Here is a 288358-nt window from a genome sequence, read left to right as displayed (position 1 = left end):
TGGCGGCCATGTTGCACATCTCCGGCATAGCTGAAGGTGGACTTCATGCATGCTACCTTAATCACCCTCTACATCTCCTCCCTTTGTTTTTCAAAAGGATGGAGGAAGAATGCTGATCGAGCATTCTTTTGGCATTAACCTGCTGGGGGAAGTAGAGGCCTCATTCCCCAAGTTGTTTGTGGCTCTGTTTTTCTGGGGAGGGGAATTTGTGCAGAGCAAACCCCTATGCAAATGAGGCATACTTCTCAAGGAGCTCGAAAATGGCCTTTAATTGTTTTGACCCTCCTTTGCAGTGCTTTGCCTCGCACCCAGCGGTACCAATCATAGCATACGCTAGAAGCATATTTTCGAGTTATATGCTGCTCCCGTAGGAGGGGGTTTCTTACCTGTAAGGGTGGGTAGCAGTCAGATGATCTGGATCCAAACCCTGGTCAGCGAGGTGAAGCCGGTGATAATGCACTTGAATAGGCTTGCTTAGGGCAGAGTCAATTTGGTCCTTAACTAGCTGTACTATTCTTTTTATGGCCCAGGGTGCAAAGGATATTATAAGGAGTATGGTTACTAAGGGGCCTAGTATAGGGAGGAGGTAAGGGAGGATTCCATTAAGCCCCCAGGAGATACCCCCTTGGGTTTCTCGCTCACGTTTGCGATTTTCAATTCCTTCCCTAAGTTTGGTCATGGAATCCTTAACTATGCCAGAATGGTCAGCGTAAAAGCAACATTCCTCACCTAGTGCAGCACAAAGCCCTCCTTGCTTAAGGAAAAGCAGATCTAAGCCTCTCCTGTTCTGGAGAACAACCTCCGATAGGGACGTAAGGGATTTTTCAAGATGGGTAATGGAGGTTTCAATGCGGGCTAAATCTTCGTCTATAGCAGCTCTTAGGTGGGAGAAGCCTTGGTTTTGGAGAACGACAGAGGCAATTCCGGTGCCTAGGCCAGTAATACCTAAAAGAGAAGCAATAGTAACAACCGTAACAAGTTCTCTTTTCTTTCTCAGCGTGGCTGGAGATTGCGCGACCAAGTGGTGATAAAGGTCTTCCTCTGTATGAAAGAGGACATGGGGTAACACAGCCACTAAGAGGCACATTTCCCCTGTTTCAGTTAGGGCTTTTGCTGATACGCAAGGAGTAAGCCCCGTAGAAGAGCACAGCCATTTTGCCCCTGTTGGGGGGATATAGAATTTACCAGGTGATGGAGAGGACGACTGTGCACAGACTGTTTTTAAGGAGGCAGAAATATTACCAATACAATGCCCAGAGTGAAGAACGGATTGCATAGTGAGACCGATTCTTCTTGCATTCCAAGGGCATTGGGAAGGATTGTCTTCATTAGAAGTGTTAAATGTAACATTAAGAGCTATAGCATCATAATAAGGAGGCTTGGCAGAGAAACACAGCCAACAACTACGAGTAAAATTAGGTTGGGAGGAGTTTAGAGAGAGAAAGGTGGCTTGGAGTAGTGGCCAAAGCGGGCTGTCAAATGATATGGACGGGCTTGAGGACGACAATATTGGGATGCTAATAGAAGGAGGAATAGTGGAGTAAATTTTGGAAAGATTTTTGCTGGGCGTGCTCGGGATAGGAGGGGTAGCTGGAGGCGTGAGCACTACATTTGGCCCAATGGCAGATGGTTTTTGCTGTACTGCTTCCTTTTTTATCATGATAAGACTCCCTGGGTCAACTCCTTCCAAATAGATTCTGAAGCCCCAGGTTCGACCGATTAGCCAAGAAGGATCAGTAGGGAGCTGTACGGTGAGATTTAGTTTTTGACAATTATATTTATCGTAATAAGGATTGATGGAATGGTCACGGGGCTTGCAGCCAAGAGGGGCCCATTTTAAAGTTAGGTAATGATCAGGGGCGGGAGGTTTCCAAGTAGTGGCTAATGTTTCACACCCCCAGTATGCACAGTAATATTGGTTGGGAATATTGCAGTACTGTTTCCCGGGGTTTGAGGATGGGCACATGTAATATTGGGCTTGGTTAAGGCAAGGTGTGCCCTCCGGGAACAGGATTAGGTCACAGGCGTAAACAACGAAGGAAGGGCGTCCTGCGGTAACGTGGGTTTGCACAATTTTGGAATCTTCCCATCGTGCTAGGGTCCATTTACAAGGCTGGTGGGGATTGGGATCAAAGATAGTGATACTTGGCTCACTAAGCATACTTTGCAAGAGAAAATGTAAGGTGGCAACTTTAAATGGCAGTAGGCTTAACAAAGCCATACGAATAGAGGCTATAGGTTCTTCCCATTAAGGGAGAAAAGCTAGCAAAGTAATACACCCTACAATGCACAAATATGCTATAGCAAGCAGGAATCTTTCTAACGGATTCCAATCTTTTGGGGCAACGGTTGCTAATCTGGCTGCAAACAGCAAGGCCAAAAGACCAATTAGTAAAAGCCAATAGTAATTCAAGTGGTAATTCATGTGATTAGTGATGGAATAAACCTGTAAGCAGGACTTCTTTCCACTTCCGGTTGTGTGCGGGCTGGTTGTCTCCGGATGGGTTATAGGAGGAGTTATTGATGCACTGGAAGAGAAAAGAAAGTTATTTTTCTCACGGAGAGGCTTCTACCCTGGAAAGGTTATCATTAAGAGGAGGGGAAGGAAGTGTCTCAGGGGTTTGTTTCAGCAATGAAGAATTAATATGTTTTATCAGCCATTCTGGAAGCCAGCGAGGACCTTCCCTCTGTTGATCGTATATACAAGCAGAGCCTCGTCCCCAAATAATCACGGGGTCAGGCCCATTCCATTCTGACGTTAAGGGGTCACGCCACATAACAGTGGCTTGTTGCGTTTGTGTTTTGGGATGCCAATGTCTGTCAGCTGCAGATTGTCCTTCATCATCCAGAGTTAGGAAGTTAAGAACAAAAAGAGCATGATGTAAAAGTTCTCAAGGTTGTTGTTTTGTGAGATTGAGAGTACTTTCGGCTAGGCGGCACAGGGCATTTTTTAAGGTGCGATGTGCTCGTTCTACTATTCCTTGCCCCTGGGGGTTATATGGTATTCCCGTAGTATGCTTAATTTGTAATTGTTGACAGAAGGTTTGAAAATTTTTTCCAGTATATCCAGGCCCATTGTCTGTTTTAAAGATTTTAGGTTGGCCTAAAATAGCGAAGCAATGTAGTAAATGAGAAATAACATGCTTCGAAGCTTCTCCTGTTTGCAAACTAGCTTGAATAAATCCACTATATGTGTCAACACAAACATGGATATATTTAAGTTGCCCAAAACCGGCAAAATGGGTGACGTCCATTTGCCAGATTTCATTTGGGATGAGTCCTTTTGGATTGACTCCCAAATGAGGGACTGGCAGTTGGATCACACAATTTTTGCAGGTTTTAACAATTTTCCTTGCTTGTTCCCTTGTAATATTGAATTTTAAGCGAAGGGTATTTGCATTTAGGTGGTGTTGAGCATGGGCTTGAGAAGCTAAGGTTAGAGAATTAGAAAAATTAGGACATATTAATTGGGTGGCAGCATCTGCCATTGCGTTGCCTTCCGTTAGAGGGCCTGGCAGGTTTTGGTGGGCACGGAGGTGTCCTATAAAAAAGGGACGCTGTCGTTTAAGAATTAGTTTTTGTAACTTTGAAAATAAGGGAACTGCATTGGTGGATGGTTTGATAAATGGAGTTGTTTCTAATAGCGGTACAGACTGAGCTATATACGCACTATCAATGTATGAATTGAAAGGTCGGTCTTGGAGATGGGAAAAGACCTGCAGGACTGCATAGAGCTCGACGAGTTGAGCGGAGGTGTAGGGAGAGTGCATGGAAAATGCCTGGCCTTGGATGACATATGCTGCGGTCCCATTTGCCGAACCGTCAGTAAAGACTAAAACAGCAGGGTTTATCGGTTTTGTTTTGGTGACCTTTGGGAAGGTGAATTGATGGATTTTAGCAAATTGGATTAACGGATCGCTGGGGTAATGGTTATTAATATCACCCAGAAACGAAGAGCATGCGATAGCCCATTCGTCGTTGGTTTGGAAAAGCCAATGGATTTGATCTTGGGTGTACGGGACGATAAAGGAATCAGGGTCTTTTCCAAACAACTGGCGACTAGTTTGTCGGCCTTTAGTTATGAGGGCAGCTATAAGAGAAATATACAGTGAGAGCACCTTTGTTGGAGTAGCAGGGAGGTGAACCCAGAGCAATGGGTGACCTCGCCCATTTGGTGATTTTAAATTGGATTGCCAGAATACACCTGTAGGTGTGTGGGTTGTGGCAAGAACTATAAAGACTAAAGGCTGGTGGTAGCTTATTTGATAGCAAATTTGATTTTGGATAGCCTGATTGATGATGGTGAGTGCCTGCCTTGCTTCTGGAGTTAGGTTTCTGGGAGAGGAGGGGTTTGCGTCTCCTTTTAGAATATTATTGAGCGGCACAAGAGTTTCAGTGGGTAGCTTTAGATAGGGGCGAAGCCATTGAATATCTCCTAAAAGTTTTTGGAAGTCATTTAATGTTAAGAGATGGGAGATTCACAGTTGAATGCGGGGTGTTAAAACTTGCTGGTGCCAAAGTTCGAATCCTAGATAGGAAAAGGGATCTGAAGTTTGTATTTTATTAGGGGCTATTTGAAGACCTTTTGCTGATAGATGTTTAAGAAGGTTCTGAAAGCAAGAATGCAGTTTAGATATGTTCTGGCCTGCTAATAGAATATCATCCATATAATGGAGAATGTAAATTTGTGGCCATAGTTGTCTGACAGGGTTAACGGCGTCAGCAACAAATTTTTGACATAAAGTTGGACTGTTGGCCATGCCTTGCGGTAAAACCTTCCATTGAAATCGAGGCATAGGGCCTTGAAAATTAATTTGAGGGACACTAAAGGCAAAATATTGTCTATCTTCCGGGTGAAGGGGTATGGAGAAAAAACAATCTTTTAAATCTATAACTATTTTGTGAAAATTAATAGGGATAGCAACTGGCGAAGGGAGGCCAGGTTGCAGTGCTCCCATAGGTACCATAGCTTTGTTTACGGCTCGCAAATCTTGCAACAGTCTCCATTTGCCTGATTTCTTTTTCATAACAAAAATAGGAGTGTTCCAAGGGGACTGAGTAGGTTCAATATGTCCGGCATTAAGTTGTTCCTGTACTAACTCTATAGCCGCTAAAGTTTTTTCCTGAGTTAGGGGCCATTGATCAACCCATACTGGTTCTATGGATTTCCAAGAGATTTTTTCAGCATGGGGTACAGGGATGTCAATGGCCATCAGGCTAAATTTTGGGAGAACCCAAGTCCTGTTCTAGCTGTATTAGGTGTTATAGAGATGGGCAGTTTTATTCCTTGATTAGCTTTGCCTAGGCCTTTGCCAGGGAGAAAATTCATTTTTAGCATTTGAGCAGTAACTGTATCACTAGGGCTGCACATAAAAACTTTCATTTGAGTTAAGATATCTCTGCCCCATAGATTAATGGGGAGATGGGGGATAACATATGGTATAACTGTACCAGTATTTCCTTCCTCATCCTCCCATTTAAGGGTTTGTGAACTCTGTAGGGGATTTGTGGTTTCGCCTATTCCTTGTAAGTGGGTGGCAGCGGCCGTGAGAGGCCAGGATTTAGGCCAGTGATTTGAGGATATAATTGTGGCGTCAGCCCCTGTGTCTAAAATTCCTTCAAACGGTTTACCATTTAACTTTAATCGTAAGATGGGCCGATTATGGGATATTGGTTGTGCCCAAAAAATATCGGAGGATCCAGGGGCCTCTGTAGGGCGCTGGAGTTTTTTGAAGTTTGAGTTGATATGCTGAATGGGGAGTATTATAAGTTGGGCTATTCGAGAGCCAGAAGGAATAGGGATAATATTGTTTGAGGTGGCTGCAATTATTTGTATTTCACCTTTAAAGTCATTATCTGGCACACCTGGGGTGATTTGAATCCCGTGAAGGGCGGTACTGGCTCTTCCTAAGATGAGGCCAAAGGTATTTGGGGGCAGTGGTCCATAAACTCCCGTTGGTATGAGGAGAGGACTGTTTTCTGGGGTTAATATTGATTTGGAGGTGGTACAGAGGTCCATCCCTGCGCTTCCTGCTGTTGCTCTCCATAAGTCTGCGACATGGCAGCATGGTTTATGGTGGGGAGAGCTGGTATTGTGACTGAGGATGGTCAAATGAACCGTACTGCCCCTGGGTTCATTCTGGTTGGGGCCTGGGGCCGGCCCCATTGGAAGTTTCCCTGGGGCTTAGGCTTAAGGGGTTGGCCATTTATGTCTGCTCGAGAATGGCATTCAGACGCCCAATGGAACCCCTTTTTACAGCGGGGACAAATAGAGGGCGGCAATGGGGGTTTATTAGTAATGGGTAAAGAGGAACTGGTTTGTGGCACGGGGCAATTTTTTGAAAAATGGCCAGGTTGTTTACAGTTATAGCACGTTGGAGGCTTTGCTTGTGCCGCAAAATTTTTGTGCTGCGCTGCAAAATTTTGAAGAGCGGCACCAATAGCTATTCCAAGGTTTTGAGTGGGCCCGATGCCAGAACAGAGCTTTATGTAATTATTAAGATTAGTATTACGAAAGGGGCGGATTGCTGCTTGGCAGGCAGCGTTAGCATTTTCATAGGCCAGGTGTTTAATAAAATCACTTTCGTTTTCGCTAGCCCCAAATAAGCGCTCAGCCATGTTTTGCAGGCGGCTAAGGAAATCGGTATATGGTTCATCAGGTCCCTGTCTTAATTTAGCGAGAGAGGCAGTGGCGGCGCCCTTTTGCGGAAGTTTTTTCCATGCTCTAAGCACAGCCGTTTGTATTTGCGCTAAGAGACCTGGGGGGAATTGAGCCTGCTTATCATTTTGATGGTAGGGACTTTGACCTAAAAATTTATTTAAGGTCCAAGTTTTAGAAGTGGTCTTACGGGCATTACGGGTGGCATATTTTTTACAATGCTCCTCATAATCAGATTTCCATAACAGGAAATCACCGCCAGACAATGCAGCTCTGGCTAGCTGGAACCAATCGTTAGGAATAAGTTCCTTTTCACTAAGGCTTTCCAGCAGGGCGAGCGTGAAGGGGGCGGTAGCGCCATAATCACTCACTGCCTTTTTTAATTTCTCTAGATATTTTAGACTAAGTTTTTTATATTTAGCTGTTGAGGTGGAACTAGCTTCCTTCTGCTCTCCTTCGCTAGAGTCGGGGGAATCTGATTTATTATTCTCCTCGCTATCGCTACTAGAATTGCCATTTTTGGAGCCGGTGACACCATTTTGGGAGCCGGCGGCGCCATTTTGAGAATCTTGAGTCTGACTACGCGTAACCGGAAAAGCATAGGCGCGGTGAGTACAATGGAGGCGCGATGAGCGGGCGTTTTCTGGAAGCGAAAGGGCTGCAATGCTTTGAGTTGCCGACCGGAGGTTGGCGAGCAAATCGGCGGCATGCTGCCGCTCCTGTTTAAAAGTTTCTCTAAAATTATCGGCGTGTAGCCAGAGATTTTCTGTGGCTTCTTCTAAAGCGCGAAACTGAGATAAGGGCGTGACTGGGTAAAAATGAGAATATGGTTTGAGAAAATTGGGTGCGTAAGGGGGTGGCCGAAACGGAGGAAGGGAGTTATTTTCTAAAGAGGGAGAAATTTTAACCTCCGGTTCCTCCAAAGAGGGAGAAATTTTAGCCTTTGGTTCGATTTCGTGCTGATCGGGTGACAAACTGACTTGACTGGTTGGGGTATTTGGCCTATCCCTGTTAGAATTTTCATTTAAGGGATATTCAGGCATGTTAATAATTACTGAGCCACACACTGAAGCAGGGCGAGAGTGCTCTCTCAAAGCTTCCTCTCCTAATTTACAGAGGTTTTGTACGTCTGGAGCTGAAGAGTGGACTTTTAGAATTTCATTAATTAGGTTCCAATAAGAAAAGGCAGTAACCGGGACCTTTTCAGGACCAAAGGTTTGAAAATAATCTTTTAAACAATCTCCGACTCTTAGCCAGCACTGGTGGTCTATAGTACCTTCTTGAGGGAACCAAGGGCAGGTTTTCAAGAGGAAATTAAAAAAGCGCGTGAGATCTTTTTTCTTTACTCGTGTTCCTCGTGCCTTGAGTGATTGCTTAACTTGACTAACATATAATTTGTGTTGGGAAATTCCTTGTCCCATGATGAAGGTGGGGGCTTACCTTTTGTTGCTTTCTTTTCTTCTTCTTCTTTCCTTTCGCCGACACTGATCGACTGCTGAACGGATCTGTCTCACGAGCGCGCTTCCCCGCGGCGATTCTGGGTGCAGTGAGTGTGAGGTACCTCTCTCCTTGAGTGCGGCGTTCCGTCTCTCACAGAATTCAGGGCCCCACGTTGGGCGCCAGTTTGTCCCGGCCCGCGGGACGTTCAACAGAGGCTCCAAGTCCTGTGAGGGAGGAATGGTATGGGACAAGAGACACGAGGAATGACAGCAAGACAGGTTTCTGATCAAGCTGCAAAACTTTATTGAAGAGGCAGAGCATATATACTCTAGGAGAAGGGGAAGTGGCTAGCAAGGGCTTGTGGCAGTCTAGGATTGATGGCTGCTGTTGCTAGGGCAGATGGCAGATGTAGGGTTAGCATTTTTGGCGTGAACTAGCACTTTTGGCGCGAACTACTTCCGTAAAGAAGGCTGAGGGTAACTTAAGCTATTGTTGTATCAGCCCTGGCGGCCATGTTGCACATCTCCGGCATAGCTGAAGGTGGACTTCATGCATGCTACCTTAATTGCCCTCTACACACAGTCACACCTTAAGAGCTCTACAGTTATACAGTCATCTTTAAGAATGAAGGCTACTGGACTACAGTTCAACAGTTTCAGGTATTTCCTTCTAGCTATTCCAATACATTAAAAACTAAAAAGAGATACCTATATAATGCATAAGAATTACATGCAGAATAACATAATTCTTATATATTCTCCAGAATGACCTCTTGACTCCATTTGAAATCTCTCAGCCACTGAAACTCTATTTTGTTTCATTTCTTTTCCCATTTTTGGTCAAAAAGGCTTTCTCAATCCCACAATGCCAGGGCCAAGTTCATGCCTGGGTGTCATGTCCCACATTGCCAGGGGGACTTACACCCCTGGGAGTCAGGTCCCATGTTGCAGGGAAGGCAGTGAGTTCACCTGCTTAGTTGGTTTAGCTAGAGAGAGAGGGCCACATCTGAGCAACAAAAGAGGTTGTCTGGGGAGTGACTTTTAGGCATAATTATATGTAGGCTTAGCTTCTCCTTTGCAGGAATGCATTTCATAAGGGCAAGCCACAAGATTAAGGCCTTGGCCTATTAAATTGGTAGTCCCCAAATGCTTGTGAGAACATCAGGAATGCCCCAGGTGGGGAAATTTAATATGTCCACATTTTTCTCCAGTCTTTCAAGGGGGCTTTGCAAATGCTTTTTTATTCTCTGCCCAAATTACTCTGGGATGAATTGGGGCATCACACTAACCTGTACAAACCAACAATATCTCACTCCCTATTCAAGGTTCCATGTAATTGTGGTATTCGGATAAACTGACCATACAAGTTAAATTAGATAGTGTGCTACAGAACATATAAATTTTGCACATTTCTTCCTTTGATCTCACACAGAAGTTGAAGTTTTAAAACACCATCAATATCATCCTATACCCTTTAGTCTGATTTCCCTTAGTCCTAACCAGATCAGCTTCATTGATATCTTTAATTGAAGTCTGATCTGTTTTTCAGCTCTGTTAACAGTTGCTATATGGGTTAATACTGATTTTCATAGCTGCAGAACTCTAGCTCTGAGTCTCATGTGTCACACATATAACCAAAGTTCCCAGGAACGACCAGATTGTATACAAAGGATACTGTATGATTTTAATGTTTAAGGATTCTAAGGGCTGAATTGAAGGGTTGAAAAGAGGAAGAGAGTATGTGAGAAAATCTTCATGTGGTTGGTTGGAATGGTATTTAATCCAAAAGTTCATGACTTGGGCAAGGAAGAGACAGACAGGAGACGAACAAGGAGTATGAAAATATAATAGAGGTAGTGTTCTAATCTTTTTCTTCATGGCCAAAATAATAATAATACCTGACATAGAACTTTAGGTTTCACAATGGACTTCCATGTAGGATCTAATTTATCCACCACAAACATGGTACACAGGTTGCATCATTGTCTGTATTTTACAGGTTAGGAAACTGAGGCCCAGAGAGGAAAAGTGATTTATCCAAGATCAACAGCCATGACCCAAACCCAGGGCTCCTGAGTGAAACCCACCACAGTTCTTGTGATTCTTCAGCCATTCACATGCATTTACATAATAAGGATACAGTTGTCATTGAATTACCTGTGACATTAAAGGGGGAATGACTTCCAAAGAAAATAGAAGAAAACTTCAAAAAGGCAAACGGAAAGAACTGCCTAATTTTGGTCTATGGGGATGTTTAAATGAAGGGGGTGGTGTGGAGTCATGAAAAAGGAGTGCTCATGGAGGGCAAGGGAGCTCCTTCTGGCCTGCCTCCCTTCCTTCCTTCCTTCCTTCCTTCCTTCCTTTGCCCCATGCTCCCATCTGGCATGTCTCCACGAGCCAGCAAACCCTGTTGTCCTTGCTTACACAGGGAGCCCTAACGATGTGGGCATGAATACTTTTCTCATTACACAAAATGAAACTCACCATTGCCTCCAGTGTGATGCTTTCCTGGGCCAAAGAAACACCCAACTGCTCACAGGTTGTCTGACTCACAGGGGAACCCTACTCTTTGGCTAGGGGCACTGAAGACTGAATCACCCTTCCAGAAACTGGTACCTTGCTAATATGTCATTTCATTTCTGTCTTTTTCCAACCCTAGTGTCTAAAGTCTCAAGCTTTGCCCACCCCACATCCACAGCAAGTCCTTGCCCCCTCACACCTTTATATTCATGTAGAAGAGAGGGAAGTAGATGCATGGGCAAATGCATATGGAAGTTGCTTCTCAAACTTTACAGGGATTTGTAGATTACATATATGTCTGTCCACATTCACATGCAAACATTTCAGTGATAAACACATTGGGACTCAGAAAATAGAGTTGGCTGAGGGAACTGCCTTGATGCTAAATTATGGAGGGGTAAAATGTCTCATAATTTCATTATTTATATTTCCCACTCAGGGAGGTCTCCCACTTGGAAACCAAGTCAGCTACAATAGGAATTTCTTTCTCCCAAAATTGTGGCCCTGGAATTCTGTACTCCCTTGAAAAATCTAGGGAGTTGGATTCTGGGCATATAATATTCTCCTAGAGAAATGGAGCAAGATCTGCAGACCTAATCAAGAGCAGAATAATGGGCAGAGCAGGTGGATGTTCCCATCTGTTTTCGTTTCCTAGGCTGCTTAAGCAAACACCATGAAATGGATTGACTCAAGCAATGGGAACTTATTAGCTTACAATTTTGAGGTTGGGAAAATGTCCAAATCAAGGCATCAACGAGGTATCATCAAGGCAATGTTTTCTTCCCAAGACTGGTGCTCTGGGGCTGGATGCCAGTGATCCTTGTCTCCGATCTCACGTGGCAAGGCACTTGGGGTGTCTCCCGGTCTCTCCCTTCTCTTCTGTGTTTCACTGATTTCAGCTTCTTATTTCCTGTGGCTCTTTCCATCTGTCTGAATTTCAGTCTCATATAAAGGACTACAGTAATAGAATTTTGACCCATCCTGATTGAGGTGAGACATACCTTAACTGAAGAAGTAACCTCATCAAAAGGTCCTATTATAATAGGTCCACACCAACAGTAATGATTAAATTTAAGAACATGTTTTTCTGGGGTACATACAGCTTCAGAGCACCATACCTTCTATTGAACGGGCAGCAGCTAATCAGATTGAGAATTTTCTTCTTTCTTTCTAAGCTCCTGGTTCCAATTGAAGGACTCCTCTGAACCCCGTCTCTCTATTGTCATTTAGTGAGAGTTTACAATATTTCCAACTCGATGCTTTTCCTTTCACCTGCTGTTCACTTTATTTCCGAATTTGTAGCCCTAGATCTGATGGTTAAATAATTTGGGAAGTTTCGAGTTAAACGGGTTTTTACAAGAAGACTTCTCAGAGCTTATAGTATGTTAATGTGTGTGGCAGATGTCCAAGGAGATTTGTGTTGTGTAAACTATTTCCCAGCTGTTTTCAAGAATATCTCATTAGGACTTCTGTTTTGTTTAGAAGATGCTGGTGCAGTCACAAACAGAGACTACGTGTCTGCTAGTATCCATTCTTCTGGCTGGGTTATGGGTAAATCAGGTTCATTTTACTTTTCCCTCTACTCTTTTAAAAATACATTTAAAAATAATAAGCTTAAAAATAACAAAAATATCCATTCTTCTCTCTTCCTGTTGTGATAGAACTATCAATTTTTAGTCAGCTAGATTAGAGGTTGGCAGCATTTTTCTGTGAGGGGCCAGATAGTAAAAATTTTAGGATTTGTGGGCCATATGTTCTTTGTCACAACTATTCAACTCTCTGCCATTGTAGCAGGAAAGCAGCCACAGACAATGGGTAAAATAGGTGTGGCTGTGTTCCAGTAAAACTTTATTTACCAAAACAGGCATCTGACTGGCTTAGGCCCAATGGCTGTAGTTTGCTGACTGCTGATCTCGATTAGTGACTTATTATCAGCCTTCTTTGATACTTGGCTTGACCACACAACTGAGTTCTGGCCAATGGATATAAGCAGAAACAATGAAAGCAACCGTGGGAATAGAAGAAAACATGCAGACCCTGGCTTGCTGACACCGTAGGGTGCCATACCAGTCCCAGACTGCCCACTTCCAGACCGCTTTCATGTGGGAATTTCTATCTTATTTAAATCTCTCTTATTTTAGACTTTTCTGTTACTTGCAGCTGAGCAAAATCCAAATGAAGTCACCTACCCAGAGAGGTTTGAATGGGTAGATGAGTTTCAACTAAGAAGTAAAGTTCTATCTAGAGGCTGATGTTTGGTACTTTTTGGCCAGAAAAGTTTTCTTAGTTCTAGAAATTAAAGCACCAAGTGGAAAGAGCAGGGGCTTTAGGGTCAAATAATAGTTCAGCCTCATAGCAGCTATCAGCTTACATATGTCAAGAAGAAACTCAGTTTCCGCATATATTTGCCTTGAAGAAACTAACCATATAGGGTGCCTGACATATATTTGGTGCTTCGTAGTAATAAAATATCATTGTATAATTATTATAATGCTGGGCTAATATTTAAAAAATTTTTTTCTGATAATTTGCTTTTCACTTTTGCCCTTCTCCCTGATTTAAATGGGTAGGCCACCTTGTGCTCCTGCATCAGAGGAGGGATGTCTTAGAGCAAAAAGTAGGGGGAAAAGTCATTGTTTTTCTTAGAACACCCTAATTTTTGTGATTGGTGATTCGGAGAGGGTACGGCTTTTCCCCTCCCACCACCAGCACAGAAAAAGATTTTCAGGATGGAGGAGAAATAAAAGAAAAGCAGGGAAGCAAGGAGAGTACAGGGAACAGTGAGTTGTGTGAAGAGAGGGCTCCAGGCAGATAGGATTGTGGGCCCTGAAAGAGGAGACTTACCCTATTCTCTATAGGGAGCCTGGGGGTGTTGAAAGCCCCTTGGGAGTCAGGGGCTGCCTGGTGACTCCAGACTGACAGAACACACAGAGTCACACAGCAAGTCCAAGGCCCTAGTATGGCGTAGATACAACAGAATGGTTTCAGCAGCCCCAAGCGTGGCCCCGGGTATAGAAGAGCCCTCAGAACAAGCAGAAACCCAGCAGACAGGAGGAAGGGACATCCTCAAGTGGATGGATACCTTTGTGGGCATTTCTGAAACAGGTGGCCCAGAGAACCAGTTGCCTCCCTGTATAATGCCTACAACCAGGTCAACTACTAGGGCCTTAAGGACACCCCCAAAAAAGGCAAGCTTGTTACTGCAAAGGAGAGGCTAAACCTGCCTATAATTGTGCCTAAGAGTCTCCCCCTGAGTGCCTCTTTGTTGCTCAGATGTGACCCTCTCTCTATAACTAACCCACCTTGGCAGGTGATCTCACTGCCCTCCTCCCCCTACATGGGACCTGACTCCCAGGGGTGTAAATCTCCCTGGCAATGCACGATATGACTCTCAGGGCTGTATCTGGACCTGGCATAGTGAGAATGAGAACATCTTCTTGACCAAAAGGGGGATGCAAAATGAAATGAAATAAAGCTTCAGTGGCTGGGAGATTTCAAATAGAGTTGAGAGATCGCTCTGGTGTACACTCTTGTGCACTATATAGATAACACTTTTTAGGTTTTAATATATTGGAATAGCTAGAAGTGAATACCTGAAACTACCAAACTCCAACCCAGTAGCCTTGACTTTTGAAGATGACTGTATAACAAGGTAGCTTACAAGGGTGACAGTGTGATTGTGAAAATCTTGTGGATCGCACTCCCTTTATCCAGTGTATGGATGGATGAGTAGAACAATGGGGACAAAGACTGAATGAAAAGTAGGGTGGGATGGGGGGGATGATTTGGGTGTTCTTTTTTATTTTTATTTCTTGTTCTTATTCTGATTCTTTCTGGTATAAGGAAAGTGTTCAAAAACAGATTGGGGTGATGAATGCATAACTATATGATGGTACTGTGAACAGTTGATTGTACACCATGGATGATTGTATGGTATGTGAATATATCTCAATAAAGTTGAACAATAATAATAATAATAAAAAGGCAAGGGGAATTCTGAATCGGCTAAGTTTGCATTCGTGCCACCCCAGGAGAAAGGGAACTTGAGAAAGAAATTAGGCGGAGTTACAGAAAAATGAAACTGTATTTCTTGCCTACCTACATTGTGTTTCTCAGCTACAGAAGCAATCTCTGCTAATCACTTCCCTCTCTTGATAAAAAGCACTCTGACACAGATCCCACTGGGATCATCTTGTCCTGATGTGGGCCCTGCTCCAGGCTGCATGGCCTGAGCTTTTAAGAGAACCTGTGCATAATGTGATGTCATGGAGTTTTCCACTAATTCCCCCACCCACACCCTAGGCACTTCTCAGGCACCTTGTCACCAGTCAGTCTCCCCTTTTTTGGGGTGGGAATCTGTTCTCCCTGTTGCCCTTTATAAGTGAAGCATGAAGTGGTTAAGTGATTTCTTAGGCTCTATTCACTGAAATGCCACCAGTAAGTAGAACAATGCCTGGCACATAGTATGTCCTCAGTAAATATTTGTTAAAAGAATAAATGACTTAATCCCCAGACTGGAACTACCAGAGTTAGCAGCAAGACCTGGATCTTTATTTAGTCCTTTGGCCCCAAATGTGCTCAGGAAGCAGAGGCCCAGGAGGTCTCCTGATGCATTCTGTGGACCCCCTGCTTGCTTTGGGATGCTGTGAACCACTGATCTGTATGATTGCTTCTCCTCTTTCATTCTCCTTAATGAAATGTATGGGGCATTTCCAGTTACTCAATGATCGGTGCACACAACTGGATGCAGTGAGCAGAGGCCGCTTCCCTTGCCCCATCCTACCCCTACCATTATCCTTAGCATAATTAGAAAATCCTAACCATTATAGCACTTTCTTCTATGAGTTGGGAAAATCTGTTGTCATTTGATTGTGACAGTAGAGCATTTGTTTGTTCTAGTGCCCATGGTCACAGAGGAGGTGAGAGAAGAGGTCACTGATATAACTTCAATTTACCATGAAAATAAAATTTCCATTTTTTTTTTTCTCTTGGGATCAAGAAAAGAAGCATGTCAGGGACCTGGAACTTACCTCCCCAGTGTCTGTGTACACTGATTGTGTGTAGATAAGATTATGCCAGACCTCCAACAGTTTCCTTTCACCCAGGTCTCCAAGGACCTAAATGACCTGGCTGCCATCCACCTCTCTGAACACTTCTCTTCCCGCTCTCCCCACCCCTCTCCCTCACTATGCTCCAGAAACAGGAGACACTGACCTGGTCTTGTCCAATATACTTAGTACTTTCCCGACTGTGAGCTTTTGTTCTTGCTATTCCTCTACCGGGAATGCTTTCCCCCCAGATCCTGATATGACTGGCTCTTTCTCATCCTTCAGGTCAAAAGTCATCTCTCCAACTAGAATAAATTCAATAAACAGGCATTGAGCACCTACTATGGGCCAGGCACTGTTCCAGGAGCTGGGGTACAATAGTGAGCAAATAGTCAGGGTCTCTGCTCTCATGGAGTTTTGAAAATCTTGTTCATGGCTGTGTCCTCAGCATGTGCCACACATGGCACACAATGGGCAATCAATCAATAGTGAATCAATGAGTGATTGACAGTTCCTCATGTTGGAAGAGATGAGCCAAGTCCTGGGAGTGGCAGGCCAGGGGAAGATCTGAAACTCCTGGGGTGCCACTGAAAAACAGTTGAAGAAGCTCTATTGGCAGCTTAATTCCTCAGCAAGTTAAAAACCAGCCAACCAACAGCAGTGTATTCTTATGTGCACCAAAAGACACTTACAACAATGAACCCAGTAATATATTTCCTAAGATCCCCAAGATGGAAACAACTCAAATATCCATCAATAAAATAGTTGATAAATAAATTGTAGTATATTCAAATGACAGAATACTATACAATAATGAAAAAACTACAGCTACATGAGATAGCATGAATGAACGAATGAAGCCATCTCCTTCTATCCCCCACGCCCTCACTCTCTGCAGCTTGGGTATTGAGAACTGAAACCATAACCCCCTCTCCCCACAGCTTACTATCTATGCTAACATGACCTTATTATTGCATAGTCTTCATTAGCATAGCTTTACTGTTCTAGAAGACTCTTACCCAGACAAATACCTTTATTGTTTATTATAGGAACTTCCTAAAGATTCCTCATCTCTTCAACAGAACGCCTCAACAGATGGTTCATATCTCAAGTGTCTTTGAACCCCTCATCTCAAAATGCTCACATGGTTGCTTCCACTAATCATAAACTATTATATCATAATCCTTACCAGCCCTAATCAAGGTCTCAAATTGAAAGACCTACTGTGGTGGCCCAGGGCCCAGGCTCCCTCCTAACTGGCCTGTAACAAACCTGCTTTAGCCAAGGACAAAGGTCAAGAAAGCAAACAATCTCGCTGGAGGGGGGAGAATGTAACTATGGATATAGAAAAATGACGTTGTTTGTATCTTAGTCTTAAACACTAATCTTAGTAAAAATCAGGTCTTAGGCCCCTTTAATGTATACTAGAGACCTGATGTCCTCATACTATGTGGAATGTCTTTGTTCTAAAGTCATATATTTTATGAACATGTACTCCCCCATCCCTTGAGGAGCGCTAACCCTCCAAACCGGCCACCACCAGAGAATCTTTCCTGTGTGTAAGTCCCAATAAATCTATGCCTACTTCTGTGCCTGGTGTGTTTTTCCATCTCACAGCAGCACCAGCTCATGCTCTGCACAAACTTCATCTGGGCCGAAACACCCACCTTAAACCAGAATCAAAATCTCAAATCCAACATTTTCCTTCCCTCTCAAGACACAACAGCACTCTTTCCAGGATGATGTTCTCCCTTACTGCAGTAAGCAATGTACTCAGCTTCATCTTATTAACAGATTGCTCTGCTGATATTTGTGGAGCCAGCATTCAACAACATAGTGTTCAGTGAGGAAAAACCAGATACAAAAGAGAACGTACTTTGTGAATCAATTTATATAAAGTTTAAGAAAAGGCAAAGCTAATGTACAGTGACAGAAATCAGAAGCATTACCTGGGAGAGGTTAGAGGGGCCTCCCTGGTGCTGAGAATGTCCTGTATCTTGACCTGGATGTAAACATATGTAAAAAGTCATTGAGCTGTATATGATTGTGTGTATTTTATAGCCCATAAAAAGCAATAAAAAAGTAAAAAACAATTAATAAATGTCAACAATTATAGAAGGAGCTGACTATAGTTTTAGAACCACCGCTTTAGCCAAGGGAACACTTTAAACAATATGGATTTAGGTATTACCAGAGATCCCAACCTATACTTGATTTTGCTTTCGAACTCTTGTAGGCGTAGTCTGCCATTGCAATTGGCCCTGAGCCCTCCCTGTTAATCAGTGATTTTACAGAGAGGGGTGTGGTAAGAACTAGTAGCAATGTGACATGATTTGCAAGATGCAATTAGTGAATATAGTGTAGACATCTTGAAGCAAATCCTCTTGGGGAACTGTAGTGTTGCTCCTATAAAAACCAAGTTTGTGAAATGTTGCAGGAAGGAACTCACTACCCCCTTTCTCTGTTTTAAGGAATTAGCTACATTACTTGAGATCACATGTCACATCCAGATTTGTGTAGTAAGTAATGTATTTAGGAAAATGTGTACGTGGAGTGCATGTGAATGTGTATGTGTTGAGAGAGAGAAAGAAAGAGAGATTAATTCCAGGAAGTAACATGAAATCCAGCTCCAGAAAGACTTAGCAGTCTTCTTTAACTGCAGTAATGAAAATAAGTATGTAAACTGAAAAGAAAAACATGCAAAAATTTAATGTTAAAAGGGAAGGAACAATTTGTACCAGCCTAGGGTGATTCAGTTTCTCTATTTGAGACATGTTGGAGCATTTCCACAAACTGGGCTGGGCCAAGCCCTATGAATCAATGCCACTATTAATCCTTCTCTCACTTCAGAAAAATAAAGTAAGGAAAATTCAGGCTGTGCCACAAACCCTGTGTACAAAAAGCCTTGATAAAAGGCCAATGCTCAAAATAGAGGTATGTCATTACTTTCTTTTTTAAAACGGAAAAACAGATGCAAAATCGATGTTCTTAAAAATCTTATTTAATTGCTCAAAATAAGTAGTACATTGTACTTATATTCATAAAGAGAGGGAATTGTGGCTTCCCTTTTATATACTGCCCACTCACCTGGCCCATCCCTCCACCTCATGGGAGGCACCATTGTTCTCCCATGTTTATTATAGGGTAATTCCTCCTGACACGTGGAATACCAATGGCTTTCCCCTACACCTGGGGAGTTGCCACTCCCTGAATAATTTTAGGACTCGATCTTTTTTTGCTCATTTTCATTTTCTTTCCAAAGGTAATGGGCGTTTACTGTAGAAACTTTAGAAAACATAGACAAACAAAATAAATCGAGGCAAAATCACCCAGGATCTCACCAAAATTACGTGTTAGCGACACATATTTATAATATGAATTCCATCTTTTTTTCTATTTCAGAAACTTTCTTTTTCATGTAATGTGTGGTCGATTTCATTTACATTGATTTAGTGGGTCTTTATAATTTTATTGTACTGACTGCATTTAATTAATTGTTGGACATTTAGATTCTTGTCATTTTTCTTGGTATTATAAACAATATTCTCACAGTTCTCCCTAGAAGTTGAGCTATTGGTGTACATCCTTGATGATTTCTTAAAATCAACTTCTAGAAGTAAAAATGCTGGGTTAAAAAGGACGTGCAGGATTTATAGTTTATTAATACACAAATTGCTTTTCATGTAAATTGCACCATATCCCATACCTGTCCCCACTGTGGGTAAATGTCAGGGGAAACCTAATCAAAGAGATGTCACACACATAGAAGAAACTCAAATTGTGGTGAAGATAACATTCCAGCAACTTCCTTATATTTTAATTATAAACATTGCCTGCATGCAAGGGTTATTTGTAAATTGGTATCTACGGTAAATTCATAATCGGGGAAATATCTAACCTTGAGGCCACGTGTGTTATTCAAGTGATTCAGATTCTTCAGTGATTTTGTTGTTTTTATGTTGCCAGGTAATACTGAGCTGTTTCGGGTATAATCCCTGAGGGGGTTTCCAGCCAAATTGAAAGGTCTAAAATATTACAGACCCAGAGCATGTGCTATGAATAGAAATGAACAAGGAAGGAAGGTAACTTGGACTATTTCCTCTGGGCAATGGTAATGTTTGCTATTAAAGAATTTATAAACTAGGGGTATCTTTGAGTCATTCAAATTTGGGCCCTGGGATGGGAATGACTGGGGGTCACAGAACCTGTCATCAGCCATGTGGAATGGCTGAGCTGCATGTCGGGCAGTGAGACTCCAGGATCTCGGCGGAGACAAGAGGAAGCAGGGGAGGGAGAGGAAAAGCACGTGGTTTCATGTTAGATCAACCTGTAATCAAATTTTAGTTTTCTTACTTATTAAAGATGTGGCCTTGAGTAGATTAGTTAACTCTCTGAGCTTCGACTCTGTAAAATGGGGACAAGTGCTGTCTCCTAGAGTTGTTGAGAGAATTGAATGGAAAAATATGTGAAAAAACTAGTTACAGTAACTGACACATCAAAGGAACTCAATAAATGATTGTTCAGCCTGCTATACTGGATAATAATTATTATTGCCATTTCCTTTGAGGACAGATTTAGAAAAAAAGAGTTTATGGCTAATCTTTATGCCCTTATTATTATTATTATTATTATTATTATTATTTGGATCCTCTGTTGCAGGGATTCTTAACTCGGAGTCCAAGAACTCCCAAGAAGCCCCTAGACAGATTCTGAAAGGGGTTGGTTAAACCTGGATGGGAAAACAAAGGTGCATCACTGAGAATTTCTTTTAATTACAATTGCATAGTGACCAGCCACAGTAGTATTAACAGTGCTGATCATACTTTGTTCAACAATAAAAAACACATAATATTTTCATATCACATTAAAATTATTATAGATATCTCAAAATATCATTTCCATTGAAATAATATTTCAAAAGTACCGTGGTTCTTAGACCCCCTCATTAGAACTGCTGCTCCATGGCACAGAATCACTGTTTTCCTAGCTATAGCTGTTGGTGTAACAGAGCTGGCTAACCATCAAGGCAACTGTATCGTAGGAATTAAAAGATAATGCTATTGAGAGTTTCACTCTGGAGTGGGTTCAATGTTGGTAACCTTTCAAATTAAATGCTACCAAGTTATGCACTCTCTTCTACACTAAAAGCCCTGCCCTTTGAATGTGTCTTTTGTTTTATAAACAAATATTTTGATAAAATATTTCAGTATATTGGTTTGTTTTGTAATCCTACATACTTCATTTTGAGCATTTATAAGCATTATTCTGAGAAGGAATCCATAGACTTTACCACACTCCTGAAGAGACCCTGGCACCAAAAAGATTGGAACCCTTCAGTCAGCAGCCTTGGGTGCCTCGATCATGGCAGTAGAGATGTCTCACAGGCAGTGAAACTTTACTAACTTACTTGTCCATCAACTGGGCCAATGAACACCAGAAACAGAAAGTTTTGCAGGCAGTTTCAACAAGTCATGGGATCCTGTTACTTAAAAGGGCTTAACTCCATAAAACAGACATAAAATATCAAGAAAGAAAGTCTCTGTTATCCTCCCCAGAGCCTGATGTCTGGAGTTACCCAACTGGGGTGACAGCCCCAATAGACGGCACAGTGACAATTCATGGGTAACAGAGGAAGGTGGAAGAGCAGGGAGAGGATGAGGAAAAGAAGTAAGGTGATAAAGACACCAGAAGACACTAGTGCAGACATTTCCAATTCTAGCAATAGGGGCAGGACAATCTGCAGACTAAAAAAAGAAACCAACAAAAAGCAATTGGAGAGAGAAAAAAAGGAGGAATTCTAAACTAATGCAATGAAACTAAACAACAACAAAAAACAGCAAATACTTTATTTTATTGTATTTAAACAAGCGAGTTGTTGGGGCATTGCCTCCGTGGTCCCCCTCCATCCATATCCCCCATGAAGCTGATCAACTGTTTTTTTCCATTTCCCATATTTCCTCTTCTCATCCCATTATCCAGGCCTTTTTCTTTTTAAATATAGCACCCTCAGTCCTTGTTACTGAAGAACAAAAGGCTTTCTACATGTGAGAAAAATTTACGATCAAGTAGTACTCGCAGCAACTAGCAGCTTTGCATTTTTTGACTCATTCACTTGGCCGGGAGCATTTTCAAGGATCATCCTCCCACCCCTGTGCAAGCAGCTGCCTCTCACAGAACACGCAGCCGTTCAAAAGGCCTCTTCATCAGTGATTTGTAGGCAAACGAATGGGAAACACCATATAAACAGCGAAAAATCACATCTTTTGGGGTTCTTGGGTTTCCTCCTTCTTGATCTTAAAAAAAAGCAACTAGAAATCTTTCATTTAAAAAACACACGCACATATATACAACAGTAAATGGAATGTGATTTTTATCCTTGTAATGTTTCTCAAAAACACTACCTCAGGCCAGAGTCTATCTCAGATATGCTGAGGACTGTCACTCGGTCTAGTAAAGATTACCACCAGAGTGTGGTTCGTTTTCTCCTTCCTTAAAAAAGGTTTGTTTCCTAAGTCCAAACACTGACATAACATGAAGATGCCAGTTTTTATACACATTTATAAAAGTAGAATATGTAGAGTATGATACACTAATACAAAGTTTTACAAATTAAAACAAGTAAAATATATAAATTACAATGAATTAAAGGAGGATTGGTTCTGTCTTGGGATGGTTTTTTAGCAGTCATATTGCTGTAAAGAAAACGAAATAAGCAGTAAGTTATGATTGTGATAAACAAAGATGACATTTCAGATTTCAGTGCTTTAAATTACTGTTTAAAGCAAACATAAAAAGACTGATTTCAACTTCGGCAGAGCTTTGGTAAACAACTTAGACTAGGCTTACAAAAGATTGCCTAAACAAACTGAACCTGTTATTCTCCCTGAGTAAAAGCTGCAGAAAGGGCCCATGGAAACTGCAGGTTACCAGTGCTGGTTGGCTTTCAAGGGTGTTTGCTATGGGTTTTTAATCTTAGGAGTTAAAAGATAACACTATTGTGAATTTCACTCTGGAGTGGGTTCAATGTTGGTAACCTTTCAAATTAAATGCTACCAAGTTATGCGCTCTCTTCTACATTAAAAGCCCTGCCTTTTGAATGCGTCTTTTGTTTTATAAACAAAGGTAACAGATCTGTTCTCCAGCATCTGGAAAGAGCCCTCCCTATAGTAACTCAGATGAGAAACCCAGAGGGACCATTTGCTTCCCACTCAAAGGCGGGTTTCACTCCCTGCCAATTCACTTCAGCAATTTCCGTCATTGACATTTTATGTCCCCAGAATGTTCTAGCACTGATGTCCCATGGGGCCTTGCCTAGTTTAAACTCTGTCTTGTATGAAATTCAAGGATAGATATAAGTTACAAGACAGTAATCCCGAGAGGATTCTTCCCTGCCCCTTCCAATCATATTCCCTGGAAACAATTTACTGTAGGTTTCCCACTCTGCCGTTTCCGTGGAAATTTGGCAAGATCCCAAAGAAATTGTTAATTTTGCTGTACTTGCCTGATAAGGAAAACTGGGTTTTTCCCCTCAAAAATTAAATAGAGCTTGCATATATTTACAGTCAAGTTTTTCTGGATAGCAATGGGCTTTTAGTTTACATTTGGTTTTGTCTTATTTTAAAAGAAAATTAAGAGACGAAGCCTTGAACCAGCGAAGTAAATGGTTAACAAAATATATTAGTTTCTATTTACTTAATCCTGTTTCAAAGAATAAGACATACAACAAACAAAAAGAATTTTTTTGGACCAATGTTGGATTTCCATCAATTCAATTATATATGTTTTTTTAGGAGGATATAGACACAAGAACTTTCCTTATTTCTAACAAATGCATATTTCTCTCCTAAATCATATCCCCAGGAAACAAGTGCTTCCTGGTTTTCCTTCACAGTGAAAGGCTTCTTATGAGCTGCTATTCAAAGGCTAATAGCAATTTTCTTTGCTTAGCTGTTGAGGCATTTCTGTGGCTCCTTATTAGGAAGGAATTGTAGAAAGTCTAGAGAACAGCAAGGGTTGCATACAGGTTAAGGGCAGCTGTGTAGGCATAAAATGGCCCAGGGTTTGACCTGTTAATTCCTGACTAGGTGATCTTGGACATATTGCTTAATCTCTCGGTGCCACAGTCTCTTCTGGAAGATGGGCTTAATGACAGTATTTGCCTCAGAGTTGTAAGGATTAAAGGAGCTAACACACTAAAAGAGTCTAGTGCAGTGCCTGGAAAATGAATGTTGCTTTTGTTTGTATATAAAGTAGTTGGGAGCATGAAAGCTAGCAAAGAGAGGACACCTCCTTTGTGTCTCTGTGGACAGGGCAGGATAGTGAAACAGGGCAGTGGTTTAGACCCTGCAGAAGGCACTGAGTCTACAGGTGGCATTCTCCTGATAGAACAGAGCCAACTATAAAGAACCAAGACAACCCATGACCCTGAGACTCAAGGAAGCTTATTATTGAGTGAGAAAAGGAATGTTATGGATGCTTTGCCACACAGCTGATGTAAGAATATATGCTGGTAGGTTGGGCAGTGTTTGGTTTTGCTTTGTTCTCCATGATGAAAACAATGGTGTATTATGCTAATTGGGTACACCAGGGCCAGGCTATGTCATTTTTGCACAGACTCTTACCTGCTGGCGAGAGCAGCAATAGCCACATATGCCTCCGAGCACTCCATTTATTACTTGAATGAGACACAAGATGAATTCGATTCCACCAAGAGCCAAGAGGATAGAGAACAGAGTTACGTTCCATTGCACAACGTTCTTGGGTTCAATGCACTGGGACCATGTGGAGGTGTCCAAAAGGTACCTGTGGATACAAAGAGAAACTTCTGATAAATGACCCTACCTCTTGGAATGTCTCAAAAGCTACTTTTTGTGTAGCAGTTTTTAATAAAAAAAAAAATAATAATAAAAGAAATGAATTAATACAATAGCCTATATCAGATTCTTTCTATTGCAAATCATTCCCCAAAATGGGGAATTTAGTCCAGATTGTGTCACAATGATAAACAAAATTAAAATTTATAACTTTTGATTCCAAATCTAGGATTCTGTGGTTAGGAATCTTCTCCTTATAATAGCATTTATATTCTCTAGAAAACACATACAAATTATTACTTTTAAAATAAAAATGCAAAATTGCATTTATACCATGTTTAAAACCAGGTAAAATTTATGTATATATGTGGATGTGAACCAAAAGCAGATGTGGAAAAATGAAAATAATTAGTGTGTTAAGGTAGTGGCATTGTAGGTGACTTTTTTTTTCATTTCTCCCATCTTGTTGCTTAAATGTCATCTGTGTGTCGGATAGGACTTTGTAAACAAAGTTGGGTGAATATTTATTTAGAAAATATAACCATTATATTATCTTTTTTGGACATTAAAATACTGATTCAGATTATTTCTTTAAAACTCAGTTAGTTAGATCTGAAAAGTTTTTCAAATTCCAGCAAGTTTGGAGACCCAACATGTAAGAATTTTTCAACTGAAAACTTTTGGACAAAATCATTTTTTGTTTTTAAGGAATAAGTTAATTTGCAGCATGAATCACAGAGATGAAATCAAACTGTCAAGTTTTGTCCGATGATAGGATAGCAGAGTGGGGAAGAGGTCTACAGAGGAAGGGCACCTAACCTTCTCTGGAGATCATATCTGCTTATGTATCTCTGTATTCCATAAGTCTGAGACCCATGACGATAGGAACTGGATCTATTTGTTATTGTATATCTACCACCTAGAACAGTATTGGGCACATAGTAGTTACTCAAGTAATGACACCTAGGAGATTTTCTAGAGAGCCAGCCAAATCTTCCAGTCTGAAAAAATTGTACCTCTGATTAACATTCTAGAATTTCAGCCTTTGCTACCACATAGAATATTTGGATTCTTAATGAAATAGGATTCAGTCATGTGGGTAAAATAAGGATTGAATTAATTCCACAGAGTACTGGTGTACTTCTTTCCCTGTCACTTCTTTGTATTGCACGGAACAAAGGGGCTTGGAATTAAAGACCTAATTTTGGAATGGCTCATTAGGCCAGTCAGAAATTCAATTTGTTGGTTTAAAATTTTTTTTTTTTTTTTTTTTTGCATTTCAGTGGAACAAAAGTCTGTACTTTCACGTTGCTAGGTCAAAAAATTATTTGGCTTCATTTGGGTATTAGGTAACTAACCCTTGGCTTGTGACTGTTTAGTCATCCCCATAATGGAGTCCCCAGATTGGGTGAAATGATGAATGATAGAGGAGTTGGGCAAGGTTTCTTGCAGAAGCTGGGGTGGACCATGGGAGGGGCATACAATCAAATAGCTATTAAAAAAAAAAAAAAAAAAAACTTTCAGTGGTACTCCCACAACTCCCTGCATTCCAGCTGCATTAATCATGACTTTTTCTTAGAGATGGGTTTGTACAGTAATTCTGTGTGCTTGCGCATACATGAATAACCATTTTCTTCCAGTATGTTCGGTATGATTTGAGCAAAGATGAATCGCAAACAACGATTTTGAATACCACAGTTTCAAATTTCTCTAAGTGCCCACTTTTCCTTTGGAGGCTGCTGTTGGGTTGTATTCATTGTAAGCTAGTGGATAATATTAATAGCTAACAGTGGCAGTGCTCATAATGTATCAGTCTCTGTGGTGAGCATTTTATATATTTAATCTCATCAATCCTCATCACAGCTGCCATCAGTCTCATTTTACAGATGAAGCACTGAGAAGCAGAGAGGTCAGTTCACTTTTTCTCAGAGAGTAAGTGCAGAGCTGGGACTTGAAATCAGGTCAAATTCAAAGTTCATGAACTTATGGCTCCACTATATACTATACAATTTGGTGACAAAAATCTTGATCATATAAGGCCAATTCAAACTCATTATTAATATTATTATCACTCATGAATCTCAAAACTAAAACTTTCAAAATTCCATTAAAGAAGACTGAATAAGAAAAAGGTAAACTGAGAATCAACTTCTTTCCAAAGAAGGATGTTATTCATTCATGACCATGTGCTTCAGTTTTCCTCAGCTTTCCTATTTCTGTTTTTTCTTGATAACTGTTTATTTCTTGATAGGAAATATACATAAGCAAAAACCAGTTCAACCCCTTAAATTACCCTGATGTTGAAGTTGTGAATAAGGCCATCTCATACGGCCTCATCACTTTAAATAAAGAATACATTGTCTGTAGTTATGTTATATGTGAGTGTGTATGTGCGTGCATGTGTGCTTATGGGGTGTGATTTGCCCTGGGGGTTAAATTCATATAGTTGCCATTCATACTATGTAAGGATTCCATAAAATTTTCTTACAAAATAGTAAAATGCATGAGATTTAATCAGCCATTTTTCTGGTAGAGTGCACATATTATATGAGCACAGACTCCACAGTCAGACTCCACAGTCAGACTCCCTGGGTTCAAATCCTGACTTCAGTTACTTCCTAGCAATATGACCTTAAATAAATTACTTCATCTCTCTGTGCCTACATTTCCTCATCTGTAAAATAGGAGTAATAGTGGAAGACACCTCATAGGGTTACCATGAGGACTGAATTTGTGAATCCATGAAAAACGCTTAGATCCATGCCTAGCATGGAGCTTCTCCAGGTCAGGGACTGGGAGTCCATCTTTGATCACCCACTGTTCAAACTGTGGCTGGCCCTGAGTCAGTGCTAATAAACACTGGTTGTGTGAATGGATGAATGGATGATGGGATGCCTTTGTAGTTTGAGGTGCCTGCCACTGTACACATGAGGTAGCTAAGAACGTGTGGCCGGTAGGCAATCATTACGTACTGTCCCTCGGTGTTCGCGAAGGTGTAGTTCCACTGGCCAAGGTAATCGAGGCATCTTGGTCCTTCCGCTAAGCCCAGGGCTGCCACAATGACACAATAGCCCGACCCTGCAATTCCGATGAGGGCGGCCAGGGCAGAAGAAAGCATCTAGGGAAAGGAGAAACACCAGAAGTGGTCCTCAGAGCGTCGGGACTGCGTCTTGGGAACCATTTTCCACCATGGGCGGGGCGGTGGGGGTGGAGGGTGGAGGGGTGAGGAGGTGAGGGGCGGAGGGGTGGAGAGGTGAGGGGTGATGGGGTGGGGCGCGTGGGGGACCTACCGCGCAGCTCTTGCCACAGTTTTCGTGGCCGCAGCAGCCGCAGCAGTCTTCCTCTTCCAACCCAGTGAAGACAAACGCTGGCAGGAGCATCTGGTTAAGAAACAAAGTCAAGTCATTGTCTTTTCCTAAGTCCACTTGGGTCCAGTTAAACATCTTTTGGTAGAATATATTGCTTTTTGACAGTGTTAACTGGCTTTGGGTTAATTTCACCAAGTATCTCAAGAAATAAACAGTTATCAAGAAAATAACAGAAATAGGAAAGCTGAATGCTAAATGTAATATTCACTTATTTTGATGTAATGTGTCCAAGCATTCTTTAAGGTGAGGGTGGAGTATGGAAGGGATGAAATAGTAACCCATATACTTGTTTATTCCATAGGAATTCATAACATTGTCCATCTAAAATTCTGTTACGGAACTATTGAAAGCTGTCTCTTTAAATCTGATTTTGTTTCTTGTAAAATGTAGAAGCTATCAACAAAATCTTAACAGAATAACTGAAATATTTTGGTAAATGGGAGAGATAAAAGCTCTTATGAGAAATGTGAACTGCTTCTTTTAGGATATGGTTGCATGGTTTTAGCGTCACAATAAAGCTCTAAGTAAGGAAAGTAAACACTTGGAGTCCAGATCAAAAGAAGCTTAAACAAGTGTGAAGTTAGGTTAAGGACAGATGGTTGTATTAATGTGGTGGTAATGCTTAAATCAAAGTAGATTTGCCATGTCATAATTACTGACTTAGGCTAAAATCTTTTTAATATCCTTTACTAGACTAAGAAAAAAAAAATCTGTATGGTATTAGCAATTCATAAAAATTCTCTTTAAAATCCTCAATCTAGCCATTTTAAAATAGCACACTCAAGTTTGTTCACATTCTTTCCATGCTGTGGTTGAAGCTAATACTTTCAGCTCCCAGGATGGCAGGCAAATTCCTCTCAATTCAATTAAAAACAAACTTTGGAAAAAACAACACATTCCATTATTAGCTTCAGACACACTAATCTGCTGCTAACTGTAGGATTTTTTCCTAGACACCACACCTCAGGATTATACAAAGGAAAAAAACTTATAGTTCTTTCTAAATAGCAGCGCACTCACAGTTCATTATTTTTTTTTCCTGCCACAGATGCCTGAGAATAAGCAGTCGAGAATTTGGATTGAAAACTGTTTATTTAGACAGAGAACCTGCAAACCCCTCCCTGCTTCTCAGAGCTAATTTTAAATGACTAGCCAGTCCAGAACTAGAAATTCTATAGTCTCTCAAATGTGATTTAAAAGCTACTAGCTGTTTACTAGCTGTAAAGTAGGAGAGTTTGGTTTAAAAGGATTTTGTAAAGCAATGTGTAATAAAATTAATACAACATACCTATATCAACTTTTGTATGATCTACCTTCAAAAGAAGAATGAACATGAACCACTGAATTTGAAAATACAAATTACAGCAAATTTTACAAAAACACATGATGAAAACATCTGGTTAACAGGAGAGAATTTTTTAAGTTTGTAATGATTCTTAATTACTTACCAGCAAGCCCCCTCCTACGATCCCAGAAAAGAACCACACGAAGCGGCTGAGGTGGTTTTCAGAGGCATACTTTGTTTCTCCATTGGGAAAGTAAAGCAAAATATTAGCCACAATGCAGAGGACGGCGAGCCCCACCAGCGAATGTCCGATGCATCGTGCGCATTTCCCGTAGCACATGGTGGTGGTAGAGTCTGTGGGGATTTTCCCCTTTACTCTCTCTTCAGCTCAGTGATGCTCCAAATCAGATAAGAATATGCCTGTCTGAGGAGAAAGCAAAAGCGATTCTCAGCCCATTCCTGCAACTCCTTAAATACAGGGAGTTCTTAGCCACTGGGTGCATGAGGTACTTTGCTTTCATTGGTTCTGATTGCAGGCTCCGGTTGGAGGTGGGGGGGCATGTCCCGCCCTAAAACTGAAATCCTTGGGACAAGCGAAACCAGGGGCAGGACGTGAGAAATAGCTTCAGTCACAGGGAACAGAGAGAATGATTAATCCTCTACAAGGCATTCACTGTGTAGCTCCTTCACAGGGTAAACGAATCGACAGGAAAGTCTAAAACAACTTTCCGGTAACTGCCAAGTATCCTCAGTGTAACTGACCTGCTCCAGCTGACGCTTTAGAATACAGCAGACTGTGATCCTGCTCCATGTCTGGGCAGCTTCCAGTCCGGGGGCTCTGGTTCCTTTCCACCTCTGTGCTAATTTAATTTGCAACCTGGGGCAAGTCTCCTAAGCTCTCTGAGCTCCATTTCCTTGTCTGTTAAACACAAGGTGTTTAACCCAAGAATTTAGGAAGGGTGTTGAGAACATTACAGAGCCACCTTCTTTCCTCTGCCTACAGCAAGCTCTGCAGGACACATCCTACTGCCCAGCCTCCCTGGGAGGGGGCAGACATCTCATCTTCCTCTAAAACAAATCTGGCACCAAAACGAAGGTGGCATTAATCAATACAACAGGCACTTTTCTATTCCTGGGTTTTGCTGACGGGCAAAGCCACACCCAGGAAAGCCATGGAAAGCATAAGACATGGGAAAGTATTAAAAAAAGAAGAAGAAAGAAAGAAAGAAAGAAAAGAAAGAAAGAAAAAAAGAAAGAAAGAAAGAAAGAAAGAAAGAAAGAAAGAAAGAAAGAAAGACTGACTAGAAAGAAAAGAAAGGAAGAGAACAGAAAGGGAGTTGGAAATCAGAGAGAGGAAACAAGGAGGCGAGAACCCGGAATGAGTGGAGATCAATCACAAGCCATTGATCACGCCCAAGGATGTGAAGACCAGCTATCACAACTAAAGGCAGAGAAAGGGAGTTAGACCAGTTTTTTCTGTTGGACACCAATTAAGTTCAGCCCTTGATTAGTGGGTGGCACCAGCCAGTTGGGTGTGGGTAAGACAGGGTGGCCAGGTGGGGCCAGAACGGGAGGGACCATGTCACCAGGACAGGAGACGAAGTGCAGAGGAGAGACCAGAGGCGCAGCTGGGAGAGCTGCTAGTTCAGAAGAAGAAGGTGAGCAGGGCTGAGACTGAGGCTAGAATCTGAAGGAAATGAGCCCAAACCACAGTGCTGGGGCACATAGCAAATTTAAGGAGATCATCCAGGGCCAGTGATGTGAGATCAGAGTGGGCAGGAAGACGGAGAGGAAGCATGGGTAAGGAAGAAGGGCTGAGGGCCACAATCTAGACTGACTTGAGGAAACACACTGATGGAGAAACAGAGTGCAGTTGGGAAGCCTGGAACAGCCCCACCAGCTCAGGCACAGGGAGGCAGGTCTTCACAGGAGCTTAACTGTCACCACCAAACTTCCAATGCAAGGCCTGGATGGCTTCTCTTCTGGCTTTACATTCTTCTTGGAGACTTGGAGATAGGAATCCACAGGTGACAGTGCCTGGCAGTACAGGTGAATAACCGGTTCCTTTGGGGAGGCATCTTAATTCTAACCCTCCACTCTGCTGACCTATCCCACCTGGGGCCAAAATGGGGGAGAGTATTCCTTTGATGCTTTGCACCCAATTGCTTAAATTCCCTTCCTTCTTCTCTCTGTCATACCCTACGGTCAGCACAGCAGGGAGAAGAGAGTGAGGGGCCCAGGAAGACAAAGTCTGGAGTGAGATCTCAACCCTGCTGTCTTCTAGCTTTGTGGACTCAGGCAAATCACTTACATTCCTGGGACTCTGTTTCTTATCTGGAAGATGAAGGACAGGGCTTGATCTTAAGTTCTTAAGTTTAAGAAGATCCTCTCCCTACCAAAAAAAAGTACTTACATGCAAACACACATTTTTCCATCTTATTTCTGAGGGTTCATGGACTCCCCGAGGCCCATTAATGAAGCTTCTTCCACATTTCTCAAGGTAAGGGATGTCTGGAGACGACTTGCATCACAAATGCAGATTTCTGGTCCCACCCTCAACATAATATGATTTTCTGAGGTTGGGGTCCAGTAATCTGCCTATTTTATGAACATTCTAAATGATTCTTAGGCTCCCCCAAGTTTGGGGATCCCTGCTCTGGTCCTCTAGCAGGACACACAGTGAGTGAACAAATTGTGAGACTTAATTTTCACTTTCAGGCTTGACCTGACGTATTCCCCTGTAAGGTGGAGTCCCTCCCCTCTTCCTGCCTGTCATTCTCTATAGCACCCTCTGCTTCTACTCCTCAACTGGTCACCTAAACCCCTGGAGAAGCAGGATCTTTTCCTGTTTGGGCTCCTGGTTTTAGCCAAGAATGTGCTTTCCTTGGCAACTTTTTTAACCACTTGATGATGATCCTAGCTGGACTTTGCCCAACAGATGACCCTGGCCTTTCTCCTGGGTGTGAACTCTCAGTGTCCTGTGCTGGGCTGCCATCTCCACAGGCAATTTCTGGGTTTCATTCCACTCCCCAACCCTCACCTGTGGACTCCTTGTCTTTATTCCTTGTCTGAGCATCATCGTCTCCAAGAGTTTCATTCTGCAGGTTTCCTGCTTGAGGAGGCTCTTTCTCATGTCCCAATCCAACGATGCTGCATCCCTTGCCCCCAGTCACTCACCATCACATAACCCTATTTTATTAATCATCGTAGAATTTATCATCTCTGATATTATTTCATGTTCCTTTTTTCCCCCTTTTGTCTCAGTCTTTTTTTACTCTACTCTCCCCACTGAGTGAAGGAACTTTTCCCCCCATCCACCATTGTTTCCCCAGTGCCTGCAACAATGCCTGGCCCATGGTTGGCACTCAGTAAATATTTATTGAATGAATTTATGACTTTATAAGCCTTATTTATCAGGCTATGCGCCCATCCCTCCACCTTCCTTTCTGTCATGCCTCTCTGTGAACTGCAATCTCACTAAAAGGCTATCCACTATCACTACTCAGGCTGTGTGGTTTTGGGCAAGTTATTATCCATTCTGCATCTTGATTTCATCATTCATTCATTCATTCAATACTTATTGAGGTCCTACTGCATTTTCTATGTGCTGAGGATTCAGCAATAAAAAGACCATTCAAACAGCAACAAAAAAAATCCCTGCCCTTAAGGAGTTCCCATTCTATTAGAAGGAGAGAGACGAATAAAAAAAAAATCGTATAGAAGTAAAATACATAGTGTACCAGATGGTGATAAGTTCAAGAAAGGTGAATAGGCAGGGAGGAGGGAGAAGACCTTATTTGGCAGGCGTCTCTGAGACAGATAATAACAGACCTAACTCACAGAGTTGTGATGAGGTGAGGTGCATCAATATGTGTAAATCATAAAGCACTTAGTATTTAGCAATTATTCAATAAATGTTATTTACTGTTATTTATTTTTTTCATTTGCACATTCTCCCAGGCAAGATATCTCCAGTCTGTTTATGATTCATGATAGCTACTTGTTTTAGTTTCCTAGGCTGCTTAAGCAAATACCATGAAATGGTTTGACTTAAACAAGGGGAATTTATTTGCTTGTGGTTTTGAGGCCAGGAAAACATCCAAATCAAGGCATCATCAAAGTGATGCTTTCTCCACAAATACTGTGGCATTCCAGGACTGGCTGCCCATGATCCTTCGTTCCTCTGTCATGTGGCAACACACATGGAGACATCTCATGATCTCTTCCTTCTCCTCTGGCTACTGTTCCAGTTTCTTGCTTCCTGTGGCTTTCTTTCTCTTGATCTGAATTTCATTCCACTTATAAGGACTCCTGTAATAGGGTGAAGACCCATCCTGAATGAGGTGGGCCACACCTTAACTGAAGCAGCCTCATCAGTAGGTCCTACTTACAGTGGGTTCACACCCTGGGAATGGAATAAATCTAAGAACATGTATTTCTGAGGTACCTACAGCTTCAAACCACCACATTACTTCCTTGGGATTCCATCACTACCATATACATTGGACCCTTTATTGTCTTTCCTGAGAAAATTTTAAAATACTGGACTTCCAAGTTATATATAAAGCTCACTTCTATATCCATCCCCTTGGGAATCACCCTCAATCCATTAACAACTTGGAAGGAACAATTTTTACTGCATCACAAAACCACAGGTCCCTGATGGTTGTCTGCCCCATGTCTTGAGAATGCTGACCCATTGTCAGAAAGGCTCTGTTCTTCCTGTCCCGGGCCCACCCTACCCTGGCCTTGTTCCCCTGGGGAATCATCACTTCTTCCATGACACGCCAGCCCCTGAACCCCATCAGGCCTGTTCATCACTCCCATGTTGTGCTTGAACACACCCCCTGGCAACACCAACCAGACCACAGTGCACTGAAGTGCATCCGTGCCAGCCTCCCCTGTCTACTGAGGGCTCAGAGAGCAGGTCTTTGTATTTTCTTCTTCATGTACAACAGCCACCCCCACCCACTCATCAGGCATTTAGTTGACTCTCAATAAAGATTTGCTAAATTTTATTTTATTTAACTAAATAGAGGAGTTGAGTATGTATGTTCGGTTCTAAGGTTATTTGTTTTTAAGTAAAACTAAAATGCCTTATGAAAAGTCAGGCAAATTGGCATTAATTATATTTCAGTTTGAAAGTTGTCAGTTTTACCCCTTATTCACATCAGCAGTTAGTTATGTGCTGCTTATGGTTAGATCTCCTAGCCATTTGATGCATAGAATATGGCTTCGTGACTAATTCCTGGAGTATAGCCAAAACAATCTTGAAAAAGAAGAACAAAGTTGGAGAACTTACATGTCCCAATTTCAAAACTTACTACAAAGCAACAGTGTGGTACTGGCATAATGATAGACACACAAGTCAATGGAATACAATTGAGAGTCCAGAAATAAACCAACACATCTATGCCCAATTGATTGTCAACAAGGGTGCAAAGACTATTCAATGGAGAAACAAAAGTCTCTTCAACTAATGGTACTGGGGCAAATGGATATTCATATGCAAAAGAATGAAATTGGACACTTACCTAACACTGTATACAAAAATTAATTCAAATTGGAGCAATGACCTAAATATAAGAGCTAAAACCCTTAAAGATATATAAATTGGACTTCATCAAAATTAGAAACTTCTGTGCATCAAAGGACATTACCAAGAAAGTAAAAAGACAACCTACAGAATGAGAGAAAATAGTTGCAAATCATATATCTGATAAAGTTTTATTATTAAGAATATTTAAAGAACTCCTACAACTCAACAACAAAAAGGGAAACAACCCAATTAAAGAATGGGCAAAGGACTTGAAGAGGTGTTTCTCCAAAAATGATAGACAAATGGCCAATAGGACATGAAATATCCTCAACATTGTTGTACATTAGGGAAATGCAAACAAAAATCATAATGAGATATCACCTCACATTTACCATGATGGCTGTTAATATTTTACAAAATAACAGGTGTTCGCAAAGGTGTGGAGAAATCAGAACTCTTCTGCACTACTGGTGGAAATGTGAAATGCTGCAGCCACTGTGGAAAACAATTTGGTAGTTCCTCAAAAAGTTAAATGTAGAATTACCAAATGACCTGGCAATTCCACTCCGAGATATATACCCCAAAGAATTGAAAGCAGTGACAGATAATTGCACACCACTCTTTGTAGCAGCATTATTTACATTAGCCAAAAGATGGAATCAATCCAAGTGTCAAGTGGTCCAACTACACAGTTTTATAAATGAGGCAACTGAGGCCCACAGAAGTTACTTTCAATCCAGATGAAAAGCCAAAGATTAAAATAAAGCAACAAACCTTAAAAGATTAAAACTGATGAATCCATACCCATTAGAATGGCCACTATTTTAAAAAACCAGAAAATAGCAAGTGTTCATTCATTCCTGGTGGCAATGCCTAATGGTGTAGCCACTGTGGAAGACAGTTTGGTGGGTCCTCAGAAAGCTAAGTATAGAACTATCGTATGACCTGGTAACCCTGCTACGGGTATATATCCAAAAGAATTGAAAGCTGGGCTTCAAATAGATATTTGCACACCAATGTTCATAGTGGCATTATTGAAATTGCCAAAAGCTAGAAGCAATCCAAGTGACCATCAACTGATGAATGGATAAATAAAATGTAGTATATACATACAATGGAATATTATTCAGCCATAAAAATGAATGAGGTCCTGATACATGTGACAATGTGGTTGAAACTTGAAGATATCATGTTGTGTGAAATAAGCCTGAAACAAAAGGACAAATATTTTATGAATCTCACTGACTTGAAACTATTAGAAGAAGCAAACTCATAGATGTCAGAACCTAGAATATGTGTTGCCAGGGGATGGGGTGGGGATAGGGAGTGAGAAGTTAAGGCTTAAAATATACAAGTTTCCTATTTGGAATGATGGAAATATTTTGGCAATGGATGATGGTGATGGCAGCACAATATTGTGAACACAATTATCAGTATTGAACTATATATCTGAATATGATTAAAAGGGCAAATGTTAGATTGTATATATGGTAACAGAGTTGAAATTTTTTAAAAATCCATGGAACTACACTACACAAAGATTGAACCCTAAGTTAAACCATGGATTTTTTAAAAATATAATTTTACTGAGATATATTCATGTACCATATAATCATCCAAAGTGAACAATCAGTTGTTTACAGTATCATCATATAGTTGTGCAGTCATCACCACAATCAATTTTTTGAACATTTAGATTACTCCAAAAAGTAAAAATAAGAATAAAAATAAAAATAAAAGTAAAAAAGAATAACCAAAACATCTCATACTCCTTCCCCTCCCTATTATTCATTTACTTTTTGTCCCCCTTTTTTCTACTCATCTGTCTATACACTGGATAAAGGGAGCATGAGCCATGAGGTTTTCATAATCACACAGTCACACTGTGTAAGCTGTATAGTTAAACGATCATCTTCAAGAATCAAGGATACTGGATTGCAGTTCAAGAGTTTCAGGTATTTCCTCCTAGCTATTCTAATACACTAAAAACTGAAAAGGGATATTTATATAGTGCAGAAGAATAGCCTCCAGAATGATCTCTCAACTCCATTTGAAATATCTCAGCTACCGAAACTTTATTTTGTTTCATTTCTCTTCCCCCTTTTGGTCCAGAAGTCTTTCTCAATCTTATGATGCCCTGTCCAGGCTCATCCCTGGGAATCATACCCCACATTGCCAGGGAGATTTACACCCCTGGGAGTCATGTCCACATAGTGAGGAGGGCAGTGAGTTTACCTGCAGTGATGGCTTAGAGAGAGAGGCCACATCTGAGCAATGAAAGAAGTTCTCTGGGGGTGACTCTTAGGCACAATTGTAAGTAGGCTTAGCCTCTCCTTTGCAGCAATAGGCTTCATAAAGTTGAGCCCCAAGATTGAGGGCTTGGCCTAATAAACTGGTAGTCCCCAATGCTTATGAGAATATCAGGAATTCCCCAGGTGGGGAAGTTTAATATTTCCACATTTTTCCCCCAGTCCCTCAATGGGGCTTTGCAAATACTTTTTATTCACTGTCCAGAAACTCTGGGATGTATCGGGGTTTCATGATAACCTGTATAAACTAACCAGATCTCACCCCCTATTCAAGGTTCCATATAATTATGGTGTTTGAATAAACTGACCATACCAGTTAAATTATATAGTGTGCTACAGAAAATATAGATTTTCCAGCAAATAAACATCTGTTCCTTCGGTCTCACACAGAAGATGAAGTTTTAAAACACCATCGATATCATCCTTTATTCTTCAGTCTGGTTTACCTTAGTCCTACCCAAGTCCATTTCATTCATATCTCTAATTGAAGTCTGATCTCTTTTGCAGCCTCTTTAACATTTGCTGTATGCAGGAATGCTGACATTCATAGCTGCTGAACTCTAGCTCTGAGTCTAAGGAGTCACATGGATACCTGAAGTTCCAGGGACTGACCAGGTTAGATACAAACAGTTCAGCATCTCAGAATTTAGAAATAATCATTACAACTCAGGAATGGATGTGACTGCTTATAAGAGCTTACAATCTAAGAACCTTTACCATAAGCCTTTCCCTGAAAACCTAGGCTCTCAGATTCAATTTTCAGAGTTTATGCATTACAGTTAGTCCATTACAATGAGGCATTATAATATTTGTCTTTTCGATTCTGGCTTATTTCACTCAGTACACTGTCCTCAAGGTCCAGTCACCTAGATGCATACCTCACAACTTCATTCTTTCTTGCCGTCACTCAGTATTCCATTGTATTTATACACATAGCTCACCATTCCGTTTATCAGCCTATGTACCCATAGGTCACCTCCATCCATGTGAATTGCGAATACTGCCTCCATAGACACCAGTGTGCAATTTCTATTCATGTTCTTGCTCTCAGTTCTTCCAAGTATATACCGAATAATGGGGTTGCAGGACCATATGGCAGTCCCATAGTTAGCTTCCTGTGGAACCAAAACACTGCCTTCCAGATGGGCTGCACCATTCTACTTCCCTCCCTCTACGTTTTCTCCAGCACTTATTTTATTCACATGTTGTACAGTACATCCTAAGTAAACTATCAATGATTCTGGGTATAATCACATAGTTATGCATTTACCACCACAATCTATATGAGGACATTTCCATTTCTTCTGCAAAGAAAGAGGAAGAGGAGGAAAAAAATGAAGAATAAAAATATAAAAGATAAAATAAAAATAAAAATAAAATAAAATACAAGAAAAAGGTCAGACAACACCACCACCACCAAGAATCCCATATCACTCCCTCATATCCCCCTCTTATAGACTTTTAGCTTTGGTGTATCGCCTTTGTTACAATTAATGGAAGCATCTTACAATGTTACCATTAACTGTGAACTCTAGCTCACATTGATTGTATTTTTCCCCTATACCATCCAATTTTCAACACCTTGTTATGTTGACATTCATTTACTCCCCCTCATTTAAAAACATTCTTACATTTGTACATTTAGTCATCATCATTGCCCACTCTAGGTTTTGCTAATTTATACAATCCCAGTCTTTGTCTTCTATCTTTCCTGCTGGTGTCATACATGCCCCTAGCCTTACTCTTTCAACTGTACTCACACTCATCTTTGTTCAGAGTACTTACCATATTGTGCTACCATCACATAGTATTATGCTATCCTTTTCTGGATCTATACAGTCAATCCTGTTGAACCTTCCATACTCCTTCAGCATCAAATGCCCAATCTCTAACCTCTTTCTATCTCCTGACAACCTGTGTTCTCAACTTTAACTCTCAAATTTTACTCATTAATGTTAGTTCATATTAGTGAGTCCATACAGTATCCATCCTTTTGTTTCTAGCTAGTGTCATTCAATGTAATGTCTACTGTCTACCATTTTGTCTTTTGGATTTTATGTCATATCTTATTTTAATTTTCTCTCTCTCTCTTTTTACCTGTACCAATACTCTTCATTTCTGCACTCCTTTTCAAACCTCTCTCTCCTGTCTTTTCCTATCTGCCTGTAGTACTCCCTTTAGTATTTCTTGGACAGCAAGTATCTTGTTCACAAACTCTCTCAGTGTCTGTTTGTCTGAAAATATTTTAAACTCTCCCTCATTTTTGAAGGATAGTTTTGCCAGATATAGTCTTTTCAGCTGGCAGTTTTTCTCTTTCAGTATCTGTTCTAGTTTGCTAATGCTGTGGAATACAAAACACCAGAGATGGATTGGCTTTTGTAAAAAGGGGGTTTATTTGGCTACACAGTTACAGTCTTAAGGCCATAAAGTGTCCAAGGTAACACATCAGTAATCAGGTACCTTCACTGGAGTATGGCCAATGGCGTCCGGAAAACCTCTGTTAGCTGGGAAGGCACGTGGCTGGCATCTGCTCCAAAGTTCTGGTTTCAAAATGGCTTTCTCCCAGGACATTCTTCTCTAGCAAGCTTGCTCTTCTTCAAAACGTCACTCACAGCTGCACTCACTTCCATCTCTGAGTCAGCACATTTATATGGCTCCACTAATCAAGGCCCACCCTGAATGGGTGGGGCCATGCCTCCATGGGAGTATCCCACCAGAGTCACCACCCACAGCTGGGTGGGGCACATCTCCATGCAGACAACCTAATTCAAACATTCCAACTTAATCCCCACTATTCTGTCTGCCCCACAAGATTGCATCAAAGAATACGGCTTTTTCTGGGGGACATAATACATTCAAACCAGCACAGTATCATAAATATATCATACCACTACTTTCTCGCCTCCATGGTTTCTACTGAGAAATCTGCACAAAGTCTTATTGAGCTTCCCTTGTATGTGATGGATTGCTTTTTCTCTTGCTGGTTTCAGGATTCTCTTTGTCTTTGAAATTTGATAATCTGATTATTAAGTGTCTTGGAGTTGGTCTACTCAGATCTATTCTGTTTGGCATATGCTGTGTTTCTTGGATCTGTAATTCTATGTCTCTCATAAGAGATGGAAATTTTTCAGTAATTATTTCTTCTATTATTCTTTCTGTCCCTTTTCCCTTCTCTTCTCCTTCTGGGACACCCATGACACATATATTCATGCACTCCATGTTGTCATTCATTTCCCTGAGATGCTGCTCATATTTTTCCATTCTTTTCTCTATCTGTTCTTTTGTGTGTAGGACTTCAGATATCTTGTCCTCTAGTTCATGAATCCTTTCTTCTGCCACTTCACATCTACTGTTGTATGTCTCCATTGTGTTTTTCATCTCTTCTGTTGTGTCTTTCATTCCCATAAGTTCTGCCAATTGTTTTATCATATTCTCATTCTTCCTTATGTTCTTCCAATGTCTTCTTTATATCCTTCATCTCTCTTGCCATATCTTCTCTCAACACATTGATTTGATTTTTTAATTGATTTAGCAAATTTGTTTAAAGATCTTTAATTAGTTGTTTCAATTAATTCATTGAATACACTTCATTCATAATGTATTCATAATGCACTTCATATTAATGTTCATATTAATACAATTAATTCATAATACACTTCATTTGAAGTGTAAGTTTTCTCCTTTGACTGTACCAGATTTCCATTTTTCCTAGTTTGATTTGTAATTTTTTGTTGTCTAGGCAACTGGTTTCCTTGATTACCCCAATCAGATTTTCCCAGACCAGATAGGCAAGGTCTCAAGAGGAGGCTGTATTCAGTATCAGCTTTCCTTGAAGGTGAGATCAAGAAGATTGTCAGACTTTCCTGTGAAGGCTCTAGACTCTGTGCTTTTCCTATCTTGCCCAGCAGGTGGTGCTTGTCAGCCCACAGCTTCCTGGTGGCATAAAGAGGTGTACCTTTAATTTTCAGCAGACCTGCCTATGCCAGGAGCTGAGAATATTAGAAGCCAAGCTTAATCTGTTTCTGTTTTTTTGTTTTGTTTTGTTTTGCTTTTTTTCTCCAGGCCCTGGGGTCTGAGTTCTCTGAGTGGGGGGGGGGGGCAGCCACTTGAGCTGGGCCCTGCACCCCCTTTTCTTAGGGAAGATAAGCCTTTTAGGGGATTATCTCCTGCACTTGACTCCTTCCTTTGACTATTGTAACTCCACTCTTGCCTTGGTCAATGTTGATAATTGAAAATGTCTGAGGTATTCTCTAATGAGCTAATTAGAATGAGAGAAAAAGAAGGAAAAAATCAAGAAATCCCCTTTTCAGAGCCAGCCTTCCCCCACACCCCCCATGACCAGTTCACCAGTCAAGAACTGGATTTGATACCTGGTTCTATGTGCCCCTTTTCTTGGGACACAGCCTTTTTCCAGTATTCTGAGTTCAGCAGACTCTAAAAGCTCTGTTTTGCTTGTTTATGTATTTTTTTCCATCAGCCCCACCTCCTCTCTGCAAGGAGAAACCTCTGCATTCCTTTCCTGCTTGCTCTGGGTTTATCTGTGCCCATAGCTTGTTTTCAGTAGTCCAAATTTGTTAATTAAAGCTGCAATTGTAGCTTGCTTGAGCTACCTTCCCTTGGTCCTAGTAGACTGCTTCTTTTTCCCCCTGGGAAATGTTCCAACTCAGCCTCCTGTGCCAGTGGTGGAGGGACACCGGATCTGCAGTTTGGGGGAGCTTTACTTATCGTTCTTTGCTGTGATCTCAACTGTTCCACCCATTCTGGACTGGTGTAATGATTTGTGTCCAGTAATAGAAGTCCCCCAAACATTTGTTTCAGGTTATTTACTTGTTGTTCCTGGCTATTTGCTAGTTGCTCTAAGGGACTAACTAAATTCCACACCTCCCTATGCTGCTATCTTGCCCCACCTCCCCTCTAAACCATGGACTTTAATTAATAATACCATTATAAAAATGTGCAGGGTATAGGTGGTGGGGTGGTATATGGGAATCCTGTATTTTAAGTATGATTGTTCTGTAAACCCACAACTTCTCTAAGAAACAAGCAAACAAAGAAACTGCTGAATTCATCCATTGTGCATTTTGATCCTGGTCAACCAGGTGGTTCTCTTTATGGTGCAAGAAGAAGGAACAGCTTATTCCTGACCCTTCCCTCCCTCTTGAGGGAGACCAGTTCCTCCCTGGAAAAAGGTGAGAGTTCTCTCCCTGCTGGCTTACTTCCCCAGGTCCTAAATGCCCTTGGGATAGGATGACAAAACTGTTCAGGGTGCATGGTCAATATTTATCCAGTTTCTGTATATGTATAGGGGAAGGGGGGGTATGGAGCAGGAAAGGGACAACATGATAATGTGCAGAGTAGACACTTGTCAGTCACTCCCAGATGGTAATTGAACTTTACAGCTCCCCTTTGTGGAACTGTTTACAGGTGAGGAAACCAAGCCTCATATGTGTTAAGTGCAAAGACAAAGTCACAAGGCTGGTAAGTGTCACACTCTTGGGCCCTCCTACTTGGGTCTGCCTGACTCAGACACCCATAGTCTTTCCTTCACATTTTTGGCTTATTATTTATATGATTCACAGCATCCTTTATGATGGAAAATGTTGACCAGATTAAAGGACCTTTAATTTGAAAGCTCTGAGTAACATAATTTCAAGGCATTCGTCATTTAGGTTACACTTTAATTAGATAAGTGTGTTTAAGGTTAACCTGGAGTGCTGGTTTGAAGATGTTATGCACCCCAGAAAAGTCTATGGTCTTTTAATCCACACTTCGGGGTGCAGACCTATTGTGGATGGGATCTTTTGATTAGGTTGTTTCCATGGGGATATGACCCAGCCCATTCAAGGTGGGTCTTAATCCTTTACTGGAGTTGTTAATGAGAGGATAAAAGGCAGAGACATTAGGAGAGAGTTTAGAGACACAGATGCTCCAGAGATGCTAAGAGAGAACCCACAGATGCTCAGAGAGAAAGCTACTAGAATCAGAAGCTGAAAGCAATGAAATCCAGGAGTGAATGTTGAGTAGACACTGGCCATATGCCTTGCTATCAGATGGAGGAACCCCAGATGCCAGCAGTCTTTCCTTAGAGAAGGTATCCTCTTGTTGATGCCTTAATTTGGACATTTTCATGGCCCTAGAATTGTAACTTGTAACTTAATGAATCCCCATTGTTAAAAGCCAACCCATTTCTGGTATACTATATTCCAGCAGCTTTAGCAAGCCAAAATCCTGTTTTTTCAAGTAAGCCATTCCACCAATGTGGGTTGAATTGTTAGAAGGCTGGTGAGTGGCACAGCATGAAGGCTATGGCCAATGTTCAACAAACTTGGTTTCATGGTAGCAAAATAGAACCATAAACACTTCAGCTACACCTCCTTTACCCTAGTCTAATTTGTAAAAGGTTTTCCCCACCTGGTTTTTTGACCTTCTATAAAAATATGAGTGATATTTTTCAGAAAGATTGAAGGTAGAAATCCTTCTCCCTCCTACTTCCATGCCAGGTAAAATTTGGTTCAGTGGTACTTCTATCATATGGGAGTTGAAGTTCAAACAAGAACAAGAGTGGAGGACAGTTTGGTCCAAGCTGATTTTTAGGCACCACTTTCCAGGGATCCCTGGTGACAGACAAGTTTGTGTGTGTGTGTGTGTGTGTGTGTGTGTGTGTAGTTGAGTTTAGAATTTAAAAACTTCCTCCCATATGTTTAGTCTTTTCTATGACTTCAGTGCTCCCAGAGACTTAGGATGAAACATAAATAAAAGGTAATGCAAGCATTCTCCAAGTAGTCATTCCAAGTTGATGAGTTAATACTCCACCTAGACCTCATGGCCTTGCTTCTCCCAGTCAGACTGGTTTTTTTTTGCTTGTCAGTCCAATCCCAACATGGCACATTCCCCACTGATACTGAATGAACTGAAAACTCAGGTTACAGTTGATTTTGCCCTAGGGTGTTTTACCAAGAATCTCCTTACAACAGTGGGGCAGTGGAGACGTGTGTGTATGTGTGTGTGTGTGTGTGTGTGTGTGTGTGTGTGTGTGTGTGTGTGTGTGTCTGGCCTTTACTTCCTGGCTTCCCTGTTCACAATCTCTCACTGGCACTGATGCAGGGGAACTGAAGACAGAGTAAGCATTACTCTGAATCTAATATAAACATGATGCCTCAGATTTCCTCCCCAGAAAGGGAGTTGAGATTCTAAGCAGCTGAATCATTTAGTGACAACTCCCTTCATTGTGTTAGATTACAAAAACACAATCACTTACTATGTGAACCCTGATGGGAAAACCATTCCATTTTCAAGTTAAAATGTTTGCCTTGTTTGTTCAAAATTCTAAATGATTCTAGAGTAAAGATTTTTCAAAAACGCCTTCACTGTGATCTGGAAATTACTTTTTCAGACTTAGAAGGTGAGAAAACTTGAGTGAAAATAGCAAGAGAACTATAACACCAAATTACTTAGAATATTCCTAATACATTTATTTCTTGTCCAACAGGAATCAGGTAAGCTTCTCTGTTGAGACTCTATAGGATACCTATAGAGCAATTAAATCAGGAATTTGAGATAGAAATGCCAGTTGGAAAGAAGATATTATTGAAAGAAGCTCAGAATGTGGAATGCCTACTTTGCCTTGGATTTTCTTTGGCAGATGCTGGTTTCAGCAGTTCTTACTCCCACTCATGAGAGCCCCAGGGGAGAATGACTGCAGGGCCTCGTCCTTCTCAATCTCCAACTCCTCCAATTTTGTAACATCTTCCCGATGGTCCTGGTGTCTTCCGTGATGACCTAATGCTTTCAGCAGTGAGTCTCAGTCATAGTGACATCTAGGTTTGGCACCAGGCTTGTGTGTATGAGTTCCTTTCTGAATTTTTTTTTTTTTTATTGAAGAAGAGGGAAGAACATGAACATGAACAAGTAGAAAAACTTTTTTTTAAATCAAATATGTGACATTTCGCAGAGATTTCTTGTAGCCTCTCACAATATATTAAAGACCACTTAAAACAATTCTTGTAGGCAATCCTTAAAGAAAAATATCCTCACAAGAGGATGAATATTTAACAAATTAACTTTTTTATACCTTTTCTAAAAAGGATGTGGAGTATCTGCCTCCCTGCATTTTCATTCTTCCATCAGAGCTTCTGATCAACATGAGGATCATTCACTCAACAAATATTTACAGAGCAATTACTAAGTGCCAATCATGAATCTAAAAACTTTACACATATATCTCACTAAATTCTCAACAACCTTGTGAGATAAGCAGTATTATAATCACCATCACAAGGCAATAAAATATTGAAAGGTTCAGTGACTTTTCCAAGGCCTCACAACTTGTCCACTGTGACCAGGATTTGAATTCAGGCAATTGGAATCCAAAACCCACCCTCTTGTTGATGATACCACATTACCCCTAATCTAGGGGGCTCAGTCTGACGAGAACAAGTATTGCCACACTGTGTTAATGCCATTTTAAGTAAAAGGTACACATAGTGCCCAGACATTGGCTCCTTTTTTTTTTTTTTTGGTTTTCATTGTATTTTTTAATAGTTTTATTTTATTCATACACCTTATAATCCATTTAAAGCAAGCAACCGACATCTCTCAGTATAATCACAGAATTGTGCCAGATACTGGCTTCTAAATACCATTCTTCAATAAAAGGAACCAGGGCTCTTTTGCTGATTCCTGGACAAAGGTAAAGAAAATACAAAATGAGCTTGGAATATCTTAGGCCTGAAAGTAAGTATGTGTTCAAAGAACGATGGATCCCTGTTAAAAGGACACAGGAGCCAGCTTTAAGGGGCTTTCACAGGCCAAAGCTGGAACAATCTGAACATTAGGAATGGTTTATAACTCACCGGATAAAACAGGAATACACAAGTTCATACAGACATTAATTAATTAACTAATTTAAAGTTTGATGAGAAAAATGAAATATTTATGTAGTCTCAAAGTATCTCACAAAAAAATACTTAGTATTTATAAAGGAGAAAAGAGTAACATTACATTGGAGAAGGCTGGTGGATGCCACCTTAATTAAGTGATTCAGTGAAAATTGCCAGTAATAAGAGTAATTGAAATGTGAACCATCTTATAGGATGCAGTGAGCAGAGCACATCGAAACTGTGGCTGGCATTAGTGTGACCCCATGAGACCTGCTTCCTGATATTCATATCTGTCCAGGACCTTGCACTGGATCCTAGACTAGAGGGAAACACACTGCTTGTAAGGACATTATTGGGACAGCTGGTGAAATTTGAATATAGACTGTGGATTAGATAACACCATTGTATCAATGTTGAATTTCCTGATGTTGATCACAGTACAGTGATTATTAGGAAAATGATAAAGCAAACATGGAAAATGTTAACCATTGGTGAATTTGGATAATGGATATATGAGAATTCTTGGTACTATTCTTGCAACCTTTCAGTTAGTTTGATATTATTTCAAAATAAGAAAATAACAGAATAAAATTTTAAATGCTAAATTTCACCTTAAAGTTATATTGAAATATTTCAAAGAGCCCTATTGTGACTTTGGGGAACCCCAGGAACTTGGGGACCACTGACATATAAGATACTTCCTGTGTCACATACGTATAATGAGTGTGAATGACACATAGTCCCATATCACTTTATATGGGTTTGGTGTGTTGTCAGGAATTTGATGCCCTTTGTGACTAATTGGCCGAGAGGAATAACCCTTGTGCACAGGGTTGGTGTGGTGACATGCTGTGGTGACGCTGTGGGGCACGGCCCAGAGCCCCTGCAGGTGAGAGGCACTTGTGCCCCCATCCGCAGTGTTAGCCATCCACAGCTGAGTCTCTCTGGGATTGCCCTCAGTCTAAGGAAGCAGCCTCGCCCTAGGCAGGTCCCGGCACTGAGGGTGACTCACTTCTAATGACCGATGAGTGGGGGTTGACCTGGCCTTGCTTCAATTGGAATGGCTCTGAAGATCCACTCTAGCTTTGAAGCTCCACATGGGAGCAGCCAAAGCCTCTATCACAACTGAATTATTGTTCAAGTCCTCCTGCTGCTCAACCTTGCTTCCCTCACTCCCTCACTCACCTCACTCACAGGTGAGGATCCCAAGGGGAGACCCCAAGAAACCTACTACAAACTAAATCTCTACCAGAGTCTGTTTCCAAGGTAACCCAATCTTTAGCACATGCCCTCACCAAACCCATCAAGCTGAACACTAGGCTGCCTGACTACACAGCTGCACATGCCTATGGAATGTTGAAGGGAACATTAGGAATGTGGATTTTACAATTCCAATATTTTTTAAACAGTTTGTGGCAACAGGACCTAACAGTAATGAGGTGTTTCTCAGCTGCTCTCATGCCATTTGTCTTCATTCAGTACAAACTGATCTTTATTGATTCTATTTTGTTTACTTAAATTTTTTTAAACATCTACAAAGTTAGACAGTATATGTGATGAGTTTCTGCAGATCCCCTCATCTAGCTCCAACAATTAGCAACTCATGGCCAATCTTGTTGCATCCACACCCTAAATACTGCCCTCTCCCCTGCATTATTTGAAACATGTGGCCAACATATTATTTCACATGTAAGTTTTTTGGTATGTATTTTTAAAAGAGTATGACCCTTTTTAAAACATGACCACCTTAGCAATATGTAAAATATTATTAATTACTAGCAATTGATTAGTAATAATAATTCCATAATATCATCAAATAGCCTTTCAGTATTCAAATTTCCAGTTTTCTTGTAAATGTTATAAACATTGCTTTGCTTTGTTTATACACTGTGTTTGAATCAAGATCCAAATAAGCTCTCTAAGTTATGATGATTGATTGCCTCTTCACACTCCTCCTCCACCTCTTTTGTCCCCTCTTTCAATTTCTTCATTGAAGAGATCTGTAGAGTTTCCCACAGTTTGGAAACTTGTGTTATCATTTAACATGTTTGTCTGTATTTCCTGTAAATTGGTAGTTGGCTGTGGAAACTTCATCACATTCAGATTCAAATTTGAGGAGGCGAAAGGGTAAGCTCCCACTTCATAAGTGGGATTGTGATCTTTCATTAGGAGGCACATATGGTCTGGCAGGTTTGGTGATGCTCACAGCTGTTTATGGTCAATACTTAGTTACAATAACTCATTAGAGTGTTACAAAATGGTGTATTCTGTCATTCTGTCTTCATTTATTAGCTGGACTACTTTTTTAAAAAGACCCTTTTCCTTTTCTATTAATTGGTGATCAGGAAGTACAGTTTGCTTAAGAAAGTTAAGAAAGATGCTAAATTTACTTTCTCATGATTTATCAATTTTAAAATGAATGAGTTGGTGTCCCATCATCCTCTCAGTGTGACCAGATAGTTTTGTTTGTTAGCTTTGTTTTGTTTTGTTTTTGTTTTTCAGTATTTCAGGCCATTGCAGTTATTACCCTTACTGATTGATGCTCAAGTTGCTCTATCTTTGACTACTGGGACCCGCCTCAGGTAACCTCCTGAGTCTTCTGCTCTAATACAATAGTCGTTGGCAACTTCCTTCTATCTAGTATAAAAAATATACCAGGCTCCTCTTGAACTTTTCCTGCCCTGTTCCTGAAACCAGTCATGTCTCCAAGGATCCCTGGTTCCTTTAAGTAGGAAAGGTATTTTAAAAACCTTTTTGAATATGGTGCAAGGAGGCATCCACAGTTCCTGTACCGGGAGGAGGTAGGAGAAAGAGATTCTTTTACTATTCTTTTTACACTTCCCTGTATCATTTGAATTTTATCATGTGTATTGATTCCCTTAATTCACTTATTGCATATACTAATACACAAATACATAGCTGAAAGAGTCAAAGAAAAATTCTTTCTGTGCCCTTCCATGCCACTTCCCCCACCAGAGGTAACTACAGTTAACAATTTGTTGTGCATTCGTCCAGACTTTTTCTTAGACAATTTTGTTCTCTAAATTTAATAGGTGTCCAAAGGATCCCAGATCCTATTTTATTCTAGTCCAGTAATTCAAAGAAATAGCAGTCTGAGAGAAAAATATAATGGATACCAATTTAAATCTTCATTGGGCCAACAACCAGGACGAGGACTCCCTCCAGGGGGCGCTGTTTACATTGCAGTCTATGTGATTGATGCCCCCTGGCGTCTGCAGATGTAACAAACATGCCAACAGACCAATAGGATAAAAAGCAAAGAACATGGACACAAAACAAAATGGTTCTTAAATATATGAAAGGACGCTCAAATTTTGCTTATCATAAGAGAAATGCAAAATAAAATTACACCAAGATACTATTTTTCACCTCTCATATTGGCAAAGATGAAAATGCTTGCTAATACACACTCATTCAATGCCAGTGGAATGACTATGTACGTCTGGCAGTTTGACAATATGCATCCAATTACAAATGAATTAGCACTTGCTAATTCAAAGCACTTCTAAGAATTTACCCTACAAACACACTTGCATATTTAGGAGATTATGTACATATAAGGCAGGGGTGCACAGAAGAATTTAGGAGGTTCATCAACTTGAATGGGGGAAACCACATTTTTATTTTCACTAAAATCTAACTGAAATTTACCATTTCTTTTTACTATGAAAGAAGGCAGTAATTGACAGTAGTAGTAGCCTATGCCTTTGTCACCAATAAAAATTACAGATATTTTTATGCCATATTGCAATTGTTGCACATATTTAAAAATATCATTTATGCTCATTAGCACTTATAAATTACAGTGCTTATTAGGCTCACTGCTAGATCGTGTTATTTAATTTATGATAAATAAGCACATACATTTCTAAGTTTAAAAATAATATTTGTTAACTATATTTCAATATAGCCTTTTAATCCTTAATATTTTATTTTATGCATTTGAAAACATGATGATGAGAAGAAGTTCATAGGCTTCACCAGACTGCCAAAGGGGTCCATAGAACAAAATAAATTAAAAACAGGGTAATTTGTGGCATCATGTATATAATAGAGAGTTATTGGAAACAGCTTAAAGGAGGGACTGACTAAATGTTTGCTACATTGCTAGAATGAAATACTATGCCTCTGGAAAAAAAATGAGGAATCTCTTTTAAAAAAGGGGATAATATCCCAAGTATTGTAAAGAGAGTAAAGCAAGGCGCAGAAGAATTTCTGTAGTACACTACTATTTGTATAAAAAAGGAAGTAGGGAGAATATATACAAATGTCTATTTACCCATACTGTGCATAAAATAGCTCTAGAAGATAAACAAGCAAATGGTAGTACTGGTGGCCTCTATGGATGAGAACTAAGTGGCAGGGTGCCTGGAGTGTAAGGAAGACGTTTTTTGGGTCAACATTATGATACCTTTAAATTTTGAACTTTGTGAATATATAATCTCTTCAAAAATTAAATAATTAAATCTAATATTTGAAAACTGTGGAGTCTGTCAATGGGATTAATACACAACCATGTCAGGCAGCACTTCTTTAAGTCCACTCCCCACCTCCAACTCCCCCTTGGAGCCTCAGTCCACCCTGCAACAAGCCCCAAAAGTTCTATCCTCTTACCGGACACTCCCAACAAAAAAAAAAAAAAAAAAAAAAAAAAGGAAAAAAAAGACTTCCTTGGCTTACACCTTGAACATTTTCTCTTCCTGAAGTAAACTGTAGTCTATTCCAATGCAAAGCAAACACACTCCAGTCCTGTTTCTGCTTTTGCTGCCTTACAAACAGTCACAAAGCAAGTAGGCAGTGGTGGACTTATTCTCAATGGGCAGGGAAGGGAAGCAAGGCACTCAACATTCACAAGCCGGGCAATTTGGTCTCTGTTACTACTTGTTCATGTTTTTATAATATATTCATTTTAAGAAGAAGTCATACTGATTGAAGGGGGGCATATTTTTTAGTTTTGTTAGTTACGAGTAGTGCCTAGTAACTACCATTTGGAAGAGAACATCATATTATGGGGTTAGCTAACTAAAATATTTCTTCTTTCCTAAACTCCCCATATAAATTTCCCACTGTTTCCACAACGAAGCCAAGTTTCAGCACAGGACATTGATCAGCATCCTTGTTCAACATGTCTTTGGCAAATCTAGAGTATATTTAGACTACCAAAGTAAAACATTTTGAAGAAAATGTTAATGCTGAGCCCTGAGTAGCAAAACTAGCATGAGTGATGTTTGCCAGAATTATACAACTTGCAAAAAAATTGTAGGCCGAGTTTATACATATTTGTTAGGAGCCTTATGAAAACAAATGCTGAATTTTCTGGAGATTTGAATCAGCAGAGAGAAGGCTCCTATATTCCTTTGGAAAATAATTCTGTTTAGCAGCAGACTTGAGATTTGTTTGCACAATAAATAAAACCATGACAGGGTCTTGCTAGAATTTGCATGAACAAATTGTTTGAAATTAAAATGTAACCTTTTCAATTTAATGGTGGACTCTGGGAAAATATTTGAGGTTTCAACAGAAACCTCCAGCTTGTTTTTGAGTCAGAAATGTGTTTTCTTTGGAATCATGAACAGGATGAAGAAAACTGGGACAACTGCCAAAACTCTGTGCTTTGAGCATCTCCATGCTGCAGAGCAAGAACAGAGGCCGGAACTTCAGGGAGATGGATGGGTGGGGATTTTAGGGGAAGGTGATAAAACTTTCTGTTACTTCTGAAGACCTGTGCGATAAGGTGAGTTATTAAGACAGAAATAACTAATATTTGCAGCTCCTTTTTTCCCCATTCACAAGTCCTGGGACAAAAATTTCCCTGGATTGCGTTTCCGTGAGAGGAGGGCATGTTGATTATGGCTTGGGAATTGGAACCACAGACGTTGCCTAATGAAGGAGGAAGTCTGATTTTCCTCAGGCTAAGAATGGGAGCTGTGCCTGGGAATCAGGTTTCTGGAAGAGCCTGGGACTTGAGCTGCCTCTTGTATCAGTGCCCGACAGCAATTATTTCAGGATGCCCTTTAGAGTCTCAACACTTACCTCCAAGTTCATAAGGGACTTGTGGGCCTGGGTGTGGTCAGAGAAGCGAACCAGCTCAAAGGGTATGTGCGGTCTGGCTGGAACATCCTGCCTGACCAGTGCCTTGGAAAACAGATAGAGCAACTGACAAGGGCCCTGCTGGCTTCTTGCACCTCATAAACCAGGAGATCCTTCAATGAACCCATGCAGGGTAAGAGAGAAACTCCTAAACATGACTGAAATTGAATTTCCAGCCATATGGGTGAAAGCACAGAGCCAATTTTTCTGATTTATAGAAATGTAACATTTTTCACACCAGAAAGTGCCAAAGTGGCATTCATACTTGCTACATTGAAAGCGTTGATATGAAATTAGATGTATGGCTCACCTCCCCTGTACTGCCACTACTCCCATGCAAATGCACGCACACAGACATATGCACCTCTTCCGTCAACATCCCGGAAGCAAGACTAACCGGGGCCAGTTGGCCTCCCGTTCCCTAGAAATCCTTCTATCTTACTGTTGCCTGTCTCACTTGATTTCTTTTACTTGTTAGCTTTGTTCATTTATGTATTCAATTAATTCTAGAGAAAGTCTTGAGAACCTAATATTTGTCAGAAATTCAAAAGTCTAATTCCAGTCTCAAGTTGGGTGGAGGGAGGCAAGAGCAGATGAGACAGCGAACAGTTTATTAGCGCACTTCACAGCCCCAGAAGGAGGACAGAGGACTTCAGCAGAACACAGGGGCAGCAAGCCCAACCCGGAATGAGAGGAGGAGGCAGGTAAAGTTTCTTCAAGCAATTGATGACTTAGCAGATCTTGAGGTTGCAGAGAGTACATGGGGACAGAAAGAGCACTCTGGGGCAATACATCAGCAAGGACAAATGCTTGGGGACATGAAACATATGATCTGCTCCATAAACCACGAAGAGTTCGGCATTGTAGGAATATAGGCTTTAAGGGAGCAACATACAATCTTTCTTCCTATTTTCTTTTCTAAATATTATGCCCCAAATATGCCCTGGACAGTCATCTAACTCTAACCTCTCTAAGATTCTATGGATATACATAAGAAGAAACAACAAATGGAGCAAAATGATTGCTAGCAGCAAAGGAAAAGACCAGGCTTGTGAGAGTTGTAATAAGACAAATCATGTGGAAGCCCTGAACCCTGTCTGATATATAAAAACAATAAATATGCATTAATCAAATGCTTAGATCCTTTCATTTTAAATTTCTGCATCTTTATTAAGAATTACAACATAATGGTTATGACTTGAATGCAATGGTTTTCTGAGAATAAGCACATATTAGCAGATGTTACTACAACAAATTGCTTCCTTTATGGGAACAGATTTAACATATAATTTAGTGCTTGTCGGGTGAAAATAAAATTAGGAAATTATTTTGTGCATAATTTGATTATCTACGGCTGAGAGGACACAGAAACGTTAGTTCAGAACATGTTTGTTCACATCAGAACAAATGTTGTTTTCAGACTCAATTCAGAATGTCTTCTTCAAGGGAAGGGTTTGTCCTTGGCTAATTGACCAATCCAGATATTCCTTCCCCTTTATGCTCCTTCTTAAACGGTCTATCCTTTCAGAAAGCACACCATTAAACTAACTGAGTGTGTCTTCAGCAGCCTGCTCATTTTGCCAAGAAGAAAAAGAGACATCATTTTCTGTGAATGTTTCTTGCAATGTGCTATTTGTTAGGAGTTCACTGGACCAAATAGAGAGATAGAGGAGATGATGGGATTGAGGAATTGTTGTTCCAACATCTCATTTCCTTTAAAAAAATCCTGAAAATTTTGTTATTTTAGTTATTATTTTTCCGTGACTGTTCCCTGAGAGCAGGTTTTTGAAACTTTTCTTAAATTCCTCTTATTTTAAGTGCATAAAATAAAACACATAGGGTTACAATTAAAATATAGGTATCAAAATGTTTTTTGAAAAAATTTGCACTAAAACAAAGTATGTACCTTTATTAACACCTTAAATAATAAGATCCAGGTGTAAGTCTAGAAGCCACCATAATTTTGATGTAAAGATAAGCATAAATGATACTTTTAAGAATATCTGCAACAATTATAATGCGATAGGAAAAGACTTTTATTTCTGTTGGTGACAAACTCACAGGAACAGTTAATAACTGCTGTGGTTTGGAGCACATAATGAAGGAAACGTTAGAGGTTCAGAAATTTAAAAGGACTTTTTTTCCCCATCATAAGCCCATGGACTGTCTGAATTTGATCCCAGGACCCTGATTTAAGAACCCTTGTTTTAAAGGGGCCTGGGCGCAACACACTGATTCCGTTTCTCCTGTTACTGTGGTGATCATCCTGTGGGATCCGTCCATCCACAGGGCAAGAGCGTCTTCATTCCCAGTTGGGAGACACGAGAAGGAAGAGGAGGCTGCCATTCCATTGTCCCTCTAAGATGCTCCAACATAAACTCATTCCACTCCCCTTCCTTAATCCTTTATGTAATTGGAGAATTTATAGGCATCCCAGGAAAACAAAGTGAGCATAAGCTTTAAAGCCAAAGGATCCTTGGGCCCTAGCTTCATCTCTTCCCTGACCCTGATAAGTCCCTTAGCCTTGATCCTCAGCTTGCTCCCCTAAAATAGGCATAATACCACCTACCTAGCAGTGTTATGGTGAAGTCTAAATGTGACAGTATTTATGAAAATGCTTTGTGAACTCTGAAGAGCTGTGCAAACACACTAATTTCAGGAAGAGTTTAGTGCAGGATGAGGGCTGGAGCTGCTCTATTTCCTTTTCTCACTGTTGTACAGGGCTGTGGGGCCAGAGAAAGGGAAAACAAAGACAGCACATTAAGGAAGAAGTGTCCCAGGTTTAGGGACTGGTAAAAAGCATGGGACAAGGAGAGAGCAGCCCCTGAACCCTGGAGGATCTCAACACTTCCTTCCCTGCTAATGGTGGTTGTATAAAGCACCCTGCCTCTCTGGTCTCCACAAGATTGGGAAACATTTCTCACATCTACTTTAATCACCAAGGTATCCATCCATCCATCCACCCACAAATAATTAGAGAAGGATGTTAGAGATGATTTTGCAGGAGCCCACCAATTGGAATTGTAAAGCTGTCAGGGGAAGCAATGGTCCTGTTTTGAAATAAATATTTAAACGTGCTGGTATATATGGGCATCATTGCTAAGTGCCAGTGCACATTTCTTACACTTCTATCTACAACCTGTCAAACTTTTCTAATGCCAAGGTCATAGCTCATTTTATGTGAATGGTTATTATTTTTAAATTTACATATATCTTTTAGAGATATACATTGAATTGTTTTCAGACGAAATAATACAAAGCATAGATTAAACAAGATTAGCTATGTGTTAATATTTGTTGAAGCTGCATGGTGGGTAAAGGCAGTTTCATTATACTCTTCTTTCTACTTTTATATATGTTTGAACTTTTCTGTTATGAAAATATTTAAAATACTTATATGTCCAAAAGGAAAAGCAAAGATGTCAGCATTCATCTTAAGTAAGTGAAAACAAATTAAAGTAAATTGGTATATTAGAAAATGTATATTCCAACAGGTTCATCTAGAGAGATAGGTGTTACACATCTTAGTTTGCTCTAAAATCTTTTTACCAACATCAATGACATTATGTAACTGATTGTTGGGGACTGAATCATGTCCCCCACAAAAGACATTTGTAAATAGGGCCTTTGAAGATTTTATTAGTTTAAACGTGCCCAAACTAAATGAGAGTTCCTTAATCCAATATGGCTGAAGTCCTCATAAGCAAAGGAAATTGGACACAGAGGGAGGAACCTACGAGGGGAGGGGAGGAGGGCAGCCGGTAGCTGGAAGTCCATGGAATCTGAAAGATAAAGGAGAAGATGCCACCACATGCATTGCCATGTGTCAGAAAAGCTGAGGACCAAGGATTTCCTGCAACCATCACCAGAACTCCACAATCTTTGGGAAAAAACATCACGTTGCTGACACCTCTAAACTGTGAGCCAATAAATTCCCATTGTTTAAACCAACCCATTGCATGGTATTTGCTTTAGCAGCTGGAAACTAAAACACCAATGACAATAATAAATATCACCTTAGGGCAGGAAAACTCATAAAACATGATTTTCCCGCCCTTTCCACCTTTCTCAGCTATATTGATGTGATTACCAAAGAGGGTAGCTTCCAGTTGTTTCTATTCAAATATTTGTTGGTCTTTTGTAATATAAGATGGAGTAACTGTGTTTATTTTGAAAATGCATATGGGTGATCAACAAGGTGATCAATTTAAGGGCCTTGTGTCAATGATATAGACTATATATTTAAAATAGAACCAAAATTCATAATGGAAATACTATATTACTTATTAAAAGTGTTTTAGGGAGTCATATTCTTCAATACCTGAAACACATAAGGCAATTTTGAGGCCATAACAATATCTATCAACAGCAAATTCAAGCAAATCAAAATTTGAAACAAAATATTCTTATGTAAATAACTCATCGCTTCACCTTATAGCCAAACGATAGATCCATTTATGAAAAAGATTATCTCATAAGGCCAAGAAACTGGTGATTCAAGTTTATTAATGGTATAAAATAGCAATAACCATTCACGGTTGATCCCAAAGATGAAATATGAAAAGGCTAAAAAATTGCTCCTTTGGAGGTTGTTCCATTTCTACTTCCCTCAGTATCATTAAAATTTCATTTTAGAACAAATATATGGTAAAGTCAAAAGAAAATGAATGTTTCTCCATGTTTTTTAAGTTAAAAAAAAAAAGTTTATTCCTTCTGTCACTTTTATAAAAATCTCTTAATATTATATTTCAGGTTTACATGAAAATTGGTCTCAATATCATATTGCTATGCCACACAATAAAACTATAAAATACATACTGTGTTAATTCTTCTTCTATTCTGTGTCAAAACACACAACTTTGGACCATACCGATACTGACTTGCTGCCACAAAGAACAGTTCCCTGTATAATTGATCCTTTTCTCTGAGAATTGGGAAGTCTTTCTGCATCACACAGGGAGTTTATTCATGACAGAAACAGGCAGGTTTATTACACAGCAATTCTTTATCCTGTTCAGGGTCTCACTGGGGGCAAACTGGGTCAAGGTAGTTGCCCAAGTTTTAACTCCTTTAGGAAAACCTAATGGGTCAGAAAGAAATAACTTCTGTATCTTTATCAAATTTAATTCCACGTTGAGTTTGCTGGCTTTTTTCCAGCTTATCACATAAAATGTGTCCAAAAAATGAATCCATTTTGCTATGACGTAAATATTTTAATATGTGTGACATGACATCCAAGGCTGCAGTTGCTCGATTCCTTAAGGATGTTTTATTTTGTTTGCTCAGTGCAAAAAAAAGCAAAGCAGAAACTCATAAAGGAACACGGTGGATATACTCCTTACTAATAACACCTCTATTTACATAGACTTTTACAATCTTCAAAGTCCTTCTGAATTCATAACCCAAACAAGAGGAAAGGCTATATGGTTGTTACATTTACAGACCAGAAATGAGCCATCTCATTTGATTCTCAAAATAATGCCATGAAATAGGAGGGGGGGGGCATTATTATCACCATTTTACAACTGGGAAAACTAAGATTCAGAGAGCAAAGTGACTTGCCTCCAGGTCACAGAAAAAACAAAACCAGAACCAAATCTAAATCTCCTGGTTCCTAGTACTTTTTCCTTACTGATACCTACCTCTCAGTTTCTAAGATAGATATGAGTGATGACTGACCTTAAGGACATTGTTTACCTTTGGAAAGCAACCCGGATCCCCAGCTGCCTGGTACCAGTCCTCTGTTAAGGTTTTTGGAGTCATGATTACTCAGAGGTTCTTGGAGTCATGATTATTAGGTGGGGAGCAGGTGGCAGTTTGGACATCCGCCATGTAGAAAGACTAGGTTACTTCCTTTTGGTAGAGGGTTTCCAGGCTCAGGTGTGTCAGGCATTCTGAAACAGAGAGAAAAACAAATCCAGTTCTGAATCAAATGGAAATATAAACATCAAAGTCAGTATTTTGTGTTCCAAATTAAAACATCATTCTAAAGATGCTTAGTTGCTTTTTTTTAGAAAGAGAGAATTAAATTTCAACTCTGTGTTCCAAAACTATATTTTTATCCATTAAATACACTAATGTAGGAGCAAGTCGAAACTATCCAAAGTCTGTAGTTCCTATATGACTAGGTAATGCTTAAATAAATAATCAGTTCCCATCATACAATTCAATGTTTAGCAAGGTCCAAACGTACTGCTGCCAACATTTTAAGTCAACACTGATATCTAAAATAAACACAGGCTGACTAACACACACTGGTACTTTAATGAAAATATATTGTGAAATTTCTCCTTGCCAATAAACAGAACTTCTTGGGCTCTTTCTATGGTAACTGTTGATTAGTCAGAAGAATGCTAATTCCCTTAAGCATTTTTTTTTAAATTAGTTCATTCAACAAATTTTCTCTGAGCACTTACTGTCAAGAACTATGAAGGGTCTGAGATTTTACACTACTTGCAAGCTAGGTTATCCCGCAATAGTTTCAAAGATACTGGCAGAAGTCACAAGACCCCTGGGAGAGAGACAAAAGACTTTATGACTCACAGCAATAGAAGTAACCAGAGTGCCTGCATTTGGGAGGAACTTTGAGCTTAGAGAATCCAAATCTTTTATATTGAACAGTAAGGATGCCTCTTTATTGCTCTAGAGAGAGAGAGATACTTTCCCAGTCTTCCAAGCTGTTTGCAACACAAACATGCTTGAAAAGATAGTCCAGAACAAAGGCATCATGGCTCTCCTCTCAAGGCATGCAGAAACATGAGCAATCCATGGAGAATCATCAGCTGATGCTCACTCTCTACCAGCTACTGTGATGATGCCAAAGAGATTTTTTAAAAAGAACATGCTCTCTGGTTCCTAATAAATATACAGTTGCTACTAAATTCAACCATGACATCAAAACTTTCAATTTCTGTCCATAGAAAATGTGGAAAGTTTGGTTTGTTCAGTATCTCTCCTTAGCTTGATTCTTATAATCAGGAAAACTGGTGGAGGATCCACAGGGCAGAAATCCTGTTCTTCAGTTTCAAACTTGTTTTCTAGTGAAGTGCTAAAGTGATAAGTGCCAGCAAAATGGAACAAACACATTGCAATTGTATTAGAGTATGATATTTCAGCATTTCTGAAGCGTCCAGTCTGTGGCATAATAATCCATTACGAACCCTGCACAAATGACATAAAGATAAAGGTCATTGGCAGAGGAAGTAGATAACAGTGTTTAAAGAAAGAAGTGAAAGCTGATAGAAAAATATTATGAGGGAAACCTTTCTTAATTGCACAGGTAGGACTTTGCTATAAAAGAAATTAGAATTAAACCACACCCAAAAAAGCTGACTCTAGCAAACGCTTCCATTACAAATACCCTCTAGAATATAATTTAAAGGTGAATTCTCCTATGGGGACTTCAACATTATCACCAGAATGCATTAAAAAGATAAGCTTTGAAATTCCACCAAGAATATAGCCTGTGCCTCTAAAACAGACATAGAGATTTTATCAAATCAAGTCAAAATCTGTTCATTCTTCGTAACAGCACTTCTCATAAAATGAGCCAACTCTGTTTATTCTTTGTTTTACCGAACAACTTTTCAATAGTCATGTGATATCCCAGGCAGCCTTTCTCATAAGTGAGCATATTCCAGCTCCCTAATAACTCTATTTTTTCCATAAATTTGATAATTGACAATGTGGTTTATCAATCAGGCTTTTGTGAATTTAATTGGTATTAAAGCCACTTCTATCAGAGTCTGATTTCCCCTGGGTAACATCAAAATAACTAATAGAGTTTTTGAAAATGCAAACATATAGTCAAGAAATATTTATGTTGATCAGTGGGCTCATTCCAGGACCTCAGTGATGAATATAAATATTCTGGGAACACTCTGAATGATTAGCCAGCTAGCTTTTCTCCCTTTGACATATTTTTGATGTAATAATGATTCTAAATGTTCTTTTCCTTTGACTTTTCCATAAAAGTTTAGATTTAAGAGCCTATTAAAAACCTATGCTCTTTAGTACATGGCTTCATCTCCTACATTTGAGTATTACCTACCAGCTAATATTATTTTCTTGGGCTATCTACAGCACTGACAATTTTCAAATCATTTTGTGTAGACATGTCTGTAATTTTTGATCTATCACAGATATTTTTCTAAGATTATTTATATATCTCTATATAAATTTATATTATTTTTGTATTTATATATGAGTATATAAACGTAATGCTTTTGAGACACAGCAGAATGTTGGATAACAAGGTCCTAAATGCATGGAAACACAATGTATGATTAACTTATTGAAAAACATTTAATTAAGTTGGTCACAATTATCCCCAAATTAGCTTATAATTCAAAAATATTTGAATCACTTAACACTTACGAAATTATTGAATTTCCCAGTATCTGCGGCATTTTTCCTATGAGTGGGGCCTCCAGTGTAGTTAAATTGTTAGCAAAGCGCTGAGGAGGGAGTCTTAGTATCTCCACACTTAGATGTGCCCAATGTTTGGATGGTTCTTAGGAAGAGCAGATGACAAAAGTCAAAAGAAGTAAAAAATACTATAATATCTACTGCCTTTCTAAAGGAGTAACTCAGTATAATGGGGAACGTAAGGTGGAGTTCCCTGGGGAGGGTGTAAGAAGTCCTGGTGAGACATCTCCATGACAACCTACCCAACCAACTAATGTGCTCGCCTAGTGCAAGAGGGGATTTCCAGAGCAAAAATTCCTTGGATCTGTAAGGCAGAAGGAAGGGCAAATCTATGGAAGCAAGATTTGCTTCTCTTTCCTTCCTTCTTGGGTCCCCATCATCCAGCAGATGTGTAGCTCCTCCCGTTTGTCAACACTGTCAATCTGTAAAAACAGGGAGAATTGTGGGCATTTTATCTGGGAAGGAATTTGATAGGCGCAGGGAGGGAAGACACCCAGTATCTCCCACCTGAATGGAGTGTCCAAAAGTCACACATTTTAACCACAGATTTTTAAAAACAGAAATCACAAGTTTTTAAATGAAGGTTTAATGTCTTGAATTAAATACTTGACATCATAATTGCTAAAGTTTTGGTGAAAAGACAAAACTGGAAGCAGTGTGAAGGCAGGAAGCTGAGACCCACGGAGAAGGGTGACATGTTCACGCTTTGTTCCCCCACCAACGGGCATCAGGCCTGGCTTTCCCTGCACCCTCTCCAGTTAGACACTGGCTATTCCTCTGAGGAAGAACAAGGGCTACAAAATGAGCAGGTGTCTACCTGAGTAAGAATCTACCTGAGCCTCAGTTGCCTTACCTGTAAAATGGAGTTTTTAACACCTACCTAACAGTGCAATAAAATTAAGTAAGATTTAAGTTTGTGATTACGGAAGTGACGGAAGTTCCGAGTCTGATGGGGGCGGTGGGAGTGATGAGGGGACTGAGGTACTGGTAGCGATTGTGTGAAGACGGGGTTTCCTGGAAGAAATGGCAGTTGCCTGACAATCACAGGGCCTCATACCCCTTCCTGTCTGGGGCTGAGATATTCCATACACCAAGCTTGGGTGATGAGGAATTTGAAATCCCACCTATCTCCTTGGATTCTGACCCCTCACTGGCTTTGGTTGGACACTTCGATGACCTGGCAGACCATTCTTCCTCACAGGATGGCAGCTTTTCAGCCCAATATGGGGTCCAAACATTGGACATGCCTGTGGGCATGACCCATGGCTTGAAGGAGCAGGGCAGGGGACTCCTGAATGGGAGCTTGACCGTGGACTTGGACCATTCTATAGGAACTCGTATAGTGCCAACCCACCTGTTACAATTGATGTTCCAATGACAGACATAGCATCTGGCTTGATGGGGCACAGCCAGTTGACCACCACTGACCAGTCAGAATTGAGTTCTCAACTTGGTTTGAACTTAGAGGGTGGCACCATCCCGCCACCTGTCCAGTCACCTGAGGATCATCTTTCAACAACCCCTTCACCTACTAGTTCACTTCATGAGGATGGTGTTGAGGATTTCTGGAGGCAACTTCCCAGCCAGAAGACAGTTATAATGGAAGCAGGAAAAAAGCAGAAGGCTCCAAAGAAGAGAAAGAAGAAAGATCCTAATGAGCCTCAGAATCCAGTTTCAGCATACGCATTATTCTTTGGCGATACACAAACTGCCATCAAGGGACAGAATCCCAATGCCACTTTTGGGGAGGTTTCAAAAATTGGCTCAGCAGTTCCAATCTAGGGAGTTAACCTACAAATATACTCACATGTGCACACATGCATGTTGAGGGATGCTTATTTCAGGAATGTCAGTAGTCACAAAGACTGGAAACAACCTAAATACCCATCACTAGGGGAGAAGTTATATAAATTACGGGACATTCAGACAATGGAACACTAAACAACAGTTAATGTTCTAAGGATACTCTATGTACTGATACATGTGGATTAATATTCAAGATACATTGTTAGCAAACATGCTTAATGATTTGCTTATTAAACTAACATTTGCTTAAAAAGGAGGAGAATATACACAAAGGCAATGTATATTTGTTCATGCAAAGAATATATTTAAATACAAAAAGTTATTAACAGAGTTTGACTCTGGAGAAGGAAATTGTAGGGCAGAAGGGACACCTACACCCTCCCACTCATATCTGCTCTTATACTATTTCCATTTTTTTCTTATCGTGTTAGGTATATTTTAAAATGAAGAAAGTTTACCAAGTTTGCTAATTCTGAGTGTTCCTTATTTCACTGTTTTCTTCATCAATCTTAAAGAGATTCATTATCTGACAACTCTGTGTTGCAAAAATAACTGAAAAATTAAAACTTTGTTTAACCACAAAGGGAATCTCTGCCCACTTTAGAAGATATCAAAAATAAAGATTTAAAAAGAAAGAAGAGGAAGGATGGAAAATTCCTATTCCCACCATGCAGGGATAATCATGGTTAATATTTCAGGTAATATTTTCTATGTTGGTATTACTTTCCATTAAAATATATAATAGTCAAATGTATTCTAGTCTCATAATACTTGGTACAACCATCCAGACTTTTCTTTTTTCTATAAAAAGAGGTTTTTTAAAAATAAGAAAATGATAACATTTCATACATTTGCTTACATCTCCTGCTTTTTTCACTTAATACATCACAATTTTTCACATTGTTAAATATTCTTCTACAAGAATATTTGTACTGTACTGTACTATAATTTATTTAACGAATTCCTTAATATTAAGTATTTAGGCATGTAGAGCTGTTGACGAAAATACAAGGACTATAGTGATGAGACTAGTCTTTGTGCATGATTTATAGAAATAGTTTCTTTCCTTTATATTCATGCCTTATTCATAGAAAGGTAACACAGTTCTCTCTACTTTCTCACAACTGAGTACCTCCCCAATATACTAGTGGAGCACTTTATATAAAATCTTTTATTACCAATTGGTAACTGACAAGAATACAATGCACTAAAAATATTTTGCAAACCAGAAATTTGTTCATGATTATAACACTAATTGGAACTGACAGATTTAGTATATTTAAAACCAACTTGAAGGGATTATCTTTTTTTTTAATGTCAAGGTAGGAGGAGATGCTCTTTTCATTTTACACAAGATATCACAGGGTTTGAATAAATGTGACCAGAAACCAGAACATTTGCAGAGCAGAACAGGGAGAAAATTGAGCATGTTTATCAAATAAGGCAAATAAAGTTATCAATGATTTGATAGCTTATGAAAACAGTAAACCCTTGCACTTAGCAAAGTCATTTCAACCATCTGTTCAAAACCACAACTGCACACAAGGCCAGGTTTATAAAGACACAAAGCTGAAAGGAAGTTTAGAGGCTTAAATTTTCATTTCCCCACAATGTCTGAACCTTGAACGCTTAGAGGAAAGCTGGCTTCTCCAGCAGGCTCCTCAGTCCTAGACCCCAAGTCACGTAGGTGGGACCTGAGCAGCTCAGACTCAGCTGTTGTGTTTGAAGACTCACAGGGTCTGGGAGGTGCATCTGTAGTGAACAGAGGGGTGACTTAGGGGTAATTTTTTAAATGCATAATAAAAATCACTACAAAAATAAGATATTTTTAGAAAACTTTATATTGCAACTAATATTTTCATGCATATTAAATCTGACCCAACTCTTACCAAGTCTTTTGAGATGTACTTTGTATCTTAAGCACAATATTAATATGTACTATTCACTAACTCAACAAATATTTATTTAATGCTTGGTGCCAGGGATCCTTTTCTGGATAAGGGTGCAAAGGGCAGATAGGTCCCCTCTTCCATGGGTCTTACATTCTCTTGGTAGGAGATAAGTAAAATAAATAAATGAACAAATAAATAAAATAATTGCAAGTAAGAAAATAATTGCTAAAAGGAAATAAATATGAGCTGAAATTAGGACAAACCTTCCAGGTAGGCAACTAGAGAGAACTCTCTGAATTGGTCAAGCTGAAACTGAGATTCCCCAGGAAAAGGTGGAGCCAAGCTTGGGAGTGTGAAGGAAAAGCATTCCAGGCAGACGGAGCAGCCTCCAAAGGCTCTGAGACAGACAAGACTTGGCATATCTGAAAAAATGAAAGAGGACAAGCGTGGTGATGCAGGTGGAGAGTGGAGCAAGATAAGCCTGAATAAATAGGTGAGATCCTCTTATACAAAGCCTGTGTGCCAGGCAGGAGCCTGGATTTTATTCTGAATATAATGCCAAGCATAATGTTTGTAATAATGCTTTGCTGGACCCATTCCAGAAATTAAATCGACTCAAAAGTTAGTGTTTTGTTTTATTTTAAGAATAAAGACCCAAGAGGGTCCATTTAATGGAAACTCAAGAAACTAAATCCAACCAGGAGAAGTGGGTCAGGGATAGGGTGACTGTGTATTCTGATTTACTCGATACACGTTTATACCTGCTGTGGGTTGATAGGATGAAGACCCAACCCTTGTAACCGCGAATGTGTCCTTATTTGGAAATAGGATCCCTGCAAATGGAATTTAAGTTAACATGAGGTCATGCTGGATTAGGGTGGGTCCTTACTCCAGTGGGTCTGGTGTGCCGATAAGAAGAGGTGAAGAGGCACAGAGAGAAGTCATCCATGTGAAGACACAGGCAGGGACTAGGGTTCTGCAGCCACAGACCAAGGAATGCTAAGGATAAGCAGAAGCTAGGAAGGAGGCAGGGAAGGATTCTCCCCTACCGACTTCAGCGGGGCCGTGTTTGATTTTAGACTTTTAGCCTCCAGTCATTTGAGACAATAAATTTCTGCTGTTCTATGACACCAAGTTTGTGGTACTTTATTTCGGCAGCCTTAGGAAACCAAGGCAACACTGATTTTCCCAGCATTCCATTAGTGTAGCATCTGTCTCAGATACCTCATTTTTGAATGAATTGTTTTTATTAGTAGCTGCATGAAAATGGGCCAGAATGGGTTAAGTAGACAGCCACTTTATACTTCCAGCTTCTTCCATACTCATTGAATAGTCTATGATGTGTGTGTGCAATGCCGAGTTTTCCCTTGAATGTATGATTAAATCTGAAGGAAAACCAGAGATAACCCGTCTCTCTTTTCTCACCTGTTTTGAGAAGCAATGTCGCTAATACTTTCAAGGGCACAATGCAGGACACTCACTGATAAAATGAAATATACTCAGTCATGAGCTGCTTAGTGACAGATAACTCCTTCTGGTCTCAGGTGGTGGTGGGAGAGATATCCCATAGTCCATGTGGCTGCTCCTGCCAGCCACTTGGTTTATCAGCTTGTGCCACTCTCTGTGAGATGCACTAACACGAAGCCACCAGGCTAGTGGAAAACAGTGGAAATTACAGGTCAGATGTATATAAAATATGTGCAGGAAATAGAGGATAAACAGTCCCTCCAGGGAATACACTGAATAGTCTGAATGCTACAGTGGTTTTGTTATACATTGAGTGGTGTATCCATGACTATTTATTTTATTGTCTGGTAAATGCTTTTTATTTTGCAATAAGCTCTTTCCACAATGATACCAAAGAAACTAAAGTGCAAGTTTAAAAGCAAATTAAGTACAAAATTTCCACTTCTCAAGAAAGTTAATGATGAAAGTGTAACTCACACAAACTATAGTCATTAACTATCCACAGTGAGGCCCATGGCAATAGCATCGACCACTTGAAAATAAGAAGATACAAATCTGCTGAAAAACTATCAGTACCTACTTCAAAAGTTAATTGCTATTTTAAGAAGATCGGAATTGTATATGACAGTTAAAATGCGTAGCTTCAAAGGTGCATTACACAATTCCCTTTGAAGCGTGACTTTTCCTTTAGCTCAAATGACACCTATTTTTAGTTATATAAATTTGTATTCTGTACCAGAATAGAATGGAATTGAAAAGGCCTATATTTTTGCAGCTTCTACATTTGGCAAAATATTAAAAGGACTCATATAGGCAGATAGTTTTTGATGATTTTGTATTTTAAAAATATTTTTCAAAAAAGAGTACTCTGAAAAAGATATTAAAAAAAATCTGTCAAAATATTGGCTCTTAAATATTTAAACGTTACAATGCCCCCCAAAATGAAATTAGAATTGAACTGCTATTTATCAGAATTTGCTCTGAGCTAACCAGTTGTTATGGAAACCATAAATTTTTTTAATTCTTGATTTAAAATATAATGCTTTACAGACAAGAGGCAATTGAAGGTGTTAATTTCAAATTAAGTAACAATAAAATGTAACTTTAAAGGTGGTTGAAGAGAATTTTATTAAAGAAACTTAAAATAAAAAAGACCCTATTGAAAAAGAACATAGTCTTCAGGAAAAAACGCCATGACATGGTATCAAAGACAGATTATATTTAGGAAACTTATTAAAGTGTGTCACTATATACCAAGAATAATTATTCTGCTTACGTTATTCCTTAAATGTTAAAAAAATTAATATAAAATTTTTTAAAATTTGCTTTAATATATATGAATATGTTATTTTTATTTTTAGAAGCAATTTTATTTTTGAAAATAGTTTTTGAATAGAACTGGGTTTTTTTTGTAATTATGATAAATTCAGTTTTTTTTTAGAGAAGCTGTAGGTTTACAGAAAAATCATGTAGAAAGTGTTCCCATATAACTATCATCCCCCACCCCCCAGCCCCACACAGAGTTTTTCCTGTTATTAACATTTTGTATTAGTGTGGTAACTTTGTTAGTAATGATGAAACAATACCATTATAATTATACTATTAACTATAGTCCATAGTTTACATTAGGTTCATTCTTTGTGTTGTATAGTTCTACGTTTTTTTTGTTTGTTTTTATCCTAGTAAAATATATACATCTTAAAATTTCCCATTTTAACCACTTTCAAATATACAATTAAATGGTGCAAATTACATTTACAATGTCGTGCTGCCATTATCACCATCCATTACCAAAACATTGTCTTCCCAAACAGAAACTCTGTACAAATTATGCATTAGTTTGCCATTCTCCACCCCATCCCCAGCCCCTGGTAGCGTGTATTCTAGTTTCTGACCCTATGAATTTATGTATTCTAACATTTCATATCAGTGAGATCATACAATATTTGTCCTTTTTGGGTCTAGCTTATTTCACTCAACATGATGCTTCAAGGTTATCCATGCTGTCTCATGAATCAGAACTTCATTCCTTTATACAGCTGAATAATATTCCATTGTCTCTATATACCACTTTTTGTTTATTCATTTTGTATAGAACTATTTTATAAATTCAACAGCATAAGAAAACCAATTTATCATTGAACAAATATTTTTAAAATTACATAATTTAAATTATTTTTAGCAATCCCTTTTACTCTTCAAAGTGTCCTGGTTTGTTGATAAATTTTAAAGCCAAGTTGTTAGGGTGATGTTTTCTTGGTCCAGGTCTAAGGCACAGGGACTGAAATTTCTGGGTGCCCAAGCCAGCCGGGAGCTCCTGTGTAAAAGTGAAGGCTCAGGAGCACAAATGCTCAGACTTACTGCCTTCAGGTATTCTCTTGCCTTTAAAACACCCCCTGACCAAAGCTTCTCTTGCTACACAACTTGATCACAGAGGAGCTTGAGAAGTCCTAATCAATTTTTGTCCTCCTAAGGCCGATTCTCAATCTACAGCAAATGTAGGTCGCACAACCCTGAGGCCCTTGTCAACTCAGGGGCAGGTGGCAGATGGCTCTGCTCTTCCTGTGTGGGTTCTTCCGTGGAAGGTAAAGAGAATGGAAGGAAGTGTGCCAGTGTAAAAAAGGAAAGAAGAATCCCTGGAAAACCCTGCTTGGAAAACTTTGGCACAAAAGAATTTTGAAGGAAAAAGCTTGAGGGCAAAGTATAAAAAAATAATTAACCATGGGAGATTGTTGCTGATTCTTGCTGGCAGTTGTTAACTGAGGTTGAAAGGGATCAAGGGGAGTAAGGGATATTCACAATTTCCCTAATCAGCCATTTGATTTACTCAAAGATCTTGCTCCACAAATCATGTATGACTCCAGTGTGTTTTTCAACTGCAAAAAGTCAGAAAATATTCTTTCACAAAGTAAAATGGTAAGTCCTGCCCCATCCTAATATAGCAGAGTTCAAAGGTTCTTAGGACTTTCCATTTCTCAGGATTTGTGTCTCACAGAAGTGGAAACTCTGGGATAGATGGTGGATTAGTCAGGGTTCTCTAGGGAAACAGAGCCAACAGGAGATATCTGTAAATACGAGATTTTATAAAAGTGTCTCACGCAATTGTGGAGATGCCAAGTCCAAATTCCTTAGGGCAGGCTGCAAGTTGGCAACTCTGATGAAGGTCTTTGATGAACTCCCCAGGAGAGGCTGGCTGGCTGAAGGAGAAATGACAGTACTCTCTCTTCTCTCTTAAAAGTCTTCAACTGATTGGATTAAATCCAACTGATTGGATTTTCTCATTGCAGAAGACACTCCCTTAGTTGATCGTAGACGTAATCAGCTGCAGATGCGATCAATTGACTGATGGTTTAATAAGCCAGGCTTCTGGTTTATTAACCAGCCATGAAATGCCCTTCCAGTAGTGGATAGGCCAGTGTTTGTTTGACCAGACACCTGGGCACCATCACCTGGCCAAGTTGACACATGAACCCAACAATCACATGTAGGTTATGATTCCTGTCAAGGGAATATAAAATATTTTAGCTAAAGCTGAATACCCAAGCAAGTTAGATAAGTAATTTCTAATTCCTATTTTAAAAGGAAAGGAAAGAACAAATATTCTTCATCATGTTACTTCTGCAAAATTATTCCAATTTCCTTCAGGGTAAAACTTCTGAGATACTCTCTTTCTAGGTTTTCCATGATATAGTTCAACTGATCTCTCCATCGCTATGTTCCCCTAACTGTTTGTTAGACATGCTTTTACTCTTATCTTATGGTCTATGCCTCTATCCCCAACTGGATGCCCTTTCCCTGGCAATCATAATTCTATCTAAATACAACCTGTTCAGGTATCAAGTCTGATCGCTCTTCTGCCGTGAAGTATCAGCCCACTCCAGTCCGCAGTGATCTTTCATTCTGAGGCATTTACAGTACTTTTGACAAGCCACTTCACCTCTGGACATCCTCGTTTCCCTATTTACAAATGGTGGAAATGTCTATCTCTTAGTGTGGTTTATGAGGACTGGATAAGATGATACGTAAGAAAGTACCCAGTCCTGTGTCTGGCCATCATAATTATCAGTGTTTGCCATTGTATTGAGAGACAGTGATAGGATGGAGTTAGTCCTTTGGGTCTGCCAGCATTTAGTTCTAATATCACTAAACTCCCTGAGCATGTAAAATGGAGATAATAAAGAAGAGACTGTAGATAAACATCCTGCTGGATCTAGTACACTCAGTTTGCTTTCTTCCCCACTTATTGCCTTGCAGGTAATTCATGCATTCACTCATTCTCTAAACATATTTTGAAAACTGGGAATTCAACTGTGAATGAGACATAAACAGTCTCCTCTCCCATGACCTGACAATGGTGCTATGATGGGGACATCCAGGGAACCCACAGAAGGGCGCTTGATACAGACTGGGGAGGTGAGGAAAGCTGGGATTGGTGAGACTGGGGAGGGTGGTCATGTGGCTCAGGTGGAGGCATTTTGAAGATAAGCAAATAAAAGCTCAGAAGGATTAAATGATTTGGCCAAGGTCAAAGGGTAATAAATGGTGAGGCCTTGCAACAGCTTCTAGGTTGCTATCTGGGTCACTATTATTTTTTCACAGCCTTTTTTTTAAAGCAATTTATTGAGATATGTTCACACACCATATAATCCATCCAAAGTATACAACCAGTGGCTCACAGTGTCACCATGTAGTTGTGCATTTATCACCACAATAAATTTTAGAATATTTAAGTTACTCCAAAAAATAATAAAAATAAAAATAAAAAAGAACACCCAAAACATCCCATACTCCTTATCCCCCCTAATATTTATATATTTTGTGTGGTTATTTTATTACTCATCTGCCCATACACTGGATCCAAGGAGTGTCAGTCACAAGGTTTTCACAATCACACAGTCATATGATAAGAGCTGTATAGTTATACAATCATCATTAAGAATCAAGGCTACTGCATTACAGTTCAACACTTTCAGGTATTTCCTTCTAGCTATTTTAATACACTAGAAAATTATAGGAATATCGATATAATGAATTAGAATAACCTCCAGAATGACCTCTCAATCCTACTGGACATTTTTTAGCCACTGAAACTTTACTTTGTTTCATTACTCTTCCCACTTTTGGTCAAGAAGCCTCTCAATCCCACAATGCTGGGTCCAGGCTCATCCCTGGGAGTCATGTCCCATGTTGCCAGGGAGACTGACAGCCCTGGGAGTCATGTCCCATGTAGAGGGGAAGGTAGTGAGTTAATTTGCAGAGTTAGCTTGGAGAGAGAGGCCACAACTGAGTAACAAAACAGGTTCCCTGGGGGTGATTCTTTGACATAGTTATAAGTAGGCTCAGCTTCATCATTGGAAAAATAAGTTTCATAAGGGCTTGGCTTATTAAGTTGGGAGCCCCTATTGATTAAAAGAGTGGCAGGAATTCCCCAGATGGGGAAGTTTAATAGTTCCACATTTTCTCTCAGTTCCTCAAGGGGATTTTGCAAATACTTTTTTATTTTCTCCCCCAAATATACTGGGATGTATTGGGGTATTACATTAGCCTGTACAGAATAACAAGCTCATTCCCTATTCTAGGTTCTATGTATTACATTGTTTAAATAAACTGATATCTGGGTCATTATTAAACTCATTCAACATGAATAAATCTCAAAATCATTATGATAGGTGAAAGAAGCCAGACAAAAAAAGAGTACATATTATGTGAATGCATTTTTATAAAATTCTAGAAAATGGGAACTAACCTATGGTGACAGAAAACAGATCAGTGGTTGCCAGAAAAGGATGTGGGGGAAGGATGGGAAGAAAGGATTGCAAAGGAGCAGAAGGAGACTTTTGGAGGTAATGGAAATGTTTGTTGTATTGATTACGGTGTTGGCTACATGGGTGTATAATTATATTGTAACTCATTGAATTGTAAATTTAAATATGTGAAGTTTATTTATCAATTATACTTCAAAAATCAAACAGCATTGTTTTACTCCATGATTGTGAACTCAAAGTGAATCTTGTCATTCAGGAGGTTGCTGATGGTTATGAATCAGTTTGCATTAGCAGTGCTTTCCCACTGCAAAGGAAGTATACAGTTTTCAAACACTGTGTTCTTACCATGTACCATGACATCAGTTCTTATGATGGAGGGTCATGAAATATAATATTTCAAACACTCAGTTATTTGTGAGGAGCTTGACATGTAAATTTATTGTTTTCAATACATGGCTTCAAACTCTGTGAGTCTGTCCAGACCTGTGACTCTGCCTGACCTTTTACACATGTTCAGCAGTTACTTTTGCAATCTGATGTTTGCTAAAATCACAGACCTAGTTTCTGGGAGAGAAGAAAAACCCCATGCATTTCACTAAGTGACAAATAAGTGACAAAACTGGCTGGAGTCAGTGTTTCTATTACATATTCAGGCTATTCATATATGTATATTTTTATATTTTGAATATAAATGTTAATTTTGAATGGTAATATATTCAAATGGCACATATTCACATGGTACATATTTAAAAGTATAAAATGATTTATGGTGAAGAGTCTCAGTCCTGACCCTACCTTTTGTGGCCATTCCCTGGTAGTAATCAACATTAACAGATTTTTATCTTTCCAGATATGTTCCCTGTGTGTGTGTGTGTGTGTGTGTGTGTGTGTGTTTGTGTGTATTACTAGGTTTATTCCCTCCCTGCTTTTAAAACTCAAATGGCTGCAAACCATGCACATTGTTCTGCAACTTGCTTTTGTTTCTTTTCCCAGTGTACTTGGAAATCTTTCCACATCAGTACATGAATTTCCTCATTCCTTTTTGTGACTGCATAGTATTTCATTATGTCATACCATGTGATCATTTATTTAACTGAACCTCTATCAATTGCCCTTTAAGTTGTTTCTAATGTTTTGCCATTGCAAGCAATGATGCTTGCACCATACACATATCATTTCTTGAAGATTAGAATGTATCTATGAGATAAATTTACGGAAGTGAAATTGTTGAAACACAGAGAATGTACATTGTGATTTTCATAAATATTGCCAATTGCCTTCCAGAGATGTTGTACCAATTCAATCTCCTACCAGTTGTATATGAGAATGCCTGTTTCCCCACATCTTCCCCAACAATATGTTATCATACTAGTCCTTTGCCAATATGGTAATGAGAAAATACAAGATACATTGTTGCAGATTTAATTATCATATTTCTTGTGGACAGGACTGAGTCTCTTTTCATATGCTTAAGAAACTTATTTCCTTTTTATTGAACTACCTGTTTATAATCTTTGCCCATTTTTCTATTGCATTCTTTTATATCATTGATTTTTAAACATTCACATTATCTCCTGACTTCAGACTTTAAGAGGCACTACTGACAGTTTTTAATGGCTTAGATCAAATCCCATTGCAGAAATTTCTAAGACATTATCAAAATTCTGCTTTGTAGTGGGTTTTGCTATGATGAATGGTGTTCTAAATCAGAGGTCAAAACTTTAAATGTTTTCAGGAAACTTGCAGAGATGACAAATGAATGAAGAGGATTGGCCGTGAAGCAATAAGGAGTGGTTGTCACTGTGGGCAAAGTGGAATCTTTATCCAAACTGGGAGGGATACTCAACTCCAATTGCTTTCTCTATTTAAGAATAGATTTTCCATTTGTCAGAAGAATCCAGAAACAGGAATTTTATATGAACATTTCAATGTTTAAAGCTCTTTCCATTACAAATGCCTTATCTCAGAGCAGTAGATAATAGCCTGTGGGTCACCAATAACGAGTCATATGTGATACGATTTATCCATTTCTTTTAATTATATAGAAATTTCCACAATAGTAAATTTAGGAAATCATTATTGTGGCACACTGTGATACTTGCGAATGAAAAATTATTTATCAGAATGCTTGACATTCTAGGATACAACTTATTTATGGGAAGACTCCATTAAACCAGGCTTGTTTTTCCTTTTTCTTTTTTTCATTTAATTCATATTAAATGGTGTACTCCATATGAAAAAAACCTGCCATAGATGAGTCCATTTTCTATAATGTAATGGCCATCTGTATTTTCTTAATAAGAATAATGACTATTAGGTCAAGAAAAATATGGATCAAATCTATGCTTTCATTTAACAAACCAGACAAATAAGTAACCATGTGGAAAACAGATGTCAAAACTTCAGTCTCACTGGATAATCAACTCTGAAATATTTCATGGTAACTCACCATATATGCTTGATACTTCCATTTGTGACTGTATATACATGTGTTTGTAGATATTAGGAATGTATACAGTGGTGTGTCTAGATGTACACAACAAATCACCAAGGCTGAACCCTATTAAACTCAAAAGGCAATAGTGCATTCTATGAATGAAATTGCAGGAAAAAGAAATAAGTTAATGGGAAGGGACTTTGTCATGTTTACTGCCATATCCTTAGTGCCTGGAACCACACGTGGCATAGAATAAGTGCTCTAAAAGATTTGTTGAATGAAGTGTTGAATAAATTAATATATGCTTGACTACAAAAAAGTGGTATTGGAAAACTGTGTTCAGAGTTTGACAGTTTGCTAAAATCAGTATTCTTTATGCTCCACATTACAGTTTATTAACGTAGGGAGAAATATTATCAGAAGAGCCATGCACTGTTGCTTCTGGGCTCATGTTTGTAGCACTAGACAAATGATTGAATTTTAATTGTTAATATTTAAATTTACTTGTGATTCATGAGTGTTATTAATTTCTGAAATTGTTTTTAATCCTTACTGTTTAGTTTCTGAAGGCATATAGCACTATATTTCCCCAATGTAGCTGCCTCTTGCATGATGCTAAGAAGAGGCCTGGTGGGGCGGAAAAACTCAAGCTTTGGAGGGAGTCAGACCTGGATTCAAATTTCAATCCTGCTGCCATCATGGGTCTACTCCTCCCAAGTATTCCTTCCACACCCACCCAGAGAGCACAACCCAGGGTCTGCAGAGGTTCTGGGCCTATCTTGTGGGACCCAGATCTCTTTTCTCCTTCTGGTATGGAATGAATGAGAACAGGGGAAGTTCTTCTATTCGTCCTTGCCTCTCTCTTTCTCCCTTCTGAACACATAAAACAGTGGTTTTCAAAGAGTGGTCCTAGGCCAACCTGAGAACTTTTAAGAAATGCCAATTATTGGTACCCAGTCAGTGCTTACTATATCAGGAACTCTGGGGGTGGAGCCCAAAAATCTGTGTTTTAACAACTTCTCCAGGTGATTGTGATGTGCGCAGAAGTTTGAAAACCACTGACATTAGAAAATTCTTATTCCCTTTGGTTTAGACAGTTATAAAAGGAGGATGTTTTTGTCCAAAATTCTTGAGGCAGAAAGTATAAAGTCTGTTTCTGAGCTGGATATGAGATTGGGCGGTGAGAGACAGAGGTGCAAACCAAAAGGGTAAAAACTCAGGAGATATTTCCATTGATCACCCCACCTCATTTATTTTTTTTTACCTACAAAACAAATTAACTCCCAATTGTTTTGGTTTGCTAAAGCTGCTAGAATGCAATATACCAGAAATAGTTTGGCTTTTACAATGGGGATTTATTAACTTAACAATTTCCATGTCTTTGGTAATGAAAATGTCCAACTCAAGGCATCAACAGGATGATACCTGGATTCTGAAAACCGGCAGCTGGCACCCAGCATACCTCTGTCAATGGGAAGACACATGGCCGGTGTCTGATGGTCCTTCTTTCCCAGGTTTTGTTGCTTCCAGCTTCTGGCTTCAGTGGCTTCCTCTTAGCTTCTCCAGAGCTTTTCTCCATGAGCTTCTCTTAATTTCATCTCTCTGCTTCTGTATGTGCTTTATCCTCTTATAGAGGACTCTAGCAAGAGGTTCAAGACCCCATCCTGAATGAGGAGGGTCACATCTCAATTGAATAACCTAATCAAAAGGCCCCACTACAATAGGTCTACATCCACAGGAATGGATTAAAAGAATGTACCCTTTCTATGGGGTATATACAGCCTCCAAACTACCACACCAATGTATAAAGTTTGTGAAATCCACCACTCATAGGTAACCACTTAACAAACTGATGAATCACTGAGGAAATGGGATTTTATTTAATATTCTTATATGCCTATATAGTATTTTTATTTCAACAGCATTCATATTGTATATAATTTCATGTCCTTATATTTTTTCATTAACAGCATGTCTGAATTATTTTCCCAAAGAGGGGAAAGAAGCTGGGTCCAATAGTGTGGAGACAGAGGCATCACAAAGCCGCACTGGCCTTGAAGGTGGCCTAGGATGTAGGCTGGATCTGCAGTTGTCTACACAGTCAGGCATCCCTGAGTGAGCAAGCAGACTCCAGGGCATAGTTACTTACTTGTAAGGCCATGAGGGCTTGGCCTGATACTGACACATCCATCCTTACTTTATAGGACCTTGGTTGGTAAGCTTTAGGGTTTGGGATCTGGGTACAGGCTCAGGGAGGAAGAGTGGCAACATCCAGGTAGGGGTTGTTTCCCTGGGCCCCAAGGGTGGAGGTTCAAGGTGGTACATATTTCTGAGGAGGGTGTCCATGGTAGAAGAAAGAAAGAGAAAAGAAGGGAGAAGAGGAGGGGGAAAAGAAAGAGGTGAAGGAGAAGAGGGGGGTGTAGGCAGAGAAGAAAAACAAGAAGAAGGAGAAGGAGAAGAAGAAGAAGAAGAAGAGGAAAGCTGGAGGAGAAGAGGAAGGGAGAGGGAGAAAAGAAGAAACTAAGAAGAAAAGGAAATAGTCAGAACTTGTAAAGGGAGATGTAGGCAGAATGTATATCTACCATTTTCATTATAGTACTACACCCACACACAGACACACATAAGCCACACAAGATAAAATACCTAGGAATACACTTAACAAGAAGTGTTCAAGATTTAATGAAGAAATCCCTAAAACTCTACTAAAAAAACACACACACACACATACACAAAAGAATACTTGGTCCTCTCACTCTGGCTAGGCCACCTCGGCAGGTGGGCTCGCTGCCTCCCTGCTGCGTGGGATGTGACTCCCAGGGGTGTGGATCTCCCTGGCAGTGCAGAATATGGCTCCCGAGGATGAGTCTGGACCCGGCATCGTGGGATTGAGAGCATCTTCTTGGCTGGCGGGGGATGCGAAATGGAGCGAAGTGGAGCTTCAGTGGCTAGGAGATTTCAGGTGGAGTTGAGGGGTCACTCTGGTGGATGTTCTTGTGCACTGTATAGATGAAACTTTTTAGGTTTTGGTGTGTTGGAGTGGCTGGGGGAGAATGCCTGAGGCTGTTGAGCTCCAGCCCAGTCGCCTTGACTCTTGAAGACAATTGTTTAGCGGTGTGGCTTACAAGGGGTGACAGTGTGATTGTGGGGACCTTGTGGATCGCACTTCTTTTGTCCAGTGTGTGGATGGGTGAGTAGAAAAATGGGGACAAAGGCTAGGTGAAGAGTGGGGTGGGATGAGGGGATGATTTGGGTGTTCTTTTTTACTTTTGTTTTTTGCTCTTGTTCTGATTCTTTCTGGTGTAAGGAAGATGTTCGGGGGTGGATTGGGATGATGAGGGCATGGCTGTGTGACGGTGCTGTGAACCGTTGGTTGTGAACCATGGATGATTGTGTGGTGTGTGAGTGTATCTCAATAAAACTGAATTTAATTCAGAAAAAAAAAAGGAACACTTGGTCCAATGAAAAGATGCATTATGTTCTTGGATAGCAAGATAAGACATCATTAAAAATAGGTCCAGGAATGGAAACCTCTTTACTACAGGGGTAACAGCCCTGAATGCAGGCTGTCATTGTTAAAAATGTTTTATATTGAACTGAAAGTCTTTATGTTGACCTTAGTAACATCTACCTGGTTCTATCAGGTGGAACTTTGCAAAATTGTCTACTCTTCCTGACATATCTTTAAGTGTTTGATGGTAATTGGTATAATCCTCCAAGCCAACATCTCTAGTTCCTCCAAGTACTCATTCTCTTCTAGAAACACACAAGCTTAATGTTCCTAAAAAATGTCTCTCTGGTCACTCATTTCTCTGCACCATGTTGTTTAATGGTTGACCAGTCATATGCTGCAATGTCAGAAATACTCCTTGGGACTTTTTGATGTTTACATAGAAAAGTTTTCATGTTTTACTGTTACTTAATTCTTTTTCAGGGAGGAATGACTTGGAAGTCTCTGGCTTAAGTGATTGGATAAAAGTAACATAATTAACTGATTTTGGTTTTTGATATGTATGTTTAAATGCCTTTGGAACATGACAGTAATGGTGACTAAATCTGTTGAACATTTACTCTATACCAGTGCTTTATATGAACTACTTAATTTAATCCACACAACATCCTTATAATAATTAATATTATTATACCCATTTTGCAAATTAGAAAACTGAGGTGTAGACCTTAAATCATTGTCCAATCTCTATTTACCTAGCTAGTAAAAACTAGATTTGGGTTTCAAACTATACTCTATAGCCTGCTGTTGCCATAGGTAACAGTGCCAAAGTCAGATCATAGGTCAGGGCAAAAGAGGGTGATTTGAAAAAGAAAAATTGTTTCAGGTTGCTCAAGGAGAGCCTGCAGAGAAAGGAGAGTATTTGGCCAAAGATGGAGCTGTGTTCTGTTTTAAAAGATGGGCAGAGGATGAAAAAGATCTGAAGGTCAGTGAGTTCAGGAAAAACCTGGAAACACATGCAAAGGATTTATAAACCAAGCAAGCTGTATTACCAGAAGGAGTGAATGTGAATGCAGCAGAGAATTCCAGTAAGACATATTATCCATTGAATTTGGCAACAGTGGGGTAATTTTTGAGCTTGACCAGGAAAGTGGGGGGAGGGGTCCAGTCTCCTGAAGATTAAGGAAGGAAGAGATGAAAAAGTGGAGATGATGAGTGAAGGCCAGTTTTCCAAGGGGCTGCCTATGACAAAACAAATCATAAATTTTAGAAAGATATACAGCAAATTGTTAACTGTGCTCATCTCTGAGTAATAGGGTTATAAGTAACTTTTATTTTCTGGCTTTTTTTTTTTTTCTTCCTCTAATTTCAACTTTAAAAGTAAACATATACTGATATGAAATTTTTAAAATAGGAAAGTTGTTTAAGAAGAAAAAGAAAAGAGTTTGGAATTCAAGGGGAGAAAAGTCGTAGGGCAATGGCTCAAGGAGCCTGTAAGAGAATTTTTCAAGTTAGTGTTTTCTAAAGACAGAGAGAGAAAAGCCTGGAGGAGCAAAGTTTGGTGGGATCAAATTGTATAATGGCATAATAGGGCTGAGAAAACTGGGATCCTGGGAGTGAGACAAAGCCAGACTTCAGGAAACTTACACCACCGCTTTGTCATCCCATCACCTATGGATAACCCATCTAACATTTTAAGCATCTACTTCTAGTCTGTTTTCTGTATATTTATGTAAAGCATTTTCATTACAAAACTGAGTTCATCATTTTCAATTAATATTACAGCATTTTATCATGTCATTAAATATTTTAAAATAATATTTTGCTACCTAATAATACCTTCTGTAGGTGTAATATTTTTAGAGACAGTGAAAAATATTTTCAGATTACTTTCTAGAAAAACAGTTTCAATTTCTTTCTCATCAGCCAACACACAGGTCTCACTTCACTGTACTCTCACAAGCTGCAGGTGTTATCAGTTTTTTCCATTGTTGCCAATTTGATAGGAAAAAAAGGATGAAGAATGGTTGTTTTAATTTGCATTTATTTGATTATGTTCAAGTTAGCCATTCATTTTCATGGGTTTATCAGTCATATGTATTCTTTTTTGAAATGTTCACCTTCTTTACCCTTTTGTCTATTAGGATAAGTCATGTCCTTTCTTAATTTAAAAGAATTAAAAAATATGTTAAAGACATTAATACTTACTTGCCATCTTGATCATGTTTTCAGTAAAAAAAATTCTGGGCATGTTCAAAGCTCAAGATATCATGTTGCAGGTATTGTAAAGTGCTGGATGACAATATTTACAAACATTTGTATATGTTGTTCTTTGATGACTGTATATTCTAAATGCCAGTAGACATTATTATTGCTTCATGCATCATGTTTACCCCAGTATTTGTTTCCTTATTTTTTATTGAGCTAAAGATTTTCAATTTTTTTTATTGTGCAGCATTTCACTAATGCCAAATCAGAAGTTGGTTTCTTCATGGAATGCCAAGGGTGAAGAAGGTGGGCAGCAGATGAGCCAAGTTGCCTTTCTATGAAACATTTAATGAGTTAAAATGAGAGGAAACCCAGCATTTTATAGTGATTAGGAGTGGTTATAGGCTTTGGAGTCAGAAAGTCCTCGCTCCCCACTTACTAGCTGACAACGTATCCATGGGCTATGCTTCCTCCCTGAGTTTCATTTTCTTCCCTTGTAAAATGGGAATGTTCAAGCTTGCAGGGATTTTGTGAGTTGAAAGAATGCAGTAATGTGCTTAATTCCGGGCCTGATGTGTGGTAAGTACCCCATACAAGGTGCCATCCATGGGTTTGTTAGATGCAAAATCTTTGCAGAGGTCATCCCTTCATGCTATGACATGCTGTTTTTAATGTGATTCTGCTTTTCAAGCATCTTTGAGAAATCCTTACAAACATGAGCCCTCTCAAGTTCTGTTCTGTGTAGACTTAACTTTGATCCTTTTATGGAACTGTGATAAAATAATGGAAAGAGAATCAGAAAGTAATTATTATTTCCTGGTCATCAGCCCAGTGACTTTTTCTGGAAAGTGATCTGAATAAAGTAGTTCACTACCCATTTAATAATAACATCATAAAATGGTTTTACTGTGTTCCGATATGCTAGTGCTTGCACAGGTGAATTTCCAGATATTCAAAGATTCCAAGGGGACTTAGGTATGGGATGGATGCGGGGAAGTAAAAATGAAGCAGGATGTTTGTTTTCATCTGCCCATGAGATGGAGGTGAAATACGTTCTGGAATCCCCATAGCAGTTTTTAATGGACAGGAAAGCATTTGCTCCTATGTAAGAACCAACATAAGAGGTTTCATCTCACATTGTGGTTACTTAAAATGCAGAAAATATTAACCATATTCTGACTAGTGGTTTGATTTGAATTCTTTCAATGAATTAAAATGGCACTAATTGGAGTTTTAAACAGTACATATTCTCCTTGTTCTCAACATTTTTATTTGGAGAGCAAAAGAGTCTACTTCCTGGCTAGCTCCCCTTCAGAATCTAGAAAATGGAAATAGGAGGAAATATCTGTAACTTTCTTGAGACAAAAGCCAACTCTAAACTATACTGCATTTCCTGGTGGTTTACATAAAAGTGCTGGCTCATTCTTATCCTTTAATTTAAATGTCATTTCAACTTAATGGTCACATCTCAGAGGCCTTCCTTGACTGTTCTATATAGGTCCTTGCCCATCACTTTTTGTCAAAATTTCATGCATTGTTCAGCATTTAGCACATTCTTAATTCTTTAGTTGTGCTTCACCTATCCACTGTCTATCTCCTTTCCTGTATTAGAAGCTCCTGAGGGCAAAGCCCAGGCCTCAGCACCATATGCTCCAGAACCAGCTCAGGCCCAGGCACAGAGCATGTGCTAAATGCAGGGGCTCAGTGCATTTTTGTTGCATATTTGTTGAATGATTTATCTCCAAAGATAAGCTGACAGTTCATATAAATGATCTCTATACTGACTCTGTTCATTTTATGTTGGCTTCTCTTTCTATCTGATGGAGACACATATTTGAAATTTCTCCAGACTTGGCTCAGCTCAGCACCTTAGCAGCTCTCCCTTAGTCCATTAGCTCGATCTCATGGGGGCCCAGGAAGAGAAAAGGTAACACCAGCAGTAATGTGGTTGCATCCTCTCTCCTTACTCTGTGCTAAATTTGCTCAGAAAATGAGTAAATACCTAGCTAAAGTAGGCTGCCTTCATGCCTTCAGTTGTTCAATAAAATTAAAGTAAAAAAATAAGTGGCGTCTTTGTGGCATTCCCCTAGATCAGAGCCTGGGAATATTTGTCCCTCTCTGTACCCCTTCCTTATCTCTTCTCTCTTGCAGGGCCTCTAAAGCAGGCCTTTGCTTCAAAGTCAGTCTTTGCTTCCCCCACTCCACATGAGTCTCTGTGCCAGAGCTCTTGAGTCCCACACCGCTCAGACTCAGACCAGCCACACCTGGGTTTTTGGAGACCTCCCCTGGGTCAGAGCTCTTGAGAGCCCAGATTTTTGCTGCTTGGGTAACAAAACCCATACAAGTTCATGATAACAGAGAAACATGGTAATACATGGAAAACATACAAAAAGTGCCAATCATGCAAGTATGAACATTAAAACCACTGAGTTCACACAGTGAAGAGGTAACTAGCATCAAAATTTTGGCATATCCTTCCAGAAAAATTTTTTCTAAGCACTTATTTCTATAAGTACAAAAATAGTAATAATTCATTTTCTAAAGGAAACAACTTTTAGTCTGACACAAATATCTACTTTTTTTTAAAGAAGCAAACCTTTTGTTAGAGTAGGTGGAGAATAATTGGTTTATCACTTTAGTTCACAGCTATATCCCCAGGACTTGGAATAGTGCCTGGTTCAATGAATACTTGAATGAATGAATAAATGAATGAATGAATGAAAATTACATTGCTCTTTTAAACAAGAAAGGCTTCTCTGTTCAAAGAATGCCCATCTATATATGTATTTTTCCTTTCCTTGGGATAGCATGTCCCCATGTGTAACCCTCAGGCAATTCTTGAAAACAGATTATAGACAACCTGTTCAGGGAGGTCTTTAAAAGTGCTTTGGAGTCTTTATGTTGAGAATGTCCAGGGTCTTCAGCCAAAGTTTATGGGGTTTAATGGAAAAAGCCAATTCAATGGTGAGTTCATCTCTTTGTTTATTCAGAAATAAATTCAGAACCTTAGACTACCTGGCAAGGTCAGAATAGAACTGGATAAAAAGCTGCACATTTGATTTCCCAAAGGTCTGGTCTTACAAGAGTAGCTTGAGTGTTGTTTATTTTTAAAGTGTGTATGCAGGAAGAGAGAACAAAATGACATCACGTACCTCCTGCTATCATCCAAATAGAATTTCTACCAGATATGTTTAACATGAATCTCTTTATAAGAACAAAATAAGAAAAGCCCAGATAGAGGCCTGAAATCTTTACAATGAGCCAGCATGTGTATGTGACTCTCCAGGCAGGAGAGTTTAGGGACGATTTTTTTCCTGTTGCCTCCTATTTCCATTGTCTAGATTCTGAAAGTGAGCTACCCAGGAAGCAGACTCTTTTGCTCTGGAAATTAAACTAATTTAATATAGAGCACAGCAAAGTCCCATTCATTACCTAATTAACAGGACCATTTCTCCTTGATTAAAGTTTGTTGAGCTCATTACCTTAGACCAGAGCCAAGAGAATGCAGCTGTCTCTAGAACATATGTGCCTGAACTAACAAAATAAAACCCTATTCACACTGTGGAATTTGAAGTTCCCCTCTTTTTACTCCTGATCATCCCATCTTTTCTCAGGTACTTAGAGTCTGGCAAGTTACTGGCATCTCAGAACTTACCTCCACTCTCTGTCAGCACCACTGTGCAAACTGCTCCCAGCTATAGCATGAAGAAGATTTTCATTTGGGAGAGGGTTTGAGATATGCTTTTTTCATAAGGAAATGGGATATCTTTCAGGTTAAGGCAAAGGATGCATCCACTAGTTCCAAAATACATTTATCATCAAAAGTTGAAGGTAGAGAAAGGTACAGGAGACACCCTTCCATTTAAGCCTCACATTGTACCATTGCCCTTGGAAGGCTAATAATCTGCCATTGCATTTAACACTCAAAACTATGAACAAAGAAGAGAATCACATTAACCACAGGTTTTAGTTGGTTCAATTCAATTTAGATTACTTTTATTGATTAATTAATTCAATCCATATGTGCTGAATACCTGGAAGATACAGCTATCAGTAAGACCGCAGAGATTACTAATATCACGGAGAACAGTTATTAAGCGGCTAATTATATAATTATGGAATTAGCTGCTTCATCACAATTGAGAGAAGGGCTGCAAGAGAGAAGTATTCAGTGCTCTGAGAGCATATGGCAGAGGACCTGACCCCATCTGAGAGATGAATAAATGTCTCCTGACGAAGCAGCATTAACCCAGCTTCTGAAGGAGTGAGAGTTGACCAGAAGGAGGATGGTAGGCCAAGGAATGCTTTGGGACACTTGGCAAGTTGACATAGCAGGGGTCTGATGATACAAGGCCTTGAAGGTAGGTTCAGCTTTTGGTTTAAATCCTGACAGTGATGGGATCCACTAAAGGGTGTGTGATGCTCCAGAACAGTGAGCCTGGGGACATTCAGAAATTCTTTGCACATAAAGCTTTATATGCCATTCAGATTATTTCCTTAGGATATATTCCTAAAAGGAGAATTATTTAGGTTGTAGGATGTGAAGGGTTTTTGTAGATGTTGTTGTTATTATTTCCACTTTTTATTATGGAAATTTTTTACCTGTAATAAATGGAAAGGATAGTACAATGACTCTCCATGCATCTATTTCCCAGCGTCTTCAATGATCAATATATAACCAGTCAGTTTTCATCCACACTCCCATGCAGGCCCACAGAATGCCCCAATGGATAATTTTGAAGCAAATTCTAGGCATTATTATTTCATCTATAAATACTTTAATAGATATTTCTAAAATATAAACGTGCTTTTTGTATTTATGCAATGATTACATATAATGCTAACAATAATTATTTGATAAAATAATAATTCTTTAACATGGCTCAATATCCATATAGTGTGCTTTAAATCTTTGGAAATATGTTATTAAACTGTCTTTTGAAAAGTTTGAACAAATTTATATTCTCATGTTTGAGACTGATTGCTCACTGCGCCTTCATCAAAGCTGAGTATTATTTTTCTTACCTTTGCCAATATAAGTGAAAAGCGGTATCTTACTGATATTTGAATTTGCATTCTTTTATTAATAGTGAGGTCGAACATTTTCAATATACTTATGAGTCATCTATATTTCCTCTTTTGTGCACTATCTGTTCTTGTCCTTTGAACAGTCACCAGTTGGAAACTTGATGTTTATCTGGGAGATTTGCATGAACTTTTGTTAGAGATGTATTAAGTATTTTTCCCGTCTGTTGCTTGGTAGAATTGAATCTTAGCACTCTCAGGGGCCTTAGAATGTCATTGAAAGAAGAAAAGAAAAAATCTGAAGTTAGTAACTCTCCCAGGGTCATCTACTCTATGTCCAGCTTGTACTTTGCAGGAATCCCTCTTGTCACATTTCTGCCAAGGGGCCATTGGCTTCTGTTTAAACATTTCTAGTAATAGGAACATCAGCTCTGAGGTGTGGGCTGCAGTTGTTAGAAAATGCCTTATACTAGACTATAGTCTTTAAACAGAACTTAGTAACTTCTCTACTTTGTTCTATCAGGCAGAGCTACACAAAATATCTTCTTTCTCAGCAGATGATTATCCCTTTAGATGTTTGATGACTGTTATTATAATCCCCTAAATGCTCCAGGCTAAGTGGTTCCTTCAATTATCATTTACTGTAATTTCTAGGCTCCTCATTATTTTGGCCTTTCTCTCCTAGACACACTCAAGCTTAATGTTTTTAATAAAATTTCTCTCTGTAGTTCCTTTTTTCTCTATCTGCAAAATTGCTTGCAACATAAAAGGAATAACACTGTAATTCTTATCCTTCTGCTATGTAAATCTGAGTATAATTTAGTACTTTTTAAATGCCTTAAAATATTTTGGGGATGTAAGTCAAACTTTAACATGTAATCAAGCTTCTAGAATTGGATAGAGACCATCACAAATCATCTTGTTTCCTAACATATATTATTCTGATATTTTCTATCAAATTAAAATAATACAAATTACAAAGTTGCTCAGATGCTATACAAACTCAAGACATCAATTTACACTGCATGCTATTTTTGTCTTGGAGTATGGTTGTAAATATACTTTTTCCTTACCTTAAAAGATTCTGCCAAAATTAGATTGTGAAATATTTTCCCTTGTATAGCACCTAATGATTTTTAAAATATCATGGAGGAGGCGGGGCAAGATGGCAGACTGGTGAGCTGTATGTTTTAGTTACTCCTCCAGGAAAGTAGGTATAAAGCCAGGAACTGCGTGGACTGGACACCACAGAGCAATCTGTCTTTGGGCATACTTCATACAACACTCATGAAAACGTGGAACTGCTGAGATCAGCGAAATCTGTAAGTTTTTGCGGCCAGGGGACCCGCGCCCCTCCCTGCCAGGCTCAGTCCCGGGGGAGGAGGGGCTGTCAGCTCCAGGAAGGAGAAGGGAGAATTGCAGTGGCTGCTCTCATCGGAAACTCATTCTACTGATTCAAACTCCAACCATAGATAGACTGAGGCCAGACACCAGAGACTCTGAGAGCAGCCAGCCCAGCAGAGAGGAGACGGGCATAGAAGGAAAACAACACGAGAAGCTCCAAAGTAAAAGCAGAGGATTTTTGGAGTTCTGGTGAACACAGAAAGGGGAAGGGCGGAGATCAGGCCTTGAGGCGCATATGCAAATCCCGAAGCAAGGCTGATCTCTCTGCCCAGGGCACCTTTCCTTAATGGCCCTGGTTGCTTTGTCTATTAGCATTTCAATAACCCATTAGATCTCTGAGGAGGGCCGTTTTTTTTTTTTGTTTGTTTTGTTTTTTGTTTTTTTTTTTTTTTTTTAAATCCTTTTTGCTTTTTCTAAAACAATTACTCTAAGAAGCTCAATACAGAAAGCTTCAAAGAATTGAAATTTGGGCACGTCAAGTCAAGAGCAGAACTAAGAGAGCTCTGAGACAAAAGGCAATAATCCAGTGGCTGAGAAAATTCACTAAACAACACAACTTCCCAAGAAAAGGGGGGTGTCCGCTCACAGCCACCATCCTGGTGGACAGGAAACACTCCTGCCCATCGCCAGCCCCATAGCCCAGAGCTGCCCCAGACAACCCAGTGTGACGGAAGTGCTTCAAATAACAGGCACACACCACAAAACTGGGCGTGGACATTAGCCTTCCCTGCAACCTCAGCTGAATGTCCCAGAGCTGGGAAGGGGGAGCAGTGTGAATTAACAGAGCCCCATTCAGCCATCATTTGAGCAGACTGGGAGCCTCCCAACACAGCCCAGCAGCCCAGAACTGCCCTGGGGGGACGGCACTCACCTGTGACATAGCACAGTCATCCCTCAACAGAGGACCCGGGGTGCACAGCCTGGAAGAGGGGCCCACTTGCAAGTCTCAGGAGCCATACGCCAATACCAAAGACTTGTGGGTCAGTGGCAGAGACAAACTGTGGCAGGACTGAACTGAAGGATTAGACTATTGCAGTAGCTTTAAAACTCTAGGATCATCAGGGAGATTTGATTGTTAGGGCCACCCCCCCTCCCCGACTGCCCAGAAACACGCCCCACATACAGGGCAGGCAACACCAACTACACACGCAAGCTTGGGACACCAATTGGGCCCCACAAGACTCACTCCCCCACTCACCAAAAAGGCTAAGCAGGGGAGATCTGGCTTGTGGAGAACAGGTGGCTCGTGGACGCCACCTGCTGGTTAGTTAGAGAAAGTGTACTCCACGAAGCTGTAGATCTGATAAATTAGAGATAAGGACTTCAACTGGTCTACAAACCCTAAAAGAACCCTATCAAGGACAGCAAATGCCACGAGGCCAAAAACAACAGAAAATTATAAAGCATATGAAAAAACCAGACGATATGGATAACCCAAGCCCAAGCACCCAAATCAAAAGACCAGAAGAGACACACCTAGAGCAGCTACTCAAAGAACTAAAGATGAACAATGAGACCCTAGTACGGGATATGAAGGAAATCAAGAAGACCCTAGAAGAGCATAAAGAAGACATTGCAAGACTAAATAAAAAAATGGATGATCTTATGGAAATTAAAGAAACTGTTGACCAAATTAAAAAGATTCTGGACACTCATAGTACAAGACTAGAGGAAGTTGAACAACGAATCAGTGACCTGGAAGATGACAGAATGGAAAATGAAAGCATAAAAGAAAGAATGGGGAAAAAAATTGAAAAACTCGAAATGGACCTCAGGGATATGATAGATAATATGAAACGTCCGAATATAAGACTCATTGGTGTCCCAGAAGGGGAAGAAAAGGGTAAAGGTCTAGGAAGAGTATTCAAAGAAATTGTTGGGGAAAACTTCCCAAATCTTCTAAACAACATAAATACACAAATCATAAATGCTCAGCGAACTCCAAATAGAATAAATCCAAAAAAACCCACTCCGAGACATATACTGATCACACTGTCAAACATAGAAGAGAAGGAGCAAGTTCTGAAAGCAGCAAGAGAAAAGCAATTCACCACATACAAAGGAAACAGCATAAGACTAAGTAGTGACTACTCAGCAGCCACCATGGAGGCGAGAAGGCAATGGCACGATATATTTAAAATTCTGAGAGATAGGAATTTCCAGCCAAGAATACTTTATCCAGCAAAGCTCTCCTTCAAATTTGAGGGAGAGCTTAAATTTTTCACAGACAAAGAAATGCTGAGAGAATTTGCTAACAAGAGACCTGCCCTACTGGAGATACTAAAGGGAGCCCTACAGACAGAGAAACAAAGACAGGACAGAGAGACTTGGAGAAAGGTTCAGTACTAAAGAGATTCGGTATGGGTACAATAAAGGATATTAATAGAGAGAGGGAAAAATATGGCAAACATAATCCAAAGGATAAGATGGCCGATTCAAGAAATGCCTTCACGGTTTTAACGTTGAATGTAAATGGATTAAACTCCCCAATTAAAAGATATAGATTCGCAGAATGGATCAAAAAAAATGAACCATCAATATGTTGCATACAAGAGACTCATCTTAGACACAGGGACACAAAGAAATTGAAAGTGAAAGGATGGAAAAAAATATTTCATGCAAGCTACAGCCAAAAGAAAGCAGGTGTAGCAATATTAATCTCAGATAAAATAGACTTCAAATGCAGGGATGTTTTGAGAGACAAAGAAGGCCACTACATACTAATAAAAGGGGCAATTCAGCAAGAAGAAATAACAATCGTAAATGTCTATGCACCCAATCAAGGTGCCACAAAATACATGAGAGAAACATTGGCAAAACTAAAGGAAGCAATTGATGTTTCCACAATAATTGTGGGAGACTTCAACACATCACTCTCTCCTATAGATAGATCAACCAGACAGAAGACCAATAAGGAAATTGAAAACCTAAACAATCTGATAAATGAATTAGATTTAACAGACATCTACAGGACATTACATCCCAAATCACCAGGATACACATACTTTTCTAGTGCTCACGGAACTTTCTCCAGAATAGATCATATGCTGGGACATAAAACAAGCCTCAATAAATTTAAAAAGATTGAAATTATTCAAAGCACATTCTCTGACCACAATGGAATACAATTAGAAGTCAATAACCATCAGAGACTTAGAAAATTCACAAATACCTGGAGGTTAAACAACACACTCCTAAACAATCAGTGGGTTAAAGAAGAAATAGCAAGAGAAATTGCTAAATATATAGAGACGAATGAAAATGAGAACACAACATACCAAAACCTATGGGATGCAGCAAAAGCAGTGCTAAGGGGGAAATTTTTAGCACTAAATGCATATATTAAAAAGGAAGAAAGAGCCAAAATCAAAGAACTAATGGATCAACTGAAGAAGCTAGAAAATGAACAGCAAACCAATCCTAAACCAAGTACAAGAAAAGAAATAACAAGGATTAAAGCAGAAATAAATGACATAGAGAACAAAAAAACAATAGAGAGGATAAATATCACCAAAAGTTGGTTCTTTGAGAAGATCAACAAGATTGACAAGCCCCTAGCTAGACTGACAAAATCAAAAAGAGAGACGACCCATATCAACAAAATAATGAATGAAAAAGGTGACATAACTGCAGATCCTGAAGAAATTAAAAAAATTATAAGAGGATATTATGAACAACTGTATGGCAACAAACTGGATAATGTAGAAGAAATGGACAATTTCCTGGAAACATATGAACAACCTAGACTGACCAGAGAAGAAATAGAAGACCTCAACCAACCCATCACAAGCAAAGAGATCCAATCAGTCATCAAAAATCTTCCCACAAATAAATGCCCAGGGCCAGATGGCTTCACAGGGGAATTCTACCAAACTTTCCAGAAAGAACTGACACCAATCTTACTCAAACTCTTTCAAAACATTGAAAAAAATGGAACACTACCTAACTCATTTTATGAAGCTAACATCAATCTAATACCAAAACCAGGCAAAGATGCTACAAAAAAGGAAAACTACCGGCCAATCTCCCTAATGAATATAGATGCAAAAATCCTCAACAAAATACTTGCAAATCGAATCCAAAGACACATTAAAAAAATCATACACCATGACCAAGTGGGGTTCATTCCAGGCATGCAAGGATGGTTCAACATCAGAAAAACAATCAATGTATTACAACACATTAAAAACTCGAAAGGGAAAAATCAATTGATCATCTCAATAGATGCTGAAAAAGCATTTGACAAAATCCAACATCCCTTTTTGATAAAAACACTTCAAAAGGTAGGAATTGAAGGAAACTTCCTCAACATGATAAAGAGCATATATGAAAAACCCACAGCCAGCATAGTACTCAATGGTGAGAGACTGAAAGCCTTCCCTCTAAGATCAGGAACAAGACAAGGATGCCCGCTGTCACCACTGTTATTCAACATTGTGCTGGAAGTGCTAGCCAGGGCAATCCGGCAAGACAAAGAAATAAAAGGCATCCAAATTGGAAAAGAAGAAGTAAAACTGTCATTGTTTGCAGATGATATGATCTTATATCTAGAAAACCCTGAGAAATCAACGATACACCTACTAGAGCTAATAAACAAATTTAGCAAAGTAGCGGGATACAAGATTAATGCACATAAGTCAGTAATGTTTCTATATGCTAGAAATGAACAAACTGAAGAGACACTCAAGAAAAAGATACCATTTTCAATAGCAACTAAAAAAATCAAGTACCTAGGAATCAACTTAACCAAAGATGTAAAAGACCTATACAAAGAAAACTACATAACTCTACTAAAAGAAATAGAAGGGGACCTTAAAAGATGGAAAAATATTCCATGTTCATGGATAGGAAGGCTAAATGTCATTAAGATGTCAATTCTACCCAAACTCATCTACAGATTCAATGCAATCCCAATCAAAATTCCAACAACCTACTTTGCAGACTTGGAAAAGCTAGTTATCAAATTTATTTGGAAAGGGAAGATGCCTCGAATTGCTAAAGACACTCTAAAAAAGAAAAACCAAGTGGGAGGACTTACACTCCCTGACTTTGAAGCTTATTATAAAGCCACAGTTGCCAAAACAGCATGGTACTGGCACAAAGATAGACATATAGATCAATGGAATCGAATTGAGAATTCAGAGATAGACCCTCAGATCTATGGCCGACTGATCTTTGATAAGGCCCCCAAAGTCACCGAACTGAGCCATAATGGTCTTTTCAACAAATGGGGCTGGGAGAGTTGGATATCCATATCCAAAAGAATGAAAGAGGACCCCTACCTCACCCCCTACACAAAAATTAACTCAAAATGGACCAAAGATCTCAATATAAAAGAAAGTACCATAAAACTCCTAGAAGATAATGTAGGAAAACATCTTCAAGACCTTGTATTAGGAGGCCACTTCCTAGACTTTACACCCAAAGCACAAGCAACAAAAGAGAAAATAGATAAATGGGAACTCCTCAAGCTTAGAAGTTTCTGCACCTCAAAGGAATTTCTCAAAAAGGTAAAGAGGCAGCCAACTCAATGGGAAAAAATTTTTGGAAACCATGTATCTGACAAAAGACTGATATCTTGCATATACAAAGAAATCCTACAACTCAATGACAATAGTACAGACAGCCCAATTATAAAATGGGCAAAAGATATGAAAAGACAGTTCTCTGAAGAGGAAATACAAATGGCCAAGAAACACATGAAAAAATGTTCAGCTTCACTAGCTATTAGAGAGATGCAAATTAAGACCACAATGAGATACCATCTAACACCGGTTAGAATGGCTGCCATTAAACAAACAGGAAACTACAAATGCTAGAGGGGATGTGGAGAAATTGGAACTCTTATTCATTGTTGGTGGGACTGTATAATGGTTCAGCCACTCTGGAAGTCAGTCTGGCAGTTCCTTAGAAAACTAGATATAGAGCTACCATTCGATCCAGCGATTGCACTCCTCGGTATATACCCGGAAGATCGGAAAGCAGTGACACGAACAGATATCTGCACGCCAATGTTCATAGCAGCATTATTCACAATTGCCAAGAGATGGAAACAACCCAAATGTCCTTCAACAGATGAGTGGATAAATAAAATGTGGTATATACACACGATGGAATACTACGCGGCAGTAAGAAGGAACGATCTGGTGAAACATATGACAACATGGATGAACCTTGAAGACATAATGCTGAGCGAAATAAGCCAGGCACAAAAAGAGAAATATTATATGCTACCACTAATGTGAACTTTGAAAAATGTAAAACAAATGGTTTATAATGTAGAATGTAGGGGAACTAGCAGTAGAGAGCAATTAAGGAAGGGGGAACAATAATCCAGGAAGAACAGATAAGCTATTTAACGTTCTGGGGATGCCCAGAAATGACTATGGTCTGTTAATTTCTGATGGTTGTAGTAGGAACAAGTTCACTGAAATGTTGCTATATTATGTAACTTTCTTGGGGTAAAGTAGGAACATGTTGGAAGTTAAGCAGTTATCTTAGGTTAGTTGTCTTTTTCTTACTCCCTTGCTATGGTCTCTTTGAAATGCTCTTTTATTGTATGTTTGTTTTCTTTTTAACTTTTTTTTTCATACAGGTGATTTGAAAAAAGAAGGGAAAGTTAAAAAAAAAAAAAAAAAAAAAAAAAAAAAAAAAAAAAAAGACAAACAAGGGAAAAAAAAAAAAAAAAAAGATGTAGTGCCCCCTTGAGGAGCCTGTGGAGAATGCAGGGGTATTCGCCTACCCCACCTCCATGGTTGCTAACATGACCACAGACATAGGGGACTGGTGGTTTGATGGGTTGAGCCCTCTACCATAAGTTTTACCCTTGGGAAGACGGTTGCTGCAAAGGAGAGGCTAGGCCTCCCTGTATTTGTGCCTAAGAGTCTCCTCCTGAATGCCTCTTTGTTGCTCAGATGTGGCCCTCTCTCTCTGGCTAAGCCAACTTGAAAGGTGAAATCACTGCCCTCCCCCCTACGTGGGATCAGACACCCAGGGAAGTGAATCTCCCTGGCAACGTGGAATATGACTCCCAGGGAGGAATGTAGACCTGGCACCGTGGGACGGAGAACATCTTCTTGACCAAAAGGGGGATGTGAAAGGAAATGAAATAAGCTTCAGTGGCAGAGAGATTCCAAAAGGAGCCGAGAGGTCACTCTGGTGGGCACTCTTATGCACACTTTAGACAACCCTTTTTAGGTTCTAAAGAATTGGGGTAGCTGGTGGTGGATACCTGAAACTATCAAACTACAACCCAGAACCCATGAATCTCGAAGACAGTTGTATAAAAATGTAGCTTATGAGGGGTGACAATGGGATTGGGAAAGCCATAAGGACCAAACACCACTTTGTCTAGTTTATGGATGGATGTGTAGAAAAGTAGGGGAAGGAAACAGACAGACAAAGGTACCCAGTGTTCTTTTTTACTTCAATTGCTCTTTTTCACTCTAATTATTATTCTTGTTATTTTTGTGTGTGTGCTAATGAAGGTGTCAGGGATTGATTTAGGTGATGAATGTACAACTATGTAATGGTACTGTAAACAATCGAAAGTACAATTTGTTTTGTATGACTGCGTGGTATGTGAATATATCTCAATAAAATGATGATTAAAAAAAAAAAAAAAAAATATCATGGAGTGTCGACTTAGGAAAGTACTTTAGAGACCATCCAGTCCATCCCTCTCTCCTCAGTTTTCCAGAGAAACAGGTTAAAGTTCAGGGAGATTACTTGATTTTCCCAAGGATACATACGTAGTCTGGTGTGAATTTCTGAAGTAGGACAGTCAATGAGTCAATCTTTTCCATGAATGTGTGTCAGCATCCGAAAGAGTTTGATCTCCGATACAGAGACACAGGACCCTTTTTGATTCTCAGAAGGTTTTCTTAGTCAGTTATGTAACAGATAAGGAAATCAGCTAAAATAACAAAGGTGGAACAATAGGGAAAGGAACCATAAAAAATACTACCTTTTGAATACTAATTATGGGGAATTTAGACAGGATTTTGTGGCAGACTGTGTTTTCCAAAGATGGCTACAGCAATATGTCCCGGATAAGTTCTTGTCATGAGGGAACTCACAGAACTGCCAGAAATGATAATAAACTATTGTTTTAAACAAGAAAATTTGGAGTGGCTAATTACGGAGTAATAGACAATTGGAATAGGCTTTTAAAACTACCCCAATTCCTATTAGTCTTTTTTATCTACTGTCTTCCCATGGATATGCATCATTAACAGAAATGCTAGTGGAAGACATGTAGAGTATTCTTTACTCCTTAATCCTACCTTTTAAAATCAGTGAATCACTTTCTAAATTTCTAGCCTTTTTTCCAACCTGATATATTTAGTTTAAATGTGTGATGGCTAATTTCTTGTGTCAACTTGGCTAAGTTATGATCTCTATTTGTTTGGTCATGTAGGCACTGGCCTTGCTTGTGCTTGATTGTTACTGTGAGGGTGTTTTGTGAATTTAAATCATCAGTAAGTTGATTGCATCTATGGCTGATTAATCTACAATCAACTGAAGAGATTGCCTTTAGCAATGAGAGAAGTCTCATTCAATCAGTTGAAGATCTCAAAGAGAGAATGGATAATTTCAGCAGTCAGAAGGAAGAATTTCCATCTCTACTCCCGCCAGCCAGCTTCTCCTGGAGAGTTCGTTGAAACTTTCATTGGAGTTCCCAGATTGCAGCTTGCCCTACAGAATTCAGACTTGTCCAACCCCTCAGTCAAGTGTGAGTCAATTCCTATAATAAATCTCATAATATTTATATTTTATGTGTAAATATATATATCCTGCTGGCTCTGTTTCCCTGGAGAACCCTGAATAATACAATTTTGTTTCTACCATCCTATAGTTTTTGCTAAATAAGCGGTTGTCTCACTAACTGGGTAAGCACTGACAAAGCCTTAATTCCTCTCGGTCTAACTTTCCTCCAGTGTCAAATATGTTAAACTACATCCACTCTACAAGACTACCTAAGAGATGGTTAAGAGGTTCAAATGAGGTAATGTATGAAAGTTTATTTAAAAGTCTGCACCTCTGGACAGGCAAAAAATATCCTTCTATCCATACAGGGAATCTTAAAAGAAAAGATTATGCATAGTTCTGGAAGGCTTTAGAGAAATTTCAAGATATATTTAGGTTATTGCCTACCATCTTATCACTGTTTAACTAAGGAATGGGTGTTTGGTTGCTGCAAGTGGATGTAACCCACATACATTTAGGGCCAAAACTGCAGATACTTCAGTGACTTTCTGAATGAGGTTTCCTAACTTGATTTAGTATTTAATTCATTGTGGTGCTCAATGGATGTTGAATGATGAATGAACAATTCATTCAACTGACAAATACATCAATCACACAATCAATTCTTAAATCGATCTTTAGACTCCAGGAGGCTGTGAGACTCTCTAACCATTGTACAAAGTCATCTTTCTCATTTTGCACATGCTACCTTGGTATACTATTTTAAATTTCCATAATATATGGAGACCATTAAGAGCCCCAATAAGGCTTATGTCTTCTACAAGAGAGTCACTGATGGTGATGAGGTGTCTGCTATTTAATTTCCATTGCAGATGGTTTGGAATTGGAGTGTGTCCCATTTCAGGCATAGCTGCATTGCCAAAGGGACTGAAGAAGGAGTCTTCTCTCTATCTTTGCCCTTGCCACACAGGATGGAGACCGTGATAGGGTGTTCCACCACAGGGCAAAGTACTATGACTGCCAACGTTGAGAACAGCCCAGAGATTTCCCTGTTGGCTCCAAAAGAGTTCTGGGAGTGGCCCTCATTGGCCAAACTTATCCTTGATGACAAGAATTAGCTGTAAAACTTTTCTGTATCAGGCCTATAAAGACGTCATTGCAAGTTCTCTGGCACAATATTTTAAGTTCATGTAAATTTCTTTGGTGCTGTCTTTGGTGTTTTGGCACGTATGTGGTTAACTCTTAAAGGCTGTAGCATTGGTTTCTGTATTAAGAAATTAATAATTGCTAATGAAATGTTTAAAAATGCTATTTAGAAGGAAAAATTGTTTCCTGATTTCTTCCTAGGGCAGGAAGTGGTTTCTAGGAAATTTGATTTTCTTTAGCTTAAAAGTATCATTATTTAAATGAGATTTTTCTCTATGATTGTAAATTAATATGCAGTTGTAAAATTACCCCATGGTGGAAGTGTAAATTAGATCAGTCACTTTGGAAAACAATTTGGCAATTTCTAGAAAAATTGAAAATATACATATCTTATTCCCAAACATTTCCACTTCTAGGTGTATCCGCTAGAGAATTTTTCCCATGGTTACATAAGAATAAGACATCAGTTCAATGATGTTTATAAATACAATGTTTTAAACATGAGAAATTTTAACAGTCAATATACCCAATATTAGGAAAATGATTAACAAATGTTTTTTTTAAATATGGTAATCTTATATACCTGTTAAAATTAATGAACTATACCTATATCATCATGGTTAGATCTTAAAAAGTAATATTGAATGAAAAATGCAAGGTGCAAAAAGATATGTACAATGTAATATTTATGTAAAAATGTTAAAAATCACAAGAACATTATATGTTATATGTATGTATATATGACTTATTATTACATCTAAAAACAAACAGAAAAATATATGAAAATACACACACCAGGAAAGAGACACACCAGATTCATGACTGCATAGTCTATGGGGAGGGAGGAATGGAATTAGGATGGGGGGAAGGGAAAAAAGAGGATTGCAATTTTATCCAAAATGTTTTACTTCTTTCACTAAACAAACAAATAAATAAAACCTAAACATATATGACAAATGTGAGCTTTTGTTTTGTTGGATGTCTGCTTGCAAGACTCATATTATTTGTCTATAATTTATATGGTTTGAAAGTTTTTTAAATATTTCTTTAACAGCCCAAGGAAGTCAAGATGGATGAAGCTTATAGAATATGGTAGTGGAGAAGTGAAAAGGAACTCTAAAAATAGATGGTACTGAGTAATCACGTAATTTATTATGTCTATTTTAAATTCTTATCTATAAAGTTATTTTATAGATATATAGATATTTTCCCGAAACTCTCTCTGGATGTTATCTGGACCTACCTATGATTACAGCCAGAGACATCCCTGCCAAGTCAGTAACACTACAAAGTTCAATGGCATTTGCAGTAATAGCTATTATCACACTTTAAACTTTCTAGAGAAGAGGGTAGAATATTTCCAAACATGAAGATTATGTCTCACAAGTAAAAAAAGAACCACCAAAATTCTGGGAGGAAAAAAATGGTACTTTTGGTTATTAAAGAAATAATCATGGGATTCTATCCCCATAGAAATTATTAGTTAATGTCAGTTTTTGGAAGTCATCTACATTTCATCAGATTCTGCATGCAAAATTTCAAGTTACATTTTATCTATCTATCTATTTAATTATATTTATCTGAGTGTTTAAGAGCACAACTTTTAGAGCCAGAATATCTGGCTTTGAATCCAGATGATGCTTTTTACTCTTTATGTCACTTTAGGGAAGTTATGTAGCTTTTTTTAGTATTTTTTTTAGTAATTTAGTTTTTTTAGTTATTTAGTTTATTTAAAGGGAACCTTTACAGCTTCCTCATCTGTAAATTGGGAATAATAATAGTACTTCATATAACAATGACATTGATTATATGACAATACATGTAAAGTGCAAAATATAAATAATTTCTAACTAAATGTTGGCATTTCTTATGTTCAATCCATTCATTTTTGGATAGCTAAATGGCAATTTGCTTTTCCCCAAATGCCAGGAACTTAGGAGGCACCCAGTAATCCTGATAATAATAAAGAGAATACAATTAAAAATTAGACATTGAAAATCTGTAAAGTCACTCTAGCCAGTAGATTGCTTTGTATCTACTGCATGTTAAGGCCCCATCGTTTTTGGCACTTGATGCATAATATAGTATACCCACCACACTCTGCCTCCATTATACCACAGGGCAAGATCGTGCTTTCTCTGAGCCATGGCTGTTGGGGGCACACAGTGGTGCAAAGATAAAGCCTGTCCCCAATTTAGACAACAAAATGGTAGAAGCTTCACAGACTTGAAGTTCTCATTCAGGCTTCTCATCTCTAAACCAAACTTTCCTCCTCCTTTTATCTTTGCTTATAAATGTTTAATTTATTAATTAATTTTTTCCTTTTGTTCTTCTCTGAGTTCTCATGTGTACTTTAAAATGCAATAGAGGCTAGGGGTGCTGCCTACTTTTCAGCTCATGAGTCATACATAGTCCCATAGTTACAAACTAAACCATAGTATTTCCAAAATAAGAATGTTACAGTAGTCACAAAGGTTCAGCCTCCGGTGCACCGGATATTCAGCTCTAGAAATTATGATTTAATATTAGTTTATGTGAATTTAATTAGCTCACAGCAGCCTTATGCTTCATATAATTGGAATCTGACATGCACAATGTTTTCTGAAAGTACTGAAAATAGATGGTAGTAATTCTGTATGTCTGTTTTGATGAGTGACACCACAGTTTCCTTACATTTTTTAACTTTCTGTGGGTTTTTCTTTGGAAGCAATACAGAGTAAACATAACAAAAAAATTCCAATACTGAGAAATAGAATTTTTTTTTAAATCCTGTATCTCAACATTTTAATATGTCTACTTTGATTTTGTTGAACAGCATATACAAACTTCTCATTCAAGAATAAGAGGATCAAAAATTATTCAGGATTTTGCTAAAAGTAGTACTACCTCCCCTCGAAAAAAAATGTATACAGACTTTAGCTTTTACAACTGTATATAAATTACTCAGTAATAAGCTAAATTCTATATATATTAATCTTTGGGACCTGAAAGCTGCCAGTTGTGCCTCCCTATGTTTTAGACACATTTTAATTTCTGGTCTTAATTACAAAGATTCTTCCATTCAGGCCATCTTATTTCATATGGTGCATTCTACCAACCAAGTCCCATGACATCATTATATTCAACCATCTGTGGTAGGTGAAGGTTATAAAAATAAATAAGTAATTAAATAGAAGGAAGCAATTGGCTTTCATTAGAGAACATTGATATGATTAGACTACATGAGTCCTAGTCATCTAGAGGTGGGGTTTACCTTACTTATTTTTAGCAGCAATGAAACATGCATCTCTTCCTACATTGCTGCTGCCTTTGTATTCATAGGCTTTACTGGTACTTAAAGTATTTCCATGGTGGAAATTTATATAGGAAAATAGCAGCAATGCATTCCAAGGTTCTTAGGATATGGGGGAAAAAAATGAGGTTTGTCTGTTTGTTCATTTGTTTTTACTTCCAAATGGCTGTGTAATCAGAATATAAGATATAGACATTGATGAAGTCAATTTTTCCAACTGTCTTCTCTGGTTCTGGATCCAAACTTTACTGTGCAAATAACAAGCACTGACCAACATTTTTAGTCTCTCTTGCCCTGTCTGATCATGAGTGCTTTTAAGAAGATATATAATCCCTGTGCTTCAAACTCTGTGAAGAAAATGATCCTACACTTCCAGTTAAGGCCACTAATCTCTAACTTCAAAATTTAAACACAGGTAGAAAATATTATTTCATTTTAACTACTCTTTTTGAGTACTTGCAGTTGTTTTCATTGGATTGATTTCTTATTTCATGGTATCAAAACTTCTTTTTCAAAAAAGACCTTTGCTTACAAATACACCTGTCATAGGTTCTTATCTGAGTTTAAAACAAAAAAAAAAGAAAGCCTGTTATAAATGTCAAGAATGGAACAAAGGTTACAGGAAACACAATGTGATATGTAGCCATTAATTACCATGCCAGGCCCCAAGACATGATTGAGTGGAGGTGACTCACAGGTGGATGTCATGTCCCCCCTCCAGGCACATAATGGAAGGGGGAAACTCTTGGGCATGACTGGTTCTCCTTGTTAACCCTGCTCTGCAAGGGCCTCCCTTTTCTGATCATGAGGCCATGAGGCAGGACACCATCTGTAGATTCAAGGAGGATAGGGCATGATGGGAGCTAGATACTGAGGTGGAGAAGGGCAATGGGATGGCTGATGCTCTAAATTGGGAAGATAACTCAGACCATAATACCAAAGAAATGTCATTCAAGCCAGAACTTTTGTTCCAGGAAGCTTCAGAAAGGGTAGAGGTTCTATAGCAGGTGAGGAGGTGGGGAGAGAGAAAGAGAGCTCTGCCTCAGCCATGGGAGATGCAGCAATTTCCTGTGGAGTGGCCAAGGGATTCACTCAGAATCCCTTTCAACTCCAGTGGTTCAGGTGGGCCCTTGGTGGAATGGTCCTAGAGGCTGGTCCTAGGAGTACCAACTTGGGTCTTAGAGTCTTTCTATGAACAATGTGGGGAAAGGTGAATATGATCCCCACTCTGAGAAGCCCCTCTCTCATACACACACCACCATCAATTCTGCTAAGGCACTCAGAATCAAAATAATCTACTTGAAATTGACATACAGGAGCTGGCATCATTCAGAAAGGGTGGCAAAGAGAGCAACTACTGACATGTCATGTGGCTTCTCCTGCAACACAGCCAGGCAGGGCAGGAAAGAACTTCATGTCTCTCAGCCCACTGGTGAGGAAGGGGATGCCCATCATTCCTGAAAGACCAGGCTAAACCCGTGTTAACTAGGCAAATATTATCAGAGAAATGTAAAGTTTTTCAGTGTGAGGTGTGTTTGCACCATGGGGGTCACAATTCTGAACAGGAATGTGAAGATCTGCGTTCATCCTCACTCGTGACATCCACACCCTTTCGAGACAAGCAACAAGCATTCAGGGAAAGATGGAGGCATTGTGGGGGGGGGGGGTATGGTAGAGTTATTAGGGACAAGGTGTCATCATTAGCATGACAGACTTGAAGGGGAAAGAGTTATTTGTGGGCAGTAAGAGACCTGAGGAGAGAAAAAGCAAGTCAGGAGAACAGATAGATGTCTAGGACGGTCACCTTTTAAAGACCTAACCTGGGTGGGCTCAGTTTTTATAAGGCACAAAAGATCTCTCAGCCTGTGATTTCTCCTGTTTGGAAATACCCTTTGGATATTCACCTGCCTTTTTAATAAAGAACTTTGATTCCATGGTGGCTAGAGGGAAGAGGACACCATAAAAATGGGTAGTGATATGAAAAGGAGAGGGATAGATTCATTTCTCTTGTCAGTCTATTAAAGGAAAATTGTTTATATTCAAAATTTACCTTGAAAATCACCTAAATCCCCCACAACACAGAAAATATGAGGTTTCCTACAAATAAAGGAGTTTACTTCTTTACCTAAGGTCATTGGCATGCTTTCTCCATGGACCTTGTTCAGGTGCGTGGACAGGTTTGAGTGCATCCTTTGACTGATTACTCGAAGTGAGGCAATCTGTTGCTTCAAGATTTTCAATCTGCCACATGTGGGAGAGTTCCCTTCAGTAAAAGGAGTTATGCCAAGACCTTGCTGTGTCTGCATTTTAGTCCGTGTTTGTGTGTGTGTGTGTGTATACGTGTGTGTAATGTAGGTGTGTGGTACGTGAGAGCCCTGCTGGACGTTGGCCAGGGATGCCTGAAGTGGGACTGGTAAGTCGCCATCAGTACTTTGGAGACTTGATGGAGAAAGGGCCCGAGTGTATTTGCTCGTTTGTGTGGAATCATTTGTGGTTATTGCCAAAAGGAGAGAGATAGAGGTGAGGTCTGAGAGTGGCCATTGGAGACTCTTAGGCATGAAAAACGATAAAACCAAAGGTCTAGATTTTTCCACACCCCTAGTAAGGGAGAGCACTACTCCAGGCTAGGAAAGGATGCTGCCCTGCCACATGGTTTACCTTCTGTTCATCTGCAACACTGGTTAAGAATCCATTTCTCTCTGTTCTCCTTGCTGTCTATGGATGACGCAAGCTCTTCGCTTCCTTAGGCATATATTGATTGCCCTTCCCAGAGTATTTTGAGATACTCTCCCTTGAACACAGAAGGAAAATGATTATTTTCCTGGAGAAGAAAATGAAACAGAAAAAAAAATTCTCTTTGTTGTAGAAAGGATGCCACGTGTGGCCTAAAAAGTCATCAGGTGGAGATGAGACCACTGTTTTAAAGTTAATTTTTCTACTCTGCTGCCTCTCTAGGAGGGTAGATGACTTTTCTGCTTGAGACCCATGGCCAAGTGGAGAATTTTCAAGGTGACTTGTTTATAGACATGGGGCAAACAGAATGGGTCTTCTCACATAAACATAGTTTTATTTAAACATGAGTTTTAGATGGAAATGAGAAAAACTCCTTCTCCTCAACACCATCAGATGACCCTGCTGAAATAACGCTGAACCCTGGGTCTCATTGCTGAGGTGGAAACTGTGCCAGAGATCTGATGCATAAAAGACAAAACCTACTGAAGACTCTCAGAGTCACTATCCTTGGAAGTGAAAGAGTAATTTCCACCTAGGAGGACAAGATGTTTCTCTTTTTCCATTCTACTTTTTCTAGTAACTTTAATTCTTGTAATTTTATCTTTAAATGAAAACAAATATTTATATAATGCTCTATAGTTTTTAAGGCACGTTTTGCATAATTACCTACCTGGGCTAGAATCCCAGTCTACCACCTTCTAAAAGTGTGACCTTGGGCATATTTCTGTGCCTAGGTTTCCCTTTTATAAGCAGGGTATCAAAATATTACCTACCTCATAGGGTTGTTATGAGAACTCAATGACAGAATTCATATCATATACTTAGAGCAATGACTTGGACATAGTAAGAACCAAATAAATCCTGGTTAATATTATTTTGAGTGGGGGGTAGGGGGAGACAGAGGTTCGTTGTGGCCAAAACATCATAAATAACTATTGGAAATGCATAAATAGCTCTGTCACTGGGAGTGCTGATGCTATCGAAGAGGTATAAAGCAGGAGTTTTGGAGGTTCTAACCGGATAGGCAGGCTCTTCAGGAAGAGGCTGTTTGAGAAGGCCTGTGAGGAGAGGGAGGATTCTAAAAGGTGGAACAAGAAGAACTAGTACCTGATTTAATGCTCCTTTAAAGCAATGTGACCACTGTTGCCACGGGAATGGGACACAGGATATGAAAGTGCTTTCCCAACCTCCCCATCTCCCCATCCCAAGGAAGCACTAAACTTGAATAGCTAAACTTAATCAGCTACTGTATGGTAATGCCGTAAGGCTTCAGGAAGCCAACTGTGGTATTCCTACTGAGGACTGGTTGGCCCAGTCTCAGTATGACCTCCAAAACAATGCTCAGTTTTAATTCTCTTGATCTGCAGTGGGGCTTTAAGCTCTTTTGATGGTAATTTTACCTCTCTTTTGAGATCTACAACATAAGGTTACTTAATTCACTTAACAAACATGAAGTTTCTCCATTTGAGACTCTTCCCAAGTAGATTCCCCTATTCCACAGGATGGGACTGGGTTTTTCTGGGTTTTTCTTTTCTGAGCTGAATTGTGGGGAGAGAGGAGAAAGATGCAACTAAAAACAGGAAGCAGAAGGCTAAGCCCTCAGAAAGGAAAAAGATCATAAAACCGCCAGGGAGGAAGGAGATGTCTTAAGACTGTCTTAAGAATATTAAATATGTATCCTCTCTGCAAGCCTTGAAGCAGAGCTATTATCCAATTTTGTATTGAAGGATGCTGAAGTCCAAGCCACAGTGTTATGAGGGTGACCGACCCCTCAGCCTCTAAAGCTGAATCAGGGCTTTTCCCTGGGAGTGCCTTCACCTCTCCTCCCCGGGGAAGCCTCCAGGCTGCCAGTGGAGACTGGAGTATCTGGGAGGTCTGGGAGTGGTGTTTGGGGAATGCAGTCTCCTGCCAGCTTGGAGGACTGAAGGAATGCAGCCGGTCAGTTCTCTGCTGGTCTCCTTCCCTCTGCACATCACACAACTGTTTCCTTGGCCTCCTCCACGATCTGGGAACTATGGGAGCCTCTTGCATGCAGTTCTGGCCCTAGTGATACAGAATGCCGGGGAGGCTTTCTGTGGAAAGCAAGGAAGAGCCAGTACCACCAGGCTGTTATCCCAAGGCACAAGAGAGAATTCCAGTAAAGCCACTGTCACTTCCCCTCTACCCTCAAATGTGCCTCACCCGTTGAGTCAGTCTCTGTGGGACGATTGCTAAGAATCTGCCACTGCCTGGGAGCTTTTCAGTAACCAGTCAGTAGCTCTGTAGTCTTTCCTCCACATGGGGAGTACACCTTACACCGTCTAGGTAAGGGAACTGGCAGTGGAGTCAAACATCAACTGGGCTCTGCCATTCAGCAACTGCACTGTTGGCCACAGTTTTTTCATCTCTAAAGTGGAGATAATATCACCTCCTTCACCTGGTGTTCTGAAAATATAATCAGATAGCAAATGTCAAGTGCATGGTATGTACCTAGCTCATAATGAGCTTCAGTAAATTCTGGTCTTCTCTTTCTCACAGTCATTCCACATAGGTCCGACAGGAATGTGCAAGACAAAACACCCCATCCTGCTAAATTCTCCCCATCACCCCTTAGTGAAAGCACCAGGGAAATTTGGAGAGATCTAGTGTGTCCTACAAAGAAGGAGAACAGTTCAACTCAAATTTGGCTCAACAAACTTTTGTGGAACATGAGTTATGTTTTTGTGGGCATTGGGGGTTAAAGATGATGTTCTGGTTACCTATTGTCAAAACCACACCAAACACAGAGTCTTAAAATAATCATGTATTAATGACTCTCATGGTTGTGTTGGTTGACTGGGCCTAGCTGGCTAGTTCTCATGCAATAGCAGCCAGTTAGTGGCTTCAGTTACCTTAGGGCTCTCTGAGCTGGGCATCCAAGACAACTTCTCCACTCATCTGGTGCTCCTCTATATGGTCTTTCTCCTGTAAAGTAGTTTAGACTTCTTACATGGTGGCTTAGGCTCCACGAGAAAGGATGCAGAAACTTCCAGGGATAAGCCTATGTCTGGAAATGGGCCAGAGTCACTTCCGCCATATTCTGTTGGCCAACACAGCTACCGGCCCACCCAGATTCAAGAGGGAAGAGAGATAGAGCCCACCTCCTCGTGGGGGAGTGCAGGTATATACACAAAGGAGGAAGTGATGGTGGACATCCTCAGAGACAAGTTATCACCTATAGATAAGATATGTGAATTCCATGTGGATATAAATATAAGTTCACTTGCAAGATTTTTTTTGAGCTGTTGGCTTTTCATCCAAGTATGTGACAAGCACCGTATACTACATCTCAGGCTGCTGAACTCCTACCACTGAGAATGAGTCTACAATGATTCCAAATTTAGTGAATACATCAGATTCACTAAATTGTTTCTCTTGGCAAGGATGCCTTTGTCATCATGCTCAATCTCTTTGCAACACTGGTTCTGTCTTCACAGTAAAAACCAAGGCAGCTCATCAGTTAGACCTGCTCTTACTCCCATTTCTCGATACTGTCCAGTTTCCTTCTACTTTTCTAATAATCATAGCTTCCAGTTCTGCTTCCTCAGATAATTCTTCCTAACTAGATTAAGTCGCATGTTTTAAAGCTTCTTGTATGTCTTCAAAGTATTTATCTTATTTTGTAACATTTTATTTGCGAGGGTTTTTTTTTTTATTAACTTCACTGAACCCTAAGCTCTATGTAGTCAGAGACCATTTATCTCCAGCACATAGGCCTGTGCCTAGTACAAATGGGATGCTCAAAAATATTCCTTGAATGAATGAAGAGTTCCTCTTTTCCAGAACCATTTAATGGTGAAAGAAGGTGCATCCCACTAAAATGGGAGGAAACTGTAGGAATTTATTTTCCCAACCATGGTGTTTGATTTTAAGCATTGAACCTAGGAAAACTTGGTATCCATTTTAAGAAAAGTGGAAATTATTTGATTCTGTGACTCAAACACATAAACTAAGTTGCTATCTTTAAAAGCCCTCTCCAAACAGTAGACATGATGTCAAGCAGGCCAAGCTCTACTAAACGAGTATTTTTAGGTTTCAAGTTCCACTCACCATTCCAGACCCTCTTGCTGTATTTCTGCATTTCAAATTCCTTCCCATTTGCCCCATACCTGGTGTCTATCCCTCTGCCCAACCCCATCAGAGGGATGTTGCTGTTGTTGGAGTGTCCACTTGGCTTAAAATCTCCCTGATCTCCCTGGATGATGTCTTTTAGATTTCAATTGGCTCCAGGCTCTGCTGCTCAAGGGCATGTCTTGCCTCACCTCCACACCCACACATAATTCTAGAATCCTTGATTAAATACCAGCACCCTGAGTCACAGCATATTCTGGAGGGGAGTCCAAACACAACCTCATTTAGCTTTGGTGCTCCCCAAACTGAAAAAACAAGTTAGCAATTGGACTCCAGCAGTCTTTTTATTCTTACTTTTTATTATGGAAAACTTTAAAGGTAAAAAAAATATTATTCTAAACCTCAATGTATCCATCACCTAGATTCAATTATTGTCAACTTCTGGTCAGTCTTATTTCTTCTGCACCCCACCAACTTCCCTTCTCCCCTAGATGATTTTGAAGCAAATTCCAGACATCTTGCAATTTCATCCATAAATATTTCAGTATCTTTCTCCAAAAGATAAATACTTTACAAAACACAACTAAAACGCCATTACCAACAACAAGTATGGCTGTCAAAAACATTACGCTATGTGAAAGAAGCCAGACACAAAACCCATGTAGTATGATTCCATTCATATGAAATATCCAGAATCAGTAAATCCATAGAGATAGAAAGCAGATTACTGTTGCCAGGGGAGGGATGGGGGATGGGGACAGGATGTTTAATGGGTCCAGTGTCTCCTTTGAGGATGAAAAAATATGGAACTAGGTAGATGTGATAGTTGCACAGCATTGTGAATGTACTAAATGCCACTTAATTTCACACTTTAAAATGGTAATTTTTATGTTCTTTCACAGTGGCAGATTGTTGAGTCAGTCCCCTTGACTGCCCATTGCCCCTTATTTAAGGATAGCCCGTCACCGGTGCAAAGGGCCGTGCTGACTGTCCTCCTCTCTGCAGCCTGCCGACCGCCCCCATCGCAGACCATCCAAGGTGCATCTGACACCTGGGACTTCTTCGCACATCCTACCCTTAGCTATCCATGCATGCTACGCAGCACTCTTTTCAGACTAGACCCTTTTAGCTGCTTTTTACAGTTAGAGTCTAAACACCTGGTGAGAATGTTTTCCAACAATGTGGAGGATCTATTCAGGAGAACCCCTTTGAATTAGGCCAGATCATCAGATATCCCTGACCCTTGTGGCCTTGTGTCTTAAGCCAACATTAAGGGACCCCAGAAAAAGACACTGTCCCAAAAATCATTGTTTAATTTATGTAAGAATGTGGTTGACTAACTTCCTGGAACAGTTTTATCTGAAGGACAAATAAATCTTGCAAATACTCTTTTTTGTCCTCTAGGAAGCTCAGAACCAAATGTACTACTTACCTCTAGCAAAGTTTTGGAGATTTTACAGCCTGATATTCTTGGGATACCATGTTAAATTCTGGCTTCATATTTTTTTCTATGTGTATCCCCTGATCTCCCTGATGTTTCCACTTATCTATTTTTTATCTCATACTTTTTCTTTATAAGACCCCTCAAGTCATATTTCAAAGATCAAAGAGGTCAAGACAAACTAATGACTACCAAAACCACTCTTTTTCTTTTAAATATTTCTTTTTCTTACTGCAAAAGAAATACGTGTTCACTGGAAACCATAGAAAGGAATAAACAAGAAAACCCACAACTGCATTAAACAGAGATATCCGCTGTATATCATGCGATGCATTTCCTTTCACACACACACACCACTGTTTTTAAAAATGGACATAACATTATATAATTGCATTTTCCTCATGTCATTAAATAGTCTCTCCTCACTACTCAAAATGTGGTCCTTGGACCAATAGCATCAGCATCATCTGGGAGCTTGTAGCAGTACAGCATCTCAGGCCTCACCTATTGAGTCAGAATTTGCATTTTTAAGATGATATCCAGGTGATTCATGTGCACATTAAAGTTGAGTGGCATTGTTCTAAAGCACTATTTTAATGATGATATACATTCCTATTATATGGACATATCACAACATTCTATTTGGAAACATTTGGATGGTATTCAACTTTTCAATAATGCAATGAATATCTTTCTTCATAACCTTTGGATTTTTTATATTTACCTGAGGAAAGTAAGCCTCCTTACCACCCTTCTCTGACTCCCCAGAAAACACAGAGCCATGTGGTAAAATCTGTAGATTTTTTTCCTTTTGTTTTTATTTTATCTTTGTCCTTTTGTTGTTTAAGCCATGCCTTTACTCTCAAGAGGTCAAAGAAATATTCATCAATATTTTCTTTCTTTCCTTTTATTCATATTTACCTCTTTAGTGTATTTGAATTGATGAAGTAACTATCCGAACTGATTTTATTTTTCTCCTTCAAATAAAAAACAAAGGTGAGGCAATTTGTTAGGTGATAAAGCCTTCCCCATCCACTGCTTTTATTCTCATAGAAAGTAAGGTTTGTTTTCGGGCTATTCTTTTCCATTTTTTGCTCTAATTAGTGCAAATATTGTAACATTTGGTAGGTGAGCCTTGTCCACACCCAACCCTTAATTACTCTTCCTTTTCAATTAAAAAAAAAAAAAAAAAACAAAAAAAAAACGCTTCTCAGCCTCTTATTTTTTCCAGATGAACTTTAGAATCACTTGTCAAGATTAAAAACACTGCATTTGGTTTGAGGTTCATAAATCAATCTGGAAAGAGCTGACAAACTGATATTTGTTCTTCCCATCCAGAAACGCGATCCTTCTCTCCCAGTAGCAACCTGCTCCATGCCTCCCTACCTAGCTTTGTGGTTTGTAGAATACTTTCTTAACATGGGAAAATTAGTGTGTTTCCATTTGCATTATATTCTTGTGTCAAGTGAGATGAGTAACATTACATCTAGTTATTGAAAATGCTATTTACCAAACGCTAATGACATCTTTTCAGTTTTCCTAATAAATAATAATTTAAGAAATGCCTATGAATTTCAAGTTTATTTTTCACATACATACCCTCTGTTCTTAACCACAATCCTTTAAAATAGGTAAAGCAAAAAGAATTTGACACATTAAATGACTGCATGACAATATAATGTAATGGAAAGAATGCAAGTTTATATTCAAAATGTTCAAAGCCATCAGACAAGAAGAGTTTCCACAAATCCCTTCTGGATAATTCCATCTCCAATCTTGGCTTGTACTGAAATGGCGGCTGGGTTCCGTGTTTGGTTACATCCTCATGTTGGGCTGTAGCTTCTGGGATTCCACCCCCTGGAAGCTCACAATTTTCCAAGCCATCAGCTTCTGGTTTCTTGGAACCCAAGAATTCAGTTCTAAGTTTATCTCTCTCCGCTCGCATTTTACTATAAGCTGCAAGGAGAAGCCAGGGTGTATCCTCCACAGGTAGTCTAGAGATCTCCTCAGCTAAGTATTCTAGGTTATTGCTTCCAGATTCTTCCTTCCATCTGACACCAGGACTCAATTTTGCCAAATTCTCTGCCACTTTAAAACAAGGATCGCCTTTCTTCCAGTTTACAACACATTGATCATCTCTGTTCAAGGCCTCATCCGAAGTATCTTTAGAGTCCATATTTCCACAAACAGTCTCTTTAAAGCAGTTTTGGTCTTTTCTATCAAGCTCCTCACAACTCTTCCAGAAGCTCCCCCTTATCCATTTAAAAAGCCATTCCAACATGTTTGGTATTTGCAAACTCAGCAGCAAAAGCACCCCACTTCTCTGGTACCAAAATCTGTCCTAGTTTGCTAATGCTGCAGAATGCAAAACACCAGAGATGGATAGGCTTTTATAAAACGGGGGTTTATTTCACTACACAATTACAGTCTTAAGGCCACAAAGCATCCAAGGTAACACATCAGCAATCGGGTACCCTCACCGGAGGATGGCCAATGGCCTCCGGAAAACCTCTGTTAGCTAGGAAGGCAGCTGGCATCTGCTCCAAAGCTCCGGCCTCAAAACGGCTTTCTCCCAGGACGTTCCTCTCTAGCAAGCTTGCTCCCTCTTCAAAACATCACTCCAGCTGCACTCTTTTCCTCCCCCCCGAGTCAGCTCATTTATGTAGCTCCACCGATCAAGGCCCACCCCGAATGGGTGGGGCCATGCCTCCATGGGAACACCCCATCAAAATTATCTCCCACAGCTGGGTGGGGCACACTCCAAGCAAATCTAACCAGCACCAAAACCTCTGCCCTACACAAGACTACAAAGATAATGGCATTTGGGGGACACAATACACTCAAACCGGCACAGTAACAAAACGAAGTAATAGGTTCCTTCAATTTTAACTAATTATTCTTGCTAGGCTTAGTTGTCCTTAGCTGCTATAAAAGAACATGGATCCTTGATATGCAAATGTAATGTAAATTAAAAAAAACATTATTTAAAAGTTTCTTTTTCTCTTTTTAAATTTTTGTGTCCTGGGGAAATCACCCAGGTGCTCCTCCCTGCTTAGGTTTTTCTGGTTGGCACAGACATAGTCAGTGAGCAGTTCAAAGCCTACCTGCGTGGTGGGTGCCATGAAGCCTCCTGAGAATATGATGATGGGTGATTTGAACCTAAGCCTTCAAGAAGCTCATAATTTTGTAGGGAAATGTCTCTTCTCAGACCACGGCTGCCTATACCCCCATCCCCTGGAGAAGGTGGAAAACCACAGCTTTTTCTTCCCCACATTATCTCCATCAATGGCATTACCCACTTGCTCCAGCCTAAAACCTGGGAACTATTCTTGGCTTCTCCCTTCCCCTGAGCACCCTCATCCAGTCCTCATCCAGTCTACTTCCAACTCATATCTCAAATCTGCCACTTTTCTGCCACCACTAACCTCAATGTGACTCACTTGAGCCACCACCATGGGCTCCTGTCTGGTCTCCCAACTTCTATCTTTGTCCACCTCAATCCATTCCCCACTTGGGAACCAAGAGTTTTGGTAATGGGTGGTGGCAATGGTGGCACAATATCATGAATGTAATTAACACCACTGAATGTATATCTGAAAGTGGATAAAATGGGAAATTTTAGGTTGCATATGCATTATCAGAGTAAGAATTTTTAAAAAATAGAACTGTACAACACAGAGTGAACCCTAATTTTAACCATGGACTATAATTACTAGTATCATTATAATAAGACTTTCATCAATTGTAAATTGTAAAGTTTACACTAAAGCAAAATATTAGTAGGGACAACTGTGGGGGGGGGTATACTGGAAACTCTGTATTTTCTGCATTATTTTTCTGTAAACCTACAACTGCTCTAAACGAAAAAAGTCCTATGCAAAAAATCAACATGGATAGGAATTGAGGGTAGCAATATCCAATCTGACTCCAAAGTTTGAGAAGCTGGTTCAGTGCCCAACAGGCACATATATCCTGTTGGTAAGTAATTATGGTTATTTAACAAAAAAATTAAAATATTTTTTCTATTTAAAAAAGGAAGAAAGAAAGAAAGGATCATGCCCCTCTCCTGCTTAAAAGCTTCCAGTGGCCTCCCACTGAACTTGAACTAAAACCCCAACTTCCAACCATGGCCCACAAGGCCTGATGTGTCTAGCTCTTACCCCCTCTCCAGCAACATTTCCACGTCTGCCTTAGCCCATGACCCTCCAGCCACACTGGGGCTGTTCCTCGTCTCTCCCTTCAGCTCTCATCTTAAATGTCTCTGACCATCCTGGCCGTGCTGGTCTTCCCCTCAGCTCTCCCTCCCATTTCAATAATTATTCTCTTCACTATCATCTTCATATCCTGTTTGCTTCCTGTTAGGTTTTATCATAATTTTTATTTTATTTGTGTTTGCTTTCTCTCCCTCTCTCTCTCTCTCTCTCTCTCTCTCTCTCTCTCTCTCTCTCTCTTTTTCTCTCAGGCATGAACCAAGTCTGTTTTATTTACCACTGTAAACCCAGCACTGCTGAGCACAGAATTGGCACTCAACAAAATATTTGTTGAATGAATAAAAAAGGATGTATGTAAGACATATGATTAGATCAAATACAAAGTAGGAAGTGATAAGAGCCAGAAAAAAAAGAAAAGTGCGTGTGTGCTGTTGAATTCAGTCAAGAAAGACTTAACTGAACGTGTATGTATACTGGAGAGAGGATAAGAATTAATCAGAGAAAGAAGTAATTACATTAAAACATGTACTGACTACGTATATTCCATATTAAAGCATACACATCTGTTGTACATTTTGCGCATTTGTTTAAAAATTACAGTATTTTAAATGTGGTTCCATTTTTCCATTATGAAACCTTCTCTTGGTTCCTATGAAGATCCAAAGGAAAGTGGTTGTTTAAAAATAGTTTTCAAACTTTTGATGTATAAGACAGGAAAGATTAAGAAACACAGTATAATGTGACCCATGAGAAACAATGGCATGGAGTTGAAGACCTGGGTCCAAGCCCTTTCTCGCATTTGTGTGGCCTTGGTTTGGTCACTACTTACCAGGCCTTCATTTTTCTCATCTTCAAAATAAGTAGCTTGGGTTAGATCACCAGATGACTTTCTAGCTCTGTAAGTCTCTGATTCTAGAGCATAAAATAATCTTAGCCATGTTAGATATACATTTCCTTCTTTCTTCCAACTTTTTGTCACGGAAAACTTCAAACGTGCCAAAGTAGAGAGCAGTAACATGAACCCTTATGTAGCAAATCGTTAGCTTCAAAAATTCCCAATCCTCGGCCAACATTGCTGCATCTCTACACCCACCTACACCAGAAGCTATTATGAAGTAAATTCTCAGACATCATATCATCATATCATTTCATCTGCTTTTTTTTTTTTACTGGGAAAAAAATGAAAGAAGAAAAATACCAATGTTTTAATTTGGAACACCACAATGTCACACTTGCTCATATACAGAAATTTAAGGAAAATTTCCGTTTAATGGTGTGACTGCAAATGGACAACAGCATTAAAAACCAGAAGTTGTATTAGAAGGCATGTTGCTCGGTTTTATAGTAAAGGAAGTAACTCTTTAATTACCTCAGAGTGCTTTCTGCATTTGAAAATAGTTTTCTGAAGCCATTTATCAGCTGTAATTGAAACACTCCATACAAATGGATTTTGGGATCAAAGAGATAATGTGTGAGCCTCAGGGATGAAGGGAAGTTGGGTACCAGTAGCAGTCACTCACATCCGCTTTTCTACTTGGAAGGCTGAGTGCCTGGGATTTCAGGGTCATTCCTGGCTTCCCCAACCTAGTGGGTGATCAATGAATTTGATAGCATAGATTCCTCATAGGTTCATATTACAAGTAGGATTGCCAGAATTAGAAAATAAAAATACAGGATGCCCAGTTAAATTTGAATTGCAGATAAATAAGTTTTGTTGTTTTGTTTTGTTTTGTTTTGTTTGTATGAATATGTCCCAAATATTGCATGGGACCTGCTCATATTAAAGAAAAGCAAACAACAAAACTCACTGTGTGTCTGAAATTCAAATTTAATTGGGCATTCTGTATTTTATCTGGCACGTGTTCCAGTTACCCTGGCTGTGTAACAAATTACCTCAAAAAATAGTGATGTAAAGTGACAATAAACTTTTATTATATCTCATTGTTTCTGTGGATTAGGAACTCAGTCAGAGCATAGCTGGCACAGCTTCTGTAGTTTCTGCTTCACGATGTCTGGGGCCTCTACTGGAAGACTGGAAGGCTGGGGCCCGAAATCACCCAAAAGCTCGTTCTCTTGTATGTCTGGCATTTGATGCTGGCTATGGGCTGGGCTCCCACTGGTGCTGGCAGTGGAATGCTCACATGTGGGCTTCGTACAGCATAGCCGCTAGGTTCCCAGGGTGAGCCTTGAGAGAGAGCGCCAGGTGCAATCCTATGACCAACACTTGCTGTCATTTCCACCTCATTTCAAGGGGAAAGAGCACAGACCCAACCTGTCTTTGGAGGAGTGGCCCTGTCACATTGTAAGAGCAGGTAGGATGGGGTACAAATTGGGGCAGCCATCTTTGGAAAATATAATCTGCCACAGTGTGTCATTTGGATCCACTTATCTAATATCTGAATATTCACTTTCAAATATAGGTAAGCATTACATATGTAACTTGGAGTGAAGAATCTCCTTATGTGCTCTTTTTGTTAACATTCTGTTGGTCAACTAAAAGGTAAATGTATATATTTACTACTGCAAGGGTAAGGTGTTGAAATAATTAATGATGGTTGTGAAAGTTGTTTATTATATATTCCAAAGCAATTATTAAAAACTATCACAAAAGAAAAAAGTAAAACAGTGAATCCTAATGTGAATTATGAACTTTGGTTAATAGTACAATTATAATACTGTTCTTTGATCAATTGTAACAAAGGTACCACACCAATGCAAGGTATTAATAATAGGGGAATATATGGGAACTGTATTTTCTGCATGTTTTTTCTGTAAACCTATAACTTTTCTAATTAAAAAAATGTTAAAAAAAGAACTGCCAAATAGATCAAAAAGAAAATCAATTGACAATTTATGCAATAATTCTTTATAGAACAGATTGCTGAAGTAACTTTAATAACATTAGATAAAATAACCTTTCAGAATTGTACTTAGCTTTCAGTTTTTATTTCCATTTAGGCCATGCAAATTTCAAGAAAAACCTTATTTAGAAATTTTTCACGTATTTCGAAGATGAATTAGAAGCCGAAATATAACTTTACCCCCTCAAAATGCCTGGGGAGAAAAACTCCAAAATCATACAATGTCATCGGTATACTATCAAGAGAAAAAGAAAATATCAGATAATAGTGAGGTATCCTCAAAATATCTAGTTTCTCCACCATCTTCAGTTAAAATGAGCATTTATTAGTGTCATAAATATGCAGAACACTGGCTGCATCAGCAGTGGCAGTTATTGATCTGACACTAGTTAGATTTCTAAAATAGGCCTACTAAAAGTGCAAATAATAAAATAACAATGATGATTAAGCATGCTGGTAAAATTTCAGGTTCAGTCTTGTATTCCTGGTATTTATTCTCCGAAGCTGGTATTTGGCTTTGGCCTCGGCTTAGGATGAACATCAATTTTTAACATTTTATTGTTCAGCACAGAGGCTTTCAGAGGCACAGTAGCATATGTAGTCCATAGAATTTCATGTCCTAATTCCCAGATCCACACAGGATTTGTTTGCCTATGCAGTGCTTTTGAATTTTTTTATTTGGGTTCCAATAACTGTCAAATTGTAATATTTAATATAAAAATGCAAATTTCAAACTTCCCTTAAAAAAATGGGAAGTGTGGCAGCCTTGAGACCACATTTCCTCATGGTAGCCATAGGATGGTGTCCTGCTGCAGCCAGGAAACTAGTCAACAGACATAAAACCAAAGATGTAGCAGATTGATTGAAGCAATGACCTCTGTTAAAGACTTCCTTTGCAATGGGACTTGACCTCTCCTCTCACCAAGAGAAATCCATTTTCCCACAACTTGAGTCTGGGCTGGCCTTGTGTCTTGCTTTGGTCGATAAAATGTAACCAAATGAGACTTGGCTTAACATCTTAACCCTTCCGTCCATCCTCTGTCTTAAAATCCTAACCCTTCCTGTGACCAAGCCTAAGCCAGTGTGTAGGTTGGTGAGAGACCACCTGGAGGTGAGTCTAGTTCTCCCAGCCTAGGCGTCCCTAGCCCAGCCTGTTCCCAGCCAACCTATGTGACCTCGGACGCAGGGTGAACCCAGCCAAGACCAAAGAACTGTCCAGCTGACTGGTAGAGTTGTGAACAAATAAAAGTACTTATTGTTTTAAGCCACTGAATTGGGGGGTGGTTTGTTACATGGTAGTCACTAACTGATACAGAAGAAAATGGGTGCTCTTCATTCTGAGATGATATTCTCCCAACTAAAACAGCATCTAATATATATATATATATATGTCATATATGCATATATGTATGTGTGTGTATAAAATATATACTTAGTTTACTCTTACCCGGGATGGGGGAGGGGAGGGGAGGGGAATGGGAAAGAAGATGAGGATGGGTGAGCAGGAAGCACAGCCATCATTTTTTAGAACAGGTAGCTTTGTTATGTGTTGGTAGACCCTCTGGCATGGATATTCTGTTCTCGCCTGCATGGCAGCAGCTAGAGCCCTAGCCTAGAAGTCAGAAGATGTTTACTCTAATTCTGGTTATGCCTCTTGCTGGGTATGTGGATTTTGGCAACTCTTAGCCTTTCTGCCCTCTGCTTTCTCATCCTTAAAAAATGGGTGTAATAATACCTCGCTGGCCTGCCTCGCTGGCAGGATCGAGTGAGATGATGATAGGAAGGCATGCTGGAGACTGAAAGGTCACCATAGGCATATGCTGTGATACTACCCCTTAGAATCACACCTTGGTTTTGCCTGGACAACTCAAAATGTCTCATAACACTTACGAAATTCAGTAATAAAAGAAAATGTCACTGTTCGGTCTCTATGATGCCAAATACCTAGGTTTTATTTTTATAAAATAAGTAAATAAAGGTTTTGTTCTGATCAGAAAGCAATGCAGGCTTTATTCCCTGCTCCCCTCCCCTAAAAATTGCAGATAATCCAGTCTGCAGACACAGCCATATTCTTGGCTGCCCATGCATATGTCCCCTGCTGCCTCCCCAGGAGTTCAGTGTTATGACTGCCTTGGACCTTCCCTCTGACAGACTATTAGGAGCTGACATCTAACTCGGGCAGGGATTCTAGGCCTGGAAGTTGGGTACAAGAAAGATGATTTGCCTTTATTTCTGGCTTCCTTTTTCTGCTAGAGGAATAAAGATTGTAAGTCAATGAAATGGATTATTTCCTACTGCCCTGGAAAAAATTGTAACTTACCTTGCCTCTGACAAAGAGAAGCAGATCACAGGTTGGCTGGAACATAACATCAGTTTTTCTATAATATTGTGTATCTGATAATGATTTTAGATGCTCTTTGTCAGAATGAGAAAAGGGAAGAGGCAAAAAACAGGAAAGAGAATTAAAATATAACAACCCCCCACTAAAATATAATCTCCATGAGGGCTGGATCACTTGTTCAGCGTTGAATTCCCAGCACCTGTAATGGTGCCTGGAAGTGATATCAGCTGGACGAATCAACTAGTGAAAAAGTAGCTACTCGGTGTCATGTCCTTCGCCTTCACCGTCAACTTTAACTCTTTTTTAAAAAATTATTTTAAAAAGAGCTTTATTGAGGTATTATTTATATACCATGAAATCACCCATTTTAAATGTACAATTCAATGGTTTTTAATAACTTTAGGTTGTGCAGACATCATCACAATCCTATTTTTTTTACATTTCCATCACCCTGAAAAATCCCTTGTCCCATTTGAAGTCAATCCCCATTCCCAGCCCCAGACCCAGGCACCACTGGAGCTACTTCAGGCTCTATAGATTTGAACTTTCTCTATATTTCATTTCAAACGGAATCATCATAATATGTGATCTTTTGTATCTGACTCTTTCACTTAGCATAATGTTTTTAACTCCATGTGGTAGGGTGTATCAGTAGTTTGTTCCTTTTTATTGCTGAGGAGTATTCCATTAAGAATATGCTGCCTTTTGTTTATCCATTCACCAGTTGATGGACATTTGGATTGTCTCCACTTTTTAGCTATTATGAATAATGCTTCCATGAACATTTATGAAAAGTCCTTGTGTTTTCATTTCATTTTCATTTCTCCTGAGTGGAATTGCTGTGTTGTATGACAAATTTATGCTTAACATTTTAAGAAACTGCCTAACTGTTTTCCAGTGTTTTCATTTCATTTCATTTCTCTTGAGTGGAATTGCTGTGTTGTATGATAAATTTATGCTTACCTTTTTAAGAAACTGCCGAACTGTTTTCCAGTGTGACTGTACCATTTTCCATTCCATCATCAGTGTATGAGGATTCCAGTTACTCCACATGCCACATCCTCACCAGCACTCTCCTTTTGATTATAGCCATTCTAGTAGGTAGGGAGTGCTATCTCATTGAGGTTTTTTTTTTTTTAATGACTAGGCAGATGCATTTAATGGGCCAGTTTTTTTGCTGAGTTCTCAGCTGTTCCACTTGTTCCACTTTGGTGTATGATGTGTGATCAGTCACAGAAGTCCCTGAAGTGGCTGTTCCATACATTCCTGGCTATGTTACCAGCTGCCCTCAAGGCATAACTAGATTCCACACCTCACCACTCCACCATCTTGCCCTGCCCTCCTCCTTTAACTCTTGAAAGTCAGTGGTCCCACATTATAGATGAAGTGACTGAGGCTCTGAGAGGTTAAATAATTTCTTGAGGGCCACGGTTATTAAATGGTAGAGTCAGAACTTATACTCAGGGAACTTTTTCATTATATCCCATCAAAGTTTCTCAAAAGAATTGAAGACAAGCCAACCTCAAAAGTATACACACCTCGGTTACTTTGAGAAGATGGCTCCATTTGGGATGAAGCTCAAGCATCCTCACAAGAACAAATCAGAAAATTCAGAGAACAAATCAGAAAATTCCTCATCCAGGGAGATTTAGGAGATCTTTTTTTCTTTTTATCTTGCCCCACAGCTAGTAAATAAACCATGAGGTGGTAGGTAGCCCTTCAAGGTGCGCAGGAGATGAGCTTACAAAAATGAAAATATTAGAGGTGTCTTGGGTCTGTGCACAGGGAGGCCCCTGAGGATCCTAGTGGCCCACTAGGGACTGCAGCCAGTTTGTGCCCATGGCAGATGGAATGTGGCCCATGTTGGCTCCTGTCCACCATGCCTCTGTCTGAAATGTAATGGTCTAGACTGTTTTCCAGAAAGTGTTCTATATGGTGTTTATTTGGGGAGATGGGGAAATGGGTAGGGAGAACTTGAACCAAGTGTGATACTTCACTTCTGTTCCTCTGCCCTCATCCGAAACTACTTCATTGACCCTTTCCTACCTGGGGTATATAACTCCAGTTGTATTTGTATACTCAGGCAACTCTCAACTCAGTTATGGACATGTGGCAAATGGATATTCTTAAGTATTAACTTGAATTTTAAAACACATTCCACATTACAGAGAGATTACAAGAGCATGGAAATTCCAGCCTCAGAAGCTTAGGTAATTAACTGTATGATTAATCCAAAAAGGAGATCAAAACTACAAGTTCAAGAAATAGATAAATGATCCCACCTTCTGTTTCTCACAGGTCTGGTTTTCATAGTTTCGTGTGGGTGGCAGTCATTATTATCTTCCTCATCAATATTATCAGTTATTTTTTATGGTGCCTCACTAAACTGAAGGCACTGTGCTAGGTACTGTTAAGGACTTTACTCTTCTAGAAGATAGTCACTGTCTTTAAGGAGTGTCCCCTCTCCAGGGCAGAAGTAAGATTAAAAGTTTTAACATGGTGATAAGTTTGGACAATAATTGTAGGTGAAAGACTCAGAGGGGGCTCAGCTGCAGAGTTGACTTCTAAAATCCTTCCATAGAAGAACCAGGGTAGCTCTAGCCTCTTAGTGGAAAGAACCTCATAAAGGACGGAATGCTGCAGAGATGTCAAAGAAGAATGAGGCCTCAGAAATGGACACTGGATTCGGTAATGTCAAATGTCGAAGATGCCTTACTATGGCATGAAAGGGACAGGAACTGGTGGCAAGCAGTTAGAAAGTTAGTGGGGACAGAACTGGAGGGAGGGGCTTGGCAACAAAAGGAAAGCAAGGAGTAGGGCCCAGAGAAGATGTTTTCGAGAAAGTAAGTATTCAAAAATTGCCAACTTTGGTAATTATTGGTCAATGAGTAAATGAGAGTTCATTATTCTACTATCTCAACTTGGTGTATATTTGTAAATTCCCTTATTAAAAAATATGAAAATTAAAGTGAGAACTGAGCATGTGAGGAGAGGATGAAATCGGAGGTGGGAGGACATTAAATCTGTAAGTGAATAAATGGTGGTACAGTCTTAGAGGAGGTATGTAGAGATGGAATCATGAGCACATGTGAGAGAAGTAAACTTTTGACCAGGGAAAGAAATAATAATTAGTCCTTAAAGATCATGCAAAGCATCTTTGGACCATGGGAAAACTTGGGTCCTCCTATCTCCCCAACACTGCCCAGTCCTTTAATTAAGACGAGCAGTACGCCTTAAGAGTGTGGGCTTGGATTTAAACCTGACTTGAAGCTTTCTAGCTGCATTGTCTTGGGCAAGCTGCCTTACCTCTCTGAGCTTCACTTTGCTCATAGTGAAGAGGGTGGGTAATAACTGTACCCACCTCATAAGGGCATTGTGATGATATAATGAGTTAATAATGAGAAGCATTAAAGTCATACTTGGGATGTGACAAGCCTAAAATAAATATTAAATATTATTATAATTTTATTCTTTGCGATGGATGAAGTGTCAATGGAGCATTACATCTTCAGGGAGACTGCCCTGTTCCTGCCAGAATCCCACTGTTGCCATATATACTTTCATGGCTTCCTCTGTTCACAGTGTGGATCATAGCTGTTATATGTTTTTAAGACTATGTGATTAATGAGAGGCAACATAGCATAAGGGTTAAAAGCACAATTTATTTTTATTCTTATTTTTTTTACTATCAGACTGCAAGAGATCAAATCCCAGCTCTTGCTATACTCATTGTGAGATCTTTAGCAAGTTACTTAATCTGTTTGTACCTCAGTTTCATCATCAGTAAAATGCAGACTAAAAATAGAACCTACCTCATACAGTTCTTAGGAAAATTAAAGTAGTTGGAATGTTGTTTGGCATATAATAAGTGCTAGGCATGTTGCTATTATTTGCATTATTAACATCTGTTTTCTTCTCAGAAACTCTGTCCAGTGAACATATCCCCAGCACCTACCCCAGTGCCTAACACAAAAGGGCTCAATAAAGAAGCTGAAAGCATAAATGTATGAAAGCTAAAATTGACCCCCACAAAAGTTAATTGACATGATAAATACTTTTTCAGTTGCTTTCATTATTATTTTTCCCATATTTTACTCATTCTTTTTTGATTTTTTCTCCCCTAACATATTTGTGAATTTTTAAAAGCAAAAATGATCTATGCAAAGACATAGACAAAAAGAGTAATATATAATTTTATAAATTCTTGTTTGAAGATATAAACAAAGAACAAATGCAGTGTTAAGATTTTTCTGCTTTTTAAACTCATAACATGAATTTTTAAATTTAGTCTACTTTAGAAACCATGCGTATATTTAGTTGTGAAAGGACAATGCTTTACTTTATGGAGAGCAGGTTGGGGTGAGTTCCTGTTGAAAGTTAACTTTTCACCTATAACCATGGTGATATGAAGGAACACTGAAATAAATCGATACATGAGCATGTCACTTGGGACAGAATTTATTAGCCAGGGCTCCCGCCTCTCTGAGAGGTCACAGATGTGCCCTTTTGTACTAAGACCTGTGTTAGAGGGGCCACCCACCCAGCACCCTTTGTGAGTCATGAGGCAGGGCCCGCCTCACACTTGCTCATTCTCATCTTGAGAACAAGTAGAGATGCAGCCTTTTAGGGTGTGGATGGTGCCTGCTAGACCCTCAAGTCCAAATCTTAACTCGGGCTGTGTCCACCCACACAAAATGGAGAGAATTATCCAGATGGTTCAACCTGTGATGGAGAAAGGCCTTTGATTTGAACCTAAAGGCATGCAGGCAGCCCTCTCTGTGTTGATCAAACAATAGGTACCTGTTTTTGGTTTTTGAGGCATTATATTGTGGTTGTTAAGAGAGTGGGCTCTGAAGCCAGACTCACTGGATGCAAATATTACTTCTACTACTGTGGTGGCTTAAAAATGGCCACAAATTCTTTGACACTGCTCTCATGGAGAGGTGAAGTCTATGTCCCCTCTCCTACAGTCAAGATGACTCTGTGACTCCTTTGGCCAACAGAAAATGGCAAAAGTGGCCTTGTGTCAGTTCCTGGTGCAGGCCTTAAGAAAACTGGCAACTTCTACTTCTCATCTCTCAGAGTCTTGAGCCACCATGTCAAAAGTCCAACTACACTGCTGGAGAGACCACATGGAGATCCCTGGGGCAGAGAGAGGGACCAGCTGAGCCCCGTCTTTAAGCCATTCCTGCCAAGGCACTTGGCATGTGAGTGAAGTCACCTGGAATGCTCCAAACCAGTGCAGCCACTAGCTGAATAAGAGTGAATAATCCCAGTGGACAGGTACATGGAGCAGGAGAATCACCCAGTTGAGCCCTGCCCTAATTCCTGACCCACAAAATCATGAGGTAGAATAAAGTGGTGGTTGTCTCAAATTCTAAATTTTGAGGTGGCTTGTTATACATCATTAGATAACCAAGACAACCACTTCCTAGGCATTTGGGTTTCCTCATCTCTAAAATAGGGTCAACTGTAATAGTACCTGCCTTATGGGATTGCTCTGAGGATTAAATGAGCTAATAACATAGAGCCCTAAGACCAGTGTCTGACATAGAGTAGGTGCTATATGAATATTAGCTATTAGTGTGCCAGGGTGACAACTGGTTAGATTAAGAGATACAAGAGCCTGAGAGCAGCTCTATGTCCTCTAGGTCTTCAGGTCATTTGGTCCTCTTGTAGTTCAGCCTCTCCCAGGACAGCAGCCCCTTAAGGGACACTTGGCATTGAAATGACCAAGGCTGGGGGGAGCCAGCATGAAGCATCAGAGTTAGATGTTCCACTAAAAGAATAGCTACTGCCTTCCCACAGGCCAGATGCTTTCCATTCTTCAGATCTGAGAAGGCCTGCTGGCTCCCAACCCTGCTTCCAGCTCCTTACTCTGGGGGGTATCCAGCTCCTCACAATCTCCCCAATCCTGCTTCTTCCTGTCTTCAATCTTTGCTCCTGTTACACTTCTGCTTTAAACGACTACTCGCCTTCTCTCTGACAACATAGATTCCATCCCAAGCACTTGAGAAGTGAGTGAGCTCCATGTTTCCCTACGGATGCTGTGGAGAATCCTTGTCTTGCAAGGTATGCTACAGCAGAAGGGTTCTGTAAGCATTGAAATTTGGGAAACACTGTACACTATATTTCCAAACCCTCCTTTGACAATTACAAGCACATTTGCAAATTAAAAGTTCTAAAAAGTTATGCTGCTATTCAGCAGTCTTTCCAACTTTGTTGCATCTAGATTTTCCCAAACCTTTCTTGACTATGAAACTTGACTTTTCTTATAAAACCAGTCTTCCTATAAAACCAGTCTTCCTAGAGGAAGTGAACACTGAGTTAAGTCCTGGAAGTATAAGTTAAGTGTAAGAGTGAGGCAAGTGAAGGCAACAGAGAAGAAATAAGGGAACGGGAGGCTTGATCTGGCAAGAAGACAACTCATGGAGGTTGAGTCTAAGATCTGGGGAATGGAAACCTCTTGAGCACTTTAAGCAGGAGTATGTAAGATCAGATTTGCATTTTGTGAAGATCACTAACTCCCAGAGCAGTGTTGTGCTTTTGATCTTTATCTTTTAATTGGAGACCATAGTAAGCAAAACATTTTGCATTATTACCCAAGATTTATATACACATAAAAATTTCATGAAATATCCTTCCTGATTACATGCAATGCCCACTGAGATTTTCTATTATTTTTTTCATTTTTTTCTAGAAATTTCATATAAGAGACTGCTCCAATAACCCAGATATGCAATAAGAATCTGAACTTTATAATACCCAAATATGAATGTGTCAATGCCCCCCACATATTTTCCCTGATGTGCTGAATGAATAAACGAAAATGATCCACTTTAAGATTAGCAATAGAACCTAGTCCTAGTTCTTCTGCTAAGTAGCAGTTAACTCATTTATGCTCTGTGCATGAGTTTCTTTGTTTCTTTTCTCATAAGAGACTGTAATCTCTTTGAAGGCAGAAGGCAAGCATTAGATTTATTTTGTTCACTAGTACAGAGCTTGTCAGTGTTGGAAACATCATAAGTGCTTTAAACACACTATGATTGCATCACATTGCATTGAATTGATTGTTCTTGGCCCACTGCACAGGAGTGGCCCAGAAGGAACAGACTGAAAAGTAGTTGTAAGCTTCACCTAAGTATCGTGTATGCCCACAGCAGGTAATCGGAGTCACTTGGGACACATTCTCCTGCTCCTGCCTTGGCATCACTGGGAGGAATCTCTGGACCTCCTGCTGCTTAATCTCCTGTGGTCCAAGCTCCCAGAGGGTAAGGTCCCTATGAAGAGGATCCACGTTCTCTTTCCTCTCCCAAGGATCCCTCCTTTTTTTTGTCTCTTCCATATCCGCCATCTGCTTTCACTTCTGACGTGGTCTTCCTGCAGGATGGGCTGCAGGGCAGGGCTCAGTCTCCTCAGCCACCTCCTCCTTGCTGACTCTGTAAATGAGGGCTCTAACCTTTTTGATTTAAGTGCTTCATTGATAAACATTCACAGTAACAGACAGTGGGCAGCAAATCATAAAGAGTGGGTGTTACTAGGAAGAGTCCCAGAATCTCACACAACTCTGTCAAGTGCCTAGAACAGTCTGTTGGTGACCCTCCTTCCTGCAGGGAACATGGGTAATATTCCCGAGGGTGAATCTCATCAAACCTTCCTTCCCCCCACCATCCTTCTTCTCCAGATTAGGTGTTCCACTTCCTGCTTGAAGGCACAATTAATAGCTGAACAATAATTGAGTCATCATCCAAATGTCTGAATTCTTAACAGGTAGGGATATTCCATGATGACTATTTTTCAGTGTTTCCCCTTCTCCACACAAGAAATAAATTACCTCAGGCTTCTCCCTCACAGTTATTTATGTACCCATCTTCTTTCAAGTCCTTGAGGAAAACTGAAGTGTGTTCCACAATGTTCTTCATTTTAATTCACTTCAGTATACTTAGATAGTAGAGATAGGCAATTCCAGTTGCTGGTCTGAAAACCTAGGACATCAGGACTGTGTTGACATGATAGTAACTTTTACAGAGAAAAGGCACAGTCCGTAGAGAAAAAAGAGAAAAACTTCCCAGGCCCCAGAAGGCATGAAATGCTGCCTGGATCCAAGGTGCAACTACCTTTGATTAATCCAACCTTCACATCCCTAGAACCCTTGTACTTGGTTGGTTGGTGGTATCACGTCCAAGACTCCTTGTCATAAGTGGGTGAGTCATAAATTCCATCTGTACCTGCCTGAAGGGCTGGAAAACAACTGCCAACAAAGTGGTAGCAGTCCTTAACTGCTGGTGGTAGGAATCCTGCTGGTTCTCCTTTTCCTCCTTCTGTTTGTCTATATATCTGATTTTTCTACAAAAAAAAAACAAAAAAGGATTTTTAATAAGGAAAAACCACAGTTTTTGTTGTTCAGAAGGAAGCATTTCCCACTGTACACATATTCTTCACACACAGTCTATTGTTTATATTGAAAAGATGATTTTTTTAAAAAAAAAGGAAATTCAATCCATCAGGGAGACAATAGAACAGAGGAGTGAAGAACACAGATTTTGACAGCATGAGTTAAAATCTTAGCTCTTCTCCTTATTATGCTGGTGTGACCTTGAAAAAAATACTTAACCTCTCTGAGCTGGAGTGTCTTCATCTGTAGAGGGGGCAAAATACTTTCCTTACAGAAGGGTGAGGAGCGTTTAAAGTGCTGTTCATTTCTGCCTGGTGTATTATGTGTGTCCAGTAAATGTTTGCTGTTTTTCTCCTTATTCTGACCCTGAGAACTCTGAAAGTCTGTTTGTAGAGCCAACCAATATATATCATAGAACTTGTAGAAGGAACCTCAGCATCCATCCAATCTGACTTTGAAATCCTCTCCATAGCCTCCCTGGTCAAGTGTCCTTCAGCCTTGGTGGAATGCAGCCCACTTCTTCTGTGGGAGTGGGTGGCCAGCTCCATGGTCATGCAGGGCTCACCGTGATAATGATGTGACTTGCTTTTTATTTAGCTAAAATTTGACTTCATATGGAACTCTGCCTACTGTTCTTAATTCTAACCTCTAGAAGCAAAATGAACTAACAGGCTCCCTGATCCCTCTATAGTCCTTCAGCTGTTTATATAACACACCAGTACCAAAGCAGGGTCATTGCATAATGCAGAGCTTGGTCATGGGAAGGCAGACACCTTTTTAAGTGACACTGAAAGCAAACTAGTTGATAATTGGCAAAATTCCCAACAGGGGTCTGTCTTAATCCCTTCTGAGCTCTCTGACTGTTCTTCCAAGGTTGTCCTCTTGCCTCTAGTCAATTCACCAGTATCTTTCCTCTCCTCCCCAACTACCCAATGCCAATCTTCTGTTCCCCTTACCCTTAGTGAAGGTAGAAGTTTGAATCCTATATGGAGAACAGAACTGAACGAGTTGATTGGGGAAACTGTTTTGCTAGTTCCATCACATCACGTGGGGTAACAGAACTTAATTGAGTAACCAAAGTGAAAATATAGCAACCAGGCAACAGAATGACAAGTTATTCTGATTTCATCCTTGAAAGAATCCCTGTAGGCCTGAGTTCAGTGATACCCAACTAGACGATCGAATTGTTATTTTCACAATGAGGAAAAGAGAAGCTCTTTTTAACCTTTGCATTATAGGCTTTCAGTGAAAAAGACATACACATGCACCATGGGCCAATAAGTACATCAGAGACAAGAATTTAGTCAGGATGTTACTCAATTATATGAGCAATTCCTGAAGAGTTGGGGGAAAATGTTTCTTTATTTGGACTGGAGCATAGTCAGATTAAAAGTGTAGGGGTTCTGAATGCTTTTTGTTCCAGCCCTCTCTTCGATTGCAACAACGTGAGTGTCTTGTCTGTGCTGGTAGATTATTAACAGAGGTTATTGGTCTCCATGGCAAAGCAGTTGCTCTGAACGTAATCTCATTTATAGGGGTAAAAAGAAAAAAAAAGCCTTCAGGTCAGGGAGAATATATAAATGACCAGCGAGGTTCTGCTATATTGGAGAGCCTGCAGCAGCTCCAAGGATACAGTTCGCAGGCTGATTTGGCCCTCAGGTCCAGAGTACGGATTGTATTGGGGACAGTTATTAGGACACTGTGGTGGGAAACCGTGCAGAGGCCCCGTGAAGGAGGCAGAGAAGCCTTTTTAACTCAGGCCGATATTGTGCTTCGCCAGCATGTGTACTGGGAGCTGCGCCAAGTGCCTGGGGGGCACCCTCATCCCCCTCACCGTGTTTGCCTTCCTGGCCAACATTCTGCTGTTTTTCCCTGGAGGAAAACCTATAGACAACAACGACCATCTATCCGACGAGATCTGGTATTTCGGCGGAATATTAGGCAGCGGAGTCTTGGTGAGTAGGGAAGCCTTAACGTCCCCTGATGGGGAGCTTTCCCCACCCTTTTAGAATCAGGGACTTATTGACCAGAAGATATTTAATTGCTCACAGAAGCCCTGGCATTGCATGATGAAAAGCCAGTGTCTTACCTCTCCGCACTCTGGGTTAGATCTGTCGAGGACACATCCAATGAGCTTACTAAGTAATGAAGCTCCAGGCTTGGGCTGGCAGTTCTTACGGGTCAGTTGAGTCCCATACGCCAAAATGAAGGTGACATTTATACTTATGTATCCTTTATTATAACCTTTATTTATAATTCTTTATTATAACAACATAGTGCCACATAAACAGAACAAAACGAGAAAACCCTCCTCTTTCTAGCAAATTGATTGACTTAAAACTACCGATAGAAGCAGGTAGTTTCCACTCATGTACTAAAGATTCCTTCTTTACCCCACGGTTGCAGCAGAGGTTGGGAATCTCCAGTTTAGAGAGAAGGAGAGAGAGAGAGAAAGGGACTCATTTGATATGACACTTGAGCAATTGAGAACAAATTTTCTTATCCTTACCCCAACCCACTATCTAAATGGAAACTCAGTGTCAGATCTTGAAATTCTGCCTCACTGAAGCTGAAGTTAGTGAGGGCTAATGGCACCTCAGTTCTCAATAACACTGGCCATGTTCCCCTAGTTCTCACCGTCCCGTTGAGCTGCCAAGCCCACATGGTGGATGTGGCTCCTCACACAGCCAGGCAGGCGTGCCCTCTCCCCCGCCCCGACTTCACTCCCCAGACCCACTCAGGTTCTTCTCTCGCTCGTAGATGATCTTCCCCTTGCTGGTATTCTTGGGACTGAAGAACAATGACTGTTGTGGGTGCTGTGGCAACAAGAGCTGCGGAAAGCGATTCGCGGTGAGTTTCCATCGGGGACAGCTCCCACCACTATTCCAAGTGCGCGGTCTGTGCTAAGCAGCCTGGGGACGGGGACGAGTTACCAGCTCCAGGCAGGGACTCTGGGGACAGCCGGTGCAGGGATACAGATGAGATTCTTTCTGCTGAGGCAAAGTAACCTTTTGAAATACTGTAGCCGTCATGCTTACCGGGTGGGGCAGAGCTGGAAAATTGGAGCGTGTGGTATAAAGAAGGCAGGCTTGGAAGAAAAGGGATGGCGGCTGCAACTCTCCCTCTGCCTCTAGAAGGCCATGAGACCTCGGGCAAGGGCTTCCCCTCTCTGGCCTCAGCTGTAAAGCCAGCGGCTGAGGACAGGGTAACCTTATCTCCTCCAAGTTCCCTAAACCTCCCTATCTACACTACTGCCAGGTCCATGGTCTCTGTGACCCAGCACCTCCCCACTTCTACCCAGATTCTGCCTCCAGACTTCTGATTCCTTTGCTGTTGGCCATCCGTCTTTCAGTAGGTGAGCTAGAAAGATTAGGCATCAATATTCCAGAAGTGAAGTGGAAAGAATGCTGGATTAGAATGCAGGAGACACGAGTCAGGTCCCATTTCTATAAGTGGGTAAGTCGCTGCACTGCTGTCTCCCTCCTTTTCCTCACCTGCAAAATGAGGAGTTGGCAAATCAGAATTTCCCAACTATGGGACAAGCTCTGGAGATATATAGATGTGCAAATATCTTTCAGTAACAGGAAGTTATTCCCTTTTCGATTCTCCTTCAACCTGTTAGATTCTATCCAGAAAAAAAAAAAGTTTCATTTTTGTGGAAAATGTGTCTTTAACATTTCTAATGCTTACTAAGCTCCCTTTTAACAGAGGAAGGACAGGCCTCAGGCACCAAGCCTGTAAGCAACATTATTTAACTAAAATTCAACAATATTTTGTTTGTGTTTATGAATGATTCTAGGTTTTCATTCATTGTAGTGATATAAATTTATTTGAATAAAATAGGGAGTCGATTTAAAGAAAAATACTAAGTAAGAATTCAGGCAGTATACTGATGTGGCAAAAATAAAGAAGGCAGAACTGGAATTACTGGGCTGGATGACAGGTCAGGCTGGCTCCTGCTGAAATCCCCTGTGGTTCAATTGTCCATCTAAGGACTCAAAAACTCCCCAAAATGAACTGTACATGTTCAACTTAACTTCTGAAAGGGAAAAGTGTTGCAAAACAATCATTTCTAACATTTCTTTCTCATCATTATTTGCTTATTCATTCCATCAAAAATTGCTTATTGAGCATGTGTGGAGAACTAAGGCTGGTATGCAGTGCATACAATGACAGTTTTCTGTGTAAGATCTAAGATTATTCAAAAAGAATGTTCTCTCCTTCTTAACACCCTCATAAGTCCCAAATAAGCAGGGATATTGTTATTATAACACTTAACATCATCATTTAGAGATGAAAAATTCAACCACAACTTATTTGATATAATTATATAACCTTATATATAGTATATAATATTTTTATATAATTAATTATAAAGGAAAGGAAGAAAGATGTAACTCATTTTCCCTAGAACTATACTCCATTATTCGTTATGGACTTTTGGAAGGTAAACTTGGAGATAAGACTAAAAAGTCAGAAATAAAGGAAATTGAATGAAAAGAAGAGTCGTTGCTTAGAAATCTAATATTTCATTCCTTGATGCTAAGTAGAAAGTTGAAGACTGACCAAAAAACCACAGGTTGTTGTTGTGTGTTATTAGGTTCATTTATAAGCACAGTAAGAAGTGAAATAATATTTTAAGTATTTCTCAAAACCGGTCTTTTTAATTAGACTTAAGTGAAGCCCAGGAGGAACACAGAAAAGTGAAGTTCTTCAAGCACGGTTGAGACAATAGGATCTGAAATATTTGGTCTGCCTAATCGAGTTGTCTGTCTGGGCTCCCTGAATCCCCAGGTGGGATGTGCCCTTGGTGTGAGGAGGGACTGACTCTTCCATATGTCCAGCTGACTGTCCCGAGGGGCATTCTCCATTGAAGGACAGGTTGCTCAGGCTGTAAATCATAGTGCCTGGCCCCGGCTGCCCAGGACCAGGGAACATTCATGGAGCGATCAGCAGAAGGAATTCTTGGGTTTTGTCATTGTTTTGTTTTTTAATTAGCTGCTAACTTTTAAAAACTGAGACATTTCAGAAAAAGCGTCTAAATGTCCTACTTATTCCAAACACTTCAAAAATTAAGCTGGCACCCTCGGGCATGCATCTTGGCACATCAACAATGATCTGACACCATGGCTGACACCAGGGGCCCACACTGGCTGCTCCACTCAATTGAGGTCCCTGTCCTGCCCCATAAGGGCATCAAGTTCCTGTCTCCTGCTTCTGAGCCACATTTCCTTAGTATTCTGAGGCTGTGGAGTACTAAACAATAATCATTTTTAAAGTAGAATATTTACAAATGTTTTGTTAGACATTTAAGCTGCAGCATAATTTGACCAGAACTATAATGCTAAAGATTTGAATTATGTTTCCAAAAGCTCACAGCATTCCTCTCCAGTGTTCAAGGCACAATGGCCTTCTACAGAACATCATTTAAGAAACCCTGCTCAGTAGAAAGGTCTGGGAAGCTGGGCAGAGGAGGTCAAGGGTTGCTCGGATGAATCCTGCTGCTGTCTCCACAGCCTTGCTCACCATCATTTGTTTCCTGACCTCTCTTTCTCCTTTCTCCTTTGCTAATGGCTTTCTGGAATATTCCTCGGAAGTCAATTTACCGTTCTCTTCCTTTCCTTGGGCAATAAAACTAGGGCATAAGAATCTAACTAGAAGCAGGATGTAGTAACTATAGAACTAAAGCAAGACAATGAGCTAGAAAAAGTCTTGAGATCGCCTAATTTATGGTTTCATGGCAATGCTGAGAAAATGAAGGCAGGCTTTCCTCTGAGGAGAAGCAAGACCTCAGTCCCAACCCCAGTGGGCTGTGTTCTTGCAAATAAATTAGGCCAAGTGAGGGCCAGGAAGAGTGAGTCTATGGCAAAAGTGGTGTGAGTCAGGTGACTTCAAGTTGGGCTTTAAAAACCAGACTCAGGTTGTTTTCAGGTTGCTCCCTCTTTCTCTCATGCTGGAGATTCTTGGTGACCTCCTGGCAGCTCTTCTGTGACTGGTCAGAGTCTCTTGCCCTTTAATCTTTAAAAACATTACATTCTCCATGGCCCAATGGGGCTAATTAATGTTATCAATGTATTTGTGCTCAGTATGTACTTTAATTAGAACCTTTTGGGTTGGCCTTGGCTTGACTCAAAGGAGTGCCTTTAATAATGGGACCAAAGGTAGATTGATACAGGAGATATTTGTGTGCAGGCAGGTACTGCAGCATCCTGAAAGCATATCAGGTAGATAAAGGCCCGTCCCAACCCTAGGCAGGGCCAGATGGTTTGCAGGCCTGTTTTGAAGGAAGATCTTGTCTTGGTCTTATTCTAAAGCAGTCTGTGTCAGCACTTCTTCCCGTGCCCAGATCACCAGTGCCCCCTAGGGACGCCTCCTGGGTGAACACTTCTGGGTACATAGTCTTGCAAAGGCCCCTGGAGCCAAAAGCATCGGCTCCCTGGAATCTTTATTTCTGCATTCCCTGGAATGATAACCAGGTTGAGGGAGAGTTAAGAAAGCCAATTCTTTCGAAAGTGTAGATTATCTTGAAGGAAGAAACTACTTCATTAAATGGTTTCTTTGCCTCAAATACTGCTGTAAAATAGATCATGGCAGTTGCCATCTTTCATAAGGACATTGCAAGGACCGGGGTTGGATGGGAATATGTTGCAAAGATTAGGGCACAAAGAAGGGGAGAGAATTGCAACAGCCTGACATATGGAGGGCAGATAGGTCTTCAGTAAATGCTTGTTGGGTGAATGAAGTAAAGGAACACCCAAGAGGGATTTCAGGTGATTTCCATACAGGTTCAATCCTTACAATAACGTCTGAGTTTAGGTATTAAATTCCTCCTTTTATAAACAAGGAAACTGAGGCTCAGGCAAATTAAGTGTCTGACTTTTCTCCCTTCCCCCAGCCTAGCCTAGGCAGAAAATAGAGGACATTCTTGTTTTAAGGGCAAAAGACTTCAGATAATCTCTACAAATACTGCTTAGGAGGAACTTGCATTCCCACTACAGGTGTTTCTCCAACATGTTGTCACTGCCCAAATCCCTAAATACCAGGTCCCTAACCACCTGCTTTTCATGCCTTCCCATCCCCCAGTGCCTTCTCCATCTGCTTCAGCCAAAACAAGCACATATGTGATCAAGAACACACCACTGGGAAGTGGCAGAGCTGGGATCCAATCCCACATTGTCTGACTCCAGAGCCTGATGGAGAGGGAGGTCTTAATGTTGACAAATGATGAATTAGAGAACTGTGATGTCAGGGCATTTTTATCCTCCATGTGCTCTGAGCAACCATAAGAGTTAGCTTATTTGCTTCATTTTTCTCCCCAGAGTTAGGCTCTGTGCATTTGTGGAAAGTAAGAATGTGTGAGGAAATGACAAGTAAAATATTGTAATGTAATATAAGATGATATAAGATAACATAAACATTTTTCAGGTGCTTGTCAATGTCATAAGAAATAACTGCAAACTTGGAAATTGGCAGAAGTTATTACTGGGTGTCCTGTTAGTGAAGTGCTGGGCATTATCTAGCCAACCATCCTACCAGGGGATTATCTGATTTTCTAGAGGTGTGTACCTTTGATTTCCTATTGATTAAATTATCTTACATATTGTAACTTCTGTGAGGCAAGTACTCATTATTGAGCCTTATATTACAAAGGAGGAAATGGAGTATGAGAAAGATTAACCTCTCGAGGCTGTAAGGGCTAAACCAAGACTCAAACCAAAATGGGTCTGCTTGTAACCCATGCCCTTGACCACTACATGACAGCCCCCCTTTTTCTTTTTTTCCCTTGAAATTTTATTGAGATATAGTTAAATACCATACAATCATCCAAAGTGTACATATAGTTGTGTATTCATCACCACAATCAAGTTTTGAACATTTTCATTACTCCAAAAATTATAATAAAAATAAAAGTAAAAAAGAACACCCAAAACAACCCATTACTCTCACCTCCCTATTATTCATTTACTTTTTTGTTCCCGTTTTTCTACTCATCTGTCCATACACTGGGTAAAGGGAGTGTGAGCCACAGGGTTTTCACGATGACACAGTCACACGATATAAGCTATATAGTTACACACTCGTCTTCAAGAATCAAGGCTACTAGGCTGCAATTCAACAGTTTCAAATATTTCCTTCTAGCTATTCTAATACACTAAAAACTAAGCAAGGATATCTATATAATGCATAAGAATAACCTCCAGAATAACCTCTTGACTCCGTTTGAAATCTCCCAGTCACTGAAAATTTACTTTGTTTCCTTTCTCTTCCCCCTTTTGGTCAAGAAGGCTTTCTCAATCTTATGATGTTGGGTCCAGACTCATCCCTGGGAGTAATGTCCCACGTTACCAGGGAGATTTACAGCCCTGGGAGTCATGTCCCATGTTGCGGGGAGGGCAGTGAGTTCACCTGCTGAGTTGGCTTAGAGAGAGAGAACACAGCCCCTTTTTACTATTGATTCATCTAGACCAAGTAAAGCATGTGCATGGTTCAAAAACTACAAAGGAAGCCTCCCATTCCTGACTCCAAAGTCTAGCAGCTGCTCTCCCTAGAGGTCACCACTATTCCCAAATATTGTGTCTCTTCCAGAGACATTGCTGGCCTTTTGTCTGTTTACTTTAAATTATGCCAGTTTGGGAGCTTCTGCTCTCTAATATATTCAATTTTATCTCAATGACTGTTTTTTTAACATATGAAATTTTCTATCATGAAGCCCATGATAAACTGAAATTATTCCATGCCAGTTTTAAGACAGGTAATATCTCTGAGTAGTGAATTTGGCAATTTTTAAGACTTCCAAATGTGAAATAACTTAAAGCAACATTACCTAAGGTTTTCCCTGTTTTGTGTGATGTACCCATTCTGGAAAAGTTATGAAAAAATTTCATTCACTCAGACTTAACTAAAATAAGGAATGTTTGTGTTTGCATTCATTTTTTTGTGTCTCTAAACATTTGCCTGCTAAAATGCTCCAGGGGTGATATCTACGATCCTTTATCAGCTCACACAGCAGAAATGGCACTAGGCAAGTTTCTCCTCTCACTACCAGCCAGTGGTTTTCGAAATCCTGGGTTGTTTTAGCTGAAGGAACCATTTGATCTGTCAGCCTCTTCCTCTGTTTACCATGGGAGGCTGAGGCCAAGAGAATGGGGTGCTGGTGAGGTCGAGAGGGCTGGAGACCAGGTCTCCTCAGACTTCCAAAATGTCTCATGGACATGCAATCTTTCCCTGTCATGAAAGCAATTTTGGATACTCTTATGTTCTTAACAATCAACATGTTGATGATTTCTGACTAATATTTATGACTAAAATTCAGAAAGTCAAATAAGCAAAAAGATACGTCTTCCTTACATGCTGTTTTATTTCTGTGAGAGAACCGATGCCATTCACAAGGAAAATTGCAAATAACAGAGTATCCAGTGCTTTTGGCAGAGTATCCTGGGTGTGTGAGTCTGTGCGATATTGAAGGGGTGGCAGGTTCAGGGCACAGGGCTGGGAGGGAAGAGACCCAGGTTCTTAATCTAGCTCAGCTACCTTCTAGATGTGACTCAAGAAAGTCACAAGTTAAGAGCCTGGGCTTTGGGGAGCAAGTGGCCATGGATTGATCCGAATTCTACCACTTGACTGTTTGCTTAACATAGGGCAATTTACTTAATTTCCAGGGGCCTCAGTTTCTTGTCTGGAAAATGTATATAAAACCCACCTCACAGGTTTGTTGGAAGGATTAGAACAGATAATGCATATAAGCGTGTCATCGAATTGAGCTATTTTTATTCTTTAGCTGAATTGAGCTAAATGGTTTTTGAGACCTCCTCTAACAAGAAAATATAATTCTGAGAATATTTAACCATTTACCTAGTGAAAATTCTGGCTTTTGAAATCTTTTAGCCAGTTTTAAGATGTGAGGGATCCTTCCTTAATAGTATCTGCTTTTCTCTGAGAAAGTCAACTTGTAGAGGATCACATGTCAACCAAAAGTTTCCAGACCACTCAGAGCCTTGCTCTGAAAGGGCAAGAGGTGGCCTTGGAAGAAACTACCCTGAATGTGAGACTACACTTGCTGTATTGGAATGTTCTAGTCATTCCTAGAGTTACATTGGCTGTGTCTAGCTGAACAATAATTTGGCTAGAGGATGGAGGTGGCTCGAAGACAGAGAACTAGCTAGGTAAGCTTTCATAATAATTAAAGCAGCATTTCCCAAAGCGTGTTCTTGCAAGAACTCATGAAAAAAAAAGTTACAGGATCTAATGAGATTGGAAAACTCTGCAAATTACCCTATATACCCAAACACAAGGCAAAACTGAATATAAAATCATCTCTTATTTTCCTTAGAGAATTTTCCCTAAAAAAGGACTCTTTGTCTAACATAAATATATCAACTTTAAGTGATATGCACATATTTAAAATAACGTTATATAAAGTATAAAAGTATTTTAATATATTAATTTTTAAATGTGACTTTTCCTCATCATTTATTTTAAAATATATTCATGCTTCTTTGACATCAATATCTTTGCTACTACAAGAGACAACTTTCGGGTCATTAAAAGTTTTCTGCAGCACATCTTCTCATCCATTCTAGTTTGGACCCAACATTTTTGCACTCATCTATAATGCTGTCAGTGGAAATTTCACTTAATCCACAGTATAAATTCACATAAGGACAAAGACAGCTTTTAAGCATTCCTCTTGCAGGTATATATTAATGATCTTCACAATTTCAAACACTAAGTGTGCTCAATTTTAAATGCCCTTTAAAAGACTTGTTAACTATAAAATCTAGCACTATGAATTATGAGGTCAACCTTCTTAAGAGTAATAAGTCTGTATTAAGCAAACATAAACTATTCTTTCAACTAACATTTTGACTGAAATAGTTTCTGACTGATGTATCTTCCTCAAGCATCACTTGGTTATTGGAAATAATGTCTTTGAGGAAGTGCCCTATTGCTTGGTGGATGGAATAAGGATTTGCCAATAAGGCAATTCCCTCACTTCTGAGGGATCATTTTGGGATAATAACTTTACCTTATATTCAAGCTTATATAGTATGTCCCCTTCTCAGAAGTGCACACATATTAACATATTGTTAAATATTCTTTGAATTACAACAGGAATGCAACCTATTCAACTTTACATAAGCCAGCACTTTCCAAAATTATTCAACTAGATATCCTTTGGAAACAGAGATTGACTGTTCTAACATAAAAAGTTGACCCAAATTTTTGTTTACTTCTAACCTAGATTAAATTCAAACTTGTTCCTGATGGAGATAGTGGAGTTAGTATATCCAAAACACAAAAATTAAGGGGAAATATTTAAACAATGAGTAATATGAAAACTTGGTCCTTGAAAACATTCAGCAAATAGTTGTTTTGGTGCCTAACATAAGCTAGGAAGAAAAAAAAATCATACAGACAATGATAGGGGCGAAGCTATATCCTAGCTACTCCAAATAATGCATTGTCTGTCTTCAAGGAGCTCCTAGGGGGAGACAGGAACTAATGTGTTATAGACACAGTGACAGATGTTTGTACAGTCCAGAGTGTGAAGGGTAAGAGGCATGAAGCAGGGAGTGGTCAGTTCTACATTGGAAGTCAGAGATGGCTTCAAGCAGAATCTTGGAACGTTGTATCAAAAATGCATTTATATATGATCAAACACCAACTAAAGTGGGACTCCAGTGTTATATAGATTCCAATCTCCCAGTCACAATCAGGTCCTCTCTACCCCCAACTAAGCCCCTCCCCCAAAACATATACTGAGATAAAACCATTACTAATAAAGGGAAGGGGAGAGGAGAACTACCTGCCAATTGTCTCCAATTTTCATAACAGACCTTTAAGATAGGTTTTATCACATCCATTTTTTAGATGAGTAAACTAAGACCCTAAGGGTACGTTCGTTATGCCACGTCATCGCACAAAGAGAAAGTAGCTAGCAGTACTTTGCACTGTACCTTCAAGTCACCAAAGTAATGAGGTGATAATTTTCTATGTCCGTTTCCAAAGTTATAAAATGTTTCCACTCTACTCTTAATTACTGTTTAAAAAGAACATTGCAGAAGTTAACATCTCTGGGCCTTGGGTTAGCCTGGATGGGTCTGAGATTCATTCTGCATTTCATATTCCATAATCCTATTTCAATTTTATAATCTAACTAGAAAAGAAGAAAGATGCTAGACCAATCTATATTTTACTAATCAATAAGTTATGTAAAAATATGTAGAAAAACTGGGATTGTTGGGATTGTTTAACCCAAAGAAGATAAAATGTTCAGAGGGTAGAAGGAATGGAGAGATATTTTAAGGAGAGGTTGGACTTAATTTGTTTGGCTTCAAGGAATGTAACCGGGATTGATAAGGAGAAATTTTAGACTTCTACTCTTTCTCCTATGCAGAGTCTGCCTGCCACGTGAGATTCCACAGTGACCTAGCCTCAGCAGGATGATTGGACCAGAAAACTTTTAAGATCACTGCCAATTCTAAGACGCTTTGTTTCTATAATGGATTGGCCTTACAGATTAGTCCTGTGAAGGAGATTTTTTCCTTAAAAAAAGTTAAAAACCATAGATCAAAGACATCAAACCAAAACCTCAGCACTTCAGTTATCAATAATTAGGTAAATTTAAGGATAGGGGTGAAGTGGGAACATGAGACACCAAAATTCATTCTAGGAAACCCCACAGGCCTCGTCTGTTCTGAAGACTGGCTACATCCTGTAACTTCCTTGTAGTCGTCATGTTCAATAACAGGCTGCTTAGGTTTGCTTACGCCCTCTAGAGGACCTTAAGAACCTGGCTGACTCTCTCCTTCTCTTTCAGATGTTCACCTCTGCCATATTTGCTGCAGTTGGAATCGTGGGTGCTGGATACTCATTTGTCGTCTCAGCTGTGTCAATTAACAAGGGTCCTAAATGTTTCATGAGCTCTAATAGTACATGGGGCTACCCCTTCCACGACGGGTAAGGCTACACCCTGCAATGCTCACATGTCACCACAAGGGGCATGGGTGGATAAATCCCCCAAGAGAGGATACTGCACATAATGTCATGTCGTCTTCATCATAAAAATCTCAGGCATGTTGCTCCTTTGAGGCAGAGCTGGAGATGGAGTAGAGAGGAGTGAAGTTGCACCAGAGCTTACCTTTAATTGCTCTTTTGACAGGCACCAGGAGAAATCACTGAATGAGGGCACCCTCAGCTGACATGAGGGAAGGAGGATATTTGTGGTGTTACCACTCACGCCCCCAAATTTTTATTAGCAGCAACAATAGGCAACTAAAAATGTTAATAAATAGAGAGTGGTGGCTTCCATTACAAATCTTAAAATGGAAAACAATAAAGATTACTCGCTAACTGGCTCAAAACATTCACCATACCCCAGATTGCTTATAATTAAACAATCTTTTAAAGTGCAAATTTACAGAAAATGACATTGAAACAATGTAGGTTCTTCATGAGAGTTCATGTTAATAGAACACATTACACTAGCACAATATTTTTATGGTATTTGTAGTTTATAAAGAACTCGTTTTTCCCAGATGTGTAGCTTACACTCTTCAGTAACTACAAGAGGTACTCAGCCAAAGTGGCTCTGAGCAAAGTTTACCTTGCTCAAAATCACACAGCTATTTAGGTGGCAGGGGCAGGGCTCACACTCATGTCCTCTGACTTTGTGTTGCACACCCTTCTGCAGATGTTACATATCCGTCTGTGGCTCCAGTGCAACCCCTTTGCCACCTGGCACACTTTCACCAGCATTCCACAGTTTCCTAACATCCTGGTTCCTATCTTCTGAGATAAGAATCCACATTCCTTTTAATCTTATCTCCTGCTACCTGCTCTAAACCTTCCCTCTGACTGCAGACGCTCGTCTTGAGTTTCTTATAAAATAATCAAACCTCCTGTTACTTTAGCATCTTTCATTTAACAAAGTGCTTCCACCCACAGTGTTTGATTTGAACCTGACAAAAAGTTCACAAGATTATTAACTCTCTTTCAGTGGTAAGATAGCAGAGGCCCAGAGAGGAGAAGTGACCAGAGGAATATCGTTTCTTAATGACTGAAGCCTGATTTCAAGTTTACTGGCTCCAAATAATAGTGTACTTTCTAGAACACAATTTATATTGATGTGTTCTATTTCCTTTTTGCCTAAATTGCAAACTAGCAAAACTCATGGACCTCTATGGGCTTCTGTCCCCTATTCTTTTTTTAACTGTAATATGGATTCTTTTTTTCTATCAGATCCCAGTATATAAGCATTGCAGCAGTTTGTGTTATAGCTGCAAACCTAATACACATACAGCAGCTACTTAGTGAGTAGAAAGGACCAGTCGGTGGCATAATCCCATGCAGGGGGACTTAGGGCAGTTGTCACTCTTCCCTTATTACCAAACAGCTGCTGTTTCTTCTTCTCCTCCTCCTTCTTTTTCTCCTTCTTCATGATAAGCGTTAAGTGCTTTTACATGCATAATATCTTTTAGTCTTCCTAAGGAATCTGAGAAAAATTCTTACCCCTGGAGGAGACAAAAGAAGTTCAAAAAGGTTAATTTGCCAAGGTCTCCACAGTTACTAATTAGTAGAAGGGGAATTCAAACCAAATGCACTTTGTCAGGATCCTACTTTATTCTGGGACCTGTCCCAGACGTAGACAAAGAAGGATAGACGTGGATGAGCATATGGTTAAGATGACAATGTCACAGCTCCTCACAAAGCAGAATGTAATTACATGGAAAGGGGAGTGTGAGGGAAACTTCTCCAAGAAGGTGAAAGGGGCCAGTTTTAGAGGATGAGCAGAAACTCACCTTCCAGAGAGGGAGGGGACACACACTTCAGGCAGAGAAACCAGCAAGTCCTGGTGCAGCTGTGAGAAAACCTAACATGCTCAGAGAGTGTCAGGACACCGTGTGGCCTTGAAGCTCAGGCAGAATGTGGGGGAGAGCAGAGGAGAGAGACAGCTCCTGCCAGGGGTGAGACGGAGAGGCGGGACGGACCAGCAGCAGCAGAAGACTTCAATCAGGACCGGATGTGACCAGTTTGGAAATTTAGGATGATCCTGATGGTAGTGATATGGAAGGTGAACAGATTGGCTCTGTACCTGAAGAGAGAAAGAAAAGGAGGAGGTTGAAGTATAATCCAGACCAGATAATGAGAATTTCTAAGGCAGTGGAATTGGGGCTGGGGAGAAGGAGACAAATTTCAGAGACTGTCTTTGATTAGGTGTGAGGAGAGAGGGGGAGATTTCCAGCTTGGGTGCTTCTTTTGATGCCACAGGATTTAGCTCTGTTTTCCTCAGAAATGTTTATTGGTGATAATACTGTAAGAACAAAGACAGTTAACTTTTTCTATCTTGAGAATCACACTGAAGTAGCATCCTAGAAGGAAAAAGAAATCAGAGAGACTTTGGTAAGTGCCCTCGTGGCTTCCTTTGAAGTAGAACCTCCTTCCGTTCCAGGTCTTCCTTTCTGAGACAATTGCTCATCTCTACCTTTTGACTTCTCCCTTGACCTTGAGCTGCTGAAAGGGAAGCAGCTTGCATAGGGCATCAGGGCAGCCATGGAGGGAAGGCCAGAGAAAGCCAAGGAAGTTCAGCAGTGAGCAGAATCATAATGAAGCATAAGATGCCCCTGCTTCAGGCTGCAACCCTTTCTGCTCCCAGGGCAGAGAGTTCTTTATTGGGGGGAGCAGTGGCTTGACCCCAAGACACGGAACTGAATACATAATGTCCTGCCTGGACTCTCAATTAAGAAAGCCTGAATTTGCACTGCAGAAACTACTTATTAGCAATGAACTTCATATGCTGTTTGCAAACAAATTCTCAAGAGCTAAAAAAGCACATTGGTTAGGTGATGTTGGATCATGCTCTGTGTTCCAAGCTCTCATGAAGCTGGCAACACTTGGCAAATGTTAGGAATCAGCTCTGCCCTTGGGATGACTCAGGCTCCAGACTCACTTTTGCCACATACAAGTGGTGTGATCCTGGGCAAAGCATTCATGTCTCAGGCTCTTCATCTGTGAAATGGGGCTAACGGCAAAATCTGCCTCACAGGTTCAGGTGAGGGATAAATAACAAACAGCACGCAGCACAATTCCCATCACATACCACTTGATAAACAGTCTTATTATTCATTATTATGAATGTAACTCATTACTATGAATAGAATCAGTTATGATGAATTAGAACTTTCCAAAATGCTATGCCTTTGTAACAATTTTGTGATTTAATTGCAGCCCTTTCAACCAACCACAATATGGTTCAGAGAAAATAATCTCTTTATCATGGTATTGATAAACTCTCATTGACAAACTATTATAGATGTCAAATTGCATAATTAAATCATATTTCAAATATACTAAGGGGATATAACTACATAAATAGAGGGAATTTGTGTGATGATTAAGAACCCTGGCTTTGGAGTCAGTCAGACCTGAGATCAAATCTGGACTTTTTCATTAACTAGCCTCAACATCTTAATCTGTAAAATGGGGATATGTTCATTCATTCAGTGAATATTTACTGACGTCTACTCAATGCATGGCATTTTTTCAGCAAAGTAGGATTAGGAAAGATGATGTATGGAAAGCCCCTAACCTAGTACCTGGCACCTGGTCAGGACCCAATAAATGACAGCTGCTGCTTTTTATTACACACCCTCTGGGCTGGCCCATCCTGAAGAGAAGACAGACAGGTGGACAGATGATGACAGACAGGGTCATACATGCTCTGTTCGAGAGAGATACCAGGGTGCTGAAAAGTACAGAGGGGGTCCCCAACCTAGTCTTAGGGCAGGAGTTTCTCCTGGAGGAGGTAGCTGGGCAAAGTGAGTCAGGCAAAGCATTCAGGCTCCTTCAGCAGCCTTTGTCACTAGTAGGAAGTCAGTTTTGAGAAATCCATGGTTTTCTACTCCAATATTGATGCAATTACTGCAACTCAGGCAGAAATGCCCTTCAAAATAATTGGATGATTTACAAAGTCAGTTAAATAGGTTTAAACTGCCTCAGCACTGCTCGCTCCACAAAATGTGAAAATTTGATTAACTACCAGGTCCATGAAAAATTAGGGATCCCTCTCCCCTCTGGCTTGGAGTGTTCAACACAGCAATTAACCGCACATGCAATACATACTACTTTCCTGGGATTTCTGAGTCTTTTGGAGCCAATGTCTTCCCCTGGGAGTTGAGGAGAAGAGAAGGGCCTGGGACAGCCATCTGCAGTGGTTGGTGAGGAGTGGGCAGCAGCAGGAGCAGGACTGAGGATGTTCTCTGAAAGCCCAAACTCCTTCCTTGCTGCCAAGTCCCCCTCCATCTCGTGAACCTTTCACAAATCTCACTACCAGGAGGTGCTGTAGCCCCACCATTGTGTAAATTCTAAGAGAGAGAGAAAGAACTCAGGCTTACAATGACTTCATCTTGAGGTCTTTTCTTTATAAAATGTGCCAAAAAGTATTGTATCTTTATAACATCATAAAATCACCAAGTTTACAAATTGTAAATATGTAAAGGACTATGTGGAGAAATGCAGAACACAAAGATGGGGAATTTGATATTTTTAAAAAAGTACTGAAAAGAAGAGTTGCATGCAACCCTACATAGGGTGTACTTCTTAGTGAATTCTCACAACAGGTGGTTCTTGCTTAGCCCATTTTACAGATAAAGAAATGGATTCTACGAGAGGTTAAGTAACTTGCATGAGGAATACACAGCAAGTAAGAGGAATGTTTGGATTCAAACCCTGGTTCATCTGAATCCAAAAATGCCAGGTTCTTTCCATTAGACCAGACTGCTTAGATTAAGGAAAAAAAGAAAGAAAGAAACAATGGTAACAATTATTGAACACACACTACATACTAGGCCTTCTTCTAAACATTTTCCTCATATTAACTCATTTAATCTTCATTATAACCTATGACATAGATAAAGTTATTCCCATTTTACAAGTAAAGTCACAGTGTTTTTCCACAAGGTCACACAACCAGCAAGTGGTGGCTGGGGCTGGAACCCAGTCTTGCTCCAGACCTTAGGCACTTATTGAAAGGTGAATCAGTACTATAAACAATGTTTTATTTTTAAATCAAAAGCAAATTCTTGTTTCTTCCTTATTTCTTCTGCTCTGTTAAGCACGGGGCATCTTTCACCATTTCAAAGAATTTTCAAAATCTTCATAGAGAACGTATTTAAGCAAATGTGTACTGACGTACTAGAGAATTCATCAGAAATGGGGGTCATCGTCAAGATCTCAAAATAAGGTAGATGTTAATTTAGTAGCCAAATGGACAGTTTTCCACTGAGTCCTGAAATGACGGAGGAAGTATAAGGGAGGGAGAAACTGAATTATGAGTCTAAGAATGTAAGAAGGAATGATAATAAACAACAGGATTTTACCCACTTTGCCCTCATTTTTGTCTTAAAGGTATACTTCACTTTTCTCCTTCAAGGCATGATGGCCTTTATATTGCATTGGACAGATGTTTCTCCTAATTCAAAGTTTATGTAAAATAGGGATTAAGGCAGCATTATTGCTTCCTTTTAAAGAAAATTATTAAAATCATTTTAGATGTGGAATCCCTACAAGTTAATAAAAATACAGTTGAATGAAATTCACAGTTTGGTTAATATTAGGCCTTTAAAAAGTCAGGTTCCTCTCTTTGACCACAGCACAATTGTTTTTTCCATGTCTTCAAATGGCCTCTGGACTTGACAGCCAATTTGTCAAAAGTCAAAAAGGCCTCTAAGACAATATCTAGGATAAAGACTGTGAACATCTGTGAGATTCTGCTGTTGGAGAGGCTCCATTTTCCTGGTCCTATCCTAGACTGTGAACTTACCCATCTTCTTGGTGGGCTCACAAAAATCGTCATCACTTACTAGCTGTGTGACCTGAGGGAAAATCACTTAACCTCTCTGTGCCTTAATTTTCTTATTTGTGAAATGTATAAACAAAAGAACCCTAAGGTTTCTATGAGAAATAATTGAATTGATATATGCAAAGTGTTTATGTCAAGGACTGACACATATGATGTACTCAATAAAAATGTTAGAATTTTGAAAAAATTGTTATTGCAGGGTACTTTCCATGGAGCTTATGTTTTGGATGGGGGAAGTATTGCACAAGAGAAATTGTTTCTCATGACTTTCTAGTCTATAATACTGCTTATTTTTTACACATGTCCCCTCCCCTGTGTCATTGACAGGGATTACCTCAATGATAAGGACTTATGGAGCAAGTGCAAAGAGCCTGCTGACGTGATTCCCTGGAACCTGACCCTCTTCTCCATCCTGCTGGTGATAGGAGGAATCCAGATTATTCTCTGTGCCATACAGGTGGTCAACGGCCTCCTGGGCACCCTCTGTGGAGACTGCCAGTGTTGTGGCTGCTGTGGGGTAAGTTGAGGTGTCTTTTGCATCTTTTCAGCCTGCAGGAGGCCAAGTCGGGCTCCCATTGCTGATGGGATGAGAGGACTTTGAGTTTTTCCTTCCTTTTAGTCCATATGACTCACAAAATTTTTAATAATCCTATATTAATTATAAATTATAAAAATACAAAGTAAAAGTCCAAAAGGTCAACTGTAAAATACATTTATTATGAATATATTTCACTGCCTATTGAGTTTTTTGTTCTATAAATTTTAAATTCTATTGCTCTGTATTAAAATTCAGGGGCATTTAAACACAACTGGGTGAAAAAGAAAACTACAAGTTAGTAACTGACCAAAACAATTTTTACTAAAGCAGTTAAGAATATTGAGCATTTAAATCTTGTAATTCATCCAAAATGAATTCATATTTGCTAAATCAGCTAAACCATTTCAAACACCAATATTTCTGAATTTTCTGCTTTTGCCCAAGAGAGAGTCATATATTTTGGCTAGGTGGTACATTACAAATATTTTAACTCAGTGGTACATTTATTTACTCTTTGAATAGACACTAGTTTACTAAATCTGAGGATAATCTGTCAATTTTAAAACATGTTTGTGGGTAACAGTACCTTGAATCTTTTCAGTGAGTTTCATTTATTCAGGTACTACATTTCAGCAATCTTAATGACTGAATAAATGATAGTAAAAAGATAGCAGATGGATTCCACAGTTATCAGAGTACAGACACTGAAAAATCACAGAGGGTGAATGTACAACACCAGGATTTTTTTCTTTTTTTCCCCAAATCTACTTAAAATTTCAAAGAACAGTACAATGAAAACCAGTATACTTTCACCTAGGTCCACAAATTGTTACTATTTTGCCCCTCCCCCAACCCTTTCTCTTTCTAAACTATTGGAAAGTAATTTGCAGATGTCATGAAATTTCACTTCTAAATACTTCTTTGGGCGTGAGAGCTGCATTTTTAAAAACTCGGTCTGCTGAGGATTTCTTTCTTGTTGGCAGCTTGCCTCCCGTACAGTCGATCAGCATTCCTCCCCAGCAGGACACAGTGCAAAGCCCTGGGCTCCCCGCCTAGTTCCAGAACTTACCAGCTTAGGGTCCTGAGAACACTGCCTAACTTGTGTCTCAGTTACCCAGCCCCCTCTTGCCTAACTCCTAGAGAAAGTGTGTGGATCAACAGCCATCCTTCAGGCAGCAAGTACTTATTAAAAGCTTCCCTGAACTTAGCACAGTCCTTAAATGAGGTAATAGGTGGGAGTGTGGCTAAAAATATAAAGGATGAGACCTAGTTTGAATGCCAGCTGTGTAGTTGGGGAAGTGAAATGCCCCCACCTATTTCTTTGTCTGTAAAATGTGGTTTAAACCCTACCTCCTAAGGTTGCTGAGGGCTCACCACAGGGTGATAAATATGTGTCCTTTTTAACGATTGTAAGGTTCCTTGGTAAATGGTACTGATTATTATTTACTGAGAGTATAAAGATCAGTGAAGTACTATACCTTCAAGGAAAGGAGCCCTGTCTCTCGATCCGCTTCCCTGGGTTCAAGTCCCAGCTCCCCTACTTATTAGTGTATCTTTAGACGTATCGCTTGATCTCTCTGTGCCTCTTATCAAAATTATTTCTAATAAGAAGGCAAAATAAAATGATGATTCAACTCTTCTAACCTAAACACAGGGAAATGACAGATTAAAGCTCTGAAACAAAGTCAGAAAAATATAGAAAAATTGAGCAGGGGTAATAGTGAGGGAAAGGGTGTGACGTGGAGAAGGGGAAGGTGGAAGAGAAAGAAAAAAAGACATTGTAATTAATTAACTTTTTCCACCCTCTAGGGAGAAGGACCAGTTTAAAACTCTGCGATGAGCTGCTCTACGACTACAGCATGTGGGAAAATATATTAAACTTATTCTTCTCTTCCGGGTGTTGTCAATTCGTAACTGCTTCCTAACTGACAAAGCTGAGCGAGGGCAAGGTTATTCCTTCTCCTTCTCTATCTGCTTTGCTCAAGTTAGAATTTTATGTCATTTTCAAATATGAAATAGTCTGGCCACTTAAATTAGGTATATAAATCTTTCAAATCAGCTTCCTTTTAGAAGTTGAAAGCAGGTTCAAAGCAAATTTTTCATGATTTCCTCTTTAAAATTGAAAAATATGTAAAGTCACATGTACTGACACTGCTTCTTTGTATATAAAGATGTTTATAACTTTAGAAAGGTTTACATAATTCAAATGGGAAAAATACATTGAAAATGAGAAACAAAGACCAATTTTTATTTTCAAGATTTATGGGAAAAAAGAATTATTTATGCATCATAATTTTTTTTTGGTGTTTTTATTGCTCATTCGTTTGAGTTATTTGTAATTTATCTTTAGAGTTTGCTATTGTTTGCCAGGGTTAACTTTTATATATTAAGTTAAATTCTAAACTCAGAGGTAATATAATAAAAATTGTTTGTGTTTTGGGAGGAAGGGGCAAAAGATGGAATGAACAACATCTTCTTCCTAACTTTTCTACTAAATGCTTCCCTTGAGCAAACAAAAAACAAAATGTTTAAAACAATTGATTTGGGAAATAATTTTGTCAGCTTATTGCCCAGGATTAAGTTAATATTATTCATTCTATATGTTATATTAAGATATTAATTTTGGTTTTATGAGTCAGACAGTATATGGAGTCAAATCCATTTTGTTGATTTGGATTCAATCCCTACTCCACCACATACCAGCCTGGTGATGCTGGGAAAGTTCCTTTTTCAGTCTCAGTTTCCTCATGTGTAACAGGACTGTTGAAAGAAAATCAACCATCCAAGAAAGTTTAAAGTTACTCAAAGATGAAACAAGGAGATGTGCGATTGTCAGCATGACAGATGCGCAATAAGAATCTCAGAAAGAATAATGAGCTAGAGAGTCTCACCTCTATATCTGCTGAGAAGGTAGGCTACACTGTGTAAGTCAGGCACATTGAAAGCTTAGTTTCACCAATAAAGCAATACCCAGTGCCTACTGTGTTGGCACTAAAGACACCAAGTTATGCTCCATGATTTTACCCTCATTATATTATGAACTCAGAGATCTTATTGGCACCTGAAACTTAACAGGCAGAAAGAAGAAGACAGAAAAATAGGCACTTAGAATCTAGGTGGGGTGAACTATAAACGTGTGTGCACGCACATCCCACACATATACACACAGGGTTTCAATTCTTTTAGACCAGTGGTTCTCTAACCTGGGTGATCATTAGAATCACATAAGAAATGTTCTAAAATTACAGACTCCTGAGCCCCAGCCTAGACTTACTGAATCTGAAAATCTGGACATGAGGTCTGGAAGTCTGGTTTTAATCTATTACTTAGTTTTTAAAGCTCACCAGCTTAAAACCAGACACTGTGAGCAACCATTCACTTAGACCACTGACTGCCAGGCACCAAGGATAAAGATGAATTGCGCCCCATCACTACCCATCAGGAGCTCAGACTCTACTGATTAATGGCAATATAAGGTAGTCCATAAAAAATACTAAAGGGTGGCACAGGTAATGACATTCCAGGAGTTCAGAGAAGTCAGGCTATTAGGCCTGATTCACTTACCTGAGCTCTTTGATGAGGAAATTACAAATGTGGGTAAGAAGCATTAATTCCTAATTTAGAGGTGTTCATCAATTTAGAATTTTAGAAATGAAGGAATCATATTCATTGTTCTGGTTAGCTAATGCTGCCATTATGCAAAACACCAGCAATGTATTGGCTTTTATAAACGAGGTTTATTTGGTTACAAAATTACAGTCTTAAGGCCATAAAGTGTCCAAGGTAAGGCCTCAACAATAGGGTACCTTCACTGGAGGATGGCCAATGGTGTCTGGAAAACCTCTGTTAGCTCGGAAGGCACATGGCTGGTGCCCACTTGCTCCCAGGTTGCATTTCAAAATGGCATTCTCCAAAATGTTGCTCTTGGGGTGTTTTGTCCACTCTTAGCTGCAGCTCCTCTTCAAGATGTCACTCTCAGTTGCTCCAAAATGTCACTCACAGCTGCTCTGTGTCTGGGCCTGTGCAACTCTTTTTAAAGTTCTCCAGTGATCCAGTAAAGACCCACCCTGAATGTGTTGGGCAACACCTCCATAGAAATAATCCAATGAAAGGTCTCGCCCACAGATGATTGAGTCATGTCTCCATGGAAACGCTGAACCAATAGGTTCCAACCTAATCAACACTAATACGTCTGCCCCCACAAGATTGCATTAAACAATATGGCTTTTTCTTGGGGACATAGTATATAGAAACCAGCACAATCATCATCAAATATAGTCTCTTTATTTTACAGGATAAGGACTGAAACAAGCCTTTGTCAAGTTTTCGTATAAAAGGCATTTTTCAAATCCAGTTACCATAAAATTAGGGAAAAAGCTTACCACGGATAACAGAACTTATGTAGAAACAGGAAACAAAGGGGACAGATGAATGGGCCCCTCCTTTGAGAGATTCCCTTCCCCTCTCCCACCCAAGGTTGGTCATAAGACTACACAGAAACTCCTTTGATGGGAATTGCCAACTTTGTGTTGCTTACTTGAGTTACATGACTTTTCCTAACACTTTGGATGACAAATTCCTTGAGGAAAGGATAGTATCTGATTCAAATCTCCATCTCCAGTGCCTAATATGGAACCTTGCACTTAGTGTCCAGAACACCCATTTTTGTTCCTTCTGTGCCCTCTGACTGAGTGAGGTAGTAGTATCCCTAGCCCTGAAATAAACTGTAGGGAGTTTTCCAAAACGGGGAGTCAAAAATTGTAGGAGGTGGGCATCTATGGTACAAATCAAACACTGGGCTAGCGTAATCTCAGTACACAGACCCATGCGTATAAGAATTAAACTGTATTTTCTATAAGAGCATTTGGTTTCTGACCCTGAGTGCATTGCACCGGCCTTTTAACATAGGTCATTCTTGGGGTTTTCCACCCTGCCTCAGCACTCCACTGGGTGGATGAGCACAGGGACAAAGGCCTGCTTGAATGGGGAAAAGCTATCCAGCTATATACTCGTGTATGCTGATGGACCTGAGTTATAAATGATGACTGAAGAAAAAGGTGTAGAATTTGTGGGTTTTACCCAAACACACTAGCTACAATTGCAGGCAAGAAGACTAATGAAATGCTGAACGACATCAAAAGGAGCATGTATGTGACACTCTACTTCTCCTCCCACTGGCCAAAACCTGGTGGGTGACTCCCCAGGGCTTGAGTAGAGCTCTAATCTGAGCAGCTTAAGGAAAACATGAGGGCTCTGGAGGATCGATAGAATGTCACGATATTTCAGTCTTGGAAGATCTGGGTGGCAGCAGGACACAACTGAAGACTTTGCATTGATCTCATGAAAAGAACAGATGGGACACACCCAAATTTAGCCAACTAACAAGGAATAACTACCTATATAGGCACACAACCGTTGAAATGCAGGAGTGAGAAGTCCAGGATAGGCCAAATTCTATGGGTGCTAATGTACGGAGTACATTTATCCAAAAGGTAAGCTAAGACAAAAGAGAGAGAAAAAAAGAACAGCTCTAGGGTTTAGAACAATTCTAGGGAGAGTACCATTGAGATTGGCCTCAGGGAGGAAAAACAATCTGCCTTTGTACAAAATTACTTTGTCCTGTGGTAGGAACACTAACTTCCAGGCTAACCCTGACCGTAATTAGCTCAACATATGAGTCAAGGTTCAATCAGAGATTGAATGTGTGTGTATGCGTGTGTGTTTGTGTGTGTGTGTTTGCTACAGGGATATGATCTTACACAATTGTGGGAACTAGTTAAGCTAGTTGGCTTAACTAGTAAGGCTGTTATCGTCTTCACGTCTGATGCTGGAGACCGAAGTCCAGACAAACAGCCAGAGAAGATGGATGTAATGTCTGGGAGAGCAAGACAATCTGTAACCCAGAAGCATGACCTGGGGCTCATGAGAACGGACTGAAACCTGTGTCAATTCTTGTTGCCTCTGACTGTGAAGGTGTGGGGTCCTGCAGAAGACCGAGTCCTTTGTCACTGAGTTAAACATGCCACCTGGCCCAGGAGTCAGAGAAGCTGAGGGAGAATCCAGGGGGAAGGTGAGCAGTTGCAGACCCAGCTTCTGCCTTACATCTGTCAGGTGAGTCAGCAGATCATCTCCGTGTGTGTGAGCTACAAAATGGCTGCTGCTTCTCTTCTGCCCTCCCTCCAAATCTCTCAAGAAACTCTTGCAGCACACCCTAATGGCAAACACATAGGAAAGGGGACTCTGTGTAATGTGATTCAGCCTGGCCAAATCTACATACTACAAAGTCACCACACCAAACTTGCAGAAGGGAATGGTTTTTTAGTTTCCTCGTGGGTGTACCTGTATAGTTTCTTAGTCTAGATCAGGGTTTCTCAACCTTGGCATGATTGACACTTGAGGCTGGATTAGTCTTTGTTTGGTGTTTGTGTTGGTTGGGTGGGTGGATGGGGTGTCTGTCCCATGCATTGTAGGATGTTTGGCAGCACTGCTGGTCTCTACCCACTAGATGTCAGTAACAACCCTTCCTCCCCAGTTATTCCAACCAAAAATGTCTCCAGATGTTGCCAAATGTTCCTGGGGAGGGGGGAACAGGGGGGCTCACCCATGGATAAGAACTGGTCCAGATCTTGAGGGCAAGAAACACATTAGTTCTTCATCTTAGAAACCTGTACGATGTTTTGCACATAGAAAATGCTCAGTAATTCTTGATTAAATGCACATGTATGTACATAACTTGGCATTTATCACCCAAATGAGATACATAAATTTAAAAAGAGATACTCTGCTCCTTAAATGTTGATATTCCCCCAAAGTTCTGCCCCCAAAGCACTGCTTTTCTTAGTTTAAATGCCCTTTCTCCCAGATGATCTTCACTCTTACAGTTTTAATAACTGTGTTCTTGATTCCCACATCTCTGTCTCCAGCCCAGACCTCTGCCCTGCCTGTTAAATATCTGCTTTTGAAGGTTTCATTGGCACCTCAGAGCAGCATTTCCAAAGTGGAACTCACACCCTCCCTCCGTAACTGCTCCTCCTGAAATCTTAGTCTCAGGGAATGTCCTCACTATCTGCATTCACTCAGGACAGAACTCCAGGAGTAATCCTGGGTGACTGTCCAAATACAAAATTTACCATGCCCTCCCACCTCCACCTTCGGTGGCTCCCCCTCCTGCCCTCTTCAGACGCAGCCATCACTTTGCCCAGTAATTATCTGTTGTTCCCAGCAGGACACACGTTATTTTGAGCCCTGGCCTTGCAAATGTCCCATCTCCCTGGGTAGGCCCTTTCCCCTTTATGCATCCAGCTAACTGCCTCTTCTCCCTCAACACTCAGTTCAGGAGACATCTTATCCAGCGTTCTTCCTTCGTCACAGGCCCCTCAGCTAACTGACAGTCTCCCCTCAATCTCTCATGACATCCTGCATGTCTAAATGATTATTGCCCTTTGCACCTTGTATCACCTAACACTTCCTTCTTCCCCACTAGCCCGAACTCCTTGAGCTCAGAGGCTGCTTCATCATCTTTGTACTGCTTCCTAGCCCTGTGCCTGGCGCAGAGGAGGAGCTCAATAAATGGGAAGGTATCATTGTTGGGGTGATGTAGCCAAATTACTCTGCTCAGGAGAAAAAGAAAAACTGCTTTCAAGCATTTTAGAATCAGGCACTTATAATAAGAATTACCACAGTATTTTTTACTTATACCTAGAAAGTGATATATATGGATTATTTCCCTCGATCCTCAAAACAACCCTAAGATATAGAAACGGTGATTCACACTATTTTGTATGAGTTAAGTGGAGCTTAGAAAAATAAATAACTTTCCCAGGGCCCCAGAATTGCACTCCTGTGCTTTTTATTTCCAGTTGATTCTATTCATCAAATGGGGAATCCAGGATCTGAACCCAGAAGGTCTGATGTGAAAGTCTACACTTGCAACCCCTATGCTATAGAAATCACTAATTCTTCTTAAAGCATCTAAAAGGGATGCTTTGTTTTGCTAATTTGAAGCTCCTGTATAGAATTGACTATAACAAAAATATTATTAAAGCATTTCATAATTTGCGCTATTCATTAATTCATGCTGACTTGAATTAGTGTAAAAATCAATTTAAAATGTCACAGTTGAAATCAGCATTTTGATATAATTCTTCCATGCCCTCATCATAAAAAAGACCACACATGGCCTACCTGGTTGCTTGCCCTAGTGTTTTTTTTTTTTTTTTTTTTTAATTCAGTTCTATTGAGATATATTCACATGCCATACAATCATCCATGGTGTACAATCAACTGTTCACAGTACCATCATATAGTTGTGCATTCATCACCCATTCAATCTATTTTTGAACATTTTCCTTATACCAGAAAGAATCAGAATGAAAATAAAAAATAAAGATAAAAAAGAACCCCCAAATCATCCCCCCCATCCCACCCTATTTTTCATTTAGTTTTTGTCCCCATTTATCTACTCATCCATCCATATACTGGATAAAGGCAGTGTGATCCACAAGGTTTTCACAATCACACTGTCACCCCTTGTAACCTACATTGTTATACAATTGTCTTCAAGATTCAAGGCTACTGGGTTGCAGTTTGGTAGTTTCAGGTATTTACTTCTAGCTATTCCAATACATTAAAACCTAAGAAGTGTTATCTATATAGTGCATAAGAATGTCCACCAGAGTGACCTCTCGACTCCATTTGAAATCTCTTAGCCACTGAAGCTTTATTTCGTTTCATTTTGCATCCCCCTTTTGGTCCAGAAGTCTTTCTCAATCCCACGATGCCAGATCCAGATTCATCCCTGGGAGGCATATCCTGCGTTGCCAGGGAGATTTACACCCCTGGGAGTCGGGTCCCATGTAGCAGGGTGGGCAGTGAGTTCACCTGCCGAGGTGGCTTAGTTAGAGAGAGAGTCACCCTACTGTTTTTTACTTCCCCCAATTAATTTTATTTAGGGATTTTACCCCCTCTGTGTAGGAAAGGCCAGACTCAGAGCCAGGTTGCTGTATGGTCCTTAGAGTTTAAAAAAAAAAAAAAGAAAGAAAGAAAAGAAAGAAAAGTCAGGTTCCTAAACTCTCTGCCATTCACAGAGGCAAGGAGGCTTACCTATCCTTTCTCTTTCTGCCCTGATGCCCACTGAAAACACTTGCAGAACACTTGCCTGTGGGATACGACTCCTGCAGCAGATAACCCCACATAGCAACCCTCGGGGTGGCTGAGCTATCTTTATCATCCCTAGTTAGGAAGTGAGGAAACTGAGGCATAAAGAAGTTAAAAGCAACGTGCTTGAAGTCAGAGATAGTCAGTGGTGGAGGTGATATTAAACTCAGCCCCCACTGTGTCACCTCAAAGAGGCTCCACAGTGCCCCTGCTCTCCACGGTCAGTCAAGGGTTAAGCTTGTTATCAAGAAAGTTCCCTGAACTGAATTCAATGAAAGCCAGCAGCAGGCAACAGAGGCCTTGGAGCAAAAGAGAAAGCCCACTGAGAGCTGACGGTCACTGTCTGCGGCTAAATTCCTGTGGTAAGGCTACTTTTAAATACGTGAGTCTCAGCTTTCAGGCTTCTTCAGGGGTGCTTTGATTTCACTACTTCATCGTGTGGCACTTCCTGGAGCAGGGAGAGAACTGGGTGCTGACTCTGACGCTCAGTAGCTCTGTGGTTTTGGAAAATCTTCATCTCTTGGGCCTCAATTTTCTCCCCCATGAATGAAAGTGGTGAGCCAGGCCATCTGTCACCGAGTTCCTCTCTGGGGCTAATAAGCTCTTGTTTTGGGAGTTGTGAGAAGTAGCCTGAGTTATTAAAACCTGGGCTTCACAGGGCTTAGCTCCTTTGGGGGGCTTTAAAAATTTCCAGTGCCCAGCCCCCACTCCAGAGATATTGATTTAATTAAGCAAGTTCCAATCCAAGCAAGAATGTTTTTTTCTTTTTCCTTTTTCTTTCTTTCTTTTTATTTTTTTAATAAACACACCAGGTGATTCTAATCAGGAAGGGAATTTGAGGATCACTGCTGGTTTCTCATCCCATGTTTCTGATTCAGTAGGCTGCTGCTGATGATCCAGGGCCCATACTTTGGGAACTCTAGAAGCCTTCACACCCTCTAAAATGGTGTATATGGTCAGATGAGAATGGCAGTCATGTGGTTTTTCACCTGCCCTGGGGAGAAAGTTCATAGATTTCATTGGAGTCTTAAAGAGTTTAAGGGCCAGATTAGAGTCTAATTATGCATTTAAAGCTTTTTCTAGGCAGAGATTCATAGCAGATGATTTCGCAAGTGGTTCAGTCTTGGAGTAGTCCCAGGGGTGTGTGTGTGCACACATGTGTATGCTTACTTAAGTGTCTGGGCATTGCATGGCTCTGATGCCAACACACTTGCCAGTCCACACTCAAAGGTTTCCCACCCAGAAGTTGCACTGAGGGCATCAGGTTGGGGAAAAGTATAAACGTGATAGCATTTCCCAGCACCAAATGTGAACTTTATAGGGGGACAGAAAGAGACGAAGGGAGAGAGGGAAAGGGGGGGGAGGTGTATGTGTGGGGAGAGAGAGAGAGAGAGAGAGAATTCCCTGTGAAGCGATTGAAGCAGAAATAAAACCTCTACATATAATCATGCTGTCTCATAACCCCCATTGATATTAGGGCCATAAATGGGAAAATGAATGTTGTGCTGCCACAATTACCCTAAGGATCAGTTAAATAACATTAAATAGGCGAAGTTATCCTCATTCTCTCATCCCAAAATGTGACATGAGTAGTTCATATATAAACTTTCATTTGTATGTTTTTTTCATCTTTCAAAAATACCTGTTTAGTGAATTTTTATAATGTACACATTAAAGCCACCACCACACACACACATATATAGTTTATTAATTAAAAACAAAAAAGCAAACACACACATATTGGAGCTCCATGCTCAAAAAGTTTGGAGACTATGCGTCAGTGTGGTGGTCCTCGAAATGGAGAGTGCATCAGAATCCCCTGGAAGCTTGCTAAAGTAGCAGATTGCCATCCCCCAAACCCACTCAGATTCAAGACGTCTGAGGAAGTCACAATTTTAACTAACCTTCTAAAATATTCTGAGGCAAGTGATCCATTCACTCCACTACAAATGTTGCTCTGAGAATGCCTTTATATTTCCCTTTTTCTCCCCTTTGGACTTAACTTTATTCTCACTCAAAAGCCATAGATCTACCTGCCAAAGGATGTATAGGCAAACAGAAAGACAGAAACAAAAGTATCAATGTTTTTCTGTCTCTCCCTTCCGCCCCTTCCCCAGCCCAGCCTGTTGCTCTCCTGTGTGTGTGCGGGGGTGGGGTGGGGTGGGGGTGGGGTGGGGGGGGTTCGGGTGTCCCAACACCATGACAAAGCCATCTGCTACCCTCTTGTGGTGACAGCAAAGGCCACGCAGCAGATACTTCTCGCGGGGCAGGTTTGGCCATCTTTCTAAAGAATCCAATTTTTCTATGACATCTCCCCACCAGGGAGTATTTTCTGAAAGCCTCACTGATGTGAGGCATGGAAGTGCAAGCAAGCCAGATGGCACTGTCCAAAGGAAGAGTTATAGTGTGAAAGACAAGATTCTCACAAACATATTCATCCATTCAACACATTAAAAAAAATACTTTTGAACAGCGTACCCGACAGTGTTCAAGGTGCTAGGTATAAAATAAACAAAAATCCCTGCTCTCATGGAGCTGCCATGCTAAGGGAGGGAAGACAATGAAGACGCAATCACCTCTTTCCTCAGATAGTGATAAAGGCTTTGGAGAAAAATATGGCCTGTAAAGAGGAGGGGGAAAGCTGACAAAAGAAAAGAATGAACATTTATTGACGATCTACGAATGTACTGGGTATTTCATATGTCACATCTCTTAATCCTTTCTTTCTCTCTTTGTACCCCCTTTTTTAATTGTGCCAATTTTACATGTAAAGAAATTGAAGTTCCAAGACTTTAAGGAACTTGGCTAAGATCATGGTGTTACTTAATAGCTGCACTGCACTGAACTTCTTCACTGGTTGCAGGAGTAAAGCCCAGGGCAAATTTGTAAAGGAGACTGCCAACACTTGTCCTTTCTTAGCACTTACACACCCTACCTTCTCCAGGACCTGAAAAACTACTTGGAATATGCTGGATCTCTCCTTTCCCCATAAATGTTTTGTCCTCGTTCAGATTCCCTGAAAGACTTCTTTTACTCTATGCTAATCCCACAAATCAATTCTCTCTCTAGAATACAAAATTAATCTCTGGTAATCCCATAAATTACTTTTCTCCATTTATAGCCCAATTATACATGGCATCATCACCCAGCTACGATATTTGAGTGGTTTTTTTCTTCTGTAAACAGTTCTCTAACACTAATAGTGGAAATGTCAGACCCTCTTGAAATTTGGGGGTATTTCAAAAAAAGTTCCACTAAATTTTGCCTTGAGGACCTGAATACCAGACCTTCTGGTGCATCCCTAGAATAAATCCATTCTGTTAAAGGGCCAGAATTCATAGACCCATTTCACTCTAGTGACCAGAATCTCATCCAAAAGTCTTCCTAATATGACATGTTGTGTCTAAACTTGATTCCATATTCATTTAAAGACATTACATATCAATGTTCTTTTTCATAACTCTCTCCATATTTTTACTTAACACCCAGAATACTTTTATATTTTCTCTCAATGGAAATCAAGTAAATTATATACACAAGAATTTTGATGTTCATTCCATGTTTAATCATAATTTTGAAAAACTAGTACACCAAGGAAAAATGTAAAAAAACAAAAAAACGAAAAACAGAAAACAGTGGTTATGAGTTTTAAATGGGAAATACCAATAAATGAATTTTCCATAGATTGTAATCCTAAAAATAATCATGTGAAGCCCTATAAATGTTATCAGTCCCAGTTCTGATCAGGTTTGGCTGCAATACCTATTACAGATTTGCTAGATCAATGACATTGGCCAAGTAGATGAACACGATTGGCTGTGATGCCTGTCAGCCCATTGATTGATGACAGATTTGCTTAATCAACTGACTTGGTTAAGAAGTTCCTTCCCTTCTGTTTTGAAACCTCACTACTCTATGTGTCCCCTCTGAAACTACTTGCTCTCTTAAGGAGTACAGTAGGCCAAAAAAAATTAATTCATTCAACAATATTTCCTGGGCATCCACTATGTTCTAGTGCATTGCCCCAGGGACTGCAGATACAGTGGTCAACAAACAGGTGAAGTTATTAGTCCCACGGAGGTTACAGAGTCCTTGTGTCAACTTACACTGCCACCAACAATGCCTAAGTATTCCCATTTCCCCACATCCCAGCCAATGCTCTGTGTTTGTCTTGGTTTGCCAGAGCTGCTATAACAAAACACCACACACTATTGGCTTAAATGACAGGAATTTTTTATCTCACAGTTTTGGAGGCTATAAGTCCAAAATCAAGGTTATCGGCAGGACCATGGTTTTCCTAAAGTCTGTAGCATTTTGGTGGTGGTTTGCCAGTAATCCATAGTTCAATTTCTGTCTCCTACCACTGTGTCCAAATTTCCTCTGCTTCGAAAGACTCAAGTCATATTGGATTAAGGTTCACTCTGATTCAGTTTGGGTACACCTTAGCTAATAACATCTTCAAAGATCCTGTTTCCAATGGGTTCACAGCCACAGGACTGGAGGTTAGGACTTGGGCATGTCTTTGTGGACATGATTCATCTGCAACAGTGTTTTTAATCATTTTAATTTTGCAGTTTGATAGAAGTGAAACAGTATGTCATTATCATCTAAATTTTCATTTTCCTAATTAGTAATGGGGTAGACAAATTATTTGCCACTGTTCTATAAATTTTCATTTCATATCCTTGGCCTATATTTCTTTCAGGCTGTTGATTTTCTTAATGATTTGTAGAAGTTCATTGTGTATTCTGGAAACTGCCTTTATGTCTGGATCCCAGAAGCAGACCCTAAGACAAGGACTCATGTACAAGTGATTCATTAAAGAATTATTTAAGAAAGGATTTATTAAAGAAGTGGATATTTACAGGGGAAACTGGTAAGAGAGCAAAGGAAGCAAAATAGGAAAGAGGAGGGAACAAAACAAGGGTGTGTTTCAAGGCAAAGTCCCACAGAAGGATGTCTTTGCCTGATCCCACTGGGGAGCCCTGGAGTGTAAGCCACACATCCACCTGTCATCGGCTAAATGTCGTGCAGGCAGAGTGACTCTAGCAGCCCATTGTAAGGCGAGTCAGCTGTTGGAAGCCAAAAACCACTGAAGTGGAAGCGGGGGTGCAGAAAAACAGTAAAAAAGAATCAGAGGTGACCTGGGTGGAGAACTGACATCATCCACTAAAGGCAATAATATTGTGAAAAGATAATTTGATCTCACAATTCATTATGAAATGCAAACTACAGCAGCAAGATAGTAATTTACAAAGAATAAAGAGCTAGGTAAGACTCAGCTCTAAGACACAGTGGTAAAACAGGCCATTGCACATGTTGTTGGGAGTATAAAGTATGATACTTTTTGGAAAAATATTTGGCAGCATCTATCAAAATTTAAAATCCCACACCTTTTTATGCAGTGATTCCTTTCCTAGGAATTTATCCTCTAGCCATAGTCATACGAACACAAGGTATTTACTAAAATATTGTTTATGATGGCAGAAACAGAAAACCTCCAAATGACTACCAATAAGGGACATTCAAACAAAAGATATTCCTCACTGTTAAAAATAATGAAATATACAATTATGGCATTGGCATGGAAAGGTGCCCATGAGATATTGGACATATTTGCAGCTTACTGCGTAACCTTGTGCAAATTACCTAACCTCTCGAAACCTCAATTTTTTTTTCAGCTGTAAGGTGAAGATAATAGTAATATTAAAATACTAGGACCTTTGTGCAGATTAGATAATATGTATCAAGTGTTTAGTACAGTGCCTAGCACATAGTAAATGAGAAATAATATCACTGTTATTGTTTAGAGGAAAAAATGAAAGCTTCAAAACAGCATGTTTATTTACTTTTTTTGTTAAAATATCCAATTTATTCTACAGAAAAAAACTAATAAATTTTTTAAAATATGAGATGGGGTGGAGAACTTTCACTTTTTACTTTATACATACATGTTGATATTTATAATATTTTCAGCCATGAGCACATAATAAAAGAGATAATGAGATATGGTTTTTAAAAAGATGAGTGAGATTTAAACTCTGGAATGTTGCTAGGTGGTTTCCACCAATAGCCCTTCTTCCTGTTGCATAACTGAATGGTTTTAGTGAAAATGCCCTCACCTGATTTTTTTGTCCAATGGAGAAAGGTATCACCACAGTGAAAATCAAGGGACTCAAGAGATTGAGAGTACATATTGTCACAAGATCACACTGAGAACGAATGACTAACTGCTGTTCTGTTTTGACAACAAAAGGGGCTACACCGTACTGTTTATTAGAGGCAAGACAGACATTCTTATAGCTCTGGTGCCACAGTCATTACGAAGGATTTACTTAGCACAGGGACGTGGTCTGTGAGCGTGTTGGAAGGACAGCATGCTTTAAAAATATATACCTTTAAAAATGTCACTGGGCTACTTCAAATAAAGTGGAAATCAGAATTCTGTGGACATTTCCAATGTGGAAGACCAGGCATTTGAGCCAAAAAAATGTTTGCCTACAGAATTTTCTTTCTTTTATGGTCTGCCAGGAAGGTTATATAAGCCTTTCTTCAGTGACATCCAAAACCTCAGTAAAAGGAACACACGCAAATAATGAAAAGACAAAGCCTCCGAGTGGAAATTCAATTGTATTTATTTTTCTTATACAGAATCAGAGAAGTAAAAACCAGTACCAAACTCCAGGTAAAATAGTTTGATCTGATTCATTTGGCTGCATTCTCTCGGTACACAGAGCACTCTAAATTAAAAATAAAAAACATGTTGTATTACAAAAAGTAGAAGTAAATTTTTAAAAGAGTTAAAGTACTAGCACGTAAATGATGTAGTGTATTAGGGAAATGGTCTCTGCCAATCACCTATTTTCCCAATTAAATAAATCTACAATTTCCTTTTTCTTTAACAGCATATTTTTTGTTCATAAAAGTTGCACTTTCAGAATTTACTTTCTAATTACATCATGAGAGCACAACTTGTTAGCAGTCCTCTCACTCCAGATCATCTTCTACAGAGAGCTCTTCTAACAAGTTGTTGTCAACAGCCTTCCTAGCACACTAATTTTTTTTCTCTCTTTTACATGCTTTCCATATATTGTATAATCTGTAAAAGAAATGGCATTTCACATCCTAAATACTATGGTGAAATACTGTCTAATAATTACCTAGATTTAACAGAATTGCAAATAGGTTTTGACAATGTAATTACTTCTGGAAAATATTTTGTAAGAAACAAAAATCTTGAAAGAAAGATCTGTAAAATTATTTTTTAATCTCACTTTCTAATATACCTTAACTATGGCAAAATTATTGGGCAAAATGGTGAAATTTATTGATTCATTTAGGACTAAAAACACTAGATATCCTGGCAGTTGCTTTATAATAAGAAATATAGTATAAATAGCACCTTATTGTGAATTCTGCAGGGGTTTTTACACTTACAATAATAGGAAGTATCTATTAACAATTTCTTTTACATTAACATTTCTAACTTTAGTGTTCTTTCACAAAGGCCATATCATATGACCTAAAAAAACAACAAAAAATTATATCTGGTTTTATCTATAAGTAAACATAAAGTCAGGGTCCATATTTTATTCTGGAAAAGCATTTATTATGTTCATTAATAAAAGTTCCAACTAATTTCACTAAAAAAGTTTTTCTAGTATTTTCTAATGCCACAAGCATACTAGAGAATTACTTCTAAAACCTGGTAATATAAATCATCATGGTTTTAACTACTTAAAAAAAAGGGGTGTATGTTTCTTTTCACTTTAAAAACCTGAAAATGAGTCTATAAAAATATTTTTTTAAAATACAGTAACACTGCTCAGTTTTATTAGGTCCCTTGTTTTGTTTTTCCTAGAAAGAATGTACAGCTCATTTGGCAATTATTGTGAACAGACGAGAAAAAGAATAGTGTTCCCTTCAATTTAGTGGCAACATAAACATCTAGCCCCATCTCTCTAGGAGTGCTTAGAGAGGCAAAGTAATCAGAGGAACATAAACCATGGGTCCTTTAATAAAAAAAAAAAAAAAAAAAATCACTTCATTGGGTTGGAAGCAACAGCTCTCACCTACCTACATGCTCAGCATCAGCTGGACAGGGCAACACCAGTACTGCCCCTCTTCCTCCCACGTAAAGTGCACCAAAGCCTCCTTTTCTCCTACAACAGTCTTTTCATACAAAGGTTGTAGTAGAAAATTGTTGCTTTGCTCTTTGGGGGCACCTCTCACATCTGCTTGTTTGATTTTTGGGGTCCTATTACTTTTCTATTTCCGTTTCACAACTAATACCCTTTTCACTATATTCCATAACTTTACTACTTCATCTCTGACCTTTTCACTTGCCTTCTTCCCAACAAGATAAATTGTGTTCTCTACTCTATATTCTGGTATCTCAAAAAGGATCTTATTTAAGATCCCCAACAAATAAGCACCCCCCTGGGAATTGAAAGGTTCCTCTCAGAGACCTGAATTACTAATGTCTTTCAAAAACAATGCATTTTAAAGAGATTAAGTTCATAGATCATAAATAATGTCAGTTCAAAATACTCAACAGTTGAGGACTTCATTGGCATTGCAAGCAAACTGCATGCCAGGTGAACCTGACGCTCACACTCAGTCCTTAAAAGCTAATACCAATAATAATAATAATAATAAACCAAAACTTTCTTGGTTACATAAGAGGTATTGGGTACATATGTCATGCCTTTTTATACCAACTGTAGCAAACAAGGTTAGGATAATATACGCTGGGATCCATTTCATTGAATTCAGAAACACGTCTCCACCATATGCCCTCAGAGGACATTGTTTTTACACATCAGAGATTTGCTTCGTCCTTCCAATGGTTTCATAGATAAAATCATTTTAAACACTTCAAATTTTGAAAGCAAAACTGGCAAGGCTTCAGAACTTAAAAAACCACTGTTTATTGCATTTACCATCAGGTTGGAAGCTGTGTTTTCCTAATGTTTTTAGAGTAATTTCAAAAGATAAAAATATAGTTGCCACCGATTTATCAAAAACATTTGGCTGCCCTTTGTCATTAGCCAAAAAGTCACAGTGCTTTATAAAATAAACATCAAATTCTAAGCCGCAATTTTAAAAAGCATCCAAGTTGCGATTTCAAAATTTTTTTAGTATATGCTCATAATTAGTACCAAACTGGTCTCTTTCACAAGAGGTGTAGTGTAAAAGTCATGACTATTGATGCTATTACTTTCCCTGGAAGGACAAGCTGTCTAGATGCTATGCAGTAAAATGATACAGGATAAACTACAGTAGGACAGTGTGTGCGTTTGTAAATACAGAGTAATAAAAGCCATCAGAGCCAGCAGGGATTCAAAACTACATTGTATTCCATACAGTAGAATTTTACTATCCATACAATGATTTTAAAGCTCAAGACAAATATTTTTTAAAGCATTTGGTACTACTATCATCAATACAGTTTTTGAAACTGTAAATCTGGTCTAATTTTGTGCACATTTCCTGGACCAAGCCAGCCATCAGAAGTCACTGCCTGCGGTCAGCTTTTTATAGTTTATAATAAGCTGATCTATAAATTTCAATTAACACCCATAAAGCTTAGTCATGGGGCAGCAGAGAGAAAAAAGGACAGACAATTCTGCACAGTCAATTCTGCAGAAATGATTCTGCATAATCTGCCATAGGAATGCAGGCTTGCAGACATGCAGGGAAAATTTGAAAATGTAATGAACATAGAATACTTATTTATTAAATCACTGTCAATCAAATCCAGGCAATGATTAAACTGGCCACATGGAAAGGAGAGAGCATGAGCCCTGGAGGCAGAAAGTGATGCACCTGGAAATTGCTTTGCTCGGCCGCTTTTCCATGAGGCCCAGGAAATGTGAGGTCATGGCTGCATCCAGGTCACATTGAGACTGATTACAGCCAAGTTAGAAAGGGCTCACTTTTGTTCAGAGCAGACTCTACATCGTTGAAGAGGGGTATCAGGTCTTCGGATTCCAGAGTTCCTAAGTCAACATTTGTTCCCGGAAGACAGTCAAGAAAATCAGGGAAACGGGTCTGCTGGGGATTGATGTTCATGGGTGTCTGTCCTGTGTTCTCTCCTATAATGGAATGAAAGGAAACAACTTCAATTTCGTTTTTTAACTCTTCAGAAAGGGACCATTCAAATATTAAAACTCTCTTTTTCATTTCCATTCTGTCTACACTGTAAAGGAAGATCATATTTGCTGCAGATGTGATAAATTTCATCTCTGCTGAATTCTAGCTACCACAATACCAAGAGATGCAGAGATGGCGTCTCTCATGTATTTTTGGGTAGTCATGGTCCAGAATGAAAGCATCCAAGGAGATAAGAAAGGAGCATGCAAAAGGCACTGTGGAGTTGACCTGTGATCCGTGCCCACCCCTGACAAAGGCACAAAGAGCTGCCTTGTGAAAGAGCAGAGAGTCCTTGCCTATAATAAATACTATATTACAGAGCCATCATCTAAAATTTATATTTACCCATATTGTCCTTCTTTATGTTCAGAGACAATAGTGCAGGAGTATCTTTTAACCATATTATTAAAAAGTGGTCCTCACTGATGACTTTGGGCATCATTTTCAAGGTATTTTATAAAGTGGGTTCTGCAGATCTTTCCCCTCCCTCCACACACACATACAACCGATTGTCTACATTTCTTGGAGTGTCAAAATGCACATGAGCATAGTACGGTTCTGAAAGTCTTGCAGTAAAGAGATCTGTTTTATTTTGTTTAAGTCATTATTTCATATACCCATTTAATCTCCTAATTCTATTTTAGCAGAACTTTACTAATATCTCAATAGAACTACAGTTCTGAAGAGCATAGTTTAGAAAATGCTGCACTAGGAGAAGGTTAAGTATCTGTGATATGTTCTTAATGTGTAATAGTATCAGAGGAAGTGCCTTGAGTTTGGTGTCAATAGACTGAGCTCCTTAGCTGTGTAATCTTAGACATACATAACTTGTCTGACCCTCAGTTTCTCCATCTGTAAACTGGGATAACAGTACCTTCTTCATGAGTTGGAGTAAAGTGCCATATGGCATCTGACACACATCCATAGTGCTAGGCATCATTCATGAGTACAAATATACGTACATAAAAAAAAAAAACAAAATAAATTGTTTGTTGATTGACTATATTGAGAGAAAGAAAAAGCCTAGGAAAGATAACGCTGTTAATTACACAACATCAGAACAACTGGTTAACTCCAATAGCCCGAAGCAAACAATTTTTCTGAAGGGATAAAGTCTACTTCAAAGGTTGAGGAACCCTGATAACTAAGGCTGGTTTTTGCCATGGCATTATTTTAAAGAATCTTGTTAAATTAGTTTTTGTGTCTCATAAGAACAGTAGCCTTCTTGAAAATGGTGCATAGAAATTTCACAATTCTGAACAAAACTGCAGAAGATTCATTTAGCCATACGTTTTCCAAGGAGAGAAACATAACAAAAACCTGCATTTTGGTGATAGCGGAGCTTAATGATTTCTCTTTAAGTCATAAAATATCAATGATTTTTGAGTAGTATTTTATAGGATTCCATTGCAAAAGACAATGCTAAACCAAAATTTGAAAAATTAAATTAAGTTCAACATGATCTCAATATAGCATTACTGATATTGGAAAACAATATAAGAATAGAAAAGGAATGCCAAAATAACTTTTTTCTACCCACTAGAGCACAACAGTTGGAAATACTATTTATAAAAATTATCTGGCTTTAAAAAATTATGTGTTCTAAAAGTGTTGCATTTTTTCCATCTCCACTTAAGATCATTCATCTCTGGATTTCCCACTGTAATGTGATAGTAACTCAAGGATACATTTAGTTTCTAAACAAAATCTGTATTTTAAAGATTTCTTCTAATTCTTTCTCTTCAGACATGGAATACACAAGGAGACTAAGTTCTTCGTTAAGGTTAACAACCTCAAAACATCTCTCTTGGGAGCAACTTGGCAATCTCAAAGTAATCTTTTTGGTCTCTACAGTTTTATTCACATTCCTTAAAAAAAGCAGCAAAGACAAAAACCAGGCAACTTTAAAAAGGGTGTGATTAATGTAGGATATTCTGGAAGGATGGATGACTTCCCAGCTTTTGCTCCTTTACTCCGTCTTTGCACCAAGTCCAGCTGTTGTTTCCATGCGTGTTTTGCAAAGCGAACGCTCCCTGGCTTGTTCACATTCAGCATGTGGTCAGTGTGTGGTCAGCGAGTCTAACGGTTCTTTTCTAGCCACACAAGTGCGCTGCTCACCCATTCACCCCCCAGCTTTTCCTCATCCTGTTACTGCATCTTGTTACCTGTCCCCCCCATGCCCTCTTCCTCTAGCGACTTCTCAGAGGTGACCCTAAACACAATGAGCTACCACTCACTTAACCAGGTTAACTTGGAATCCTAACATTTGTCAAGATCACTTTGTACACTACTTCTGCCTTCTTAGAAGGAGAGCAAGAGAACTTCGTGTGGAGCACTGTGATCTCAAGACGCCATGTAACTATAGGAAGGGAGCATACTTCTCTTGCCTTTGGAGAAATCCAAGGCCCAGGTGGGCTACATAACTTAACCAAAGTCCCTGCCAGGAAGTGGAGGACAAGGACTCAAGCTAAGGTGCACCTGTCTGCAAATACTATATTCTTTTCAGGATACCATTTAATTCCACATTACAATTTGGAAACAATCTCTATTTACCTATGCAAGGTCATTTTTAAAAGACATTAGAATAGAATCCATCCTTTTTTTTTTTTTTTTTAACGTCAAGCTTAGATTTAGATCTCCTGAAGTGTTTTTTTTTTTCTTTTTCTTTTTCAAATTTGGTTTTTATTGTTATTGGCTTGCCAGTGTTTAAAAGTTGAAATTAAACAATTATTAAGTATAGGAAGGAGATACTTCATAAGGCTGTTTCAAAGAGAGCAAAATAAACCTTACACCAAAAAAATAAAGAGAAGAAGAAAGAGGGAGGGACGAAGGGAGGAAACTGAAGTAATAAATCGAAGAACAGCAAAACAAACAGTTCAAACCAGGCCCGTGTGACTCCTCACAGGACAGTCTGTGCAGTCCTCTAAACACCGGGTGACAGCTCCCGATCAGACCCAACCCAGCTGCTCCCAACGTTACTGCGCTTGCAAGGTGCCTAATAGTCTGACCTTTGGGTGTCACCAATGATATGGATTCAGAGCACAAGAAGGGGTCATTTGGGGACAGAGTGTAACCAATACAGGTACTATGGACAATTGCATTGGGGAAAGAGATTTTTTATTTTCGTCACAGAACAATCAATTTTCTAGCATCAGTGATGATGGAAGAGAAACTGGCATGAGTAACTCCAAATAGTGCACACTGCAGCTTTCATTTGTTTTCGGCTTTAGAACTTCCGAGAGCTTATGACTTTCATAATTAAGGCTAGATTAGGCTAGTAATACTAAATTTGGTTTTTGCAATTGGAGGTCTCTCTGCTTGAGAACAGAGGAAAAAAGAGAGGTAACCCGAAAAGCCTGCTAGGGCCTGGTCTGAGGGATGCACAAATTGTAGACAAGGTAGAAGACACTCTGCCCTCTTCTTTTTAATTGCAAAGGGAGGATGTTGTTGTCATACTGAAACTTGGAGCTCACAATTTAGAATCCTCTGAGATTGCTTCCCAAATGCAGTGAATGTCATGAAAAATTCTGCACACCAGTGGAACCACATACCAATATCATTTCTTAAGAGCAAAAGTGACTTATACATTACAGCTAAACACTAGAAAGGCACAAATATCACATTCTGGAGAAGGGTGGTAAAACTACAGTGGTATGTTAATGTGATTGTGAGAAAGGGGCTATATGAAGTAAGGATAAGTTTTTTTTTTAATAGTAGAATTTAAAATCTTGTGCCTACATGAACAACTATATTTGTATAAACTATGGGGAAGGGAGTAGAGTTTAATAGTTGTGCCCGGAGGTTGGGTGGCTTTTTGTTTGTCATTTTATGTTGTTGATATTTAGTGTTTATGGTTGGATTTTAGCTTTGAGGTGACTGAAGAGACAATCTGAAAACACAAGCATACTATAAACCCTCGTAGGCTTTGTTCCCACCTGTGTCCATCTCATCCACGTTGCTGAGGAAGTCTTCTGGAGTTGTTGGGACACTGTAGCACCCCAACCCCAGGCCGCTGTCGGTACTCTGCTCCCTCGAATGATATGGCCCTCTGAGGAGCAAAGACAGAGACTTCAATGTGAGTCCACGAAATGAATTTCAAAATTAAAAGACAGTCATGAACACCCTAAACTAGGGTGATTCTGTCATTCTGCCCAACTTTCCAGGTAATGAAGGGGAAGCACCTCCTTTCTACTTTGAAACATACATCCCAATGTCAATGAAAATAATAAGTTGAAAGCAAATAGAACTAACCGATCACAGGAAGTTAACATTGATTTCACCTCAAAATAACAATTTGATTGCTGTTCTACACATAGCATATGATATCACTTATGTAAAACTTACAATAAAAGAGAAAATAATAAGGAATATTGCTTTTGGATGGATACATATATAAATGGGCTATAAAAAGAATAAAAATATGTATGAGGGACACATACCAATTTCAGGATAGTGGCTACCACAGAAAGGGAATGAAGTAGAATTTCAGAGGTGGTATGGATGGGGTTCAAATATTATTTATAATATTTTATTTATTTAAATAAATAAAATCATATAAGAATACGGCAAATCTGGGTGGTGGGTACATGGGTAATTTTTACATTATTCTTTACACATGTGAAATGTTTTGAAAATAATTTGAAAAGCCTATTCCTCAATTTTTTATATTACTGTTTTGTTTTAGTCTCTCCCTCTCTCTCTCTATTTTAATAACTCTCAAAATTGTACTTTTTTTTTGTTTGCCAGCAGCCAGTACAGAAGCAGAAAAGACATAGGAAATAGAATATTGCCCTTTATTTGGGTATAGAAGGCTACAATTAAGGTTGACTACTTCTATTCATAAAGATATTTCTAGTTAATTTTTCTTTCCCTTCTGCTCATGATTCAATTTTTAAAATATCATCTTTTATTTTTTTAATTTTTTTTTAGTTTCACAAAGAAACTGCAAAAAAAGTACAGAGAGTTCCTATGTATGCTTCATTCCTCCCAAATGATAACATCTTACATAACCATAGTACGATTAACAAAACCAGGAAACTGACTTTGTAGGATACTATTAACTAAAATATGGATCTTATTCAGATTTCACCATAAACATCATCTCTTAATTGTTCTGTTTCTGTTTGCCATATGACTTTTTTTTTTTCATTGCTGTCTTCATAAAACTGCAAGATTCTTCCAAATAATTTCCAGACAATACCATCTTATTTAAATTATAAACTCATCTCCATTTTCAAATTTTTTATTAGGGGTTACTCTATGTCATATAACCCATTTTTGAACTTGAGATCTTAAGAAAAGTAGATTACTTTCCCTGTTTTTCTTTTCTCTGCCGTCTCCCCTCACTTCCTCCCTCTATCCTCACCCTATTCTCCAAGCTCTCCATCATTCCCCAACATAAACAAAGGCACTCTAGACCACAAAATAAAGAAAGCAAAAAAGAGTGGCCCCCACATCTTAACTTACCCATTAAGGAAAGGATCTGAGCCATTGTTAGTGATGGATCTCATGTCAGGGGTCATAGCCGGTGGGTTGACAGCAGCCTGAACCGTGGCCAGAGTCTCAGCTTCCATGGGGAGCTGTCTGCAGAGGGCAGCTTCCTGCAGAAACAGGACGGTCCGGCAGTGAGGGACGGTCATGCACTCATTGCCACAGAATCGGAGCAAAGTACACTTCACATGAAAACTGTTCCCCAAGTGAATACAGAATACACAACACTTTATATTTTTTGCCAGTAAGTCAAAACAATCAGAAAATCATTAGTATTCTTCCTCTGAAGAGGGTCTTACAGACGCAAGTCACTTTCCCACATTCACAAACTTCCTGAGAAGTGCAACTGATACTTGACCTCAGAGCCAGATTTAGAACAAATTGAAATCATTCGATTTGAAGCAGTCAGACTCCCCTGCACTACCAGGTATGTTCTGGTCTTTGTCAGCAAAGCTGTAGAACTAGGAATTCAGGCTTTATGTGAAATCACATCTAGTAGTTTTATGTCAATAGATAGGAGAGCAAAATAACCAGTTAACAAGTTTGTTACTCGATCAGTTTTTCTATTTAACTAATTAGTTTTGTTGACTTGACTAAACCATGCAGATACCATCCATATCCCTGTGAAGATCAACTGTTGATGGCATATAGGTGTGGAAAAAAACAAAACATATAATGCCAGCATTATTTTTTTTAAAGCTAGCACTACTTTGTTAAGCAGAATTCAATCCGAAAGATTATGAATTCCTTGACTAAAATTACTTTCTCTAGGTGTAACCTACAGGGAGTCCTTCCCATTTAGACAAACATGACCAGATATCAAATTCCTTTCAAACTCGCTGCTGCTTCCAAAGAAGAATACTTCCGTATGTTTATACTTGCATCCAAAACCAAGGTTAGGCCCTTCTCCATATTTATGCCTATCAGTTTTCCACTTTCCATGCTGAAGTCATTGGTCTCACCATTCCTCAAACCCCGAAACCTTGGATACAGTGGCAAACAGAACATTTAGGCCATTTAAGTAACAGTATCTTTGTTAGATCTCTTCCAGCCCTAACATGCCATGATTTTAGAGAGTGACTACTGTCTAGACAAGTCCTAGTGAAGTCATCAGCTATAAAAACTTTCGGTTACTAGAGTTCATTGTACTGTTACTAGGAACTTGGTAGCATGATTCTTACAAATGCTGAGAGACCCAATTGATAAGAAACTGCATTGTTAACTTAAGCTGAAATAAATACCCTGACTAGAAAGGGCCTCTAGTTCACTTCTGTTCATTCAGATAGCAAATAATCAGAATATTTAACTGATTTAGATTTTATGCAGTAATCCATAAAAAAGAAAATAGTGGATACTTTTTAAAAGGTGATTTTAGTCCACAACCCAAATCTTGGAAGTACCTTTGTTGAATAAATCTAAAAAAATCAAATTATTTTTAACAGTTTTTTTTTTTTACATGGTCGGCAGTGTGCTTTGGAAACCTTATTTTCCAAGCCACAATTACCTGGAGAACAATAAGAAGTGTCTGATTGAAGCTGGCATGAAAAGCCTAGAATCCACCAGTGCCAATCCTCACGCACACTCATACACCCTGACCCAAACCACAGTTTGAAAACATCTCCTCAATGACATAATTTTTAGTTCTTTTTTATAAATTGTAAATGCAAGAATCCCACATGTGGTAACCTTTATTATCCAAAAAATTAACTTCAACAAGAATATTCCATTCATAATCATTTTGGATCAATGTAGGGATTTGTCCCTAAACAAATACCCTTTTAAACATACAAATTGATAGGATGGCTTTTTTTCTTCATATTTGACAAAGTCTTATCATGATATGTATTAAGAAGACTGGATAAATTTGTAACATCCAGGTGGTCTGAATTTAAATATAAGATGACTCGTTTCTGGAACAACATTGGATTAAAAAATAAATATATAACTAATATATATGAACTATTTGTCATCTGTAATGACATAATTATGACAATAAAAAAATTTAACTGTAAAAAAATCAGAAACTAGATATAAAACATTCGGTTCTAAATTTTCCTCTTCATTTAATTTATTCCTAGCATATTTCAAATTGATCCAATACAGATTTTAAAATAATGCTTGCATGTGGCTAAATATATATATTAAAAAAAATGTCAAAAGGACTATTTATAATAATCAAAGCTGGAAGAACTTATACTGGATTGGGGAAAATGTTCAACTGTGCCATGTCACATTTGTTCCTATGACTTTAAATAAAAGCTAAACTGAAGTTCCCTTCTTTGGCATCAGTGTTGTTTCCCTGATGACTGTGAGGAACTTGACCAGCAAGACATCCTAAGAGGAAACGCTTCATTCTGCCCATGGAGGACTCACAGTATCATTTTTCACCTTCAAATGACAATTAAATAAGTGAGAAAAAAATAGGCTTGTTAGAAAGTTGCTAATCCAAGATTATTCTTGGGTCACAAGCCACACCACCCAGCAATCAAAGTGAAGATCATGTGGTCCCTTGCTCCAAACCCACCTGCTTCCTTTCCTTTCCCATCTGGAGGCAGGTCCTCACTGTAACCCACAAAGAGGTCAGCTCTGCCCACCTCTCTCCCTTGGCTCTGAAGCACTCCCCCTCTTGCTCCTGTCTCCCAAGTCTCCTTATTTCCTGCCACTCCTCCCACCTCTGGGCCCCTGCCCCTGCTGCCCACTCTGCCTGGGATGTGCTCCTCAGATCTTCCCAAAGCATATTCCCTCACTTGATGCCTCTCTTACAAATGTCATCTCTTCAAAGATGGTCCTTTCCAACCCCTGTCTACGACAGCTTCGCCCGTGTCATTTTCTGTCGCTTACCCTGCATTAATTTTCTTCATAGCAACTTATGCATTTGCTGTCATTCCCAATAGAATATAAGCTCCATGAGCAAAGGGACCTTATTTGTCTTGTTCACTCCTGTATCCTCACTACCTATAACATTGCTAAGCATATAGTAGATGCTCAACAGAGATTTGCTCAATGAATAAATTCAAAAACATTACTGCAATTCAAATGAAAATATTTTTAAATGTGATTAGTAATAAAAGAAAAAAGGTACTAAGAATTTTCAATTTTCACCTTTAACCACAAATATGAGCAAAATAATAGCCTACTGTACACATCCCAACTACCCAGGTGCAAATTCCATCCAAGGTTATGGTCCCACTGCACTCTTCCCTGCTCTTAACACAAAAGATGGGCAGGAGAGCAGTGAGAGAATGGTCAGGACAAGGATTCTGGGGCCAAATTGCTTGGATTTGAACCCTGGCCCTGCATCTGTTCTCAATTTCCTCATTTGTAAAGTGGCAGTGATGAGCACGCCACTGTTGTGACAATACAGTGGAGCAATGCACTTAAGTTGCTTAGAACAGTGCCTGGCAGAAGGGACCACTTAGTAAACAGTAACTAATTATTATTACCTCAAGTTCTGCATTCCATTCTCCAAAAACAAAAGCAGAACCCAAACTAAACAAACTAAATTAAGAATCTCACTAACTGTATGGAACTGATCCACTTTGAGTGGTGAGGCCCTTTTTCCTGGTTAACCATCACCTTGGAAGGATTAAACCTAAGTGTGAAATCCATCACAATAGGTGAGCAATACTAAGAAAACAAATATTTTGCTGCCAAGAAGTGGTTTGTAAACTTTTTCTGTATGAGATTAGTTTTTAATAAAAACTGAGAAAGGTGAGAAGTTTCATTTCACTTATCACTTTAGAAATTCTGACATTTAATTGAAAGGAAATATTTTTCTGTTTCTGCTCATGAATTGAAGGAGAAAAAAAGCAGTGCAAAACCCAAGGTTTTAAAATAAGAGGACTGACTTCACAAACACATCCCCAACCAAACAAGGGAAGTTGGGTTTTTTGTTTGTTTGTATTTTGTTTTAGCATTTTTAAAGCTAAATTTAGGTATAAAATTAAACCCCAGACCCAATATGATTTTGACTGCCATATGACATCTGCTGTCCTTGCATGTGCAGAAATAAAGGCAAACACCTGACTTTAGTTTGACCAAGAAGCAGCCATCAAGACTGATGGGATTCCAACAGCTGAGGCAAAGACAAAGGTGGACACAGGACTAAGTTAACTTATATGGAAATAGAGAGGGGTGACAGTTGGCCAAGGCAGATCCAGGGCATGACTCAGCTCCCCTGACTACTCTCAAAGTTGGTGGCCGGGCTGCCACAACCCCACACTAGGTCCTCAGTTCCCTCTAGTGTAGGCAGGATAACAAGTGCTAAGCTGACCGGAAGTGCTAAGCTGTGCAGAACCTCCATGTCCCTTGGTTTGTCTCTAATCTCCCACCTTCGCTCCAGTTAAATAGGTCTAGTCACATTTCCTTGCTCCCCCACTTCACTCCCAACATCCCCATCCTCCCAAACTAGTCTTCAGTTTTCTAGACTCCTCATACTTCGGGTCTCCCTTCATCTAGCAATATAATATCTTAGCCATCCTTGGAGGTTCTGTTAAAGGATTTCTTTCAGGATGCCTTCCCTGACTTCTTTCAGGATGCCTTCCCTGACCACCACAGCCACAGCAAGGTAATACCTTCCACCTTCCAGTCCTGAACTCCTAAAGAAATGTGGCTACCTGGTGTCTGAAACCCAACATGCAGACGTGGCATGCCTCATCTGGCCCCAAAGCAGCTTTTCCTCTTAACTTCGGTTTTTCTCTTAATGCCGTCCCCACATATCGAAGCTCAAAATCTAAGTCGGCTATCTTCCTCAGCCCCACAACAATTCATTCATTCATATTTATTCTAAAACACACTATCGAGCACTACCAGGTGCCAGGTACTGATCTAAGTGGCAAGGATAATGCAGCAATGAACAAGGCAGACAGGATCCCTGCCCTCATGGAGTGTTCTAGAGAGGGAGACAGATAATAAATAATGATGTATGAGGGCTAAGGCTGGTGGATTCCAAATCCCCAGTATCTCTAATGCTCCAAACTTCCTTTCCATCTCGAGTAACAGGTCAGTGTTGCTTTTCTAGATATTCCAACTGACCTCCCCACCTCCAGTCAATCTTTATGTACAAGGCTACGTCCAGGTCTGTGTTCAACACTTTACTTCAGTCCTTACAAAGAGTGACCAAAAGAGAAACAGCAGGATGGAGAGGGGTCAGGAGGCCATGTTCTATGAAGAAGCCGGGGACTGTTTAACCAGAAGTGGAGGCTTGAGGGGCACACCAAGGCTCTCAGAACTACAAATGGACTGTTACATGGAAGAAGGAAGTTATCTTCTAGCCCAGATTTGAGGAGGATCCAGACAGACAAAGGACTTTCTAATTAGTAGTCTGTTCAGTGGTGGAACTGGTTGCTTCTCAATTCTCTGGGCTTCTGTCCCCTGGAATTCTCAGGTAGTACTTGAGGGTTAAGTGATATGGGACATGTGCAGGGCCTAGCACAGGAAAGGCAGCATGGCACAGAGGAGAGACTGTCTTTAGAATTAGACAGATTGGGGTTCAAGTCCCAGCTCAGCCACTGCCTAGTTGTGATACCTTGTACTAAATTCTCAACCTTTCTTAACAGATTGTTCATTTGAAAAACAGATGGCTTAAAAAGACCTAACTTGCCAGACTGTTATAAAGATTAGAAAGAATATCTAGAAAGAACTTGGTACATTGAGGCAATCAATAAAATGAGCTACTGATAATGTTAAATGTTTGGGGAGGCTAAGATAATTAATATCTGTCTATTGCTTATGAAGTGTTTTACCTGTACCATCTTGTTTAATTCTCATGACGACCCAATTGTCCCTGTACCATATTGTTTAATCCTCATGACGACCCAATTGTCTCAGTGTTATAAATGAGGAAAATGAGGCATGGAAAGCATGGAAAGGTTAAGCAGCTTGCCCAGAATCCTGTTGCTAATAACTGGTGGAGCCAGACTGGCTCCAGAGCCTATTCTCATAGCCACCACACAATAACAGACTCACAGAGAGAGGAAAGACAAGGGTTGAGGTTGGCAGACCTCAAATTTTCACCTACTAGCTGTGGGACTTGGCCAAGTTACAGTTACTTCATTTCTCTGAGCCTGTTTTCCCAGCCATAAAACAGGAATACCAACCCCTTTACCTCAGACAGTTTAGAGGAGGATATAATGATATGACCTGTTTAACTGTCCTGAACATAGTTTCCCTCCCTGAATTGGGAAAGAGATTGAACTGGACATATTCTATGATCCTCTTCAACATATATGGGTGGAGCTAGTGTCCTGGGAATTCACAACACATCAAGCAAACTTACAAAGTTCACATTTTAAAGGCCAGTCTCAGAAAGATCTGGCAAGCTGCGCCTGGTAACCCCACCCCTACCCTCCCCCACCACAACTTTATTTTTTCTTGACATCCAAGCTGGGGGTGGAAAAACTGTTGCAAAATAAGGGCTTGAGAATCTCTTTTGGACTTTGTGGTTAGACCATCTAGTTCTCTGAAATGAATAATTACATGTGGGCATAAAAAATTTAAAAAAAAAGTCCTCTCCTAGATCTGGGGAAGGGAGTGGTGTGTAAAATAGCTGGAGGGCTAAGGGATGTGGAAGACAAATGCGGATTTAAAGACTGAAGGTGTCCCTGGAAGCAAACCTCAAACCTCCTTTCCTTTCAGCTCCCCGTTGGCCTGCAGCTTGCCTGTGGAATAAATCAACAGAGGAGGTGAGAAAGTAAACAGCAGTTGAAAGCATCCTGCAGCCCTGCCTGTCCCCGGCTGAGAGCATCTCCTGCCGGCCAGCAACTGCCCTCCCTGGAATGTACTTCAAAGGGGAACAAATGACAATCACTTCTTCTGAGGGTGCTCTGCTTGTTTTAAATGTGTATGGAGGAAAGAAAGGATTCTACAAAAATGGAAGATTGAATTGTTTCAATTATAAAGGGTGGAGTGAGTAGGAACAAATGAAAAAAAAAAAATAAAGAAAATATTTCGAAATCCTAACATTAAAATAGTTACTCTGGTGCAGAGAAGTTATTTTCTCTGCCCAAACCCTGAGGGACTTCAGAGGTAGAATGCCGAAATATTTACCTTTTTTACAGAAAAACAAAACATAACAAAAACAAAAATGACTTCCCAAGTAATTCTCTTTTTAACTTTGTGCCAAGGGATTCTAGAAATTCATTGTCACATTTCCTGGAACCTCCGTGTTTGAAGTACATCACACATGCTCAGCTGCCAGGCTGTCACTATAAAAGAACAGAGTTGAAACTGACACTTTTGGGAAGACATTTGTTGAGTCCATAATTATTATCCATGACCTGTTTATTGCTCTTTAAATTCAGGAAGTATATAACAATCTGTGCTACTCCACACTCTGTTTCTGTTGTACCTTAGAATCATGTTAAGAAAAACATTACAATTTAGGCAGTTCTCTCTCTTCACTTAAACAAAAAATCTGAATGGATTTTGAAATTGAATCTTCCTTCATACCTCAGTGATCTTAACTAAAATCAGAACAAACAGGCTGTTTTTCCTTTGTGCAAACTTAGTAAACCTCCATTTAAAAAATATGTCCAATTAATAACACCTTTCAAAAGGGTTCTTTTAAAAAGGCTAGAATTGGTTTTATTCCTCAGTAACAAGTGAATGCTACTCATTTTAGGAAATGGATTAATTCTGGGATGTGTAGGTAAATAGAACACTTGTTGGGAGCTAGACTGGAAGCTCTGTGCAGGTAGGGACCAGGTCTGTCTTTTCTCTGCTGTACATTTAGTGCCTAGAGCATTTGTTGAACAAATAAATGATAAATGAACTTACATAGCTTAGCAAGTACAGAGGGATTTATATATTGACTAGGCGCTGGACAAAATGAACTTTGACCGTAATTCTATGAAACAATTTTGTAAAAATTAAATTGTAGTCCCAAGTTCTGAAGTAAAGACTCTTTATGAAATAGCCACCGTTCATGCTTCATTATCTGCTATGATAGGTCACTTTTTGCCTTTCTAAAGAGCTATTCTTCACATGACAAAAAGCAGACCTCAGAAGCTTCCCCCAGATCAGCTCTGCTGGCAGCAGGGTGTGTCCCTCCACAGAGCCCTCCGTCAGGAAAGGTCACGGGAGACCGGCCAGCCAGACCCCGCAGTGACTGTCAAGCAGAGCAGAAATCTGTGAGACCGCCACGAGATTCAGTGGCCTCCTCCCAAACCTTCCTTCCTCGTCCCTGTTGCCCTGGCAACCGGAGGCTGGGCTTAGTTGGCATTTTTTTTTTTTTTTTTTTTTTGACACGCTGCATTCTCCTATCCACCAACCCCAATTAAGGAAAGGATGGGGCTAAAAACAGGGCTGCATATGTTTGGGAATAATAATGGTTTCTCCACAACACAGCACCAGAAGAAGAGGCAAGAGAGGGTACAGGCTCCTCCACGCACTGCCTCTGGGCCCTGGGGGCTGATGGGAAGTCTTCAGGGTTAAAATCCAAAAGGCCTGCAGCTTTATATTTAAATAAATACATGCATTAAAACAACATACTCTCCCTAGATAAAGCCATGAGTCTGTTTCCTGTCAAGGAATTGTTCTTTTAGATGGGTAAACAGGGACTGAGAAGCCTGTTTCTCAATTTCTTACCAGTTACAACAATTTTCCATTTCACTCGGTAAAGTTGCAAACATAATCTTTAATATACTGTAACCAAGAAATTAGGGTTTAAGAAAGGATTATGATTACTGAATCATTATATAGGTATTTCTTTTTTCTTTCTAAACAGAGGGAAATACCTGAAATTTCTGAACTGTAATCCAGCTGCATTGATCTCTGATAATGATTGTACAACTATACAGCCTTTATCTTGCGATTGTAAAAAACTTTGTGACTGATCCTCACTTGTACCCCCCCTTATCCTGTTTTTCAACTTTAGAGTCTTATGATCACTAAAGACAGCTCCTAATGTTTACTATGAAGGGCCTTGAATCAGTCCAGAACTAACCCACCCAAATCCAAAACTATCTTGCTAGACAGAGCTGGATCTAACCATAATTGATCGGCCTGACATGCACAGTAGCTTAAACTTTAACCTATAAGTGACTTACAACTCATCATAACACTAAAAATCATGCCCATCATCATACTATGGCTACCATTTCTAACATATGTTCTGTGACTAATCAATCTGCACATGCTCAATAATTAGATCATCTCTAACCTCATCATCTTGAGTCATTGTGCTCATTATCCTAAAACCTGCCCATCTTTTGATACCATAAAACTATCAGAGTTACTGCAGTTTGGGGAGACATCTTTAGTCTGATAGGCTGTCTGATCTGCTTCATGCTTAGCAATAAACTCTTTCTCTCTTTGAAACCCGGGTTCTCAGGAATTGGGCATTTGAGTGCATCAGGCAGAGAACCCACTGCTTTCAAATGGTATCAATACTGAACAAATACTGTGTTGAATTTTAAGTAGTAACAGCAGAATATCCTATAGTCATTGTGGGCCTGTATGACTCATTTAAAATTTTTTTTAAGTTTTTAATTTTAAAATTTTTGTCCAATGCTGGTGTAGGAAGGATTCCAGACAGCCCTGCAGCTTCAGATAGGTACATCCATAGTCATAGTACAATCTCCATGACTGATGCAGAATAAATAAATGATTTCCCAGTATATTAAGAAAGGGGAAGTTACCAAACAGTACTATAATATGCTCCTAATTTCTTTCACTTAAAAAAAAAAATTTATGGTGAAATAAATAAATAAAATTTATCAATTTAACCAATTTTAAGTGCACAATTTAGTGGGACTAATTACATTCACAATGTTGTTTGACTATCAACACTATTTCATCATCCCAAACAGAAACTCTGTACCCATTGAACGATAACTCTCCATTTCCTTCTTCCCTCAGCCCCTCGTAACTTCTCTTCTACTTTCTGTCTCTATTTTGCCCATTCTAGATACTTCATATTAGTGGAGTCATATAATATTTGTTCTTTTGCATCTGGTTTATTTCACTTTGCATGATGTTTTCAAGGTTCATCCACCAATTTTGTTCTAAAAAATAAATTACACACACAGATACACACAAAAGGCCTGAAAGAAATCACCAACATCTTCATAGCAGTTCTTGCTAGGTAAGAACATGGGGTGATTATTATTTTCTTCTTTTTGGGGTATTTTGCTTATATTCTACAATGAATGTATGTTTTGTCTTTTTATGTGATTATTTATTTTATTATAATTTTTTTAAATTCATGTGTGGCAAAATTAACTCTGTGGTGTGCATTTCTGTAAGTCTGTCAAATTGACAGATGCATAGAATCATGAAACAACAACCACAGCCAAATTACAGAGCTGTACCTTTACCCCCCACCCCACAAAATTCCCTAGTGCTGCCCCTGTGCAGTTAACACTCCCCCTAGCCCCAACTCCTGGCAACCATTCACCTGCTCTTCATCTCTATAGTTTTGCCTTTTCCAAAACATCATATAATTGGAATCATATAATCTTTAGCTTTTTGGAATGGCTTCTTTCACTTAGCATGATGCTTTCTTTTATCTTAATCAGGGAAAAAAAAAACAGTAAATTATGTTTTTAAAAATACAACAGCTATATTTTTCTACTTAAAAAGGAAAAACCCCACAAACTAAATTCTAATTTATCTTCAAAAAAATATGAAGATACCAAGAAATAAAACCAACTTAGAAAGCTTTCTCTTTTTCTAGGGTTGCCAGTTTCTTTGATGAACCTGAAGCTGCCTCATATCCTTTGGAAAATTTAGTAAAAATAAAACTCTCATCATTGTGGGCAGTGGAGAATGTCTTTCACAAAAATCCACTTTCCATCATGTTTGTGACAGATGCCTGTTGGAAGAAGGCAAAGATCCAGTTTGCTAACAGGGCTCTGTGCTGCAGAACTGGCTGGGATCCTCTTATGCACGGAGTACCCAGGGGGAACTGCCACATTCCGAGATAATTCATCAATTATCAAACACAAGGAGCTGAACTCTGTTGCTACAATAGCTCATGCTAGATTGTAGGGAGCGTTTTTTAAGGAAACTCTCCTACTTCAGAAGATTCCTAATCAGTAGAGATGCCAAGCCTCGCTGGCCCTTAAGATCCTAATATCATAGCTCTTCAGATACCTAGTGGCCTGAGAGGCCACTGCAGAGAAATAAAGAAGCCTCTTATCCTCACTTCCACAGAACTCTGTGCTCTGGGGTGTCTGGTCTCAGCTCTGGTAGTAAAAGTCAACGATGGCAGCCACTGGGATCCCATAAAGTAGGAAATGATTTTAATTTACCCTTCTAACAACCAGTTTGGATTAGATTTCATTATTTTGGCTCTTCTGGTAAAGTATGAGTTATTTGAAGGCAGCAGTTTCCATTTATGCTTTTATGCTTTTCCACTAAATAAATGTTAGTTGGGTGAATGTAGGACTCCTCCTAAAGGAAGGAAAGAAGGACGAAATATGATTTTCCACCCTGAAACAATGAAGGTTCTCTGTAGATTTGTAATAAAATTTGCCTCAAATCCATTTTGTGAAAATCCTGGCACAATTTCAGTGCAAATGAGTTAACCCATGAGCCCTTGGCTTGATAAAGTACACATGAGACTGTGCAAGTAGGATTGAGGAGTTGTTTTATCCCAGAGGAAAAAGGGCAGGAAGAGGAAGACGTAGAAGAAGTGAAACTGCATAAAAGACACAACAGTTTATAAGTATTTTTCAGTTTCATTGTATCATTTGAGCATGATAAAGAGCAGTGATGTTTTCCCAAAAATTAGAGAACAAGTCATCTACTTATTAAATTTTGCCAACCTCCCTTCCTACTGCAGAGAGAGAGCAAAGGATGGGGCCTCTCTCCTGGAAGGCAAGAACCCTGAGAAAACAGGGTGTACAACTATGGTCTGCCTACAAGCAAAGTGGGAAGCCAGGTAATTGGAAACTGCCCTGTGAACAAAGGGTAGTTAGGTGGTTGTTGACTCCGTAGGACACGGGAGTGGGAGAGATGGAGCAAACAGAAATACACAGAAAATCTTTGAACCCTTCATGGCCCACCACTTCCACCGTCTTCTACCAGACGCTGGAAGGCAGCTGAACAGGTGTGCAAAATATTATTTTTATTTCCAGTCTATTTCCCTACCTAGGTATAAACAGAAAGACAGAAAATGACCAAAAGAACAAGTAAAAAACCTCACCAAGATGATACACATAATCCACATGTGAATAATCAGGCATCTTGGCCAACATCCCAGAGAACTATCAAAGAACACTCCAATACCATCTATTGTAGGGCCTTAAATAATACCTTTGACAATTAGGGGAAGTTTTTTCTGAGTGGGGAAAAAACTTCAACAATTAAAACGTCTATTTAGACTTTTTTCCCGCACTCCTCAATGAAGATAAGAAGACATCAGGATCATTCATTCCATCTCCTCCCCATAACTACACACACACACATACATACACACACACACACACACACACACACACACACACACAGAGTCACTATGTGAGCCTCTCTCCTTAGCAAAATCTGGACAGTGTTTTCTTGCTGCTGTTCTATACAGTGGAATTGCTCACTATTATGCAGCAAAATGCTCCACGTTCTTTTAAGGATCAGTATCTCAGGAACTTGGTTGGCATTTCTGTAATACGAACCATCGATATTTCATTCTGGTTCAAAGGCACCTACGGTTTGTAAAAAGGAAACAATTTGGGCCACTTCTCTCCACCCCTTTTCAGAAAATACTTTCTGTGGGAAAGAAGGAGGTGGGGAGGAGAAAGAAAAACCCAGAAAGTGGCAGGAACAGAAAAACAAATCATTCTTCACAGAATGGTCACAGCTTTGTGTTAAAAAAAAACAACTCATTAGCACTCATTCAAATATAAAACTAAGAAAGAATTTATAAATTCTACCATAATACTTGTTTAATTTACTCTACATCATAAAACAGAAACATTTTTCCAAATAGAATTATTATCCAAAGACAGAAAACAGTAATACAATTATTTCCCACAAAGAAACATGATACTATATTTCTAAAAACAATATAAACAACTGTTACCCTGAAATGAAAGTTCAGACAAATCCTCAGGGTAAAGCATAACTGTAGTTATATTACAAAGTTGTATTCTTCAGATTTAGAGGAAAGTTCAACTAGATAACAAAGCACAAATTATATTCATTTCCCTCATTTTCAAAGACTATGTCTAAGAAATGGTTTTCATTCACCATGTACTTTATTTAATTCACACACAGTATAGATACCTATGCCCTACAATTTGATAAGAAATACATTATTCATTTATGGAAGTCAATGTATATTTTTGAAAGCAATACATAACTAAAAAAAAGGAATGTTTCCCTTCTCTGGAACAGTTAAACTACTTATTTTCTTAAACCAGTGAAAGGAAGGTACACATGTGTCTTGCTCCGAGTGAGTCATAAAGTCAAGTCTGAAGAATTAGAATAATAAACTGATGCTTTCCTCCCCAAAATGTAGCCAGCAAAATTCATGAGATCTGCAAACATGGATTACATTAGTTTTGCAACACAGAAGAAAGAATTCTGCTCTTCCGTAAGACCAAGCCACTGAAGCAGTGAGAAAACTATAGGTTCTTTCAGGGATTCTCTTTTATTCATTTTTTGAAGTTTAGCACTGGGTCTGACCCACTGTGGACACATAGCAACATTGTTGATGGGCTGAAAAAATGAATGAATGAAGTGTGGCAAAAAGGCAAGTCGACCAACACCCAGACAGTTGTGCAGAGCACTCATATCATAGTCCATAAGACAAACCATTTCGTTTCTCATTTACCCTTCAATTGCCCCTAATCCTTTCTGATACTCTACAGTGGATCAAAGACGGCTGCAGATTCTTTATTATCCCTTCCAAGGAATGTCCCCTCCACTCTCTGCTTTTATCTGGGTGAGTTCTGTAACTGCTTTGATCAAGACAATACAGCAAAAGTGACTCTGTGATGGTTTCCAGAGCCAGGCCCTTAGAAACTAGCAGCTTCTACTGCCTGTCTCTTGGAACAATCTCTCCAGGAGACTTGAGCTGCTCTGTGATAGGCCCCACTACCCTGAGGCTTCCATGCGGGAGATACCATGTACAGATGCTCCAGGCTTTAGTCCCAGCTAAGACCAGTCTTCCAGCTGTCCCCACCATGGTGCCACACATTTGAGTGAAGTCATCTCAGACATTCCAGACCAGTCCACCTGCTAGCTGAAAACCACCAAGTGACCTCAGTCAATACCATGCAGAGCGAAAGAATAGCCCAACTGAGCCCTATCCAAACTCCTGACCAACAAAATCACGTGATATAATAAAATGGCTTTTGTTTTAAGCCATTAAGTTTCAGGATAACTTGTTACACAGCAATTGATAAATGGAACATGCTCTTTTCCCTCCATTTTCTCTTCTAAAGACTAGCAGTGGAAGCCAAAGGCAGTCATGCTAAAAGAGCTAGTCTTTATACTCATAGATTGGCTCTGAATGACAGCTCACACAAAATGCTGGGAGAAGAAACTAGATTCCATTCCTGAGGTTTGGAGTAGGACTTGAGGCCTTTAATACTTCTAGAGCAGGAAGATTTACTCTGATGGCAAACCCCTACCTACCCATTAGTCTTAGAACCAAAGAACCTCGAGCCTTGGAACCCCCCTCAGGCACCACAGAAGACCATACCTGCCTCATGAGCTCCTCTTGGCGCATTCTAATCCTCTCTCTCTCCATCTGGATCCTCTGAAGTCGCAGTTTCTGCTGCTGCTGCTGCTGAGTGGTCAGCGCATTGGGCATGCTCATGAGCCCTGCTGGTGGGTTCTGAGTAGGGTGGTTCTGCTGGTTGAGGGTGCTGGGTGCCATTTGCTGCTGGTGTTGGTGATTCATCACTATAGAAGGGAAGAACAGACAGGAGATTAATGGCTGGGACCTACAGCACCTTATCAAAAAGAGACCATGAGAATGCTCTGTGCTTTGGAGTACAGACTCCGGACATTCCCTCCAAAGTGCTTTATTGTTAATCATTACTGTTGAAGCAATTATTACCTTAATTCAATTCATGCAAACTCAGATACTGGCCCCACTCCTGATTCATCTGGTCTCAGATTTTGTGTTCGGTTAAAAATCTTATTTCATACCTCCCTATGTTTGGAGTACATTTCAAAGTCTTAAACAGAACATAAGGGACAGAAGTAAATTCCACAAAAGTTACCATGACTTATGAGATAATTTCACCAGGACATTTGGGTGTGTGTGCACTTTCTGAGACAATCTGAACCTTTATGGTAGAAGGGGATTAGATTATCAATACATGGTGGTTTCATAATGATATATAGGATGGATAAAATAATTGATAAGCAACATGTAAAACACAGCACCTAGAACAGAAACCCACACACAATCAGTACCTGTAAATGCTTTGTTAAAAAAGAGTGCCCCAAAGAATCATGAGTTAAGCTTAGGAACAAATATCTGATTAAGAAAAAATGTTTCTATTTTTGCAAAGGAAAAAATTAATGAGACAGAAATTGCATAAAAATGTCAATCATATTTGTGACTAGATAAAGGCACTAGTAGTGTTTTAAACTTTAAAAAATTCTTTATTGGAATTTAACCAACATTTTAAATATCAGCATGCAGAGCTTCATTTAAGAAAATAATGTTTAAATCCTTCAATAAATTCTATAATCAGCATCCCCACAGAAAATTCATTTTAAAAAGTGCTAGTTTTTCCAAAATGGCTTCCCAGGCAAATTTGGTTAACTGTAATAGAGAAAGCCATGCTTTCCCATCTATTTGCGTCGAGATCAGGGCCAAAGACAAGGTATAATTTTATATGCTCACTTCATTTCTGGGAAAAGAACTCAATTTTTGCTAAATTTGGTAGCACTACCATTAAAAAATAAAATTATTGGCATATTTCACTTAAAGTCCAAAAGACACATATTTTAGATCTTGGATATCCACATATGGATATTATATGGAAACACATTGTGTAAACAAATTTTCTTAAACAAATTTTAAAGTAGCCCAATTAACCATGTGTCAAATGAATGTATATTCCACGTTTCAAGGAAGGCAGAAATTAGTGCTGCATTAACAATAGAGGGTAAAAGGTCTAGCTAATTCTGGTCTGGCGTCCAGGAATTAATTGTTGTGGCTAGTTCAAAAAAGTGGATTTTGCACAAACAGAATCACATGGCTAGATTCTGGAATATATATGCATGTATATACGTATGTATACATGAATGAATGTGTGTGAACATATATTTGTGTACGTACATATTTGAAAGACGGTACCAACACTTTAGATTTTCTATAGAAGAACGGGTTTCCTTGAGGAAGAATTCCATGGCAATGATCTCCCCAGGTCAGGGTGGGGTAAATATATTCATGTTTTATTAATATACTCATTCAAACATTTATTACATTCCCACTGTGTGCCAAGCACTGGGCCTGAAACTGAATAAACAGCTACTGCACTCACAGGAACTAATGGGTACATGGAAGGGATATGTAAAGGAATGAGAGGATTTTTTACATGTGGTTTGTGGAGCATTTGAGTATTGAGCTGTGTAAGGAACTTCAGAGATCACCTAGTCCAGTCCCTTTATTTAATGAAAGAGGGACCATCACCCAGAGGGGTGGAGGGACATGTCCTGGTTAGTGGCAGGCAGAACCAGAGCCAAAAGCGAGGTCCCTGACACCCTGTCCACCTGCTCTGTCAACTGTCCTCTGCCACACCTTAGCCTGAAGAACAGGAACCACTGCTGAAACCGAGATCAACCCTCTAAACCACCTGCCTTCGATCACAAGGAGGGGCTGTTCACACAGCAGGTCATCGACACAGGATCCGGGCCCAGAGGTCATTCAGGTTACAAATAGGAAGGGTTCAAGGGGGTTCCAGCTAGATTTACAACTCTCTGCTCAAAACCAAGCTGCTAAAGGGGAAGGTAAGAATATTTGGAGAATACTGCCTAAGTATTTTAGGTTTCCCTTTCAAAGTTAGCCCACCACCAAAAAACAAAAATATCTCAGCTCCAGGCACACAGGAGTAGCTCAGTAATTGATATGATGAAGGAATGAAACCAATTATTGGGCATTTCTTACGTTCTTAGTTTCAAAGCAGAAACAAAACAAAACAAATACCTCCCGGTCATGATTGACACTAAAATAACTGAAATGAGTATTTCATTTCTATAGATTGTTAGGAAAATTAGAATCTCTATTTGAAGGACTTGGGTAGGAGGTCAGGGACTGACATACAGTGTCAATGGGGAAAAGTTCTCTTAAACACAGATTCAGTAAAACAAAATCCATATATCCAGAAAGGCTTAATTCATAAAACATATTTCAGGCCAGGGGAGGGAGAAATAATGGGAAAATGGTGATCATTTCAAAGTACAGACATTTCTGAGCCTTCTGAGAAAAAAATGCTCAAATATGCTACTTTTCTTATACAATTTCTATAGACAAAAATGATGCCTATTTGTGTCAATCAGACAAGATAAATATATAATTGAAATTTCCAAAATCAGAAATCCCCAGATTAGAAAAAAAGAGACTTGAAAATCACAAATTATTAACCTTATATTAATTTTCATAACTCAGATACTTCAAAAAATTTAAAAAAATGATTCTGGTCTGGTAACTTACTGAAAATATAAATAAATTACAGCAGAGCTGTCTTCATTGGCTTAGACAGACTGCCCTTGTCAGTGTGCAAAATGCTGCACCAGGTCTACTCTGTTACTTAACTCCATGCAGCAACCAAATACTTCCCAGCAGATCTTATTAATGTCTGAATCCTTATCTGGGGGAGTTGATTCTTGGAGAACAGCTCTTCCGAAACCACACCCTTGCTAGTCTTAAAAACATCAGCCCTTAAACTTGCATATAATTGTGCCTGAGAGTCTCCCCCTGAGTACCTCTTTGTTGCTCAGATGTGGCCCTCTCTCTCTCTAACTGAGCCACCTCAGCAGGTGAACTCACTGCCCTCCCCGCTACGTGGGACCCGACTCCCAGAGGTGTACATCTCCCTGGCAATGCAGGATATGACTCCCAGGGATGAATCTGGACTCAGCATCATGGGATTGAGAATATCTTCTTGACCAAAAGGGGGATGCAAAATGAGATGAAATAGTTTCAGTGGCTGAGAGATTTCAAATGGAGTCGAGCGGTCACTCTGGTGGACATTCTTATGCACTATATAGATAACACGTCTTAGGTTTTAATGTATTGGAATAGCTAGAAGTAAATACCTGAAACTACCAAACTCCAACCCAGTAGCCCTGACTCTTGAAGACGATTGTATAACAATGTAGATTACAAGGGGTGACAGTGTGATTGTGAAAACATTGTGGATCACACTCCCTTTATCTAGTGTATGGATGCACGAGTAGAAAAATGGGGATAAAAACTAAATGACAAATAGGGTGGGATGGGGGGGATGGTTTGGGTGTTCTTTTTTTACTTTTATTTTTTATTCTTATTCTGAAACTTTCTGATGTAAGGAAAATGTTCAGAAATAGATTGTGGTGATGAATGCATAACTATATGATCATACTGTGAACAGTTGATTGTAGACCATGGATGACTGTATGGTATGTGAATATATTTCAATAAAACTGAATTTAAAAAAAAAAAACATCAGCCTTTGTAGAGACATCTAAAGAGAGAAAAGGTGGAGATGTTGGTTTTTTCCCCACTTAATTTAGATTTGACCATTCAGACTAAACATCTCTGGTTATTAACTGTAGAGACTGGAAAAAAATGGATTAGTCAATGGCTTTGTTTTCAGAGCAAAGCACACACCAACCGAAAAGTTGGTATGAGAATATTCATTGCAGTATTCGTGGTCCATCCATTCAGAGGAATTCTAGGTAGCTCAATAGGTACTTACATGAAACAACAGCTAAGAAACATTGTTCAGAGAGGGGAAAAAAAAAACCCCAAGAGGCAGAACCATATGTATGGGCATGCTACTGTTATGGTTAGAAAAGGGAGTGGCATATTATTGCACCAAATCTCTCTGGGGGGACATACAAGACACTGCTAAGAGTGGGTGCCTATGTAATGGAAACCGGGTGTCAGGGATGGGAGGAGATCTTCCTTTCCCTTTACTGTACTGTTTGAAGTTCGCCCACATGCATTAATTACTTATGTAAAGCTAATATAAAAGTAAAAACACAAAACTGTGAAAGACAAATCAGAGTCAAGTTTGCAAACTACAGCATTTTATTTGGGACACTGCTTTATTTGCTGCAGCAAAGGAAGCAAGGACCAAAGTAGCTTCAGGGTTCTAGGGGTAGCAAACGATTTTTATAGATGTAAAAAGGAAGTTAGCTTGACTCCTATCGATTGGACAAGGGTTTATCCCTCTTATAGGGGCTGTGTTAGGGCAGGTGGGTTTTATTTTGTATTGGTTCGAAGGTAATGAACTAAGGGCTTGATTGGCTATCTGGGTCAGCTGCTTTGGCGAGGATTTCAAGTTTCAAAAGAGGAAATAAGAGGACATGGTTATGTTGGCTGTGAGGGGCCCCTAGGACTTTCTCTGTACAATTTTATCAACACAAACACATGGCAATGACAAATTCAACATTTTCTTAGTGGAATGAAAGGGGGTAACCCTAAATTTATTTGAAAAACAACAAATAAGGTTTAGAATATAATCAAGATCAGTGAAGCTGAGAGCCCATCTGGTGCAACATGAAGAAACCAATACCCAAAGAAAAAGTGAAATATGGTCAAGGTCACAAAAGTAGTCCGTAGCCTACAAGCCAGGTATCCTAACTCCATGTCCACATTTCAACCTGCCATTCTGTTCCCCCCAGTTCTGTAATTCAAATCATTAGTCAGCCTTCTCTGAGATAGAAGGTCATGAGCTTCAACTGGTGGTTGAGGTCCTTAAAAAACCACCACTTACGTTAGCCATTCAAAGACAATGGACGGACAGAGGGGCCCAGGGCCCAGCTAAACAGAGAGGCCCTCAGGAGAGCACAGGAAGGCAAAACATCCAAATTTGCAATGAACAAAATACTCCCTGGGATAATATTCCACCACATTTTAGGGAAAGAACAATAGTTCAGTTAAAGACGGGTGGGGTGGGGTAGAGTATCCCAAATGCTGCATCCGAAGCCAAGCCGGATTAAGGGCAGACTGCCATAAACCACCTCAGAAAGACTAGAGGCCTCGTCAGTTCTAGACCTCTGCTGTCCCCACAGAAAGGAATAACCCAAACAGAAGATTTCTTCAGTGAGGCAGAAATGCATCAGAACCAAAACAGGGACTTTTTTTCCTTCTAAGAGAGGCAGAATTTATTTTTTACTGTTTTCATCTTTTTTGGGGAGTGGGGGGTAACTGACTTTCTTTTCTAGGTTTGGGAATAGATATAACCATGCTCTGCAGATATGTGACCAGAAACATTTAATTGGTAGTATTCAGTATAAAAGAAAACAACAGCAAACCCTACAACATCTGACACATGAACACCCTTTTGATTCAATGACTGTGTCCTTGGTAACTCTATGGTGAAGCAAACATGGGAAGAGGGAGGTGGGTTATTCACATTGGTTGTGACCCTCTGGTGAATGCTGCCCAGCACAATGGACACGAATGCACCCTCTGTCCCATTTCAGCAAACACATTCGGTCATTTCCACAAAGCCTGGGACGACGTGTAAGACCAGGCAGGTACCTGAACTCAGTTCTAAGCATGCACATCATTTGCTATATAGAAAGCAAACATGGAAAAGGCAAAGACTTGGCTCCTGAACTTTTGCTTTTTCCAGCATCAGAAAACAGAGTGACAGCTCCTAGAAAAAGTACTCTGGCAGTTTCCCTGAGCCAGGAGCTCAGACGATGAGGGAGGCCAGGGAATCAGAGGCTGTCCAGCACGCCTCCTGGAATGTTTGACAAATGTCTTCTTGGCCTTGGAGAGGTTCCGTGGCTTGCTTTTCTGTGTCCTGGGCTTGCTTCCCTCCTTTTTAAATATGCTTTGGTTATCCGCGTGTGCACACACGTGCGCACACACATACCCACACAATGCCACATCAAGAAAACAGAACCATAACCATAGCCCCAAATATAAAAACCATCACAGGACTAGATGGGGCTGGCTCAGAGTCGATTATGGAAAGCACAGCCAGTGCACAATGGCTAAAAGCAATCTCTGAGCCCTAGAAAGACACAAAAATCACCCCCTTCAAATCCTTCTTCCCAATTCACACATGAGCCTGGGGAGGGCAAAGAAGAATATCGATAGTTCAATAGTTACGATAGTTCAATAGTCCCATTCTCTGCCTCCTCTTTCCTTTGACAACAAAGTTCTCAGCTGAGGTAGCTCTATTCTTGGCAGTTTAAGTCGAACTTTTAAAAATATGTGGTTCTGTCCACATGCTTCCCCAAGCACTCCAAGACTTTTTTTCACTTCCAATTACCCATTCCCCAACAGTCCTTCTGTTCCATCAATAACAATGTTATTGACTGTGATTTATTAGTTTAATAAAAATTTAATATCCAGGAGTCCATATTCATATAAATAAATGATTGAATGAGTAAATAAACTAGGGAGAAGAGATAAATCTCATATGCAGGAGAATTCCAGATAATTTATATCGATACAGCTTCCTCAAGGACTGGAGCATAACACCCTTCTGAAGTGTGGGCTGCACATATGACTTCCTTCCGAAGAGTGCGGGATGGAAAGGGGGAGGGGAGTAACTCTATAGTGGAGAAACTTGACAAACACTACCTCAATCATGTGACCAAGGTCAGTGTCAAGTGATATATCATGTTGATAATATGTATCCTTGATATGATGTGATGAAAATGACACTTTAATTCTGCATCCTCTCCAAAACCCATGGCTCCAGTCTAATCATGAGAAAAACATCAGACAAATTCCAGCAGAGGGGCATTCTACAATATATCTGACCAGGACTACTCAAAACTGAAATTGTCATGGTCATCAAAAACAAGGAATGTCTGAGAAACTGTAACAGCCAAGAGGAGCTTAAGGAGACACAAGAAAAGGAAATGCAGTGTCCTGAATGGGCTCCTGGAACAGAAAAAGGGCACTGGGTAAAAGCTAAGGAAATCTAAATAACATTTGGATTTTGGCTAATAATAATGTATCAGTACTGGCTCATTAATTGTTACAAATGTACCAAACTAACATAGACGTAATAATAGAGGAAACCAAGTAAGGGATACATGGGTATTCTCTTACTGTCTTCTTAATTGTTCTGTAAATCTAAAACTATTCTAAAAGATAAAGTCTATTTTAAAAAAACACACACAATATGACTCCCGGGGAGGAATGCAGACCTGGCATCGTGGGACGGAGAACATCTTCTTGACCAAAAGGGGGATGTGAAAGGAAATGAAATAAGCTTCAGTAGCAGAGAGATTCCAAAAGGAGCCGAGAGGTCACTCTGGTGGGCACTCTTACGCACACTTTAGACAAGCCTTTTTAGGTTCTAAAGAATTGGGGTAGCTGGTGGTGGATACCTGTAACTATCAACCTACAACCCAGAACCCATGAATCTCGAAGACAGTTGTATAAAAATGTAGCTTATGAGGGGTGACAATGGGATTGGGAAAGCCATAAGGACCACACTCCAGTTTGTCTAGTTTATGGATGGATGAGTAGAAAAATAGGGGAAGGAAACAAACAAACAGACAAAGGTACCCAGTGTTCTTTTTTACTTCAATTGCTCTTTTTCACTCTAATTATTATTCTTGTTATTTTTGTGTGTGTGCTAATGAAGGTGTCAGGGATTGATTTTGGTGATGAATGTACAACTATGTAATGGTACTGTGAACAATCGAAAGTACGATTTGTTTTGTATGACTGCGTGGTATATGAATATATCTCAATAAAATGAAGATTAAAAAAAAAAAACAAACACACACACATATAGGCAATCCTCATTATTTTCAGATTCATCTCCTTGCTAAATTTGATTTGTAACCCCCAAATCAACACTTGTAGCACTTTCACAGTCATTTGCAGGCATGCCCAGAGTGGCAAAAATTTTGCATCTCCAAATACACGCTCAAAGCTGAGGCTGAACAAGGTGGCACTCGGCTTTCTTGTTTCAGCTCTCCAACTGCAAACAAGTGTCCTTTTCATGGTACCACGTTTTTTATACTTAGTACCACATCTTTTGCATTTTTGTGCTTTTTGTTGGTGATTTCACTATTTAAAATGGCCCCCAAGTATAATGCCAAAGCACTGCCTAGTGTTCCTAAGGGCAAGCAAGCTGTGATGCGCCTTATGGAGAAAAATCTGTGAGTTACATAAGCTTCATTCAGAAATGAGTTGCAGTGCTGTTGGCCATTGGTTTAATGTGGAATCGACAACATATATTAAATAAGTTGTCTTTAAACTGAAACACACAAAAAACCAGGTTATGTATTGATGGGTTGATGAAAATGTTGTCAGCAGAGGCTCACAGGAACATAAAAGTATCTCTTCTAGGGACAATGGTTCAGTATTCACTAATTCAGTGTTCATAGGACTTTATAGAACTTAACTACTGCAAATAATGAGAATCGACTGTGCATATATAGTTATTTTATACCCAGTGAATACCAAGAATTTTGCTGGGCACTGTCCCTTCAACACTCTCTATTAATTAGTTTTTGTAGGGACTATAAAAAAGGATACAACATGCAAGAAATACATGGTCTATAGGATGTTCCATGGAATTAAATACATATTAATGTAAATTTAAAAAAAAAAAAAAAAGTTGCTCCCCAAAGTGTTCCATGGTTAAATAAGATTGGGAAATGCTGAGTTAAGCAAAACTAAAGGAATTTACTTGGTTGCAGGATTTCTCAGAGCCTTTAATATGCCACTGGGCACTGAGTCTTTCCAAAGACAGAGATACAAAATACAGCACTTAAACTTGCAAGACGAAAATTCTCCTGAGTAGGAATACTGAGAAATGCTGGTCCATTGCAACTTTGAAACGTCTTGGCGGAGTACTGACGCAACTGATTTAATACATAAGCTCTGTGTGCTTGGCTTTTTAATGTCAATTAAGCAGCTGCTTAGGATGAGAAGCCAGAGAAGTAAAAATAGCAGCCAGTGAATGTTGAAAAAAAGTGGTTTCATGTGCCCAGAATTGTAGGCTGCTGTTCAAGACACAAAATAACAGAAAAGCAAAGCAAAACAAAATACAGGAAAAGCAAGGGTTACAAAAGATTGCCAGGAAATTTGCTGGAATTCTCTATAAGCAAATATTGATTCAACAGGAAAATTTCAAAGATGGTTTAACTTGCATATCAGTTTTCAAGGGTGGTAAGCAAAACTTTGCTAAATTAAATTTAGTTCTTTACATTCAAATTAATCTATCTTTTAGGGTTTTTATTTGTTTATTTGCTTCTATGACAAAACATTAACTGCTCCAAATAACTCTTCTAACGTCATCCCTTGCAAGCGGGAAGAAGAGGCTGACTGATTGTTTTGAAAATCTGCATGCAGTTTCCTCAGAATGGGTGAATATGCATCATTCAAATACACATATTCGGTAATGCACTTGATTTGGGATCCAGAAAATTTCCTCCTTGGAACAGCTGTTAAATTCAGTTTGATGCTTGGACTAATATGTTTATAAAAACTGCATCAGTGCCAAGCCCTCTATCGTGGGACTTGACCTTATGAAGCTCATTACTGCAAGGGACAGTCTAGACTGGCATATAATTGTGCCTAAGAGTCTCCCCCTAGTACCTCTTTGTTGCTCAGATGTGGCCCTCTCTCTCTCTCTAACTGAGCCACCTTGGCAAGTGATCTCACTCCCCTCCCCTCTACGTGAGACCTGACTCCCGGGGGTGTAAATTTCCCTGGCAAGGCAGGATATGACTCCAGGGGATGACTCCGGACCCGGCATCTAGGATGGAGACTATCTTCTTGACCAAAAGTGGGATGCAAAATGAAACGAAATAGTTTCAGTGGCTGAGAGATTTCAAATGGAGCTGAGAGGTCACTCTAGTGGACATTCTTATGCACTATATAGATAACACCTCTTAGGTTTTAATGTATTGGAATAGCTAGAAGTAAATACCTGAAACTATCAAACTCCAACCCAGTCATCTGGAGTCATGAAGAAGATTGTGTAACAATATAGTTAAAAAGGGTGACAGTGTGATTGTGAAAACATTGTGGATCGCACTCCCTTTATCTAGTGTATTGGATGGATGAGTAGAAAAATGGGGACAAAAACTGAATGAAAAATAGGGTGGGATGGGGGGATGATTTGGGTGTTCTTTTTTACTTTTATTTTTTATTCTTATTCTGATTCTTCCTGATGTAAGGAAAATGTTCAAAAATAGATTGGGGTGATGAATGCATGACTGCATGACTAGATGATGGTACTGTGAACAGCTGATTGTACACCATGGATGACTGTATAGTATGTGAATATATTTCAATAAAACTGAATTTAATTAAAAAAAAAAAAAACTGCATCAGAACCATCTTCCAGGAACCTAATCACACCATGAGAGGGGAGCACAGGAGCCCCCGATTTGTGGACTGTTAAAACTGAAAGCTTTAGGATCACCCCATTCCCCAACTCCTTGCTATAAATGCTGAATCTGAGGGTGACCAACCATCCCAATTTGCCTGGGACTAAGGGGTGTCCCAGGCAAATCAGGACATTTGGTGTTAAAACTAGGAAAGTCCCAAGCAAACGGGGCAGTCAGTCTCCCTGGGCTGTAACTGCCCAGAACCCCAGAGCCAACCCCAGAGCCATCTCCTATTTCCACCCTCACATCCTCCCTTAAAAAGATAGCCAGATGCCAGAATGAAATAATCATTTGATATTAGAACTGAGCTCAGACTGTCCCGATTAGCGGTCCGTGTGTCCTCCCTAGAATACGACTAGATGGCTGTCTTCCTTTTGTATCCCAAATTAGTTCATAATCCGAGAAGAAGTATGCCATATGCACTTCATCTGTAATTTTAAAGGAAATCAAGCACTCTTTATGGCATCTGAAACTCAGGAAATCTTTCTTGTTGGACACCTGGTTGAGTCATACACTTTGAAGTGAAGTTCTTACAAGAAACACTGAACTGTTCTTGTCCTGTGATTTGAACTAACTCTCATCTTCCTGAGACCTGGATTTGTGCTCACAGAAAACAAGTCTTGGGTAAGAGCCAAGACTCTCCCTGCTCCTTGGAGCCAACCACGAGAATATGGATCCTCCTTATAAAAACAGAACAAAAACTAATTCTACTGCATTTGAAATCTGACTGGCCGATGCACAGAGTGGGCACAAATACCTTCTCCATCAACTATGCTTCAGGGCCCTGGGTTAGAAATTGGTAATGAAATTTATAGCAAGACAATCGCCATAGACAATTTTTTTTTTAATCTAATAGAAGCGTAAAAAAAAGAAAAATCAGAACCAACTGGAAAAAAAAACCCACCTCCCTCCCCATGCACACACTCAAATCTTTTTCTCTTGAGGATGCATTTTTAACCATTACCACCAGTCACACAATTTTATAAGTGAATATTTAATGAGATTCTAGTTGTTGCCTCCTCTTGACTTCCAGAACATAGTTACTTGTTCAACACTCACTTCATTCTGGTGTGTTTTATAATTAATGGTTTACAAACCCATTGCTTTCCCCACTATACTCATTACTGGTGGGGGCATGCATTTACCCTACTCTGTACCATTGTTATAGGGTTTTAGGTCGGAAGGGGACTTGGTCCATTTAGACCAGTAGTTCTCAAACTTTTCTTTAGTAATAGGATCCTTCTCCAGAGTACAGGATATGGCTTGATGCAGAGACAGCCTTTATGTCCAGGGGTTCATACAACTACGGGCCTGGGGCCTGTGCTGGTCCTGATGGCGAGTGAGCACTCCATGGAGCCCCCTTTGACTGTCTTCTCTAAAATCTGCTGGTCTTGCTTTCACCCTGCTTCCCTTATGGTGTTCCTCAATTGCCACACCAAAATATGAAACAGATTTTTAAAATCTGTTGGCCAGGCACAGCTTTTGGAGAATGCTCTCCTTCCCCTGAGACCCTTCCATGAGACCCTGGGATCCAATTTACCAATGACTCAGACCAGTTAACTCATTGTAGAGATGAAGAAACTTGGAAAGTTAAATGACTGGGCACAAATCACGCATACAGAGCAGGTGACAAATCCAGGGAAGCCACCAACACACATGAAAGAAGCCAGAGCTCACCCACCCCTGCTCTGTACTGAGCATCCTCCGTAAGCACAAAATATTTGCTAAGTTAAATGTGATGACAAAGATAAGAAGTGTTTCCTTTTTACTATGTCATCAAAAACTCTAAAGCAGGCCAATTTACTTAACTTATTTACCACTATGAAATGATGAAATCAACATGTTCTAATGGCACCCTAATGGTATGATCTGGTTTTACAGAAAACAGTATAGGTCTTTGTTCTTCAGTCCATTAAAAAAAAAAACTCAATTTTCAAAATCGGGTGAACACTGAAGAACTACATTTCATAATTCAGGAAGATTTAAACAGGAAGGAGAGGTGCTGCCACCAGGCTGCCCCAGACCTTCTGAGCACAGTGGCTTTCAGGCAGAAACGCTATGCAACCAGAGGAAGCCAAAATATACAGGTGTAAATTGTTTCTGACATGTGCAGACCCAGCCACACCAAGCTTTAAAAAGTATTTCAGCGTCAAGAGTGTCTGAGTGCAGCTGTGGGTCTTTTCCTCTCTGTTCATAGACAGTACATGGCTTAACTCATGTGAACTGGCCAACATCAGGTGTCACGCAGCCCTGTCTGATGGAAAACACATGTCTACAGAGGTAGAAAGAAAAACCTAGCCACAGTCCGGCCTTGACTCAGTCATGATACAATGAAGGGAGGGAAAAAAGGCCTGCAGACACGTCTCTCACCCTCCTTGTGTCTCTCTCAGCTCCTGCCAACAATGAACCGCTTGTTTCTCTTATTTCCCAGAAACAGCATTAGCCGTCCAACAAGGTCAGCTAAAAAAAAAAAAAAAAAAAAAAAAAAGCAAAAGCAGCTTTTCACTTCAGGGTTCAGGGTGCATTTGGTTCCAAAAGTCTGTAAAGTATTAAACCAAGAAGTTGCACTATCCCAACTTCACACTGAGTCCTTTATTCCAATGGTGGATGAGAATAAATGTAAGGAAATTTTTCAGCTGGCTCATAGATAAGGCACAAGGCTCTGGAATACATGTACATTTAGCCACACTTTCCCATCTTCACTGTTTCAAGCCTTAAAACCACTTCCAGGTGCCCCAAAGCCTGACAGGTGGGCTTAGTTCTTCAAAAGTCCCAAGTTCTTCCTGTATTAAACTTGTAACTCAAGCTGCATCCACTTCACAGGAAATCCTGAAGTTTTAGCACCAGGAAATGATTTTCCTACTTGATATCCTATCTGCCCATCCAAACGGTGATCTATTCAACAAGCCAGTATGCAACTATCTGAGCAATTCTGCTCTCCTGGGTGTAAAGACTGAAATACCTGTAACACTGATTTTAATTTTCCCTAGCAAATTCATTACCCAAAATGTATTCTTTATTGGCAGTTAAAGGATTTAAACATCAGTTCTCATCATTCCTTGTCTAGAGCAGGCTAAGAAAAAAAGTCACATCTTTCTGCCATGTCTATTTCTTCTGGATCCTTTTGCTATAAAGAATCATATCTCCTCCACCTGAAGCAGTACCAGAATGTGCCAGCCTGATTCCATCTGATTTCTGGGATATCTCAGAATTTGTCAGAAATGGCCTGTGGAAGGAAGCACATCTGCAGAGGTAGTGAATTAGACACCAAATGGATAAAGGGGGAGACTGGGTACTGTACTTTGCTGCTTCACAAAGTTATCTTTGTGACTTTGAATTTAATTCCATGGCCTGGCAGTAGCAGCATAACCAAAACGGTTTCATTATCTTCAGACAATAGGTATACTTTTATCCCGGCAGGAAATGGAAACTCTGATTCATGCATTTATTTTCATTAGTCAGGAGAGAGTTTATTGTAGCTTTTTATTGGTTAGATTTCCTGAATGATTTTAAAACTACTCCAGGTGCAAAATGTGGCAACCCAAGCTAAATAATAGAAAATGAATCTACAATTGTGTTCCACAAGAAGAGGAGAAAAATTTTCCAGTGTGAGCCACTAGTTTTTAATGTTTTCTTTTTACAACATGCCATGTTAGAAAACATCTATATTACACAAAGAGCTCATTACATAAAAAAGACACTGACTCCAAGAGATAACTAGTTAAAGAAAAGACCTGAACACTTTATGAAAAAGAATATGCAAAGTACTCACAAGAAATCATAGAAATGCAAATTAAAGTAAGAGCCATTTTTTCCAGCCATTAAAGTAAGAGTCATTTTTTCTAGCAAAGAGAGAGTAATGTGATTCAAGTGTTTCATAGTAGGCAGGACCACTAAGAAAGAAAACCAAAAAATATATATAACCAGGGGTAGCAGGATTAAGGTAATACGGTGAAAAGATATGCCAAAATTTGGGAATTTCTGCATATGCATTTTATTGAGAATTTGCAGGATTTCTAGAAACCCCAAAAAGATTTGAGATGGAAGAAAAAGTATCAGAGTATTAACAGTGGTGGTGTTTGAAGGTAGCATAGGAAAGGCTATTTTTCTTTCCAGCATCCTATCAGTCACTCAACTGTTCATTCACTGAATATCTGCTCAGCGCCAAGCAGGAGCAAGGTGCTATTTCTAGGTGCTGAACCATAGAGCAAATCCCTTGGCCTCTGTGAGAATCTAGTCAGTCTAGTGGGGAGACAGACACTAGCAAATACATGGTATAATTTAAGTAATAAAGGCTTTCAACAATCCTATGTGGAGCTATTTTAGGCAGGGAGGTTAAGGAAAGTCTCTCTGAAGAGGTTATGTGTCATCTAAAAAACAACCTGAAAGAAAGGCAGAAACCGGGGCGGGGGGCGGGGGGCAGGATTCTAGAGCCCAGGGTGGAACATGCCTGCTTGTGAGCTTAGAGACTTGTGCAGAAACAGGGAGGCCACTGTGGTCACTGTGGCTGAGGAGCAGAGGACGAGGGGCAGGCGCGTGGCTGGAGAGGTGGGCAGTGCCTCGTTGGCTGTGGTGAGCACTGTTGTTGGCCTGTGCTCCTGAGCGACAGAAATCTCCCTCCAGCTCACTGCTCAGACAATGTGGGAAACTGCCAGACTATGTGATATGCTGGGGTAAAGTAAAAAATTCTGAAGAAATCCAGTGACTGAGAAGTTCTGGGGCTGCACTGTGAAGTCAGCTGAACAGCAAAAAGGAAAGAGTTACTCTTTTGGATCAGCATCTCTCAGCTGTTGTCTCTTAGCCCTGTGAGAAGCCAGTGTTCAGGGTCATTTCTGAGGAAGGAGGTATAAAGTAGGTGTGTGTGTGTGTGTGTGTGTGTGTGTGTGTGTGTGTGTGTAACCAGAGCAGCACTTAGAAAAGGAGATATTCTAGTCCCTAACAAAACAGAACAAAAACCTATTGCTCTAAATGTTACTTGGGAGTGTGCAAAAGGAGTCCTGTTCTTAAAAACAAACAAACAAAAATACACAAACACATAAAAAAAAAAAAAAAAACCACAGCTCTGGATTTTCTCAATTTTATCCTTAAATCAAACAGATAGGTGGCGTACACTTGTTTTGATTTTCTGCATTTATTGGTTGCTGCTCTGAAACTCCCTCTGAAACTCCCAGTGTTCACTGTTGGGATATTTTTTGAGGACATTGCCCCTTACATCAAAAAGCCTAGGTCATTTATTGGGAATCAGAAGAGAATTCCCTTTTAGGTCTCTATCTCTGGGAAAGCTAAGTTTCTCCTCAGCACCAGGTGAGCCTTTCCTTCATGAATGATCTGAATCCTATCACTGAACATATCTCCCTCTTTTCAAGGATCCCAGGAGTTTCAGAGCCAAACCTGCAGGCACCTCTAGCAACCACACAGGGCTCCGTGGTAAGCATTTTCTCCCCCTGGCTTTCTTATTTTCTCAGCCATAGTCTCCCTTTATCCCAACTTAACTATTTATTTGTACCCTCTTGAATTATGTGTTTTGTAAGGGGCAAGAGTAGGAAATAAACGGATGGAAGCAACACTTTCATTTTAAAACTATGTCTCTGCCTGTGTAAATAGCTGCATAGATATACTATTTGTCAAACAAATAATGTTCTGTAAACGTCAAGAGGTTGGGAATGGCTATTTGCTAGTCGTTCCAAGGGGCAGGCAAGACTACATGACTTTAGGTCACCTTACAGAGACCTAGTACACCAAAGGCTTTTCCTGATATCCTTTTGTCTTTATTGAACATAGTTGTTCGATCAGCCAGTTGACATAAGCAAACCCTGTCCCTGATCCCCCACCTTCCAGAGAGACTACTTTAACCAAGTGATCAAAGTTAGCATCACCAATACTCGGAGAAATTGACATCATGTGCTTCTTGCTGTGATGCAACAAGAAGGACACTTACAGTATTCCTGCCAAAAGTATATAACCAAAATCTAATCATGAGGAAACACCAGACAAATCCAAATTTAAAAACAACCTACAAAATAATGAGCCTGTACTCCAAAAATGTCAAGGTCAAGAAACACAAGGGATGAGGAATGGTTCTATGCTAAAAGATACTAAAGGAGATATGATAATTAAATGCTATGTTTGATTCCACATTAGATCCTGGATCAGGAAACAAAAATAGTCATAAAGGACATTATTGGAGCAACTGAAGAAATTTCAGATATGGATCGTGGATTAGAAAACAGTATTACATCTATGTTAAATTTTCTGATTTTGATACTTACACTGTGTTTATATAAGTATGTGCCCTTTTAGAAAATACAATCATATATTTAGGGGTAAAGGGCCATGATGCAGCAATTTAGTCTCAAATGATTCCAAAACACACGCGCGCGCGCACACACACACACACACACACACACACACACACACACACACACACGATGAAGGGAGCAGGAGAAGGAGAAGGGGCAAATGGGGCAAATTACAATCAATTTGCAGAGGCAAATCTGGGCAGAGTTCCTTGTACTATTCATGAAAGTCTTCTGTAAGTTTAAGATTATTTCAAAATTAAAAGTTACATTAAAACAACAAAACAGAACACTTTCCTACGCACACCCCAAACTCCCTGGAGGTTGAGAATTTTCAGTCTGGCAGGGGCCAGAGAAACTGCATTGTATATTGGTCATTGTTCTGTGGCATTATTTATCTTTGAGGAAACCCCTATTAAACAATGGCTGTGATAAATGACTGGAGTTTGGAGGGAACAGAACCGTAACTGTAACATGGGCTACATGATTCTGATACCTTAAACCCATGTTCTTCCCAGCCTCCCCACTCCCACCCTCAACTGTAACTGTTGTTTTGAAATAATTCTCTTAAAAAAAAAAAAAAAAGCCTGGGAGATAGGACAAAGAGTTGCATTGAGCAAATAGCTGGGAAAGTCTTTCAGAAGAAACAGCTCAAGACAGCTGTGCCTGAAGAAAAGATACCGGAAAGGGAGCTTCAGGATTCTTTGGGCAGTGCTTGAGGCAACGAGGGAGTAGAGTGCAGAGCCTGAGGGCCTGTCGTGAAAAGGCCAGCGCTGAAGAAACTGCTCCACTGCTCCACGTCGGCCTTTTGGTAGAAGGAACCATGAACTAGCTAAGAAGGGCAGTATCAAGAATGGAGAAGGAACTGACAATGCAAACATATGGAAGTGAGGAATGTCTCAGACCAAAGCTATCCTGTTTTCATCTAGTTTAGACCCTGAAATTCCCTCAAACTGCAGAGAAAAAGAAATTGTGCACTTAAAGCTGCAGTAGACACAGAGAAGAGGCACAAACAAATGAGACGTTGTGAATCAGAGAAGGGAGAACGGTGGTCTCCAGAGGGTATCCCTGGTCTACAGGGTTCCAGGCAGTAGGAAGAGAAAAATAACATAAACCATGTTGGGAAGGAGTCCACATACCGTCAGTTTGGGGCTGCCCTGAGCATTTGTTATGCTGGGATGGGATGACCTGATTCCGTTTGGCAACCAGTTATAGTTCAATTTTAACTATTTCAGGCATTACAGCAGTTGGTAAGGGTGGAAGTAGAAAACTATTTTTCCTGATATTTGAAGTGTGAGAACTGAAGCAGCCAAATGAAAGTCCTGTGAGCCAGGACTAAATAGCCACTTTAAATTTGTTTTTTATTTTATTTTTTTCCCAGCTCTGCAAATATTTAACTCTTAGCAAAATTCAAAACTCACAAGTCACTCTTCGCTGTTGTCTGAGTAATATAATACTGGAAAGGGAAAGGACAGAAATAATATGGAATGAAATGCATGACATGTACTGGGCAGCAAAATAACTTTAAATGAAACTTCCATTTTATGACTTAGTCAAAAGCATATGGACATGCAAGCTAAAAACAGAGCTAGTGAGAAAGCTGGGTACCTGATTAAAAATAAACATTCTGTAACACTTTAAATTACATTTTTAAAATAAAGTAACACTCCAAATACAGTGGCTCTTTAGACAATTATTGTTTAGTTTGATAAAAGAAAAACATGTCAAAATTATATCTTTTAAGGAATTCTTATACTTTACTGACAAATAAATATTCCAACTGGAAAAAATGAGGAAATTAAAGGTAGGCACAAAAATTTAAGCCCAAGAACATTTATTGCAATATTATTTATAATGAAAAGAAATAGAATCAACCTATATGTATCTCAGTAGAAGAACTGGTTAAATAAATTATGTTAGAGCCATATGAGGGAATATTGTACAGCTATTAACATGATATAATCATTTATAAGCCTAACAAAATATGTCCAAGTCCTCTCGTAATTAAAAAAATTAAAACAATGAGAATATAGTTTTTACCTATGAGAATTGTAAGGAATAAAAATTTGCTAACTAAATTTAAACTAATGATGCTATTATCAAACTAAAAGAAAAAAGTACCTTGATATACTGTTAGTAGGAGTGTACATTGGTGTGGCCTTTTTGGGGGGAAATGGAACAATATCTATTAAAATTTTAATTATGCACACCCTTTGATGTAGGAATTCCACCCCTGAAAATGATCCTATACACAAATAGCATGTGGCACAAGGATTTATGTACAAGGATACATGCTGTGGCACTGTTCAGTATTTTCTGCAAACAATCAAAAAGAGCCTAAACATTCAGTCTAGGGGACTGGTTAAATGAACTATGGCACAAAGAATACCACAGAATGGAATATTATACATTGCTGATAAAGAATGAATGAATCTGTAAATACCTAATTTATGAAGCTCTCTAATATATATTCAATTTTTTTTTTAAAAATTGCATACTTAGAAAGCTGAGAGCAGCAGTTTCCTCTAAGGAGAAGGAGAAGGGGTGGGAGTCTGGTGGGAAGGAGACTTACCTTTCATAAATACCCTTTGGAATTGTTTGAAATTTTTTTCTATATGCCTGTATTGCTTTTCCAAAAAAAAAAAAAAGAAAAGAAAAAAAAAGAAGCTAATCAAAAAATACTGTGGAAAAATATTTGATCGGAAAGATGATTACAGTACATTAAGTGAAAAAAGTAGGTTACAATAAAGAATTGCAGAGGATTTTCCAACTTTTTGTTCATATTAGTATTGAGAACATGTTAGAATGATTTTGAATGGTAAGATTACATTCTTTGTCTCATTTTTTGCTGTTCAGTATTTTCTGCAATAACCATGTAGTAATTATGTAATATGTGGAAAAACTAATATTCTTGAATCTTATGCTGCTTTAAATATGTTTAGAACCTTATTTTTTTTTTCCTGCCCTTTTGTTTGTTCATTCGTTTTTTAAACAAAGGAGAGAGTGATCTTCCTCTTTCCAGCATTTAATGAGGAAAGGCTATGGAGGCATCTGCTTCCCTGGCTTCTCTTATGGTATTACTGTGCTGACCTCATCACTGAGAGTTATTCAGAGTAGAGCACAGCAGGACAGCTGTCCCTGACCCCCCAGCAACTGCAAAACACCCAGGGAATAAATTTAGACTCCCAGAGAGGAAGAAGAAATCAATCTTCCAGTTGATCCCCGGGTGGGGATGAGGGGGTGATGATTCCACACAGAAGGGAGCAACATCACCAGGGCCCCAAAGAGGACAACCATAATAAAGAAAAAGTAGGGGGGAATCACCCACAACCCAAAGGTCTTGCTATTAACATTTATAATATATAATTGATCTATTCAGCACATTTATTTCAAAAAATGGTACACCTGTGATGCCAAACGTACTGTGCTAGGGGCTAGAAATATACAGATGGAAAGCAAGGCTCCTGTCCCAAGAAACTTAGTCTCATGAAAAAAGAGAATCTAAACAAAGCCTTTTTAAAAAACAAGATTATAACCATGGCATAAATAATTTTGCCTGCTTTATAAAATCAGAATGATATAATAATCAATTTCCATGTGTCTACATGGCCCTAATAACTATTATTTTAATGCTCACAAACATACTTATTTTTGCATTGTAAGTGTATCAAAAAAGTTTTTTTTTGTTGTTGTTTTGTTTTGTTTTTTTGCTATTACAAATAATTTTCAAAGCATTTATCTAGCATACTACTCAGGAATTTTGTCTTGGAGAATATTTTTCTTCTGGAAATTATGGGGTCAAACATTTTTCATGGCTCTTGAACTTTTTATCAAAGGGAGATTTTCTACCTAAATTTCAAGTAATAAAATCTATAAATCTTATCAACTGATTTTAATACACCAAGACATATGAATGCTGATTTATAAATAATAGATTCATCTATATTAAAGTAAATGGTATATACCCATAAGAACACAAGACAAGATTTCATTTCATTATATACTGTATGTCCTACTTTATTGCCCAAAAGGACTTGAATCCGTTGATTTAATATTTTTTCAGCCCCATTTCATATATTCCTTAAAAGCTTTAAAAGAAAGGAAATATAATCACTCTCCTTTTGGAAAAGTCTTCAAAAATGTTGATTAAATTCTACAATGAATTTTGACAATAGATGACTTCCTCCAAATCTAAGATGAAAGTAACACTGGGTTTTAAACATGTTTAGAAAACCTTTTTTTAAATTAAAAAAAAACCTTTAACCAGAACCTTTTCCCCTTTTCCTGTACCCACCATTCTTCCTTCCCCTCCATAAACACACACTTTCCACCACAGCAATTCCACCAACGCCCCACCTTCCTTCACCCTTCCCCATCAAGTGTGTGGGGATTTTCAGTTTGTCTTTGGGTTGGTGTATGTATGTGCCTGTGTACTTTAGGCTACTTTATCCTGCATAAACCACAAAGTTCAAAAAGCAGTAAGGACATCAGAGCTGGAAAAATCACAGTGGCCAGACATGTCTGCCATGAACTCACTATGTAAATTATATTAGGAAAAAACACACAAAAAGGAAAAAAAAGCAGATACCATAATATAAATCCAACTTTTGGTGACCTTTCAGGGTACCTTTCTGCATGCTTTAAGCAAAACCAGGCTGCGAGATCCCTTAGCTATTTTATTTGCTTTTGATAAAATATTTTTAAGTGCCTTTGCACACTTCCTAGAGGGAAGAATGAGCCAACTTAGCAAACTGACACAGACAAGACTTTCCATCTTGTCTTGAAAAGCAAGCCCTGAAAAAAAAAAAAAAAATCCACACATGTGTTTATAATTTGAAGTACAGCTCAAGACACAGACCTGGAGGACTTAGACTCTCGGCTGGTAGATGGCACATCTTCAAAGGGGGAATTGTGTGTGTATATGGGTGCATAATTTTTTTAAAAAATCCCTACAGCAATGGAAATACACTTTGGCTGCACTTCACGAAAGGTTTCTTAACTGGCTGGAGCTGACAGTCTGGTGAGGTTGTTACACTGTCTTTATTTTTCCTGTACTGTCTGGGAGAACCCTGGCACCCCAGGTTGGGGCTGGGTTCCAACAAAGAGCTCTGCTAATGTGTGAGAGGAGCCCAGCACACCGTGGTTTATGATCACTGGGATTATCCCAAAAAGGCAAAATTACATGTTACTTTCTCCTGGCAAAAACATTTTAAAATATGGAGATATTTTAAATTACCGAATGATTTCAGTATTTGTGTGGTGAGAAATGGGAAAACCCTGACACTCTCACCATTACAAGGAATGTGAAATGTGGCTGCGCCTCACAAACTCCTTCTGTTAATAATCTGACGGTGACAGAGCCAGATCACGCACGTGATTCTCTTCATCTTCTCTCAATTGCCATCTGGGGTTCAAGATTACATTTTTTGGTACAATACCAGCTAGTTTCACAATTTGTAAGAAAAGGTGCCTAAACGATAAAACTTGCAGGACCAGTGGTTGGGTTTTCCCGTGGGAGGAGGAGGATGACTTTCTAACAGCACATTAAAGGCTCTTTCTCTGAATACAACAGTGCCAGAAAAGTTAGGGAAAACTAGGCTACCAGCTAACAATATTAGTTACAACAACACATTTTCTTCTTTGGGGGTTTACTGTATACCAGGTACCAAGTCACAGACCACTTAAATATCCAAAACAACTTTAGGAGTAGGTATTATTATCAACATTTTGCTGAAGAGAAAAATGAGACTCAGAGAGGTTAAACAACTAACCCAGTCTAGGTGTTGGTGTCCAGTTGTTTCATCAGGCAAGCACTGGCTTGATTGTTACTATGAGGGTATTTCATGGATTTAAATCATCAGTAAGTAGATTGCATCTGTGGCTGATCACATCTATAATCAATTGAGGAGACTGCCTTCAGCGATGAAGTTTCACCCAATCAAGTGAAGGTTTTAAAGAAAGAGCTGGTGATTTCAGCAGTCAGAAAGAAGAATTTCCATCTCCACTTCAGCCAGCCAGCTTCTCCTGGGGAATTTATGGAAACTTTCATTGGAGTTCCCAGCTTGTGACCTGCCCCATAGAATCTGTACTTGCCAATCCCCATGGTCATGTGAGCCAATTCCTATAATAAATCTCATCATATTTACCTATACACATGCACACGGTTGGTTCTGTTTCCCTGACTAATGCACCAAGAGAAACCCAGTTCTGATTTCAAGTTCTTCCTATTAAACACTATACAGAATGGGACCTCATTGTCTACACTGCCCCCTTGCCCACTTCATCACCACCAACCCCCTAACGAATGACTTTCATAGCAGGCCCCATTTTCTCAAAGCACACTGTTCTATATATCGTAACAGGGCCTATGTAAAGAGTTTTTTTTTTTCCTATCTGTTTCATATTTTTCCTCCTCCAAAACAATTTAATGAGTATTAAGAAAACAATTTAATGGGTATTAACAAAACAATGTAGAGGGTATTGGTTTTATTTGGTAGTTAATAAAACCAATAATCCATTTAAAAGATGAGATCATATCAGGTTTTTGTTATGAAAAAAATCAACTTTTACAAGTATGGTAATTTTCTCCCTTCAGTGTGTTACTAAAAAGTGAGAATTCAATTTAATTTGTTAGCCCCCGGGTTATAACAGTGATGTGGCTTCCACCATGCGGCAATCTCTCCTCTTTGCTATCTAAAGTCCTCCAAGGTCTTCCTTTCCTCCTCCATTCACTGAATATCTTTGGGGACTCACACTGAAAGGTCACCAGTCTTCTCAGACAAAATCAAGTCGGGTAAAACCTCACAAACAACCTGATTTGGCAAAAACAAAAACTAAAATTTCAGTGAAAAACTAGACCAAGCTGGAGATAGTTGTTTAAATGGAAAGGCAAAAAACTTTTTTTTTTTTTTTGCATATTTTCCCTTCAGCACCTATTTCATTTTAGGTAAGCATTTAAACATTCAGTAAGTTCGGATATACAACAAAGCTGCCAGTCTGCAGAGAGAACCCTTTTCACTGATGCAGCCTAACAAAAGAATCCTCTGTTTTACAAAGTCATTCATTTCAGGATGCCTTTAGTGATGGGTGTCTGCTCTTGCGTTTAAAATACGGTTTGATTTACAAGCCACATTTCAGAAATATATGTACCGAAAAAAATAAGATACTTTTTACTGAAAAGAAACTTCTTAGGGGAGTGGGAAATGAAACATTTTCACCAGAGGGCGCTGTCCTCACTGAAAGTAATGAATATAGTGTTCCTAATTTAAAGCATTTTGCAATCAAACCAGCCCAAAATAAAATCTTTTTTCCTTAAAAACCTTTATGATGAACAACAAAACCATCTTAAAATCTAACATTCTATAGTTAAATAAAATATAAAATAGAATTTTCCTATCCACATAGAGTAATGATAATAATAGTAGTACTTATTTATAGCTTTCTATGTGCCAGGCACAGTTCTAAGTACTTCACATGTATAAATTCATAACTTCCTCACACTATCAATAATCCCCATTTTACAGGTGGGGCAACTGAGGCACAGAGAGGTTAAGTAACTTGACAAGGTCACCCAGCTAAAATCTGGCTCTGAAGTCCATGTACCTAACCTTACAGAGAACTATAGAACCCCTATAGAAAAAGACTTATTTCTGTAATTTCACATCATTTTCTCGTGTACATAAATACATCCTTTTGAAGGGAATATATCACTAAGTTGACTTATTTGTCAGCAAATTTCTAGACTTAAAAAAATAAAGTAAGAATGATTTGCTCTTTTTATTTTTAAAGGTTGATAACAAAGAATGTGAAGCACAGGCAGAACTGTAGCTTGAAGTAAAATATTCTGAGTAAATCACTAATTATTAAGGCCATATTGCAACTTTCTAAGTTATTCGCTGGACTTTGGAGTTTACTTGGAATTTACTTGGCTTTCCCCATTATATTTCCATTGTTGGGACACATCTGCAATTCTCCATAGGCTAGCAACACACTTCATAATAGGCAAATGTTCAAATATTGTTGGAAAACTCCCAGAATAAAAGCCCTTGAAAAATGTATTGCCCTGCTTTTTTAGAAATCTCAAAAACAAGTTATTTTACTCAGCTCTAGGTAAACTTGAGACTGAACTGTTAGGTTACAACTACTTTTAGATGTGTTTTACTAGTACAACAGGGCTTTGTGTGTGTTTGTGTAAGTGTGTGTGCAGGCCAACTCACATGTGCCTTCAATAACAAGTTTCAAGTATTCCAGGTCCTTTTTAATTAGTCAGACCCACTTCCTATTTATTGCATGACTTTGTAAAATTAATGAGAGTACACAAAAGTTCATGAACAGGGACTGTTCATTCCAGGATTCTATGTACTGGCAACACACTGATAACAACCTGAATATCCATCAGATGGGGACTAGTTAAGTAAATTAATTACAATTTATTAACATACTCGATGATTAGGCAGTTTTTTTAAAGAATGAGGCAGCAATCTATATGTATGGATATAGAAATGAGAAATGCAAGATGCAAAATAGTGGGTATAATATGCTCGCATTTCTTTAGAAGCACACACACACACACACACACACGACTGGAAACCTAATGGGCAACAAGAATCAAACCAGGTGACTGAAGAAATACAGATGAGAGACTGACTTACTTTTTTAATACTCCCTGAAGTGTCTGAATTTTTTGTTTTTACAAAGTCTATAAATGATTTTTTCCAATTTTTTGTTTTTACAAAGTCTATAAATGATTTTTTGCAATTATAATTAATTTTAAAGTTAAAGTTAATACTTAAATAATCAGTTTATAGAATTGTTGATGCAAGTTAAATCATTTAAAGAGACCTCCACCCTATTCTAACACCAACTAATTTGGGGTTTGTTATATTCGCATCCTCTTTCTACATGAGCTCTTTTTTTTGGACCAAATGACTCAAGGAGACTTTTGGTTTACCACTGCTGGTAGAAGCATTCATGCCGTTTTCTTTGATCTGCCTTTTAGATAAGGAACACAACAGAGTTTATTCCAAGTCATTTTCTTTTTAAATATATTCTACATCTGCAAGCTTTAAACCACTAAGTCCAGACTTCTTGGAAGAATAGACAATATATTCACTTGAAGCCGACTCAGGTCTACTTGAGTTCATATTCACTTTGGCCAAGCCACAGTAAGAGGGAAGGGAAGCCAGGAATAACTCTTCCATTTTTATCCTGTTCATTCCTGAAAATCCAACAGGAGATTCTTTTCACTCCCTAAAATCAACTGTTTTGTGTATAAAGCAGTATCTGGATAGCTGCTCTTAAATGGAAATATGTGAGAACTGCACCATCTTTAACAAAACCTTAATACCAGCCTCTTTCGTTTTTAGCCCTTGGGTGGGGGGAAAAGGAGGATGACTACCCAAAAAAAGCTGGCTAGCTGTGTTGCTGCAGTCTACTCACGTACATATGATTATCTCTAGTGGGCATAATTTTAGTTCTTTGGAAGTAAAGGCAATTGGCGGAAAATGTTTTCTAAAATCACACCTAAACATTCTAAATGAAATGAAAAGTGAGCCATATTATCCCAGGGCAGCTATGGGAGAAGCCACCTGCAGATTACATAATGGTTAGATGCATTCTAAAGTCAGATCGCCCTCACTCCAAACTCCAGCTCTGCTATCCACAAGCTGTGTGACTTTGGAAACACTTCCTCATTTATAAAGTGGGACTTCTGTTACTTAGTGTGGGGTTGTTATGAGGATTTAATGAGATAAGTCATGAAAGCACCTCCTCTTGTGTCAGCCATGCATTATGCAGCAATTCATGAAGGGAAGAGAGGGATCTGAGGCCGGAATTGTGTCCTTTGGCAGTCTTGGGGATCAAATTCATGTAACGGGGTCTGCACCCCACTTACCATAATCTGGAGGAGGGCAGAAGGCCAAGGTTATTTTTCAAAGAACTCCAATAAAGGCAACTGGAGAAGGATGGTGGAACTCTAGTGTAGACCCAGGTAGCAGTATCATGAACTGGGTGGCAAAGAAGTCAAGAAAAGAAGGCAAAGGCAGCAGGAGGGTAATATTATGTTTAACAGAGAGAGGAAAAAACTCTCTCTGGGCTTCTGAGCTCCAGAGCCCCTTGGTTGACTACTTGTTTATTCAGATAAGAGTAAAATTTTGTGCTTACCGAGATTTGGCTGAGACACTGCCATGGACCGCTGAGGCACTGGCGTGGAAGTGGCAGCAGGGTGGAGGTTCATATGATTCAGGGGCTGATTCATCGCCTTCCTAGGGTCTTGCCATGTGGTGATTTTTTCTATGTGACTAAAAGAAGGAAAACAATTACCTTTTTAATTGCAGGCATCATTATCACCATCACCTATAACAGCACAACAGTTAAGTGAGCTGGCTTGTGACTGACAAATTGTGTTTGTTCTCATCCAAGGTCAACACGATTTAGTTGTCCAGGCTGTCCCTAAGAGCAGCAAGTGGATTTCTGCTTTAACATGACAAGCCCCAGCTGACCTCCCCTCAGCCCCTGAGGAGCCTGCATTCCCCAGCACCTCAGGATCTTCACGGCCAACCAAGCTATGGATGCCACCATGTGAGCTCCTCTCCTGAAGCAGGACCTGCCAGCCTCACACACTCTTTCAGCTCATATCATTGACATAAGGAAGATACGGCCGCCTCTACTCAGCCAGAGATGAGGACCTTGGAACCAACCTGGTAAACACGGCATTACCGAGCTCTTACTAAGTGTTAGGCACTGTGATGTCCACACAGGTAATACAGAAAATCCTCAACAAGCTTATCTTCTACCAAGCAAGGTAACAACTACGTATCTGGAGGATAAAAATGAACAGGTAATAAGCGTAAAGAAAGTAGGCAAGTGCCAGTTTATGGAGAAACTTAGATGTTGAGGTATGAAGGTTTCTGGGGCAGAAAACATGATTTGACTTTTGATCACATTCAATTTCTAATGCTTGTTACTATGACTTAATTTTAGAGAAACCAGCACAGCACAGGCTTCTTCCCAGGGTTCTCCCACATGTCCTTAGAAAAATGAACAAGGGACTCAGCTTTGCCTACCACCTCCAAAACCGCATCACAAGTCATTCCTGGTGGCTTACAGACTCTCTCCCACTCCACCAAGCTCCATCTTTTACGAGAGCTTATTATCTTTTTCTTTCAAAGACGAGCAGATTCATCTGATGCCACTATGTTGTTTCATGAGCAGTATCAAAGTTCTATATTCATCCATCAAAGACAATCAACTTTGATAGCAGAAACTGAATGTTATCCCTTGTTCTGGGCTTTGCAACTAGGTTTGTCTCTTCCAAACTTTTAGCAATGTCAACCCCCACACACTGTTGACACTTCCTTAGACACACATGAAAAGCAATGCCATTGCTCTTTCTATTCAACACGCCTTAATTTCAAACAACAATTACTTCCTTTGAATCTTTTTTTTTAGGAAGCCACTATTCCTACATTAGGTTTATTCCTCAGTGCAGAAACCCCCTCGCAATGGAATTGTATTTGCCTTGTTTTTATTTGCTGCTCTTCCCCCACACTGCCACTGCTAAAATTCTTCTCTAGATTTCTTCATCCAAGACTTGAAGTTATTGCCTCACACTGTTGGCTGTGGGGAACTTATCCATTGCCTTGAGTGAAAACTTGGATGCTTTCTCTAAAAAAGGCCTTTTATTGAGTGTGATGAAAAAGTCAGCCTCGGTAGCTACAAGGGAGGAATAGCAAGTGTAACTGTTGAGTTTCAATACTGTAAGAGCCATCCTCAGTCTTCATGTCAAGAAATAGGAAAAGAACCCAAAAAATAGACAAAAATGAACTGGGAGGAATAAAAATAAAAGAGGCAAGACTATCTTGTTAAGAAAAACATAAAAATAGATGGAAACAGAACTAAGGAGATGAAAATCATCTCCGGAAACATAAAAAAATAAAAAGAAACAATGGTCTTAGTGACATCTTCAGCTTAACAATCGTAATCCTATTGAAAGCTTTCATAAAGTCCTTTTGTGAAACTTCTGGGCATGTGAAAACTCATAGTCAGCCTCAGGGATGGGGGCGTCACAGGCCTTCAGAGTAAGAAACCAATTGATGAGGATGTCAGAGTTAAGAAAACTCCCTTTGGCAAGGTAATTAGAGCTAAGAAACACTCTGGCCATTCCTTCAAGACCTGTACTATTAAAAAATGTATTCCAAGGTAGGCACGTGCTACATAAATACTTCCTGCTACGGTACTAGGAGCAGGGAAGGATCCTCCTTTCCTTCATGAACCTGTTCTAGGTCTCTGACACCAAGATATTGATGCTATGCTGGAATCAACATCAGCACAGGACCCGCTGAGATGCAGCAAGCTTATATGGTTATGATGGAAGACATCTAAGGACCCTGCTGTGCTCAGAAACTCAGCTATCAGTGGTAGAAATACAGAAGCCAGAATGACGCACTCCCCAAAGGCTGGTTCTCCTCTCTTCCCCAGTGCGGGGTCATGACATCCCTCTCATCCTGAACAAGTGGGCTGTGGCTCCGGAATCTCATGGGAGCTGGAGCATCCAGCACTGAAAACCCTGCTCCTGACGTAGAAGGATGACGCCCAGCTTGCCAAACAAATGTCACTGCAGCCTTCCGGGCCTCCATCCCCGGGGAACGGGGAACGAGTGTGAAGCTTCCTGTGTGGACACTCCTGCCCTTACCCTGACAGACCTGGCCCTGAAGACGTACAACTCCCCCGTGGCTTGAAGTTCCAGAACTCCCACAGCACTGTGGGAGCCTCTGCAAGGCCACCCTCCAAACTCCACACCCTGGCAGACGCTTTTAAAGGAGTTTTGTTCCCAGCAGATTTGTTAATTAAAAGTGTCAATCACTCCAGTCCCCAAAGACTAGAGTACAAGGGAGTGTCTCTCTTGAGCACCCGGCTCTCACTGCTCCAAAACAACTCTGAAAAGAAAGCCACTTAAATTCTCAGCCTCTGCAGACTGTCGACCCAAAATGAGCTTCTAGTCTTATTGCGAAGGCCCGGCTTCTAGGATGCCAAAGGTGGCTCCTAGTCTGAAAACAAAAAGTGCATGCTCATATGAGGCACTTAACACACCGTTGATGATTTGATTTGAAAACTAAATTGCCCTATTGTTCAAATCATTTAGTGCTTCAGCCCCCACCTCCCAAAGCCAGGATACACAACTCTTTCATTCTGCTGTCTCATCTCTGCTCCCTCTCACAAACTTACTGAGTCATTTCCTTTCTCGTATTTCTCATTGTAACCTTACTGTTTGCCAGGACCTGCAATTTACTAGATTAATCCCCATTTCCCTACTACTCCCACCTCCTTCCTGGTTTCACTGAGTGTACTTCAACAGAAAGTCTCTCTGCTGTTTTAAAAGCATAATTGCCTTTGTTGCATGGTGGGTATGGAGTGTTGTAAACTTGAAAATTAAAAAAAGAAAAAGAAAAGGAAAAAAAAGACAAGTCCTGGAATGTTCACAGCAGCCTTATTCATAATAGCCAGAAACTGGAAGCTGCCCAAATGCCCATCAACAGGAAACTGGATTCATAAATGATGGCGTCATCACACGATGGGATGCTCTACAACAATGAAAAAGAACGAACCACTGCTACATGCAATAACATGGATGAATCTCCCAGACATAATGTTGAGCAAAAGAAGCCAAAGAGAGAATCTACTTGATGATTCCCTTTAAATAAAGTACAAAACTGGGCAAAAAGGACATCTGTTGTTAGAATTCAGGATAGTGGGAGGGTAGCAGCTGTGGGCGGGGGGGTGGGGGGGGTGGCTCGAGAGAAACTCCTGAGAAGTTGGAAATGCTATGTTTTTTTGAGCTGAGGGGTGGGTGCCCAAATATGTTCTAGTTGTGAAAATTCATTAACCTGGGGGGAAAAACAGGATAATTTCCCTAGAAAAATCATACATACATCATACATTGTATAAATGTATAAATATTATAAATTATATAAATGTATAGACACATATATTCTGAAAAAATATATGTGTCTACATTTGTATATCCAATCTACCTATACATATATTTTCTATAAGTACATATTCTGTATATTTTTCAGATTTGAAAATGGAATAAAAAGGAAAAATATATACTATTTACCATGATATCTTCAAGCCATAGGGCCACTGGTCATTTTTTCTTTCTTATCTAAACTCTTCTGTACTTAATAGGTTTTTAGCAGTGAATAGGTATTGTTTTCATCACCAGTGGAAACAACAATACTTATGAAGGTACGAAAAGGAAAACTGATGCACGGATATACTGGACATAGGGTGTTAAAAAGTTATTAAAGATAAAATGCAGATTTGGTTTTTATTTTCATGTGGCCAAAGTAAGAAGGGGAATGGAATCAATTACCTAGCCTCATGTTGTTTATAAAGAAAAAGAATACCAGTTCCTCCAGGGAAGGAAAACTTTTCTTGACACTGAAAAGTTTTTTTCCCTTGGACTTAACAAAAAAAAAAAAGGTGAAAGAAAAAAAGAGAAAATCCCTGCAAGGATTTCCCACGGAGGGCACTGGGTGACATGGTGGATGAGGCGCCTGTAACAGACGTCCCAGGGGGTGGTCTTTTCTCTTCCCTCAGGGGCTCATTGACTACGACTTCCTTCTTTCACAGTTGCATGAAAACCAAACCGACTCCTTGCCTCCAACCAGCATTATGAGAGTCCCTTCTTAGAAAACTGCCCAGGTCAGGAAACGGTGTCAGCCCCCAGAGCCTGGGGTTGGCCAAGGTGCAAGGAAGGGCAGCACTTCTCTGATACACCTATGGCTGGAAATGGCAGCTTATGGAAAACTGTGTTGTGTGAAATAATTTCTCCCTCTCATAGTAACATTTTTTTCGACAAAGACAAATTGGGAAAACCATATTTATTTATTACGAAAACTCTAGCTGGTGGCAGCACCACCATGCCCCAGTCACCTTCCCCTCCGTGGCCGAGCCCCTCCCATCAGTCTTGCAGGGATTCCCAGTGTTGCTGCAGTTTCCTCCCCTCCAGTCACTGCGACCTCCCCTTCATGACCCTGCACCTCGCTGAGTTCAAATGCCTGCAGGCTTCCCCTACTCCGGTCTTTCTAGTTCTCCTCCCTCCATCCATCCCTGGCACCCTTCCTCTCTATCTAACAGTTCCATCTATATCCCACCTCCAGACTCAAACCTCCAAGGAAAGCTAGGATCTCAGTCACCCCTGAGTCCTTGGCCCTCACTGACCATGAAATAAAAGTGGGGCCCCGGAAAGGCCGCAGTCTTGGAGTCACTCACACCTGGGTCTTATTGCTAGCTCGGATCCCGTGTGACCTCACTGCACAACCACTTAACCCATCCAAGTCTCAGCACCAGTATCTGTGAGACAGGAGGAAAACAGACAGCAAATGTACTGGTTCCCTGTTGTGAGGGTAAAGTGGGTCTGTTCCGGGCATCTTACGACGGCCAAAGTCACAGACTCTAGGAGCTTTCTAAACTCACTGAGCAGCAAATGCATGGAAGGCAGCTCTAGCCTCAAGCTCAAAACTGGCAACATTTGGTTCAAGTTCATTTGACAAGCACGGATTGTCCACCTACCATGAACAATGCACTGGACAGGTATAAAAGTGAAAAGCATTTTGCAAATATAAAACCCTGGCTAGAGGCAGAAGCATTAGAGGCAAAGATAAAATCTTAGCTATAAAAATAGAATGCATCGGCTTCTTACCGCCCAGGAAAAGGCCTGGTGCTTTTGGATGAATTTACCCTCCAGTTCATGACCTATTACACTAACTTTATGGAAGGAAGCCACGCAACAAAGACTTTCTCAAATAAAGAAGGCCTATGTAATACATTTTGTATTGCTGGAAGCATACAAAAGATATAAAAATAGGAATGATTACAAGTGCATCATTTTGAAGAAAAAAAAAAAAAAATTAGAGTTCCTAGCAGCACTCTACTTATTTCTATGGGCAGAGATTTAGTCTTCAAATATGTGTTTTTTACCTGCCCCTGCCCCTCGCTTCCACTTCTTTAAATATATTAGAGTTTCATATTAACGTCAGATGTTTTTCAGGGCTCCCTACCATCAGGACAGAGCCATTAGGATAGGATTTAGAAGCAGCCCCCAACCTGTCTCTTTTACACTTTAACCACCTAGATAGGTAGTTAAAAGAGAACCACACCACTGAGGAGAATTTAAATGCAGCCTGAGGTGATAAAACCAAGGCCGATAAATTCAGTACTCAACTCACACTCAGTGCTACATTTCTTTAACCCCCTGGTAATCCCAGTTCCTCCTTAATCTCTTTCTTCACTCCCTTTAATTATTTGTGCACTTACATTTCTTTCAATAGAATGGGAAGCTCTTCTGAAGACAGAAATGACATAGTGAGACACAGCAAGATACTCTGCACATAGTAGGCACTTCAAAAGTCAATATTCCCCTAACTTCCATAATCTTTTCAAGCCCAATTTAAGGTATACAAAATCATCTTACATTTCTAAACCAGACTTTTTACTAAGCCATTTCACTACCCTTTTAATGTTATAACAAGAGTATATAAAAATTGCTAAATGAATAGCTTTGCAACTTGCTTTTTGTAAACCTTCCCACCAGCTCAATTAAACCCATCACTGTTAAAAATGGAAACTGAAACAGATTTGGATGACGTTGATAAAGTCTGAGACAGGGCTTGCCAAGTAAATTTGACCTGCTGTAAGCAGACAACAAATATTACGCCAATTTTTAATGTTGTACCAGATGGTGAGAAACCTTTCCCAAGACTTACATTAAAATTTTGAAATTTTTCCCAGTTAGAATTAGAATACAAATATGCAAAAGCTTATTTACTTGTTAGTTGTATTTCAGAGATAAATGCTGCCTGTATTTAAATTAAATTAAACAAGCTAGCAGTATGTTGTTATTGAAATTTCAAGACCTAAGAAATAACATCATATTTTGCATTTCTTTGAGTGGCCCTTTTTATATTTATGGATGTGTTTTTGTTTTTGATTTTACCAATGGTACTTAGGTCTTGCAGCTCACACCAGAAATGAATCAACCACAAAACAAAGACAGCTGGAAAACACACATTAATTCTACCAGACACAGATGTGCACTATTTTTTCAGGTACTTCCTCTGCTGTCTCCTAAAACCAGAAGGCAGTGGGAGCGCCATCGCAGTGGGTACTCAGCTCACCACCCACATCTAAACTGGCAAACAACCTGAAGCTCTCACAGTAACCACCCAGTAAACTGTTCCATTCTGTTTAGCCTATCAGCCTGGTCCCCGCTGGATAACAGGGAATTGGCTTTTGAAGTTCAATACACTGACAACTGGAAATAAAGTACTGCCTCGTCACACGGCTGAAAGACATACAGCTTATGTTTTATTTTACTTCCAAAGCGATCAACCTCCCTCCCAAGTTACCATTCTTTCTACTGTCACCCCAACTGATGACTCCTTGTCCCAAAGCAGCTATCACCACATTATAATCCATTACAATTCTTCTTCCATTATGCCCAAATCCTAAACAGCACCATCTCTTGCTACGCCTATGCATTAGAAAAAAAAGGATACGAAGAGGTAAAAGTCAGGCTGCAAATGTACATAGCTGACACACCCATTAGCAAAACAATCATTTCGTTCAGAATTTAAACCCCAAAGCTATAAAAACCGACTCCTGTGCCATACAATAAAGATGACTGGTCACATAACAGAAGTGTGCCGGATGAGAGAGCCCATCCTTCTTTGAAACCACAAGGAATTTATAGTTAAAAGGTTTCGGTCAGATTTTCACTTAGGCAACTCATCAAACACAGCTGCAGTCTATGACACAGGTATAATACCTCATATAAAAATAAGGGATTTTTTTAAGGATCCACTAATAAAAGACCATACAAGATCAGAAGCATTATTTTGGTGTAAGCTTCCGGTCTCCACCATTCACTTGCCAATTCAAAATATTTCAGAGTTCTCTGGAATTCTGAATGAATGGTAGGGATTTTATTTTTAACTATCAGGCTCTAATCCTCAACTTCCATCACAGCCTTGCCAAGAAGCCTCCACTAGTTTAAATTAGCAGCAGTACTAGCAGTAGTGGCGTGAAAGGTCTAGGAGTACTTCCTCCATGTCCAGCTGTGGTGATATATTGGACTCAAATCTTTTCCACGGAGCACTACTGACATTTTTGCAGACTCAAACTTGCTCAGTCAGGGTAGAAGTTGAGTCCAGCAGAGCTGCCACTAGCTCCGCACTGTGAGCAGACTTGGGACTGTAAGACTCGTGGTTCCTGCAGGACTTTATTTATCAGAGTTTTGTCCCTGGGGTGGGAGAGAGGGGGGGATGCTATGAATGTGCAGCTTCTCGGATAAAACCACTTTGGGAAACCAGTGACTCATTAGCAGGGCCCCACAGTGTGACTCACAGGCCTTGTTTCAGAGGGTGAGCAGTCAGCCATGCTGTTAGAGACACCCCTTCATCTGCTCCGAGCTCCCCATGTCACCCAACACTGGTAAACCTAACTTCACCTCTGCAAACTGAGCCAAATTCTTGCTTAATCTCATTTTTCCTATTCCCTGAAAAAACAAGAAAAAGAAAAGGACTGGGAGTTTTTGTTCGCTTGTTTGCCTTAAGGCAGGAGGCACACTGAAGAAATCTGCTTGTGTATCTGGCAATTTTATTATCAACACCAAGCTTTTTATTCTCTTCTCACGTCAGGATCAGTAATGCCATTTACAATCTATAAATCACTTTAAGTTTATTGTGTTGAAATGGAGCAAAATTATAAGAGTTTATTTTGCTATGTTTTACTATTTCCAGATACCGAGTTTTACAAAATATGCACTTGGTAGAGTCTTTATTCCACTTTTCCCCTTTCTCACAAAGACATGAGATTGGGAATAAGGAGAAATGGAGCAAGATGAGACTCTTTATGAATGTGTGAATTCTAGAATTATTGCTAGGAAGCATTCATCCATTTATTCATTTGATAAGCATTTATAATGGGAGCTGTATCTTCCACAGGGATTTGGTTCCAAAATAAGTTTTGTTGAACATGGTGAAAATTACCACCGAAAATCCTTTAAATGGTCCATAATGTACAGGATACTAGGTTTCATATATATTGTATTATCTTTCAATAAGTCCAGCAGAGCCAGTTAATTCCAAGGTTAGTATATGATGCTGTTTTTTGTGGAAGATCACCAGATGAAGTGATGCTCTACCCAAACACATATGTTGAAATTTGCCATGCATGTAAGTATTGAATTAATGCCACTTAAATATGCATGTGGTACTGAGTGCCTGCAGTGTCTTTTGGTCTTTTGCTCTGGATGACCATAAGAGAAGATGACCTCACATTGGCCCTCTAGGAGGTGACAATCAAATTGGTGGGGAGGTAGCAGCAGTGAAATACTGAGATCTGTGGTGGTTAAGAGCACAGCTCTGCTGTTGTTATTATAAATGGTCCACAGCCTGTTATTCTTGCTCCATAGCAGCATGTTAGATACGGTCCTCATATGAACTGCATTTGACATCTGGGAAGCAGCTTTAAAGTTGCAATCAGTTCTAAAAAGAAGTTTGTTTCCAAGCCATTGAACTACTTTACATGCTAAAACGCTTTGGAAATTGTTTTTCCAGGCTCTCCATGTCCCGACACGTGTTTTTAACATGTTTTTCCAGTTGCTCTTAAATGGGACATTGACACACTGCTTGCCTGCTCCTAAGCCACTCCAAACATAAAATATCTTAAAGCCAGAACTGTGATGCATTCCTTTTTCTTCTTTCTAATGGGGACAAATGTCACTTACCAAAACTGAGGGCAAGGTCTCCTTAAAAAATTCTTTCATGTTAACCTAGTTTCTCCTCTATTCGTGTGAAGAGAGTCAATTCCTTTTGGTTGGTTGTGTGTGCATGCGTGTGTGTGTGTGTGTGTGTGTGTGTGTGTGTTAATTCTGGGAAGAGGATGAGCCACCCCTTGGCTCGACTGTCAGAGCCACTTTCTGCAGACATTTGAAAAGCATGACTGTTACTAGAAGTAGAGAAAAGGCTGGCATGAGCCCCAAAATCTGGAGAGAGGGTAGAGGGGCCTTTCAGAGTCAGGGTTCTATTATGCAAAAGATGATTTGAAGGAATGAAGACAGAAACCAAGGCATTAAAATGGACCCATTTAAGCTTCTGAGGCGGGGAAAGAGGGGCCACCAAAGGACCTTGAAAATAATCACCAGGCAATATCATTTATGTTTTGTGTTTTAAACTCAGTCCACAAAGTTTCTTAACATGTATTTCTTGGCATCTTTGACTGAAAGTATGACCCATATGAGGCAGAGTGGTATCGTGGATTTGAACCTTGCCTCTGCCATTAGCTGATTAGGAGACCACTGTAACTTTACTTGACATCTCTGAGCCTCAGTATCCTCCACTATAAAATGGGCCTAAGAACATCCAATTCATGGGGTTGTTATGAGTATTTCATTAAATAACAAAAGTAAAGCACCTACCACAGTGGCAGCATACATGACACTCTTTAAATATTGGTTCCCTTCCCTTCCCTTATGAAAACCTGTCCAAACTGTTTGAAGGGATGTGAGGAATTAGAAGCAAAAGAAAAGCAAACACCCTAGGATACAATGAATCCAAGAAAATGGGGGAAAATATTGGTGGGCTTTAATTTACTATACAAAACAACAGATATACAAACATACCTCTCTTTTTTTGTGCCTTCCTTTATTGCTCTTCACAGATACTGTGTTTTTTTCAAATTAAAGGTTTGTGGCAAAAAAGTCTATCGGTGCCATTTTGCCAACAGCATGTGCTCACTTCCTGCCTCTATGTCACATTTTAATAACGTATGTACTTTTTTTTTTAAGACATAATGCTATATTGCACACTTAGGCTACAGTATAGTATAAACAAAACTTTTATATGCACTGGGAAACCAAAAAATTCATGTGACTTGCTTTATTGCATGTGTCTGGAACCGAGCCGCAGTATCTCCGAGGTGTGCATTTGCCTCTATGTGATTTTAGGCAGTTGCACTGGCTAAGTAATAATTGACCTAGGGACAAAAATATTCTTAAAACGCAACACAGCTACGTGGCCCACAAGCCTCATGCTCCCCCACTTTCTGCATTATAATAACTCTCAGATCCAGTATGAGAAAAGCTGGCCATGCATCCAGTTGCAATTCCTTCAGCCCCTCTACCCTCTCTCCAGATTTTGGGGCTCATGCCAGCCTTTTCTCTACTTCTAGTAACAGAAGGCACTAGATTTTCAGCCTCAACTTACTAGAAAGGGGATTTTAACTTGAAGTAAAAATAAAGATAAGATTGAATGCTAGCAAAAGATTTTTCTACAAGAGAAATGCTCAAGAAGTTTTAGGCTAATTAAATTTTTAATCATTTACAAGGAGAAAAGAATTTCAAAATGTGAGGACACAGACCAGGCACAGAGAAAGGCAAGAAGCTTTGAAGCTTCTGTGACTTCAACTAAGGGAAAAACATAGTTAGCCTTAAGGGAAAAAACACATACTGTAGTTTTATCCAAAACATGTTTACACAAATTCCAAATAGACTAGTTTTGTACCCAGCGGTGTATGTTGACTTAAAAAATGTACTATTGCTTTAATTTTGCTTCTTTAACAAAGTATAAAAAATATGTATCTGTTTCAATTATGACTTATTTTCCCATCCAAAGCCCCTCTTTTCCTCGCTAAAACAGTTGATACAAATTCTCATATAAAATAAACCTCTATTTTGTGTGCATATAATTCTTAATTTTGATATGATTTTAAATTTATAGGAAAGTTGCAAGAATACACAAGGTACTCCCATCTACTCTTTATCCAGAGTCACTAACTGCCACAAATATTTTTAAACGTGGCTCTGACTGAAAAGTAGCATTAGAATAAATATCTATCTTCAGTATAATCACTTAGTGACAGTAATACTTTGGCTGATCTGTTTTCTAACTTTGAAAACTGTATTCTACTCAATAACAAATGCAAGTTAAAAAAAGATAAGAATGCAGGGAGATTTTTCAAAATAGGAAAGAGTCATAGTTTGGTCAATTTATCAATTCAACTAGAAGTCTCCAAATAAGTCTGCTTAGAAGTAGAGGAAATATTCATGAATAACGTAAATTCTCAGATAAATGTCTTTCCAATATTTGGAATGAATGTTCTACTTATTTAGATGTAGATTTTGAAGAAAAAAATTGTAAATATTAACTATCCACCTCATTCTGTGCAGACTGTATGATTTAAACAAAAGAAGAAAATCCACAGCTTCAAGAAAATAGCTTTAAACATGTCCGTAGGTTTTCAGTGTTCACAAAAGAACCATTTTGAATAAGACTGACAACATGCAGCCTTAACTAAGGGTCATTTTCACATATTACTCGACTTGGTACCATTTTTCTGTAAGGTCATTTGCCAATATGTAATAAAAGCCTTTAAAAAACTTTGATCCAGCATTCACTTATACTAAGATATGGCAGAAATGGCTGGTGCTTCTGAATATCTGCTCTCCCCTTCTTCTGGACAATGAAATACAAATAGAAGTGTTGAGTGAGACTTCTGAGGAAGCTCTTTAAATGGAAGGAAAACAGACTTTTCCCCTTTCTACCCTTCCACTTTCCTCCAGCTCGGGATATAGCCATGAAGGCTAGAGCTACAGCAGCTTCCTTGAGTCATGAGGAATGGAAGCCTCACAGTGAGAATAACAAAGAAGAAAGACAGGTTCATTTAATGCCATCAGGCCAGCCCTTGACTGACTGACTCCAGATTTATTTAATGTTAAAGAGAAAAAAAAAAACAACTGTTTCACTTCACATCCCTGTTAATCACAGTCAAATATAATTCCCAACCAATAAAGAATACGCCAAATGTATGTGCAAGGATGTCTACTGCAGTATTTTTAATATTTTAAATGTGTGGTTAAATAAATTTTGGTACAGCCATACAAGGAACACTAAGCAAACATTATAGATGACATAGATCTATATTTGTAAAAATGGAAAGATGTCCGCAATATACTGCCAAGTGAATATTTTGGTTCATTTGGCAATATATAATCCCATTTTGGTTCACCTGGCATATAATAGTCATATATATATGGGAAAATGGGTTTTAGATTTCTGTGTACTTTCTTCATTTTGTTGAAGTATTATTTTTTTAAGCAGAAAAAAGAAAACGAGAAAGCTGTCCTCCCCTCCCAAATGAACCCACTTCATGTTTAAAAATAATGTTGCATTTCACATTTGAACACATAACTGCTAATTACACTCCCTGAAAATAATTCCACAGCTCGAGTGTAGGGTTGAAAATCTTGACAGTCCCTTAACTGTGAGTTGAAAAGTGTCATCATCATGCTCCTATGAATGCTTAGCCTAAAGGTGTTCTGAACCAGGGAGGGGCACAATAGGTGAGGGGGAAAAAAAAAGAATAGAAGAAAGGGATAAAGAGGATCAAGGGCAATTCTATAATTAAGCAATATTTTATAGCTGCTTCTGGCAGCTGTTTGAGCAAGTGGAAGAATCTGAAAGAGTCATCAGCAGACAGAAGGAGCCCTCTCCGTGCGCAGATCAGGCGGGGCCTCTGTTCTGCCACACTGTCTACACTGCATACGACAATCTGGGGCGTCGTATATCCAGCACCTGTCAGCCTTGGAGACTCCCAGCTGCGGAACCGTTAACTGCTGTCATCTGCCTAATCCAGAAGGGAGAGGCACTTATTGTATCTAGAAAGAAAGATTAGGGTGAAAATATCTTTGATTGTCCTTGTGAAGGAGAATACATGCCTCATGTAACTGTGTGTGTTTTCCACTTGTCCCCCCTGGCTTTTTTCTTTTTTTATTAAAGGAAGTTTCATGTAGAAACCCACCCATGCAGCTGTATTTTTTCATTTTAATTATATATTCACTGCAACTAAAGAGTTTAAATTTAGTCTGGTGACCAACCCAAGGCTCCTTTTCATCCCACCATGAGGCACATCCTGTCTTCAGGCCCTTTACGCAGTTCCCATTGACTTGCAGAGGAACTCAGCGCAGGGAATGAAAGGGGATAGCGACAACAGTAAACGTCAGAGGAAATGGTATTTTCTCTCCAGGAGGCATTAAGATTTTTCCTTTCCATGAGACTTTTAAAAAATGGCATTCAGAGGTCACTCCGGTGGACATCCTTATGCATAATATAGATAACCCTTTTTAGGTTTTAATATATTGGAATAGCGAGAAGTAAATACCTGAAACTATCAAACTGCAACCCAGTAGACTTGACACTTGAAGACCATTGTATAGCAATGTAGCTTACAAGGGGTGACAGTGTGATTGTGAAAGCCTTGTGGATCACACTCCCTTTATCCAGTGTATGGATGGATGAGTAGAAAAATGGGGATAAAAAACTAAATGAAAAATAGGGTGGGATGGGGGGGTGTTTTGGGTGTTCTTCTTTACCTTTATTTTTTTTTTCTTATTTCCACTTTTTCTGCTACAAGGAAAATGTTCAAAAATAGATTGGGGTGATGAATGAACAACTACATGATGGTACGGTGAACTGATTGTACACTTTGGATGATTGTATGGTATGTGAATATATCTCAATAAAATTGAATTTTAAAAAATGGCATTGAAATTGAAGACTCTAAATAAGCTGTCAACTTCTCTTAAATTCCAACTATGGATTGAGTGTAGAAGGCCTGAGTAAAAAGTACTCAGGGAATAAACAACTGAATAAAGGAATTAATGAATGAACATACTTAATGTATTGTCTTCAGCAAATCCATTTTCCTTCTCAGTCTCTGTATCAAATGACTGTATTCACATCTTATACACCTTTGCCTATGAAGTACTCATAAAACTCGTCCAGGAAGATTTGTTCTTTATCTGTTCCAAGAAGGACACAAATGCTAGAGAATGCTATGATAGCCTCTAAAACAGATTAAAACATTGTCAGTTTGGGACAAATATTGTATGATTGATTCCATTTCAAGTGAAATACCTAGAATAAGCAAGTTCATGGAGACCAAAAGTAGATTGCAGGTTACCAGGGGCCAGGAGTGTGGGGGAGATGAGGAGTTATTGCTTATTGAGTATAAAATTTTTCTTTGGGGTGATGAAAAAGTTTTGGTAATAGATGATGATGTAGCACAATACTGTGAAAGTAATAAATACCATTAAATTGTACACATGAAAGTGGTTAAAATGGGAAAATGTGTCATACATAGGTTTTACGTTTATTACCACAATAATTGTTTTTTCTTTTAATTGTCAGTTCATACTTGTTTGACTCAGCAAGCTGGTGGACTGAGTCTCTACTGGATGCTACTTACCAAGGATGCTAAAAGTGCCCCATGTCTGGCGGATAGTAGACAATAATTAAATGTTTGTTGAATGAATGCAAGAACTGGTAATAATATTCATAGTAATGACTCAGATGCATGAGTCATGATAATAATGATCATATCAGTTATATGTCCTAATAGTCACAATAGTAATAGCTGGCATTTATATAGCACTTTACGGCTTCAAAAATTATCTTAATTTGATGTTCACATAACAGGTATATTAATCTCCATTTTTCACATCCAGAAGCTGAGGCAAGAGAAGTTGTTAAGTGACATAGTTAAGTTTCTATGTGGCAGAACAGGGAGTCAAATCTTGTCTTACAGTCAGGTCTGGCATTTTTTCTATGCATAATATCGCCTATGAACCAAAACAGGCTGAAGAGCAAAACCTGAACTTGGGAAGGAAGGAAAAGTGGGTATGCAAAGTCAGTGCCACCGATAGCCTAGCTTTGTCCTAGAACAACATCTCTTGCAGGCTCGGTCCTTCAGAGGAAATGGCCCCACGTGATGGTCTCTTCCTCCTCCCGCGTCAGTAACACATCACCATCTCTCCTGGTCCCTCCTGAATCCTTTGAGTCACGTAGTGTAGGAACTGGTCTGTGAAGCTGACCTTTCAACTGCCTGGTTTTAATCAGGCCCATGCTGTCAAGAAAAGAGACTCTGGTGACAAATTAGTCCCACATGGTCCCATAGTTGATGTTGCGGAGAAAGTACAGGAAGGCATACAACTACTACTTTACAAACATTTTTTCAAAAAATACAAAATAGAACCCAAACTCTCAGCTGTGATTTAAAAGGAAGAGGTAAAAGGACTCTGAAGTTGGGTTTGAAAATGCAAATATAGCCCCAAATAGGAAGGGAGCCTCACTGGAACACTGAGCCAGAGCTGGGGGTGTGAGTTATAAAGGCCCCTCTGGAAAAGTCAAAGCCTGCTTCTTTAGAAACTAGCCTTCCACAATAACAGCTTCTGCCTGCTTGCTGTCAGCTTTTATTAGTGTTGACTCCTGGGGAACAGATTTATATAGAGGTTGATGTTTTATAAAATAAATATGTTCATTCTATATTAGATCACTAGCTTCTATAATTCACTACAACTATAATTACGTAACTGAAATTCAACATGTACATTAATCCTTCCTACTTAACTTGAAAAAAAATAGTAGTAAATTCCAATTTTCCTCTAGTTTTCATAATAACATTTCACATTTTTAAAATTTACACAAACTGCATTTTTGTGATGTGTTATAAAAAATAGTTATATTAGAAGACACATTTCATTTGGGATAGGATTTGAAGTCATTTTAAGCGATACTGAGAAAAGGTTCACATTTCCAAACTTAGACACATAAAAATGTGATATTAATGCAAAGGTACAGAAAAAGGTACAAATGTTAATGTATCATATGTTGCCCAATGTGATAAAAGGTAGAAGCCTTTTATTACATTGAGAAGTAATCAAGGGAGAAAATGATAGAGACTACTTTACATGACTATCTAAATGAGCCATCTATAGTTTCTTAGTTTGCCCCCAAATGTTCCTTCCACATTAAATTTTTGCCAACATGATTCTACAAAGGCAGCTAAGGTAAGCCAGGCAACTGAGCTTTAGTCTGGAAAATTCCCATAATATTGAAAATATTTATCTGATGAAAATGGAAGTGTATGCGAAGGAGGAGGTATGGGAGATGGGGCAATACTAAGTCATTGTGAGGCAATGAGGGAAAGACGCGTCTGAGTATACCAACCGAGCAAGTGCACTTCAACCCAAACTCTGCTTCTCAGATAGCAAAAGCTTTGGGGCTTGGCCACACTGAGAGGAGAGACAGTTATCCAATAGGGCAACTTCAAGAGAGTTAGTCCCAGAAGATACCCCTCAAAAAGCATTCTCTTATCAAATAAGTTTGGGAAACACTAAATGTTATATTTTCCCTCCAAGAAATTTATACATTACACATGCAAATAAAAGGCTCTAGATTTAAATTAGCTTAACCCAGCATTTCCCTAATTTATTTTAAGTTTAATTCTTTTTTCACTTAATCATTAATACCCTGTGGAATACATTTTAGGAAGTAAGTTACAGAATATATTGTTTGTGGTATTTATTCCAAGCACGGTTTCATATTCAATTCAGGTGCACGATCTGAACACCCACTACACTTCAGACATTATAGCAATATTTTCAAATTCAACTGACCACAATTAAGAAACTACAAGCAGTTCCTATTAAGAGTCAGTGAGCAAAGGTGAGTATGACACTATGAAGTCCTGGTTCCAAAGCATTCCACAAAGACAAAGTTTATCCAAAGCAGAGCTAATAAAGAAATAGAGAGCTGGTGATGATGAGCTAGATTAGACAGATAGAGATAAGTAGGTAGACAAATGATAGATTATAGTTAGATAGATGATTGGTATATGATAGATTAGCTATAAATAGATACATATAAATATACATAAAGTACAAACACAAGTCATATATGAAAGTTTGAAATTAAACCTGAGTTTTTAAAAAGTGAACTGAATTGTTTGCACCCAGAAGCTTTTAGCCTTCACCTTTGTTTTAAAAGCAGGAACCTGTGTGTATCCACGGGTGTACTTGCAAAATGTAGCTTCCCTTGGCTGGAGGTCACAGCTGCTGCAAAACCCTCTGGGTGGCTCCTCCCCATCCCCTTGAAACAAGTGGTGGGAACCTAGCACAAGGCCATCAACCCAGCTGTTCAATCTTACTTTCTTACTTTAGCAAGTCACTTAGCCACTAGGGCATGCCACGTTGAAAACCATGCCAGTGAAGATAGACTACTATCCCCGTAAAACAACCACAGGCACACAGAGTCAAGTCACAATACTGTGCCCACTGTCACATCACCAGGACACAGAACACAGGATCCACATGATCTGATTCACGTGGGGTAGACCAGTGAAGGAGGCTTCACCAAACACCACAAATTAGCACGCCTCCGGCTCTCCTTAGTTCAGCTCATTGTAAAGATAACCTGTTAGCAATGGCAGAGCCAAACAGTCTACCAAACAGTCTCAAGTCTAGAAGATCATGGAAACTAACTAGATCATGGAAATCAATTAGATCATGGAAACCAACTCAGGCTCAAGAGACGTGCACATGCACTGCGCTGTCTGTAGGCTTCATTGTTAACATGCAGGCTGTGTGCTTTTCCACAATCTTAATGCACTGTGCAATTTTCATGAAGCCCTCATAACATAATTACTTGTGTTTAATTGGCTGTACATGCCCCATCCTAGTTCTCTTTTTTTTTTAACTGCATGCTTCTTGTAATTACTTGCCCAAAAGCCAGAAGATTTCAGAATTATTTGACTGTTCATTATCCTTTGAGCGTTACTAATTAAAATAATTTCCTTCAGTGAAAAGAGTTGCTCTTTTTTTCCAGAATTCACTTGGACACTGCTCACCACAGAGGAGAACTCTAAGAATGCCTTGCTAAGCTCCCCTGTAATTGACTGCCTCCATTGTTAACATATGCGTGGACTTAAGAAACATTAAACGACTTACACAAATGGAGACAAAATGCCCTTTGAGTTCTATTGATAACTTAACCTTTAGCGTTTTTGGATGAAATCCCAATTCTCAGAAAGCAGGGGGAGCCACTGAATTACACTATTATGCAAAACATTGTTGTGGGAATTATTTCATGTGAAAAACATACACAGCATATCATTTTAGATGGCTTGGATTGAAGGTGGGCTTTCATAATTCCTAATTAAAATATACATATCTTTTAGGTTTCTCTCCTTCGTGCTCCCTTTTTCAGAACAACAGAAGTAATTTTCAACAGGGCCAACAAACCCATGCCAGGGCCAAGGGCTGGAAGGGGACAGGGAGGTGCTTCTTGGAGCTGGGAATGTTTCTTGGTCTGAGAGCTGGCTAAATGATTAAGTTCAAATTATGAGAATTCATCAAGCAGGATGTTTACGATTTATATACTTTTCTATACATATGATATACTACATTTTTAAAAGTAATTAAAAGAATAACCTCAATTTTTAAAAGCAATTTTAGAAAAGAAAAAGGGATGTGGGTTGCCAGAACAGAATTAACACTGTGGTTTATTTTTCTACTTTGCTTTATTAAAAATGGTGCAAAACGTGTACCTGGCTTGAACAAACCAATGCAAAAAACACATTTGGGACAATTAGGGAAACTTGAGTATGCCCTTATTAGATGAAATTAAGAAATTATTGTCAGATGTGACACAATAAGAAATTCACAAAATCACTTATATAGTATTCTGGTTAAAAAAAAATATTAAACCAATTTAATCATAAGGAAATCATGCAGAACAAATACTACCTGGATTCTTAAAATTTAAAAAGTTAAATGAAAAACAAACAAAATGGCACGTAGAATGAGGGGACAGTTTTGAATCAGAAGACATTAAACAAACATAATTAAATGCAACACATACACAGCCACAAAAACTTGGAAGAACTGGGGAAATTGAATAAAGCCACACATTAGGTTATATCATTGAATTAAGGTTAATTTTCTTAGATGTGATAATGGTGTTTCCCATTGTGTAAAAGGATGTCCTTATTCTTAGGAGTTGCGTGCTGAAATAGGGGGAAATCTCATGGTATCTGTAACCTGCTTTCAAATGGTTCAGTAAAATAAAGGATACATACAGACAGCAACGTGGCAACATGTTAACACCTGCTGAACCTCGATGAAGGAAGGTTACACTATTTTCAACATTTCTTCAGTGTTCTGCTTCAAAAAAATCAAATTATTATTAATTTTGTTCAGTATGAAAATGCTAAATGTGTATGAAGGAAAATGCCCTTATTTTTTCGAGATACCTCCTGAAGTATTTCAGGGTAAAATGGCATCTCTACTCTTTGCTTGAAAATACTTCTGTTTAAAAATGTGGCAAATGTCAATAATCTTTAAATCTAGGAAAAGGGTATTATTCTCTCCACTTGCATGCTTGAAGATCTGTATAATAAAATGTCAAAACAGCAAGTTTCTTCTCCCTTTAAAAACAAAAAATCCTTTCCAAGTCTTTTTAGTCTCAAGTTATTTTTTTTCAAATTTGGTATAATTCCTTCCCAATTAACCTTCACATGTTTCATAGTTCTCCCTAAATGGAAAGAGCTCAGAGAGCACAATGGTCTTAGAATTCTGGTCCTTTGTAAATAAAGTCAAATGGCACACTTCCCTCTCTCCTCCAGCTGTAACAGTAGTTTGAAGAAGGGATGGCAGGTGTCCTTAGAGAAGTACTGAAGTCTGTTTGGAGACCTGAATGTTGAGGAGTTTTCCAAAGACAAGCCCTCATATTCCTGCCCTGCTTAAGTCACTGCCACTGCTCAACAGCGCTCAGGAATTCTCTTTTTTATTCTGGACCTTGCACTTCCAATGCCCTCCCTCGACCCAAGCAAGCCCTGATTCCACAACTCTGCCAGGGAAATCACTCTGGTAACCTTGCTGCCAGGTCAGTGCACTGAATAACTGAGAAAAGGAGCCCACTCCTCTTCTTCAGCACACTGACCTCGGTAAGAAAGAAACCGGTGGTTTTAAAACGCTAGGCAATTGTGGATCACACTCCTTTTATGCAGTGTAAGGATGGATGAGCAGAAAAACGGGGACAAAAACTAAATGAAAAATAGGGTGGGAGGGATGATTTGGATGTCCTTTTTTACTTTTATTTTTTATTCTTATTTTTACTTTTTCTGGTACAAGGAAAATGTTCAAAAAATAGATTGCACAACTATATGATGGTACTGTGGACAGTTGATTGTACACTTTGGATGATTGTATGATATGTGAATATATCTCAGTAAAACTGAATTAAAAAAAAAAAAAAAAAAACGCAAGGCAAGAGTAACTCGAGTGCAGTGAGCCTGCAAGAGGACCTGCCCCTGATAAGCATTTTCTCTGCTGCTATGACAACAGTTAGCAAAAAGCTCTCCGAAGTGTATCTAATCCCATAGCCCCAGACTTCGAGACTATACATAATAGGGACTGTCTGGGTAGTCAAATTAGAAAGAACCTGGTGTGAAAGCCAGCTTTGCCACTTACTAGCTGTGTGACCTTGGACAAGTTACTCAACCTCTCTCTCTCAGTTTCTTTACCTGCAAAATAGGGATATAGCAAAGTGATTAAGAGGGTCTGGAGCTCAACTGTCTCTTTCCGATACTAGCCGCTACCATTTAGTAATTTTGTAAACTTGGGCAAGATACTTACTCCCATTGCCTCAATTTCCCACTTATACCTAAGATAGACAAAGATCTTAAAACAAAGTCAGGCAAATTAAGTCATCAATAAATGTTATCTACTATTATCATTAAAACAGAAATAACCCTTAAAGTTATCTTGAGATTAAATTTACTGAGACATGTAAAACTCTTAGCACAGTGTCTGCTACACAGTAACTGTTTAATAAATGTTAGCTATTATTATTGGACTTCCCAATAACTCTGCTGATATTCGTATTTTACTGATAAGGAAAGAGAAGATCAAAAAGACTCAACGACTTTCCCTCTGTTGCATGCTGACAATAATGACTCTATTCCATGCTGCTTCCAAAAATTCTCTATGCCTCAAGGATGGAGAGAGAAAAACTAAAATGAGCGTTTGAAGAGGTACTCATTATCATCAGGATAAGCACTCTGAAATGAAGTTTAAAATATAAAATAATAAATGATGGCAACAATTGATTGTCCTGGGAACGACAGCTGGAAGAAAAGAAGCCCGACCTTGGACACAAGTGCACTTCACTTTATGCCACCAAAAATTCATGCTGGAATCTTTTTGTTGTTGTTGTTTGGTTTGTTTCAATCACAATTTTAAATGCATGGAGGGAACCTCTTTTGACAAATAATTTTGCATCAAATCTTTTTGAAAAGTGAGTGGTTATTTTTCCTAAAGGAAATAAGCCCCTCATTTATAAATATGATTGTAGACAGAGATTTTTCTGTATCTGTTAAACTCAGAATAAGCATTGTCTGTATTCAAGTAAATGCATCCCTTCAGGTGGATACTGTTGGTCCATCTCAAGTGAAGAGTGACAGGTACCTACAGGTGTGACCGTGCCTAAAGCAGGGTTGGTGTTTGATCCAGGTGGAGTCAAAAAGGCAAATTCTCCCAAAAGATGCCTCATACTCTGTCTCTTTCTCAGCAGCATGTCACATTAGGAGTTAACAGTGTGACACATCATAGCAGAACCAAAGTCAAGAATACATGACTGAGAGCACATTCTTGAAGCTACTGAGTACCAGCTATCACCCATATCACTGTCTCATTTAATACTCTCAATAATCCAGGAGGGAAATTGTTTCCAGTTTATGAATGAGGAAACTGAGGCTCAAGGGGTTTAGAGACTTGCCTAAAAGTCCCATAGCTCGTACATAGCAAAGGGATTGGGACCCAGGTCTGCCTACCACCAAAGCCATCTGAAATTTTCTTTACTCTTCTTTTAATGTCCCATTAAAGACAAAAGAGGATACTCAGATTCTTAAGAATCAGAATCTAAAATTAAAAGGGAAAAAAAAAACCAGTTTAAAGTATTAAGCCCAGCACTCCATGGACTCTGTGCAGAGCAAGACGCCACTTTTTAAACAAACGCAGGCCGCTGGGTTCCCTGCCCAGCTTTGCTTACTGTGCAAGAAACTCCTGCCTGGTTTGCATGCACAATGGCGGCCACGGGCTCGGGTCCCCCTCAGGCTGGCCTGGGCCAACTCACCACCCCAGTATTAACATTTTTAGGTCCAATCACAGTTGGGAAGGTTGACTGAGATATTGAGAGAGAGAGAGAAAGAGAAAAAGAAAAAGGGGCGGAGGGAAACGCATTCCTCTCTCACTATACTCTGTAAGAACGTGATTCAAATGCTTAAACAAGGAAGAGAAAACTAGTTTCAAAGCCACTATAGCATCCGAAGTTAGTTCAAGAAAATTAACGCTTGCTTTTAGCTACTGCCTTTCTCCTACAGAATGAATTTCTAAACCTGTATTTGGATAAATTTATGTTTTGTTCTCTTTCACCTCACAATTCACAGGCTTTCATCCAAGACCTCTTCAAGGAGATAAAATTCAAATGGCGGGGGAAAACTGCTAGGAGCAGATTCATCTGATTTTTTTTTTTTTAGCAAAACAAATAAAGGTTCTGTTTTTAATCACTGTGACCTGCAGTGATAGGTCCAACCCCAATGAGGGTTGAATGGGGTAAAACTTCATGACACTTTGCCTGTGTTGTTCCATAGTTTGGTGGAGACAGGAACTTGGCTTACTTGTTTAGATTTTCTTTTTTATTAAAGTGAACAAAAATGAATAAAATTTTTATAAATTTCATGACACTTCTGGGACATTTATGAGTATCAAAGCTGAGTCTTTGCATTTTTGTATTTAACTTTTGAGCCCTTGGGGAGAAAACAGATTTAAACAGACTTTTCCATAAGGTCTAACAGTTTACTTCCAAATGCAGACCACAGTATTATCATCAGTTTCACAAGAGTCTTGCAAAGATATTCAAAATATAGATCAGCCTGTCCCATTCCCATTAAGCATTGTATAACTGAGTAAGTACACTGATCATCAAAATATATTGATCATTAAAATACCAGGATTCTTTAATGCTCACCCAGAATACATCCCAGATATCTCTAGCAGTGGTCTAGTCATTGACTGCAACACCATAAATCATTCAGCATCTACTACAATATGTAAGAAACTCTTCTTCAAATCAAATCTCATCTTCCTAGGGCTGCTTTTGTTACATAAAGCCCTCAGGTAGCATTTGGGGCAGACCAGACTTACAGATAATTTAGGAGCTGGCTCACTCCATTGAGTAAACAGTTTTATTAATAGTATCCAGCAACATGTAAACATTCATCACGAATCAGAAGGGCTAATCTTCAGAAAAGCTGCTATCAAATACACCTTTTTTAATCAAAGTGTCTTTTCCCTTTCATTTGTATTATGATCACAGAGCTTATTCCTAGGAGTCAAAAATGTAGGCATATTTCCATGCATACTTAGGATGTTAAAGAAATGGAAAAATCCTTAAAGATCACCTAATCTAAGTCCTTGTTCCTTATGTCTTCTGCTTCACTGTCTCACATTCCTAACTGACAGAAAAGCTCTGGGATCATACAGATCTCTCAGTCCAACTCTACCTCCCACCAAGGAAAGAGAATGGAACTCTGGCGTATGCATCTTTTTTCCGGGTGCCAGATCAGTGGCCCTCCTCAGTCTTCCACCACTAGAGGGTCTTGTTCCCCTCTGTGGGGATTGGCAATATTGATACTTGATCAGAAGCAGAAACTGAGTTCACCAGCCAGTGGGAGACGATGTTCCCCATGAGATGGCTCATGGCTTGAAGGCCTTGAACAGAAGTCACAATCCCCTCCCTGGGCCTCTTTCATTAGTTCAGGAGTTTGTTAATTCACCTGCCCTCAACCTGAGAAAAGCCTGGGATTTTTTGAACCAAGGATCTATCATACTGAGGGGCCTCCCTCTGGTGAAGATGACAATGTCCTCACTCGGAAGCACAGATGGTGGCCCTGTGAGAGGATGTAAATACACCTGAACTGAGTCCTGAAACTGGGGGGTAAGGAACTTTCTGCCTCTGACTACCCAAACAATAAAAGAACCAACTAAGTTTCTTTTAAAAATGTGCTATATTTCCTCCCAGTATTTTATCATGTTTCTTTTCTAATACATGTTTTTCCACAGCTATGATCTCATTGTGTAAAACATTGTATTCAGCTTTTTTCCACTTAACATCATAACAATATTCCCTTGATACTAAAAACTCTTCTTAAACATCATAATTTACCTAACCAAATACATTTCTGTGAGATGTTTAGATTCTTCTCTTTTTTCATTACAAACAAGTATGATTGACACTTCAATAAGCATCTTTGGGCATAAGCCTTTCACAGTTTTTTAGGTTAGAATCCCAAAATGGGTACTACTGGTTCAAAGAGCATGAATTTCCGTCTTTTGCTTATTTTTACAGGGTGAAAAATGAGAGCCTTATTACTCATATATGGGTTTTTAGAATTATAATTTGTTCAAAGGAGCAATTTTAATATTTGCACTATAAAATTATCTTTAATTGTTCAACCAATTTTTAATCATAAACTACTGACATTCTGCTCCTGCTATGTTTGGATTATGTCAGTCTACAAGGTAAGGATTCCAAAACTGCAAAGAGCAAAGTCTACTATAGGAATCTTGTTCAGAAATCTAACATCACTCCCCATAGCTCTGACTTGTACATTAATTGTTAGACACTGATGGAAGGTTTGATTCATCAAAGTTAATAGGCTGGAGAAACAATGGGTCTAATTAGTAAATGGATTATTCTTGGACCCTTTGCCAGTCTCAAAAGGATAAGCTGATTGGTTCCCATGGCGGAAAACACAGAACAAATAACCAGGTTAATCACTGAAGTTCAGAAAGCAGGCCATCAACAGCTCTGTGTCCAGGAAATCCCGCCAGACAGGCACCGTTTGCAAATGGCTGGGAAAAATGGTCCTTTGCCATCAAAAACAGACAAAAAGCAGGATTTGGTTAAAAGAGTGAATCTTTGCCCAAGCAAAATCTTTCCAAAATAAAGAAACAGTGTACACTGGCTGCCAACTGACCTCAGCTGAAAAGAGGGGACAGTCCCACACTGATGTTCATTATACCCAATTTCAATACTATTTAGAGGAGGTTGAATGGAAACAAGACTTGATTAAGTGAACTGTGACAACTCTGACAGTGTGGTAATATCTCAAACTTCAACTCAGATTCTCAGTAAATCAGATTTTTTTTTAAACTTAAAAGTAAAACCAAGATAATATCCATTCTAGTATTAAGATAAACTACAATATGAGGGAGAACTCATTTAGGTATGTTTGCAAAAGCATGAAAATCCAAGGGTTTCAGAGTATCTTTAAATGGCAACAAGGTATATATTATTCAGAGCAATAAAGTGGAATAAGAAAGTATTAAAAATAATCTCTTCATTTCAAAAAGTAATATCATTATTAAGAATCAATAGCAGTATCTCTAATTAAGAGTCTACCCATAGCATAGTCTCTAATGGGAACACAAATGAGTTAATATATGCAAAGTGCCTGGTACGCAGTAAGCACTATGTAAGTATTAGCTAAGCTACTAAAGTCACAGGGCCAAAAGGAAAATGAGGAGACTGCCAACTCCTCACCTCACTCCTAGCCCAAGTGTCCCTTCCCCAACCATCCAAGAAGCTCAAGTTGGGATCCAGCCATGTGTCTTCCACACTCTGCTCACCTAAAATGGACACAGTCAAACAGGCCTTGTAATAATCATTAACTGTAGCTAATGGGTGTGGCACCTCCCTTTACCCTTGGTGGGAATGAAATCACCTTCCCCAAGGAAGAAGCCAGCCTGAGGGTACCCATTCGATACATTAAATGAAAGTCAAATAACCTGTTTCCATGGGTCATGAACTTGCCTGTTCAAAATTCACGTGATCTATTACTCAACCATATAGAACATGGTGATTGTGATGCTGTGCCAGTTTCCAAGCCCAAGTCTAACTTTCTGTCTCTCGGAATGCTCACTCTTGGAACCCAGTCACCATGGCGCAAGGAAGCTCAAGCAGTCCGTGGAGACTCTCACATGGAAAGAAACTGATGCCCCCAGCTGACAGCCAACACCAACTCGCTCGCCATGTGAGTGAGCCACCATGAAAATGAATCCTCCAGCACTGATTCAAGCCACCCGAGCGGACACCATGCGGAGCAGAGATAAGCTGCCTCCGCCAAGCTCTGTCCAAATGCAGGTTTGTAAACAAAATGAATGATTGCTGTTTTAAAAAAAGAAAATCACACTGTATCAGAAAAATACTCAGATTCTAATTAATCAGCATTTCTGAACTCAAAAATATAAACTTCAAGAGATGGGTGCATAGTTTAAAAGAAACAACAAAAAACAGAAATGCATGACCATTTCTTCTTTCCTCCAAATTGTAAGTTTCATCCTCCCCTGGGAACGTTCCCACAGTTAAATACCTAATACTTCTCTGGTTAAGAACCAGCCCCAAACCCCCAAACCAATACATCCTCTGATTCTTCATCCTATAATTTCCTTATAAATAAAGTAGCACTGGCTTCGGATATAAATAAATAAATAAATATACATATATAGATAGATAGATATATTAGATTTATTTACAAGATGCAGTTCCTTGTATACATACCTTCCAAGGATCCTCCAGTCTACTGGAAAAACAAGATGCACATATTTACAACAGCCAACAAACAATCCCGAAGGCAAGATATAGCAAGTAAGCAGCCATACAATTAATATGGTACAGAGTGAATGTCTCAGTACAGAAGGAATTCAATGTAAGCGAGAATATGAGAGATGAGGTACATTATACTTGTAGTTACTTGTATCCACAGAAGATTTACACTGGTGGCTGCGGTAAGTCTTATTCCTAACAGATGATGAACTCCTTTTAAGTCTGTACCACATCTAATCTTCACATTCACCACTAACAACCACAAACCAGGCCCCACCAAAGAAAAAACAACTATCGATATGAATTTTACAGGCATTGAAATAATGTTGGGAGAAAAATGAGGAAACCATCAAAAAGTTTTCCCACAGGAGAAAAATATATCTATGTAGTGCTGAGACCGAGTGCTAGGAAAACGAAAGGCAGCATTCAGTTAGACTTTTTCATCCCCAGAGTCACAGTGTAAAAGAATATTTTAAAATCCTTTATAATCTTGGCAATGAGCATTAGCCTGTATTTTTGCTCACAACTATTTTGGAATGAGCTGAGGACTTGGATTAAAGAATAAGCAAGGCGATGCAACTAAAGGCAACCCAAGATGGGAAGGCACTTTCGGCAGCAGCAGAGCTCAGATGCTCACTTCACTCTGCCTAGAGCAACTCTGAAATCCCAGCAGTTGGGAGTCCTAAATGCTTGGGAACACCCGACTCAGTCTCACTGACTGAATATAAAGCACAAGATCTCAACAGGTACGTGAACCCAAGTGGTTGGCCATGATACAACGTTTAATAGTCACTTGGCCCCTTACAGCTCATATTTTCATCACCGTCTAAATTTTTCATGCTGATACTGCTCAAACTAATTTGTGAGAAAGGTCTAATTTTAAAGCAAAAGTAGATACCAGATTTCAACTCTAGACTTCAACTTCAAAAACTATAACTTTGGGTAAGAATTTTTAAATCTAACGAGAAGAGACGCAGGTAATCATCAGACTTACTCTGTGGGACCGGCGTCCCAGGTGGTAGCAACCCCCACGTGTCCCCGCCCGCCCTGGCCTTACAAAGGGCCCTCATCACTACTGCTCTGTGGCTTCCCACCAAGGTCTTGAAAATGATTTAGTAAGTCCAGTCAAGTAACCAGATTCTATGAAATCATAAAAGGAAAATGGAGTTCATGAGAGAAATCAAGCTGGGTGGAGACATAAAGGGCCTTTTGTTAATAACTGGACAAGGGAATGCAAATGAAGGCAGGCCTCACAAGGAATTCTGACATCTTAATGAAGATTTACGATGCATTTTTGGCATAGAAACCTCAAAGGCAAGGGGAAATGGTCACATAAAAATATGGTTTGATAATTTCTTCAGCTTAGCAACAATTCAAAAGACAGTTCCTTAATAATAATATTAATAATTGAACTACGAAGGGCTTTTTTTTTCTGTACTCTACTCTAATTATGCTCTCCTTCCCCCACTACACTCTTCCGTTGCTTCTTTCTTTGGGCAACTCTGAAGTGGTACAGCTCATCGGCATGCCCTAGAGCTGTGAACTGCTCCACTGATGAAATCATGAGAGTGATTAGATTTCTCTACTCCACACAGAAAGTTTTGTGTTACACAGTTTTCTTTGTTCATGTCCTTAGTAATGCAGAAAATCAACTGACATTTTCTCCTAATAATGATTGGATTATGAGATAATGTTAATGAAAAAAAATGCTGTCACAGTAAAATGCTTCACTGGTGCTATGTAAATGTCATACAAAACACAGCATGTGAAGCAGCACAGCTCTCAGTAAGGAACACATTGCCCACATCCACAGTCATGGATTTTATGTTGCATTCATGATACACAGGGTAATTAGAAAGACTGTTAGATCATGAAATATATTTAAGCGGCAGAATTTTTTTGAAATTTATAAGCAATAATAATAATAGTAGTGATACTATAGCCAACAAGAAATAATACATGCAAAGTGTTTTCGCATTTCATAATATGCAAAGCATTTTTGCTTTTGATTCTCCTAATGCTTATTTAATGCTTTAACCCTGTAAGGTAAATATTACCAGCTCCACTTTATAGGTAAAGAAACTGAGGATTCAAATTAAATAATTTGTCCAAAGTCACGCTGCTAGACAATGACTGGGACCCAGCTCACAATGGACCCCATTCTCACAGCTCACAGCGTGCGACCCCGGGGCACCCTGAGAAGTAGCTTGCCACAGGTCTTTGCAAAGGCATCTGAGTTGACTTCACTCTCTACTCTTCAGCCAGAGGAACTCCTTGGCTAAAAGGGAAGCCAATTTCAGGAAATTGATGCTAGAAAGGACCGGTTTGCTCCTGGAGTTCTATCTCCTCAACTTTTAGCTGTAATTCAGAAAATGCAGGAAGTGAAAGAAGGAGGTCAAAGACAACCCTTTTTAGGTTCTAATTAATTGGAATAGCTAGCAGTGGATACCTGAAACTACCAAACTACACCCAGAACCCTTGAATCCTGAAGACGATTGTACAGAGATGTAGCTTATGAGGGGTGACAACGTGATTGGGAAAGCCATATGGACCACACTTCCCTTTGTCCAGTGTATGGATACATGAGTAGAAAAATAGGGGCAAAAAAAAAAAAAAGCACCCAGTGTTCTTTTTTACTTTGTTCTTTTTCACTTTAATTTTTATTCTTATTATTTTTGTGTGTGTGGTAATGAAAATGTTCAAAAATTAATTTTGGTGATGAACGCACAACTATGTAATGGTATTGTGAACAACTGAATGTACGCTTTGTATGACTGCATGGTATGTGAATATAACTCAATAAAATTGAAATTTTTTAAAAAAAAAATAAAAAAAGAAGGAGGCCAAAGAAAGTCACAAGACTTCCGGGAGGACCAGGTGCTCCCTGGGTCACAGCTGCTACTACAAGAGGTGCTTAATCCCTCATCCCTTAACCCAACCCCATTCCTCCGAGCCCACATGCCAGCCAGCTGCTCAGTGCTTCTGCGTCAGGAGTGTGAGAGGCAGATGTCAGGCAAGCCCAAGACCCCTGGTCCTCCTCATGCAGACCGTCCTGCTGAAGTGGTGCTGATGTATTTGTCCTGACCTCACGCCCTCTCCAGTCTCCCCAGACCATTCACATGTGCAGGCCAGAAGGCAGGTGTGAGAACAAGTGCCAGGAGAAACCAGCACAATGAAAGGTCCACACAGAAACAGCAGCCGTAAGTTGTGGGTTCTCACCCACCAAGCAAAGAGAGACAAAAGGTCAAGGAAAGGCTTGAGTTGATGAAGTTCACAGTCACCTTGTCCCTTGGATTTTAGGGTGGAGAGGCTCTTGGAAAGGCTTTCAGGCCTGGGCACTGGAGGAAGGAAGATCTGGAAGAAGTTCGATAGGACTGGGGTGTAGGGGCCAGGGCACAAGAGCCTTGCAGGCTCAGTTACAGCATTTGGACTTTATCCTAAAGCCAAATGGGGAGTTTTGAAAGCAGATGGCATGATATTAAGAGATGTATCTTTTTAGAAAATCACTCTGGACATTCCATGGCAATGAACAGGAAAAAAGTAATAAAGTCTGCAGGGAGGGTGACTAGGTAGGAAACTACTGCAGGAGTTCAAGCAAGATGTGATAGTGACTGGAAATGGAGAGAAAGGAGCAGACTATGGGGGAAACTTAGGAGGTAGGACCGAGAGGACTTGTAGAAGGATTGGATGTGGTTGGTGAGGAAGAAATGATGGGTGAAGAAGAAGTAATGGATAAGGTTCCAGCTTGGGCATCATGTACTGAGGTAGAAAATAATAAGCGGAGAAGCAGGTTTAGGAATGAGATAATGGGTTCATTTTGAACATGTTGCCTTTGAGGTGCTTGTGGCACAGGCCTAGTGAAAAAGTCTAATGGGCAAATGGATATAAACATCTGGAACTCAAAAGAGAGATCTTAGCTGGAGGTTTAGCCCGGGGACTCATCCACTTGCAGTTGCAGAAAACTTTTCTCCAGTTACTGAAATGTAGACACGCCTTACAGACCCCTCCAGCTTCAACTGCTCTATGAAGCTCTCCCCACCACTTATTTCTTCCCATTCTGAATTCCTCTCTTGCATCTAACAGCCTATATGATATCACTAAGATATGGACAAAAAGATCAGACAAATGTACAGTCATTGGTTGCATACTAATTATTTCATGCATATGTTTTGTCCTGTCCCAGTCAACTTTAAGCTGTTTAAGGACAAAAATGTGCCTGGTATATGTCCTGGTTTTTCCAAGGCACTCTTGGTTCCAAATATTCTGGCCCTAAGCAATCTGTGCTATTAAAATTTCTAAGAAATTCCAACATTTCCTCAAAGAGTAATTGAGTAAATCTAGTCAGTAAACAGTATAATTAAATATATAAGTCATGAAATATTGAGGCCCATAAAAGTCACAGAGAACCACAAGATGAAGAAACATCATGACTTCTCATTAAATCACATGAATAGTAGTTTATATTGATAATTCCCTAACTGAAGTGTCCAGACAAGAGGCAGGCTCTAGAGTACACAAACCTGGATTAAAATCCCAGCTCCAAAGTTATAGGGATGTAACTTTGGGCAAATTACTTGATTTCTCTGTATGTCAGATGCCTCCTTTGTCAGGGGAGGTGGCAATACGTAACTACCGGGGCTCGTTCATACCAAGTGCTAGCTGTAGAGCAACGAACAAAACAGACTCTACCTTCATCCAGCTCACTGTCAGATAATGGCATAAATAATTAACTACAGTTGCTCTGAAGAAGAACTGAAAAATGCTTCAGGGAGTGTAATAAGAGGAATCTTCATTCCTCTGGACTTCAGTGAAGAGGTGACCTTTTAAGGTGAGATTTACCAGGAATTAACTAGATAGTAGGGTTTGAGTGGGGAGACTCCAAGGAGAGGCAAATGCATGTGTGAAAGGTCTGAAGACAGATTTAATTTTAATACAAAAACTGAGAGAAGACCACTGTGGCTACAAGCAGAGCTGGAGGGGAGTGTGGGGGTATCACAGAACTTGCTATTGTTGAGTTATTATTGTTATAGTGCTATTATTATAATGGTATCTTTTCTGGGCATAAAGCCTAAGAACGCCACCCTCTTATAAAACTAAACAAAATTTGCAATATCAAAGCAAACTCGTAAGACAGAGCCCTACAGGTATTAAGTATTTTCAGTTGCTTTTACACTGCCCATAATTTTTTTAGCATTCATTGAATAAATGCATATGAAGTCTTTTTATCAGGAGTAATGTGCAATACAAATGCAATTCCACTATTACTGCCTAGAAATTTGACAGTATGGGTTAACTTAAGTGTCACTTGAGAATCTGACATACTAATTTTCTAAAGGACTTATTTGATCGACATTCCCTGAAGTTTCAAGCTGACTGAAGTGCTTTCCAAATCACCTAATATAAACAGAACAAATGAATCTATTCTTTGTCAGTGATGAATCGGAGTTATCTTCAATGATTAACAACTTTAGGAGAGTGGAAAAGTCAACAAAGACCTGTTTGACTAAAATTTCCTCTGATAATTCAAAATCATTAACCAGAAATTTAACAAGAGGTAACCATGCCAGTTTGGATATATTATGTCCCCCAGAAAAGCCATGTTCTTCGACGCAATTTTGTGAGGGCAGTCTTTTGATTAGGGTGGAACTTTTTGATTGAGTGTTTCCATGGAGATGTGACTCACCCAACTGTGGGCAATACTTTTGATTAGATTATTTCCGTGGAGGTGTGGCCCTGGCCATTCAATTAGTTCGTTAGAGAATTTAAGAGAGCAGCTAAGAGCCTGACACAGACCCAGATGCTCGCTGACACTTAGAGATGCTTGGAGTTGTGGGCAAAAGCACATTTGGAGATGCTAAGCTAAGAGAGGAAGCCTAGAGTTTGTCCTGGAGAAGCTACGAGAGGACCCACAGACACTTTGAGAGAAACACCTTGGGAGAAAGACGCAAGGACGCACAAGGAACTGAGAGAAAGGAGTGAAAACAGAAGCCCAGAGACATTTTGGAGAAAGCCACTTTGAAACCAGAACCCAGGAGCAAAGGACCAGCAGACACCAGCCACGTGCCTTCCCAGATGACAGACATTGTCCAGATGCCATCAGTCATTCTTCAGTAAAGGTATCCTCTTGTTAATGCTTTAGTTTGGACACTTCTATGCCCTTTGAACTATAAATTTGTAACCTAATAAACCCCCTTTATAAAAGTCAATCCATTTCTGGTATTTTGTATAATGGCAGAAAAATAGTAACATAATGGCAGAACAGTAACTAAAACAAAAAATATGAAAAATAAATAGTAGGTGAGCAGACTTCTCCTGAAAAGTATAAATAAAACTACACACCCATCGCCCTCAGCAGAGAGTTCCACTACAACGGAAGCTCCATGAGGGCACAGAGTTTGGTCCTTGATGCCTAAAACAGTGCCTGGCACATAGTAAGTGCTGAAAAAATATTTATTGCCTGAATGAAATAAATAAATGAAAAAGTGAAGAACTAATCTGATATTTTTATTGAATTCTGAATTACTCATATAATTTTATTATTGTAACAAATGTTTTAAAATGTATAATTATCCATTGTATTGTTTTTATAATTTTAAGAAGACTATACAAAATAGGAAAAAAATTCATATGGAATGCTGAAATACACATTTTTGTTTTCTGACTCCTTCACTGTCCGTCTCACATGACCTTCACTACCATCAAGCCATGAATAGTCAGCACATATTAAAATGTCAATAAATACCTGTGCTAATTTAAAGGTATTATGTCCCCCAAAATGCCATTATCTTTAATGCAATCTTGTGTGGTCAGATGTATTAGTGTTGATTAGATTGTAATTCTTTGAGTGTTTCCATGGAAATGCGACCCACCCAACTGTAGGTGATAACTCTGATTAGATAATTTCCATGGAGGTGTGGCCCTGCCCATTCAGCATGGGCCTTGCTTGGTTTACTAGAGCACTACATACGCTCAGACAGAAGGAGCGAGCTTGCTACAGCCAAGAGGGACACTTTGAATAACGCACAGGAGCTGAGAGAGGAGCTGCAGCTTACAGAGACATTTTGGAGATGGACTTGGAAAGCAGTCTTTTGCTCCTGAGAAGCTAAGAGAGGACAAACGCCCCAAGTGCAACTGAGAGTGACATTCTGGAGGGGCTGCAGCTTACAGAGAATGCAACCCATGAGCAAGCAGATGCCTAGAGAGAAACATCGTGAGAGAAAAGCCATTTTTAAAACCAGAACTTAAGAACAGATGCCAGCCACGTGCCTTCCCAGCTAACAGAGGTTTTCTGGATGCCATTGGCCATCCTCCAGTGAAGGTACCCTAATGTTGGTGCCTTACCTTGGACACTTCATGGCCTTAAGACTGTAACTTTGTAACCAAATAAACCCCCTTTATAAAAGCCAATCCATTTCTTGTATTTTGCAAAAGGCAGCATTAGCAAACCAGAACAATACCTAAATAACTTTTAGGAAGGTAAACAGCAAGAATTAGCATCAGAAAAAGAACTGAAGCACAAGGGATAAAGGGTCTAAATGTTAAGATCTATATGAAGCCTTAGAAATCATCTAGTCTGACACCATCATATACCAGATTCAAGGTCCAAAGTGGCTGTTAACTTTGTGTTCTTGGAACAAGGACACAAACACTACAGTCAGAGTCATCCAAACCCCACCAAGGATTTTCTTCACAAATTATTTGGTTATGAAAAGGTACTGAATATGCAATGTGTTCACCATCACCCCAAGAAAATTAGGGTGCTGTTTCACTAAGATATGGATCTGCCAGCTGTGGCCTACAGCCAAATCCAGTCAGCCACCTGGTTTTGTACAACTGGCAAGCTAAGAATGGTTTTTACATTTTTAAATAGTCAAAAAAAATTAAAAGAATACTGTTTCATGACCCACAAAAATTTTAATTTCTGTTCCATAATGTTTGATTGGAACACAGTCACAGTCATTTGTTTATATATCTATTACCTATGCTCCAACAGCAAAGTTGAATAGTTAACAGCAGATAGTCTATGACCCACAAAGGCTAAAATATTGAATATCTGGCCTTTTATGGAAAACATTTGCCAATCCTTTCATTTTGGGGACAGTTGATAAGACTGGTAAATTTCACCTGCCAGAGACCCAGCCCCATCCAGGCCAACCATCTGCAGTCACTCACATGGTATTTCCTTTTCTTTGATTATTGAAACTCCACAGCAAACTATTGTTTTTACCAGTCACCCAGAAAACCATAGATAAAAGTTTCCACAGAGGAAATAATAACCTTCCTTTTCCAAGGTCCTCATCTGTCTCACTTCCAGTGAAATTAAAAGGAATGTTTCACTCATAAGGGTTTATCTGGGTCATTTTCCCCAACTGAATTGGAGCACTCCAACGGCTCACTTTTATAATGAAGAGCTCAGGCAGAAAAAAAGGTAGAACTCTAACTTAGCAAACATGAATTTACCCTTTAAAAAAAAAAAAGGAAAAAAATAATAAAATTTAAAAATAATAATAATAATTTTTAAAAGGAATACTTAACATTACCTGGAACTGGAAACATTTTTCTCTTTGAGATGCTATTCTTTCTAATCACAGAATTCCAAACTGCCCATGTATACTACAGATCTTCTAAAAATTGTAATTCTTAAATAATATCCACCCTTCACTTTTCAACTTTCCAGTTGAAAACAAAGTACCAAATTCATACCTGCTCAGTTTGTATGATTCTTATTAATTTCCTCTACCAGTGTGTACAGTACTGCCTTGTAAAGCATAAGCTAGGAAAATCCACATTCCTCCTGCTTTGGGAAATAACTTTAAGGGTGTTTATGTTCACTTACATCATGAAACCAGCTGTTATGCTCCTAAAGTTACAAATGACCACTCTCCGTTTCAGTAACACATTTAAAGAAACCCAGTGTTCGTTCAATTTGGGTAAACAGTCTCCAACACTGTATAAATAAAGAATTCTTTGAGTTGTAAATAGTAGTTGTTCAAAGTAGCCAAAGAGTGACTAAGGAAGAGAGAAGAGAAGAGACAGATGCAAAGCTCGAAGGGCTTCAGCCCTCTGCTTTCTTAGAAGAGTGGGACAGGGATAGGAGGCAGGACATCGAAAGGCTAGAGGCTCTCCCTCAACTAAACAACACTAAGGATGCCAACTCCTGGAACTATCCACCATTCACTCATTGCTCACTCATTTGCCAAACATCAACTGAACATACCCTTATGTACACAACATCCAGGGGATTACAAAGAGGAAAGAGGCCTAGACTTTATCCTTAAGAAGCTCACTAACCTGCAGGTAAGATAAAATGTGCACACAGCCAATAAAGATACACAGTGGACAATGACATACGTCAGGGGTCAGCAAACTACAGCCTGCAGGCTAAATTCAGCTGGCAGGTTGTTTTCAATAACATTTTATTGGAATACAACCATACATACTCATTCATACGCTATCTGTGGATGCTTTCCATTTCCATTCTACACTAGAATAGGGAAGTTGAGCAGATGCAGCAGAGACCATGTGGTATGCAAAGCCAAAAATATTCATTATCCAGCCCTTTTCAGTAAAAGGTTGTCAACACCTGAATAGGCCAGAGAGAGATCGCATCCAGCTAGGGTCATCAGAGAAGACTACACAAAATAGCTGGCATGTGGTCTGAGCCGTGAAGAAAAAGCAGCATTTCAAAAGGCAGAAATGGGAAAAGAATATCTTGAGCACAGAGTAGCCAAGACAGGAAGAGTCTGAGTGGTGAAAGGACCAAATGTGAGTGGGGTACAGAAAATGAGAAGCGGAGTGGTGACCAAGTGGCTGACAGAGCTCACCTAGACTGCAGGGCTTAACAGTTAATAACCAGTTCCTTAGTGCTTGCTAATTTATTGGCAATGTTGTTTTCTTTCCTCAAGCTTCCAAGATACTCATAACAAACCCCACTAGGCACTAGCCAAAATGCATTGTGCATGTTCAAAAAATGTTTGTTCACTGGTTCATTATTCATTATCATGATCAATATTAATTTTGCATGTCACTTTAATTTCAAAGCCACTTTCTTTTACATTATTGCCTGCCTAGACTTTCATTTGATCCCCAATCATGGCAGACATTATTTCCATTTGGCAAACGAGGAAACTTGGAGACTTACCTCATGTCCCAGATGGAGTCAGGAACTACGAGACATGCCTGGGACCCTGGATTCTCCACTCCATTCCATGACTTACTTGAGGAAGACACTCATATCAGAGGGCTTTCCACATGGACCACATTCTAGACTACAAACTCTCAGCCATCAAGCAATTTGAGAATCAAACAGCAAATAACCAAATAGGGATGCTTTTATTTTTTTTAACACATCCTTGCCAAATTTGAACTGTGGCCTGATGGCTACATTAATTATAGCTTAGTGCTCCTCAAAATCCAGATCAAGGACAAAAAAGCATGAGGTAAGTTCATTCTGTGCTCCAACACCTATTTTGTGTTTGATCTGGCCAAAATACACTATTTTGTTACACTATTTTGTTACAATGAGCACTAGTTAACATGGATTAACTTGAGCCCATGACAGAAATAAAAAAAAAAAAAAGAAGAAACTCCACCTACCCATATATACCTTTGGCAGTTGGCACATCTTTATTTTGTACTGGCAGACTCAGGATTGTTAAGGGAAAGGCATCATTTGCAATTAATTCCCCTGTCCCTCTGTACCTGTACACAATAAACAGTGTTTGAATAAGTCCCCTGGAAACCCCAGTTGCCTGCCAATTGAGTAATAACTTCTTTTCAGGGAAGTGCCATAAAAGAGATTCTAATATCTTGGGTTGCTAAGTATTTCCTATCCAAGAGGATATGAGGCTACAGCACTGAATTTCTCCACCAGCAGGATATTTGGGGTGATGAGTACATTCGTATGGAAAATAAAAGTTACTCCCACCATTTGGCATTCCAGAGGTCAGAGTCTCCACACTCACCACGGTGTATAAATGGTGTCTTTAACTATGGAAGTTGTCTCCTTTCAATACCTTCCCATGTCTCTCCACTCACACCCCACCTCCACAGATCCCTCAACATCTTTTCCTACACAATTTTAATTTTTTTTCCCTTTAACTGCTTGCCTTACACAAGCCTGCCTAGGGTCCTCTATAACTAAATTGTTTCCACCAGAGTTAACTTCAGAACAGACAAGTGTTCCAAAGCAAGTTTGAAAATCACCTTGAAATATGTAACTCTTGTTCCAAGGCAGAGGCGGGTAGGCTGGCAGCAAAGCAAAAAGGGCATTCTTATGCTTCCAAGATCAAGAGGAAGAGGGATTAGACCTGCTCTCTGAGGTTCCTGTCCCAGGCACTCTGCTAGTGCCGCGTCTCTCAGCCTCCACTATCTCTAATTCTTTCCTGACATCCATCTCTGGAAGCCAGAGAACCTCAGCAGACAGATCAGGAAATTTGGAGGCAGGGGACGGACTGGAATCAAGTATGAAACCTCAACACAGCCTGAGACATTGGCACCGGCCTAGTAAGTACGGTCAACTGTCCCCCCATTGGCCCGAGGTGACATCCTGTCACTCCTGTCACCCCCTGTCATCAGTTATGAGAAAACAGAGGCGAGAGCAGGGGACCATGCTCACAGTTGAAGAGAAGCAACAGGGCTAGGGTAAAAACTTGGCAGTTAAGTAAAAGCATCTGCTGTCCTCTAACATATTCACCTCAATATAGCCAATCACTACTCCCTGCATGCCATCTTTTATTTTAGTAACAATTTTAATTCTTTTATTGCTTATTTTTAAAAATCAAATCATCCAGGCTCAAGGTTAAAGAAATTCAAAAACTGCAGATAAACAAAATAAGAGAAAGATATACAGACAGATGGAAAGAACAATGAGGAGAAAAACCATGATTCCCCCACTGGGAGAATCCATTGCTAACATTGCAGTATGTGCATATTACCCTCCAAATTTGTTCTTTCTTAAGTGTCTTTTGATGAGTCTTTCTTGACCTGCTTTCAAACAATCAGACTGTACTTTTTTTCCACCTGGAAAAATCAGTTCCTCTGAGAACTATCACTGACATACTTTCCTAACGAAATAGCACTAATGACTAAGGATTTCTTTCCATCTAGTATAAGTGTTTGATTTGATATCTTTTTGATATAGAAACTAATCAGGCCATTTTGATCCAGGAAGTCTTTAAAAAAAAAAAAAAGAAGAACGTCTTTTAAAAAGAGACTTCCGAATGACAACTTGGGTGGTTAGTACAGGGGCTTCATTACACTAGTCTCCCTACTTTGGGATAATTTTGAAATCTATTACAAAAAAAAAAAAAAAATGCTTTGCATATGCACTAAATGATGATTTATCTGCAGATAAATATGTGAAGTACTCACTACATGAAATAAACACTATTTTTTAGTTTCAAAGCGCCACTATTGAATAAAATACTTGCAGACATCTTCTGATTTCATTTGGAAAGACCAAAAACCTAGCTGTGAAAATCAAGTCCGGAGACCGGTTTCTACCATTTTTAAAAGGTTTTCTCCTTAAAAACTCTCTATGCACGAAATTACATGCTATCTTGAATTTGCTTTAAAATTAATCATTATGAATTTGAAAATATTTTTTAAAAGAGAGAGGGGCTCAATGAATAAGAATGGCAAAAATGTTGATAATCATTGGAATAGGGTGATGGTGGGTATATTGAAACTTAAATTGTTGTTATAATTTTGTCATTTCTACTTTTATGTGTATTTGTACATTTCCATATTAAAAAGTTGTTTTAAAAAATCAATAAACTGCTCCTATCATGTGACTAAATCACTCAGGCCCAGTGTAAGGATTATTACGCTCTATTTAAGAGGCTACCATGTGCCCAGTGCTGTCCCATGAACTTTATACTCACTTATCCCTCATGACAGGCCTATTTGGTAGGTGTTACTGGTCCCTGTTTGCTATCTGAGGAAACTGAGACCCAAAGAAACAGGCAACTTGGCCAAGAATTTAAGGCAAGAGAGATGGAGGAGGGAGACGGGCCATGCACCACAGGGGTGTCTGCTACACATATTGTTTGGTCTCTTTATAAATATTATTGTACGTGAGCATGTCTGTTTCATTGTCACTTGCAGTATTTTAGTGCATCCTGTTTTTGTAGAAAAATGAATCAGCCTCTTTCTGTTTATCCAAGATAACAAAACAAAACAAAAGGCCCAAGAACAATATTGGTCTGATGGAGGCCATCCTGACTGTAAAAGGAAATGTCTCTGAGTCAATATCCTCAGTGAGAGACATCCCTTCATAAAACAAACCAGGAATATTCCAACGGGGCTCAAATCAGCATAAACAGCCACATAGTTCGGTGGAAGCTACTCTGCGCTCATCAACCAGCATTTTTCCTACCTGTGTAGGCTTTTCTGGTCTCATCTCAGACACGTCTCGATAAACTATATTCCCCCAAACATGCCAGGCTTCAAAGTCCATGAAGTCTTTTATTTCTGCCCTTAACTGAGAATACCCTCCTCACTCCACCCTTCTTTTCTGCCTATGAACATTCTACCTATCCTCCTCTGTAATCCCCTGGATGGAACTAAGTGTTTCTTCCTCTGTACTTTCCTAATGAAATGGCTATCCTCTCCTTTAATAAATTTCCTTCATTCTGCATGTATTAGGATAAGCCATTTTCAGATGTTTCTCCTAAAACTGAATGTAAGTTATTTAAGACAAAGTTCATGTATTGATTCATTATTACAGCCCCTTGGTGCCAGCACATACTAGAAGCTCAATGTGGAAGGAAAAGAGAGAAGGAGGGAAAGAGGGATGAAATGTTGCTTTATATGCACAAAGATGAGTCTAATAAGGGGGTCAGTTTCTAAAGTCAATGTGTAAAGTCAAACTGATGTTGAAAAATTGCTCTTGAAAATCCCCTAACTGCACACTAAGCTTGGTATGCCATTTTAGACATTTTCTCTCTTAATAAAACCAATACATCCAGTTTTAATCCCCCAGCTCTAGAATAAATCTCTGGAAAGTTAGCGGCTTGCATTTAGGAACCACATTGTACCATGACAAGGAGGTCACACACTGACAGTCTCCTGGAAGCCAAGAGGAGCAGAAGGAAAAACAGACTCTCACCTCATCTCATACTCTCCTGGAGTAGGAGTGGAACAGTATGCAATCTGCTTCTCTTTCTAAATGCCCACCCACCTCTCTCCAAGTTCATGTGGGTGCACATGGGTGAGACCAATGCACACAGGCAGCAACCTCACTGTACCTCTTCAAATTCACAACCAACAGAGGCCTATAGGTTTCCATATACCAGCCACTGTGCATTATTTGTAATGGGCTTTTCTCTTTTTTTATTTTTATTTTTTATTTTTTCATTACTCCAAAAAATATAAAAATAAAAATAAAATAAAAGTTAAAAAAACATCTGAAACATCCCATTCCCCCCATCCCACCCTATTTTTCTATTAATTTTTGTCCCCTCTAATGGGCCTTTTCTAACAAAGGATTTGGGGCCTGATAAACTTCCATAAATCATACCAACATTATTTATGAACTCTAAAAACTTCTCTCATAGATGCAAAAATAAAATGTAGAATGTTCCACCACTGGCTAAAAGAAAATAACTGTTATTATAGTACATACATGTAGAAAAATCTGGAAAGATACACACAGTGGATATTTGGGCAGTAGAGCCGGGGAGATTAAATTATTTTTTCCTTATTTAACAAAGAACTATGATCATGTTTGAAATAATTTTTGAGTTATTTTTAAAAGGCTAATAAGGTTTCAGGAATGGATTGAAACAAGAGATTCCAAAGATAAAGCCCGTGCTCTCTGCAGGCGTGCTCTCTCCGACACTGAAGAATGGTATGAGGGGCTCTTTGAGCCAATAGGCTGCCTGTCCCAGCTGGCCACAGGCCTGGGGCTACAATGTCATGCAGCCAACAGATATGTCTGACCGTGCTGGTGGGGTCAGCAGACAGGGAGGCGCTGGTACCAAACTGGTGGGGGTGGCCAACATCTCTGAGCATCCATCTGTGCCGATCTCAGGGCCAGAGGCCCAACATGTGTTTATCTCTAATCTTCATGGCAACATTCAAGGCAGGCAAGAGGCTGGATCACTTACACAAGGTCGTAAAGTCAGTCAGTGGTTTGAAGCCAGGGTCTGAAGCCAACTAAGTCAGGCTCCAGAAAGCTGCCCTTAACCAACGTAATACATATGAAAAAGATGTGGTCCCCAAACATCTGGAGTTTACAGACCAACGGAGAAGAAAAACAGAAATACATAATGTCAGATGTGAGGAATGTCAATGATAGGTAAGTACAGGGGGCTTTGGGAGTGTATACCAGGGAAGCCTCATTAAATGGCAGAGCTGAGATGTGAATCCAGTTCTACCTGGCCCTAAAATCTCTGCTTTTCACTACATTATCCTGCCTCTCCAAGCTGCAGAAGCCTGAAAAGCCAACTGAAAAGACAGTGACATTACAAGTGCAAACCTGCCCCCTCTCCCTCTCCTTCCTCCCCGATAACCACCTGAAAGGAATACTGTAGCAGCCAACACACCCACCAGCCCGTTGACATATGTGCAACACCCGGAGACATGCAACCCAGAGACATTTAGGCTGCTGTCCAAACAAGGAAATCCAAGATAAACCTGCCTTTCTGTCATGACCTCATCCTGCTGAGAGACAGACAGTAACAATGGCAAAAAAAAAAATAACCCTACATATTTTCATGGCATCTTTCAGGGAGAGATGAAATTCACCATCAGTCACACCTCTCTGAAGTTAAACATGTAGTCGCTGAGGCACGGGGAGGGACGTGTTGAGCAGGGACTCTCCTGGAGGCAATCCGATGGCCCCCTGAAACGTCTCAAAGAGTGAAAATTAGCACTGCTTTCCGCAAACTCTTCAATCTGATTGACAGGAGTTGCTATGAGTGGTCTGCAGTGTTGGTCTGCAGTATTATTTAAAAAGAAATCAGGCACATAGCACGGGTTCATGATTTCCTCTACCCCACACTCTCTGCTGGAGTGCAGCAAAGGTAAATTTGTCACAGCCTGCTATTTTAGGCTTGAACTGACTACTGAAGGGAGGCCCAGAGATTTACCTTTATTGCCTGGAGACGTGATGGCCCCAACAATACTGTCTGTTCCATTTGTTGGTTAATCCTCCCATAGGGTGAACCTGGGGATCATATTCCACCCAAGGTCTGGTTCTCCAGGATGTCAGGGAACTGATTTCTAAATTTGGTTTTCCAAATTGGTGGTCCTTCAGAAGCATCTAGGATTCTGCCATTACACACCCTGACAGGACTTGGGCTTGAATCTTCCTTTAAGCACCGATTAGAGTGGTGGCTTCATTAACATCTGCACGATGAATGTTTTTTGTTGTTGCTGCTGTTCCTGAGCTTTAACACATGACACTCTTGAGCACTTACATACATACCTTACAGAAAGGGGTTCTTTTAATCCTGGAAACAGTCTTGTTGGCTAGGTGATTGTGTATCATCTCTGTTTACAGATAAGGAAACTGAGGCACAGAGAAATTAAGTCATATGCCCAAGGTCACTCAGTTCCTGAGAGGCAGAGCTGAGAACTGAACCCAAATGATCTGACTCCTTTTTAACTGTTTTAACCACTACCCTGGGCCACCTCCTCTAAAGAAGGTTTAGGGCTGCCTGGATTCTTTACGTTTTTAAAGGTGCCACAAATGGCTCAGGAAGCATAAACAGTCCCAAGGTCATGAGTGAGCTAACCCCCACGGTATGAGAGCCAAGGATGCAACTGGATCCTCTTTGAACCTGTTTGGTCAGCCCTTAAATTGAGATGACAACCTCCCAAGATGATAAGTCTGACCACAGAGCTTACTAACAAGTCTGCATGAAACAGAGAAATCTGAGGTCAGCTACCTTCAAATGCAGTGCCAAGGGCCTCATAGGAGAACCCTAGGGAGGTAGAACTCATGCAACCCGTATCATATTCTCCTGTACCTTCTTTGTACCATCTCCATCTCTCCCTCTCTCTCTCTCTCTCCCACTTTCTATTTCTCTCTGTCTCTTCCCCACCCCCCCAACAACACAGAATATCTTATCTACTTGACATGACACAACATGTTTCTATAGGAAATGAAACCAATGTCTAGATCATTTTTATCCAGCTCCTATCTACCTATACCTCAACTTCCAGTTTAAATTCCATTTGTCTTTCCAGTATCAGCATTTTGACTGTGCTTGCCTTGCACGCAAAAATAAACCATATCTTCAGGCTGTAGAGCTATGAGAACACATGCAGTATCACCCTTTACATCAGAATCTTGAGCTTTTTAACTGTGCTGCCTTATGACTCTTCTGTTTGCTCAGAACGACACAAGTGGAGAGAACACAAACAAACTACCCAAAATCTGGAGCATCATAAAAGAATCCATGTGACCCACAGTAGGAACAATTCAGTACCGGAAATCATTTCGCTGAATGAACCACAAATCCCAGAAAACAAATTTGCTACCATTCTTACTTTATGGTCCTGAAAATGTCACAGAAATCTGCTAGTCTACCTTGGCTTCCTCTTTGCTTGAACTGCTTTGAGGTGTACTAAATACGGTGCTTTGAAGGGCAAAAAATACTACACCAGCAGCTTTTAGACCTCCCTTATGAAGAAACAGTTCTTGTTTTTAAACTTCTCAAGCTTCTTAAATTTGCTTCTTCGTCTACTTCTTAAAATTCCAGACAGTAATTCTAATCACAGGAGTCTTTGTCAAAGTATATTTCTGTGATTTTTTTTTTTAAACCCAAGTAATGTTATTGGAAGGAAGCAGAAAACCACAGTGCCCAAACAGAAGTGACTAATGCTGGTAGCAAGAGCTGTAATAAATAAGGCCCCATGGAGGAAGAGACCACTGCACCACAGTAGCTGCTTGTATATTACTGGGGCCAGGACTCTTTGGAAACTAGCAAGCAGGTTTTCCACTCTCTTGATGTGTTCATCAAAGTGACCAGGTGCAACACCTTTCACTGGCAATCTTTGGAAGGATGACAGAAAGAAAAAATATAGGAGGGAAGGAAAAAAAAAAAAACCCTAAGGAAGAAGGGGAAAAAAATCCAAATAAAATATTCAATTCAGTAGAAGACTGAATTCCGTAGTCATACTGATATAGCCTATGTCCAATTACATGTTACAGATCTATTCTTGAAGAACTACATATGTTCTATTGTCTGGTGTGATGCATTGCAGGTGCTGTCAAAAAGTTTTACATGAAAGATAAACCACTGATCTACCATTAAACTCCTTGCATTCCTTCTATTACCGTTTCAACATGTTGTTGGCACCATTTCAAAATTGGTGCACAGTTTTTCTTTGGCACTATAAGGATGTTTGCTCTGGGCCCCTAAAAGTCAAAATGTCTTCATCAATCAGTTGACTTTCCTTATCTTTATTGTTTCAACTCTCCCTTACCCACTCACTTTTATCTAAAAAAAATTTTGGTAGAAATTATGAATCCATATCCCATGCCTTCCTTCTGCAAAAATAATAATCCTGTTTGCTACTGCTCACCACCACTAGCCTTCTTATGACATAACTGGTAACAACTATTTCATCATGAACATAAAACTTTTCACCTCAAAAACATCAAGGGACTGTGTTAGCCCCATCTTATGAGATATTTCTCTGACAACAACGCTTTAGTTACAATAGGGCGATTAAAGTGCATGTAAGATGTTATTGTTACTGTTATTTGAATAATAGACTTATTTTTCAAAAACCATGAAGATACAAATAATTGCCAGAGTAATTCAATAGGGACATTCAATAATGAATTTACACCTAAATGATAACATTTTGGTACCTACAACCAAATTCTAACCTCCCACCTGGTAAAAGAAAATAAAGGCAAAAGTAGGAGAAAATAAAGAATTAATATACTTGATTCTAATGAAGCAATCATGGGTGTAACTTAAAAACTTATATGAATGTTCATTGCATGGCTTATCTGGAGAGTGAAAATGGGAAGCAACCTAAATGTCCACGAATGGGGTTGGATGAATAAAATAAGGTGCAGGTACAACCATGCAATGGAACATTGGGCAGCCACTATAAGGCACACTTTCATGCCTTTAGTTGAGACAGGCATCCCAAGTCATTCGGAAGTTTGCAAAGAATATTGTCTCTCTTTTTCTTGAGTTAAAGCCTTTGTCCTTAAAATAACATCACTTTCATGGATTTGCATTCTGACACGCTTCCATGAACAGAAGAGAAATAATTTCTGTGGGTAGATGCAGAGTTATAAAAGCAGGTATTATATAATTGTTTTCAGGACTAATCATCTACTATGTATACACAGAGAAAAGAGGTACAATCCTGACGGGCAAACTAAGGAAGACCACTTGCGGCGGACTGGAAGTTGTATAGCATGCTAAAACCTCCCAAACCTCATATCTCAGGGGACAGTAAGTGAGCAGACACTGGCATGCACTGAAGCTGGGGTAGAAAGAAGCCCTCCTTCCCCTTGAGGTTGCTCACCTGGCACGTGGGAAGCCCAGATCTGCTTGGGCCATGCCCCTGCCAAATGGAGAAGCGAATGAGGCCAAGAGACAGAAAGGCACCAACAGAACAAATGGAGAGTCCAAATGACACTGATGAGGTCCCTGGATCTGGGGTCAACCTTGGCCAGCTAGTGTGGGCTGGACATCTGTCACTTGCAGCTGGAACAGTCCTGATTGGTCCACTCTTGCTTCCACTGCCAGAGACAGGACTCCACAACTGGTGCTGTGTTCGCGGCCAAGGGGCCCAGTCTCTACTCTCCAAGTCTTCCAGGTAATTGGGTCATCATCTTGGAGGTGGGGTCACACTTCGCAGCAAATAAGACTCAGTTTGCTATATCTTTCTACAAGGAGAAGGAACTGGCTCATTCATTTCTTACTAAACTTGGAAAAAAAAATACTTATCACTCTTGACCTTCATAGGAAGTCTCTTCTCAGGAAAAGTTGGTTGTTAGTGACATAGACACCCCTGCCCTTTTTCATCCCTGCCTTCTGTGACAGAGTTATGCCAACTCTGCTTTTTGGTTTTGGTTTTTTGAATGAAACAGAAATTAGGGCCACATGCAAACAAGTGTTTTCTCACAAGGAAGACATGAGTTGCTTAAGTACAACACTAAAAGCCCTGACTCAAACCAAATGCCACCCCCTTAATCACTATTACACCTCTTTACAGCACCCTGAGTTTCCCATTTAAGCACCTACCATGTCACTTCCTTCCTAGACGTTTGACACCTAGTTGAGCTCATGGATCAAGGTGACACTCACAAACCATTACTAGTAATGAATGTACTGCAACCACATAGTAATTGTCACTCATGATAAATGAGTTTTCCTGCAGGGCCTAGGAAATAAAAACATCACTAAATTTTCACAAATGGCTTTCTGAGTCAAACCAAGATCCAAATGACAGGTCTTAAATGGGAGAAGTCATGTGTGTGAAGGTTTCAGTTAAGAAACAATCATAAATGAATTTGTTAATCCCAATTTGTCAATCCTCTCATTATTAGAACCTACTAATTAATTAATAGGAATCTCAAAAAATAGGGCCCAAAGACCCAAGAGACATAGTAATGCAAGACCCAGGGGCAGTTCATGTCAGATAAGCATTCTTTATGTCTCATAATCATATTTCCTATGTTTTTCCCCCTAAAATCTATCCAGTTGAAATCAATCACTACACAAAGCTACTACAGTCAATAATTTATCTTGTTTGAGCAAGAATTTAAAGAGAATGTTGACATACAATCATATGCTTATACTGTAATATATGAAAAACAATGACCAGAACCAACCTGATGCTTAACACAAATGAAAATAATTCTTACTTTATTAATATAATTAGCATTAAAAACCCAAATGCACAGTCAGCATCATTGGTTAGAGGTGAAATTCTATTCCTATTTTTCCAAATTTCAAGGGAAGGAATTGAAGGCGTCTGTCCATGAGAAATACAAAAGGTCACTGAGTTGGAAAACCACCCTGATTGAATGTGTGGGCAGATGGGGTGAAGAAATGCACAGAACATAGGAGTGTATCCAAGAATAGTATCAAAAACAAGTATTGCTCAACCTTGCCTTACAGGGAACAGGTAGTTGAACACCTACCCTTCCTGAGGCTATCAAGCAACTGCTTGACCAATACTTTATTTATGCCCTGCCCTCTCTTAGTTCACACTAGTGTAATATCCTGTAACTTTGCCACTCCTCAGCATCTCCTCCAAAGCAAAGAAATCTTACCAGGTAAGCTGGGGGCTAACAAAAAACCTGAAATGAGACAATAGAAGTATCTTAGGACTTGATGTTGCCAAATTTAGCAAATAAAACTGCAGGATACGTATGTCCTAAAAAATTATTCACCATTTATCTGAAATTGAAATTTAACTGAACAACATGTATTTTATCTGTCAATCCTACTTAAGGTTGACATCTGTTGTTGATCTCCCATCATTTCTTCCTCCTCTTTCCTGATCACAATCCAAATTTTCTTCGGTAAACAGCTGCCCTCATTTTCAGCAATGTGGGGTGTAATGTGGGGTGCTCAACCCCAAATTTATTCCAAGTGATGAAATGCAAAGAACAGGAGAACACCAAATTCTGTTGAAAGGAAACTGCTGTTTCTTTTTCTACAGGTGAGGAGGTTTGGGAGAAAAGAAGGTATGCAAGCTGCCTTAAACCAAGTCCTACCCACACCCCTCTTGAAATGCCAAAAAAGCCAGAGAGGAGGATTGGGTGGTGATAACTGAAGAAAGCATGCTGTGGCAAGAGGAGGCATTCCCAAATCAAGATGTTCAAAATTTGTGCTAAACCAGCTGAATGGTCTATGAAACCACAGAGTTCTTCATCCATTGATAAAAGATACACAAAGTTCTCTCGGGTGACCCTCCCCCGCTTTTTTCATAAAGCATAGCTTGCGAAAGTCACCTTTTTCTAAAAGAAAGCATAGCTTTTAAAAAAGTTCTAAAGGCATTAAAAAAAAAAAAAAAAACTCCCATTATTAAATCAGTTCGGGGGTACTCCAAGCAGCATCTTTCTAATAGGGAAATCCAAAGGAACAAGTAATGTTCTAACAAACAACTTCCACTGAAGTCAAAATTTGATTTCTGAGGTTGTCCATTGCTTTGTATGATGCAATGGGTATCTTTTTCCATATGATAGAGAGTGTATATCCCTGCCAACAGGAAATATAAGGTGAGTTTATAGAGCTTTTGGAAAAATGGTTATCTAGATCAACTCCAACTATTCCAGACTTTAAAACAAGGAAAAATTCTAACCTGATGATACCAGTCTTACAGATCATTCTTCTAGCAGTAATATCTGCCAAATACTTTAAAGAAAGGTTAAAAGAAAAACATCTTTTCTAAATTGTTTAACATAGGTTTAAAGGAAAAAAATATGCCCCAACTCCTACAGCTCTTTCAAAGTCTCCAGACTAGAAAGGACTTGGTCTCCCTATTTAAATAAATGCTGCTGTTTATTAAATAAACAAAGAATTGCATTCCTTTCTCAATCAAACTAAAGTATTTGTCTTTGATCTTATAGCAGAGCTCCTCAGGCTCACAAAAGTTCTATCTATATTTCCCAACTATTTATTCAGGATATTTATATTTCTTTCTTTATAGAGAAAGACTTTTGAGATCATCCAGGAATAATTTCAATACTTTTTGGTTAGGGACCCACTAAGCCAAGGTCACTCCAACTAGGACTGGAATGTGGCGTCCAAAGGCTCCTTCCACTGAACCCTGTGGTTTCTCCAGCACTATCCATGTGCTTTGTCATTTCAGAATCTGACGAAAATATTATCTCCTCCTATTTTCCAAATGCTAGTAACTTGTCATCCAGCTTCTTGGTGAAGAGTGAAGCAACGCCATGGAGATATCCTTCTCTTCCTCAACAACTATTCATAAATATCCTTTGTTTTAGACATAACTGATATGAAATAACACATTAAAAGCCCCTGATAAGTTTTTTAAATTGGGTGACATTTTTTTGAAGTCTGGAATAGTTGGACTTGATCTAGATAACCATTTTTATTAGAGAAATAAAACAAACAAAAATGTCTGTCAAAAGTGAGTAAACCTACCTACTCTTTGCAATATTTGACTATGAAAGTAAATAACACTATGAAAAGCATATATATAAGCATACAGAGAAAAAGCATGAAGGATATTAGAGTAATGAGATTTTCAGTGGGTTTTTTACTTCCTAAAAGAATTCAATTATCATTATAAATTACTTTTGCAAGAAATAATATTCTAATATTTTAAGTGAACCATAATTATAAGATTAGTGGCCTCAAAATAACTGGTATAAAATGAAAGTCTAAGTTTGCTTTTGCCTCCAACTCTAGCAATAAGTAAGGAGAGATAGAAAGGCAATTTCTAATAGGTCAAAAGAAAACCAGCAACTTATCTCAGACCAATAGCCACAAACAAAGACCTAAAATGTCCAGAAGTCATTAATCATCTCCACTCTCCTTTTTGGCCACCTTGCAGATAGGATAAGCCTCCATTTGGGGACAAGCAATTGAATCTCTTCTTGATTTCCCTCCAGGATGGCTGGGCCCCACTCAGCTCACTGTATTTTTCAAGCAGCCACAAGCCAGAAATGCAAGACCAAGACTTGTGCTTCACAGGAGGCCCCAGTCATGTGCCCAACCTTTCTGCCCTCATCAGGCTGGCAAACAGAAGGAGTGTACATGTAAATCAGGGCACCCCCCTGGTCCCAGGACCAATAGGAAGCAGAGTCACCATGCCAAGGAAAGAAAAAAGCTGGTAACTCAGCTGTTCAAACCCAGAATAGGGGGTCAGAGTCTAGACCACTGGGCCCTCAAGTCTCCCTAAGAATGATGTCCACTTTCACCTCATCCGTTTTTTGCAGTAATTGTCTTTGGAGGCAACAAGCTAAATTTCCTTTACTCATTTGTTCCCTGTTTTTGAGCTCTACTTAATTCTGAAAAGGGTCAAAATCTAATGATGGAAAGGTCAGACTTAATTGAGAAAAAGGGGCATCAGTCCCCCCTGAAAACAAAAATCCTTTTGTGGAGATCTCCCACACAAATTTGGACATCATGTAGCCTGAAATTGTTGACCTTTTCACAGCTGCTGTGCACAGTTCAGGCTATTGGAGAGGATGTCAGGCAAGACCTGTAGAATAGGAGAGGGTCAGCAGGTAAAGATCCGTACATTCCACAATTGATTTTCTCCACCTCCCACCAACTTAGTAGAAGCTAAGTTTAGATGAGGAAAATGATTTCTTTTCATTCTCTCTAAAGACCTGCTGTTATAAATATCAGACTTGTGTTTCTAAAACTTGCTCACTTTGAATAATAAAAATATTTTTGTTATTCAAGGCTTAGAGGCAGGCCTTGCTTAAAACCCAAAATCAGAGTTCCTTGATTCATTTTAACAACATTAGCAAGATCAGCCACACTATTATGAACACTACGTATCAAGTAAAATTTGGATCAAATTAACACTTCATGTCTCATTCACCTAGTTACCAAAAAAGGCATTTTCAGTTTTAACATATAGCCCCCAAATATAGAAGCCAACAGATGCCCAAAAGCCATAAACCAAGCTCAGGGTGACCAGATACACTTTGAGACAACAATACTGACGTGAAGTTTAGAAACAGCTCATCTTCCTTGCCCATCCTCCAAAAGAGTGAGGCTTACTCCCTCTCTGTCTTCTCAAAGAGGGAAAATGCTTTACCCGCTGTAGTCATTCTTCTGAAATGCCATCATAGAGTAGTGACCTGAGCACAAATCTAGACCCAGGAGCAAGAAGGGCCATTACACAGGCAAGGGGAAACATTTGATTGTCCCAGCAAGGCTAAGCAGGTCCACAGGGGCCAGTGCAACTGGGGTGGCAGTCCTGGGCTCCATGCCTGCAGGGAGGGCCGTAAGGCCCTGCACATTGCTGAAACCGACACCATCAAGCACTTATTTTTTAAACTTTCAATTACTCTATTTGTTTATTCATTCATCCATTCATTTATGTTGCTAGCCATAATGGGGTCCCTCTGCACTAGTTGAGCTTAGGCCCCATACCCTTTCTAGCATGGCCCTGACTCGAAGGAAACAGGCCAAGTCGTTCCCATTTTACAAATAAGGAAATGGGTGATTGCAGAAGTTATGTAAGTTCATTAAGTGGCAGAGCTGTGATTCAAACCAGAACTGTCCAATTACAAAGCTCACAAGTGTTCCCTAAAACTGCTGCCAATGGCCAAGTATCTATTCTGTCCATCAGCACTGAACAAACACAGCCATAAAAGTAGCCAGATTCCTACTTTTAAAGCAACAGAAGGAAATAGCTGTGGGCAACTGTAGAAACCATTGGTGGGAAGGCCATTCTTCCCCTCAAAAATAAGCATAATCTTACAAGTAAGTAAATTAAAAGTGACACTAGCTATTACCTCCTTTAAGTTTCTCACTGGAGGATGAAGAAATCTAGCAGTGAGCCCAATATTTAGGATCTAAGGGTCTAAATTAGTGCCCTAATGTGCTCTGCCCATGAGGCCCACTGCTCAATGTCCCCAGGTAGCCAGCTCTGTGCCAGGACAGGTATAACAGGGGATCCTCATCCCTGGTCCAAAAGAGCTTAAACCAAGGTGGGCTTTTTCAGACCCAAAACAATGAGGTTACATTCAACAGCCTGTGGCATTAAGCTCAGAGGAGGTGAAGACAGTAAGATCTGAGTCATCGGGCAGGTGAGGCCTGAGATGGAATAAAGTGGACGGAGGGATGGAGAAAAGAGGTGAGAGCACCTGTGTCAGCCCATGGGCTAGCCAGGAACGTGAGCTGAGTGAGTGGGCAGGGTCGTCTGATTAGATGACCCTGGGTGCAGCACCAGGAGGGAGTTCAGTCTTGACGGGACAGGTTGCCAGGGAAGGTTCTGAAGCAGGAAAGGCCAGGATGAGAGCCGTCTTGAAGGAAGATCAGCCTGGCTACAAGGGACCGAGGTTGGAGGCCAGTGGGCCGCAGTCAGCTGGTGAAGTATCCAGACTCACGTTAGCACAGGGCCAAGCGGAATGATGAGAAAAGATGGATGGGAGATCAAGAAGAGGAAGAAAAAAAAGTAACAACCACGTCAAGACCTGTGGGAGGAAATCTAGCGAATGCCAGTACACTGACTCTGGGCCCTGTGGGACGCTGGGCAAGTTACTAAACGCTCTGTGCCCCAGTTTCCCGAGTGAAGTGGCGATATAAATAGTGTTTCTGCCAAACAGTTGTTGAGAGAATTAAATGTGGACAGTGCTTGGAACAGGGCCTGGCACAAAGGACTATGTTAAATAAATATGTGTAAATGCAAATAAAGGTCTCAGGGACTGCTTCTGGAGCAGCAACAAGGAAAAGCCTCATCATCTCCCATCAAGTTTCCTTTTTCACTCATTTCCCTCCATTCATTTGGCCCTAAGACTTGGAGGGTGGACATTCTAGAAGAAAGAGACCAGAAAACGGAACCAAGGTTCTTGCTGAATAAACGGTTGAATCACAAGCCCGGTGAGGAGCCCACAGAAGTGAGTGGGCAGGTGCCCACCACTGGGCCAGGTGGGCTGGTGTCCTACAGTCAGGCCTGCCAGCTCCTGTGCCCTGAAGTTACCCTTGGCCAGCATTCGCCCCTTCACCCACTGCTGCCCTTTCTAGGAGGCTGCCAAGCACTGTCTCAGGCCAGGGAACACTGGGCCTCTTCCCTGCCTGGATTCCTGGTGGCTCACCTCTGGGCCTGGCCACATAACTTAAATCAAAGACACTGAGGCTACATCTTGAATTGTCAAGACAAGCCAAAAAGCCCTGAGTAGGGCTCAAGAGGAGAAAAAGGAAAGGGGGTCCATGCCTTTCCTGAATGGGAGGGAGGAACCTTCTGTGATCTTGATCAAAGAGCCCTGTTGGCAGGGGAATTAGAGCAAGGCACTGCTCTACCCTGACCTCCACAGAGTTGTGACAATGTGCTCCCCAGCTAGCCCCCAAGAGGGAGGGAGATCAGAGTGCTCTGTCCCCATATTTAGAAGAAGTTTCAACAATTATGCAAACGCAATGTACTTTTAGCAATTGGACTTTTTGAGTCTCATGTCTTTGGATAATAACTAAATATCTCCTTTCAAAATGATGAAAAACTTAAATGAAGTAAGAATTCAATGCATACTAAGTCTTTTGGAAAACATTAAAGTCCCATTACTTGAGGAATGGAGAATTAATCTGTGATGTAGCCACACCAGGGAAGAATATATGAAGGCAGGTCTTTAGCTACTGTCATGGAAAAACATACCTTTAAGTGAGGAAAAAGGGGGCAGGGGGGATTAAAGTATAACCCGTAAAAAAACACAACAACAAAAACCCAGAATCTGAACCTTAGGTTTCTACACACACATGCATGTGTGTCTAAAGGAAATACCCTGAACTCGGAAGAGGGTTTACCTTCTGGGGAGATGAGAGGTCTGGTTGCAGGGAGTAAAGAGGGACTGTCACTTTGGCTGAATTTCTTTTAAACAAATGTATCCATGTGTTTCCTAATAGCTAGGGAAACTAAAAAAAAAAAAAAAAAAAAAAAAAAGGAAAAAGTTGCATTTAAATATGTGACCACCTATGTAGCAAACCTGGCTTACAATTTGAAATGCTTGTTCCCTCTCTCTTGGCTCATTTTCCCCCTTTTCTGAGATCCAAAAAGATAAACTTTATCAAATCTTGGGTCTGTGTGACCTTAAGGCACATATAAAGAATAAAAGAACCTAAACCAAATTTTTAAATGAAAATTTTAATAACGAATGTATAATTTAGAATGCAGTGTTCCCAGGAAAAACATTTCTCCTGTATTTATCTGGCTAAACTTACTCTCAATTCTGTTTGTGGTTGGTGGTGATACCACCAAGAATGAACTTGGGCTGTGTTTAAATACTTGCTACTAACTAGCTTCTCTGACATCTCTATACTCACTATTGACACAGTTAATCTACTTAATTGCAGTTTTGTTGACATCTCAAATTGCCTTATTTACTTTGCATCCTGAAAAGTCCTTTGAAACCTTAGTAGTCTACTGTCTCTCCATCTCCTTTGGGAAAAGTTACAATCTTAGGATCTTCTGAAGGGCTGGGGAAGGGGACATGGGGGTCCTGTATTTCCAGCATAGATTATAATGTGGAAATAATCTGAGAATACATGGATACAATGGATGGTTCCCTGCAACTTTTCTCTCAGATCTTCTCTACTCTGCTTAAGAAAGTGACTTCCCAGAACTTACAGTCATATTATTTAAATAAATATATAATGAATGGAATAGACTTTAACAATGTACTTTAATATCTATGTGTACACACCATGCTAATCACAGTGTCAGGAACTGGCTCCCACTATGTACTCCATAAATACCTAATGTCTCATTGTGTAGGAAAGAAGCACCAGATAATGTGAATAAAAGAGAATCAAAAAATCATTTACATTTATTTAACAAATATTAATTGAACCCCTACTATGTGTCCCAGACATTAAGCCAGGTATTGGAGAACTACAGGGTAAGATTGTGTTCTTGTCTTAAGGAGTTCACAGCTTAAAGAATAAAAATAAAGCACAAGCACTCCCCATTGGGACAAACAATCAAGAGTTGTCTGTGTTTGTAATAGTCAATTGCAAATCAAACTGGTTTTACTATTACATCTAATCTAAAAGCATCCACTTCTGCCTCTGACCCCCAATAACATTTTGATGATTTCAACAGCATGCTCAACATCAGCAATGACTTCAACAAATAGTTCATAGTACATATGCGCTAGATGCCAAGGACAATATAAAAACAGGTCCATGTTCTAAGAGTTTACAAACAAGTCAGAGACATGAAAGAAACCCATTAATTTAACAACAAAATCCTACACAATATTTTAATGGGCAATGCCAAAAAGTAACTGCCAAACTACCCCTACAGATCATAGTTTCTGTGGGACCTGGAGTAGGAGGAGATCCCTTCTGCCCGGCCAGTCCAATGAAGCACTAAAGAGGAGATGGGGCTGGCTGAGTCTTAGCAGACCAAGTACAGAGATGGAGGACATTCCAGGCAAGTGAGAGAAATGAACACCACCCTTGATCAGAAGTCCAAAAATGAGCCACTGTGTATGAAATATGCGGTGGTCAAAGCATAAAATGTTTAGGCTGGAGAGAGGAACACCTTAAAGATCATTTCCAGAGCTCCTTTCAGGGCTGTTTATTAACATCCTCAAAAAAAAAAACACTCCACTGTTATATACACATCTGTCTTGAGATGGAGGTGAACAACTTGAGAGGGGTACAAGCCCTGATGTAGAGTATAATTCACTGGCATTTGTATTTTTAAAGAGTTTATACAAAAGGCACTGACATTAGCATCATACTGGATCTGGATTTTAGATTTTTGATCAAATGTTTACATGTACTCATTTTCTCTTTTTGTTTCTGTGAGTGCTTCCCTCACTCTCTTGACCTATTTCTCTCCATTCTTTCTTTCTTTTTCTCTTTCCACCCTTCTCTGATTAAGTAAAAGCAAAAAAAAAAAAAAAAAAATCAACGCCACAAGTCTGCACATTTAAATTCAGCCCACATGACATTTCCTTCACTTTTAATTGCTTCCACACAATTTATACCCACTAGTCACGCTAGACCCCAGAGTATTATACAAGCTTTTTTTACAAAGAGGCTCTTGTCCTATAATAACCCCCATAATCAAAGTGCAGGAATTATGGGTAAGGCCCAGCCGGCTGATGGGGTGAAACAAACAGGTTTTTAAATTTGCCAAAGCAGGCTTTGGGCAGGAAACAAATCAAAGCCGGCCACTCACTCTGCCATCAGGCTTGAGAGAAAGATACTGGAACATGAGCTAGAATGAGAGACCCTAGCATCTCTACACATCAGGAAATCTGCAGTCAGGCACATTTATCAATCTCCATCTTCGGACCACCACACAATGCCATTTAAGTAGACTCAGTGATGTTCTCTCTGCTTTCAAGTCAGGTCATTCCAAAAAGTTCTAGTGCTGGTCCAAGAGCCACTCTAAAATGACTGAAAATGAATAAACCATTCCTCCTTGTTACTCTGAGTAGACTAAAGTTAATCTCTTCTACCCTTCTATAAACAATTTGGTCAACATTTCTGGTCTCGTCCTATAGCAAAGGACATCCATGTACATCTCAAGGTGTTTTATAAACCGTTAGCTTTCTGGACACTTTTTCAAATTTTCCCATTATCTTCCCCCACCTCTCCCCTAACTGCCTCCCCAAGAGCTCACCTTTGAAATTACACCTGCGCAGGAGCACTAAATGGCCAGCTTGTACCTCTCTTCCTGATTCACACAGTCCACTTTGCATAAGGATTGTCCCCAACCTTTCTTACAAAATCCTTCTAATATTTCTGGTCCTCCTCACTGTATTTAGGTAAATGCCTCTCCACCAGGATCAGGAAGTTTAAAAACAATGATTTTTTGATTCTGTGCAATCTGTCATGTTCAAAATCCATCAGAGCAAGAGCAAACCAACAAACTAAACTACTTATCAGACCCAAATACATGTTAAAGGAGCAATTACAAATTTCTATAGATTACCCTTTGCCTATGTTCCTTCATTAATTTTCATAAACCAATAATTTAGTCTATGGATAACAGTTAGAACAAATACAGTTTGGATCAGAGAAGCGATTCTAGTCTGAAAAACTGTCAGATAAAAACATTTTGCTTGTAGCCAATGAAATACTTTTGACCTATTATAATAAAAAACCAATTTCTATGCTATCACTAAAACACAGTGTCATTTGTGGTTTCTTTATCTTTTGCTTGCTATACAGATGTATTATTTATTGTAGTATCCTAAGTCTGGAAATATTCAAAGCCATACTATTTTATGTTTCAAGTCACTGGACAAATCACAGAAAAATCAGATTTTTAAAACATTCATTTAGAAGCCCATATTCACATTTTGGAAAGGAAACCTTATATTTTATTGGAATTAGATATTATTTATTAGGCAGTGTCCTTTTATCTTGTTCCACAATATAACTTTTTTGTTTTAAACTTGGCAGACTTTACTTCTCACTGTACAAAACAGACATTGTTTCCAAAACCCATTTGTAGTACGTGTCAGTAAATGTGATCTTTCACTTCTACTGCAGCAATTCCACAGCATCGATTTACACCTCCATGCTCACTTGGAAGTTTATAATACTCTTTTTTCAGCAGCTCTCAAATCTAGACTCCAAATAGATATGAACCAGTCACCAAGATGTTTACCAAGTCTCAGAAGGACCTTCCAAGAACTCTTAAAATTTAACTTGTTACTGACTCTTTGCTTTAGGTAAGTATGGACAATGCACTTCAATTAACCATGGGCCCTTTAACTCACTCACACGAGGTAAGTTGGACATTCCAGTGCATGCGCAACTGGGAAAATCTGAGCCCTTTAATGGTTTTTAACCAATTAACTAGGGCTGGACAATTACTAGGTTAAATGAAAAGCACAGTGGCAAAACCTGACTCACGTCACTAGGGCTAATAATTAAAAAAGGCTGTGCTAATCCGTCCCTTGCTTTCCCCACCTGCCAAAGTTTAAGGCAAAAGCTTCAATGATTTAGGAGCTGACCTTTAAAATCATTTCTTTAATGTTGACATGCCAAATTGTTCTAATGGTCCTATATTCTACTTCTGCTCCTGCTGTTAAATATGATCTGTTAATAATCACTGACTACTCACTAGTTATTAAAATGTAAGCAACAAATACAGAGAACAATGGCTTCACTGTGTACCATATGAGTTACAGCCCTTGGACCTTCACTTAAGAACTCGGCTTTCCAAAGGCGAAAGCACAGCACTTGACATCTTCATAGTTCGAAGGCAGAAATTCAAGATCAATAAATTGAACTTTAACTTTTCTCAAACCAAAGATAAGATAACTAAACTTTTTTAAAAGCCTGAGAAGAAAAGAGATTACACTTTTAAAATCCACTTGGTTAAGCTTAACCTTTAAGTAGCTGATCCTTTCTCCATTCCTGTCTTTCCTTCAAGTTTTTCTACGATATAGATTTCTGATTTGATTTTATGTTAAAATACACAAATAGCCAAATATAGATCGGACGATATATCTCACAATTATGGAAGAAGAATCTGTATTTGCCAAAAGTTCTAGAAGCAGAGAGCTTATATTTCAAATAGTACATACACAAAACCCATAAAAGTGGGACAACGGCACTAGAAAACGTGTCTTCAGAAAACAGAAGTTATTTTATAAGCTACACTGAAGATTACTGCTTTTTTTTAATAATTCTTAGTCTCTCTCACTAAATTCACGTTTACACAAATCCCAAACCTGCAACCAGGCCACCAGTGCCCCCAAGTTAGCAAAATATAACAAAATCTCCTTTTAACCACAATACAAGCTTTAACTACAAAATGTATCCAAACTCAAACTGGTTTGATAAAATCAAACATGTTTTATTTACCTTATACTATGAAAGGGTAAACTGGCCTGGGGCACTTACCTGCATTAATCTCAGACTGCCCTTTGCCAGGTATCAAAATCAGTTTGGGCAAAGGCAGAAACAAAGATGGAAAAGATAAATGTTCACCTGAAACTGTAGTTTCATAATATTCTGAACCATAAATTTTTAACTGATACTCTCCAAACATAATCTGCTATTTTTATGGAAGTAATTTAGTATGACGCTTCTGAGCACTAACAGTCCTGTGTGCTACCAACCAACTGCGACACATCTTTACCACAGCTAGGAGTCAAGACTGTACTTCTCCTCATGGCAAGTGATGAGCATATCAATTAAGTTATATTTTCACCCAAGTTTTACAACTTATCTCAAATTAGTTATAAAACACTGATTTCAGACCTTGTTTAAATAGGATGTTTAAATCAGCAAATGTGTGGTCCTTGTATACGACATCGGGCCCGTGCATTGAGAGAAACAAGCCCCTTAGCAGGGAGACCCTAAATTGTGTGGGAATTTGTAGAACTGTGTGGGGGCATGCTCTCCACGCCTTATGTAATTGAGATACTGTTTTCTTCATTTGCCCTCTTAAAAACTAGATTATCCAAAGATGGAACTACCATTTGAGTTAGTACCCAGGCCGCTGCCGTTGCCCTACCCTGGGGAAAAAAGGGCCCTCGAAGGAAAGCCAGTTCCCTGGACATTTGTCAGTTCTCATCTTCCTTGACCTCTGAGACACATGCTACGGGGTTAGCCATTCCTCCTTCTTGAAACACTGTCTTCCCAGGGCTTCGATGAGCCACTTTTTGGTTTCCCTCCTACATCTCTGGCTGCTCCTTCTCCTTCCCCACCACAGGGTCTAACAGGACTTCTCTTTTCTTCTCACTCTATCTGTCCTATCCATGGGATCCCATTCACACCCTGGATTTGAATAAATGTACATATATTCATATGACTTCCTTGGAGGTATCTTAAAGTCACCTCAAACTCAACACGTTAAAAAATTAACTCTTGATTTCCTGACTCCACTCCAAGCCTTCCAGGGCTGCTTATCAAATGAGAGGCACCACCATCCATGTCATTACACAGCCAGCAACATGCAAGTCATCCTCATCACCTCTTTTCCTCACTGACCTTATCCAATCCATCTATAAATCCTGTCAAATTTATCTCCTAATATCCTTTAAATTATTTCACTATCCTCAAATGAATTCATTTCTTCTCTTTTCCAGCACCACCAAAGCAACTTTCCAATAACTAAATCATTCTTTCAAGAACCTTCACTCCAGGGTGACAGACTATTCAAGCTACTGCTTGTGAATTCTGAAACAGCAATTAAAATTTCTATCCCCATTTCTTTCTAGTTCTCAGAATCTTAACAGTTCTCAAACAACCTGATCAGTTTTGGAGCACCAAGGACATCAATTTTCTGAACAACAAAGCTTAAATCCCAGTCATGAACCATGATTATCCCCAACAAGGCTTACTGCCCTGGGACTTTCCCATCTGATATCACATCTAGTTCTTTATAATTCAGCCCATATCTTTACTTAGTCCCAAGGTTGTGTGAGGGTCAAACAGAAAGAGAGACTGCCTAAGCTGTGGTTCCCACAATTCCAAAATGACTGCAGTTTTTATAAATCAAGTAATGTATATGCATAGCAAATCTCTGGAAAGATACAGAAGCAACTGTTAACAGTGGTTATATCTGATGAGTAAAACTAGTGGGTGGAGTAGGTGGCAGTACTTTAATTCACTTTATATCCTTCAGTTCTGTTTTAATTTTTTGATAATAGTATGTATTAGTTTTATAATAAAAGTTGGGGATTTTTTTAATAAACTCAAAAATCAAATCAAGACAGTAAAAAGTTATGTCTGTTCATTTCAGTTATGTCATTTGCTTGCATTTTCTGCTTTTTGATGTGTTATCCCAGATTGCTGCCTCAATCTCTGAATACCTAAGCCAAGAAAGGTTTTTCGTGGGCAATCTGGGAGAAAGACAAATATTCAATATCTTAATATTTACAGAAAAACTATCACAATGGAATATACTTTTATAATAAATAATCAGCATGTTTTGATTCCTGAGTCTGTAGCTGGCAATGCTTGCAGGTAGATTAATCACAAAAAAAGAACAGAATTTGGTTTTAGCTACAATGTTCAGAATTGAGGGGTGCCAAAGTATATTTTTAAAACAATGAGTTAATGTAGGGGCCACAAAGACAAAGTATATTATGTACTAGAAAAAAGATCTTATAAAACCTTTATGCAGTAGAATTTGTTTCATATTAAGACACATTATCAGACCTTTTAGATTGATTATTCTTGCTAAGTTCATAAAAGTTATGATTAGTTGATTGGTTGGTTGATACAGAAAAGATAATTACAACAGTAATGGATGGATGGAAAATAAAATGGTAGGTAAATAGATCATAGATAGATAGATAGATATACAGACTTTAGAGAGAAACAGATGAATGAGTGCTTCTCAAACTATCGGAGGGGAAAGATGTTTTTATTTTCAATCTGTTGAGGCCAGTACTAGTAGTCCTACTGTGGATGGTTTATACATAGCTCTTGCCATTCGTGACTCATTACACAAGTTAGACACACCCAAACGATCCTGCTCAACAAGACATTTCCACTGATCATGTCAAAGCAATGTCATTTTGCTATAAAAATTTCTAAATACTTACTCTCAACTTTTTATCTAGCTAGTCACGGGCCTGTTACGTTTGCACACTGGCATCAGTCCACAGACCACACTTTGAGTAGCACCAAGATATGTGATCAGCCACTTCACACTGGCATGCCATCCATTCTGTTTGGCTGGGTGTCCATTTTAATGGGTCAGTCCCTTTGCCAGACCATTTATCACCCTTAAATATGAAGGCTAGGTAGATGACAGACAAGCCAGACAGATGTTAAATTAAATAGAAGCCAGAGAGCTGCTCTTTGTGCAAGAGTATCTCTGGATAAACTGTTACCAAGGGGGGGATCAAGGGAGAATCACAGGAATTTATTTTCCATTCTCCTCCCTCTAGTAGTGTTTTAGCGTATATTATTTTTATAACTCAAAACAGAGTCAGAAACAATTTAAATGTCCATTAACAGGCAGCCAGTTAAAAAATTTATAGTACATCTATACAATGAAATACTATGTACCCTTTAAAGAAATAAAGATGTTTATGTACAGAAAAAGAATGAACTCCAAAATACATCAAGTGAAAAAAGAAAGGTGCAGAAGAGTATGCACGGTGCACTACCATTTGCATGGGGAAAACAGGTCTAGGTAGTTATATATATATATATATATATATATAATCTTTGTATACATATGCATGGATGTATGCACATAGGCTTTCTCTGGAAAAACAAAAGAAACTGGTAACAGTGGTACTCTGAGGAGGGGGAGCAGGGGACTGGGCAGGGTGAGAGACTTCTCTCAATATATGCTTTTGTACTATTTGAATTTTTGGTCATTTCATGTTTTGTTACCTATTTGAAAACTTTTTTTTTTTTAATTTAAGGAAGTCATCTGAAAACATTTTTCAGCATCATGACTTAGTTTGAAAAGACTCCTCAATGGACTTCACTAAGAGTTTAGAAAGTGTGCCCCTGAGAAGGTGACCACTGGCTGCTGGGGCCAGGCATCCTCAGAGGACTGAGCCTAGGTAGGTCTTGGTGGGATGAATGCGGCCCTGGAGTCTCAATTTTATCTGCACCCTGCTGATCAACCTCAAAGACCTGAAAGACTATACATATACACCAGAGAGTATCCTAGAAACAACCAGAACTGCAAGCTGTTCATCGACAAGCACAAATGGAAGATTCAGTGGGGGTGGGCCAGAATCAAGAGTAGTCTGGTAGACCACTAACTTGGAGAGTAAAGACCACCCTCCATTTTGGAAGTGCACTTGCTAAATTGAATATATGGTGGATGAATGGACCTACGGATGGATAGATGGATGGGTGGATTGCTATGAAAGGCTCTATCATTTCCTGACTCAGTGTAAAATGATTAGTTCCCTAAACATCCAGGAAGATCTCAACATAAGGGACATTGGTGGAGTCTTACGCTATGTTCTGATAAAGCTAAGGCTGGCATATATCAAAATTAAGAGGTTAAAAAATTGACTCTACTAGGGAAACGTCACTGTGTCCATCCTCGTTGAGGTTCCAAAATCTCAATGTGACACACAATCATCTATCAACTGATACTTATCTTTGAACCCAAGCTAGGTCAGGCCCTTCCTGGCCTCCAAAGCACACCCTCAGCATTTCTGCCTCTTGACTCTCCTCCTATCCTCTCTTTTCTGGAAGGCCTCTCTGCCCACCTACCCACATCCCATTTTTCAAGGCTCCATTTATGTCCAACCACCTTCCACCTTCACAAACACTTTTCTGAACACCCACCCTTCATCCAGCTTCCTCTCCACGGCATTCAGTATCTATAGTTAGGATTCTAAACCTTTAGTCCAAAGGGCACAGGCAAGACAGAATTACATTCTCAAGCATGGAAGACTCCTATGGGGAATTCCATACGGCAAACCGTTGCTCCATCTCCGTCTCTCCTCGCAAGGCAGCACACACTGCAGTCATGGAGGTTAGAGTGTAGTAAGAAAGAGAAATAATTAAATAGTAATATGGGGGTAGTACTAGAGCTAGGGAGATATAGGGGGCTATGGGAGAACATAGCAGGAACATCTAGCCTAATGCAGGGCTGACAGTCAGGAAAACTTCTAAGCGGATACCTGTAGGCAGCATAGGAGTTAACCAGGCAAAAGTCAGGGAAATAATGTCCCAGGCACAAGTAACAGCTTGTGTCAAGACCCTGAAGCCAGAGGGAGCCTAGCCAGTGGGAGAAACTGAAAAACATTCAGCACGGCGGCAAGACTCAGACCTGTAACCATAACAGAAACGATTCACTTATGACACAACTCACAAGTGTTCCCAACACACTGCGGTGGAGAGCGGCTGCTCAAGATTCTGGCGCCACACAGGTCAGAACGCGGTAATTTATAAGCCTGTTTTTGTATGCTAGACTAGCAACTAGGAAACTGGCTGCATGTTTCTTCCCTCACAGTACCCTGCATGCAGCAAACTCACAAGAGGCGTTCAATGACTTTTAGCTGTAAATGCTGAAAAGGCTAAAGTTTTTCCAGGCAGCAGGAAGGAACGACACTGGGAGATCACAGCCCCCATCACATCTAAACCAGGAATAACAGTAAGAAACTTTCAGTGACACTTGCTATGCCCTGCTTGTGCTAAGCACTTTGCATTTCACTTTATCTCCCACGAGTACTGAACAAGGGAACATCATTTTTTCCTTTCTTATTTTATATCGTTGGCTGTGCCTGGTTGTGCTACTACTACTGACAAGATGGGACATAAAATAAAAGCTAGAGGTCCAGGGAAAGAAGAATATGCAAATAAAAAATAAGCTGAAGGAAAAAAAAATAAGTTGAAGGACATCCGTAGAACCTAAGATTTGCCACAATGCCTACATTTTTGTCCTTAGGTGACCTTAATGGAGAATTCTTGATTAAGATTTTAGCAATGACTGTGCCCAGTTCATTATTAAGAAAATAACCCAAAGCAAGAAAAACACCAGGAGCCCCAAAGAGCATCACTTTAAGCGACTTAAGCTCCAGACTTCAGTCAACAAACTACAGCTAAGAGATTCCCCCACATCACACCACACCCGACCAGATCTACCACATGGATCTTTGCTTGCTTCGTAGCTTTTTTTTCTCTTTCCTTCTTTCTTTTTTTGATATTTAAGATGTATAGAGAATAATAACAAATACCCACATACCTACTGTGCTAAGATGTATAGAGAATAATAACAAATATCCACATACCTACTGTGCTAGTCTGAAGCTGTTAGATGCCCCAGAGAACACCATGTTCTTTTAATCCATTCCTGTGGATACAGACTTATTGTAGGCGGGATCTTTGGGTTAGGTTATTTCAACTGAAATGTGACCCACACCATTCAAGGTGGGTCTTAGTCCTTTTACTGGAGTCCTTTATGAAAGAATAAGAGACAGAAAAGGCCCAGAGAGCTTAGACAGGAAAAGTCTCCAGATGTGCTGAAAAAAGGAAGCCACTGAAGCCAGAAGCTGAAACAAAACCCAGGAGAGAAGGACTAGCAAACACTGGCTGTGTGCCTTTCTATGTGACAGAGGTGTCCCAGATGCCAGTGGCCTTTCTTCAGAGAAGGTATTGTCCTGTGATGCCTTAATTTGGACACTTTCACAGCCTAAGAACTGTAAATAGTAAGTTAATTTATAAATCCCCATTTTAAAAGCCAACCCATTTCTGGTATATTGCATTCCAGCAACTTTAGCAAACCAAAACACCTACCATCCAGCTTAGGAAATAAAACATTACAATACAGCTGAAGACCACATCCTGATTTGTTAAATATGATTCTGTCACTGTTCTCACTGTTTGAGAATCATCTATGATCCCACAGATGAGCCATGCAAAGATTTTGCTAAGTATCTCTTCTATCAGACACACATACACACACACAAACACTTTTTTTAAATAAAATCAGGATGTGATACTATCACACTGTATTGTAATTGTTGGTTTTCTTGTCTATATCCCACCTGTCTGGTATTCAAGACAATTTCTATATTTCTACATTCCTAATGTCTCGCACATGGTAAGCATCGGTAATCTGCTGTTAAATGAAGCAAGGAATACAAATGAAAATACCTTGCATAAGCACAAAGCACAATGAAAATGAAAACCTTAACTTGCTTCAACCAGGAAACTCTCAACTATAGAAATAATAGTGAAGGTCACAAAAAGGTTTCTCAAGGTATGGTCTGTAGAACATTCCTGAGTAGATGCTATTAGTTGATAGGATAAAAAAAAAGTACAAAAATCAAATAAGATTTTGAAATATTGGCTTGAACAAATATAAACCAGTTTTTCTGATACAGGTCTTTGGAGTCTTTAATGCGTATTGTGAATCTCTAGCAGAGGGATAGAGCATGCAACATATCCCAAACCTATTAGTCCAGAAAACTTTTACTCATAAAGCATCTGAATGAACTAGAGTTCCAGAGAACACACTTCAGAAAATGCTCCTCTACCAATATTTCTATGAACTAAAACATTCACAGACACCCACAAAGCAGCAGAAGGCCATCCCCTCATATACTTGCCCTTCAGAAGAAATGTTTATTTGGTGTAGGATCTATATTTTCTAAACAATATAACTTCTACAGTCAGTTTGTTCAAACACCACAATTACATGGAACTTTGAAAAGGACATGAGATATGGTAGGTCTGTATAGGTTAGAGTGAAATAGCAACATATCCCAAAGTAATTTGGGTGGAGATAAAAATATATTCGGGGCCCCCCTGAGGAGCTGGAGGAGGATGTGGAGGTGTTGGACTTCCTCACGTGGATTGTTGCTGATATTCTCACAAACACTAGGGACTGACGGCTTGACATGCTAGCCCCTATGAAGCTTGTTACTGCAAAGGAGAGGCTAAACCTGCTTATAATTGTGCCTAAGACTCTTCCCCTGAGTGCCTCTTTGTTGCTCAGATGTGGCCCTTGCTCTCTAACTAAGCCACCTTGGCAGGTGATCTCACTGCCCTCCCTCCTACGTGGGACCTGACTCCCAGGGGTGTAAATCTCCCTGGCAATGCAGGAAGTGACTCCAGGGATGAATCTGGACCCGGCATTGTGGGATTGAGAACATCTTCTTGACCAAAAGGAGGATGCAAAATGAAACAAAATAAAGCTTCAGTGGCTGAGAGATTTCAAGTGGAGTCGAGAGGTCACTCTGGTGGACATTCTTACACACTATATAGATAACACTTTTTAGGTTTTAATGTATTGGAATAGCTAGAAGTAAATACCTGAAACTACCAAACTGCAATCCAGTAACCTTGACTCTTAAAGACGACTGTATAACAATGTAGATTACAAGGGGTGACAGTGTGACTGTGAAAACCCTGTGGATCGCACTCCCTTTATCCAGTGTATGGATGGATGAGTAGAAAAATGGGGACAAAACCTAAATGAAAAATAGGATGGGATTGGGAGGATAATTTGTGTGTTCTTTTTTATTTTTATTTTTTATTCTTATTCTGATTCTTTCTGGTATAAGGAAAATGTTCAAAAATAGATTGCGGTGATGAATGCACAACTATATGATGGTACTGTGAACAGTTGATTGTACACCATGGATGATTATATGGTATGTGAATATATCTCAATAAAACTGAATTAAAAAAAAAAACTTGCCCTTCAATGATAAGCTAATCACTTCAGTCTTTGGTCTTCCCTATGATCCTTTTACCTTTTTTTTTCTTTTTTTCAAGCTTTATTTATCAAAAAATTATTCCTTTGTTTTTTTTTCTTTGAAATGCCTTTTTTTTTTTTTTTTTTTTAATTTTTTGATAAATAAAAGTTACCACCCTTTGGGGGGAAAAAAAAAGCCTGTCCCCTGGATTGGTCAATTGCTCTACCTCCCATCCCCCTCTCCTGTAGTTAGAGATTTGAAAGGGAAGGAAAAGGAGGGGCTCTGATAGATAATGCCATAATTCCTACAAGTCTTAACTCAACTGGTCAACAAACTGAGACTTGCTGCTCTCTCAAACTCAGCCACATTTATTTTTAATCAGTCTCCACAATTACAAAAGCAATGGGAAGCAACCTAGCTCATTTCCCCCTTGAACCACTTTACTAACATTACCTAATTAAATCTCTCAACAAGTTCTCAGCAATGCACCCAATCCTGACATCAATTGGGCACTTTGGGACACTCAGTCATCTGCCTCCCTGTCATATCCGTGTTCACTGTAAAATGATGTAGATTTTTATTTACTAATGATGGAAATCTTGATAAGAATAAAATAGAAATAGGCACTGTAAGTGAACTATCTGTTTCTGATGTTTCTGTTGTTGTTGTTCTTCATCATCTTTCCAGCAAAAAGAGCTCAAAATCTGATCACCAAGATCGAGATCAGAAGCAAAGTCTAATGCTCTAGCCATCACTCCTGAGTTATTGGTCACCAAGGAAACACAATTATAGGCCCTAATTATGAGCACATAATTGGCATGAGGCAGCATGGCAGAAGGGCAGGAGCACAGGTTTTGGAATCACACAATTCTAATCCCATCTCTGCCACTCAGACCTGTTATGTGACCCTGGGCCACGTACTTAATGGCCTGGGCTTAACCTCATTGAGCCTCAGTCTCCTCAACAGTAAAATGGGACAATAATATGTACCTGTTTACAGGATCACTGTGAGGGTTAAAAGAGTCCCTGTGAAGGGACTTATAAAGCTTATTAAAAAGTGTCCATACACACGTGCTTGGAGCGTGCCCCACAGGTGATTGTGATGCTGTCTCTCTGGGAAGTACAGACAGCTCTCTGTATTGACTGACATCCAACAGGTCACCAAATATCAGTTATCGTCCCTCCTCATCTCTCCCCACTTCACCATCCCATTCCCCACCCCCAACCCATTCCACACACAAAAACAACACAACTGGCAGCTACAGGCTAGATTCTCAAAAATTAAAAGTAGACCTTTCCTAGAATGGGTTGGGAGTCCTCTGCCCAAGACTGTGAAGTGAAAAGGCACCCCATGACGGGTATTCCTATTTAGATTTTTATAAACAGGAAAACTGACCTGTTTGGGGCTTAGCTATTTTAAATTTAAAAACTGACTTTTAACTCCAGATCCAGGTTGTAGTTCAGAAGCATAGCTATAACCTGAACTCGGAATCACCTTACCCTACTGCCGTGTTGGGAAATAGGTAAGGGGAAGCAAGAACTAACTTGTACTGTCTACTATGAGCCACACACACTACATACGTTATCCCATCTAATCTTTCAAATACTATAAGACAGGTATTAGTATCTGCATATTTGCAGACAAGGAAACTGAGGGAGAAGGCAAGAGTTTGTGAATAACAAAAGACCCTCCAAGAAAAATAGCTACATTATGTTGTCATCCAAAGATAAACAGAAAAAACAAGCCAGAGATCAGTTCTTTTTTAAGAACATAAATTAAGAATCGTTTTTTAAATATTTTCAGATAGAAAAGGATTAGAAAATTAACTCAAAAGCTACTCAAGAATGTGTTTCTGCAAAATGAAGGCATAAACCAAAAAAAAAAAAAAAGGAAGACCTGGGAAAAGGAATTAGCATTTCCAGACAAGAAGTGAAGTGAAGATCCAGGACAGAGCTGTTGTGGGCCTAGAGAAGAACCAACATAGAATGGCACAGAAAGATGGAGGAAACCTGGCAGTAAAGGCTTAGGGAAAGGAGACTTGATAGCACAGACAAGACTGAGAGTCTGGAAAATTTTGAGATTATAATAAATTTAAATAATGCATAAAGGCATAAAGAGGCATTTAGAAATACTATAAGAAAAAAAATTAAGAAAGTCATGGTCCAAATATGAAGAAACTAAAAGGTGACATGAATTTGAACAACTGATGAAGGATGAGAAAAGAGAATCCATTTGGGGCTGAAATATCCTCCTTTGAGTACCCAGGAGTCCTGACTCCAGATCCAATGTGCAAGTCTAAAATCCAATCCTCACACACAAGGCAGTGAGTCTTATTTGCAGAATTATAATAATGTAAATGCTGCCTACAGATTTCCAATTTTACGAATCATTTATGAATAAAAAGGTCAACTTTGGGGCAAAGCACAGGTACAGTTTATGGTTCAGGGCTTTTACAGTGTTAAAATGTGATTGACACACTGCCCTCCCCACTACGTGGGATCAGACACCCAGGGGAGTGAATTTCCCTGGCAACGTGGAATATGACTCCCGGGGAGGAATGTAGACCTGGCATCGTGGGACGGAGAACATCTTCTTGACTAAAAGGGGGATGTGAAAGGAAATGAAATAAGCTTCAGTGGCAGAGAGATTCCAAAAGGAGCCGAGAGGTCACTCTGGTGGGCACTCTTACGCACACTTTAGACAACCCTTTTTAGGTTCTAAAGAATTGGGGTAGCTGGTGGTAGATACCTGAAACTATCAAACTACAACCCAGAACCCATAAATCTCGAAGACAATTGTATAAAAATGTAGCTTATGAGGGGTGACAATGGGATTGGGAAAGCCATAAGGACCACACTCCCCTTTGTCTAGTTTATGGATGGATGAGTAGAAAAATAGGGGAAGGAAACAAACAAGCAAACAGACAAAGGCACCCAGTGTTTTTTTTTCCTTCAATTGCTCTTTTCCACTTTAATTATTATTCTTGTTATTTTTGTGTGTGTGCTAATGAAGGTGTCAGGGATTGATTTAGGTGATGAATGTACAACTATGTAATGGTACTGTGAACAATCGAATGTACGATTTGTTTTGTAAAAAAAAAAAAACAACAATGTGATTGACAAAAAGTGAATTATAGAACTGGTAATGACTGAAACATCATAAAACAGAATTTTAAAAAAAAATTAATGTGATCGCTATTCAAACACACAAAGGTCATAGGGAATCAAGAAATAGTGACAAAAGTTGAGGAAAGAAAGAAAGAGAAAGAAAGAAAGAAAGAAAGAAAGAAAGAAAGAAAGAAAAGTGACCTAACAGACAAACTAAAAATAACATAAGTATCAAAATTGGGAGAGGAAAAAGAAAAGCAGTTTAAGGAGCTACATCCTCATTTTCATATCAGGAGTTAAAAGTTGATAAATCAAAAAAATAATTGTAAAAGCACATAACTTAGGGTTAAGGAGGTAACAATCTAAGAATTAAACACAGAAACAGTTAAAAAATAAAAAGGTTTCTTCTGTGAACCTTGAGGTGGTGAAGGAAACCATTGTTTTTCAACAAAAGTCCTTCTGTACTATTTGATTGGTTACCAAGTGCACAGACCATTTTGACAAAAATAATTTTCTACCACACATTTCAGAGAAGGCAGAACATTAAAATTACTACTAAAAATTGAAAGTGATAGCCAAATGCTATAGTTGGAATTGTAGATGAGTGGAACAATATAAGTATTTCTTCTAATATTATGTTATTTAAATAAAAGTTTTCTACAAGAATGTTTTGTAGGGAAGAATAAAGATAGAAAAGTCTTTCTTCACAACTCGACTGAAGCTAGCTCATTTTCTTCTTTATAACTCCCTATTTTCTGGTTTATGTACAATAAACATGCATTCCACTTACAATGAGAAAATTTTTTAAATTTTAATGTGATCACCATTCAAAGCCGGTGTGCCAGGTTGCTAAGAGCCCAAAAGCTACACGGACAGTGGGAATAACACAGCCGTATTCAGAGGCTACATGCTTTAACATTCGATCTGCTCTATTGTTACGTGTTACCATAAAGAAGACTTGGACACCACAGGAAAGGTATGAAGGCTAAGGAAAGGCGTCCTTTGGGAGATACCAGAAGGTGATTACATCATATTCCCAGGAACAATCTTACTTGAGAAAATGACAAGCTTTTTAGAACTTTATAAATGGCCAGGATTTGTTTAACATAAAGCTCATGGTTCAGCTCGGGAATTAACAAAGGGATGAAGGTGGGGGGCGGGGATGGAGGGGTGGATGGGAGAGAAAACTACTCTGTAAGCTGAAAGCAACAGATCAGAGGTCCAGTCCAGAGTCCACCATTAAATAACCACATGACTTTCCCAAAATCACCCTTTCCTGACCTCAGTTTTCCAGTTGGGGGCAGGGGGGTGGGAGAGAGGGGACTGACCCTGTCAATTCTAAAATCCTGTGGTTTCCCATTTATAAAACCCTTGACTCCTAACAAAGTCAAGAATAGGATTCTACTGCTAGCCCCATTTCACAGACGGTGGAGCAAACTAATGGGTAGACTTCATGAAAATTAACTCAGGTCAGTTGACACCATTTTCCAAACTTCTATTTAATCCACTAAACTTCATCGCCTTTTGAGGCTGTGTAATAAGGTGTGACATATAACATTTACCTTATTCCAACTTTAAACAAATCTCCAAAAGTATCACAAAGAACTCTTGGCAGATTGCTTATCCTGAAAGACAATAGTTACAATGACTTAATTTCTTAAATTCTCCTAGTTACTTGGCCAAAAGTTTCCAGGGATAGCATCAGATCAGGCCAGCCTACTACTAACATGTTTTTCAGCTGTCAATTTCATCAACCATCCAAAGTGAAATGAAAATTCATTTTATATTGGTGGAATGTCTATGGTGGGCAGATACGTAGAGATGGATCTCTAAAAACCTAAGGCTAACTTCCATTTTTGCCCTAGATTCATGAACATTATTCTGAGCTACTCTGATCATTCAAAACACATGTAAAAAGTGTTTTTGTTGTTGTTTTGTTTTTGCTTGGCGGTTTTATATTTCCTAGCTTTTCTCAGCTATTTGGCAAATAAAGCTCTTATTTCTTATTTTTAATAATCAGAGTAACCATATTGATCATACACCATATGTATATATGTACATGTGTGTGGGTGTATGTGTGTATTCATAAAGTGTTTAAAAATCATTATTTGGGACCAAAAAAAGCCCCCCCAAAATCATTAGAAATTATTGTCTTTTTCTTCTACTTGTATTTATTACAAAGTCCATTTGTATAAAAGTCACAATAAAATATTCAAAACTCCATTTACCTAAGTGAACCGAACACATGATGCTAGGTATTTTGGCCCTTTATGAACTATAGAAACCAATGTCATTCTTCAGAATACATCACACTTAGGAAAATATGTTAATAAGTCACATATTGACTCCCACTAGCCACTTAGAAGTCAAAACGCTGAGGACACATCCGCACTGTCTCTCCACAACTCAGAGAAGTCTAGTTTTGGAATAAAATGATGACCAAGTCTCTTTCAGGACAAGGGCTTCTCAGCATTGCACCAACCCCAGAAACAAATAAAGAATTCCTCCTTGCACAAGATGTCAACTGTTTTGGGATGGAGAAGGAACAGGAACTGGTCACTAGCATGAGTCAAAGAGTTAACTATAATAAACCCATCTATCACTGCACAGTGGTTAATTAGGACTCTTTCATAGCAAAGTATCAAATATTGGTGTCAAAGAAAAGCTTACATTTTAATATAGCAAATAACTTCTCAACATGACTTTTGAATGAAGGCTACCTACCAAAGAAGTATGGGCTTTAAAATGAACTCTAGGGCAAGTTCTTAGAAGAGGAGTTTCCATCTTTGGCAGTGAATGCCAGGGAAGGCAATCCTGAACCAAGTGGTACAGCTGGCAGATTTCCATCTAGACCTTGGATAACCTGACCCCCTATGACCTCACAGGTTACACTGCAAGTTCCAACTTGGTTTCTCCAAAGGAACGTAATTGTCTTTGGGTACCACAAGCGAAATAATCTCCACTAGAGCTTGTAAATATATTTCCCTACTCCGATCAAATTCGGATCTAATATGAAATTCATTACATCAAAAAGCTGGAAAAATGCGAAGGGAGGAAGCATGACAAGGCAGTCTTCCTGATTTGATGATATTTTAGGTTACCAAGTGCGACATAATAAAACTCCTGACCCAATTTCCACACAAGGGATTTGTCCAGGCCACAACTACTTAACCACTGCAGTTGCTAATTACATCACTGTGCTCCCCGGTCATTACGTCATCCAGCTGGGAGCAGTAAGGCCTAGCCGGTATGGTTCACTTTTCCAACTTTCTTTTCCCAAGAAGCTAGAGGCTCCAGCCCACCTACACTGCCAAAAACCCCTCTCCTCCCCAAGTCTCAGAACTTTTCTCTGGGGTGTCTAACTTACGGTGGGCAGGGAAGAGGGTAGGAGTCTGTGCACAGGAGTCTGCTTCAATACTCCAGATTGAGGGCAAAGTCACCTATGAGTGTCATAGGAATTTCCCCCAAACTTTTTTTCCCCCTCTGCCTCTAGAAGTTTCCAAGTCCTGAATTTCTTGGGGCTTCCAGGACCCTGGATGACCCTCACCAGACTCAACCTGCCTCTGACCCCTTAAAATTCCAACACCAAGCAACTCACTCCCTGACCCCCTACTTCCAGCTTTCCATATCTTTGGGTAAGAACCGTGGAAGGACACGCACCTTCACACACACATACACACAAACACACACACACACACACAGGCAACCGCGCGCGCGTCCTGAGCACCGTGACTGTGCCTCCTCGGCTCCAGACTTACTTGAGGAAGTATCTCTGGCCAGTGGCCGTGAAGGTCATCTCCCAGCCTGGGGGCAGCGGTAGCTCGTCCGTCACGTCGTAGGACTGCTGGCGGAGGTGCGCATGCTGCTGCGCGGGACTGCCCGCTGCGCCCGCGCCTGTGCCCAGCTGCAGGGACGCGGGCGACGAGTGCGAGCGGACGTGCTGAGCGCCGCCGGCCAGCCGTGGTCCCGAGTGGCCACCCGACGAGTCGGTGCTAGACTGGCGCGAGTGTGAGCCCGAGTCAGGCTCCTTAAAGAATGACTCCGGCAGGATCTTCTTCCGCCACGAGCTCGGCTTAGGGTTCATCACCGAGTTGAAGAGAGCTTCGAGGTCCGTGTCAAGGTCCTGCGTGACGTGGATCACTTGCTGCCCGGGCGGTGGGAGAGGAGGGGGCGCCGAAGCCGGATTCATTTTCTGCAAGGAGAAGTGAGTCAGATCAGCCTTTTATTTAACAAAAGTCGTGGAGACGGGGTTGGGGGAGAGAATAGATAGAAAAGAGAAGACAGATAAGTGTCCGTCTCGGGATCCCAGACACTCAGAAGTAACACCCACCGGATGGGGGAGGGGTCCCTTCTTGCCTCGAGAATTATGCAACTTTTTTGAAGCAAAGAAGTTACCGGGAGGAGGAGGAGGAGAAGGAAAGGCGGAGAGGGTGGGGGTGGGACGGTTGGTAACTGCAGAGGACGCTGCTGAACTGTTGGTGGCAAAGGAAAGGTCTCAGCTTTCCAGGACAGGCAGACCCCCAAAGAAGTCTCAACCCGAGCCAACTCCACGACGTCTCGACTCCGGAAGCCCCAGAAGCCCAGCGCCCTGGAACGGTGCCGGGCATGTGGGTGCGCTCCAGCGGGCACTACCTGGGCGCGCAGCGAAGCCGAGCCTGGGCGCGCGGCGACCGCCGTCCCGCCCAAACTCGCCGTCGGGCCTGGGTAGCTCCGATGCGTCCCGAGCTTGCCGGGCTGTAGCCGGCCGGAATGGCAAATCTCGAACCGACTCGGTGCAGCCTAGGGGCTTCGGCTCTCACATCCCCTGAGCCGGCCTTAGGCGCTCGCTCTCGGCGAGAGGGAGGCGCAGGAGGCACAGACAGCGCGACCGCCGCAGCTCCCAGACTGTCCCATAAACAAAGTTTGGAGCAAACTCCCACCCCCAGGAAGGAGGCGGTCCGGAAAGTTGAGCTGTTGAATTATGCATGACTTGCGAGTCCAGAGCCTGCCTGCCCCCGCTCGCCCCTCCTCTTCCTCCTCCTCCTCTTCCCACCCCAGCACCAGAAAACCCTGGGCGTGATGGGTACTTTGCAGGGTAAAAGGAGACGGGTGCCCCCCACCCACTTCTCCCGGCCTCGCGCACCTCTCCCGGGGAGCCCTGGACCTGCATTCCTTCGAGTTTACCACGAGACTTGGGGCGGGATCAAAGGGAAAGTGGCCTGAGCCTGTTTAATCAAGGGGTTGTGGACCGAAACCAAGGCAGGGGGCGGCTGAAGGCATGCGGGCAAGGGGACCAGGCCAAGGAAGGGCTGGTCCTGGGCGCCGCGCCCTCCCCGCCAGCTGGGCGCCGAGGCCCAGCACCCGGAGCGCCGCACAAACCCTTGGCTCTGCCCAAGGGCGGTCCCAGTGCGTTCCGGCGCGGGGAGCCACTAACAAGGCCGGCCTTTCCACGGGAGGCTGCTTAGCGCTTGTGACCATATTTGGTGCGGCGATGAGGCATCTCGGCTGCTTGGCTTTCAATTGTCTCCTCCAGCGCAAACGGTGCCCAGAAAGCGCCTCTGTCCTGGAGATGAGGCTTCGCCAACTGATGGGTTGTAAACAAACAACCTTCAAACCTTTCATCAATCCTGTTTCCTCTCCGGGGTGACTCAGGCTACTAGTTATTGAGAAGAAACCGGGTCCCAAAGCTGGGTACTGGAAAGGGAGGGCGATTGCGCCCCCTCCCCCGCGCACGCCGCGCGGGTGGTGGGAGGATTGGAATGTCCCTGACGCCCTCTGGAGACCCTGGAGCCGGAATAGAACCGGAGCAGGTGGCTGGGAGTAGAGAGGGTGCGCCAGTGACCCGGAAAAAGCCACCCACCCAACATCGACTGGATCTGGGAGAGGGGTGGAGACCCCCCTGCCTCTAGTTAGGGGG

General features: G+C 39.7%; 3 protein-coding genes across 3 annotated transcripts; 1 reads left to right on the top strand and 2 right to left on the bottom strand.

Annotated features, from left to right (window-relative positions):
- Positions 1-21491: 21491 nt before the first annotated feature.
- On the bottom strand, positions 21492-29607 carry TM4SF1 (transmembrane 4 L six family member 1). The gene is made up of 5 exons (XM_037842925.1): positions 29295-29607; positions 27769-27858; positions 27451-27596; positions 24287-24467; positions 21492-22357 (listed from the first exon to the last, which is right to left on the bottom strand). The coding sequence occupies exons 1-5, from the start codon at positions 29469-29471 to the stop codon at positions 22343-22345; spliced, it is 609 nt and encodes a 202-aa protein (XP_037698853.1). The 5' UTR covers positions 29472-29607; the 3' UTR covers positions 21492-22342.
- A 97002-nt stretch (positions 29608-126609) lies between these two features.
- On the top strand, positions 126610-146357 carry TM4SF4 (transmembrane 4 L six family member 4). The gene is made up of 5 exons (XM_037827518.1): positions 126610-127021; positions 127827-127916; positions 137887-138026; positions 144253-144442; positions 146273-146357. Exons 1-5 carry the CDS (start codon positions 126848-126850, stop codon positions 146288-146290), a joined length of 612 nt encoding a protein of 203 aa, XP_037683446.1. The 5' UTR covers positions 126610-126847; the 3' UTR covers positions 146291-146357.
- A 13879-nt stretch (positions 146358-160236) lies between these two features.
- WWTR1 (WW domain containing transcription regulator 1) lies at positions 160237-287383 on the bottom strand. The gene is made up of 7 exons (XM_037842915.1): positions 287095-287383; positions 286221-286654; positions 211213-211349; positions 183909-184111; positions 169241-169374; positions 167710-167822; positions 160237-163716 (listed from the first exon to the last, which is right to left on the bottom strand). The coding sequence occupies exons 2-7, from the start codon at positions 286649-286651 to the stop codon at positions 163532-163534; spliced, it is 1203 nt and encodes a 400-aa protein (XP_037698843.1). The 5' UTR covers positions 286652-286654; positions 287095-287383; the 3' UTR covers positions 160237-163531.
- Between the last annotated feature and the right edge of the window lie 975 nt (positions 287384-288358).

This window comes from Choloepus didactylus, chromosome 1 (genome assembly GCF_015220235.1).
Source record: "Choloepus didactylus isolate mChoDid1 chromosome 1, mChoDid1.pri, whole genome shotgun sequence".
In the NCBI taxonomy this organism is placed as follows: domain Eukaryota; kingdom Metazoa; phylum Chordata; class Mammalia; order Pilosa; family Megalonychidae; genus Choloepus; species Choloepus didactylus.
Note: the sequence above shows the minus strand (reverse complement) of the source record. Positions and strands in the feature narration are given on the sequence as shown.

What these genes read in the sequence shown, in the direction of transcription:
- TM4SF1 (XM_037842925.1), bottom strand. Translation starts at nt 29,471, where the DNA reads ATGTGCTACGGGAAATGCGCACGATGCATCGGACATTCGCTGGTGGGG. An exon ending in TCGTAGGAGGGGGCTTGCTG is followed by an intron (nt 27,859 to 29,294) that starts GTAAGTAATTAA and finishes TTTCTTAACCAG; the next exon opens with ATGCTCCTGCCAGCGTTTGT. An exon ending in TTCGCGAACACCGAGGGACA is followed by an intron (nt 24,468 to 27,450) that starts GTACGTAATGAT and finishes TTGTATCCACAG; the next exon opens with GTACCTTTTGGACACCTCCA.
- WWTR1 (XM_037842915.1), bottom strand. Translation starts at nt 286,651, where the DNA reads ATGAATCCGGCTTCGGCGCCCCCTCCTCTCCCACCGCCCGGGCAGCAA. An exon ending in GGCCAGAGATACTTCCTCAA is followed by an intron (nt 211,350 to 286,220) that starts GTAAGTCTGGAG and finishes TCCTTCTTTTAG; the next exon opens with TCACATAGAAAAAATCACCA. An exon ending in CGTGGATGAGATGGACACAG is followed by an intron (nt 163,717 to 167,709) that starts GTGGGAACAAAG and finishes ATTCCATTATAG; the next exon opens with GAGAGAACACAGGACAGACA.
- TM4SF4 (XM_037827518.1), top strand. Translation starts at nt 126,848, where the DNA reads ATGTGTACTGGGAGCTGCGCCAAGTGCCTGGGGGGCACCCTCATCCCC. An exon ending in TATTAGGCAGCGGAGTCTTG is followed by an intron (nt 127,022 to 127,826) that starts GTGAGTAGGGAA and finishes TCTCGCTCGTAG; the next exon opens with ATGATCTTCCCCTTGCTGGT. An exon ending in GGCTACCCCTTCCACGACGG is followed by an intron (nt 138,027 to 144,252) that starts GTAAGGCTACAC and finishes TGTCATTGACAG; the next exon opens with GGATTACCTCAATGATAAGG.